This window comes from Erpetoichthys calabaricus, chromosome 16 (genome assembly GCF_900747795.2).
Source record: "Erpetoichthys calabaricus chromosome 16, fErpCal1.3, whole genome shotgun sequence".
Taxonomy (NCBI): Eukaryota; Metazoa; Chordata; class Cladistia; order Polypteriformes; family Polypteridae; genus Erpetoichthys; species Erpetoichthys calabaricus.
Window position 1 is genome coordinate 91,408,909 of NC_041409.2, and position 288,358 is coordinate 91,697,266.

At 40.5% G+C, this 288,358-nt stretch overlaps 4 protein-coding genes across 7 annotated transcripts; 3 read left to right on the forward strand and 1 right to left on the reverse strand.

Moving 5' to 3' along the window:
• The first annotated feature begins 24,753 nt into the window (after nt 1-24,753).
• On the forward strand, nt 24,754-181,276 carry LOC114667146 (pleckstrin homology domain-containing family G member 3). Its single transcript, XM_028822308.2, has 19 exons — nt 24,754-24,976; nt 82,181-82,255; nt 123,715-124,241; nt 131,245-131,345; nt 136,242-136,311; nt 142,399-142,445; nt 142,839-142,989; nt 148,588-148,719; nt 151,287-151,469; nt 151,881-151,973; nt 153,055-153,141; nt 158,518-158,551; nt 158,678-158,782; nt 159,555-159,587; nt 162,736-162,746; nt 164,607-164,981; nt 167,776-167,889; nt 169,508-171,017; nt 180,168-181,276. The coding sequence occupies exons 2-19, from the start codon at nt 82,207-82,209 to the stop codon at nt 181,106-181,108; spliced, it is 4,563 nt and encodes a 1,520-aa protein (XP_028678141.1). The 5' UTR covers nt 24,754-24,976; nt 82,181-82,206; the 3' UTR covers nt 181,109-181,276.
• A 135-nt stretch (nt 181,277-181,411) lies between these two features.
• Nucleotides 181,412-217,545, forward strand: LOC114666370 (zinc finger protein 454-like). 3 transcript variants are annotated; one of them, XM_051919817.1, is made up of 2 exons: nt 181,412-181,974; nt 212,823-217,545. In XM_051919817.1, exon 2 carries the CDS (start codon nt 212,875-212,877, stop codon nt 214,966-214,968), a length of 2,094 nt encoding a protein of 697 aa, XP_051775777.1. In that variant the 5' UTR covers nt 181,412-181,974; nt 212,823-212,874; the 3' UTR covers nt 214,969-217,545. The 3 variants fall into 3 exon arrangements, with proteins under 3 accessions (XP_051775777.1, XP_028677034.2, XP_028677033.2); XM_028821201.2 differs by lacking the exon at nt 181,412-181,974 and adding an exon at nt 207,799-208,030; XM_028821200.2 differs by lacking the exon at nt 181,412-181,974 and adding an exon at nt 207,800-207,981.
• Nucleotides 217,546-220,353: 2,808 nt separating this feature from the next.
• On the forward strand, nt 220,354-226,356 carry sbk3 (SH3 domain binding kinase family, member 3). Of its 2 annotated transcripts, none has more exons than XM_028821204.2 (3): nt 220,354-221,292; nt 221,396-221,598; nt 225,406-226,356. In XM_028821204.2, the coding sequence occupies exons 1-3, from the start codon at nt 221,148-221,150 to the stop codon at nt 226,183-226,185; spliced, it is 1,128 nt and encodes a 375-aa protein (XP_028677037.1). In that variant the 5' UTR covers nt 220,354-221,147; the 3' UTR covers nt 226,186-226,356. The 2 variants fall into 2 exon arrangements, with proteins under 2 accessions (XP_028677037.1, XP_051775785.1); XM_051919825.1 differs by having other exon boundaries at nt 221,143-221,264.
• Nucleotides 226,357-257,713: 31,357 nt separating this feature from the next.
• On the reverse strand, nt 257,714-262,896 carry nat14 (N-acetyltransferase 14 (GCN5-related, putative)). Its single transcript, XM_028821751.2, has 2 exons — nt 262,558-262,896; nt 257,714-262,406 (listed from the first exon to the last, which is right to left on the reverse strand). Exons 1-2 carry the CDS (start codon nt 262,636-262,638, stop codon nt 261,744-261,746), a joined length of 744 nt encoding a protein of 247 aa, XP_028677584.1. The 5' UTR covers nt 262,639-262,896; the 3' UTR covers nt 257,714-261,743.
• Between the last annotated feature and the right edge of the window lie 25,462 nt (nt 262,897-288,358).

Sequence of the window (288,358 nt, forward strand, 5' to 3'; positions counted from 1 at the left end):
AGCACTGTATTTTGACCAGCAGTTCAGTGTTTTAAGGCTGGAAGGTGGTTCTCCCCCCCCCCCAATTGATTTATTTTTCCTGGCCTCCCCCAGTACCAAAAAAAAAAAAAATTGTGATGTTGGGGTCCACACGCCCTGCCCCCCCACCCTGCAAGGCTAAGCTAAATATGGATGTCTGCCTAAAAACAACTGCTCAGAAAACTGCCCTAGTTATGATTGCTAAACACTTAACCACATTATTTTAATCCCAATACGCTTTGGAGATTTTGACTGTAAAACATTCAGAGTGACTTGATAAGAATTTCTTTTATAGGCGATTTGCATTTTTTTTTTTTTTTTTTGTATTTTATGTCAATGTTGGTGAAACGTTTTTATGCTTGGTGATGGAAATATATTTTTTAATACCTCAGTTTTTTGATAAGATTTTGTGAAGCTCTATTTTAATGTAAATACAATATATTGTACACGTTTTACGCTGTCCAGATGAAGACCATTTTACCTTTTGCGTTTCAGTTGTCATGTTGGTAGCTGAAGTATCAAAACGAGAGGTAAAGTTAGTCCAAGACTGGAATGCTGCGTGTAGACAGGCACTGGTGGGCTCATTGAGCCTTTCTCCGCTAACTGGCTTTTTGACAAACGCACCTCTCTTGACGATGTACTTCCAGTATAACTTCCCAGCTTTGAAGAGCTTGTGCCTTAATTGTGATGTTTTAGTTGTCCACTTTGTATAGTGAAAAGAAATGTTCGGAAATTTACACAGAACTGTAAGTACTGCTTAATCTTTTATAGGAATGCTTGCATTTTGTGTTTCATTTTTTTTTTTTTTTTGCAATGGATATGTAATAAAAATTTAATTTTATTATAACATTTGTATGATCTATCCAGAGGAGTTCTGTACTGCAAGTTTTAACATTTTGGTGAAGTTATATATTTCTATGATTGGTGATTGCACAAAAAAACAAAGACCGTAAAAGCCAACAGGTAGGATGGTATAAAGCTGTGATTATTTCTCCAGACTGCACAGACAGTTTGATAAACTGACACAAAAGCAGTAATAGGATATGCTTTGAAAAAACTCCTATGGCGTTATCACAAATTCCATATATGTGTGGGAAATGAACTGAAAGCTGTGAAATGTGACCATTTTTTTTTTCCAGGCTTTGCTGATATGTTGAAAAATTAGTTTGATTTTGTATTCAAAATATTCACTGGGCCTCGTGATTCTGTCGTATACCAGTTAATCCCAAACACGTATTTACGACATTACCTCGTATTTTTTCCACCCACCACTTTCCTTAAATGTGCCAGGAAGCAGAAAAGGTGAAGATGGCTGACTCGAGTTGTTCAGACTTCCCAGTTCAACTATAAAGAACACTGGTTCAGTGTGAAAGCTGCCTTTAACATTCAAACACAACGTGATTACTGGGCTCTTTATACCACTGGACTTGGATATCTTTTTATGTGAAGTGTTGGTTTTATATCAATGTAACATTAAATGGATAGAAATAATGCTATGTAACAAAACAGTGCAGATCTAGGAAGGAAGTCGGCTTTTGACAAAACTGTAGTACTTAAGCAATGTTACATGTTCTCTACGCATTGTGTGGAAATTGCCTGGTTACTGACTCGAGATTATTCATTCGCTATCTACCAAAATATTTCAGAAATCGTCTTAAGCATTATTTGTTGACTATTCCAGACTGTCAGTATTGTGGCCATCCTTGCACTTTCTTGACAGGTTTAACTTCTGAGCAAGGGTAACATAGAAAAAGAAATACTCAAAATGGTGATTTAAAAGAGATTTCTTTCTACTTCTTTTTGTTGTACCATTAAAGCATCTTAAAAAGCAGGTAAATTCAGTTAATTTGAGATTTAGAATTTTTTTGTCTTACTACTTTTGTACAGTCAGAATTGTATTTGTAAATCCTTTGTATAGTTTTTGAGCAATTACTGCAATTTAACATTTATTTGCATAATATTAAAGTTATTTAAAATAAAATATTTTAGAATGTCACTGTCGTCTAAATTGGTTTCAAGATTTTTTTTTTTCCCTTTCTCATTCTCCCAGTGAGGTTTCTCAGAATAAAGAAATGCTTTCACTCTCCAAGCAGAGCCGTCTTTCTGAAGCAGAATTTAGCTAAAGCTCACCTCTAGCTGTTGCCTCTTTGGGTGTCCATCCTCATCACACCCAATGCAAATCGTAGCATCTTTAACTCTGACACCTCCAGCTCTGTCTCCTGTGCCACTGTCTCCAGCCCATATAACATAGCTGGTCTCACTACTGTCCTGTAGACCTTCCCTTTCACTCTTGCCGATACCCGTCTGTCACAAATCACTCCTGACACTCTTCTTCACCCATTCCATCCTGCCTGCACTGTCTTCTTCACTTCTCTTCCACAATCCCTGTTACTCTGTACTGTTCTTCTTCTTTCGGCGGTTCCCATTAGGGGTTGGCACAGTGAATCATCTTCTTCCATATCTTTCTGTCCTCTGCATCTTGTTCTGTCACACCCATCACCTTCATGTCCTCTCTCACCACATCCATAAACCTTCACTTAGGCCTTCCTCTTTTTTCTCTTCCCTGGCAGCTCTATCCTTAGCATCCTTCTCCCAATATACCCAGCATCTCTCCTCTGCACATGTCCAAACCAACGCAATCTCGCCTCTCTGACTTTGTCTCCCAACCGTCCAACTTGAGCTGACCCTCTAATGTCCTCATTTCTAATCCTGTCCATCCTCGTCACACCCAATGCAAATCTTAGCATCTTTAACTCTGCCACCTCCAGCTCTGTCTCCTGCTTTCTGGTCAGTGCCACCGTCTCCAACCCATATAACATAGCTGGTCACACTACCATCCTGTAGACCTTCTCTTTCACTCTTGCTGATATCCGTCTGTCACAAATCACTCCTGACACTCTTCTCCACCCATCCCACCCTGCCTGCACTCTCTTCTTCACTTCTCTTCCACAATCCCTGTTACTCTACTGTTGTTCTTCTTTCGGCGGTTCCCATTAGGGGTTGGCACAGTGAATCCCCTTGTTCCATCTCTTCATGTCCTTGTCATCTTGCTCTGTCGCACCCATCACCTGCATGTCCTCTCTCATCACATCCATAAACCTCCTCTTAGGCCTTCCTCTTCTCCTCTTGCCTGGCAGCTCTATCCTTTAGTATCCTTCTCTCAATATACTCACAATCTCGCCTCTCTGACTTTGTCTCCCAACTGTCCAACCTGAGCTGACCCTCTAATGTCCTCATTTCTAATCTTGTCCATCCTCGTCATACCCAGTGCCAATCTTAACATCTTTAACTCTGCCACCTCCAGCTCTGTCTCCTGCTTTCTGGTCAGTGCCACCGTCTCCAACCCATATAACATAGCTGGTCTCACTACCGTCCTGTAGACCTTCCCTTTCACTCTTGCTGATACCCATCTGTCACAAATCACTCCTGACACTCTTCTCCACCCACTCCACCCTGCCTGCACTCTTTGTCACTTCTCTTCCACAATCCCCATTACTCTGTACTATTGATCCCAAGTATTTGAACTCATCCACCTTCACCAACTCTACTCTACACAAGTATCCAGAAAAACACACAGCCACAAGAAACCATAAACTACAACATTTATTTCTATAGCACATTTACATACAAAAAGTAGCTCAAAGTGCTTTACATAATGAAGAAAAGAAAAATTAAAGACATTAAAATAAGACAGCATTAACGTAGAAAAGAGTAAGGTCCGATGGCCAGGTGGGGACAGAAAAAAACTCCAGACGCCTGGAGAAAAAAATAAAATCTGTAGGGGTTCATAGGCCATGAGACCGCCCAGTCCCCTCTGGGCATTCTACCTAACAAAAATGAAATGGTCCTCTTTGTTTTTAGGGTTCTCACGGAAGGACTTGATGATGATGGTCATGCAGACGTCTGGCTTTTAATCCATCAATGTAGGAACATCATGATGCTTTGAGTTTGCGCCACCACCAAAAGGACACCGGAAAAGGAAACAGAAGAGGGAGTAGGGGTTAGTACAGATTTTAGAGCCACCATGAATAGTTACTATAATGAATTGGATATACAGAGTATCAGGATTAAATTACAGTGAAGTTATGAGAAGGCCATGTTAAAGTAATGTGTTTTCAGCCATTTGTTAAAGTGCTCCACTGTAGTAGCCTGGCGAATTCCTACTGGCAGGCTATTCCAGATTTTAGGTGCATAACAGCACAAGGCCGCCCGCCTCACCACTTCTTTTAAGTTTTGCTCTTGGAATTCTAAGGAGACATTCATTTGAGGATCTGAGGTTACGATTTGGAATATAAGATGGGGCGAGATTATTTAAGGCTTTATAAACCATAAGCAGAATTTTAAAGTCAATCCTGAATGACACAGGTAACCAGTGTGGTGACATCAAAACTGGAGAGATGTGCTCGGATTTTCTTTTCCTGGTTAGGATTCTAGCAGCTGCATTCTGCACTCATTGCAAACCACACACACACACACTAACCAGGCCTAGAATTGAACCAACCCCCTTCTCCTGATGCTGTGAGGCAGCAGCGCTGCCCACTGTGCCACCCTTGGTAGTATACACACACAGTAAATCCTGGGCATCATGATCAGAGATGGCTGTGACATATTAGTAGTTAGGCTTGTGCACTTAGCTTGTCTGATGTCTCACAAGTTAGTTCAAATCAAATCTCTTAACTTTGCTTCATCACATTTTACACACCTCGGTATTTTGGCCATTAACTGTCACTATCATGACAGTTTGACATCCGTGGCAGAGCGACGGGCGCTGAGCAGACTCCTGTCAATCATGGAGAATCCACTGCATCCACTGAACAGGATCATCTCCAGACAGAGGAGCAGCTTCAGCGACAGACTGCTGTCACCATCCTGCTCCACTGACAGACTGAGGAGATCATTCCTCCACCACACTATGTGACTCTTCAATTCCACCCGGCTGGGTAAACGTTAACATTATACAAAGTTATTGTCTGTATACCTGCATTGTTATCACTCTTTAATTTAATATTGTCTTTATCAGTATGCTGCTGCTGGAGTAGGGGAATTTCCCCTTGGGATTAATAAAGTATCTATCTATCTTTGGAACCTGCTTATGTTTTAAAGCACTGTTGGGCAACAGGTGCGCTGGGGCGCCGCGAAAACTTTTGTAAAATATTTTAAATTGCTAGTGTTTTTGAACTTTTGGTCAGGCATAGGCAAAGTAGGCGACCGCCTAGGGCCCCAGATCGACTCCTTGGCCTAATTTTCACGCATTTCGCAGGGCTTCCAGTGGGGCTCCGCCCCCCTCAGGGGGCCCCTGGACCCCCCCTTTCGCCTAGGGCCCCATAATACCTAAGACCGGGCCTGTTTTGGTTGATTAAAAAGATATATTTTATGTTGGAAAAACAGATAACGGTTATTTAGATTGTTGAATAAACGAATGTATTTATTTTGAATGCAAGTTAAAATTTTCGCTGTTCACCATTCACCATAATATCAACACCAGCGGTGTCAAAAACACATCTCGTGAGACTTCAAAAGTCTCATTGTTAGAAGATCTCGCTCACTGGAAGCTCTTATCTCTGTGAGCAAGGTTTTTCAACACTTACAGAAATGAAGTCTAAGAAAGACTAAGTCTAAGACTTCAAATGATCGACAAGGAAATGCGCGTCTGTCTTTCGAAAATTGATCCTCGCATCAATCTCATATGTGCTGAAAAACAATCTCAACGTTCACATTAATTAAATTTAAGATTTATCCTTTGAAAGACATTTTATTAATAAAGGAATCATACTTGTAAAATTAACTGTTTTTATTGGCGATTGTCCATAGATTATGTCGTCACGACTTCATTTATAGACTGTCCCTCAGGTGCGCCGCGAAAGAAAATTTTTGGACTTTGTGCGCCGCAACTCGAAAAAGGTTGCCTTTCACTTTAAAATTTAAAGCAAACCTACACTAGTAAGTGCAATACTGCCATCTAATGGAGAGGAGGAGGATAACCCTTATAAGAACAATCTGCAAAGCCAGTTTAATTGCTACGCACTTGATGACAAGTTTTTCTTATCTTGCCTTATGTCTGATGCTTCTGGGTTAGACTTCACTACCATGACATTGAACTGGATTAAGAAGGTCTGAGAGTGTTAATTTGCAGGTTCTCCCTGTGTCCCTCTGGGTTTCCTCCTGCAGTCCAAAGATATGCAATTTATGTGAACTGGCACTGCTAAATCATCCACCGATTGTGTGTGTGTGTGTGTTGACCCTGCGATCCACTGGTGCCCCAGGGAGTGTTCCTGCCTTCGCTCAATGCTTGCTAGGATCGGCTCCAGCTGCCCTGGATAAGCAAGTTAGGAATGGGATGAATGTTGTGTTATGCTTGATGTTAAATATTTTGATGATTTGACTGAACTAATCTTAAAATAAGCTGAATCGCTTTAGGTCTGTTATGAGAGACTCTGGAAAAGCATCTAAAGAGATGGAGGTGTAAAGTGTCTGTGTGACTTTACTGAAAGGGTATGGAGAAACAGTGGAGAATGTTATGCTGCCTGTAACATCGTTCAGCATGACTGGTTTGGCGTTAGGTCAGTGATGGTCTGGGGAGGCATATCCATGGAGGGACGCACAGACCTCTACAGGCTAGACAACGGCACCTTGACTGCCATTAGGTTTCGGGATGAAATCGTTGGAACCATTGTCAGACCCTATGCTGGTGCAGTGTCTCCTGGGTTCCTCCTGGTGTACAACAATGCCCAGCCTCATGTGGTGAGAGGATGAAGGAATTGATACCATTGACTGGCCCCCACGCTCACTCGCCTGACCTCAATCCAATAGAACACCTCTGGGTGGGACATCATGTTTCAGTCCATCTGATGCCACCAGGTTGCACCTCATACCCTGGTCCAGATATGACAGGAGATCCCCCAGGACACCATTTGAAGCATGCCCACCCGAACGTTGTCAGGCATGCCTACAAGCACGTGGGGGTCATACAAACTACTGAGTACGATTTGGAGTTGCTGCAATGAAATTTCGGCACAATGGACTCGCCTGCCTGCCACATCATTTTTTTCCCTTTGATTTTTGGGGTGGCTTTGAATTCATTTCCATCAAACAATGTGCCATCCTTTCGTTCCTAACACATTACCATATCAGTAGAGATATCCAGCAGGTCTTTTTTTCCCATTGAGATCTGATGTGTTTTCAAAGCGTTCCTTTAATTTTTTTGAGTAGTTTATGCTTTGTTTAGATGTAAAACTATAGATTGAGGGAGCTAATTTCAGGAGGCAGAGTGTGCCAAAGCCACAGGCCACCTCCGACGTATCAAAAGACTGCATAATAATAACTGAACTGAGGATCTGAGAGCCCTGGATGGTAGATTTGGGACAAGAAGCTCAGACCCATGCAGTACCTTATAACACACAAATAATTCATCCATCCATCCATTTTCCAACCCGCTGAATCCGAACACAGGGTCACGGGGGTCTGCTGGAGCCAATCCCAGCTAACACAGGGCACAAGGCAGGAACCAATCCTGGGCAGGGTGCCAACCCACCACAGGACACACACAAACACACCAAGCACACACTAGGGCCAATTTATAATCGCCAATCCAGCTAACCTGCATGTCTTTGGACTGTGGGGGGAAACCGGAGCGCCCGGAGGAAACCCACGCAGACACGGGGAGAACATGCAAACTCCACGCAGGGAGGACCCGGGAAGTGAACCCAGGTCTCCTAACTGCGAGGCAGCAGCGCTACCACTGCGCCACCGTGCCGCCCATAGGGTCTGATTTGATTCATTTTATTCATTTAAGAAATGTATTTATTGGATGTTGTTTTAGAATACTGCGGTGGGCTAGCACCCTGCCCGGGGGTTTGTTTCCTGCCTTGTGCCCTGTGTTGGCTGGGATTGGCTCTGGCAGACCCCCGTGACCCTGTAGTTAGGATATAGTGGGTTGGATAATGGATGGATGGATTAACAAGCAGCAGAACAGGTGAACCTAATAAAGTGGCCAGTGAGTGTAGCTGTGCCATATAAATACTAATGTCATCGATTATTTGGTGTTTTGTATTTGTGATTAATTCAGACCACTTTGACATTAAAGAATCTTTATTCTGTTGGTCAGTAAGCCACATTAAATCCACTGTGATTCAATGTCATATAGCAATAAACTGCACAAGGGGTGAATACTTTTTACAGCCCCCCTTCAGCGATGTCCCCCCTGCCGATGCACTCTCAGTCCTATCAATGCACAGTGAGCTCCAGGTCATCCTGACTTCCCACTGGTTGTCCCAGTGCGCCCAGCATGTGTCTGTTGAGGAAGCAGGGGTGTGACCGGTGACCGGTGACCTGCAGGGCGTTTGATTTAAGAGCTTGATGGGTGAGTCACAGGATCAAGAGAAGGATTGTGAATTAGGGAGGAAACGAGCGCAATCCGCCATGCTGAGCAGTTGTGTGGTCTTTGTGCCTGGTATGCATCATGGCTGTAACCGAAACCTTTATATATGGATGCTTTGATTAGCCCGGTGGACTGTAAGTACATTAAGTACCCACCATATATAAGTCTGCAAAGTTCATATAGGCTGACATTTAAACCTGGGAATCCAGTGCTGTGAGACAGAAGTACTAACTACTGCGCCACTGTGGTGACGTCTTATTTCCACGCAGTCAATTGTGATATGCAAATACATTTTATAATATAAAGTCCACACGCTAGAAGGCGCCATATTCATTGAGTAATGATCATGTGACATCCTCCAATCTGCATAAGCAATTTAGATAGATAGATAGATAGATAGATGTGAAAGGCACTATATAATAGATAGATAGATAGATAGATAGATAGATACTTTATTAATCTCAAGGGGAAATTCCCCTACTCCAGCAGCAGCATACTGATAATAACAATATTAAATTAAAGAGTGATAACAATGCAGGTATACAGACAGACAATAACTTTATATAATGTTAACGTTTACCCCCCCAGTGGAATTGAAGAGTCACATAGTGTGGTGGAGGAACGATCTCCTCAGTCTGTCAGTGGAGCAGGACGGTGACAGCAGTCTGTCGCTGAAGCTGCTCCTGTCTGGAGATGATCCTGTTCAGTGGATGCGGTGGATTCTCCATGATTGACAGGAGTCTGCTCAGCGCCCATCGCTCTGCCACAGATGTCAAACTGTCCAGCTCTGTGCCTACAATAGAGCCTTGCCTTCCTCACCAGTTTGTCCAGTCGTGAGGCGTCCTTCTTCTTTATGCTGCCTCCCCAGCACACCACCACGTAGAAGAGGGCGCTCGCTACAACTGTCTGATAGAACATCTGCAGCATCTTATTGCAGATGTTGAAGGATGCCAGCCTTCTAAGGAAGTATAGTCGGCTCTGTCCTTTCTTACACAGGTCATCAGTATTGGCAGTCCAGTCCAGTTTATAATCCAGCTGCACTCCCAGATATTTATAGGTCTGCACCCTCTGCACACAGTCACCTCTGATGATCACGGGGTCCATGAGGGGCCTGGTCCCCCTAAAATCACCACTGCTCATTGGTTTTGGAATTTAGGGCTGGTGGGGGCCCAAAGCCTATCCTGTCAGCATCAGGCATGGATAGAATGCCAGTCCATCATCTCAGGGCACCTTCACATGAGCCAATTTGGAATTACTAATTAACTAATTCAATGCAAGACATGGGCACTGCCAGACATGAGCACTATGCCACCACCCTGCCATCTCCTCAGCCTGTTTCCTTAAATCCAGTTGTGTTATGCTACAGCAGGGGTCCCCAACTCCAGTCCTGGAGGACCACCGTGACTGCAGGTTTTCATTCTAACCCTTTTCTTAATTAGTGACCAGTTTTTCCTGTGAATTAACTCCTTTTCCATTCATTTTAATTGACTTGTTTCTTTAAGATTCGTTCACCTGAATTTCTTCATCGTTCCTCTCAATTGCTTCATTTCTTTCCTTAAATGGCCCCCAAACAAAAGTGAAATGTGAGGTGAGGGAGCCAACAGAAGACCAACTAAGTCAGGGCCTTCAACTCCAACCAATTTGACTCCAACCAGTTGATTAATTAGGCGCTGATTCTTGTCGTTCATTAAACCCGTTCTTTAATTCCACGGCTTGTTGCTGCTCTCATTGTGCAATGGCAGACATTTCCAAAATTGTTGAGTTTCTCTTTTCTAAGAGCTCTGGTAAAATGTTTTGTGGACCTAAGCAGATCAACCTTCCTGAGACCTTCACCTTTCTTTATTTTCAGATATTGTATGATGGTCACAGCTTGCTGGTCCTGTTTTGGCTCATTTTGTATCTCGTTACTGTTTGGCTGCTAATTAATAAAAATGAAACAAGGGGTCTGGGTCTTCAAGAGCAAGTAAATTAAAATGAACTCAAAAGAAGTTAATTAGCAGCAAAATCAGGTCACTAATTAAGAAAAGGGTTAGAATGAAACCCCCCAGCTACAGTGGTCCTCCAGGACCGGAGTTGGGGACCCCTGTGCTAATGCACTCGAAAACATTCAGCCTGCAGGGACTCAAAGCAAACACTAGAGGGTGCTAATGCATTGAAGAAAATGACAGGTCTGCCAAGTCGGGCCTGCACAGCCCAACTTAACTGCAGTTCTTAATAAGAGTTCTGTTTTCGTTTTATTGTCTTTGTATAGTTTTTATCCTGCCATTTGCTCATTCTTATATCGTACAGTGACAGATGGGCGAACCCACTGTTAAGCTTCTTCCTGATTGTGCAGGAAAAAAAGATCTAAAGCTTCAAGAATAGATAGATAGATAGATAGATAGATAGATAGATAGATAGATAGATAGATAGATAGATAGATAGATAGATAGATAGACCAGCAAGGCACTACAGTATATAAAATAGATAGATATAAAAGGCACTATAGATAGATAGATAGATATATATATATATAAGATATACAGGAAGGCACTATATAATAGATAGATAGATAGATAGTAGATAGATAGATGATTAGATAGATAGATAGATAGATGTGAAAGGCACTATATATAGATAGATAGATGATAGATATAGATAGATAGATAGATAGATAGCGATAGATAGATACTTTATTATCCCAAGGGGCAAATTCCCATACTCCAGCCGCACTGATAAAGAACAATATTAAAGAGTGATTAACTCGTCTGGTGGGTTACCAAATCCTAGCAGCCATGAGCTCGACACAGCCCAAGTACCCCTCGCCCTTGTTGCGTGCACTGAAACACTAAAAGCCCAGGAACACTCTGTGTGTTTCATTTTGATCTGGTGATAATCATGTTATCATTAGTCCTAAAGATGCCATTGGTTGGCATTATGAATATTGCAGTATTGTGCCAGTGCTCTCCCACACTGAGTGCCAATGGACTCTCACTATTTACATCACTCTTTTGGGTAACCCACTATGTTGCTGCACTAGCTGGAATTCATTTATGACTTTACCAGGCTTATGCAATTGACCTTTCTATGCTCCCCTGCAGCTGGCACTAAAGTGGCTTATTTGTACGAAGGAATGCCAACAAATGCTGCCAGCAACTCGGGGCACAGGCAGATGCAAATCATCTGTGATGTTACGAGGTAAACAACAAAAATCCATTGAAGTCCCCACTGTTTCAACATTTTGGCATTGGGGAATTTTTCCTGTGACGCAATATGAAAGATGAATATTTTTCAATCAGTGAATAATTGCCCCTAGGAGCACAGAGAATCATAATGGAGTTTATGGAACATGCTTGTGGAATTGGGCACACATAAGAAAGTTAAAAAAATGTGCCCACAGTAGGCTCAAATAGGTGTTATGTTGCCAGGACTCAAAGACTTTAAGTTCAGTTAATCAACTTTGTCCCATGTCATACACTTATCATGAATTGTGAACAATGGCGGGCAGTGCGGGGAGGCTACGGCACACTTCCAGGTTGTGTTAGTCAAGTCCTGAGCCCAGTTGCTGTCTTTGTGGATTTTCTTCTTACATCCTAAAAAATGCATGTGTGAGGTTGGTGGCTCTCAAACTCAGTCGTGGAGACCCGAAACTTCCCATGAACTTCCATCCATCCATTATCCAACCCGCTATATCCTAACTACAGGGTCACTGGAGTCTGCTGTAGCCGATCCCAGCCAACACAGGGGGAAAGGAAGGAAACAAACCCTGGGCAGGGTGCCAGCCCACCGCAGGGCACACACACAAACACAAATCCACACACCAAGCACACACTAGGGACAATTTAGGACTGCATGATCAATTTGCCTCTTAAGTTATTGTAGGCTACAACAACGTACAGTTTGGTGACTCCCTCATGTCCCTGTCACACACGACAGTTGCTGTATTGTGAACAGAGCTTAGGGGGCTAATGTCTTGTCCTTTCACTTCATCGCATTTTGTCTTTTTGCCACAAAGTTACTTGCATCATGGTGAACGTTCAGGCAACCAAATTCACCAGCCATATCACAGCAATGTGGTCGTACAGTGCCATATTCATCTGTTTCATTATCCATGTCAACGTTTGATGACCAATTCACATTGTTGTCACTATTGCTTGATCCAGGTAATGGTTCTGTTTCAGTTTGTTTTGGTTAAAGGCTCCACCCCAGTAATGAATATTGATGACTTACCTGCAGTGTGCCAGGGTACCATGGCTTTACAGCTTATTTATATGCCATTCTGTGTTGTGGTTAAAGGCTCCACCCCACTTATGAATATTGATGACTTACGTGCAGTGTGCCACGTCTTTACAGCTTCTTATTTACATGATATTATGTTTTGGTTAAAGACTCCGCCTTACTCATAAATATTGATGATTATATGCAGTGTGCCAGTGTACCATGGTTTTACAGCTTATCATTTACATGCCATTGTGTGTTTTGGTTAAAGGCTCCGCCCACTCATGAATATTGATGACTTACATGCAGTGTGCCATGTCTTTACAGCTTCTTATTTACATGATATTGCGTTTTGGTTAAAGGCTCTGCCCTACTCATAAATATTGATGATTATATGCAGTGTGCCAGTGTACCATGGTTTTACAGCTTATCATTTACATACCATCATGTGTTTTGGTTAAAGACTCCACCCCACTCATGAATATTGATGACATATGTGCAGTGCCACGTCTTTACAGCTTCTTATTTACATGATATTGCGTTTTGGTTAAAGGCTCCACCCTACTCATAAATATTGATGATTATATGCAGTGTGCCAGTGTACCATGGTTTTACAGCTTATCATTAACATGCCATTGTGTGTTTTGGTTAAAGGCTCTGCCCACTCATGAATATTGATGGCTTATGTGTAGTGTGCCATGTCTTTACAGCTTCTCATTTACATGATATTACGTTTTGGTTAATGACTCCACCCCACTCATGAATATTAATGAGTTGATATAAAGCAGCCTGATTTTTTTTTTTTTTGCAGTATGATGTTATTTCATCCACAAGATGGCAGCAGACTACTGTCCTGAGTTTTATTCAGGCTTAACGCTCAATGTCTTGTCAAAACAGATTACCCCGAGTAGGACTCGGGATTATCGAATTTATGTAGAATTCTTAGCTTGAGAAATACTCAGGGTTAACATCAAGGAGTTTTAAGGATGCTTTCTTTGTTTTCATGAAGGAGTTTCTGGTCAGGTGGAATGGCTATAAAATAAGGAAGTCCTCACTCAGCAGTGACCCCTGGTGGCACTCAAGGGAGCCTACAGGGTTGCCCTCCATTACTACATCATCTATCGTACAGAGGCAGTCTCCCTCTGTCCCTCCATTATATGCTCCTGGGAAGAATATCATGCAACTGGGAAAGAGAATAGGAAATAGGAACCATCCCATCCCTCCAATATGGCCTCCTATAACACATATATTTCAGAACAGGTCCTTCTGGCCCGAAGCTAAGCATGTTTGTGCCCAGTCCTGTACTTTGATGTAAGACCATCTAGGAAAAGCTTGGGTTGCTACTGAAAGAGTTGTTGGTGAGGCCAGCAGGGGGCGCTTACTCTCTGGTCTGAATGTGGATCCCAATGCCCCAGTGCAGTGACGGGGACACTGTGCTGTAAAAAATGGTGTCGTCCTTCAGGTGAGATGTAAATCCGTGATTCCTGGACATCTTTTGGAAAGAATAGAGTGTACCCTGATGTCCTCGTTAAATTGGCCACCATGGCCTTGTCCATTCTGGCCTCCTAATCATTCCCCATCTCTAACTGGCTAACTGTCCCTTGCACCCATCCACCACCTAATGCGTGGTGAGCGTTCTGACATAAGAATGGCTGCTGTTACATTATCCTGGTGGATGTGACACATTGGTGGTGTTTGAGGTGGCTCCGCACTGTATACGTAAAGTGCTTTGAGTGTCTAGAAATATGCTATAATAAATGGAACTAATTGTCGTCTCAGTTGGGACGCTTCTCCTATCTATTATGTTCATCTCACTATAAGCATTCTTAATGAATGAGCAAATAGAACCCATATAGTATCCCCCCACCCACCACCATCAGCTTTATTTTTCAGTCAGAAGGGCAAAGTCTGTTCCACTCCTCTTTTCTTGTTGTCATTTGTGTTCTTGGCCGGATGATTTCATTTAGCTGTGACTTCCTTCCTGTTTCTCACAGATATCTCTATGGGCAGGCTGCTGGCTGACCTCCTGAGGGTCGGATTTTCAGTTTTCCTCCAAAGCCTCTTAGACCAAAAGAGATTCTGAGAGTCACCTTGTGAGTCACCTCGGAAGGCCTCGGCTCACCTGTGGGATTTGTGAGCTTCTTGTAACATTCAATTTGCAGGCTGGATTCAAATATCTGAGATGTCCCAGGGGGGATGCAAACACCTGAAGGGTTTCTGCCTCACCACAAAGGCCGTGTCTAGAACACGTAAGGCCGTCTTCTTTACCGAGCCCCCCGTACTTGCATGGCGCAATGGGGAGAAAGGGCCAAACAGGGCGGCACAGGACAGAGTGTGACAGGGGTCTGATCTGAAAGTAACTCACAACGATGTTGGTAGGGTCCTTCAAATACTAGTAATGGTAATTGGTGGTCTTCAATGCTGTAAGGTTCAGTACAGGGTCACGGGGGGCTGGTGGGAGGTCAACATTGTTCCTAAAATCCACAGGAGGCAGCAGAGGAGTCCCACATGTTAAAAATGAAAGCTTGCTGAAGTCTCGATGCATTCAATAATCCAGGTAAGGAAATCCTAGAAATTTGATTCTGTTCATCTGGACAAAGTTTTTAAGTGGGAGAAATATCTTGCTGAAGGTCTAAGGTTCATGAACACTTGAACGGGGCATGGGATAGGTATTTATTAATATGACAAAAATCTAACAAGCCTCAAGAAAACACTGTTGAAGGTTGGAGCTGCTGGGTGCCCCCATTGTCGCAATGTGTAACTAAGTGTGTGTGTATGTGTGTGTGCAGAGGGCACCTCATCACCTGCTTTTCCATATAGCCAATCCGACTCAGTCTACATAGCATGTGAACAAAGTCAGGAGGTTAAGTAGTTAGACCAGGTATTAGAATAAACTTTACTGACACAAACACTTCAATATCATAAATCCGTGTACACTGCCATTTGAAGCTCATTTGGAGCTCTAGGCGGGGTGGACAGACGCCGCCCCTCGTTTTCCATAGTGGGTAGTCAGTATTATTATTAGACTTCAATGACCTGTGGTGGAGGGGTGCCCCCACTGTCTTGAGCGCACGCCCCTTCAGTAGCACAAACAGCACTCCTTTGGGTATATACAGTACCATAGACTTTAAGGAGCATGTGGCCCTTGGTGTATGGTGCCTGCTCACTTTTACTTTAATAAACGGTGCCAGTGGGTAACAGTGCACACTCAGTTTCATCAGAGTTCAGCGACTTGTTGGGGGAGGAGGTCCCTGTTGTTGTCAGGAGCGTGCGTCCCTTCTGTAGCACAAACGGCAATCCTTTATGCATAAACCGTGGACCTGAAGGAGCAGCGCCGTTTGCTATAATGAGTATTGTGCTCTTTTACCTTTATATACGGTGTCCAGAGGATAACAGCGCCCACTCAGTGTCAGAGTCTGACGACCTGTGTGTGTGTAGGGGGATTGCCCCTCGGTGTTCAGAGTGCCCCCTAGATGAGGGTGTCTGCCTATGTTGTCTAATGGATTGAATGTCTCTGGATAATGGATGGATAAAACAAGGAAGAATCATTATTCATACTTTATACTCTGCCAGTAACGGCGCACTGCAGAATGCACTTGACTTGATCATTCCTAGTTTTCACCAGTAAGCCCGCGATTCGCCAGCGAATCGGAAATCCAAGAATGGCAATCAGTTTCTGTTCCGTCCGATATCTGGATGGATGACATATCATGGAGGGTGGGTGCGTCTGGGGAAATGTCATTTAATTACATAAGCATATCTGTAGTAAAGTGGTCTCGTTCTGTGGAGACGTGATTCCGTTGCCTTTGCTGATGCCGACTGCTGGCAGAGTGGAGCACAGCAAGTTCAGTTTACAGGTTGTGGTGTTCGTGTGCCAGCCACTGAGTCTGGGAAGCCGCTGGGTTAGAGTCTGTGACCGTCGTGTGGTCTATATTACTGGCACAGTGGATTAGAGCAAGTGTAGCTCACAGGTTGTGTTGTTTGGGCGGGACACCGCTGCGTTTGACTCTGGACTTTGGGGCGGGCGCCAAACTGAATGACCGCTATATGATCAACATTACTGGCACAGTGGATTAGAGCAAGTCTAGTTTACAGGTGGCGGGCTCATTGCAGTGCGCGTGACATCCGGTGTACAACCTTCTCATTTCTGTTCATCGTGTGTATCCATGCGGGCTCGTTTTTGTATTTCCGTTAGTTGAGCTGTTTGTTTTTGGAGCCGTGACTCCGTTAGCTATACGGTGTCTACTGTTAGGAATTATAATCGCACTTACGTTTAATACGGAGCACTTGTGTACAGTATTGTTTCTTTCCATCTGGTGGCGTTTCTGTGTTTTCTGTGGCTGGACTGTTAATAATGTATCACTGTAATACTGTAATGTGATTCCAATATGCTGTGTAGTGTGGACCTTTGGGGATTCCGTACTGTAATACAATCTTCGAATCCTCTCGTTTATTTTTTTGCTCTGTGGCGGGCTCGTTGCAGTGCGGCAGTGCGCGTGCGCCTTGATGCGTCCTGCGCTATTTTTTTGCTCTGTGGCGGGCTCGTCCATATTGTGCAGCAGTGCGCGTGCGTTTCGATGCGCCCAGCGCCCTACGTCCATATCCGGTTTACAACCTTCGGTTAGTAAGATGGATCCTCTTTCTCTGTACGTTTACCATTCGTTTGTTCAGAGGTTGATGCGCTTGCTGCTTCCTGGGCAGCTCTTCTTTTCTCCACCCTAGTGACCCGCTTCTTCTCTTCTTTCATTGGCATCTTTTTGTGTTAAAACTGATTAAGTCGGTATTTGTGTTGCAATTACTTAGTACGTTTTCTTTAATTTTTTACTTAAGCTGTCACTTAAGTCTTCAATCTCCCTAAGGAATGATTTAAGATATGAAGAGGTAGGGGAAGTGACGGCAAAGTTGGTAAGGAATGAGAACGGCGCCCACACGTCCGCCCTGCTGGCCACTGCTGAGAGTTGATTCTACAATAAAATAAAAATAAAAAGAGGAATAACCTTGGCGGCCAATCATCCCCACGAAAGCGCATAGTAGACGTCACGTAGTTTATGTGTACCAAATTTCAGGTCAATAGTTCAAACGGTTTGCGAGCTACAGGTGATTTAAAATCCTGGACAGACAAACGGACAGCTACGGTAGCATATTATATACTGTATAAAGAAAGATATACAAGAAAACAAAGCTGAAACTATTCAATCACAAAGTACTGGAAAATGAATTCAATGTCCCACATCCATTACAGCCATCCGAAAGTACCACATAATCCACTGCTGTACAATCACACACCACAATTCACAATGAAGCCCAGCCGAGCCTTTTTGGACAGAGCAGGTCCTTCTTCGGGGCTTCGTAATCCTGCTGGGGATACATGCTGCAAGTAATCACCATAAATACAGTAAACCACAATTTTTCTAAAATGACATTTTAATATATTGCTGTGATAAAAGGAGTACTCATGAAGGTTAATCCATTTCTAATTATAGCAGCGACCAGCCAATCAGATCTCGGCTTGAAAATTTGTGAAAAAATCAGAATTAGCGTAAACTGTCCTCATTCAAGGGTGCTGCTGCCTCGCAGTAAGGAGACCTAGGTTTGCTTCCCGGGTCCTCCCTGCATGGAGTTTGCATGTTCTCCCCGTGTCTGCGTGGGTTTCCTCCCACAGTCCAAAGACATGCAGGTTAGGTGCATTGGCGATCCGAAATTGTCCCTAGTGTGTGCTTGGTGTGTTGTGTGTGTGCCCTGTGGTAGGTTGGCACCCTGCCCGGGTTTTTTTCCTGCCTTGCGCCCTGTGCTGGCTGGGATTGGCTCCAGCAGACCTCCGTTACCCTGTGTTAGGATATAGCGGGTTGGACAATGACTGACTGACTGTCCTAATTCAGGGTGTTCATAAAAAATATAATAATTTACTACAGAGGTGAGTGCTTGGGGGCTTCAGGTTTTTATCTTAACCCAGTTCCACTACAAAACAAAACTTGCCAATAACACGTCTTATTTAATGTCATGACTTGTTAGTGTTTTAACTTTGCTATGGTTTTCGCAGCGCACTACGCACGGAATGAAGTCATGCAGATGCGGCGCCTATTATCGAAAGTCACCACGGCGAAAATGACGTCATGCACAGAGGCGCGCCAGCACCCCGCCCCCTAGCTGAAACGCTGGGCTGAATGGCACAGACGCGGCAGCTTGTTCGCCTTTAATTGGCTGTTAGTAAAATCCGGGATTTGTGGGATATGTTGATGCCAGTGTACCGTCGAGCCACGCAACCTATCGAAACGTGTTTCTGTGCATTTATTCTAAAGCAGCAGTCAATTAATAAGTTTCTTAAATAAATAAAATAAAATGAAGTAAAACAGACCCTACTAAAATTATTATTTGTCGTTTAAGTCATTAGGAGCAAACGTATCCAATGCCTCAACCTGTCCCATCTTGTATTTTTTTGTCCAGCATTTTTTGTGTTCGTAACCTGAACATAATTGGTATGTGCAACCTTAGAAAAATAAATCGGCTGATGGTGAGTAATGCCATAAAATGTTATGTTCATTTCCATATTTTCACTTTTAAAGCGTGTAAATATTTTGCATGTGTAGCAGATTTCGACAAGGCAGCACACATCGACAGAACACCGGCGCAGCAGGCACACACACTCTATGGAAAGATTGCACGTTATACGCTTCTTACTTTATTTACTAAAAGAAATGTTTTACATTCTAATCGGATGACTTGTAGTGACTGTTTAAAATACACGGAACGTTGAATAAAAGAGAAGTGAATAACCTGACCATTCGTGCACCAGGTGATATTTATGAATTACTTACCAGCTATTTTGTGGACCCCCTTGCCATGTACCCCCACTTTGAAAAAAAATGGATGAAAATCTAAATATTCTCAGCTTTAATAGAAATTTGTCATTTTCACTCTCTGTTAGAGCTCAACACTCTGAAAAAAAGTGATGTTTTGGAATTTTTTCAATGTGAAGGCATTTTTTTGTTTGCCCCATTTTAGGTAAATCAACATAGGAGTTTCTGCTTAATGTATACTAGAAAAAAAGTGTTTGAAAATGCATTCATTTTAAAGTTAAATTAAAACGTTCGCCTGAATAAGCTCCTTAAAACGAACTCAACTAAAAACCATAAGCTACGCCTTACTAATTAATCATTGTGAATTGAATTCACTGAACGCATGTAGTGTGCGTATTAGAATCAGTAAGTACACTCCTAAAATGAAGATGCCAGAGAGGTTCAGGGCAATGCCATAGGGGAGCTGGTACTTATCGTGACGCAAATCGTTAGGGTTACTTAATTTTTGGATTTTAAATGATTAGACTGGCCTACCCCAACCACAAATACTATTTTTTTTCACCTGTATTATTATCATTCTTTAATTTAATATTATTTATTGTATCAGTATGCTGCTGCTGAAGAATGTGAATTTCCCATTGGGATTAATAAAGTATTTATCTATCTATCTATCTATCTATCTATCTATCTATCTATCTATCTATCTATCTATCTATCTATCTATCTATCTATCTATTTGCCCAGAGAGTTTGGACATGTCATTGTTGTTATTGTATACATTCCTCCTCGGGCAGACGTGGAGTCAGCGAGTGACATCATCCATTCTGCTGTTGCTAAGTTACAAACGCAGCACCCTGAGGCGCTTGTGCTAATCGCTGGAGACTTTAACCATGTGACGCTGGACAAAACATTACCTGCATTCTCCCAGTATGTGCACTGTAACACCCGGGGAAATAAGACTATTGATTTACTTTATGCAAACGTTAAAGATGCATACAGTGCCACCCCGCTGCCTGCGCTTGGGAAAGCAGATCATAACCTGGTTCTGCTTCAGCCTCACTATAAACCAAAAGTTAGAGTCCTACCTGTAACCACACGATCATTCAGGAAGTGGACCCCGGAGGCTGAGAATACTCTGAGAGAATGTTTTGGAACTACAGACTGGGATATCCTGCAGGGATCTCATAGTGAGAACATTGAGGAAGTTGTTGACTGCACTACTGACTACATCAACTTCTGTATGGACATTGTAGTTCCAGTAAGAACAGTACGCTGCTATGCTAAGAACAAGCCATGGATTACAAGTGACATCAAGGGCCTTTTGAATCAGAAGAAAAGGGCTTTTAAAGACGGTGATCAGCATGAGCTCAAGCGCGTGCAGAAGGAACTCCGAGTCCAGCTCAGGGCGGCGAAGGAGCAGTACAGGAGAAAGCTGGAGCAGAAGTTGCAGAATAACAGCATGAAGGAAGTGTGGGATGGGATGAAGATCATCACTGGCTGCAGCTCGAAGCGGGGTACCACCATTGAGAGAGACGTGAAGAGAGCAAACCAAATGAACAACTTTTTTAACAGGTTTGACCACCCTAACCCACTCTCACTCTCACCTCGGAGTACTGCACCCTCCACACATCCTTCTGCCGATACCAGCATAGGAAAGACATCCCCACCCATAATTACAACAGCGCAAGTGAGCAGAGAGCTGAGGAGACTTCGTGCCAGCAAAGCAGCGGGTCCAGATGGAGTATCGCCACGACTGCTGAAGGTCTGTGCATCGGAGCTGGGGGGTCCTCTACAGCGCATCTTCAACCTGAGCCTGGAACAGGGGAGAGTCCCGAGGCTTTGGAAAACATCTTGTATCACCCCAGTCCCAAAGGTATCACGTCCTAGTAAGCTGAATGACTTTCGGCCTGTTGCTCTGACATCACATGTGATGAAGACCATGGAGAGGCTGCTGCTTCACCACCTTAGGCCACAGGTTCAACACGCCCTTGACCCTCTGCAGTTTGCATATCAGGAGAAGGTGGGAGCGGAAGATGCCATCATCTATATGCTACACCGATCCCTCTCTCACTTGGACAGAGGCAGTGGTGCTGTAAGAATTATGTTTCTAGACTTCTCTAGCGCCTTCAACACAATCCAACCTCTGCTCCTTAGGGACAAGCTGACAGAGATGGGATTAGATTCATACCTAGTGGCATGGATCGTGGACTATCTTAAAGACAGACCTCAGTATGTGCGTCTTGGGAACTGCACGTCTGACATTGTGGTCAGCAACACAGGAGCGCCACAAGGGACTGTACTTTCTCCGGTCCTGTTCAGCCTATATACATCGGACTTCCAATACAACTCGGAGTCCTGCCATGTGCAAAAGTTCGCTGATGACACTGCTATCGTGGGCTGTATCAGGAATGGGCTGGAGGAGGAGTATAGGGACCTAATCAATGACTTTGTTAAATGGTCCGACTCAAACCACCTACACCTGAACACCAGCAAAACCAAGGAGCTGGTGGTGGATTTTAGGAGGCCCAGACCCCTCATAGACCCAGTGATCATCAAAGGTGACTGTGTGCAGATGGTGCAGACCTATAAATATCTGGGAGTGCAGCTGGATAATAAATTAGACTGGACTGCCAATACTGATGCGCTGTGCAAGAAAGGACAAAGCCGGTTATACTTCCTTAGAAGGCTGGCTTCCTTCAACATCTGCAATAAGATGCTGCAGATGTTCTATCAAACAGTTGTGGCGAGCGCCCTCTTCTACGCAGTGGTGTGCTGGGGAGGCAGCATTAAGAGGAAAGACGCCTCACGCCTGGACAAACTGGTGAGGAAGGCAGGCTCTATTGTTGGCATGGAGCTGGACAGTTTAACATCTGTGGCAGAGCGAAGGGCGCTCAGCAGGCTCCTATCAATTATGGGGAATCCACTGCATCCACTAAATAATGTCATCTCCAGACAGAAGAGCAGCTTCAGTGACAGACTGCTGTCACCGTCCTGCTCCACAGACAGATTGAGGAGATCGTTCCTCCCCCAAACTATGCGACTCTTTAATTCCACCAGGGGGGGTAAACGTTAATATTTAACATTATACATAGTTATTGTCTGTTTTTTTCACCTGTATTATTATCATTCTTTAATTTAATATTATTTATTGTATCAGTATGCTGCTGCTGAAGAATGTGAATTTCCCATTGGGATTAATAAAGTATCTATCTATCTATCTATCTATCTATCTAACCTTAAAGTTAGTGGAGGTGGAGAATAATTTTCTATAGGTACCTGATGTTAATGTTCCCTTTGGGTGTCTAATCTTAAAAACGATAATCCGATTTGTGTCATGATAATAGAAAAGTACCAGGGAACCATTAGTGGCTCCCAAAAGACCCATCCATATGAATGTTCCAGAAAGAAGCTTTTTATTTATTTAGATCCGTAACAGACTCCATACAGTAAGTAAGCATGAACAGATGGTAACCAATCTGTGCAATTCTAATGGGTCATAATCTGTTAGTGTCCTGCTAGGTATCCAACCATACCTTAAACATTTCAGCTTTTATCTACATACACTTTTTAAAATAAAGGTGTCAGGGCGTTTCCTCCAAGCGATGCCATTAGGGGAATCATTTTTTCATATGAAGGTTCCCGAAGGAAACTTTATTTATTTAAATCCATAACATGGTCAATACAGTATGACTAGATGATAACAATTTTGTGAAATACCAATGGATTCCTGATTTTAAAAGGACTCTCACTGCAGACAACACCACAGGCTAAGTGCAGGTTTTCTTAAATCGGTTTAATGTCATGCTAGGTAGCCTACCATACATTAGAGATTTCAATTTTTCTATATATTTAGACATTTTTCAAAGCACAAAGAACTAACTTCATACACAAAACACTTCCTAGAATTAAGTGGTGCTTTGTCACGCAAAGGTTCAACAAGGATCCACACAGCCCAGTAAAGAACCATAAAGAGCCAGGATTTTTAAGAATGTACAGTCGTTTATGAAATTAGTGAATTAATGAAGATGCTTTGGTGTGACTGTGCTAAGACTACATGATTCCCCGTATATATCACAACTTAAAAAATTGTGTTTGGTTAACTGACTATTGACATTACATAAAGTTATTTAGGTATTCTTCTAAGTTTAGTGTTTGTGTGTGAATATACTAATATATCTTATTTGAAAAGCGTATTGATGTTGATTCTCATAAAGAATGCTTGTTGAACTAAATGTATATATTTTTTTCAGTGTAGAGGGCCAGATCCCTAGTAAAGGAAAAAACAATAACATTACATTCACACTCACTGATCCTGAAATATGTCTAAAATGATACTTCACAAGCTTATGTTTGAAATTGGTTATTTTTGAGACTGGCCGTTTTTAGGCTAGGGCCACTGGTAAAGAATGAAATGCATAATCAGACATCAAGACAAGTCATATATGGAGGTTTTATCATAATGGTGAGTCAGGAGGTGCAGAACGAAAAAAAGGAAGTTACTGTATTTCAAAGCGTTCAGAAGTAATTCTTATGTAAAAGTCAAAATACAGGAAAATATGAGAAAATGAAAAGTGCTACTAAGTAACTCACTTATACATACAGGGGATGACAAAAGAAGATAACAATAAAAGTAAACAGAAAATCAAGCAGTTTAACATCCCTACTATATTAATAAAGAATCACTAATTGTTTTTTTTTTTGGCGGGGCAGCACAGTGGTTACCATATTGTTTTGTCGGCATGTTCTATTTCAAGCTATGTGCGGTTCAAAAATGACTGTCACTCGTGAGGGATTGGTGTCCCATCTCAATTTGGGTCTTCTTGCATTTATAACGGGATAAGCTTTGCACTAGATTTACAGAATACATGCCGTGACTATTATTCATTTTTCTTGCATTCTTCATCCCCATTTATTTCTCCAATCATTCACAGTACCATACATTACCAATCCCCATTGAAGACGGTGACGTGACTAAGCCGCGAAAAAGACTTCCTGAGGAGAAGAGCACAGACACACACACAACCACACACTTCCAAAGAACGACAAGTGATGCAGATACGTTTCAGAAATAAAAGCACAGTTCTTTTCAAGAGTTTATGTAAATCTCTCCGAATCGCGAGACCAGTCACACGCACGCATGACGCATCCCACCTTGAGCCATGCGGAGAAAGGTATGCATGCTGTAAAATGCAGGCTGCAAAAGGAGACTCTGAAAATGATTGACATACAAAACACCGCATCTGATTAGTTATTTTCCGACGCCCCTCGTATCTGATTGGCTGTACGGATGTTGATTGACAGCTTCTCCTCCCACATTCCGATGCCTCTTGTCTACAGCACTACTCTGGAAATATGCGAACGCAGAGCTCGCGTGCGCAGTAAGTGAGGCGCCGCCACAGCAGCCAGATGAAAAGCGACGATAACTGCGCGCCGCTTCATTGGCTGCGCAACTAGGAGAGAGCAGTTTCGAACTGAGCGGCTTGTATGGACAGAGTGGAGTTCTGAAAATAAATAAACCGGGCTTGAAAAAGAAGGCGCGCTGAGGAGTTCACGATAAGGAGACAAACTGACACGTGCGTACAGATTGGTAAGTGGAGAAAAAGTTTTAGCGTTGGTCGGCGTCAAATGAGCTAGAAAATAGGATTTACTTGCCGGCGTTTCATGCTTCTTCCTATATATCTTAATGCACCACATCCTATGTTTTTGTGTCCCGTCCGAAGATTGTCTTGCTTATTTTATCAAATGCAGCACCCCGGTCAAAGCCAACCAAAGAGACGATACAATGGAAAAGAAGCGCCGGTGTGCGCACCTGTTGCCAAGGTTTGGCGCTTACAGAACCAGATGTCGGTTCCCCTTGGGAATGTCAGAAACGTTAGGAATTTCGAGTCCGTCTGATATCGCACCCCCTCCACCCTGCGCGTTTCCGAGTTACAGCCCGCTGTGCCTGGCGATTAATGAGGTGCTGCTGCCCCTCAGGTGAGGGAGGTGAAAGGTCAGGCAAAGCGGCGTGCGCACAAGACAACCAGGAGGGGCTGCAGGGCATCGCTTTTCTCTCGGTGGCATTCTGGCAGTTTGTAAGTTGAGCCCACTTTTCGCATGCTGTGTTTGTACTTGCCTGCGGGCCGATGGTTTAACGCGGTCTTTCAAAGGGGCTGGGCTCTGATTTTTTTAAATATCCCTCCTCCTCTTCCGCTGCCTCTAGTGTCGCCGTTAACTCTTCTTTTCCGAAGTTGTATTTATCTCAATGGCAGTCATGGATTTATAATACTGGTAGAAATTGGTGCAAGACAGCAACAATCACTGGAAGGGACGCCTCTTAATCGCGGAACAACCGTGGAAACGCACACAGGAATGACATTGCAGCATCACAAAGGGGACACAGTTCCACCTTCCTAACGTTTTTGGTGGTGGGCAAAGGGGTGTCTGTGCTTTCGAAATATGTAGTTGAACCTTGTCTCACAAAGATGCACAGGTCACCTTTCACACAGTACTTGTGCTCCCCACAGGTTCCGAGTAGTGTTAAGTGATTGGTAAGGTCACTCCGAAAACTGTGTTTGTCCATATGTAGTGCCATTCAAAGGTCTGGACACACCCAGAAAGTTTCATGTTTCTGATAGAAATTGAAACCTTTTTTTAGCAAGATAAAAAATGGTTTAAAAATAAAGTCAAGACATTACTCGTGGTGTTATTGCCTATCGATGTTTTAAAGAACTGATTTTTTAAAATGTATTATTCACGTATGACTGCATAGCTCAGTTTTTGCAGCCATTTTTTATTGTTATAAAGGCTAACTAATTAGTCCTGTTTTCCTGCTAGTTAGCTATTAGAGAAACCTTTGGAATTGCATTAGCTCCACTGAAACCTATTATTCTTGTTCACTTGGGATTTTAAGTTATTGGCATTCCTAAAGTTCAGCTCTGGATTAAAAAATGGCTTTCTCAAGAAACATTTTTGTCTACTTTTTTTTGTTTGCCGAATGAAGTTTTTCCATGTGACCGGTTGTCAAGAATCTGAAGATTTCATATGAAGGTCTATTACTGTCTTGAAGGAAGAGGGCAAAGTGGATCAGACCAGGATAGAAAATGATGAAGGCTCAGATACACAACTGCATAAGGGTAGAGAACATCAGAGTGTGTAGTATGATCAGCAAACTCCTTACAGGTCCTCAGTTGGCTCCTTTCTTAAATACGTGGATAGTGTCAGCTCTCACAGAGAAATGATGACTCCAATATCTTGACCATAATATGTTTTTCCTGCCACCATCTATCCAATATGTGTTCTTTTGCCCATTTTGACCTTTTCTTTTTATTTGTCAGTTTCAGACATGGCTTTTTCTTTGAAACTCTGACTCTTAAGGCCAGCATTATGGAGTTGTCTCTTCATTGGTATTTGACGCATATTTAAAGAACAAGCCAACTGAAGTCCTGTAAGGTGTTTGTTTTTGAAACAACATTCTCTGATGTACTTATCCTTGTATGCAGATATGCATACATCTCAGACTTCTCCTATCCTGATTAGGTCCAGTTGGGGCTTTGGAGTTCATATGTAAAAAATACATTAAAAATCAAGACATTTCAAGCAGTAGCATCCATTATCAGTACTAGCAATGTCCCTACTGTATTTTTAATCCAATATACTGGTATCTTGATTTATAAAATGGTATTGATTTCTATCAAAAATACAAATTTCTGCGTGATTCCAAACTTTTGTTGGCCAATGCTTGGACTCTTTCATTAAGTTGCTTGGCCGAAGTTCCAGCTTCCCAACGTTTCTTGTAGTTAGCAAAGGAGTTTCTGTTCTTGCATTTGGAACATTTGTGGTGTAGTTGTACTTTGCAGAAATGGTCTGACTTAGAAATAAGCATGTGTCATCTTGCACACAGTGTGCATTTTTATTAATGTTTAAGTGTCTGTTAAGGTCACTCTGAACACCTAATCTTTCATCCATGTACGTCATCCTCTTGTTAAAATATTTATCTGCTTCTCAACTTCTAGGATTTCTTGATATTTCGTTGAATCCATTCGTCCTTTGACATTCATTGAATTTCTTGTGCTACTAGCTTCCACACAGTCCCTAAGTGTATTAGATTCATCCCATGCTTAACCCTTTGCAGTCATATTTAATTTTCAACGTCACGCTACATTAGTCGTAATTAATTATTGAAAAAACGCCAATAATTACAGCAGTTATTTTTTTCAAGCACGTAGGAATAACACAGGCCACTTTTCTCGACCAGGCGACTGTGCAAATCAGTCAGAAACTTGCAGGGCCACCAGCGGTGGCCTGACGACCTATAGCGCACTTTTTACTAAGGCCAGTTTTCTGGCCTAACGACCGCAAAGGGTTAACTTTGCCAATGTTTTATTCTTCTTTCTTCAAATGCTTCCTGTTTTTTTTTTTTCTTCAAAATTGGTCATCTTTGCAATAAGCTAGAAATGCATTTTTTATTTTATCAGTTCAAACCAATTTGTTCTAAAGGGTTTCTGACTTATCCAAGTATTGTTAAGCAAACAACAGACATGCAAGGTTCCATACTGTACTGTGGACCACTACACTGGTGTCAGTTAAACTTTTCTGGAGGCCCTTGGCATATTTAACCAGTTTAGAAGGATTTCTATCACAGGGTTTTATGGGTCTGCCATCTCTTGCTTTGACATCAACAGTCTCCTTTCACTTCAATAACATGAAGAGACATTTAAATATCTCTTTCTAGACTGCCCATGCTTTGTAAAAGTCAATCTTGAAGTTTTAGTTGCCATTCTCGTTGAGAGTAGGCACAACGTCCAGAGGGGTGAGAGAGGTCAGTGTGTTTAAAACTCTGGAGTTGTCTTCATCTGGTTTAATTTGAGGCCTAACAAGTTATTCAAGTTTTGAAGCCTAATGAAAAGTATTCATAAATTAACGTGAGAGGTGCCCAGATCTTTTGGATAGATGATACACATTTGTTTTATTTTTTTAATTCAGCAAGTAAAGAGTAATTGTGCAGAAATACATCATGTTCAAGTTTGTACCATTCAGACGGTTGTGTTAAAATGAGCAGTTTGACCAAAGTCTCTCAAACCCTAGCATACAACTGAAAATCGTGAATTTTTTTTTAATTAGTTTTCTAAGATAACACATTTTAAGGTCTGTTTTATACCTGAAAAATGTGAAACTTTTTTTTTTTTTTTTTTTTTTTTAAATAGTTTTATAAGATAACACACTGTAAGGCCTGTTTTATGCGTTGTTCAGCTGGTACTCAATGTTGACAGTTCTGCAATTCCTTCTTGTATTTCAACATCTGGAATCCCAAACACACCAGTAAAATTCATTATCTTCTGTGGTTTCTATCTGTGTATCTGTTCTCGTGGAGGAGTACGGAGTAGTTTATTTAAAAAAAAAAAAAAAAAAAAAAAGCGATAATGCTGTCCATTTCCATGAATTCGTACTCTGGAATGACCAAATTGAAATGAAATGGCAGGCAGACGTTGGTTGAAGATCACATGAAAACACAAACCGTGCATATCTGTATACACGTAATGGGTGAATCTAGCTTAAGTATGTTTAGCCTTCCAAAGGACAATGGGGAAAGAAGAGAAAGAGGTTTTACTCTCAGATCCCAAATGTTTTTGGTCGGATTGTTCTGCTGTGAGGTTGGGGATCGTGCTCAGTGCTGCTGCAGTAAGGTCCAGCCACATCCCTTCAGTCGATCAAAGCAGATGCGTTAAACATGGCTATTAATAAAACAAGATATAAAAACAAAACCCTGTGAACAGTGTTGTTTGGTAGGATGAACGTTTTACTATAAATCGCAAAGATGTTGGTTCATTCCTTGGGTATCACCCTGAGTAAAGGTACTTAATGTGCCTGCACTCTGTAACAGATTATGTCAACAGTGATGTATACCAGACCTACAAATGGCCTTGTGTATTCTTTAAATTCAGCTGGAGTTGGATTGGCAAAAAAAAAAGAAATTGATTAGATTTTATATTAATACCAGCATTGTGAGAGAAGAGGTTTTTCTGGTCAAATGTGTTGACATGTCTGCATTTTACTTTCTGATAGAGTGTAATGTTAGAGTTACATCTGTAATAAAATTAATGTTAACACAATGTTACTGGATTAAATATATATTTTTTAAACTTCACTTTAAGGATGTTTTGATTTGAATATTGTTTTTTTTTTTTCTTATTCTCTTATATTCTTTTACATATTGCTTTCCGGATTGTATAGCTGCGGTTCTGATGTGCTGTGTGTAAAGTTTTGATTCTCTCATTCTTTAAATAGAAGCGTAATAAAAAGGTACTAATAACATTTACACCAGCCAGACTCTTGTGGCGCTTGTTTGTGTTGCTGCTTTATTTCTTTTTACAGTTGACTGTGACTTGTGTGCACAGATGGTGGTGGGCAGGGCAAGGCTTGGTATTGAGAGTATAGTATTAGAAACATGTGCATGACATTTTTAAAAAGGTAATGTTGCTCCTTATGGGTTGGATATATGCTGTTTTGTAATACCAGGAATAGATTGTCTGTTCTTATTTTGTACAATTAACAACATTTTAGAAGAAGCTTTGATATACACTGTTTATTTGTAACACCGCTAACCTGTGGGAGTTAGGCATGTAAATACGTTCTTCAGCCACTGGATGTGCTTTAACTGCTTTCATCTTGTTCCAGTTTTTGTACTGGTGGTCACTTCATTGCCTTTCAAAAATTCAATTATGCACAAAATTATTTATTTTTTTTGCTAATTGTTGCTGCCAATGTGTAAGGCAGGATCAAGCACGGGTAAAAACATGGCGAAAAATCTCTGTCCAAAAGTTTGTTTTAAAGTATTTAGTGAAAATTCAAAGAAAATAATCCCCACAAGAATAAAGAAGAAAGTTTGTTACACACATAGAATTAGAATAAAAGATAAAAATTTAGGAGAAAATGTATCTTCTCTAAACTTAGCTTTTCTTATCAAACTTTGGTTGTTTCTATACTTAAAGATGGTTTACTTCTTCTTCAGTATGCTTTAAACGTACAGTGCTGCATATTCAATAAAGCTTAAATTAAATATACGGTGCCTCACATTCAGTAAAGCGCAGTCTTTCATGTTATTTGGCACGCAGGGCACGGTTTAAAACCATGTTCCCTCAACGCCTTATACAGTCATATGAAAATGTTTGGGAACCTCGCTTAATTCTTTGGATTTTTGTTTATCATTGTCTGAGCTTTCAAAGTAGCAACTTCTTTTTAATATATGACATGCCTTATGGAAATTTATTGGATTAAAAGAAAATATGCAATATGCATCATAACAAAATTACACAGGTGCATAAATTTGGGCACCCCAACAGAAATATGACATCAATACTTAGTTGAGCCTCCTTTTGAAAATCTAACAGCCTCTAGACGCTGTCCTCCTATAGCCTTTGATGAGTGTCTGGATTCTGGATGGAGGTATTTTTGACCATTCGTTCATACAGAATCTCTCCAGTTCAGTTCAATTTGATGGCTGCCGAGCATGGACAGCCTGCAACTGTGACGGCCATTCCAGGACATTGTACTTCTCTCTCTGCATGAATGCCTTTGTAGATTTCAAACTGTGTTTTTGGTCATTGTCTTGTTGGAATATCCAACCCCTGCGTAACTTCAACTTGAACATTATCCTGAAGAATTTGTTGATATTGGGTTGAATTCATCTGACCCTCGACTTTAACAAGGGCCCCAGTCCCTGAACTAGCCACACAGCCCCACAGCATGATGGAACCTCCACCAAATTTGACAGTGGGTAGCAAGTGTTTTTCTTGGAATGTCATGTTCTCCCTCCGCTATGCAAAGCGCTTTTTGTTCTGACTAAATAACTCAATTTTTGTCTCATCAGTCCAAAGCACTTTGTTCCAAAATGAATCTGGCTTGTCTAAATGAGCATTTGCATACAACAAGCGACTCTGTTTGTGACGTGAGTGCAGAAAGGGCTTCTTTCTCATCACCCTGCCATACAGATGTTCTTTGTGCAGATTGCGCTGAATTGTCGAACGATGTACAGATACACCATCTGCAGCAAGATGTTCTTGCAGGTCTTTGGAGGTGATCTGTGGGTTGTCTGTATCCATTCTCACAATCCTGCGCATATGCCACTCCTGTATTTTTCTTGGCCTGCCGGACCTGCTGGGTTTAACAACAACTGTGCCTGTGGCCTTCCATTTCCTGATTCCATTCCTTACAGTTGAAACTGACAGTTTAAACCTCTGAGATAGCTTTGTGTAGCCTTCCCCTAAATAGCCTTCCCCTAAACCATGAGACTGAACAATCTTTGTTTTCAGATCTTTGGACAGTTGCTTTGAGGATCCCATGCTGTCACTCTTCAGAGGAGAGTCAAAGGGAAGCACAACTTGCAATGGACCACCTTAAATACCTTTATATCTGATGATTGGACACACCTGTCTATGAAGTTCAAGGCTTAACGAGCTAATCAACCAATTTGGTGTTGTAAGTAATCAGCATTGAGCAGTGACAGGCATTCAAATCAGCAAAATTACAAGGGGACCCACATTTTTGCACAGCCAGTTTTTCACATTTGATATAATTTCATACAACTAAATACTGCTTCACTAAAAATGTTTGTTCAGAAAACACCCCAGTACTCAGATGTTACTAGGAAATGAAAGACATACCACTGTTATCTTTTTTGTTGAAAGGAGAGTCAATTGTTATGCAGGCTGAGAGGAGGTCCCAAACCTTTTCATATGACTGTACCTGGCAAGGCAGGTCTCTGAGTATAATGTATAGTCAGAGAGGCTAGAAATAGTTAGAATATACCAATTCAGTTCAACTTATGGGGGTTGTAAGAACCTCCCATAGACTATGCACTAATATTTAGGCAAACATTTATATAACTTAAATAATACCAAATGGCTCTTACACTAAGCATTCAACATTAAGTGCAAGTCTCTGTCAGTTTGAATACTTTTAATGCATTTTATACATTATATACAGTACTGCTAGACTGGTCTGCTTTACATTCCTGTGTCAAAGCATCAACATAAGTGGATTTCAGTTGAGCGTCTGGAAGTTTTGAAACATTCATAAATTTTATTTTGCTCTGGAAGTGGTGTATAGAGGACTTCAATTTGCCAAAATTGTAGACTATCCATATATAGAGAGAGCCTCTTGGTTTGTAATTTGCCTCGATCTTAGGTTACCACAACTGTAAATTTATTTCTTTGAGTATGAGTGTGAAACCTTTTTTTTTTTTTTTTTATCATGCTGGTGTATGGTGTTTGTGTGTGGTTGTTTTCTTTTTGTGTTAAGCCAGACAGCCTGCCATCCATGCATCTTGCTATTATTTTTAGCTTACTTATTTACCCGGATCTACTGAAAGTTGTTTCTCTAGCTGTGAGATGCTAAGTGGTAAAAACGGTTGGTTATGAGTCATAGCCGATTTGAAATTGTGATGATGTGACCAGTCAAAGCAGATTAAATGAAAGCAATCAGGAAATGAAGTTGGCCAGAGTTAGCAACAAGACATTTTAAGAATTGAGACAAAAAAAGCCAAAGCACAAAGCAAACAACATGGTCTGAATTCAGAGGCCAAAAGATCAAAAGTCAGGATCATCAAAATACGCTAAAGTCTTTGGTTTATATCCATGTTCTTAGAGAAACAGGATGTGCATGGCAGTGGCCTTTAGACATAATGATGTCATGTGCAGTGAGCACACTTCTAGAGATCTGTGGAAATGGCAGACACTCAAAAAATGGTGTTGAGGAAAGACATAAAATAAATAATAATACATTTTATTTATTTGTAGGCGCCTTTCTTAACACTCAAGGACACCGAACAATAGATAAAACACAGATTATAAACAAAACTAAAATACTAAAATTAAAATCGGACAGAGCAATTGTAATCGAAGAGAAAAAATGGTCTTAAACAAATGAGTTTTAAGTTTAGATTTGAAAGTGAAAATGATTCAATATTTCTAAGCTCAGATGGTAGTGAGTTCCAGAGCTGGGGAGCAGAACAACTGAATGTAAGACGGACGAAGGGAACAGTCAAGTGGATGCAGGAAGAGGATCTAAGGGTACGGGAGGGAATGGCAACATGGAGGAGGTCGGACAGATATGGAGGGGCGAGGTTGTGGATAGCCTTAAACGTTAGTAGGAGAATTTTGAATTGAATGCGGAACTTAACTGTAAGCCGGTGAAGCTGCTGCAAAATGGGAGTGATATGGTGAATAGAGGAGGTTCTAGTAATGAGGCGGGCAGCTGAATTCTGGACCAGTTGAAGCTTATAAAGAGATTTGCGAGAAAGACCAAAGAAAAGGGAATTGCAATAATCCAGATGAGAAGTGACAAGGCTATGAACAAGGATAGCAGTGGTGTGGGGGAGTGAGGGTGGGACGAATACGAGTAATGTTATGTAGGTGGAAATATGCAGACTGGGAGGTGTTATTGATGTGGGACTGAAAGGATAAAGTACTGTCAAGGATGACACCCAGACTCTTGAAATAATATTCACTACTGAAAACAGAATAAAAACTAGAAATAAATGTTAGAAGCTAGCAAGTTCAACCTGCAAAACCACAAGATAAATGTAAAATACCCTGGAAAGAACACAGGAGGAAAACACAGTAAAAAAAGAAAAAAAAAAAATGTCAAATCAAATCAGAACAAAATGTATGCTTTATTTTTGAACCAGCACCGTAATGGGATGTCTCTATAATTGTATAGGATGTTTAAATAAATCTTGCAAGCTGTGCTGAAATAGAGACCTGGAAGAATGTGAACAGCCGTTTGTATTTAATTTACTGACATGTTTTTAATTTTTAAAGTTCTCTAGGTGTTCTTGAAAATGGGGTCGGGGGGGGGGGTTTGCTAAAATAGCTTTTCTTTTCAAAATGTAAGTTGACTCCCTCACGTTTGAGATGGACAGGAGACTGAAGATGTTTCTGTGGCACATTTAATGATAGTTCATTACTCTGGCTGAATTATATGGTATTATATACTGTACATGTTAACGGCCGTTCATTTTATGTACATCAGTGTCTGTATTCTGAAGTTGGGCTTTTAGCTTATTTGCAAGAACCAGACAGACTTGTGAAGTTTTTCTGACACTCATTACTTTAACTCGCTATTTGCCTTCCTTCTTCTAAATGTTTTAGATGTAAGTTAAATAACTCTGCTGTTACAATAACATCTGCCATATCCAGCTAATTTAAGAGCAGGAGAGATAAGTGAAATAAAAGAGGAGCTGTGAAAGTGCCACGAAGATTCATATAGCATTATTAGTTACCATGGTGAAAAAATAAATGTTTGGTTGTTTAATGAAAAATAGTTCTGACCTTTCTTTTTACAGCGTGCTATTATTTAGGTCTGTCACCCCAGTCCATAATTGTGATTTGAAAATTTCATGTTGAAATATGTATTTGGAGTGCGTTAAACATTCTTCAAAAAATTGAATAAGAGTGCTGAATGTGGGCTTAGGGTCTCATCTGAGAGTTGGAATGGAAGTGACACTAAGGGATGTTAGAAGAAAGTTGAGCTGGAGTGGTATAGATCAGTGAGAAAATGAAAGAAGCAACACTGAAATGGTATGAGTATGTGCTGAGGAGAAATGAGGGGCTGTGGAGTCGAAGGCGGTAGCAATTATTGGGTTGCTGAAGTCGGAGTATGTAAAAATGTACCGACTCTGACTGAATGTAAGTCTTATATATAAATGTCTACGCGTGGAAGTGTGTGTGTGTCTGTCCGGCCTGGAAGTGAGAGGTGGAGCCAGGGTAAGGGCTCCACCTCCGAGGATACGCAAGCGAGGCGAGGAAATCGGCAAAACGAAATCTCTGAAGAAAGAGTCACTCGCTTAGCGTCTAATACAGAAGTGAGGCAAACACATCGGCAAAACTGTATCCCTTTTACTTTTCTATCGCCGCTAATATACAAGCGAGGCGAGCACACCGGCAAAAGCGAACCTCCGAAGAAAGACAGTTGCTTAGCCGCTAATGCACAAACGATGCAAGCATGTCGGCAACACGAATCCTCCTAAGAGAGAGATGCCCAGAGTAGTTCTTTTCGATTACCTGACCTCTCTACATTTCAATTTTTTTTCTGACGATTTCAATAGGTTGTAGGACCCCGGGCTTTTTACAGCACGGGCTTACACAGCAAGTTGTAATATAATGTGTTAAAATTTCCAGTTTCACATAATATTGATTTGATGAAGTAATTTTTTTCTTGGAAACTTTTAATAAAATATAGCCTCTTTTTTAATTTTGTAAATTTTAGTCTTTTGTTTAATGCTCTTCAGTATTTGTAAACTACGGCAATATTGCAACAGCCTTTAAACCCAAACTTTTAACGGGTCAATATGGTAAAACGTAGCCTTAAAATTCATGCTGGGAGGAATGAAATGCCTTGTATTTGGTCAACAGAGTAAATATACAGTATTTGTCTAATAATTACAATTTGAGGAATCTGACTTGGTGTTACCATAAATGGAGTAGTCTGAGTCGAAGGTTTTGGTATCTGACTCCACAGTCCTGGAAAAATAAGGAGGGAAACGATTGAAAGGGTATGGAGATGACATGTTACCTAAAGAAAGAGGCTCGTGGGGAAGGAGTGGAGGATGTAGAGGATCGGAAAAGACAGAAGAGACTCGTCAAGAAAGCTGACCCCTAGCGGTGGGGAAGAAGATGGTGATTGCATCCATGACAGGATTTAGGCAGGGTGAACTTTGCCTAAGTAGGATGGAGAAGAGCACGGTGAATGTTAAACACAAAACACTTCCATTATGTGTCGTCTTACTTTAGTGGTACATGTGGATGGACTTATCACTTATTAAACACGCAGCTATTCACAAAGCATTCACAAAGCATCTGTGATTTACAACTATTCTGACTTTATCAGTTATCAGCCACTTGCGGTTTTGTTACATTGATGTAACTTTCATATAGCATTGTGTCTGATTTTTTTTTTTTTCATACCAAACTTCTTGTGCACTATTTTAAAATTGTAGTCCTCTGTTGTTTAACTTTGGGATACATAATAAATTTCTCATTAGTCATTACCAAGCAAAATTTAGTACTCTCCACTTCTCCCTTTATGAAATGTAAAGATTCCCACTTGAACATTAGAACAGTCTAGATGAGAACAGGCCAATTCAGGCCAACAGAGCTTGCCAGTCCTATCCACTTAATTCTTCTCAAATCAAGTCGAGTTTTGAAAGACCCTAAAGTCCTCCTGTCAACCACACTACTTGCTCACTTTCTCCATGTGTCTGTGGTTCTCTGTGTAAAGAACAACTTCCTAATGGTTGTGTGAATTTTCCCCTTAATAAGTTTCCAAATGTGTCCCTGTGTTCTTGATGTACTCATTTTAAAGTCACAGTCTCGATCCACTGAACTGATTACATACTACTGTATATGTCAGTTTATGTAGGAATAAGATGGAATGACCATTGTGTTCTACTACTTTGCAGCTTGAAGAAAGAAGTATTTGAGAGTAACAAGAATTAATTAAATAATGACTATATAATGGGTTTGAGTGATCATATGTAATTTCACTAGTTCAGTGCAAAAAAACCCTTGCCAACTTTATGTGATGGGTAGAGTGAGTCTCGCAGTACAACCTGTGTGCTTCTTCACTTTCCCATTGATTACATCAGTTTGTGTAGGCCAACAATGTGTCTGTGTAACATATAGATTAACCTTAAGTTGTATAGTTTGAAGCAGTTTATGATGATGTGTATTGGTTGGCTTATGCTTTTGAAGTGAAGAGTCAGCTGAACAATCACAAGACTCGAGGGGAGCAGCAAACATTTGAAAAAAAGCTGCAGTTTCTTACTCTACAGGAGGCTGTCCATTTGTAAGAGAACAATAATATCTATAGACTCGAAGACATGAAGACAGTGTTCTTAAAGGTTATGTGTGAATATTATAAGGTTGTGTGAATATTAAAGGACAATATGCAAAAACAGGCAGTGGTGTCTGGAGCTGCGTGATTATTAGAATCGCTCACAATTTGTATTCTTTTTTTTTTTTTTTTTTGTGATCCGATTCCTAAGATCAAAGAAAAGAAATCACAGAGGAGTGACAATTAAGTGATTTGTATCAGCTATAATAAAAAGAGACGGTGTAACTCTGCCACAATGCATTCCTACCATTCCAAACAAGAGAATGCTAAACGTATTTGTAATAAATTTCATTTGACTGAGAAGACGGAGGTTAGTCATGCAGCTGTCACCACCTGCCCCCAAACGTGGTGAGGCAAGAAGCAAAGGGTACAAAGGTTAGGATTGTTCAGAAAAAGATAAAAGGTTAAGGCAGCAAGAGAGGCTAGCAATGACTTGGAGAGCAGGATCACATTCAGAATCCATGGCTAACCAGTCCTAGAAACATTCATAAGTTGAGCTGGACGCCACACTGCTCCTCACAGCTGAGAGCCCCAAGAGAGTTTGCTTGAAAAAGGATGTTTTCCTGAAGGGAAATGAAAGAAAATCAGTCGAGAACATCAACAGGAGGCTAGTTAAGGTTTTTACAGCCAACTTCCCCTGATGCAATAAAAAGCGAACAGGAATTTTTTTTTTTTTTTGCGTTCATGTGGTTTTGTGGCCCCCTTTCTTGATACCACATTGGTGCACTCAGCTCACTGCTGTCCAATTTTTATCAAGTAGTCGTCTAGTGGCTTCTTCTAAACTCCTTGAAAGGTTTGCCTTAATTCTTCTTTTTCACTTTGGTTGCTTTTTGTTCATTTTCCCAGTCGAAGTCCGCACGCACAACTTCATCTCTGTTGAATTCAGGGCTCGGAGGTCACTAGTCTGAAACTCTTACTATTTCATTTGCAGACTTCCGTTCTAAGTAGGTCTTAATTGTGTTTGCATTGTGTGTGAGATCCTTGTCATGCTGAAAGATGAAGATGATGTTTTGGCCAATAAGATGCTTTCCTGTGGGTATGGCACAGTAAATCTAAATCTGTTTATATTTTACAGTAATCATTTTCTAGATTTTGACCAGATCTCTATTATTTGAAATGTACCCCGAGAACAAGGCAAACCCACCACCGTGATTCACAAAAGGTTTTGAGCAGGAATAGAATATACTTCTCATCAGCTGTTCTTCTGTCATACTCATGTCTCCATGATCCAAAAATATCAAATGTGTACTCATTGCTCCATTCGACTTTCTGCCATGAGATGTCACTTTTTTATTTATTTATTTATTTTTCTATTCACTCTGTGGAAGTATGTACAGTACTTGGGTGCCATATGACTGCCATGTCCTCCTGAATTTTCTCCTGTCCCTTAAGGAAGTGGGCAGAGTGGTGGCTCTGAGGCCAGGGATCTGCACCGGCAATCGGAAGGTTGCTGGTTTGAATCCCATAAACGCCTGAAGTGACTCTACTCCGTTATGCCCTTGAGTGAGGCCCTTAACCTGCAATTGCTCTGTCCTCGGTATAACGTTAACCTGCATCCAGCCCTGTCCTCCAACTTGCAGGGAAAACTCGGGGATTGGTGGCAGGATTGGCACTTAAGCCACTGTTCAAAAAAAAAACAAAAAAACGCACTGTTCCCCTCCATTCAAACTAATGTGGTGCTGAGGTGTCACCCGTTGCATGGTTGCACTCGGGTCTTAATTTGGGATCCTGAGGAGGTTTGTTGTGTCCTGGGTGTGGCAATGTGCTGTATCAGTGGATGCTGCCAACCTCTTCTCTTAAGGAAGTGACCTTTAAGTACTATTGCAGACAGCTTTATGTGTCCTCCGCAGTATTTGCTATCTTCACTTTTGCCAATTTCTTCAAATTTTGGTATCAGAACTTGGAACCCCACTTCTTAAATGTCTGGTTTGATGTGCTATTGCTGGTTGAATATAGCCTTCTTGATAAAGCCATAGCTTTATATGTCTGTCAAAGTGTCTGTACCATTTATGGGGTACCATGCAAAGCCTCGGTTTATTTGTTCAACTGTACCAACTGACGCACTCAGTTTTGTTAATCACTATGTTATTGACTTGAATCAGGTTTGCTTTTGGCTGTCAGGGATGTTTGAAAACCAAACAGGTGTTCTAGCCATCTCACAAGATGTCATGTAATTTATTTGAAAACACACATTGTTGTTAATTTAGACTTTTACCAATCTTTGTATTTATTCTGCTATTGGTGTACTGCCAAGGACAAATATTTCACTGTGTGGTCTTTTATGCAGTACTGAACATGAACTTCATGAAAATGATTGCAAACCTATAAAGGAGAATAACATAATTAAATAAAAGGCTCTGGATACAGCTCTAGTTGCTGTCTTCATGATTAGTCTTCCTTCTTTGTCGTGGCTCACTGCGTCCTTTCAAATGTACTCTTTCAGTTGTGCTTGTTAAGTGATGTGGTCATTATACCGCGTGGGAATGGAAATGCACATTGCCATAGGTAGAGCTATAGACTTGAAAATTTGGATTCCACTGGTCTAAGAATATACATGTGCAATATGTAAGTATGTGTGAAATATGGCAATATTAGTGTTTACTTATGGTGGAAGTATTTCCTGTAAAGGTTGTTGCAGCAGAGGGAACAATAGGTGGTTACTGACGCACATGCAAAAAAAATGGTGATCATTAGGAAAGATAAGAGCACAGCACTGGCAGGACACTTCTGCTGATAAATGGATGTGCAAAAAAGCCTAGGGCGATAAGTGAGAGCTTTAGTATTTTAAAATAGTAAAATTTTGCAGTTTGCAGCAGCAAAACTGCCTCTGATACCATGTCACCAGGGCTGTGGGTTTGGAAGCAATTATTGGGTTACTGTAGTCTACATTTTTACCAAATCCGACTTTGACTGAATATAAATTATAATGTAATGTGTTAAAATTTCTAATTTCACATATACTGATAAAATTAAACTATTTTTTTCCTTCAAGCATTTCCTAAAAATATAGCTGCTTTTTTAATTTTGCAAATTTCGTTTTATGCTTAATGTTACTCAGTCTTTGTAAGTCACAACAACATTGCGAACTTTAACAGGTCTGGGTGCTAAAGATGATTCACGTGGGCAGTGACGAAGTGCCTTGCATCTTGTTTGGTGTGTGTTTTCAATCAACAGTAAATATACAAGTCGGTGGCACCTGAAATTGAGGAGCCTCGGTGGAGTCGGCGGTGACAGACTGGAAAAAACAAAGAGCAGAGATTGCTTCTGAACTCTCTGCATCTGTTAACACTTAGTAAAGCGCCAGTTCTGTCAGGCAGCACACTGTTGGCTGATAGATAAATGGGTGAGCACCACTGTGCTAGAAGATCAGCTACTGCAGTCAACAAATCTGATGTACCCCATAACAAAAAAAGTTGTGTAATGTGACAATGGCTTTCGTGTTCTTTTCATATTGTAAGGATAAGATGAGGCTCTTTGTTTTTAGCTGACTTACTGGAGTTGTGAAAAATCATTGACCTGCTTTGCACTGCACTTTTTCCGTAACATTTTAAATTCCATTGCCTTGTTTTCACACTTTTCTTAATACGCATCTTTGAGCATTGACATTTGTCATATCTGTTTTTGCAAAATGGAAGTTGTTTGTTGGGGTCTGAAGTCAAAACTTGTTTGTCATTGTGTATTGTAAAAATCGTACCAGACAACAGATTTTTTTCTTTCACTTTGCTTCCAGGAAAATATTCGGTGATTATAATCGGCCGCTTCAGGCTGAACACAAATGTGATTTCAATTTGACTGACACATAGGAATTTGAAGAAAATGAAGTGAGCTTTTATTGATCATTAATCATCTTGCTTGATTGCTTAATGATGCTGGCACATTGCTAAACCTGTTTTGCTGCTGTACTTTAGTTTGTACTCAACTCTGCTGCTTCTTGTTACATTGATAGATTCCACTAGCCCTGATCCTGCTTTTGTAACCTCACAATGTCCTAGTAAAATCTTTCACCATGTTCATCACTGGTTGCACCGAAATTAGCAGGTCCAAGTTTGAGTGCAGGAAATGAATCTTTAGCCATGTGTGTTGCACTTTATGGTTTTGTATGCTTGAGGCATGTTGTTAATCAGCTGGGCGTAGTTTGGGGCCTTGAAGTTTCCAAGAAAATTCTCAACAACATCCTTGAATGCCTTCAATGCGATTTCCTCTGGCGCCACTAGAAGCTCTTTCGAAAGCCGCTCATCATTGATGACGTGCTTGATTGGCGGATCAACAAAAATGCCTTGTGTAATCATGGCACCAGTTATTCATATAAAATATCTGTCTCAAATATCGAAATCCTTTAGCTTCTTTGTTCATTGCGTTCATGAAATTTTTCACGTCCAAGTTTTATACGTAGCGGAGGCAAAAACATCTTTGTTGGGTTGGCAAGTGGTTTATGAGTGGCCAGCTCTTTTTAATGTAATGTAATGAGACTCTTTGGCAGAGCAGATCTTGGAACAGGACTTGACCTATCTGAGCTGCTTTCCTAGTAGCAGCTCCACTACTTGTTGTTGTACTGTATGTGAATATTTATAATACAGGGTGATTCAAAAAGTGCCATATTTGTACAACCATGAGGCACCTAGGAACTAATCACATACCATTTTGAAGAGGGGGTCACAGAGTTTCTGACTGTCACCAGAGGCTGGCTCCCTTCAGTCTGCGCATTTCTCAACAACGAGCTCCCTTAGCCATAAAGGAGCCCACGATTTGGCACTCCACTTCTGGCCCCCAAGATCACCAGATCGCGCGTCATGTGACTTTTTTTTGTGGGGGTCCGTTAAGGATTCTGTTTATGTGCCTTCACTCCCAACAACACTGGATGAGCTCCGAAATCACATTGAAAGAGCCATGAGTACAGTGAGACTTGACATGCTCAGTCGAGTATGGGATGAATTTGACTATCGCGTTGATGTTGTCCATACAGCTGGAGGAGATCATATTGAGCCCTTGTAAAATTACATAATAAACTTTATGCTGAACTAAACTATTTACAATTTACTGCCTTGTTCTGTAATGATGAAGTGAAATAAATCATTTTGAAATTGGATGAATCTTTTTTGAATTGCCCTGTATTAGAGGAAATCGCAAAAAGTGGTGATTACAATACAACTGAAAGTGATAGGAACATATTAAGGTGATTTTTGTGATTGGCAAGCCAAAACCCATAACATGTATCCAGAAGTGTTCAGGAAGCAACATCCTCTTTGTCTGTTGTATGTTTTTTCAAACCATTTTCTTTGCTGTCTTGGTAGGAGCTTTTTCAGCTAACAAAGCATATGGTGCACCAAGACCCAATCTTTGCTTGCAGCCGTTCCTCTTTTTAATATTACTGTACGCAGGCTGCCCAGTGGTGCAGTGTTGAGTAATGTTGTCTCACAATTCAAATTCAGTTTCGGGTGCTCTCTGATCTGTATGCCATGTGCACTTTTTCCACATACTCTCTTGGGTTTTCTCCATTTACTTTCCAAAAGACCTACAAATTAGGCCGACTGGTGACTAGAAATTGGTCCGGTTTTTAAGGGAGTGTGCTTTAGGATGAACTGGATACCCTTCCTGTGTTGGCTAGTGCATGTTGCAGGTGTGGGCTTTGGGTCTCTTCCAACCTTTTACTGGAAGAGGGTGGTCCAGAAAATGGATGCATACAGCAGATGATTTGTTACCTTTTGGAGTTTAAGGCAAAAAGAAAATGTATTCTTTTCAAAATTGAGGCTCTCCAGCTTAAACCACTACTGGCTTGTAATCTGAATTTTTCTGCTTCACATGTGAGACAGTGTCGTGTTTCTACCATAATTACAGTGATTTAACTTGAAACTGTTAGTAATTATAGGAATGGGCTGAAATGCATCTGGGAAATGTGGCTGCATCTCACTGCATTGCTTTTCAGTGTCTGGTGCCTGATTTAGCATTTTAGAAAAAGTGAAGAAAAATGCTTTCATTTTCTCTTTTTGCTGATCAGCATCTCTAAATTTGAACATTAACTGGATGTTTAAATAGGGACAACAATTTAAAGAATGACTGTTTTTAGCACATATGTATTTTATAGCACCTTTAGTGATAATCCAAGTCTATTTTATATGTGTTTGTACTATATTGCCAGAATTATTTTTTTGTGTCCATGTGATCTTGTCATATGACTTAACCCCCTCAATACTTATTCAGTAAGTGTTATTTTATATTTGTACATCTTACATAATGGAGGATGACACCATGCATGCTCATTTACAAAAAAAATACTTTGTTTTATTGGGCTTTTTTCATATTACTAAACTGGACATAATCCAACTGCTACTAGTGGCATTTAGATAGAAGGAATATTTCATTCCAGAGTGCATTTCTAAGAAGAGAGTACGCCTTTAGATCAGTATGTGCTTTGGTATTTCATTTGTCTTGGATGATAGTTTGAATGACATACTACATCCCAGCACGCCAATAAGACTCTTACTTTCCCTGTTTAACTACGTCTGGGGGGAGATCTGATCTGTCTGTGTGTGTGTGTGTGTGTATAACATAATACATGCAAGCATACTGTCTTGAGCGACTGAAACTGTAGATTCACAAAAATAGTTGGGGTGCCAACTAGGCCACCCTGTTTAATAATCCATCCATCCATTATCTAACCAGCTATATTCTAACTACAGGGTCACGGGAGTCTGCTGGAGCCAATCCCAGCCAACATAGGGCGCAAGGCAGGAAACAAACCCCGGGCAGGGCACCAGCCCACTGCAGGGCAAGCACACACACACACACACCCCAAGCACACACTAGGGACAAATTAGGATCGCCAATGCACTTAACCTGCATGTCTTTGGACTGTGGGAGGAAACCGGAGTACCCAGGAAGCCCACGCAGACACGGGGAGAACATGCAAACTCCACGCATGGAGGACCTGGGAAACGAACCCAGGTCTCCTTACTGCAAGGCAGCAGAGCTACCACTGCGCCACTGTGCCTCCCCTGTTTTAATAATTTCTTTCTTAACTCTCAAACGCAGCAATAAAAAAAAAAAAAAAAAAACTGCACATTCAGACACTAGAACACAAAATCTATTTCTGCTTTCTGGGGGCTCCATCTTGCTGTAAATTTGGGTCGAAGTGAGACCCCACCTTTCAGGTCCGTTCTGCTTTTTTTTTTAATGGTTCAGACCAGAACGTGTGGGTGTGTGGCCAATCGGCATCCTGGATCACCTTCTTTGTGCTGCAAAGGGAAGAGACAAGAAAGTTTGTGATGGCGCCTCCTCTCACTCTGGGGTGGTACCTCCTACCTGATCAGAGCTGGCAAGGTGATTCTTTGACACGCATACGTGACAATACAATACATCCATGCATACTGTATATACACAAATGCAACAGATCTCCCTCATGAAAAAAAATTTTCAATGAGTTATTAATTAACCTTGCTATCTATTAAAACAGGTTACCAGTATTTCAGTCTTGTTCAGCCCATTTGCTTTCTTAAGTTCTTGGTTTTTGCGAGAACTTGTAATCAAGCCTGAATAGGCATGGAGGCCTAAATGAACACTAAACACATAATTTAAGTTTTTTTTACGAATCCACATTTATATATATTTTTTTGAAAAGCATTCTATGCTATAAACCATACAATGTCTTTTAAAGAATTGATGAAATTAAAGTGAGTATAGCAGCTCAATCCGGCCCATCATGACCTTTGCTGAATGCTAGGGAATTAGATGTGAGCCTTGATGAGCTTGATGATGCAATAGCAGAAGAGATCAGTACAGTTTAGGCCTCACTCGTGCTCTAGGCTGAGCTTCCTGCCTGGTTCGTTTGTAGCTGCTGTTTATTGCTCTGCTTCTTAATGGCAGAGCTTCACAGGTTATCATTAGGGACAGGATGTTGTACATGCATGAAAATAATATGTAAAATGGAGTATAATATGGACCCGAAAGACTTGATAACTGATCTGATAGGAGATTAAATGAGATATCAATGGATTAAGTCAGGGGTGCCCAGCTCCAGTCCTGGGAGGCCACAGTGGCTGCAGGTTTTCATTCTAGCCCTTTTCTTAATTAGTGACCTGTTTTTGCTGCTAATTAACTTCCTTTGAATTCATTTTATTTGAATTGCTCTTGAAGACTCAGACCCCTCAATTGTTTCTTTTTCCTTAATTAGCAGCCAAACAATAATGAGATACAAAATGAGCCAAAACAGGACCAGCAAACTGTGCCCATCATACAATATCTGAAAATAAAGAAAGGTGAAGGTCTCAGGAATGCTGAAAAGATGAAATCCACAATTTTGGAAATGTCTGCTATTGCACAATGAGAGCAGCAACAAACCATGGAATTAAAGAACGAGTTATATTAACGACAAGACTCAGCGCCTCATTAAGCAACTGATTGGAGTGAATTTGGTTGGAGTTTGAGGCCTTGACTTAGTTGGTCTTCTGTTGGCCCACTCACCTCACATTTCACTTTTGTTTGGGTGCCATTTTAGGCAAGAAATGAAGCAATTCAGAGGAATGATAAAGAAATTCAGGGAAACATTTCTTAAAAACCAAGTCAATTAAAATTAATTCAAAAGAAGTTAATTAGCAGCAAAAACATCACTAATTAAGAAAAGGGTTAGAATGAAAACCTGCAGCCACTGTGGCCCTCCAGGTCTGGAGTTGGGTATCCCTGGCTTAATTGAGACTCATTCGTGTGAATGCTATTGTCAGACAAAGTTCCTGCGTTCGGAAATAAAAGACAAAGAGTAGAAGACAAAGTAGAACGTTGTAAAGAGGTTCAGAAATGTTGGAGCGATACACATGCAGAGCAGGTTAGAGATTATGAAAGTACTAAAATTCAAAAGTCTCAAAAAACTGATAGTAAAGATGGCATTAATGCTAACAAATGGAAATTATTGCTCTGTGAAATAACGGAACAGCGAAAAGAGATCGAATATATGGACCTAGGTGATATGACAGAAGTATGTAGATATTGTTCGGCTTTAAACTTTAAGTTGGAGACTTCTAGATCGTCTAATTCGTATTGCCATCAGGGAAAAGTAGTGTTTCTTCCCAATGAAGAGGTGTGTCTGCGAGAATTAAAAGATTTGTTGTTTGGTGAAAGTGAAATCCACATACGCAAGCGGCAGTGATGTGAAGTGGCTGGCGCATAGCATGGAGCCCCCCAATGCAAACTAAAAATGTTTATATAAAAAATAAACATAATTATGAACATACCATAAAAAACACTCCTTTTTTTTTAGCATTCTAGTGAGCTATAGCTCTGAAACCTCTTTTCCATGGTGGTGGCAGTGGTAAAAAAAAAAAAAAAGTTACAGGGCACAAGAAGACACTCTAAAATATAATTTGTACCATGATGTTTAGTGACAAAATGCGCATATAACTCAAGGTTTTTTTTTTTAATAAACTCAAAATGAAAGTGGAATGACACATACAGTATGTAAATATATTATTTTAATTTTTTATTTAGTCTAGTAACAAGCTTAACTTTAAAAAATGCATTTAAGTTATTCCATGTTAAGATTGGGCAGCCTGTTTTGCGGATATTTGTGTAAAAACTTATGGGTTCTTTTCCTGTTTCTCTCTCTCTTTTTTTTTTTTTTTTAATAGTTGTTAGATGCAGTTGTGGCACATTACACAATGTTTAATGTTTTAAAAAAAGAAGCCACAGAAGTGCTGAGTAACATGTTGAGGTGTGCAGTTCTACAGAAAAGAAAAAATTCAATTGCTGTTTCACCTGAGAAGAAGAAGAAAGTTGCAAATTTAGATGAGTTTGAATGGGTCACTCTGAGGTGTTTCACAGAATATATGGTGAAAAAGGTAAACCATCCTATTTAATTAAATGTAATAATTGAATTTCTTAGGTTGCACAGTGTTTATTTTTCCTTTGTGATGGTAATCTACCTAAAAGTAAAACTGAAAATAATTCCAAAATTACTAAAATAAAGAGATCAATAGAGAAAGAAAGGGGGATCAAATCGCAAGTTGCAAGCCATGCTATATAACAAAATACCAGTACTTATTGTTACAGTTTAATGCACAAGATTGCAAGTTGCATAGCAGGAAAGAATGCAGCAAAACGCCACACTTTCAGCACTGTGACAGTGCTCCTGTATGCATGACTTGGGCAATACTCTTCTATTCTTTCATGCAGGCATTTTAGAAAGCACCATGCAACCATTTTTGATGAAAGCGCTGCAATACTTGAGTGCAAAACGATGAAAATGTTGTGAATAATGAAAGTGCTTGATTGGCAGTGTGTGGCAGGAAGGCAATCTTCAGGTGGTTAAAGGAAAAAAAAAGAAATCCGAAAAACCACATTCATCAGTTGAGCTCCGTGAGAGTTGGGCTGCACACTTCATACAGTGTCTTGTGAAAGTATTGATCCCCCTCAGTGTTTGTACTGTTTTGTCACATTAAGACCTGGAATTAAAATAGATTTTAATTTGAAATGTATGAAATGGACTTAACAATATAGTTCAAATTGCTGAAATGGAATGAAAATAAAATACAGTGTGTGTGTTTTTTATATGTAACACTGGCAGGCATCAGTGAACCACATCACATCAAAAAATATTATAACCCACATCTTTGTTTCTTGATGGAGACGGCTGTACCCAGGATGATTTTGAACAGGTTTCACAGCTTGCATTTCACAATCTGTGGGATTCGTGCCTTTCGTTTAGAAATGCAACATGGTTTAACTTGATTAAGTGAGAATATCCTGCTATTCTTTCAGCATGCCAATAAAATAGATGGCTTTCGTTATTGTCTGCATTATCCTTTAATGGAAGAAGCTCTTCAGTAAAGATGGAATTCCTGCATGCTTTGAGAGGTCAGTAATACAACTCAGCTGTAAATCGCAGCCTCTTTAAATTGGAGTGTCTTCTGGTTGAATTAGGCTGTTAGAAATGAATGAGCACCACACATACTGCAGCTCAGATAGGTAAACTGAGTATTCACATTCATCCCCATAACGTGATGGACAGGGTCATAGCTACCTGTACATCTATTGTTCAGTTTCTAACCCACTTACCCAGTTGAGGGTTGGTGGGAGCCACTCGGCCAGACAGAGACAACTTATAGCCACCATTTAACCTCGCCAGCACTACTTTGAGACATGGGAGGATAATCCTGCAAGTGCCGTGTAAATCATCAAACTCTGCATGGGAAGTGCCAGCTACAGCTGTAATTGAGACATGTTTCAAACCAAGTGGCTAGTCTACAGTGGTGACAGAATCCGCTTATGTGTATGTTCATTCTAAAATTTGAATTCATATTTTAAAGCTTCCTTAATGGGCAGACATTAATGTAGCTCATAAGGCAGGACATTGCAGTGATACAGTAAGTCATCTAAGGCGTAGCAGCAGCGGAAAATTGCAGAGACGAGCAGTTATTTGTCTGCTAAAGTATTACATTTTTTCAGGCAAAGTAGTGTCGGTACAACAAAAATATGGCAAAAGCATTTAAAGCACATACTTAAATAGTATAAGAAAGACTAAGACTCTGTCATTGATGGATAATAGGGGTGTGTGATATTGGCAAAAAATTTTATCTTGATTTTTTCTGGGACTTTGATGATAGCAATAATTAGACAATATTTTGCATCCTTTAAAAACGTGTTTGTAAAGGTCTTATTGATTTGGCTTGATCCTGATAATAGGATATAATAATAATAATAATAATTCATTACATTTATATAGCGCTTTGATATTAATTGTAGTTACTAATAAGATTAATGGAAACAACAGTTAAGGACAATGGGTCTTATTTTTTTTTACTTAAAATAATACAAAAACATTAAAATCACCAGTCAAAGTACTGATGAGATCAAACAGTGCAAGTATTGGTAAACCATTTCACAGTGGCCTAGAGGATTTGCACAAAAAATTGCACTAAAACCAACAAAACTTCTCATAAAAGCAATTTAAACAGACACTTACCTTTAATGTAAATAATATACAAATCCAAAGGGGTTTTGTAATTAGAAAACGAGTAGCTTATGACATTTTTAATTTCATTAAACTTGCCCATTACATGTTCCTTTTTAGGTATTTTTTTAATATGAATAAGATATAAAGTTGTAAATGAAAGTTTTCTGAATTGTTTTGTATTTAATAATTTATTTATTGACATAAAGATCTTTGGCTTTTTTATATTGATGAAGTTTTGGGACAGCCTAGCTCTTGGCTCAACAAACATCCATGTTAGAATAAATGGTCTCCTCTGAATGCTTATAGTATTTGCATATGATCAGATAAATCGGCGATCATTATATCATTCTTTATAGAAGCCAAGCTACCCTTTGCAACAACCCTCTCTTTGTAGGTCAGGCCCTGGACTTCATAGTTATTTATTGGCCATAAATACATTACACAGAAAAAGCAGTCAAAATCATAAAAGGTGGACTGAGTGACCCACTGGGTCACATTTCTAGGGTTTTTGTACAGTATATTCATATATATATATAGGATAAACGTGTTCATGTTGTAATTGTAAACACATAAGTGCATTATGGTACACTTGTTAAAGATTATATATACAGTATAAAACACTATGAGTGTTCTGTAGTTGTACCAGACAAAGTACAGTATGTATACCTAGAATGACAGCACCTACCACACATGCCATTGGAATAGGATATGTTTGTCTTGGAGGGAGTCACTCAGTGATGTAATCTTTGCTAGCTCTGAAATGTCAACTTGTTCCTGGCATCTTTACTCGGTATTTTTGAACTTGCACTAGTTCATATTTGGTTATGTTAATAAAAACTCTTGAACATTCCTTTAGTAAGCATTTATAAAATTCAGAAACTATTTTTCTTTTTTATTATGGTGTATTGCTAATGGCTTAAGGTGGCTAGCTTGAATCTTCACTGTATTAGCCTATGATACGTTTCATAGTGTGATTTAAGGCTTCTTGGTGCAGTATTCCCACAATAAGAAAAATACATAAAAGAAACATACCGTGACTTTAGTGTTATTTATTTGACATACATAAGTCAAAACACTACAAAATAAATTCAAATCGGTGCACAAATGCACATTCATTTTTTCTTGGCTTTTTCTCTTTTACTCAAATATTAGCATAATATATGCGGAGTGCAGTAATGTAAGACATGTTGCATGTTGAATAGCATATGCAGGTAACAGTTTCACTGTACTCTGTACATGAGACAATAATGACCCAGTATTTGCAGCCAACACCTACACTTCTGAACAGGTCATTCACCTGAAGCTAAGCATGTTTGGGCCTGGCCAGTAGTTTGATGGGAGACCATCTATGAAACTTGGGTTGCCACTGGAAGTGGTGTTGGTGAGCCTGCCAGGGGGCGTTTATCCTGTGGACTGTGTATGGCTCCCAGTGCTCAAGTGTGATGATGGAAACATTGTGTTCTAAAAATGGCACTTCCCTTCTGATGAGACATAAAACTGAGGTCCTGACTCTCTGTGCTCATTAATGATCCCTGGGTATCTTTTGTAATGAGTAGGGTGTTTCCTGATTTCCTGGCGAAATTGCCCATCACAACCTGGTCATTCTGGTCATCTAATCATCCCCTGTCCCTTATTGACTAACTATCCCTCTCACCTCTTCACCACCTAATAATTAATGTGTGGTGAGCATACTGGTACAAAGTGGCTACCGTTGCATCATCCAGGTGGATGCTGCACATTGTTGGTGGTTGATGTGGCTCCCCTCTCTATGTAAAGTGCTTGAAAAGTGCAATATAAATGCAATATCTTCTGTTAACCTATAATATAAAGCTACTGAAGTACAGTATAATCAAACATTGGTCTTTTTATTTTCTGAGTTAACATCAAACATTACTCCAACAATGGCTGTCCTTTTTTATTTCCTGCTTGAATGCCTTATTGGCCTGATCTCTGTGGATCCTGATTGGAGCTACAAAAAAAAAAAGGTATAATGTATAATATATATAGTCTAGTATGAAGCTGAAAACCCTGTGCTCTGACAGTATCTCCTATAGTTGAAAACACTCATGTGCTTTGTACAGACGTAACAGGAATAGACAAATCAAACATTGGGAATTAGGCTTCTTTCTTGCTCCTCCATATTAGAGGACTGCTGTTGAGATCAACATGAAATCCAGTGCTGTGTCATTTCTCTTTGCTGTAATCCACCCCAAATTCTGAATCTGTATCTGTGAAAGGTGGATCAATGTCTCCCAGTAGTCTGTTGAGAATATCATGAGAACTGCTCCAATATGATGACAAGTTTGTGCTTTGATGCTCCCAATTGATTTGAGAATAAGCCAGTGGGTTCTATGGCACATGTTTGATCAGGTTGGCGATTTGCTGTACTTTTCAGAGGATGCGGCTCACCAAATTAGTTTAAGTAGACTTTAATATCCCAGAAGGAAATTTGATTGCAGGATGAAAGTATAAAACATAAGCCATTGTTACACAGACACAAGAAAATAAGCCAAGACACAACAATGACAGCTATCATTTATGTGCACATTCAAGATCTGTACAGTACAGGGAAGAACAATTACCCTTGACAATAATAGTAATTTAGAATTCAGCAGCATTCCTACAAGTTCCAGTAACTTTAGGAATAAGAATTCTTAGGTGAAGTGTGTGTGCGGAACACTTAACTTGCAGTTCCTGCCTACTTTCACATACAGTGATATCTTTCTTCTTCACTTGATTATACAGATGGTGAATAATGGTTCTGCCAAAGTGCAGTCAGTTTGTCATGTTGTTATAAGACAGGTCTGGTTGTGAATTGAGATTTTTAAATGATCCCGAATTCCGGAGCATGTAGGCTCCAGTCAGGAGCAGGTGCACACGCTGCTCTGAGGTTGATTGGGGGGTGCTTGGCTGATCACCTATTCAGGTGCAAATGCAAGTGGGTAGGTCAAGTGCTTCATTCACACCTCGGAGCAGGTGGAGGACAGCACCTGCACCTAATCGGGCCTATGAAAAGAAGCCTGCATGAAGAAATCTGAAGGGGGGGAAAAGAAACAGAACAAATCAGAGGTTGAAGGACGGTCATAAGTGAAAGAAAAAAAAAGGCAGAATTGAGGAGAAGCTTGTGCGAGTAGAATGGAAGCAGACCATTGGAAAGATGTCCCCGATAGCAGTATAAAACTGGCACTTGAGGGGCAAGGGTTGCTCCTGCTGAGTGATCTGGGAGTAGGGGCGACCCAACACTCTGTGTGGGCTTCCGCCTTAAGGCTGTGCTGTAGCTGTGGACGGGGGTTGGAGTGAGGCTTGGCATGGCACCCCACTGAATGCCAAGGGACTGGGCAATGGGGCCAAGCCATGTTATGGTTGATGGCTCCCAGAAATAACAAAGGAGTGTGGATCCAACCGGGACTGTACAAATACATTAGTTTTAGTTTTACAATCAGATATTTAAATCCCCTGCTTTTTATGAAGGATATTTTCATTTGACTTTTTTGTTTTATTTCAGTCATTTAGTAATTTTCATATAATATGTAATTCAAGGCCGCATTTTGGATTAGTAGTATTTTGTATCATGAAATTTGATGTGACAAAATTTTGTCTCGTGTGTAGTTACGATTTGCTTGATCATGTGATCACTCTATTGTAGCTTTGTGCTTTATTGTACAGCATCTTACCTTGTATTTTTTCATGTCCTAAACATTTAGTTGTTGGAGTTATCGTAGATAAATATATTTATTTAATGGGCAAACAGAACTCTGAGATCTCAGCATCTTTCAGACATATTTTTTAACCTTTGGTGCCATTTAGTAGGTACACCTCAAAAGTTACTGTCACATTGAGCTGTTAGTTAAATGAAGGAGGATCCCAGCCTCTGTCTTTTGTAATGGAGGAGGCCCTGCTTACAACAGGAAACACTTCAGATGCAAATGTAAGCAGTGATTTAAAATAAAAGATCTTGTTTGCAAACAATCTATTCTTCTGAATTTTAAAATGAAAGATTAACTCCGGAAGTATTCACCTCGAAATTGTAAATGAAACTCATTTTAATTTTCATTATAAAGGAAAGTATCAATAGTACTTTTTTTTATTTATTTATTTTATTTTTTTTATAATAACTTTAAAATTGGGTTAAGGCTTCACCATTATTTGTCAGTGTTTGCTTGTATCATTCCCTGGCCCCAAGTGTGCAAAGCAGGAGTCTCCCCAGCATGAATTGCATGTACATGGAACAACACAGACTAACATCTTAAAAGAAATGCTTCAGGCCAGTACTGGGACTCCTAGAGGTCACCTGATCAGATGCCAAAAACAGTATGGTGGTGATAGGTGGGATTGTGGTTTACTCTGTATATTAAATTAAATATTTTGCATTTTACTTTATTTATTTCTCTTGCATAGTTGTTTTTTTTCCCTTTGTAGTACTAGGGTGTTGTACCGTGTTAGCCATTATGAATGTAGTGAGAAGTTAAGCAAAATGACACCTTACCTTGAAAGCTTGCATTCTGCACTTTTTCCTTTTGGTAATGTAAAATATGTTTTTTTAGAGCACACTCTGGTAGTGTAAACTTTTACATTAAAGGAGGCAGTGGGAGATTTTTTTTCTACTACTATACACTTCTTAAATACATACAAATATATATATGTGTGGGTGTGTGTGTTTGTGTATGTAGGAATATGCTTAAGTTTATAAAGTTCCTGTTTGCCAAGTTTTACCTTTCTGGACTAGCTGCCATACCTCACGTTTGTTTTTTTTTTTGTTGTTTTTTTTTTTTTTTAAACTCTTCAAATTTGGTATTAGTGCTGGGTGGTATGACCAAAATTCTATATCACGGTATTTTCAAAATTATACTGGTTTCACGGTATTTGCATGAGTGGATGTTAACCACATTTTCCACTGCAGTTACTGCAGTAAACTGGCTAAGAATAACCTATTTCACTGTCATGAGAATTGTACATTGTACAGAAAACATTTTAATGTGCACACAAGTATTAGTACAGGTTTACATGGCCCCATAAAGTGATAATTTTCAAGGAGGGGGGCACTAATGAAGAGAAGGAATCACATTGCATGACAGTTGCAGTCAAAATACAGAACCTTTTTATTGAACATATTTTGCAAACAACTTAAACTATAATTTTGACAACATATTTTCAACCATCCAAAAAGACATTTAGACTTAGTAAAATATCCAGAGGTGCTTGTCAAAAGTTGTAGTGCACTGAACATGTTTTAGAAAAGGAATAAATAGTAAATAAGTTTTGTAAACCAACTACACTTTCTGTTAACAAAACTCTGTCCACCGACACGTTAGCTATATGGATTGTAATGGCGTTGGTTATCTCGATCCACTGCTTGCTTTTTTTGTCGTAGGCAGTACCTCTAGTAAACGCGTCTACAAGTGACTTCTGACTTGTGTCCTCTAGCTTTTTCAGTCTTACCAGAGGACGTGGAGGGTGCCAATCTTAGTTCCATACATTCATGGTACTCTAAAGCATGTTTGTGGCTAAGGTGGTGCAGCAAATTGCTTGTGTTGTCGCCTCTGGCAACATCTTTAGCTCGACAGCATTTGCAGTAAATAGTTGTTTGGTCCACATCCGACCTTTTAAAACCAAAGTATTTCCAGACAACAGACGTGGCTCCTTTTTCGGCAAAAGTTCTTCTGTGTCATCATGTTCAACTTTATCATCTGCTACAGCTTCAGTTTCGGAATGTTCTCTTGTCTATTTTCACTGCTCAACACCTCCACTAACGCATGTACTCCGTTGCATGCATGTTTAGCGGTGTAGCAGTGGAAAAGGTCCCCCCTTAAACAGTTTCCCACTGTGCCACGTTCCAAACGTTGTTTAGGCTATTTAAACCAGTGTTGCGGTATGAGAAAAATCCATATCATAAATAAAAAACGTTTTTTGATATGAACTGGTATACCTCCCAGCACTACTTGGTATCTGCCTCCCATTTTGTTTAACACAAGTCCCCACCTGCAAACCAGTAGCTTCAGGACTCCTGTGGACTTAGAACCTGAATATTGTGCATTTTCCTGGCCACGGACCTCACACTATGACTATGTGCAATTCAAGTAAAATAACTCTGGAAGTTCACTACCTAGTTTAGTGGGAGGTGATCTGCTTCCTAAGCTGAAAATCTCAGCTTAAACGAGAACAAAACAAATAAAAAAAGAAGAAAAAACAAAAACCTGTTCCCCAAAGTTAAGGGTTGTGTTTCTTTGTCCTACTTTAAAAAGCCATAAGATGTCTGGTAATAACGTGAAACTTGATTCATGGTCTTGGATTCTTGTGTGGCTTGCTTGCATATTCATGTCCATCTGATACACACATACTCGAACCGTACACATTCAGATTCACCTGGAGAGTTTAGATTTGCCAGTCAGCCTACCATGGGAGTTTTAATTTATATATGGTAGAAGAAGAAGCATGGCAACCGGATGAAACTTGAATAGATAAAGGTGAATGTTGTAATTTTTAACCAGTTAGAAAATGGATGGACAGCCATAGCCATGTCCATTACATTAGTACAAAGAGTACTAATACTACATTTTTGTTCTTTTTTTCAGGGCTATGTATGGTGCTGCATTAAAAAGCAATTAATTTCACTATAATCACTATGATTGCAGCTCGCAGGTCTTTAATCATAGCTCACTCTCTAAGCATGCAGACGTCACATTTTTATTTCTGAATTAATTCCATAATGGGATAAAAGTGGCAATGATTTTTTTTTTTTTTTTGCTTTGAAAGAGTAGTGGAATTCTCCTGCCTTATTAAGTCTAACCAGGCAGGATTTTTTTTAAATAATAGGCGTGCTGAAATTTAGCTCTGTCTGTATTCCCCAAAGAGGCACAGTGCGCTGTACTCTTAACTGAGCCTGGTTTTCAGTCCCTTGATTAAAAAGAAATGGAAGAGTCAAAATGTCCTGTTATACAATTATTTTGTTTTTAATCCTCTAGTCTGCATTTTTTTAAATGTCTTATAAGATCGTATACTATAGTATGATGACATGTCACAGTATGTGACAGAATATTTAGTCAGTTTATTAGCAGTGTAAATTAGTTTAGCTATGGGGATTCTAGAGAATTAAGAGGGTGCTGAATTACAGAATTAGCAGGCTTGGTAGAAAAGTATCCTATTTGAAATGAGACCATAACAGAAAACATTTATTACTGCACAGAATCCTTATGACACCCAACTGTCGTGCTAAAGTTGCTGATGTCTTAAGTATTTTTTGTTTTTTTATTTTTTATAACATACTAGCCGTGTAAGCCCGTACTGTAAAAAGTCCGGGGTTTTACAAACTATTGAAATCATCAGAAAAAAAAATTGGAATGTAGAGATGTCAGGTAATTGAAAGGAACTACTCTGGGCATCTCTCTCCTAGGAGGGTTTGTTTTGCTGACGTGCTCGCATCACTTGTGCATTAGCGACGAGAGGAAAAGTAAAAGGGATACCTGTTTTGCTGATGTTAGTTATTTTGTGTTCTAGTGTGTTTAAATTTAACTGCGTCTGCGTCTTTATATGTATTAATTCTGCATTTAGTAACTGGTATAATCTATACTTGCATTTTATCTGAGAATCTGTCACAGCACTCTGCGCCTGCACTCAGTGAGGCACAATACAAAAATAAACTGAATAGAAATTGAAGCTCTGCAGTTGAATTAAAAAAAAAATGGAAACATTTTACTCAGATTGGTTAATTATGACACCCTTAAACCACAGTGTGAAATCTCTTTGGAAAATTCACACTGTCTATTAATTAATTAACTTGGCAGAGTGGTGGCTCTGAGGCTAGGGATCTGTGCGATTCCTGGTTCAAATCCCATAAAAACCAGAAGTCACTCTACTCTGCTGGGCCCTAGCAATCTGCAATTGCTTTGTCTTGGGTATGATAATTTGCATCCAGCCCTGCAAGCAGGTCATCCAACTTACAGGAGAAACTTGGGGATTGGTGGCAGGATTGGCACTCCAGCCACTGTAAACAAAACATTGTCACACCGTTTCAGTGTGGTGCTGAGGGGTAACCCGCTGCACTCGGGTCCCAATCCAGGTGGGTCGACGTGCGGTGGTTGCAGCAACGTGCTATCAGCACATGCTCCTAACCTCCCTCTCTCTCTCTCTCTCTCTCTCTCTCTCTCTCTCTGTTGTAGTTGAAAGCATTTTAAATTACAAGTAATCGAGTGCTTGCCTGGGGTCAGAGAGGATTAATTCTCTTTGTTAAATGGATGCATCCGCTGTTCATGTAATTGTACAAAGTGCCACACTGACTGCCAGTGGTGCTTGTGAGACATGTTAGTATAAAAGTTCTGTTTGCTGAAATGTACACTTTGCCATAAAAGTTCTGTTTGCTGAAATGTACACTTTGCCGCAACCTTAATTTTTGAGAATGAGCATTGATCCTTTCCAGAGGGACTTATAATATGATGTTGTAATGGAAGTGAAGAATTAATTGATATTTGTCTGCCATGCTGTTGAAGGAAGTCACCGAGGTTTGTCATTTGGTAAGTCTCTCTCAGTGACACATGCTTGCCTTAGAAGCCAGTAATGCTCATTTAGTCATAATTGTTAAACTCATTAAGGTATTTATTTATTTATTTTTCTTGGTAACACCTTCATGTAGTGAGACACCATGTTATAGATTAATCTACAGTAGAATCTTTATATATCCGCGTTTGCAACAATTCTTAAGGTTTTGAAAACTAAAATCTTTATCAGACCCCTTTTCTGGTGATATACAGTAGTTGTGGGCTAGAATTAGGAAAATATAATACCCTTATATTAATCCCATTTAATCCAGTTATGGGGCATTCAGCATTTTTCAACAGTTCTGGGTACAAGGTAGGACTTGACCCATGACAGAGTGCTTAGTGTATCAATAGGGCCATTTTAGAGTGCTTAACATTTTGTTACACAATGTTGGATTTCTGCAGGATGAGCATTTTAGACTTATCAAAATATCTAAAAATATAGAAATGTGCAGAAGATTCATAAAATATTCAAACCTCTTTATGCCATTTTATTAACGTATATGTACTGGAGATGTATTGCCGGTTGTATAGTGGTATTCTCGTAATTAGCAGTGGCATGCAGTCAGAGTATAATGATGGTCAATCGTCAGTGAGCTGCTTTCGTTCAGCTGCTATGAGCTTACCGTTAACACGATTTAAAGTCTCTCTTTTTATGATTCTTGCTCACATCACAATGAAGTCTAGTAACATTAAGAATGCAGTGCTTCAGTAGAACAAAAACCTGCTTTAATCAGTTGTTGGAATAAAAGCAAGGATTTTGGCTAGGGTTTAAAGTATATGTACACATTATTTAAGTACTGCATATTTATTGTGTAATGGATGCCATGCATAGGTGAGCATCCCTGCCATGATGGGTCAAGGTTCCTTACCTGGCCAGGAGGCCAACCGACTAGAGGAACAAGAAGAAAGGCGAGAAACCGCTTACCTTGGTCAGGAGGCTAGCAGGAGATGCCTTAGTGGAAGTGCGTATGCTGGTGTTCTGAATAGAATGAATATCTTTATCTGGCTGGGAGGCCAGTATAATGAAATGACAATAGGAGGAAATCTGCTTCCTTAATACGTTAGAGGGCACCATCCTTGGGCTTCAATACCCATTCGGACACGCACTGGGTATGTTGGGAATTGAAGTTCTGTGGAGCAGCCCTGTTTGGTTTCATGGATGCTGCCAGGGGGGTGCTGTGGGTATTCATAACCCCTTCTTTATGGGACTTGCGATTGACCTAGAAGTGCTTCCTGTGGGCAGTGTCCTGGCACCGGAAGTACAGTACTCCCGGAGCTCTGCCTAAACTAGGTGAGTTGGAGTCTGATCAAAGAGGAGAAAGTGTGCCTAGGAAGTACGGAAGAAAGGGAATGGAAGAGAAGAGGTTTTATATTGTGATTGTGCTTGTATAACCTTGGAAGAGAAGCTTGTTAAAGGTAATAAATCTCACATCTGACCATGGACTTGTTTGTGTCTGGGGTTTGGGGCTGTGTGTTGCTCAACACATGTCACAATTAGTAGACTGAAACTCCTGAAATGCACACATTGCAGAAAGCAAAGGTTTTTGAAAAAAAAAGTGAATTGATTTTTTTTCCAACTTTAAAAATCTGCTTTGAAAAACTTATATATATATATAAAAAAAAAAATAAACATTACACTGCAAGCTTGGCATTTTGAAGCTGTTTTTCATGTTCTTGGCATACATTCATTTGCCTCAAACTTGGGCCATTACTTGCAGTTGTATTTACTTAGAGTCTCTCCCAGTGGTCTTCAATTGTGGCCCAGGTGTTAATATGAACCAAAAATCTTTAAACATCCTCAAAATAAGTGACCCTTAAATGACATGTCAAGGAATACTGCACCCAAAAAATATTTTTTATGTTACCCTATGTGGGTTAGTAGTGAAGACTGAGAAAAATGTATAATTTTGTATTTTCATTGTGAATGATGATGTTTCTTACTGGTCCCACACCTGGGCCACAGCAAACAATATAAAAACAATGAAAAAAATCTCACGTTACTCAGTTTGTGTGATGCACATGTCTAGTCATCCAGTCTTGTGCACACAATGAGCATTTTTTGCTAAATATTGTTACATAAATAATTCTGGAAAATCGGAGCAGTGCACGTACAGGAAGCGTGTTCACAAGGCATCAGACTTTTTGAATTAATTTAATATCTACACTTAAATCTAACAATGTGTCTGTATTGTAGACCTTTTTATGTTTTAAGTGCCTTGAGCATGGGAAAGGCGCTATATAAATAAAAATGTATTATTATTATTATTGTATGATAGAAGATCTCTAATGGTGATTTTCGTGTACCTACCTCTCGGAAGATGTCACGTGTTCAAGAAACAGAGTCACCAGTTAAAAAAGCACAACAGCCACTTCACTTCCTGAGAAATTTCAAGAAAGTTGATCTGTCACAAAAGCTTCTATCTTTGTTCCATGGAGACTGACTCATGGGAGACTCGTGTGGTATGGCAATAGCTCAGCAGCTCACAAAAATGCTCTGCGGAGAATCATAAGAACAGCAGAGAAAATTAGCATGCATATTTACATACCTTGAAAGACATCCAGCATCATAAAGGACTTGTATCACTCAGCACATGAACTGTTTCAACTTCTTCCCTCAGACAAGACATACAGACCCATTAGAGCGCTGGGCACAAGACTGATGAACAGTTTCTACCCCAAAAGCGATTACTATGCTAAATTCTTTAATGAAATCGCACAACTCCTAGACATAATTATGAAATATATTCATCATTATTTTTTTTTCTTAACTTGTACAATATTTTTAGAATTTTTTTTTTGCATTTGCTGACAGTTGTATAATGTGTGAGCTGCCTGTGAGAATATTAGATTGGTAGTTTTTAAAAGTAAATATTTGATCATCGTTTCAGGCAGTCTCACTTTGTGTTATGCAATGACAATAAAGGAATCTTGTCTCGTCTCGTCTCATCTGACATGAGCAGGTAATGCAGCTTTGTAATGTAAATGTATTTAGTGATCCGTGTACACACTGCACATTCTAACGCAGAGGTAGTTAAGCTACAGCGTCCTCCATAATATTAGGGAAAAAGACACATTTGTCCTTGATGTGGACTCATTAACATGAACCAATGTGAAAGAGACTTTTTGTTGCTTAGAAGTTACCCTTGGTTCTTTTGTTACTATGCGGCCAATCACAACACCTTGCCCTTAGAGTTATCTTTGTTGGTCGACCACTCCTGGAGAGAGTAACAATAGTCTTAAACTTCCTCCATTTTTATGCAATCTGTCTGACTGTGAATTGCTGCAGTCCAAATTCTTTATAGATGGTTTTGTAGCCTTTCCCAGCACAATGAGCATCAACAATTCTTATTCTGAGGTCCTCTGAAATGTCCTTTGCCTGTGGCATGATACCTTGATACTACACATACGTGTTTGAAGATGAGTCCCTTGATAGAACTGTGTTCTTTTAATATAAACAGGGTGCCCATTCACATCTGATTGACATCACATAGATGGATAACAATTGACTCTAATCTTACCTTCATATTACCTGCTAGGTTCACATACTTTTGCCATGCACAGATATGTCATACTAAGTGATTTTCCTCAATAAATAAATGACCAAGTATGATATTTTTTGTCTCATTTGTTTAGTTGGGTTCTCCAGATCTACAATTAGGAATCTGATGATGTTTTAAGTCACATTTATGCAGGAATACGGAAAATTCTGAAGGGTTCACTAACTTTCAAGCACTACTGTACATATCTGTGTATTCAATAGATTTATTAGAGCACGCCATGTAAACTTTGTTCTGCTAAAGCCACTCCGACTAGACGAAGACATTCCTTAGCATATACATAGACAAAGATAAGAAACAACAGCTAAAAAGCAGGCTTGAAGGCAGTTGTAATTTAAGTTAATGTCAGATAAATGCCATTTATTTTTTCCACATTTTACAACACTTTATAGCCTTCTGTCAACTTATACTTGTTTAAAAGCAAGTCATTGCCAAGAGAACTTTAGGTTAAATCAGCTACGTGAAACTACTACCGTTTCCCTCTTGTACATACTTGCTGCTTGGTATGCTTTGCTTTTTTCTGAAATCCACAGAACTGTTTCTTTTCATACTCTCCAAAGTTGTTTACGCATCTTCCTTCCTCTACTTTAATAGTTGTCCTATTAGCTAAGAAATAAAGTTGTCTGTGGTGAGAATGGGCTTTATTTATTTTCCCAGTGCTCTCCTGTGAATTGGGGAAATGTGTGACCACAACAGTACCATGGGAAAGTGATGCTGCACAGGGATGGAAAGAGAGCCGTTTCACTTTTAGATTGGCACAGCCCTGGTGAGGTGTGGGTCAAAAGGAAAGTTGAAGAAGGCCAATTAGTTCTCAAGATTCAGTCTGTAGGGCTCCTTGTTTAGTAGTTATTATTTTTCCTATTTTTTGTCACATGGCCTTTTTATAAGGAGAACGCTTGCTTTTAAGATACTATGTATAGTTAGCAGAGTTTATACAGTTGCATTTATTTTAAATATATTTATGCATCCGATTTAGTCTCTCGAATATTTTTGACTATCTGTGAACCTTCAGTATTGACGACCACTTGTACGCTCTCTAATGATTAACAAAGAAAAATCTGCATAGTTCACACTCTGTCAGACTTCCTCTTTTCAGTTAAACTCTGTGTTTTGCTATCTCCAAAATCTGTTCTCTGCTTGTTGTAAGATTTTACATTTTTCAGGCACAATGTGCGTCCCCCACAGGATTATCTTGTGCTGACATCACATGAGTTGTTTCACAGCAAGTACAAACTGTGTTTAGTACTTGTGGACTGTGCACAGAATAGCTGCATGAAATAAGCTATCGGCCATTTTTAGGGAGGCCTCTTCAAAGTCAACTTTAACATTATGGCTGAGAATTCATGTCTGCATATTATCTACAATCTACAATGCTCAATGCTTATGTATATATAAAGCGGTAGTAGGGGTGAAGATCTGTTTAAAAAGTTATTAGTTGGGTATGGAGTGGCCATATATTTTTTTTTTAATTAACACCTGGGGTAGAAAGTTGTAAATAGATTAAATAAAGGTTTATATTTATATAATAAAAAAAAGTTCCATTCTCAAATTCAATTGACTGTTTACTGGGCTGGAGCTTGCACTGGAACCATCTACTGCAAGGCAGGAGACATTCCTGGAAAGAGCCAATCGATCGTAGGGCCCTCTGTTGCACACTACACCGCTGACACAGGGTCTGTTTAGAATCGCCATTAGGCTGGCATGCATGTCTTTGGAATTCAGAGGAAAACCCATATAAACACAGGGAGAACCCACAATTTACATGTAGACAGCAGCTGTGCCTTGGATTCAAGGAAAGAGATCTGCATCTGTGAGTCTGCAGTGATAGCCATTGCACCACAGTGTAGTTGTCATATATGTAGGGTGGGTCCAGTTTCTCCATCAAAAAGTCTTTATTAGCTGACTTGGATATTATTATTATTATTGTTGTTATTGTTGTTGTTTAGCTGTTTTTTTCAGACTTAGATATTCCAACGCTTGAATTTTGCCGTGGGATTATGGTTATCCTGACCTTTTTTTTTTTTTTTTTTAATTTCAAAATGTTTAGTTTAATACAGGGGCGGCACTGTGGCGCAGTGGGTAGTGCTGCTGCCTCGCAGTTAGGGGACCCGGGTTCGCTTCTTGGGTCCTCCCTGTGTGGAGTTTGCATGTTCTCCCTGTGTCTGCGTGGGTTTCCTCCCACAGTCCAAAGACATGCAGGTTAAGTGCACTGGCGATTCTAAATTGTCCCTAGTGTGTGCTTGGTGTGTGTGTGTGCACGCACGCCCTGCCCGGGGTTTGTTTCCTGCCTTGCGCCCTGTGTTGGCTAGGATTGGCTCCAGCAGACTCCCGTGACCCTGTAGTTAGGGTTTAGCGGGTTGGATAATGGACGGATGGATTAATTTAATAAATTAATAAATAAATGGCTTTTATTATTGCACTTTTATGCTATTTATAGAACTAGTTGGGAAAAAAAAATTCAATATGTACATGCCATGGAAGTGCTATGATGTTGGCAGTCTTTTGGCACTTAACTAAGCAGTAAGATTATTTGCTTTTTAATACGTTGCCATAGACAGCTACGATAAAGGAGCAGAGGATCTGCATTTATCTCCATGTTAAAAACATGACTAAAGTTCCATCCAACCCTCCATTTATTTAGTTAAACATTGTTTGAAGCTGGTCCCAAACCCGACTGCACTTGGCATGAGACAGCATCCAGCCTTGTAAAGGAATGGCAACCTGGCATTCATCCACCCTTCTGTCTACATATGTTTCCAAAATAAAGTGAATTTAGGTAGTGTTTCAAAACTTCCAAGTTTTGAGGAAGTCCTCCTCAGTTATATGACAAGGCACTGCATAAATGAAAGCACACAATTTCAGATGCTCAGTTAGCAGGGCATTTAAAATGGCATTCTTAAACCCATATGGTACTTATGTGAATAGTATGGGAGCTAATGGGATGCCATTTCCAGTTAGGAATTATTTTTAATTTATAGTCCAGTTAAATGATTAATTTTGCATTAATTCACAGGCTTACGCAATCGCAATGTCTGATTATCATATATGATGTAGCTTGAAAGCAATACAACAAAGGTTGTTTTTTATGAATTCTGAAATAATGATCTTAAATTGATAAGTGTTATTTCACAAGGGTAGTCTTACAGTTGGAACAAATCTAAAAAAGCAAGGAAAATTTTGGAAAACCAAAAGCATTTGGGGTGTGTGACATTGGGCATTTGAATGAGTTTGACTTGTCCATTAAATGTTACTCTTCATTAATGTTTTTAATCAGCCAATATCTACTCCATATACTTAAACAAAAATCTCACAACAGCAAGTTTCATAAACATGGTATAAAGTGTATTGTTACAACCGAGTTTCTGTAACAGTTGTATAATAATGTGAAGTTTTGCTTTTAGTGTCAATGTTAATCTTGTGCACATGTTAAGATAAATCGGATAGTCCATGATGATCATATCTGTTATTACACACCCAACACTGGAATCTACCCCCAAATAAATAAGATCTCCCAACATTTGTTGTTAAATTGTGGGGAACCGGTTCGAATCTCGAAAATGCCAATAGGGACCCTGCTCTGTTGGGACCTTGAGCAAGGCCCTTAACCTGCAATTGCTGAGCGCTTTGAGTAGTGAGAAAAGCGCTATATAAATGTAAAGATTTATTATTATTAATTATTAAGTCCTGTATTCTTATATGTGTACTATGTAATTCTAGGGCCAGCATGGTGGCACAGTGGTAGTGCTGCTACCTCACAGTAAGGAGACTGGGGTTCATGTCCCGGGTCCTCCCTGTGTGGGGCCAGCTTGAGTTTCCGCCGGGTGTTTCACTTTCTTACCACAGTTCAAAGACATTCAGGTTAGCTTATTGGCGATGCTAAATTGGCCCTGGATTGTGTGTGTGTGTGTGTGTGTGTGTGTGTATACGTGTATGGTGGCCTGTCCAGGGTTTGCTCCAGCCTGGCGCCCTATGCTAGCTGGGTTAGGCTCCAGCACTCCCTGGTCTGGATTAAGTTGGTTAGAAAATGACATGACATGACAACGTAATTCTGTGTATTATGCAGACTTTGTGCCCACTTTGTATTACCCTTTTTATTTGAACTGGGATTTAGTTATTGCAGTTAGTTTGTATTTTGACCCAGGCCAAAGTCTGCATTCCTCTGTCCTCTAATAAGGAGTGTAAAAAGATCCAATGCCACCTCCTGCTCAGATGCAGCATGCTGGCACAGTTTGGTTTTATACATGTTGGATAGGCAAGTTTCAAAGAACAAAGCTGTTTCTTTGGCCTGCCCCAAAGTTAGGAGATTTAAACAAAGGTAGCAATGGCAGTAGTAAATTAATGCCATTGGGAGAACTGTTGTGGTAGAGCCAATTTGGTTAAGGAGGGCTGCAATGGCGTTTAATCCTGCATGTTTAATAAAAAGCTATAGTATACTTATGAGTAAAACGGTTTTAAGTTACCATTCTTGTTTAATGCAATTTTTTTCTTAAGAAATATTTACTTGCATGTCTCCTACTTAATACCACTTTTCTGTACTCCCCTTTCTATAAGATGTGTATAAAGTAGTGCTTTAAAAACAGGCACCTGTGTGAATTTAAAAATATTAAGTAGTAATCTGTTATTAATGTTGGTGTTTTCTAAATATTTGCATTATTTTCACCAATTTATTATTCAAGCTAGAAAACCTCACACTGTTCCATTCCATTCGAAGTACTGTGGTGCTGATGTGTCGCCCGTTGTATGGCTGCACTCAGGCCCTAATTTGGGATCCTGAGGTGGTTCGTAGTGTGGTGGGTTTCTCTCTAAAAATAGGAAGGGAAATGCTGCAGTGTTGTATTTTAAATCTCGCAAATATGCTCATATGTTATACAGAAATTTCAACTTCCCTCTGAAAGGCTCTTTGGAATGCAAAAACCAGTTAACTGAGTAGAATTGTTGAAGAGATTTAGTCACAGGTGCTACATAAGCTGCCTAGTGTCCAATTCATGGCAACAAAATCCTGAAGCCACCATGTTCTTCCAGGATCAAGTCTGGCAAGCATACATTTTTTAAAAGAAGAAGTTCCTATTTAGGGGGGGATTTCCACTTCTCCTTGATGTCTAATAATAGCTTGATTGTCCTAGCGTTCTGTAGGTTGGTCTTAGACATGGGATCTTGCGTGTGAATGTTTATGCTGTTACAATTACAATACACTTTTCAAAGGAAAAATTCTATTTTTTTTTCACATTTTTTTTCCATTTTTCTTTTTTGATTTCCATATATGTTCAATTATTTAATGTGCAGAATTGACCTTGACTTTAGTTATAGGATTTCTATTCTTGTTGTATAGTTTACTGTAAATAGGCAATTGCAAAGTAAATTAGTGTCACCCATGCAGATTTATTTTATACCATTGTATGCTTTAAATTTGAGATTTATCTTCATAAAAGTGTTTAATGTATTAAAAAAAATACAATTCTAAAATAGACTCGATCATGTCTGTTATTTATCCCTCAGAATGTTTGCCACAGTAAAAACAATCCATCTTAAAACCATCACAACATCCTTGCTGGCATCGGTGGCATTCCCACGGTGCTGTTCCCCTCCCTGATCATGCAATCTGATAATTCTTGTTCTGTGCAAAAAAAATTGTGGGGGTGCAATTAAAGAAACATTAGTAGCATCAAAACAAAATACAGCTTAAGTGTTTAGCTTTGAGGTAATTTCCTTAATTTGTCCTTTTTTTGGCTGTCGCTGGCTGTCTTAGCCATCTGTCTTTAATTATTTGCCGCTGAAAACCTTTCCCAAAGGGAGGTCAAGAAACGGCTCAACAATTATCAACAAGGACCTGTGCCAAATCAGTTCCTCAGGTGCATTTGTGATTAGAGGAGGGAAGAGGAACTTGGATTAAATCTGTACAACTTCCCAGTTTGAGGGATTCTTATAAATAGTGTTTGTGTGTGTGTGTGTGTGGCTTGCTGGGTTATTAAGTAGAAGTGAGCTTTATCGGACTAAGTTGAATAGAATATTTGTATTTTATTCACTATATCCAATGTAAGCGCATGCACCCATATTTTCTATATTGTTAGGAGTGTCTAAAACGTAACTTTTGGGCTGGACGGTCAACAGTATGTTATGATTTGGTTTTGATAGTCTGAGATTCACAGAAGTTTAACATTATATATATAAAAATGTATTGGTCAAATGTTAATAAATGAATGTAAAAGTTTAAAATGTGCAAGGCAATCAGATCTTTCACTGCACCGTATTTGGCCTGATTTTTTTTTTTTTTTTTTTTTTTACTTGAGACAGTGAACTGGAGTCAGTAGAAGAATCCCACATGGATAAGGGCACGTCTTCTAACTCCATTATTACAAAATAACATAAACCTGATAAATAAGAGGAGGTGATTTGATTCATCAAACTTATTTTTTCAGTCAGTACATGTCTTACATTTTCAAAGATGTCAAGGTTTTCTAGTTCAACTCCCTGACTTGGTGGTTTTGTTCCAGACTCCCACATCCATCCTACGCGAAGAAATGTTTTGCGACTTCTGTATTAACTGCAGCTCCCCTTAACCTAATCTGGGTTTCCTCATCAATGCGATTGACTTTCATGAGTAAAAAGACCCTGCTGGGTCAGCATTATTGATTCCTTTCAGAATTTTGAAGATCTGCATTGACTCTTAGAAATCCTTGTTCTTTAATGGTATGCTATGGTTCTTTACTGGGTTGTGTGGTTCCTTGTTGAACCTTTGCTTGACAATGCACCATTTCATTCTAGGATGGGTTGTTTGCATTTGAAGTTTGTTCTTTGTGCTTTGGAAAACTTTCTAATATGTAGAGAAACACTTGAAATCTTTAATGTATGGTAGCAGGATAGTATCAGATTAATAAAACTTGAACTTAGCCTGTGTTATTGTATGCAGCAAGAGTCCTTTTAAAATCCTAAGCCATTAGCATTTCACAAATATGTTACAATTTATTTATGTTTGTTTACTGTATGGAACAGGTTATGAATCCAAATAAATAAAGATTCTTTTTGGAACCTTCATTTGGATGGGTATTTTATGGACCAAAAATGTTTCCCCTGTGGCATCTCTCTGAAGAACTGCTCTGGCACCTTCATTTTAAAGAGTGTTAGGAGGCGCCCTGTACGGCCTTGTTTTAGCCTGTGACCTCTGCACAGATTAAGACAACATCTGGAATAATAAAGAAAATCCGAACACATTTCTCCAGTTTTGATGTCACTACACTGGTTACCTGTGTCATTCAGAATTGACTTTAAAATTCTGCTTATGGTTTATAAAGCTTTAAATAATCTCGCCCCGTCTTATATATCGGAATGTCTAACACCTTATATTCCAAATCGCAACCTCAGATCCTCAACTGAGTGTCTCCTTAGAATTCCAAGAGCAAAACTTAAAAGAAGTGGTGAGGCGGCCTTCTGCTGTTATGCACCTAAAATCTGGAATAGCCTGCCAGTAGGAATTCGCCAGGCTAATACAGTGGAGCACTTTAAAAAACTACTGAAAACACATTACTTTAACATGGCCTTCTCATAACTTCACTGTAATTTAATCCTGACACTCTGTATATCCAATTCATTATAATAACTATTCATTCAAAATTTGTACTAACCCCTACTCTCTCTTCTGTTTCCTTTTCCGGTGTCCTATTGGTGGTGGCTTGTGCCACCACCATCTACCCAAAGCACCATGATGTTCCAACAATGATGGATGGATTAAAAGCCAGAAGTCTGTATAACCATCAGCATAAAGTGACTCCGTGAGAACCCTAACTACAAAGAGGACTATTTCATTTATGTTAGGTAGAATGCCCAAAGGGGACTGGGCGGTCTCGTGGCCTGGAACCCCTACAGATTTTATTTTTTTCTCCAGCCTTCTGGAGTTTTTTTTTGTTTTTTCTGTCCACCCTGGCCATCGGACCTTACTCCTTTTTATGTTAACTAAGGTTGTCTTATTTGAATTTCTTATTTGTCTTTTATTCTTCTTTTCTTCATTATGTAAAGCACTTTGAGCTACTTTTTGTATGAAAATGTGCTATATAAATAAATGTTGTTGTTGTTGTTGTTATGGAATCACAGTATAAAGTAACATTTAAATAAACATTTTAATAGCTTCTGTGCATTACTTAGACAATGTTGGTTCAAGATAAATCCCTTCTAGCATTGTTGGAGAATGCCTTCTGTATGTCGGTGTCACCCATCTAGAATTTATAATTACCTTTCCTTTTTACTTGCATGTAACACTTCTCAATATTAAACTGTGGCTGGTAACACAGTCTGGTTACTCACAGCAGTTTGTGTATGTTCTGAAATCACCATTTATGGTAGACTTAAATGAAGAGCTGTATTTCTTTTGGTCTTTTAATCTTTTAACTAAATATTTGTCATTTTTTGACCTTTTTAAACTTGTAGTTACAGGAACCCACGATTACTTCTTGAGAACTACAGTTACCTAAACATCACTCCAAGGAGAAAGTTCAGTCTTACTTGTCCCTCTTGTGCTTTTCCCAGTTTGCATTTTGTTTGTCCAGGGCAACACCATTAGGAGCCTTTTCAAGTGAAGTATACAATGCCAGTCACGTCAGTTATCTGCTGTCTGACCAAGTAGATGGAGCAATCCAAACCGTGCTTGGTGTGAGGAGTCAAGTAATGTCTATTTAAATAGACAAGACGTGTAATGGGAGTTTATTTTTTCAAAGAAGCTTGTTTTTAAATGGCAGGAAAACAGTTGAAAGGAATGATTGCACAAGACACTCCGAAGCAGAAAGGTATTAATTAGAAGTCCATTTAAATAGTCACAATAAATTTGAACAGCTTTTTGGGGGGTAGATTGATTTCCATATTGTATACTCTCCTAAAACTGAGGCATTCAATGGTCAGTAAATTACCAGTAGTGTTCTGGTTTTACTTTTTTTTTTTTAGTACTGCTTTTGAATACATATGAATGGTTCCAGTCAACAACAGCTCATGGAGTGACACTGTGTGCTGCTGTGTCTGCCTTTGTTTATCCATGTCTGCAGTTGATTGGATTATCTGTTGCTAATATCTCATATTTTTCCATGCAGCTTTCCTTAGCACATCCCTTTTTTGAGAAGCTCCATGCATCTATCAACCAGGCATCTTAGAATATTTGTAACAGTGACAGTGTATAAAATAAAATTCCATTATAGTGATACAGGGCTTTGACATCACGCACTCTTTGGCTGCTGTGACTGGCTAGTGTAAACCTTAAAATGGTGAGTTGTGATTGAAATGTATTCTATGTAATATTAGTGTATATACTTTAATTCAGGACTTCAAATTTAAAGTAATGTTTAAAACCTCTTTCTCCTATTGCTCTTTTTGTTTTAATTCATACTTGTGTGGAGACCAGCAACTCCTGGGAAAACAAGTGTATTTGCTTCTGAACAATTCTAATAAAAGTGGTGTAGTGTATCTTAACAGTTGCATAACAGTAGCATAGTTTGTCCAAAAAATAATTTTGTCACAGACACTGTGTAAATGTAAGAATAGATAACAGTTGTGAAGATTTTTTGTTGACACCAGTAAATTTATAAATAGTATTACTTCATTTCATATGATGAGAGAAAAATAATAATTCTGAAATCCATTGTGCAAATAACAGATCATTTGAGTCGTCTTTTTCTTTGAGAAGTTGTTTCATTCTAACAATATGGAAATCCATCTTTATTTTTCTTCCTGTGGTTGAAAGTATATATCAGAACTGTATTTTGATGTGACCTCCGCTATGCAAAACTGACCCTTCACTATTCCAAATATTCAATGTAACCCAGACGAGTACAGGAGGACCGTCTGCCCAGATACATGCGACTAAAGTTCATACTCTGTTTATAACTTGTTTTGAATTAAAACCTCAAAATGTTTAAATACATGTAATCAATTCCGTTTGTATTTAATAGAATAATACATCGTCATAATTAAATCTGTGATGCCCACCTTCTTGAATATTTGTTTACGGCAACATTTACATTTTGTGGTCCTGACAAAACTGTTTTTGCTACTGTATTTTTATTCAAGTTCATTTATCAAATCTCGCAGTTGAAATTAACATTATCTTGATTCAATTAATTGATTTGACATACAGTGCAATGCCCTCTATAACATTTGGGACAAAGACACATTTTTCCTTGATTTCTCACAGTTTAAAATTACAAATCAAACCATTCAGACGTCATCAAATTGCTCATTGCAGACAAGATTTAATGGGATTTGCATACATTTCGGTCCCACCATGTAGAAATGACCAAACTTCTTCTCCACGGTCCTCCCATTTCAGGAACTGCCCAAGATCCAAAATAGACCACCTCATCTGTTAAACATAGTGGTCAGGTTGTTATGGCTTGGGCATGTATGGCTACCACAGGGACTGGCACAGTTCATTGATGATGGAACTGCTGACGGCAGGTGGCACAATGAATTCTGAGGTGTGTAGAGACATCTGCTCAAGTTCCAGCAAATGCCTCCAAACTCACTGGATGGCTCTTCATCCTGCAACAAGATAATGAACCAAAATGTATTGCTGAAGCAACAGAAGAGTTTGTTGCAGCAAAAAATGGAATATTCTTGAATGACCAAGCCAGTCACAAAATTTAAATCCAATTGAGCATATGCTGAAGAGAAAACTTCAGGGGATAAGCTCCTGAAACAAGCAGAAGCTAAAGATGGCTGCATTAGAGGCTTGGCAGAGCAGCACCAGAGAAGAGATCTTCAACACCCGATGTCTATGAATCACAGACATCAATTAGTTATTGCATGTAAGGGATATGTGACAGAGTTCCAAATATGATGGCTTTAATAGACCTGCCATTGCTATGTGCCAAGCGTTCCTTCTCGTTTCCACACTTTCCCCTTGCTATCGCACATACTGTATTCAGGTTCAACTTTGTCTCATCTGTCCACAAGACCTTTGGTTGTATTCTTGCTCTTCAGCCTTATAATGGCTTCTTTGACTTTCATTGGCACAGCTCTTGTCCACAAATTCAACAATGTCAACTTCAGACTCCTAAGGGTAGAAACAAGCTGAGGTATCTTACGACTGCACTAATAAAGTAATGAAACACACGTGAGGAATCGCAAACACCTGTGACGTCAATTATCCTCAACATCGTGGGGCCCTGAAATGGGGGGGGGGGGGGGGGGGGGCAGGGCAATGTGGAAGTTGTGTAGAAAATGTAAGTGGTGTGTGACTGAAATGTATACAAATCCCCTTAAATTAAACTATGCAAAGTACACTATAATCATGTCTGAAGTGTTTGATTTGTAATTTGAAACTGTTAAGTGGAGGGAGAAATTAACGAAAAATGTGTCTTTATCCCAGACATTATGTAGAGCACTTATAGGCGAGATATTTTTATTAATGTTCTGGTTGGTCAGGTCCCAAATACAATGTTTAACAATTAAAGCATTTATCTATCTGTCTAAAAGGTGGAATGAAGTTCACAAGCTCAGTGCTTTCTGGTTAAAACAGGTTTTTGTGCAGGAGGGTAGAGCCATATCACTAAAATATGTGCTGAAAACAAAGAAGTATTGTAAATGTCCAACAGAGAGGGAAGGTGTCTTGTTTATGGAGAGCATAGCAGTTGATTGGGTAAACATGGAAGGTCTCCTTGCATTTTCTTCTTGTCATTAACTCTGAGGATCCTGTTAAAAGTTGATCACTTCTATGCAATTTGAATGAAGATGCACAGAAATGATTTAAAAATTAATTCAGATATAAATAAGGGAAATTATTTCATGTTAAAGAACTGAAATTAAAAGTAGGCTGCATGATTTAATTTAATTCGGATCAGGACTTTCAGGGCAACCCTTAATTTCTTAGACCCCATATTTGATAAATCCATTTTGCTGAACCTAATTACTATCCAGTGGGGTAGTCTAATGTAAGGATCCTATCCCACTATCATGGGGTGGGTGGAAAAATGACTTGGGTCTCCAAACTTGCCAAGATAGCTCCACAAGGTTTAAAAAAAAAATCTGAATGCAAAATAAGCATAGATTGAAAAACAAGCCTTTCTGAGAGCCTGTGTGGCCTCAGTGGGCTGTGTGTATGCCCTAGAGCAAAGTGAGCGTTGGCTATTGTTTATTGTGTGAGACCACGTGCTCTGCATTTGTTATCAAATGCTGAATTGTAAATTTGCAGAATAAATGCTTTGTATTTTGACATTGTGCAAGTCACATGATCAGAGATTGCTGCAGCCTTCTGTTTTGTTCATTGTGTGCGTGTCCAGTGGTGCTCCTTATTCTTTTCCCTTGATTGCATCCTGCTGAAAGTTTTGTTGAAGCAGGACACAGGAAGGATGTATTTCTACTCTTGGTCTAACTTTCCACTTGCCTCCATTGTGAAGAGTCTCAGCGTTGCTCTCGAGAGGGTGGGACAAAACCGGAATTTTACACCTTTTACTCTCCCAACAATTTTATTGCTTGACTGCATAAGCCTTTGTTTTAAAATTCTCTGAATACAACTTTTGGGTTGTGTAGCCTGTTCTGGTTATGTCGTCGTAAACTAGATTTGTTTCACCACTTTTTATAGACCTGCCTCGAAAGCTTGCATATTGTAATCTTTTTAGTTTGCCAATAAAAGGTGTCATTTTGCTTGACTTCTCATTGCATCCATAACGGCTAACACGGTGCAATACCCGACTACAAAACCCTTGTGAGCTCCACGTTGACAACAAGTAAGCAGAGAATTCAAGCCCCAATTATTGTTTTCAATGTTCAGTCCTCAGGCCCCCCCCCCCTTTATTCCAACCAGGTCCTCAATCAGTCAGTCAGTCATTGTTACCTTTAAATGAGCTTATTGTTTAACCAGCTGATCATTTTTTTCATGTTTTATTTTGCATTTAGAAAAGAGGCGTAGTGTCAGATTTACACTTAACAGGAAATTAAGACAAATTTGCATTTTTTTTCCTGTATCTGAAAAAGCTTACTTTGGTTTGTTATTTAATTCACTTTTTCTGTGGAGTTTGCTTTCTGAATTGTATTTGAATGCCGACAATTATTGATGAGCAGAACAGACACCAGTAAAAATGAGCAAAGGAACTTCAGTTTTACCCAGTGTTACCTGCTTTTTTGTGCCTTTTTAGCAAATAATTATCTAAATAAGCTGAACATTAAAAAAATACAAAAAATATTGAAAATGAAAAAAATAAATATTCCTGCCTAAATAACGCACATAAATTCTTGCTTCATTCTGGAAAATCTAGCATAACAAGTCTGTAATTTCCAGATGGTTGGAAAAAAAAATGTAGAAACTGGGAAATAACAGCCTGCATAGCCTCCATAATGTGTTGTTTACCTCTGGAAAAAATATTCAGAAACATTGATTTTTTTTTTCCAACAAGAAAAAATGGTAATATGTAACAAACATGTAAATAGCAAACTGTCATCATAAGTACAGTAGGAGAGGCCTGTCTAATATTTACTGATCAAAACTTTAAATTTTATTGTTTTTTTTCAAGTCCCTGAATGGTTTAGCCTCCTCTTATCTTACACTCCAAGGCCAGATTTATACTTCACACGATGTGTGCACCAGCGGACGCTTTTGCTTTTCAAGCGTTGTACTGTTTATACTTGCATGCGTACTTTACGTAAATGTGGAAGTTTCCACAAGGTGGCAGTATGAGATATCATCACAGTGAGAAAACGTTCAGCTTACTGTCTTGTGAATTGCCTGAAACATCCATTAAATTCCGAGGACACCTTGCCGCAATATCTCTGAAAAGGATGGATGTTTAATGATTACATCCATCAATCCAGGGATGTGCCCATTCCAGCTAGCACTGGGCCTGAGGCCAAAACAATCGCTGGACTGGGCATCCGCTCATCGCAAGGTGAATACAAGCACTCACATACACTAGCGTCATTTTAGCATCACCAGATCTGCATTATCTGCACACAAGACGGTATGTGAGACTTTTAAAATGTATCATGTCATTAAGTTGGGGAATATGCGACGCTTCAATATAAAAAAGCACCATGAATGCATATGTATGTTGGCATTTTGCTTCACCACATTGAACCATTCATCAAACATCGAAGTGCGCCCACCGATCCTTGAGGATTGCTGTCACATGTGGATAGTAAACAGAGACTCTGATGTCACATTCACACTTATCACACTGCGCCCCCCAACTTTTTGCTGGTACTGCAACTCGTGCACGCATTGCGTTAATTTCTGAGGATGTGCTCAGAGGACGCGTCAAATGAATGCTGGGAACGCGTGGCAGCCATGATGCGTGCGCGTACACGTTCTGAACGTGAAGTATAAACGAGCCCTTGCTCTCCTTCATAGAAACTGAGGTCTACTGACCAGAATTATTGGTTCTGCCAATATTTAGACTGTGCTTTTGCAGTAGCTGCCCCTAAGCTTTGGAATAGGGGATGTGGATGTACAATTTAAACAGATTTTTATTTTCATGGGAATTGTTACATATGCATCAATGCAATGTATAACTGCCAGTGATTGAATTTCTTTTCTTTCTCCCTATTAATTAAAACGACTTTTTCGAATGTTTGGCTCTGAGATTTGTTAATTGTCTTTGCAAAAGCTATTCTAACCGGAATCTGTTAATATTTTAATACAAATGGCATATCAAGATCTCCTTTGTTGTCTAATGTTATCACCTGAAGATGTACTACATTACCTTTCTTAGATACAATGCACAAATTACTGTAGAAAGAAGGATGTAAGACCGGATGTTGTTAACGGTTGTAGATATTCTTTGTGATATTGTAAATTGTTGTTTTCATCTTTCGCACGATCACCACCAACTGTTTCAGCATAGTCTATTGATATGCATTTAACCAATTTGCAGTGTAACTGATTGACATTTTTGGATGCATTTAACCAATTTCTTTTGACATTAATTCGTTTGACTTCTTCGTTTCTCGGTGCTCGGATTGCGCGTGTCCTCATTTTTTATGTTGATAACCCTTTATGATGAAATTCTTCAATAAGATGTAGACATAATACATCTTTGATGATGCAGGTCCACTCCACACTCCCATCGTCCTTCCAGGAGCCCTGAACTTGACACCGTCGGTAATGTCACCGAGATGAGCTGACAAATGAGGACACTTCTCTAATGAAGCCAGAGGATATTTCCAGAAGTGCCCATGTGCTTTTATTACACAATAAAAATCAAAACAGTGTCCAAAGTGCAGTGCATCATGGTTTCAATAAATAATCCATTAAAACAAGTGTTCAGTGGGGATAAAAACAATAAATAAATCCTTTAAAATCCGAGGTTAAAAATGCAGTTTCACTCTTCACGATCTTAGCACACCTCCTTCTTCCATTCTCCCTGGCTCACCCATAACTCGTGTAGCCGGCGGAGACCCAACAGCAACGAGCTCCTTTCTGCTGACCTCCGTTGTGGCTGCCTTAAGGTCATCACGGCCAGACCGCCCAAGGTTGGCTCTCCTCCCTTCTTTCGCACTCAAGTAGTCGCTCCTCAGATCCCTCGGGAGGACACCTGCCTTGCTCACCCCACTCACCCGAACATTCAGTGGTGTAGACTAGCCCCTAGAGCACCACAACCAAATGCTCCTTCACGGGGCTTCAGCTCATGCGGTCTCCTCCTTTCAGGTGGCCAGATCCTCCTGCTAAGACTGCCTTTAACTTTCTCTAACCTCTTTTTCCTTTTCTTTTCGATCCATCTATCTCTTCTTTCCTGGTGCCTATACATCTGCCTGTGCCTCCATGGGCGCAGCACCTTAATCACACGCCGTAGGAAGCCAATGAAGCAATTGAGAAGGATCGCATCCACATGTGTAGGTGCGACGAGCCAGGCATCTCATGTGACGTGTGGCTTCCTCACTCACTCAGGACTCACCCCATGGTTTTCCCATGTGACGTGTATCCTGTTAAATGGACACACAACTGGGTCCCAGTCCTCTCCTCCTCCTGTTCAAGTGCGGCACCACAGGGTGAGAGATGGCCAACCTGGGTGCACTGGTGTTGTATTGGTTAAAATTTTTAGAGGTGGGGGTGACAAGTACTGGTCAGGCCTAAACATACTTGGTTTCATGTGGATTTGCTTTTCTGAAGCACAAGTGATACATTAATACTGACATATGGACGGGTGTCAAGGAATTGTTCATAATATAAAGCCTTAAATAACACAGTACATAGTTATCCTTTTAAAAGTCTGGTTTTTATTTGTATCTTTTGGGCTTTACGACAACAAGATGAACATTTAGAAGGGGGTAGTGACTTTCTGTAATGACTGTAAGTTGGGTCTAATGACCTCTTCTTGCTTTTATAGTCCTCTTATTCTTTTTACCATCCCCATGCAGGTACAGTAGTTGTGCATTTTGATGTTTTGCAATTGTACACAGTGTGCAGGTGCTGGTTATAGATACACAAACACTACTTTATTTGTTCCAATAGGGAAATGTGGCTGTTTACAGAAGCTCAAATATTTAACAACCAAGAAAACAAGAGTCCTTTCTGTTTAACCATCAATGACAGGTTGACACTGCTTTCTGGCAAATGATCGTGAGAGGCAGACGTTCCATATTTGATAATAAACTGATTTAGCTGGATTAGATTGCTGAATATTATTCTAAGGATTTCCTGAAAGTTCAGGTCATTTGACAAGTGTTGTTTTTTTCCCAGAGTGCTTTCTTATAAAACCCCCATACGAGTATCAGATTTCACGTTTGGTTTGTTTTCTTGGTATTGTCCTTACTACTGTGTTTGTTGTATTTACTGTAATAACAGGGCAGGTAATGCTTGTACTGCAGTAAATTCCAGTGGTGTGTGCTTATGAGGAGACAACTTGCAAGTAGGTCAGGTGCCTATAAGGAACTGACTCTTTCCTTTAGGTCGTAAAAATCCGGGCACCCAGTGGGTATAGCATAATGCACTGATTGTTACATTATTGACAATGCTTTGAGACTGTCGAACCAAATCTTTCATAGCAGCATTGCAGTTTGAAGGACGTCTTTGTATGATACTCCTGTTTCAGAAGCTAAAACTGGGATCAAGATAGTTGAATGTACAGGAAAACATATTCATAACAAGACCCTTCTTCTTCAGACTTATAAACATTGCCAATGTGATCATTTTCCTGTTCTCAAGAGCTTGATCCTGTTCGTTGTCTGAGTGCTGGGTAAGAGCGATGGCACACCCTTGCCTTGTTTCTGGTTAAGAAACTGTTGCATTTTATTTTCCAGAATTATTATAAAGCATTTCTGATCTCTGTAATTTATGCAGATAAGTGGAAAATCAGTGTTTGCGTTGCATTTACTTTAAGGTGGCACTTAAGTCTTCAATCTGCCTCAAGAATGATTTAAGATATGAAGAGGAAGGGGAAGTGACGGCAAAGGTGATAGGGAATGAGAACAGAGCCTGTATGCATGCACCGCCCTGCTGCCGCGAGTTGACTCTAAAATAAAATAAAAATTTAAAAAAGGAATAACCTTGGAGGTCAATCATCACCCTGAAAGCAAATAGTAGATGTCACGTAGTATATGTGTACCAAATTTCAGGTCAATAGTTCAAACGGTTTGTGAGCTTCAGGTGATATAAAATCCTGGACTGACAAATGGACAGCCACGGTAGCATATTATGTAAGAAGATAGTCGCTAAAAACTACATTGAAGGCTGAAAGTAGCATTAAACGTCTAAGCTTCAAAATGTAGAAATTTGCAAATTGCTTCCATGATGTGCTTGATAGACAGATGCCTTATTACTCCCACTGAAAGTACAATATGAGCTAGTGCGTCACAACCAGGAGCTCCTGAGATTCCCAGAAATGGAAAGCGTTGCATATTGTAGATCATGTTGATTACATTCATGTGCATCTTCGTGAGAATCAGGAAAGCCATTTGTGAACACTGAAAAATTGAACTTCATGTATCTCTATATGTGGGCACCCATGTGATTCTGTGCTCTGGCTGAAGAACAAGCATCAAGGCAAAGGTAAGTAATTATGAAAATGTTACACTGGCTTGATATGAGGATTTCATAACACCCAGTTTATAATCTGTGATTTACAGTTGTAAAAAGTAGTGGATATGAGGATTTCATAACACCCAGTTTATAATCTGTGATTTACAGTTGTAAAAAGTAGTGCACCTTTTTTGTTATGCTTACAAAGTGGGACTTGCCAGTGACAAAAAGATGGAATTCACAAGTTGCTGGAATGGATACAACACGGTAGTTGAGAATTTGCTATAAAAAAATAGTCGTCAATGACTAGCCACAGTTCCTGGCAAAGAAAGGTAATAGAATAACTTGTGTTTCCTCTTTCCTCTTTGTGTCACCAAATCCAAACTCACCGATCGGATTGCTCCATGGGCCTGGACACGGAGACCTTAGTGTTTTATTATGTAGTAGATAGTAATGATTGTATTACTGCAATGTTGGGGTTGGCACTCTCAGCTAGGCTCTAATTAAAAATGAAAAATTGAACATTTAATAAAATGATCTATTTAAATTACCTAAACTCCTCTCAGTATACAGATTGGATTCATTTGCCAAAAAGACGAAAGGAAGAACGAAAAGAGAATGATGTAAAGAAACGGATGTAAAGTCTTAGGATGCATCATTTTATAAATGTGGTAATTTGTGGAAAGACCTGTAAAGATCTCCTCTTCTTCTGAAAGGAACTGAGCGCACATGAATAAACTGCAGTAGCTTTCTCTGTAAAACTGATACAGGTTTTGTTATACACATTGCAGTTTCTGTGAATCCACCCGTCGTGTTTTAAAGCATGTAAGAAATGAGCATACAACAGAAATAGTACCAGACCAAACAAAATTATTCTGATACCCAGAGACCGGTTTACAGTAACACTGTACAGAATTGTGCTTGGATAAGTGAAAACACTGCCTTACCCGATAATATCAAAATAATGACGTGGTTTGTGAACAGTTACAAATGCTAACACAAGGATTCATAGGTAAAACACTACGCGTCCTCTGTTTAGTGCCAGTACATGCTAAAATAATTTATCGGTGAGCACAAGGTAAATGTGTGTAAAATTTGGTAATACAGCAAAAATTAACCATGCTAAAGATGTACGACCATTATAATTATTTTTAATTTTCATGGTACCAGACAATTCCTTTGCAGTATGCATTATTTTTTATAAAGAGGAAACAAATAAGTGGGTTACATTTACAGGTGACCATAAGTTAGGTTGATTTAACAGATTTTCAGGATCCAAGTAAAGGAGGAGGTTGGGAGTATCCACACCCAACACACGACAAACCACCCGGATTAGAATCCGAGTGCAGCTGTGCCAACAGGTGACTCTTCAGATCCATACTGAACAGTGTGAGGTTTTTTTTTTTACACTGGCTGGAGTGCTAATCCTGCCACCAACCCCCAAGTTTCCAATTGCAGGTTAAGGGGCCTTGCTCAAGGGCCCAATGGAGTAGTGTCACTCTTAGCATTTAAGGGATTCAAAAGGGCAACATTTCCATTGCCGATGCAGATCCCTAGCCTCAGAGCCACCACTCCATATAAACCTATGGTAAAATCGGATACATTGGCAAATATTTTTAAAAATGCTGTACATAACTTATAGTATACGGTACACAGTGAAAAAGAGGCCCTGGTTATAACCATAGCTGCAGGTTGTTTTACTCCATTCATAACAGCTGTGCTCAAAGAAACCTTGGCAGAGGGTACAATTGTGTGGCTGCACCAGTGTAATTGAACATCCTAAATCAAGGGAGCTGCACTCCATAATTAAAATGGTATATAAAGGAAGGAGTATAATAGTGGAGATGAGATTTGATAGGTGGTATTGGGGAGGTCCGTAATGTCATGCATAACTCACTGAAAGCTGTTATGTTAGACAGGCCTCTTTGAGGTTGCATTATCCATTAAAGAATGGCCTTAAGACTTCAAGAGGGCATTCTTTACCCTGGAAATGTTCCCAGAATCGGGTTTAAATCCTCTTTGAGCCAAAGGGTTAGTCAGGAGAAGAGCTAGTGGCAAGCACTTTATTGTCAGGAGGAAGTGAGGCCAGGAGAAAGAAGTGAGGAGAGTTAAGACCTTAGACAAGATACCAATAGGTAGATAGGTGGACCATGTAGATTATTCAGTTGATTTAAATGGATGTGAATTAGAAGAGGGTTTGAAGTGTTGTTTGATGATTCATACCTTTTGTCTTCCTATCCTATACATGTATGTATTTTGGCCCTCTTTGAATTGTCTGGGTTTGGGGACAGCTCAAGAGCCCCCTCTGTTGATTACAATGGGGAAATATGAATACAACTCAACTCATGAAATTTTAGTATGCTCAGCACTATTCACACAAATATGGTGTGCAGAATTGATTTAAAAGACTAATAGGATATTGGATTATGTAGTGTGCTGTGTGACAGACAGTTACACAGAAGTTATGCTTGGCATGTGCACTTGTGCGGGTGTCATCTGGAATACTCCTATATTTTTCTCTCTACAATTTAAAAACAAGATTGTTACGCTGCAGAATGCTCATCAAAGGGCTACTAGATGTTTTCCAGGACCTCAGGGCATCACTAACTAAAATTACAGTCTCAAATTTTTTAGAATTACTTAGTAAATTTGAATAGATGACACCAGCTGTCACAGTAATACAAGTATATCTTTTGATAAGGATGCGGAGGTATATATTGAAACTTATTGAGAATATTTTGTGTATATTTTATCAAATATTTTTTGCATACAGGCACCTATAGAATCTTAGAATAGGTTACTTAGTAAAATAGTCAAAAATGAAGTCTTGGGTATTGTCAGATCTCAACCTTTACATTATTTCAAATTAATAATTCAAGATATGTTTTGAGCTGAATGAAATAAATGTCTAGAAAGTAGTCTAAATCAAAACTTTTGTTAAGATGTTTTATTTTTGTCTTTTTCTTAGGTGGCGTCACAACTTGAGCTGTTGTCATGCCTGAGGGATCTCTCACAAGCTCCCATGAGGTGCACAAGTGTGATGGTAAGTGGTTAAAACCCCTATTTTACAAACGACATGAGCATTATTTACCAATATCATCTCACCCAGCCACACGTGCAGGACTGTTCACTTCGAAATGTGTTTTCTTATTCTGGCTAATTCAGAGAACCTGTACAGTTCAGTTGATTTAACATGAGTGGCAGAACTGAATATGAATCAGTAATATACAGCACCATGTTATCAGCACAAAGAGATAACTTTTTGTTCTAGTCCTTCCCTTATAATGTTTTATCACTGGCTGTTGCAGAGGTTGATAGGGATAGTGATCAGTTCAATAGCCATTGCAAAAAGTATTGGTGATATTGGACAGTCCTGTCTGGGTCTGTGTTCTAGTGTGAAATAAATAATTTATATTTTTAAAGAAACAATGCTAAATGCAATAACTCTTCAAATGGTCTACACAAACGTGCTTTGATCAAATTGTTATTTTCACACCCATAAGGCTATAAAAAAGCTTTTTTATACATCCAGAGATATCAAGACTCTAGCAACTTGTATAATGGAAGTGTTCATATTATACTAAACAGTCATTGACAAGAATCATGAACTCAGAGTTTGTTACACTAAAAACCACTTCACAGCTGCATATCTGCAGATTGTGATGGCAGACGCTCATCTTGGCAAAGAGCCACAATGACCCTCTGTGTGTCATGGTCGACATTGTTCAGTCTATAATTTTAGCTCGGGACTTTAACACCGATTTCAGTCTTCCATCAAGTACTGCTTTCATAAATTTGATATTAAAGAAATATGAACTAACTTTGGCCACAGACTGGAAAAAACTAACAGTAGTGCATCGATGGATTCAATCTTTACAACACTTGAGTTTGAATCTGGAGTCTATGATAGCTATTTCATCCACTATTCATTGCTGCACCCACTATATGACAAACCAACTCAGGATCCCAGATTAGGACCCAAGTGCAACCATGCAATGGGTGATACATAGAATCAAAGTCTATGTAATATTGTTTTACCCATAGCAAAACTAATCAAGCTTTGCCGTAAAATGTATATTTTATACCATAATTGAGAAAAACATTTGGTTGGTTGGTTGATTTGTTTTAAGCTGGCAGCATTAAGACATCAGGTTAGTTAAGTTGCAATGAAAGGAGAAACTGTTTGACAATGCTGACTGAAACAGTTAATCAGAAAGAAAAATAATAACAAAAAAATGATATACAGTACAGTGCAGTTATATGATTTTCTTGCAGTTGTAACAGACAAGATGAAGAATCAGCTGTCTGGTACAGGCATTTTAGCATATAGTCAACAGCATTTTAAATGGTGATGTAGTGTTTCAGTGATAATGGTAATGGTATAGTTTTATGAGGAGACAACGAGCAGTTAATTATTGCAAAGTGCATAATATAAGGTACTTCATGAGAGGATAATCCTTAAATAGGAGCAGAGTGCAGATGGGTGCAATTTAGTTTATGCACAGAATGTAGCCATTTATAGTGGTAAGAAAGATTTTTCTCAGTCGAGTCCTACTTTTGACTTCAACAAAGATTTACCTAATAAAGTCTTGGGGGGCTTAATGGACTTTTGACTACCTTCAGCCAGACAATGTAAAGAAACTATTACATTTACATTTACATCATTTAGCAGACGCTCTTATCCAGAGCGACTTACAACAGTGCTTAGTAGTCTACGACTGTTCTTCAGTCTTTAAGGCTAGGATTAAATCTACTGTCATTAAACAAGTTACCGCTGACCAAGTTGTATACAAAACCCTGCTAGAAGAAAATAGTAAGTTAGTACAAAATTTTTTTTTTTTTTTTTTTCTTGAAAAAAAGGGTAGAAAAAAAAGTATGGGGACTTTAGTCCAAGTGCTGTTGAAAGAAGTGTGTCTTCAGGCGACGTTTGAAGACAGTGAGGGTCTCCGCTGTTCGTACAGCAAGAGGAAGTTCGTTCCACCACTGAGGAGCCAACACTGCAAAGAGTCTTGATGCATGTCGTCCTCTTCTTTTAAGTAAGGGTGGTTCGAGACGTGCAGTGCTTGATGTTCTGAGACAGCGAGAAGTGACACGCTGCTTGACCAGTGCTGATATGTAAGGTGGTGCAGCTCCAGTTTTGGCCTTAAAGGCAAGTGTTAGGCTTTTGAACCTGATGTGGGCAGCCACAGGGAGCCAGTGCAGGTTCCGCAGCAGAGGTGTAGTGTGCGAGAATTTGGGAATATCAAAAACAGATTCTTGAATGATGAACAATGTAGGTAACTGTAGCATGTTACCAAGTGCTGGTCTCCTTGTAGAGACCTGCGCATTTCATCTTGCTGATGAAACTTATACTGTGACTAGTGTCTTCCCATCACTAACTTCTAGGACACAATAGTAAGAGATTGTCACGGGCACCTCATTCAAAATGTAATGTCTTCTTGCACTTGGTTGTACCACTACTTCACAATGCACACACTATTGCATCAATACTTTGGCTTAAACCCTTCAGGACTACAATTTTGGTTTTATTTATTGGACACCATTGATGGTATGGCAAATGTTTTTCCACATATGAAAAAAGCTGTCTCAGTAAACACTGTTAAAATGACAAGTTACAAAATGGTGAACTAAGAGTTTATTGTCTTGATCAACCCCATCTTCTATGAAATTAGAACAAATTAAAATAAATGCTCACATTTTGTAATTTATGGTAGCCCTTTATCAACACTGCCCATAACTAGCAGTTAGCACACCTTAAACTATTAAATATACTGAACAAGAAAATGCTGAATCTCTAATTTAATGTAGCAGTTTATCAACACTCCTGATAACTAGTAAACGGTACACTTTGAATAATTAATTAGTTTTAAATATGGTCAATTATGTAGTGCCCTCCGCTTCCTCTTTTTAGAACCAGTTGTTCTGCGTCTCTAAATGTACTTGCTTAAATAAACTCTATTTAGCACATATTTATTCATGTGGTTATTGTTTTTTTGTATTGATTATTTTCCTTTCCCACATGCACTACAGATCTTCAAAATTTTTAGCAGTTGAAACCTACACATCCTTGTCACTACACCTTACTTGTTTTAGTAGGAAATTTGCGTTCCCATCTTCTGGATTTGTTTAGTTGATGTTGGTATGTACTAAAGGGAATATCGGAGGACTGACAGATCACTGTTCTTCTCTTTAACTGCATCACTTGCCCAGCAGTGAATTTTGGTTTGAAAGTATGCATTCTTTTTTATTTTGAAAGCCTTAAGACATTCATAAATAATTAGCTGTACGGTTTGATAACTCTTACATTATGAAGGTAAGCAATGGTAGCAGCAAATCAAGTTCACCTCTCTCTCTATAATACTGCCCACGCAGCTAGTCTTTATCTTCATCATGTAGTGTTCTGTAGTTCTTCTTTGAAAGCTTTTAACAAGAGATAGAGAGTACTGGCTCCGTGTGTGCAAGATTTTTTTCATTTATTTATATAGAAGAGTAAAATCAGCTAAAACAAAACAAACATTTAAACAAAATTAAAGATAAGGATAAAAACACACATTGTAAATGGAAATAAATTACTAACTGACTTAAGAAAGCATTAGAAAGAGAGAGCAACAATCAGCTGACAGGAATACAAAACAAACCAAGACGAAACAGACAACTGAATACATAGTCATTAAAATAACTCAAAAGCTTGAGAAAATCAATAGGTTTTTAAATTTGACTTAAAAATATCTGTTGTGGGGGATTACTTAATAAAAGATGGAAGACTATTCCAGATTCTTGGGGCAGCAACAGAGAAGGCCCAGTCACCATTAAACCTCAACCGAGAGCGTGGAACAGTTGAAAACAAATAATCGGAGCACCGTAGGGCTCGAGAGGTGGAATGGAGGCTGACAAGGTCAGAGGTATAGGTTGGAGCTATGCCATGGAGAGCTTTAAAAACAAATAATAAAACTTTAAATTCGACTCTGTATTTAACAGGCAGCTAATGCAAGGATGCGAGCACAGGAGTGATGTTCTGTCTTTTGTTGGTAACAGTTAGAAGCCTCGTAACTTCATTGTGGACCAACTGCAGGCATGACAAGTCTGGCTGACGGATACCAAGGTAGAGAGAATTACAGTAATCAAGAAGTGAGGAAGTAAAAGCATGAATGGCTATTTCTAGGTCCTTAAAAGCGAAGATATGTTTTGAGTTTTAATATGTTCCTGACTTGAAAGAAGCTACCAAGAACAACTGAGTTTACTTGTTTGTTGAATTTAAGAGCAGAATCAAAAATAATACCAAGGTTTTTTTTACATGGCTGTGTACATTAGCTAACAGAGTGCCCAGGTCATTTCCTATATAACCCTGACAGAGTCAGGATTCCTAAATATGATAAAAAATCTATTTTGTCTTGGTTTAATTTAATAAAATTATGTGACATTCTACACTTAATGTCCCTTAAACAATTGAAATGAGCTGCAGAGCACCGTCTTGATCTGGCTTGAGTGGGAAGAATGACTGTGTGTTATCTGCATAACAGGAATATCATATGTTGTATTTCTGAAAAATGGACCCAAGGGGGAAAACAAGATAGGGCCTATGATGGAGCCTTGAGGTATTCCGCATGCAATGTTTTCAGAGGAGGACTGACAATTTCCCATTGTAGCTGAAGATATTCTGTTTTCCAAACAAGAGGCAAACCACAAAACAAGACCTTGCCTCTTTTTAAAACCATGGGCAGGGAAGCCATGCATAGTTAATTGTGTTTTTTTGAGTGCTTTCCTTTATCCGTAAATCTCCCTGTCATCTTTGCATGAAGTAAATGTGTGACGCCTCAGGATTAAAGCCCACAAACTGCCTTTTGGGCAGGATAGCAATTTATACTGAAGAGAAGTTAGAAAGGAAGAACAACACACTTCGTTCAGTATGCTTCTTTGTTCTGAGAGCATGATATATACAAAAATGCTTTAATATTTTAAAAAAAGACATCAAACAAGGGTTATTTTATATAGTGCCTTTGTATAGCAAAACACCGTTTCTAAGGACTTTGTGAGTGTCAAGGTAGCAACTTTTTTTTCGCATGACCAAAAGAGAGAGAAAATGTTTGTAAATTAGATTAATAATTTCGGAAATATGTTTACTCATAATTAGTTGACTTAAAAAATCTAACACTTTCTTATTGCTCATATTTTAAAGGCCAAAAAAATTCTCATCCAGCCCTCTTCTGCTGTGTTTCTTGCTTGGCCGAAGAGAACTCCGATCCTCAGTGCTTCAGTGGCTTTCAGAGTGCAAGTCAGCATTCGCAAAAGCAAGCTAAGTACTTGAGATGCCCAGTTTTCCCTCAGCTGGTATATTTGTCCTTGAACCCAGGACATTGATAGTCAAAGACCAAGTTGGCCTAGAATGAATGATGGAACATAACAACAAGATTGGTAGATATGTGCAAAGTGCTTTTTATCCCAGACAAAATTAAAGAAATCAGTGTACACAGGTGCAGTGTCATTTTTTTCATAAATAAGTAAATAAATGCTCAATGATAAAAACAGTGTTCAAGTCGAGAGCAAAAATCTATTAAATGGATTAAACAATCAAAGAACAGGTTAAAATCAAAGCTTAAACCTGGTCAGGTGTTGCTCATTAAAAGCCACGAGCCTCAGTGCATCACTCTAAAACAATGTCTTCACTGCTCACCCTTTGGGGTCCCTGCAACAACAGGAGATGCTGTCTGACAAGTGCTTTCAGCCTTTGTTGGATAGTGTTCCCACCGCCATCCCTCAGCATACATGAAGATCCTGTGAGACCTGCTTCATTCTCCCACCACTGTCCCTCTCAGTCCATGGAACTCTCTGAGGATTGGCTCCTCCTGCTCCTGCTACTCTGCAGTGTTCAGTACGACGGACCCTGCTCCCAGAGTGCCGCTGCTCTGCACAGTGCAACTTTCCCGACTGTCATGCCTCCTCTCTAGTGCACCAACTCTTGCACAATCCTGACTTCCATTTTGTCTCCCTCTCCCTCTCCCTTTCCCTTTCCCTTGATTTCACCTCTGAACTTTTTCTGTCATTCTCTCTTTTCTTTTTCCGATCTCTTGCTCCTTTATACTTCTGTGGGTGTGACATCCTATTAGAACAGCTGAGCTAATCAAGCAGTCGGTTCGACTCCACACCAAATATTCTGAGGTTGCACCCATTGAACCAGAGACGCACTGTTTTTACAGCTAAAAACACACATTGCTATTGACCTCTGCATCTTGCTGTGTCACACCCACTGCCTGCATGTCCTCTCTCACCACATCCATAATCCTCCTCTTAGGTCTTCCTCTTTTCCGCTTGCCCAGTAGGTCCAACCGTAGCATTCTTCTCCCAATATACCCAGAATCTCTCAAAGTACTCTTTCCATCTGCACAACACACTCTTCTTGCTTGTGAGTCTGTTTCCATCATTATCCTTTATCAACCTACCCTGATGCTCATCTTTCCCAGCTCTGTCCCTCCGCCTATCCAATCGGTACAGGTCCTTTTCTCCCACCTTTGTGTCCAACCTCTCATACAACTCATTATATGCCTTATCTTTAACCTTCGTCACCTCTCTCTTTACCTTATGCCTTATCTCCTTGTACTTCTGTCTACTTTTTTTATCTGTTTGACTATCCCACTTTTTATTCACCAACCTCTTCCTCTGTATACTCTTATCTACTTCCCCATTCCATCACCAGAATTCTTTGTCCTCCTTCCTTTGTCCAGATGTCACATCAAGCACCCTTCTAGCTGTCTTCCTTACCACTTCTGCTGTAGTTGCCCACCTATCTGGTAACTCTTCACTGTCACCCAGTGCCTGTCTTACCTCCTTCCTGAACTCCACCGTCTTCCTTTTTCAACGTATACAATTTGATCCTTGGCTCTGCCTGCACTCTTCCTCCTGTTCTTGACCTCCAACGTCATCATACAGACCACCATCCTATGCTGCTTAACTTCACTTTCCCCTGCCACCACTTTGTAGTCTCCAATCTCTTTCATACTGACCCTCCTGCATAAGATATATACAGGTCATCTCAATAAATTAGAATATTATCGAAAAGTTAATTTATTTCAGTAATTCAATTAAGTGAAACTCATATATTACATAGGGGCCTATGCGGGGTATTTTAATTATTCAGAGAGCTGTAATATCACGAATGTAATGGATTCTGTGTCCAGTCGGAGGAAGAGAAAGCCCGTTTAAGAAGCATGTAGTGATTCACACACACAGAGCCCATAGAAAAACATACAAAACAAAGCATTTAACGTGCTACTATAGTTATGATGGTATTTGGGAAACTAGTAAATTAAATGCTTTAAAGATGAAGTTTATGATCTACTTTAATGACAAAATAAACTATGTGATTAAAGTGGAAATTTCAAGATTAAAGTTGATATTTCGTGCTTTTTTCTCACTGTGTCCCTATTTTTTTTTCTCTGTACCCTAATAAGCTTTCATATGACACTCAGACGGTGGGCTACGACTTGCCTTTTCACGTTGACTTTGATATGTGACAACTTCTTTTTTTATTTCGGGCACTGTGCGACTTTGTGAATTTGAGCTTTCGAGTTTTACTGACACGCTATGTCACTCGATCAACTTTTGTTGTTTATATCACTGTTTAAACCAACAAATAGTATGTTTTTTATTGCCTCCACTTGGTATTCGCAGAAATTCTTCTATTTTCCCCCATGCTTTTGCCATTGCCTTTTCACAGAACACTGAGCTTAAGGGCTATTTATATTGATTTGCATATTCAAAGAGGCGTAATTCTGGGAGGAGTTTGGGTGGGGCAGCAGGCACATGCGTTACTTTTCACGCTGACCAGGATTTATGGAGTGGAAGAACGTGGAAGTTGGTGAACGCACAGATTTATGCATGTGGAATTTTTTATGCGTACGCACATTTCCTCTTTTGTTATTATGCTATGTTTTAGTGTGAATTCTACGCACTGTGTTATGCTTGGGGCCCCTGCTCTCTTGCGCACACAATATATCAACCTTCCTTCTCTCTATTATATTGGCTAACTCTCTCCCTTTACCAGTCATACTGCCAACATTCAAAGTTCCTATCCTCATTTCCACTCTCTTAAATTTCCTCCTTTCCTCCTGCCTCCGGACATGCCTTCCCCCTCTTCTTCTTCTTCTTTGGCCAACAGTAGCCCAATTTTCCTCAGCACTCCGTTGGCTAACAGTACTGGTGGCGGCCGTTGTTAACCTGGTCCTTGACCAGATAGGACATTAAAATGTAAGACCATTGGGACCCTTGCAATCATGAAGCACAACTTAAAATGCACGGATGGACCTAGGGAACCTTCAGACTTAGATTTTTTGACACATTGATAATAGATGGGATTTTTTGAGCTGAATGGCCTTTTCTCATTAAAAACATTTATTTTCTAACCTTAAATTCGGTACACTCGTTCTGTCTGTTAGGCTAGTTGTCGGAATTAGCTGATATTTGTTCTTAATGCACAGTTAACAAAGATACTGGAATATTTTAAGCTTACATCACCTTTGATCTTTATGATAAGTATACATTACATACCCACTAATTACAGTAACCAAAGGTTTCAACTTGAACAGGCTTGCTTATTGCCTAGTGTAATTAAAAAAAACAACACTGCATGATTTGAGGTGGGAATTTCCTAGGATATTTGGGTCATGGTATAATAATGAAGCAAGCTTGTTTGCTTTCTTGTAATACTTTGCACTTTTATTAATGTTGCAGTTCAGTGTTGTGCAAAAATAAGATCGCGATCTGAAAAATGTGACATTGTGAAACTGTGACTGGAATTGTTTGAAAGTTTCAAGTCAGTTTTTAATATGATGCTTGTAATTTATACAGGGATATACACCAAATTGGAATATAGCTTGTAGCTCAGACAAAATATTTGGTTTTCTTTTTTTTTTCTTTCTGTGCATCTCTAACCCACCCCCTGTTTCACCAAAGTGAATTGGGTTGCTTGATAAGGATATGGGCACAGCATTATTATATTGCAATATCCAAAGCAATGGTGATGTTAGTGGTTGCTGTAGTTCCTGTTACACAAATAATTTAAAATTGCTCATGCATCATTTTAATCAGAATAAGATGTGCACGGGAGAGCCTCGACCCAGCCATCTGCAACACCCTTGTTGAAAGCAGGCCCAGGAGGCTGCATACTGTTATTGCTGCCAAAGGAGGGCCTACCAAATACTGAGCAGGACTTTGAGAAAACTCCATAAATAATTGTTTGAAGGCAATAAATTAAATATTTTGAAAACACTTCCAGAATATGTTTTAAAAGTTTTTCTTTTTTCTTTACATAACACGCAAGTAATTATAACATTCTAGACAGTTTTTAAAGTTTGTTCTTCAATATTCTCAATTTCATTTCCATTTTTGACAATTTTTTCACGGTGTACAAATAATTTTTGGCTGCACTGTAAATGGCATCTTAAAATAGTTTTTATCTGTGTGGTCCATTTCACGATTGACGTAATAATGAGTTCTTTGGAGTTAGAATAGTTGTTTTTCTATTCAAGTAGTTGTATATTGCTATTATGTTTTACTCAAAACTGTTTGGATTTTTTTTCTTTAAAAAAAATTGACGCAAGGCACATCTTTCCTTTTGTCTCTCAGTCCATATCAAGCTTCTGCTGTGTTCGATGATCATTTCCTTAGAAGACATGACAGTTCTCAGTCATTTTGTAGCACAAATTGGCCAAACTAATGTCATGTAAATTTGTTTGAAATTCTATCATTTTATGAGTCAATTGTGGTGGATGGGCTGGCACCAAATCCAGGGTCTGTCTTTACGTTGCGCCCAGTGCTTGCTGGGATAGGCTTCAGCTTTCCCATGACCCTGTTTTGGATAAGCGGGTTTAGAAAATAAATGGATGGAAATAATTTTGCATTTACTCACCAAGGTGAGCCACGTAAACTTTCTGTTTCTGAAAATCTAGTGATAGTTACGTTTTTAAATAAAGAGGAAGCAAAGCCTTATAATGTGAGATAAGGATATTTGCATGAATATGACTAATATTTCAGAAGAAGGAACATTATATGTCAAAAGAAAAAGCCTTCATTTTGTTTCCTGATACTGTTTTTTTTCATCATAAGGCAGTGTTCTAACATTGTTTCTGTGTGTGCATGTATGTATATATACCTATTATATAGTTAATAGGCATTAATGTTTATATAAAAAAGGGATAATAATTGTATATTTTGAGTTTCAACAGTCTAGTGTAATAATTTTATTGTGAATGATGCTTGTATAAAAACTAATTCTGTTTCCCCAGTGTAGAACATAAGGTTTAATGTACCTTTAAATAAACAAAAAAAATGCATTTGCCAGGTTTTCCTGTGTTAATCATTAATCCTTTCCTCTTATAAGTACATCAGAATGAGAACCCCTGCCTGCAAAGAGCAAATCTGTCCTGAGACTTAGTTTGACCCTGCAGGGAGCTACAAGTGGAGCTGAGCTGATAGGCTGTTCTGCATGTCAAGGGGTGGAGTCTTTGCAATAGACTGCTAGTGTTTACACTAATTGGATAAAAGTTCCCAGTGACTTTTCTGAGCTGTACGGAAGCTTGCTCAGCAAGGACAACAGGTGTGTCGAAAGGGAGCAGGCATACGGATAAAGTAGGTTTGAAATTTCTGCTGTGACATGAACTATACTTTTGTTGGTCTTGCTGTATCGCTGTTAAGGTTGGTTTGTTTAAATGGTTATAGCTGAGTACTCATGTTTCTGAAAACTAAACACACTGTAATGCATTTTAGTTGTGCCTGGCTGTCTAAAACTTTAATTGTTAGGTATTTTGAGTGGCACATAAATGAGGTGCTCCCTCTCTTCAATTAAATCTTGAAAGGGATTTTTTTAAACTTGTGTGATTCATTTTGAAAATCCAAAAAAGTACTGTAGTGTCAACTTTTAAAGAACAATTGTATGTGTTGGTGAAGATTAGTCAAACCCTGACTGGGTAAGTTAAGCTGTTTTGGTAATTTGATATCAGCAAACTCAAACAATGAATTTGTTTATTTTGTAAATACTAACATTTAGCAAGCTTTTAATGATTTCTGTATTGAACGCAGTGCCCTAATTAATGCTCGTGTATTTCTTATCTCCTGTTCAGCAAATCTACTTTAGAGGCAGTGCCTCTGCATTAGAGAACAGGATGAGCCGGTACAAGTGTTAAATGTGAGCTTTGCTTGGTGTGCACCCATACAGGTGCCTTACAATGAAGGCCACAGTTTAGAGTGTGATTATAAAGAATATGGAAATTACATTTCTAATTGAACCATTATATGTAATGTACATTTCTATTATTTCGTCTGTTTTAGAAAGCTGGTGAAAAGTTATAAAAAAAAAATACATGCACATTACGTTTGCTGTCACCTTATACTTCAAAATTGTGAACATAGTTTTAAGAAAGTATTGCATTTAGAATGCTAATAGACCTTCTGTGGTATTATCCAAATGTGTGATGCTTATTCATGAACCATAGCATTCATGCATTCCTAACCTTTATTTTGTTTGCTGCCTATTATTTCTTTATAAATGAGCAAAATCCAAGTACAGTGATCCTCAGTTTCTGAAACTCTTAGTAGTCTATAAATGCATTTAAATTACTTAGAGGTGCCATAGCCATCTCCAGAAAAGTATAAAGTTTATAATTTACAAATTTTAAAGCAGAAGGTATAAATAATACATTGGAAATAAGCTGAGTTCCACTTAAAACTTAACTTTATTGCTCTTACTAAATGTAGTAAGTGTTTTTTGAAAGATATATAACTTTTAATCTTGCAAAACTGATGTAGAATCTTGTTTTTACCATTAGTTGTTTAAATATATTTGGAATTATTGGTTTTTTTTTTTTTGGTTTCCTAACCTGACTCTTCCCTTCCTTTTCCCTTTGCCTATATTTATAGCTCTTGTGATTTTACTTGCAAATGTTGATAGAGAATCTTTACATAAATATTTCCATAGACCTCAGTGTTGACAGGCCACCATCTGTTTTATCAAAAATGTGCTGCCGTTGTAATATCATTATTGTTACTCTTTGCTGTTTTATAGAACTCTGCAAGAAGAAAGTGCTTTTCTAGTTTAAAGTAGAGAGGAGAGAGAGAGCTGATGAAATGGTGGTTTTAATGTTGTTGTCTTTCTGATCGCAGGCAAAGATGAAAGTGCAAGTTGAAGATTGTTTTGGTTTGAACAGGTTCAAGTAAGGATTTCAAATAATAGTGCGGTATCATGTTAAATGAGGGCTGAGTGATCAGCAGCGTTCCAAACAGGAACTCTTTCTCAGGACCTCTTCATCAAGATCTGAATAAAATAAGGGCAAATCTCAAATCCCTTGTGGGTTTTTAAAATGTGAAGCTTAGTCAAGTTGATTTTTCTTTTCCAAACATAGTCATATTTTCACATTCATGTTTTGGTTGTGCTTTCTTGACCCCAAATTCAATTAGTGGGTTCAGATAATGGATGGATATTTTGGTCAATACAGTAAACTTATTTTGTATCGTAAAATCTGAAATATGGTTGTATTATAAGAAGTGTGATATGGTAAACAGTTATATGCAGTATAATGTCTTTCAGTCTACAGAGTACCAGAGACGGCACAGAAGTGATTTTATTAAGATATATTGTGCCTTTTATTCTGTGTTAGGTAGCACAGAAGTTTATCTGTGCAAATGTGTATTTCATGGTTTTCAAAAGTAAGTTTACAAATGTGTGCATATCCTGATAGTGCTGCAGTTGTACAAATAAGACATTTGCTTCCATACACTAAAGCCACAATGGTTCAGGTACCTGCTAAAATAAACATAAATATAACAAAGCTAGAAAACTTCCTATAAGGAAAGATGAGAAACAGTTTTCTTTAACGTTCATTAAATTGTCCAAAACCTTTGTTTAAAATGACAATAGACATCTGCACAAAACAATATTTAATAAACATAAAAGGAAAAAGCTAACGGAAAATGTATTTATAAATGAGAATACAGGACAGTTTGGAAAAATACTCCATTACCTGGGAAGGCACCAGCCACTCCCTTTTAGGTGAAGTATTATAAAATATTAAACAGGTGAAAAGCTGTGTTGTAAATAGACTTTACTCTTATTGAAAAGCTTGTTTGGGTGGCTTAGATGTTTTGTGCTGTGGTACTCTTTAAATTTGAGATTTTATGAAATATAGATTATAATTGGACAGAGCTATACCAACATGTGAACTCTGTTGTGGAGCACATATTATGATGCTCACATCATGGTAGAAAACATTTCTATATTGGAAGTATTGTTTTCTCCAATGTCTATTATCAAGCTCTTTTTCTCACATCATGAATTTCTAGCATCCATTATGGTAAATCTACCAGGAAATATCAGTCATAGTATAAAAATATGCCATTGAATGCCAAGCTCTCTGCAGAATACATTTCGTCATGGATTGCTTCGTGTCTTACTGCTCACTTATAAAAGTGTATTGGAAAAGCTGCCATTGAAAATGGAATATGTAGGCATCTGCTGCCTCGCAGTTAGAAGACCCGGGTTCGCTTCCCGGGTCTTCCCTGCATGGAGTTTGCATGTTCTCCCCGTGTCTGTGTGGGTTTCCTCTGGGCGCTCTGGTTTCCTCCCACAGTCCAAAGACTAGCAGGTTAGGTGGATTGGTGATTCTAAATTGGTGTGTGGATGTGTTTGTGTGTGTCCTGCGGTGGGTTGGCACCCTGCCCGGGATTGGTTCCTGCCTTGTGCCCTGTGTTGGCTGGGATTGGCTCCAGCAGACCCTCGTGACCCTGTGTTCAGATTCAGCGGCTTGGAAAATGGATGGATGGATATGTAGGCATATGTTTTCTATACTTCATAAAAGCATATATCAATATCGTAGTCGAAACCATGGAAAATCCAAGTTATTGTTGGCTTGTGTCTCCAAATTTAGATCCTTTAGCTGAAATTCTTGGCTTTTTTTTACAGTAGATTTTCCATGTAAATCTACTATATACAGAAAGTAAGGCAAAGTGAAAGTAAATGCCACATAATTGTAATTTGCAATTCTGCCTTTGTTAGCTTTATATATTCTTGCTGAAAAAATGAAAACTAAACCAGTTCAGCCTGTAATCCTAGGGGATTACTACTGCTGAAAAATGTATGTCAAATACTGGAGATCCATGCTGTTCCCCACCCCACAAATAATGAAAACTGAAAGCTTAACCACATTTGTGAATGTTAATGAGCCGCTTGTGTCCACCAACACACAATGATATGACCTTGCTCACGGTTAGAATGAGTATACACATGTGGAGACTTGGAAAATGCTTAGAATGGATGGTCTCAGTAATCCTGTATGTTTGTATGTGTGTGTGTTAGCATTTTCCTTTTCTTTTTTTTTTTTAAAAAAAAAAGCAATAACCCTTTTGGGAAAAATCCCAAATCTTTGACCTTGGTGTGACACTTTGGATTCTTTATGGAAGAATGTCTTTCCTTTAGCTGCTCTGCAGACAGTCAGTCAGTGCTAATGATTAACCAGTGTAAATGCTAGTTTCTGTGGCCACGGCGCTTGTTTCAGTCATCTGCTCAAATGTCAGGGTGGAAGATCACCTTGAATGGCACTTCGTTCATTTTGAAAGTCCCTGAAGTCCTGTAAGAAGAATACTTTGCAGCACAAATCCTTCAGGAGAATTCTCTTAATAAAGTTTGGTTTTAAAGTTTGCAAGAGCTTTAGAATTGCATGCATTGGAATGTGAGGTATTCTTAGTCTGCTTTTTTAAAGAATAGAAAATGAGTGTGGGAGGTAGGGGGGAGTCATTTATGGAGGCCCTGCAGATTAGCTTTCTGTCATCTGCAGTTCAGTTGGGGATTTTGTAAACAGACTGACAGGTATGTGTGTACCACTGCACAGTGGTGATATAACTCAATAACCAGGGATTACGTTTTGAAAGCTGTCTGCATCACAGGCAGAAGGTGAAGAGTGAGTCTGTCTTACTTTGAAAATTTCTTACTTTGAAAATTTCTTTCTTTTACTGTCATGCTTCGGCTCTACTCTTTTTGGTAATGTGAGAAAAAGCATAAATTGAGCAGTTTGTTGAAAATGGATAATGGACGAGTTTTCTACTGCCCATCCCATCTTATGCCCAGCACTAAAGAGGCTTCAAATAGCAGGATTAACAAGAATTGGGTTTTCCCTGAACACTTTCAGTGGCTTCTCTTCAAAGTGGAATCTCACCTCGGCCTTTGACCATTGGGCTTTGCTGCAGTGTGTATAAATCAATAGCTATATTCAATGCGTATGCCATTTCCCATATATACATTAAGTAGTAGTAGCCTGCCACTACTAAATTTTGTCGTCCTGCTTTTTGGTAGGCGCCTTCCCATTTGGCAACCAGCAGCAGGTATTCATATAAGGCCTGGGGTTAATCTGGCTAACATTTTTGTGTGGTTCATACCAAATGGATATACAGTAATCCCTCGCTATATCGCGCTTCGCCTTTCGCGGCTTCACTCCATCGCGGATTTTATATGTAAGCATATTTAAATATATATCGCGGATTTTTCGCTGCTTCGCGGGTTTCTGAGGACAATGGGTCTTTTAATTTCTGGTACATGCTTCCTCAGTTGGTTTGCCCAGTTGATTTCATACAAGGGACGCTATTGGCAGATGGCTGAGAAGCTACCCGGCTTACTTTTCTCTGTCTCTTGCGCTGACTTTCTCTGATCCTGACGTAGGGGGATTGAGCAGGGGGGCTGTTCGCACACCTAGACGATACGGACGCTCGTCTAAAAATGCTGAAAGATTATCTTCACGTTGCTATCTTGTGCAGCTGCTTCCTGAAACGACATGCTGCACGGTGCTTCCCATACTTAAAAGCACGAAGGGCACGTATTGATTTTTTTATCTGTCTCTCTCTCTGCTCCTGACGGAGGGGGTGTGAGCTGCCGCCTTCAACAGCTTTGTGCCGTGGTGCTTCGCATACTTAAAAGCCAAACAGACCTATTGATTTGTTTCCTTTGAAGAGGAAGATATGTTTGCATTCTTTTAATTGTGAGACTGAACTGTCATCTCTGTCTTGTCATGGAGCACAGTTTAAACTTTTGAAAAAGAGACAAATGTTTGTTTGCAGTGTTTGAATAACGTTCCTGTCTCTACAACCTCCTGTGTTTCTGCGCAAATCTGTGACCCAAGCATGACCATATAAAAATAACCATATAAACATATGGTTTCTACTTCGCGGATTTTCTTATTTCGCGGGTGGCTCTGGAACGCAACCCCCGCGATGGAGGAGGGATTACTGTAAATCAGGTTGTAATACAAATACCCATTCTCTGATTTTCTTATATAATACGCAACCGTGGCTGTCCTTTTGTCTGTCCAGGATTTTAAATCACCTCGCAAACCCTTTGACCTATTGACCTGAAATTTGGTACACATATACTATGTGACCTCTACTGTTCGCTTTCGGGGTGATGATTTTTATTATTCTTTTTATTTTTATTTTATTTTATTGTAAAATCAACTCTCGGCTTTGGCCAGCAGGGCGGCCGTGCAGTGCATGCTTACAGATGCCGTTCTCATTCCCTACCACCTTCGCTGTCACTTCCCCTACCTCCTCTTATCTTAAATCATTCTTGAGACAATTTTTCACTTAAGCCGGCACTTAAGTGTTCAATCTAAGAAAAACGTACTAAGTAATTGCAACACAAACAATGACTTAATCAGTTTCATTGCGAAAAGATGCCGATGGAAGAAGAGAAGGAGCAGGCCACTACAGTAGAGAAAATGAGCTGCACACGAAGCAGCAAGCGTATCAACCTCTGAGCAAATTTAATTTATTTTCTAAACCTTTACTTATTTATTTTTATTGTGTCACAGTGAGCCTGGACTACATCTTCATCCACGGTGGTCATACACAAAAGGCAGAATGATTCCTGTTGAGGTTATATCTGTGGCTTTGTCCAAGAACTTAAAAGATGCTGAACCACAAACACTAGAACATTTAGTACAATGTTGATACAAGTGGCTTCCTCAACTCTGGATTCTCTTCACTGTTTTTCCAATTGCCGTTTATTGATTATCTCATCAGAGAGATGGTCGGTCTCAAAATAAAATGCTCCTTCAAATCATACATTGCCATAGAAGGTATTCCATACATAGAGTCTTTCAGCAAATGATGACAGTCCAGCTTTTAATAAGGCAGGCCTTGAGAGTGTCTCTAAATTGCTTCCTCTGGCCACACTGAGTTCTTCATCCATAGTTTAGCTGGAAAGGGAGGACTTGTCTAGGGAGAGGAGTGTTTGGTTTTTTTTTTGTCATGGAATTGGTTATGATTGTTTTTGATGTAATGAAGGTACTGGAATTTGTAAGGTGATCCTCCCTGTTGATATTGATGCAGTACTGATAGACTATGCCGAGATTTTTGTTGATGGTTGCCTTTTGGGACCGTTAGCTGCTCAACAGCTGTCAAAATTTCTCCAGATATGCTGATGGCTGCTGACTGCACAGACACCTGTATAGTGTCAGGCTGATTATCGTTATCTTAGTTATGTCTTAACCTTAGTGTTTGTTTGAAATTGGTTCTCCAATGCGGGAACTCCAACCTTAGATGTAAAATGAGGTGCTGGAGCATTGACAAAAAATTATTTATCCAACTCAATTAGTGAAGCCATTTTATTTTTATTTCTATTTTATTGCAAAGCACAGTTAGAGTTATTAGTTTATTTTGCATTAGTTTGAAAGTCATAAGTCAAATTCTGCACAATATCCTTCAGAGTGCTTCCCCTACTAATTGTAGACAGAGACCTTGGTTATCTCATGAATGTTTGTAGTTTTACCAGGCTAAATGTCCTAGTGCCATGGGATTGTCTAAAGTCAAGCGGAGACTCCAGAAAGGATTTCTTTGGAAACTTAGAGCATGTGTGTGATGATTTTTCAAGTCCTAGAGTGGAGAGAAATGCGGCGGTACCTTCTTTTTGTCACCATTTTTGAAAATGATAAATAGTGAGACCGATACCCACGCTCTGCTACATAAAGACAGCCACCATCCCAAACACACCTCTGCCGAGATTTCACCGAATCTGCACTGGATGGGAGGACTTTGAACAAGCGACTACCATTCTGTTTAAACCACTCAGAACTAGAGGTTATGGGAGATCTTTCCTGAGGAGGATTAGAAGCACTTTTTATGAACAGAAGGGAAAGGGTGGAGAATAATAAAAAGATCATACCTTTTATTTCCGGAAACTCCCAGAACAGCATTCAACCCAATAGGATAATCAAACACAATTTCCAGGAGACTCTGGGTGGCAACACACTACAGGAGTACAAAGTGATTGCGGTGTACAGGAAGAACAAAAGTCTGGGGGTCATCTTGGTAAGGATCAAATTGCAAATGCCTGGGGATATTCAGCCTTGGAAGGAACCTGCTTTTTTCTGAGAAAATACGGACTTTGAAAACCTATGGCAACAACTGTACATCCAGAGTACAACAAAACCTCTCCTTGGAAGACGCAAACTGCATATATATACTTAAATTTGCCATACATGTGATTTATTATATGTGGGGGAGTCGAAAAATGCATTTAAGGTTAGACTTGCTCAACACCTCTACAACATCAGGAACTGAAAACAAGTACAGAGACCATTGGTGGGACATTTCTTACACCATGGGCTAATGGATTTGAGAATCTGACCCATTGCACGGGACCAGAATTGGACAGATAGAGAAAGCTGAAAGAAAGAGAATGGATTAAAAAATTGGGAACTGTCTATCCAATGGGCAGTGCATTCTAGTAGTACTGTTTGGGGAAAAAACATAGCCCAACATGACATGAGGTAATAGACCTCCACTCATGCACATCTAGACATTTTATAGTTTACAGCTAAAAGGAATTTACATTTTATACCTGGAAAAAACACAGCGTAAATACTGTGAGAATGTGCAGACTCCCATGTAGCTGAATTGTTTGAATATACAAATCTTGCCAACTTGGGCTGCTCAGAGTGACACAGGTTCTGTAGTCAAACTCAAAGGAAATTGTGTTATTAGCCTGGAAAGTAATACAAATCTGTTGAACTCTGTCAAAGCTGTATTACCCCAAGTAACAGAAACCGTCCTGTAAAATTCCCTCCGTGTGTCCATATTAAAAAAAAGTCTTACACAATTGTAGAGTAACATGTAGAGATTTGGAGACCTCCTTTTTGCTATGGCTATGGTTGTTCTTAATTCAAGCATCTTAAGCAATTCTTGCAAAATGCATGTTTTACACTAAGCCTTCTCTTCACTGAGAAAGCCAGAATGAATCCAAAGCCTTGACTTAAAAGGTGGGATAGAACATTTAACAAAAAATTCTGCTGCCTTGCTAATGTTTGTGGGGCACCACCTGTGGGAGTTGAGGAGCAATACATTTTGTTGCTTAGGTGTCAGTGATATTTAATAATGGAAAATATTTCAATACTCTGCAATTTTTGTTTTAATGTTGACTGCCATTCAAGGTTGTAGCTGATGCATTACTTATACTGGGTTCTAATCTGAGTCAAGTTTATAGTTAGACCTTGCTTTATGAACTTGAATTGACTCCAGTATCAGAGTATGCACAGAAGACACACATTTTGGTGGTATATACTTTTTTTAAATCAAGATTTCTATCTGTCTATAAAGCAAAAGTAGCAGAGATTGGACCAGGTCTTACCTTGCAGCCTACTTCTCATTATCCCACTGATTGCGTTTAGTTTGAAACTTGCTATTGAAACCTGCCATTGTAAAATCATTATGAACATTTTATATTTAATTTGACGTGATGGATGAATACATATAACTACACTCAAGGTTTCCCTTTGGTTGATTCCCATTGATTAGAAAATGGAGTGTATAATAATTGTCTCCTTTGCTATAATTATATGTTGTAAATTTAGGGGAAAAGCATTATCCAGATTGTATTACTTCATTTCTCACAAAGTATAGGTTCAATAATGGATTCCTTTTTCTCGCTCACGGGACTTGCCAAGAAAACTTCGCTGGATTAGAGAAGACAATTTTGCTTGATCAAAGTGTGAGTCAAAATGCAGCAAGTGGAAAAATGTTTTTGATTCCTCCAGCAATACAGCTAATGTCATGTCATTTTCTAACCTGCTTAATCCAGATCAGGGTCGTGGGAGGGTGCTGGTGCCAGTGCCTATCCCGACTAGCATAGGACACAAGGCAGAAAGAAACCTGAGACTGAGCGCCAGTTCATCTTATGTGATTGAGCTAATCATCTTGTATTGTGGTTAGCAAGAAAGTTCCTGACACTTACCCCCCCCCCCCCTTTTTTTTTTTTTTTACAGAAATTTGGAGCTCCATTGTGTAATCCATTTTACTTCAACTGGGAACATGATCATCATAATTCACTTAATAATGTTTTTTTGAAGGTGGTGAGGGAGTATTACAGGAACTTTAACACGGTTTCTGAAAGCAAAATGGGCTGATTTAAACAGATGTCAGCATTCCTTGGGCATTGTTGTCATACCACATTCTACACTAGATGATTAAGATGACACTGAGTTCATAATATTATGTACAGTTTCACACCCATTCATAATTTCACACAGTGTTCACTGATAATATACATCCATCCATCCATTTTCCAACCCGCTGAATCCGAACACAGGGTCACGGGGGTCTGCTGGAGCCAATCCCAGCCAACACAGGGCACAAGGCAGGGAACCAATCCCGGGCAGGGTGCCAACCCACCGCAGGACACACACAAACACACCCACACACCAAGCACACACTAGGGCCAATTTAGAATCACCAATCCACCTAACCTGCGTGTCTTTGGACCATGGGAGGAAACCGGAGCGCCCGGAGGAAACCCACGCAGACACGGGGAGAACATGCAAACTCCACGCAGGGTGGACCCGGGAAGCGAACCCAGGTCTCCTAACTGCGAGGCAGCAGCGCTACCACTGCGCCACCGTGCCGCCCGATAATATACATGTATTTAATTAATGTCATTAATTTGCTCAGTTTCTATTGCTGTGTCCTAATGTTGCGATGTTTACATAAATGGGTGAAATCAAGTGCTTCCTTTAATTTTCTAAGTGTGATATTTATATCTAGTAGGTACTATAAAAGGGAGACATGGTGGCACAGTGTGCAGTGCTACTCCTTCACAGATCCAGCATTCTAAATCTCATGTGTGGTTGTTGTTCATGGGGATTATGTGCATTCTTCCTATGTCTGTTTTAGTTTTCCTCTAGATATTCTGGTTTCCTCCCATTTTTTCAAAGACATGCAGGTTAGGATAGTTGTTGGCTGCTGTGTGAGTGTGTGGGCAAGTGGACCCTGCTATTAAGATATGTTCTGGACCTTTTAATCCTGAAGTAGATTAAGTGGATTGGTGATTGATAGATTTACGTTGTGTGAATACTGCGATATCCATACATTTTTGATGTATGCAGCAAGCTGCTGGAAGTGTTCGATTAGTACATAGTAGCCAGTGTGGTGTTCTATGCCGCAGTCTCCTGGGGAAGCAACTTGAGCTCAAAAGACGCACAATGGCGAACCCTGGACACACTAGAAGCTGATGTGGAAAAGAGGATGGTGGCAACATTGGATACCATCATAAAATCCACTCCATCCCGTCCAGGAGGTGCTATCTTAGAGCACTATTAGCCACACTCATTCCACCATAGTGTGCTAAGAAGAGGCAGCTGATGTCAAGCAATTCAATGTTTCCTCCTGACATACATGAAATTTCTGCACAATATGCATATTTTTATTTATTTTTTATTTATTGATTGATTGGCTGTATCCTAGTTTTGCATGCTTCTGCTGCTGTGTGCATCTGAATTTACCCTTGGGATTAATAAAGTTCATCTAATCTGATTTTATCTAAAGGATACAAAAAATTGACCCATAATTGAATATAATAAATAACACAAACAACAATTTAAAATATTGCAATCTTGGTAAAATATTTTCATATGAAACAGGTTTGTTTTTGCTTTATCATTTGTGATGTTGCATGAACTGCATGGCTGATTTTGTTAGCAAAAAGCATGCTTTCCACGTTCAATGTTAACACTAGTAGCAACTGTGAGGGCTAAGGGGCGCCAGTGAGCCCCAAATCATGAACACACCAACACAGTACCGGGTTCAAATAAAGGCTGTTTTATTACAGTTACCTTATGTACACAAGCACCAAAACAAGTTGTCTTTTCTCACTTTTTCCTCTGCTCCTCTCTCTACCGCACTGCTCTTCTCCAGTCCGATGTTGCCTATCTTTCTCCCAGCTCCGACTCATCAGGTCAAGGCAGCCTGGTCCCTTTTATTGAGGACCCGGGAGTACTTCTGGTGATGTCATAGCCAGTTGGACGGACTTCCAGGTTATGAGAAAGCCAGGGAGATCCTCACCCAGCAGCACCCTCTGTTGTCCACCAGGGATCCCTAAAGGACTGCTCTTCCATACTCCTAGCTCCCATGCAGCCCTGCAGGTGTCCAAACTGGGACTCTATATGAGGGACACTGCCGCCTATTAAAGTGGGGATTGAACTGCTCCCTGCCTTGCTCTCCTGCCTTGTGTTCTTCAGGCATCCCACCCAGGACGGAGATCATAAGCTGTCCTGACTGGGGATTGCCCTTATTTAGTCCATCCTTCCATTATGGCATCCCGGGTGGGTATGGACTTCATGTCCATCCTGTGTGGGACACCCAACCATCCTCTGGGGTATCTAAACAATCTTCAGTTTATGTAGTGGACCCACCATATTGAGAAGGCTTAGCATAGAATTTGAAAGCTTGTCATATTTATAGAAGACCTATTGCCAAAATGCTTTCGTTTTGACCTTGAAGTTACTAGTGTTGCTAATGCTTGTATCAAGGCGAAAACAACACAAAAGTACATATTGACAAAAGAGAGCCAGACTACAACACACTTTGTATACCAAAATAGCCATTTGGAAATCAATGTAGTTGAGCTGTAAAAATATCAAGGGATGAATCTGCAGCCACAGACGGCAGGAAACAGTGAAATCAAACTGTATAATGCTAATTTTAAAATGCTTTTTAAATGTGCTGTAAACCTGAGTACTGAGCAACCACATAAAATATTTGGAAGTAATCATGGCAGGGTCCAGTGGTATCACCTCCTTCCATTTTCAAAGTGACAAATGAGTGTTCATGTTCATTAGTTCATATCTTCATTTTTCCTTAGAAATTTCAAGGGTGATGCCTGACATTCCCACAGTGAGTTCCACTGAGAATAACAGAATAGTCCATTGTTTGAAACCTGGAGGTCAAGCAAAAACCAAAAGGTGCAACAATAGCTGCCATCATTAATGAGAGGAATTCCTGTGTTATATGGTTTACAGAATCTGGTCTAGAAATCACAAATAACATACTGATTTAAGTCTCTGACTTTGCCAGAAAAGAAACTGATGTAAACCTGAAGAGAAAAGCATTACTTTTGAAATTGATTGAGAATTAGTCATTGCACCGGATCTACAATTAATATGGTGACTGTTGCACAAAACATTTTGACTTTGCACTTGCAAAATGTGGAGAATCATGTTGTTGGATCAAGGATTAGAACAGTGGTAACAAATATGTCATTGGTTTATTTTGGGCTGGAAAATACAGCGGTAAACCAGCAATACATTCTTTAAACTGAAATTGGTGGTCTTCTAATGAGCTGCATATGTGTTCTTTATGTAGTTTAATGAATAACCTGAGATCCTTTGGTATGTACTCTTATCTTTTTTTTCTGCTCTATGAATCAGAGTGCCTTTTGTTCAAGTTTACATTTCTTTCTTTAGCTGATATTATTATGTACAGTATAAACAATGACTTGCACACAACAATGGTACAATTATTTACATATTTTAGGAATTGGAACCTTAACAAGTTAGGGAAATTTTCTGGAGATGCAAATGGTCGATACTTGGGGTTCCACTGCCTTAAATGAAAGATAATACTGCATGATCTTCATTTTGCAGCCAATGATGAAGCAACTCTTCACAAACTATTTAGCACTAATCCTTTAATCTCTTTATTACTTGTTGTGTTTACCTTGCTCATTGTACAGAGGCTCTCTTAAAACCACCTTTGAACCTTTGGCAAAGGTGAATTCTTAAAACTTCCTGGGTGACTCTACAGCTGGTTAGTGTGATGCTTAATGACTTTGTTTTTTTGTAGTACTGCCCATAATTGCTGAATCACTGGACCAGAACAATAATTCTAGCTGGACTCAATCTTGAGTTGGCATTGATGCATGTTTGAAGGGATAAGTAAGGCTGATATTTAATAATCTGCTCTCTGAAGGGTGTGTTGGCTGACTTGATAAAATTAAAAAGGAGAAAGTCAGTATTCAGTTATAGCCTGTTGGGCCAATACCCTGTTTACAGTGGTCCATGCTCTACTAATCATTTCTATCATTCACAGAGCCTGGCACTACTTTTTAGTTAATTAAAATACTCTCCTACTTTTCTATCTCGCTGTATTTCTGTTGTTTTAGGTCTTTTTTTTTTGTTTTTGTAATTTTTTATTCACCCATCCAAGCAGTTCACTGTAATCATACTTTTTTTAATATTTCCTTTTCTTTCTGGGTCTTGTACACTTTACCGCAAGTATTACAACTTTAGCCAAGTTCTTGTGAAACGTCATTTCCAACAATTTAATATACTTTGTGGTGTATGGTTTCAATATATTAACGAATTATATAGTTGTTCTAAACTTCTTTTGTTAAGTCAGCTAGGCATTAGTATGGCAGGTGTCTGAGCAGAGTTGTCTCTCATGTAACATATTGTTGCAAATAAAGTGATCAGTTAACACTTTCTTGTATACGAAGTACAGGGAAATTATTGTAATCGTCCAAAATTTTGAATTTCAAAATTTTGATGAATCTCGACATTTTAGACTTCCCTGAGTTTGATTTACTTTTTCGTAAGCAAAGTATTGTAATGTTCCAGAAATTTGATTTCGAGATTTTAATGAATCTCAACGTTTTAGACCTCCTGAGTCCGAAAATGCCATTTTTGGAATTATGTGTGTGTGTGTGTGTGTGTGTGTGTGTGTGTGTATCTAACGATAAGTTGTGTACGCTTTCACTTAGGTCAACCAACTTTTGCATGTAAGTATTAGATACAAAACTTAGATTTCTATAAACTTCTGAGCTATTTCCGCTAACCAGAAGTGGTACTTTTTATTCATGCAGCTGCAGAGTCCGATTTATTCAACTTTGCTTTTATAATAATTGTTGAATATATTATTAATTTGGTTTGATTTGTTGTTGATGGTTCTTTAATGTACATAATATAAAAATGTAATCATTATCTTGCGGTTTACTCCTCAAATGTCCATCTGCATATCTGGAGTATATGAGAAAATGTAGGGGAGACCACTCCCTATTTTTATTTTAGGAGAGTTGGTTTGCAGCTGTTTTCCTATCACCAGCCCTGTTCTGATTCTGCGTTTTATTCTGTTTTACCACCCAGCTTCTTTTCCATTGTCTGTTTCAGTATACAGGTAGATTAATCCGCCTTCCGAATAATCCAATTCCTTCACTAATCCGGCATCGATTTCAAAGTTCCCCGGCCACTGTAATGTCAATGTAAAACGATTTCCATCATTAAGTGGACTCACATAATTCAGGCAAATATCCTTTACCACTAGTAAGTTTGGCCAATTTTTTTTTTTTGAACAAATGCTTCAGGTGCCTTCACATCTGTACTTATGGCCTCACCACTCACTTTTTACATTGTGCAATTCAAAATGCTAAGTAAGTAAAGTGCTTGAATCATCCTGAGCTAGCAGGAAAGTGGACATTATACTCAAGTGCAGCTTTTTCTTTTAACATTACATGTGGTCTCTGTGCCTTTGTGGTGATCGTTGTGGCTCTGAGGGGGATTCAGTTGTGGGTCTGGTGCTTTATCCAATTTTCTATATCTGATATGGGGGTCCCAAGTCTCGCCACTTTGTTAATCTGATTATATGTTCATGTGACATGATTTATACAGTGGAAACTCTGAGAAGAGCTCTACACTGCACTCTTACTACACAGTGCTCCCACTACAAGATGTTGCTGTTCGATAGTTGTCATTACTCATGAGTAAAATAATCCTTAGCTGTGCCAGTACAGTGCATTAGCTGCTTCATTAAAGTTTCACTTACCTTCCATTTAATGTTTGTTTTTATTACAGGTACATTACTCAGCTTGCACTGAGTAATCAGTTTTCTGATTATTATAATGGTGGGATGAGGTGGTTAGCTATTGTTTACCTGTACCCCTTATACATACATTACCTATGCCTATACAGTACATTACTTAACTAAAATTACACGTGTTTTCATTTTTTTGTTTCTGGTTCATTTATTGTCCAACTTGTATTGCTTTACATGATATTTTCAAAATATGATGAGCTGCTGAATTACTGTTTAGAGGTGATCCTTCTGTGAGCTGGCATTTTCACTAATCCGGCACTCCTTAGTTCTGAATGGTGCCAGATTAGCAAAGGTCTACCTGTACCACTTTTTGTCAGACAAGGTGTTCTGGCCTTGTGAACAGTGTATGAAAAAAAATGCAAATGTATTGCAGAGTTGGAATGTTAACCTTAAACTCTTGAATGAATGTCTTTGTATAAAAAATGAGCATCACATGAGTTGTGTCAAATGTTTATTTGAGACCTCAAATTTATCAAAGTAACAGATGGGTAATGCGGCTTAGTGACTAAAGATTTGGGCAATAAACCAAGACCACTGGGTCAGTTCACAACACTTATTTACTGTGTCACCACATTACCTGAGCTGCAGCTTTTGGGAAATGTAAATATTTGTGTCAGTGTGAATGTGTGAAATGCTTCAGGATGTTGCCCCTAAAGGTGTTAATGTAACTTAAAGTTGGTTGTTTTGACTCGCCACTCCGTTTCTTGCTGAGGTGGAGACTTAGACGTGTGACTGATGATGACATTTATTAGTGTCATTACTGTCACATGTGTAATCAATACGCAATGCATCATCATAATTAGTGAGAATAGCTACCTCACCTCGAAACCACTGTCATGCTTACCTGAAAAATCTCAGAACACATTTGTCATAACATAGGAGCCACTAATTGTATGTCATACAAAAAAAGATTATATACCAGATGTGGTACTGGAAAAATGTTTTTCCTTGTTTTAATTGAACCTGCCTGTTTCTGTGCTTTTTGTAGTAGAAATAAAATATCTATCTATAAATTGTACCGCCGCCCCAGAAGAAAACAACTAAACCCCGGGTTGCTGCACAATCAGAAAACCGCTAGGGAAAAGCAGTTTCGGGGTAACGTGACCAATGCTTGTCCTTATATATGACCCCTCACCACATGCTCCAGATCAGCATCAGACAATAAGCATTACCACGATGAAGAAGAGAAAAAATATATACGTATATATTTACATGTAGACAGAAAAAACAAACATGTACCTAAAGTAGAATCAAAAATAACCTTTCACAGATTAGGGGCTGAGATGTTCTCGCCTAAGATAAACCGGTTTCCCAAATTGGTTTACTGTCCTTACAGTTCTTGAGTAAGATGTAAAGTGCAAGCCTCATGGAGTATGCCGCCCACCGAGCCGATAACAAAAAAAAGTTCTGTCCTACTGGTCCAAAGAGTCGATTGCCCCGGCGAAAGTCCGTCTTCAGAGACGCATCTCCCGTGTATCGCCGAGTGAGGAAAAAAAACTTCTTCCATCAGGTGTATTCTTGGTGCTACCTCATTGCTTCTCCTTGCTCCACCGCACGATGTCTCTCTCTCTGTCTCTCTCTCTGTCAATCTCCTTCTTTTCCTGTTAAAAGTCTTCAGCACCAATCATCCTGTCTGTGTTGTGACCTCCCCATTAAAGGTCTATTATCAGTAACCCATTTTTTTGGAAGTGCACCCTAAGGAGCTACAAACTGACAACGGGACAGTAGCACATGTGGCACCCACTACAAAGTGACCATAATATTTTGTCTTTAAATGCCTAAAGTTTGAAGTTACCTCTGGAAATAAAAAGTGGAAATCTTGATGTTATGGTGCATGTTCTACTTTTGTCAGAGATGAGAAAACGCGTCAGCAAAGCACAATGCTAAAATCCAATAAACTGCTTATATTACAAGTATGAAAGAAGAACGAGCAAATAATTTGAATGTCACCTGCTGTTTGTCATACAGGTATAATTGTATTATCTTCTGGTTCATTCTTTTAGTTTATAATAATGGTGTGCTCTCCAGCTTCTCACCTGTTTTAGGTTTAGTGCAACTCTAATAAGAGAGTGCTGAGCTCCTATTGTTTTCTTGTAGTAGTTGGAAAATTAGTTTCCCTTTCCATTTGTGATGTGCTAAGCTAAGGGCCCTAGCTTTCTCCTTATCTCACAATCCAGCATGTCAAAGCCTGTTAAAGAACCTGGAGCAGATGGCTACATGATATAAACTCCCCTCCCTTCTCGTTTTGAGTAAGGTTCGACATCCTCTCACAGTGACAGATTGATACATCTTTGTGTTTTATTTCACATTGATTTTGACATCTAATTTTTATTTATTTTGCATCACCACATTTTCTTCATAAATGAAAGGTGAGAAAATAAAAATGTAAACATTAATGATATGTTTTGTGCAACAGTGAAATATTATACCGTATCTCGGAGTTTTCCTTTGTAATGTTAAATGATTACAGTGTAGTACCTTAAAGGTGATCACATATCATTTCTTTTATTTAGCAGAACAGCGTGTTTGGGTAAACCTGTAGCTTATCTAGACGCATACATACCGTACACCTGGGAATGCATAATCCAAGCCAGTAGTGGTTGCTCACCCTGTGACTGCGGTGATTGTGATACACCTAGTTTTATGGGGTGAGAGTTTGAGCCCCACCGCCTACTCAGTGGCATCTTACTCATGTTTGTACTGTAGGCTGTGTGCCACAGGCCAGTAAATTTCTCATAATAACCTATTCTGACTAACGGTTACAGTTTCTTGTAAGGCACAGCATCAACAAGTAAACCACCTTTCTTACCCTTTGTCTTGTTTGTACATGTTTTGTACGCCTTTCATTAACTTTGCCTGTACAGTTTATGGGAAATTAGTCCTGCGTCATAAAAATGAGGATTGAAGTGTACTTTTAGTGAGAAGTTGGTTCCTGGCTGCTGCCACAGGAAAGTTTTCATTCGTGTTTTACATTCCTTACCTGCTTTGTCCTTACTGATCAGGATCAGCGTGTTGGGGGTTTCCAGACAGTCTAAGACACTGATTGTATGTTTTACATTTTTTTTAAATGGCTGTAAAAAGAAACCAAATGACAACACACCTCCCACCCAGTCTCACCTGTGACATCATCTACTTCCGCACCTGTAGTTGTACGGTCTTGACAGACACTGCTTGAATGCGGAACTTGGGCTATTGAACACAATGATTCAGTTTTTATAGGCTTTTCTGTCCCGAGTCCCAGAGCCATGAATGCTCAGAACAAAACTGAAGAAAAAGCATGGCCTTTCAGTTTTAAACCAGGGTCAGTGGAGATAGCCGTGGTAAAGAATATTTGGGAGGATGGGAGTATTATGAATAATTTCAACAAAAGGATTTCCAAGTGGTTGGGTGAGTACTTTCAGATGGTTTTGGGTTAAGGTGACGGGGTGCTTTCAGCAGAGTTAAACCGTATTAATCTTCTAAAGAGATAATAAACATGTAGTGCCTTGAAATGGTTGCCTATAAAACTACATATAATTGTAAGTAATTTAATGCAAATGTTTGTGTCTCAAAAGTTGATTTGTTACATTTGTGCTTGAAGAAATACTTGCAAGACTTTGTCTTTATTCCATTGCTCTCAAATGTACTCAAAGGGCTGAACTTTTTTGTTCATGGTCTTTTGAAGCTTATTGATATTAACTAATTTTGCTCTCTTGTCTACCATTTTTTAAAAAGAAATATTGTTTTTAATAACAATACTGCACATACTTCATACCTTTCAATTTTTATATTTTAGTGAGGCATATCCTATACAACACTATGCAATTTACTGAAAGTATTTTATTTAATACATTGATGGTGAAATGCTAGATACAGTAAATATATTGTGCATTTAATTTGTTGTGGGATTTACGTATTTCAAGGTGAAGTTATGAATGAATTTCACTTTGTTGGTCTTTGTGAATCTTTACAGCCCTTGTTATACTGAGAGGTTTGCCACTTATGGTTGTGATTTGTTACTTGAGGGGATGCAAGTATGCCTGTAGAACATGGTTTTACTTGAGACTGTCACCAATTTAATCCGTGGAACCTGTAGATCACAATCTAAAATGTTCCATGTAGAACTTTCATAGGATTTGCAAGAATTTCAAACAGTTGCTTTTGTGGTATTAGGAATCTCTGCACTGGTTGCTATACATTCATCAGCTTTTTGGGTTATTCTAGGTATGCCCAGTACAGACATGTGACAGTGTACTGTATGTTAACCTTGACGTAAAGAGTCCAAAATACTGCACTGTGCATGTGTGGGAGCATGAAGCAGAAAGTGATGTGCACAATTACTATTTTTATTAATGAAAGAGGGAAACATTTCTTGACTGTCATCTCATATGGGCATATAGAAGTTCTTATTAATGTGGTTAAAGGGGTACTGGTTGCATAAAGAGCCAAGAAGGCTCAAATGGAGGTGGTACATGACTTTATTTTTCTACACATTAACATAATCTAACTTGTGTAAATGATTTGATATGTTGATGTCTTATGTACTGGGAGAGCCTTTTGTATAGATCGTAGTTTATTTGTCCCAAGAGAGAAATTTTGATATTTACAGAAGCTCAAGAAATATTTTAACAAACAGCAACCACCCTCCTCAAATATACACAGGAATTAAAATAAATAAGAAAACTTCAAACTTGTCTAAAGATATGAGAGCCATCCCAGTTAAGCATTTTTAAGGCATATTAATGGTTAAATGAGCCTCTGTAGGTTTTATTGACATTGCTCATTACTAGTGTGTCACAGAGACCCACTATGTGCAGCATTGTTTATGATGGCCATCTGTTTCATCTTCATCCTCTCCTCCACTGCTGCCTCCAATGAGTCCAGACTTTGTCCTGTAACTGAGCCTGCCTTTCTAACTATCTTTGTGATTTGGTGTGCCTCTCTTGAAGTTATGTTACCAGTCCAATATACCACAGCAAGTATATTTGTACTGGCTAAAAATTGCCTAGTCCCCTGTTAAAAAAATGGTAGCACAAGTATAAATATTAGTTTTCATCTTCTTCTATTTATTTTTCCCTTTAAACCCAGTACCCTCTACAAAAGGGTATGGCAGTGAGCCAAGGATCTTTGGTAAGGAACACCAAATAGGAAATATTTTACATTAAAGGAAATTGTACTGATGGAAAAGCAATTTATCATAGTTAAGCATTCTCTAGGAAACTGCTAATCGTAAGCATTTTTAAAAATCTCTATCTGTATATTCAAGGTTGCTTGAAAGTTTTACCTTGTTGTAGATCTTACATGTTACATTTTTCTGAAATACTTAATTAAAATTTAGTCTTATTTTCTATAAGAAAATGTTTATATACACTAAAGTCTATGTATTGCTGACTAGAACTGATGCACACCTTAGAAAAATAATTTTAAGAATTCACACATGTGTAAAAGTAAGCGATATTGCAGTGTGTGTGTTAGCTTGTCAATAAATTGACAATTAAGCGGTTGCTAAAATAACTGAATGCCAAAGTTCATTCAAGTCAATGGCAGAACAAAGTTTGAGAGGTCCACTGCAATTTAAAGGTATGAAACCTCATAACCTCAGTCTTTCTTGTGCCAGTTAGTGTATGGCACCATGCCATGATCGAAGGAGACCTCGGGTATGCACAGGAAAAGAGCGGCAAGTGTTAATTTGCTTAATTAAGACAAACTGTTTATATAAAGAAGACCGGGCCACTGTGACTTGACCTACTGTAGGCGTTTTCCTGTTGCAAAACTTTTACAAGAGATGCCTTTGAGAATAACATGATGACGGCCAAGGATTCCCAAGTGTCTTATTTCCATGCCCAAGCAATATAATGCCAGTTGACCAGCAACAGTGTACAGTATGTGCTACTGAAGTGCACTCTGTGAGCAATGTCATTTAGTGCTTTCCATCAACGACAAATCAAGAGAAACCAAATTATCAGCAAACCTGACCAGGTAAGTACTGGAGAAGCTCGGGATTACACCCAAAACCTCACTTTTGGGAAGCACATGCTCTACCACAGCTTGAGCAATGTTGACCATATGGAGCAGTTGCAGTAGTTAGCACTTCTGTTTTACAGATCAAGCATCCCGGTTCACATTGAAGTTGCATGTTCTTACATATGTTTGCACTGGGTTTTCTTCATTTTGTCACACATCACTAAAGACATGCAGCCTAAAGTATTTGGCGATTCTAAATAGGCCTTGTTCAGGTGTGTGCATACTTAGTAGGGTTGCGCTGTACATCAGTACTGAAAAAACTAAATTTTAAAAGGGTATGATACCAGTGTTATAGGATTTTTGGTATCAGAAGTAAACATCAGCTTTCCTCTCAACATCATAACCCCAACTTACCATCGACATTCACTAGTGTAGATGTGGAAAAACATTCATTTTGTAGACCTGATGAAACGAAACCACAGAGTTCAGTGCGATCGAGACGTCACGGGGACACCTCCAATCCCATTCCTTTAGGATTTCAATGGCACCCTTGCCCCCTTTATTGCTTTGAAACGATCAGAACGCCACACTCTATACTCTCTCATAGTGCTTTGATGTGATCGGAACTCCCCAGCTCCCCAAATACTTTGGCTTAGTCAGGACTTCACAGCTATCAAAAGGGATGTGTTAAGTAGTGCAGTGCGACAGAGTGGTGCTTGATGGTGGTGTGCAATTGTGCACTGCAAAAGGGAAGCTGGAATAAGTACGATAGAGGGTTTGGAGTTAACTCTTGTTTGCTTCTGACCCATTTTGGTACCAGTACTAAAGTCCAAAATCTGGTGGTATTGCCAAAGTCAAAATTTTAGTACTTTTCCACCAATAGTGCATAGACAGTATAATAGACCGGTGAACTGTCCAAAGCTGGCTCCTGCCTTGTAAATTATTCTGCCTGTCAGCATGAACTGAATTTAGTGTAGGTGAGGGTATAATGTGTGTGTTTATGTTTCCTCCTTAATAAATAGATAAGTGTCTGTGTGTCTGTCTAGTTGCTATGTCTCTGTCATTCCAATAGGTGGCGTTTTACAAACATTTTTAGTAATAAAATGTGTATTGCCTTAGTCATACCAATAGATGTCAAAGCAGTGTTGATGTTTGTGATATTGGCCAAATCGCATACCAATTGGCATATAAGAGAGGCTCATGCATTGCATGGTGCACTGCAAACATGTGCGCTGAAGTCTACATTGATTTCTTAGATTTCAACCCATCTTAGATGGGTTACACAGTTAGTGTATGTATGTGTATATGTATATACTGTACATTTTTAAGAACCTACTTGAAATGATTGCGCACGTGTGTTCGAAAAGGATGTTAACTCTGTATTAAATCGGCTGAGATGAAATCCAGAAAATGAAAACTGAGGTTTCCCATTAATTAGCCTGGGATTCTGATTCAAAGTACGTATTCTGTTCAGCACATCAAAATTTGGTTAAAGGGTAATATTTTAAAACCTCTTGTCATATGGAATTCTTAAGTGAAAATGTGCACTTCATTAAAAAATGTAAACAATGTCCTTTCTGAGTATTTAATGCTTCTTGAAGACCCCTTTAAAGAACATGACTTCAATGTGTCCCTGAAGGTATTAAGTATTCAAATCCTCTTGTAAGCTAAACTGGAAGCCAGGCTTTCTATAAATATCCAGAATTCTAATTAGTAGTTAAGCATTTTGAACTGTGACCTTAAGTGATGCATTTCTTGAAACACATGAGTAATTAGATAAAATTTGCAGTGATTTAGATTTAGAATTGTTAATATGCATAGAAACATTACTTTAAAAATGTTTTACTTTGAGAAACTTGACTTAAATCTTTAATAATTACTGTGTTACATTTTAGCTCAGGCCCTTTACACTGAGTGTGTATGTGAGAAAATGAGAAATACTGTCATCAAGTCAAAAAATGAAGCATTTTAAATGCCGTAATAAGTGAATTTACTGCACATAAACGGTATTTAATACAAAGTGGGAGGGTACTGTATGGCAGCTGAGTGTAAAGAGTAAAAGTACAAGGTGAAGGGTTCAGCTCACGCCACTTTGTATTGATATGTTTCTGATAAGTTACAAGTAGCCGAACTCCAGATTAAGAAGGAAGTACTTGCTAGATAGACTGAGAATACTGTCATTAGCAACTCTCCTGTTCAGAGAATGTCAACATGACACTTACCATTGCACACCTAGTAGACCTATTAGAGAGTTCAAGTCAACCGCTAGAAAACTGCTTGCTGAGGCTTCAATTTCCCCACAACGCTGCTCTAGGTAAGTGTGTATGAAAATGGATGGATGGATCCTCGTGTTTGAAAATGGATTGACAGTACCAAATTATATACAATGCAACTCTTGGCATTATTTGTGGTTCTGATTTTAACTGATAATTTTGTACTCTTCTCTCTTACTGCTATTAGGAAGAAAAAACTTTCTCCCTAATCTTTGCTTTCATAAACTGAATTCCTCCATTTTGTTTGAAATGACTGATGGCGTTATTACTATGCTATCGAGAGTTTGGCTTACACACTGCAGCAGAAAAGCAAAGAAAATTTGTAGAGATCCAGCCCACCCTGGCTATAGCATTTTTAGTTCTCTGCCCTCTGGTAGGCACTTTAGAGCCCTGCATGCCCGCACTACCAGGCTGAAGAAAAGCTTTTACACCAAATGCGCAGCAATCACTGCCCCTTCCTATAACAGAAACCACCACTGAACTTCTGCGTCCACCACACATAGTCACACACTTAACCTGACCCATGTGGAACTCGTGCCCATTGCATTGACTGTAATTCTCACTGTGACTTCATTGATTATTTCTCTATTTATACTTACATGTTTTTTTGGAACTGTTAATAGTAACTGTTCTTCTCATAGTTTTAATGTTTACTTAGTTTATATTCTACTCATATACTTTTATCTAAGGTATCTATAGACTTGTTCCAACTTATATTTTAACGTGCTGTGCAGTGACAGTAAAGGGATCTTGATTTTAAACTGCCAGTCCACTTCCAAAACAATCGTTTTTATTGGGTCTGTTTGGAATGTGGGGGAAAAACTGGAGTACCAGGGGAATGAAGCCATAGTGATGCAGATGTCACTCAAACAGCAGCCAAGCTGGAATTTAAACCTGAACCCCCTAATCTGTAAGGCAGCAGTGTTGGCTACAGAGTCTCTTTAACACTCTGACCTTTGGAAACTCCATGTTTGTTTAATCCTTCAGTTACTTATAAAACGTTCAAGTATGACAGATTAAATATGGACTGAATATAGCTTTACAAGGTAATTCCCTGAGATGTTGTTAATTAGTGACTTGTTCTTTATTGTTCAGTTATTTCACCTGCTGCAGGCAGCCATCACTGCACATACACACCACTTTCTCACTTTATTGTCAGAATGTAACTGGTCTTTGACAGATAGAAATTCAAGTGGATTATTGGCTTGAAGGAAGTCACCATTAAGGGGAAGGGCGGCACGGTGGCGCAGTGGTTCGCTCCCAGGTCCTCCCTGCATGGAGTTTGCATGTTTTCCCCGTGTGTGCGTGGGTTTCCTCCGGGCGCTCCGGTTTCCTCCCACAGTCCAAAGACATGCAGGTTAGGTGGATTGGCGATTCTAAATTGGCCCGTGGGTGTGTGTTTGTGTGTGTCCTGTGGTGGGTTGGCACCCTGCCCGGGATTGGTTCCTGCCTTGTGCCCTGTGTTGGCTGGGATTGGCTCCAGCAGACCCTTGTGACCCTGTGTTCAGATTCAGCGGGTTGGAAAATGGATGGATGGATGGATGGCTTATGGAAATGTATACACGTTTTATTAAAAAAAAAAAAAGCACCCTGTGACCGTGCCTTAGGAAATTTTAAGTTAATATTTCGTTTTTAATTGGTCATTATATTTGTTGGTCAACCTGAAATGTGAGATCAGGTGCTCCGTTCACTCTGGAGTAGAACACACTTTGTAAAGAAAGGTGGACTTTGCAGCACAAATTATGTGCATAGCTGCAGGTATGACATATTTAATGGTTTGTGTAGTGTTACTTAGATGACCTTAAAGCAATCACATGTATAATTTTTTTTTTCTTTCCTCTAATTGGTGACTTGTTATGTGGGGTGTGATTATTCATACACAGATATCTTTAAAAGTCAATATATATGTTGGTAGTGTGCTAATTTTGTTTTTGTATTGCCCACATACTCGAGTGCCACGAGTGTGGATTGCCCACATGTATACAAATATTACGAAGAAGATTCCATTTACCCATAAAGGACGAGGCGTTATAGATAGATAGGTAGAACTTTATTTGTCCCGAGGGGGAAATTTGTTCTTTTTAGATAGATAGATACTTTATTAATCCCAAGGGGAAATTCACATACTCCAGCAGCACCTTACTGATACAAAATTTTAGTAGCATTTATCTTTTGGTAGAGTTGTTTTTTTCCCATTTTTTTGTTTTAAGTGAATATTAAAGGTGATTTCACCAAATTAAATTGACAGGCAGAATGTAATTACAAATGATATACTTCTTCCTCTTTAAGACATTTCCAGGTTAAGTGTTGCAGTTCTTCCCTTTACACATTAGTAGAAATACATAGGTAACTTAAGTATTGCTAAATTCTCCTCCCTTGGTTATTAGATACTAAATAACTGAGGTAATTTCCATCAGTAATCTGTTTTACTGACATTCTTATCTGACTTTTTGTGTTTGTGAAGGAGTGCTGTGGGAGTCAAATGTCCTTTCTATTAAGCAAGACTCCGGAGATGTTTTAACTGAACACAGAAATTAGTCATTCGTATTAGCAGACTGGTATGGCTTGTACTGCGCTGATGAGGTCATCATGTTTCACAAATGCAGTTGTTACAGATTTTGCCCTAGACCTTTTTTTTAGGACCTGCTACATATTTAACCCTTGTGGAACAACTTACATCATCTGCTTTTCCGAACAGGCATTTAGATGTGTTCTCAAAAGGGAGTGAAGGAGATGGTCTCCTTGACATTTTTCAAGGGGTGTTCTTCTTTGTTTGAAGGAAATCATATTGTATTTATCTCTTTTTTAAATCTGGAATCTTGTCTAAACTGTTTACATGGCCTAAAAGTTTGAGGAAGTAGCCTTCATGTTGTGTACATAGCCTAAAGCCAAGTGCACTGAACTTTTGTGTTTTATTTTTACCTGAGCATATTTTCTCATTGATTGTTGTAAAGGTGTTCCACTCTTTTTAATTATTCATGGCCCATTGCTTTTTTTTCCCCATCCAGTCAGAATTAAACAGAGTATAAAGGTAATGATTTTTACTACTTGAACTGGTTGTAAATCATGTCTAGCACAAGAACTATTTACTGAATATGCATGAAACAAAACTGAATAATGTTAATATTAATTATGTAATCTAATTCAATATTTTTAACATGGTTTGGACGCAATCATAGCTGGAGGTTGTAGCTGACATAATTTTCAGTGTTTTTCCCCCAGTCTTTTCATTCTGTTTTTGTTTCCCTGACTGGTCATATAAACCTTGTACTTGTGGCCATATTCAGATTTATAGAGTGGTGTCTTAATATTGCCGTATTCTGGGTCTGGATTAGTCCCAACCATGACTGCCGCCCGTCTAGTATCACAGATAACCCCAACTGATCACCTTGTGGCTGGTAAACGTACATGACCGCTATCAGAGATTCTGTGGTACGTGCCTGACTGAGTGGGCACCGTCACATCTGGCTTCAGAAGTAGGTCCCTGGAGGCTCTGGGTAGTAACTATGGAGGGTTTGTTCCTTCTGTCCCTCTTGTTGTATGGTGAAGAGCTCATAAATGCTCGAGAGCCTTTGAGTATACCCTTACTAGATCTTAGAAGAGCTCCTTATCTCTTTGAGGGCTGAATATTTTTTCCAAAAGATTTCTGAAAAGCAAAGAAAGCATTGGTTTCACACATAAATCAATATAAAATGTCTGTTGCTGCATGCTGTGGCTGCTGTTGGCGCCTTTTCGCCGTCTCTGGCAGCTGAATGGGAGTGGCTTGACGACCACCAGGAATGCAAAGTGGCCTAGTTGCCTGGCTGTCTTCTTGTGGCAGGTGGGTGGCGGTGGCAGTCACAGTACGATGCAATCTGGTATGAACCTCTTGTCATCGTAAGTGCCTGTACCCTCCCAGGCGAATGCAGGAAAGATTTTCCATATTTATTTGGTTTATCTCTTAGAGGGCTGGATACTACACAGCTACATATCAGCTACACGGATGTGATCGGCACCATGATCAGCTAATGCTGGTACCGCAATTTCGTTTTCGATCTCCATCTCCAGATCCACGTGCATCAAAATCAGAGACCAGTCAGAGTCCAATTTGGTGATAATACTCAAAATGTCACCTGCAAAGCATTTTGCTTTGCACATTCGCTTTGGTCTCTCATTAGATGTTGATGTCATTTTAGACATTGTTTGCTCTTCGCTACTCATGCATGCGCAGAAAATGGAGATCAGATCGATATAGCTGCGGTGGGTTGGCACCCTGCCCAGGATTGTTTCCTGCCTTGTGCCCTGTGTTGGCTGGGATTGGCTCCAGCAGACCCCCGTGACCCTGTGTTCGGATTCAGCGGGTTGGAAAATGGATGGATGGATGGATCGATATAGCTAACTTTCCTTCTAGCAAAGAGAGTCAAACAAAAGTAATACCGAGTTTTGTCGCCGTTTTCAGTCGGTTACCTTCATCTACCCCTGAATTTCGACAAAAGTTGAAAAGAATTTCACTTCTGATGTTCCAGGTGTTATGGTTATTTAATCCATTATATACTAATGAGCACGTTGGGGAGTCTAATGCTGAAGCAGTTGTGCTCCTTCGGCATTCAGTGTTATTTACTTGTCTCTGCATATTTTTTTTTTTTTTTTGTTCTTTATTTTGTCTTATACGATTTCTCGTATTAGAAATTTGTTAGTTTTCGCATACCCCTTGGGGTCAGAGCGCAGGGTCAGCCATTGTACAGCGCCCCTAGAGCAATTACAGGTTAAGGGTCTTGCTCAAGGGCCCAGCAGAGTAGGATCTCTTTTGGCAGTGATGGGGATTCGAACCGGCAACCTTCTGGATACCAGCGCAGATCCTTAGCCTCAGAGCCACCACTCCACCCAGCATATTGTCTGCTTATTACTGTTAGAATACAATTAAAGGAGCCAGCTATACAAAAAAGAGCAAATTAATAGGAAACAGCAAAAGAGAGTCAAGCATTTGAACCTATAGCCAAAATTCAAATATTTTTAAATGTCTTAGGGATGTAAACATTAGACTGCAGTACTTTATGGAATGCAGAATAAGAAGAACAAAAAGATTTAACTATTTAAATGAGATCAGTCAACAGTAAAATGACATGCCGATTGTGAAACAGGTTGGAACAAAAACCTGCAGTCACAGGGTCCCCAAGACTGAGTTGAGAGTTCCAACCAACTCCTGTTTTTAATTGAACTGGTAGCCTAATTAAAGTGATCTGGTTTTACCCAGTCCCCAACTTTACTCCCTGTTCCCTCACAACTGTGCTCCCCTCCACGGTTCCAACACCATTATGAAGTTTGTGGACGACACCACAGTAGTAGGTCTTGTCACTAACAATGATGAGTTGGCCTACAGAGATGAGGTCCAGGGTTTAGAGAAGTGGTGTTCCAACAAACAATCTGACCCTCAACATTAAGAAGGCCAAAGAACCCATCATGAACTTTAAAGATGTAGCCACTTTCTGTATCAATGGGGCTGCAGTTGAGCGTGCCTTCAGCTACAAGGTTCTGGGAGTTCACATCTCTGAGGACCTCAATTGGACTCTTGGTACCTTGGTCCTTGTTAAAAAGGCAGAACTGCAGATCCCAGTGTTAGGTTACAGTAGATTAGATTAGATAAAGTACAGTAGATGAATCCCTAGGGGAAATTTAGATGCATACAGCAGCAGAAAAAAACAAGGATACAGACACATGGGACAAATACAACCAAACAATCAATCAATCAATCGAGAAATAAATACATTTTTATTGTGCAGATATTTCAAAATGAACTTAACATGTACATCGGAAGGAAGCATTGAATTGCTCCATTGTACTGGGCAGAAAAAACCCTAAGAGGAGGCTCTTAACACTCCGTAGTGGAATGAATGAGTTAGCCTGTGGCTGAAAGTGGTCCAAGCACCTACTGGAGGGGATTTTTCATGATGGCATCCAATTCTACCACCTTCTTCTTTTGCACAACAGCTTCCAGTGTGTCCAGGGTTTGCCCTGTGATGGAGCAGGCTTTCCCTGATAAGTTTGTTCAGGCATTTTGAATATTTTGAGCCCATGTTGCTTAGCCAGGAGTCCACAGTATGGAATGCCACACTGGCTACTATGAGTTGCTAAAATAACATCTACAGCTTGCTGCATACATCAAAAACTTGAGTCTCCTTAGGAAGTCCAGTCTGCTCTGGCCCTTCTTGTACAGCACCACTGTGTTGTCGGTCCAGTCCAGTTTTCTGTTTAGGTGCTTGTAGCTCTGCACCACTTCCATGTCCTCCTCCTGATTTGCGACTGGTCTTAGATGCTCTTTGACAGTCCAGCAACTATTTCTTTTTCTTGCTGTCGTCTCCAATATTAATGCAGCCTATAATGGAGGAGTCATCTGAGAAGTTCTGCCGGTGGCAAATGCAGGTGTTGTACTGGAAGTCCATTGTGTAGAGGACATACAGGAAGGGAGACCGGACAGTTCCCTCTGGTACTCCAGGGGTACACACCACCATTTCTGACACACAGTCCGTCAGTCTCTCAAACTGCTATCTGTTGGTCAGCTAGTCCAGCATCCAGGAGAATGTGGGAGCATCGAGATTCAAAGCCTTGAGCTTTTCCCCCCCAGTCGATGAAGCAAAATGGTGTTAAAAGCACTGGAAAAAATCAAAGACATTATCTGTAGGATCATACATACTCTAAATTATCTGCTACCATTGTATAACTAAGCGATTGTATTATTTGCACTTCTGGTCAGCTGCTAAACTGTGTTTTGTACCGTGTACAATGACAATAAAGTTGAATCTGAATATACTGTATATACCGGTAGGTAATTTATATTAACTGTAGGTTCATGAGAAATGTCTAGGCGTGCTCAGATTTTATGGCTGTATTCAAAATTTGAAGATTTCTGGATTGTATGGACAGTTGTTACTTTAACAGTTTTTTTACTCTCTGTAATCAATACATCTTGAAAGAAGTAAATTTTTCTTTAAAAAAAAAAAAAACACAAAAGCATAATTTTTAATGATGAGGAATTGGTAATGTATCAGAGGAGTATTATTGTACGGGACTGTGATCGTATATTTTGTACCAAGCTTGTAATACGTAACTGCTTACTGAAAACTGCTTTTGTTCTCTTTTGATACAGAATCCTCTCGACTCTCTACAGCTTCATCAGTGAGCAGCAATGAGAGAATGTCCACAGTTTCTGTCTCTGATGGCGGTACGTCAGGTAGTGCAGACTCTGATTCTGCTGAACGGCCTGTAAGCCTGGCATCCACATTGTCTTTGGAATCCTCTCGAGATGGTCAAAGTCTGTATGGAAGCACTGGTGCACTGTTGACCAATACAAGTGAACCTGTGATTAGAGAATCAAATGTCATTTACTTAGAACATGCTTCTAAACCTGAAATGGAATTACATGACTGGATGATGGGTGTTGGAGAGGCGCAACACGAACCATCAGTCTCACCGAGGGCCAATAACTCGTACAATAACAACAACCATCTTTGTAATAGAGGCAGCATGGAGAACTCTAGTAGAACAGCTCCCGTCTCGCCCTTTGCTGCTAAGGCCATGGCCCCCAACCCCCAGCTGTCCTATGTGGATCGGGTGGTAGTTGAGATCATTGAGACAGAACGCATGTATGTTCGGGATCTTCGCAGCATAGTTGAGGTTAGTATGGGATTTTACAATTCTTTTAATTTGATTTATTTTATTATTGTTTTCCTCTTTGTTGGGGTCTCCGGAAATGCTTTTTTAATGAAAATGAATCTTTATATTCTTAATTATTGTATTGCAGTGTCATTTTAATTGCTGTGTCGATGGAATTTAAACAAAATTTACCTTACTCATTGTTCTAGGTCGGATATCATTCAGTATGTTATACTACTCTCCTCTCTCACTGCTTAATATTTTATATGAGTGTGCTGCACAGGGAAAGTTACTAGGCAGAGAACACATGTCCTTGTTAATCCAGCAGAATATTTTGTTGAGAGATTTCCAGGTGTTTCTAGCTGGGAAGCTAGCTTTATGATCTCTCTGGTGTACTCTGGGCTCTGGAGCCTCCATGTGTGCAATCATTGGGCATCTAGTAAGATACTCTGCTGCTGGCACCTTTAAAGTTAAACCAAACATCTTTGGTAGTTCATACATCCAAAGAAGTATAAGCTATACTTTGTAGGCCAAGGTATGTGTCATGTGAGAATAAAGTAGGGTTTGTAAAAAAAAAAAAAAAAAAAAAACATCAGTAAAGAAATAAAGCGAGACCTCACGTCATCTAGAGGTTGGGTGTAGCATGTTGTGTATCCCCCAGCTGTTCACACGTTCAATATTTTTTTCATCAGTGGAGTGAATCACTGCTGCCTAACTTTACTCCCCCACAAATCCAAAGATTTTGATAGATATTAAAAGATATTTTTTTCATTTTCTTTTGGGGTAATAGATTGTGATTTCCAACCATGGTAATGTCCTGTCCAGCGCCTTGGTTAGGGAAAAAAAAAATCAATATTTTCTAGAGCTCAGAGCTTGTCCAAAAACTCCTACGAGCCTGATAGCACCAGTGTTTTTTTAATTTTCACACTTATCCACACATACCCTAAATATCATCATACCAACATAGACGTTTATTAGTAATTTCAGTATTCACGCTGAAGACAGCAAAACTAAAAGAGCAAATAACTTTGTGGTTTTATAAGTTCTATGTCAGAATTATTTCTAAACAGTAGTAGGCCTTTAATGACCTCTTGGGCACAGCCATCAGCAGTGTGTCTGTTTGCGGAGAGAGTGACGACCTCGTCAAGAGGTTTACTTACCATGGTAGTGACATTCATGTCTCTGGTGACTCTTCCAATGAAGTCAGTAGACGGATTGGGAGAGCATGGGGAGTCATGAAGTTGCTGGAAAGGGGTGTGTGATGCTCCCGATATCTCTGCAAAAGGACGAAGGTCCAAGTCTTTAGAGTCCTGGTGCTTCCAGTCTTGCTATGGTTGCGAGACATGGACACTATCCAGTGACCTGAGACGAAGACTGGACTCCTTTGGTGCTGTCTCTCTCCGGAAAATCCTTGGGTACCGTTGGTTTGATTTTGTGTTGCTCATGGAGTCCCGAATGAGGCACATTACCTGCATTGTGAGGGAGCGTCAGTTGCTGCACTACGGCCATGTGGCACATTTCCCCAATGGTGATCCATCTTGTAGGATCTTTGTTGTTGGGGACCCGAGTGACTGGACCAGGCCAAGGGGTTGCCCATGTAACACTTGGCTGCGGCAGATAGAAGGTCATTTCCGGAGGGTGGGACTAGACAGCGTGTCTGCCTGGGGGGTTGCCAACTGGGATCCCAAGTTGTTTCGTCTTGTGCTGGGTGCGGAAACACACTGTACCAGTGCATGGTCCCCGACTTGACTTGACTTGTAGTCAACTGTTAGGCTATTCAAAACAAATTTAAACACACAATTCCCTTATTGAAAAAGAAGATAATACCTACCAGTTTGATAGCTGAACCGTCTGAGCCTTGGTGAGTTTGGCAAAACGAGTGTACATTCAATTTTGATAAATAAATTAATTAAAATCAGCACTACCGAAAGCAGAAGAACGGTACAGATTTTATCCTTATTTGCACATATGTGCAAACAAAAAAAAAAAAATCGGTGCAAATGCATCTTGTATAAAATCACAAGAAATCTGTTTGACATATATATCTCAGTGTGTGTGTGCATATATATATATATATATATATATATATATATATATATATATAGTGGCACGTGGCTGGGGGTGGTACCCAGCCGGGACGCCTAAGAGGACCAGAGGAGGGCTCACGCCTCCTCCAGACCACGAGGGGGCGACCGCCCTGGTTGCTTTGGGGGCCATGGGTACAGAGCTTTGAAGCTCAACCCTGTAGGGACCCGTGGTCTCCGCCAGGGGGCGCCCCAATGCCTGGAGAGCCCTGGACCTCAGCACTTCCACCACACCAGGTAGTGCTGGGGGGGAAGAGGAACAGGGACACCCAGACTGCTTCCAGGGATGCACCCGGCACTTCCGTCACACTGGGGCGTGTCGGAGAAGATTGCCGGAGCATACCTGGAGCACATCCGGGGGAACATAAAAGGGGCCGCCTCCCTTCATTCAGGGCTGGAGTCGGGTGGAAGAGGACGAGGTCTGGGAGAGGAAAGAGGCAGCCTGAAGAGACAAGGCAGATTGTGGGTTGGTCTGGACTGTTGGGGTGATTGGTGCTGCGGCACTGGGTTTGTGCACTTTATTATTGTAATTAAATGTGTGTTGGACTTTAAAATGATGTCCGTCTGTCTGTGTCTGGGCTGCTTCCCACAATCATATATATATATATATATATATATTGTGAGACTTGCCCGGACACCATCAGACCGACACTGCATCTTTATCAAAAGATTTCTTTTTATTGTCGTCCACACAACACAAGTCTATTTAATTCACAGTCCCGCACAACTCACAGTGCTTTAGCCCCAGTCTCCCTTCTCCTGGGCCTTCTCTCGCCTTGTCCCTGGGCCACCTCTACTCTCTCTCCAGGAGCTTCGTCCTGCTCCTGCTCCCGACTCCAGCTCATTGATAGGAGGGAGGCGGCCCCATTTATAGTCACCCGGATGTGCTCCAGGTGGTTCCCGGCAATCTTCCCCTAACACACCCCTGTGTGGCGGAAGTGCCGGCTGTCTTTCCGGAAGCACTCCGGGTGTCTCTTTTTCCTTCTTCCCCCCAGCACTTCCTGGTGTGGCGGAAGTGCTGAGGTCCCAAGTCCTCCAGGCATGGGGACGCCCCCTGGCGGTCCGGAGGAGGCATGAGCCCTCCTCCTGTCCTTCTGGGCGTCCCGGCTGGGTACCACCCCCAGCCGCGTGCCACAGTATATACGCCTGATGAGTCCAGAATTAGGGCAAAATACGTGTCGTGTACTCTTTGCATTATTTGACAGTAAACTATTTTAACCATTCTATGATCTGCCTCTCACAACTGAGGGCACCGTGGCGGATGTTAGCAGGCTTGCTGGCCAACCACAAGCGTTACCTGGTAGGTAACCACCCATATAATCAGATTGTGACACAGACTACGAATGGCGTAAATATATATATACATATATCTAAAAAAATAAGCCAAGTCACTAGAAAAAGTAAGAATGTAAGGCTTTTACTCATGGACAATTGTGTATAGCATTTTCAAGAGTAATATTATTATTAGTTATTGTTTGACTGATGCCTTTGTCCAAGGTGAGATCCAGTACTTATAATACAATTGGTTCCATTTCTTTTGGTTTTCCAATCGGAGCACAGGCAGGTGAAGTAATTTGCTCAGGGTCACTCAGTATCGGTAGCAGTTTTGAACCCTCACTCTCAGGGTTTGAAGTCCAGAGCCTTAACCTCTACACTACACCTCACTGCCAGCAAATAATGTTAGTCCTTGCTAAAAATGAAGAGAAAAAAATAAACTTGTTTACTTACATAGTACTTCTGATATGCCCATTTAACTGACTGGACTATAACTGATGCCCAATCTCTTTGAAAATCATAACACGGCTAGTATTGTGCTGCAGTTGCCAACTTTGGAAAAAAATAAGCCAAACCTAGACATTATTTTCAAGTTTAACTGGAATCCATATCAATTAAAATTACATGTGCTTTACCATCTGAAATTTATACAGATGATAACAACCAGAAGTCAGACAGATGTTTTAAAAAAAAAAAAAAAAAAAAAAAAGTTAAATTAGAAATCTTAAATTATATATTGTAATATATACTGTGTATGTATGTATATATGTAGGGGTGTGTGTGTGTGTGTGTATATATATATATATATATATATATATATATATATATACATACACACACACACACACACACACACACACATACATATATATATATATATTATATACACAATTGATGTAATAATAATGTTGGTCATCAAAATAAACCCCAAGGAGGCCCTTCATCAAATAATGTTTCAAAAAGCTGTTTACTTTATCGCTTCATGTTTCAAGGCACAGTATACATGGATGATCAAATATATGTGTTTGAAAATCAAAGTTTGGGCTTTGTAACTGTGGAAATTCATCTTGTTTTTTGTTAGACAGAAGAAGGTAGTAAAAGTCTGTCAGATCTTCATGCGTTTAGAATATGCACAAATTGTGTATTTTTATTCTCTGTGTTAATTCCATGATGGCATGGAATTATTAAAGCCTGTTATTGTGTATTCTTGAAAGAGAATTTGGATTTTCTTGCTTTTATTAAAGCTTAAAAACCTTAAGGGTTTTTATTTTTAATATTTGGAAGTATATCTGCAATTCCACACCACAATTTAATCCCTTTACTCTAGGACTGGAATTGCTTATTCATTAATTCAGTTGTATTTGACTGGTAATTTTCATTTTATTAAATTGAAAAACACAATTTCTCACCATTCACTTGCTCCTCCTAGTGTGCCTCAGAGATCATTAATAAGTCCCCTTTCTCTTTATGACTTACTTTTTCACTTTTAGTTTCAGTATGCACCATCATGGTATTCATTTTTATTGTTCAGCTTCATATTTCTATCAAACTCTGTGAAGTTTTCTCTTCTCTCTGATAGTTGGCTCCATAATATTAAAAGCTGAATGACACATCATCTGAAGCTTAGCAATGGCAAATCTGACATTCTTCTAATAATCTTAAAATCAAACCCTTTCAAATTATGCCAGTTATGATATTTGCTTTAATGGTATTTCTATTCCACTATGCTTGATTGTTGTTTTTTACAGCAATCAATCTTTTTAAACCCATTTTAATTCTGGGTCTTTCTGTGATTTCAAGACTTCGTACCTCACTGTCCTACTGTGTAGCTGAGACAATAATTTATACATTTGTCACTCGACAGTTGTAACTCTCTTTTGTCTCACATCCTCGCTATATATATATAAATAAAGTACGGTTGGTGTAGAATTGTGCTGCAAGTTTACAAAGTCAAGGTATTCCCTATGATCACATAACTCCTGTACTAAATAAACATCTTTGGATTCCAGTTAAAACACCAAATTAAGTAAAAGATACTTGTACTCACCTGCAACAACTGATGACCTGGGCCTCCTCCCAATGTTACATACCATCTCTTTCACCTCACTCCTCATCTTATAGCCTCCTTGCCATCCATTTAGTCAGCCTCTCCTTTAGGGCTGTGCGATGTCTTAAAAGTTCACACCATCAAATCATTGATGATGTACGATACCATTGCTTCGGTAGGAAGGGGGTGGAGAGATGCTTGTGGATTATGAACAATTAGCTGCTCTACCCTTGTACTACAGAAAGCATCTACACTGGGGCGTTGTGAGGAAAAATAGTGCACAGGGATTTTATCTCAGGATGCAGTAGTTTCACAATTTGCTGCAACTCACCACTTGTAGCATTATTTGGTTACAATTATTACGATGATTCAAAGTTGATTTGTTCCAAGTTTGTTTAAAATTGCTACAAATCGTGGTTCTGTATTCTGTTCATTTATGACATGAGGATAAATAAACTACCTTTATTCTTAGTGGTATAAGTGCTAATAGTCCTGAATGAAGTAGGTGGCAACATAGAGAAGCTAAGGATGTTAAAACTGTGTTCTATTGTTTCCCAAGACAAGGTGAGTCTTGTATGTTCTGAGTAGAAGGCGGCCATCAACATTCTCCAGATTATTTATTTAAGTAGAAACTGAAAGATTGTATAATGCAGCTTGTTTTCATAAACTTATGGTAAATATATAAAATGAAAGAGTGGCTGCTGTGGAGCAAACGTTGGCCTCCGTGGTTGGTTGTATTCTTGCTTCTCCTATTCATGTATTTGGGGTTAAGAGGTCTATTGGTGCAGTTACATAAACCCAGAATGCATTTCCTCCAAGAACTATTTGGGTTAATATGCTCCAGCAAAATAGCTCTTAACTTTTTTTATGAGAATAGATTAAATGTATACTCCACCAGATTTTATTTTTCGTATGTTACTCCATGTAGTTTGTAGTGGTGGCCCAGAAAAAAAGTTTAATGTCATGGTTTCGTGGAGAAAGGGCATAAAAAGTTTGATATAATTGGACCCAATGGTGATTTATACTGGACAACAGCAAACAGTAAAATGTCCATGAAAGAGAATCTCACGTTAATCATGTCCCATAATCCATACATCGGGTCATCCAGTCTTATGCCCACAATGAGTAAAATGCATTTATTTATTTATTTATTACTAAAAATATTGTAAAATAAATAACTCTGGGAAATAATAGCAGCCCTCAAACAGAGTGCCACTTCTCACAGGGTCCTGCCTTTGAATTAAAGACTGCACAGTCCATCTTTGGTTAGAGGATTCCTTTAAGAAGGCTTTACATTATCTTACATGACTGTGCCACAACCTCCTAAATCCTCATTGTGTTTTTTGTTTAACATTTTTTTTTATTATTAGACTCATGGTGTTTTGCATACTAAGTTAACACTGTGATTAAAGTAGCAAAACAGCTTCTGTGTGCTTTCATGAACAAGTAAGTGTGTTGCTCTTTCTTGAAGTACTCAAGCGGAAACACTTAAGCAGGTGAACCAAAATAATTATATTAAGCTGTCTATGAATGCCAATTCTTAGTTATAAATCAGTAAATGTGTTCATTCATTTGTCATGTTCTAATTATCTTATTTACTGTTTTGGGTACATTTTAGGATTACCTGGCCCATATCATTGACACTCCTGACTTGCCCATTAGAGCAGAACAAGTGTCTGCACTCTTTGGTAATATTGAAGATATCTATGAGTTCAACAGGTACTTTTTTTCCTAATTTTATAGAAAAAGATTAATACATAAATAAGTAATATGGATAATAATTCTCTCAGTACCAGCACGCTTAATTTGTGTTAAAGAATCTCAGGTTTTTTTGTATGCTTTTCTTGAGTATTTTAGCATGTCTTGCACTTTGTGTACGTGTATTGATGCATTCATTTTCTTCGGGTAATTCCATCTCGGCCAAGGCTCTGATATATTAAGTTCTGTTCTAGCATTACCAAGGGTGAAAGAAAATGACTAATCCCTAAACAGAATGTACTTTCTTTCAAAGACATACTCACATAACGGGGCAGTTTGGACACATAGATTAACAGCATGCCTTTGCATTTTTGATTGTAGAAAACCTCATTTTCACTCCAAACAGAATGTTCCTACTATGCATTTAAACTTTGGATCCAAGCCCGGAGAAGTTGCAGATTTAACTAATAATGTACAAAACATGTGCAATGAGTTAAACAAGAAACAAGTAATCTTGTCAAGTTCAAATTTTGTGTCAGGTATATAAGAATATTTTTACATGCCCTTTGCAGACTAGTGACCATAGAATAATACTAACAACGTGAAATGAACACAACACCATACATTAAATGAAACCTCAAAAACATAAGAAACGTTCATCCATCCATCCATCCATCCATTGTCTCCCGCTTATCCGAGGTCGGGTCGCAGGGGCAGCAGCTTGAGCAGAGATGCCCAGACTTCCCTCTCCCCGGCCACTTCTTCTAGCTCTTCCGGGAGAATCCCGAGGCGTTCCCAGGGCCAGCCGGGAGACATAGTCCCTCCAGCGTGTCCTGGGTCTTCCCCGGGGCCTCCTCCCAGTTGGACGTGCCCGGAACACCTCCCCAGGGAGGCGTCCAGGAGGCATCCTGATCAGATCCCCGAGCCACCTCATCTGACACCTCTCGATGCGGAGGAGCAACGGCTCTACTCTGAGCCCCTCCCGGATGACTGAGCTTCTCACCCTATCTTTAAGGGAGAGCCCAGACACCCTGCAGAGGAAACTCATTTCAGCCGCTTGTATTCGCGATCTCGTTCTTTCGGTCACTACCCATAGCTCATGACCATAGGTGAGGGTAGGAACATAGATTGACCGGTAAATTGAGAGCTTTGCCTTATGGCTCAGCTCCTTTTTCACCACGACAGACCGATGCAGAGCCCGCATCACTGCGGATGCCGCACCGATCCGCCTGACGATCTCACGCTCCATTCTTCCCTCACTCGTGAACAAGACCCCGAGATACTTGAACTCCTCCACTTGAGGCAGGATCTCGCTCCCAACCCTGAGAGGGCACTCCACCCTTCTCCGGCTGAGGACCATGGTCTCGGATTTGGAGGTGCTGATTCTCATCCCAGCCGCTTCACACTCGGCTGCGAACCGATCCAGAGAGAGCTGAAGATCACGGCCTGATGAAGCAAACAGGACAACATCATCTGCAAAAAGCAGTGACCCAATCCTTAGTCCACCAAACCGGACCCCCTCAACACCCTGGCTGCGCCTAGAAATTCTGTCCATAAAAGTTATGAACAGAATCGGTGACAAAGGGCAGCCCTGGCGGAGTCCAACTCTCACTGGAAACGGGTTCGACTTACTGCCGGCAATGCGGACCAAGCTCTGACACCGGTTGTACAGGGACCGAACAGCCCTTATCAGGGGGTCCGGTACTCCATACTCCCGGAGCACCCCCCACAGGATCCCCCGAGGAACACGGTCGAACGCCTTTTCCAAGTCCACAAAACACATGTAGACTGGTTGGGCGAACTCCCATGCACCCTCCAGGACTCTGCTAAGGGTGCAGAGCTGGTCCACTGTTCCGCGACCAGGACGAAAACCACACTGTTCCTCCTGAATCCGAGGTTCGACTATCCGACGGACCCTCCTCTCCAGAACCCCCGAATAGACTTTTCCAGGGAGGCTGAGGAGTGTGATCCCTCTGTAGTTGGAACACACCCTCCGGTCCCCCTTCTTAAAGAGGGGGACCACCACCCCGGTCTGCCAGTCCAGAGGCACTGTCCCTGATGTCCATGCGATGTTATAGAGACGTGTCAACCAAGACAGCCCTACAACATCCAGAGCCTTGAGGAACTCCGGGCGTATCTCATCCACCCCCGGGGCCCTGCCACCAAGGAGTTTTTTGACCACCTCGGTGACCTCAGTCCCAGAGATGGGGGAGCCCACCTCCGAGTCCCCAGGCTCTGCTTCCTCATTGGAAGGCATGTTATTGGGATTGAGGAGGTCTTCGAAGTACTCCCCCCACCGACTCACAACGTCCCAAGTCGAGGTCAGCAGCGCACCATCACCACCATATACAGTGTTGACACTGCACTGCTTCCCCCTCCTGAGACGCCGGACGGTGGGCCAGAATCTCCTCGAAGCCGTCCGAAAGTCGTTCTCTATGGCCTCCCCAAACTCCTCCCATGCCCGAGTTTTTGCCTCAGCAACCACTGAAGCTGCATTCCGCTTGGCCTGCCGGTACCTATTAGCTGCCTCCAGAATTCCACAGGACAAAAGGGACCGGTAGGACTCCTTCTTCAGCTTGACGGCATCCCTCACCGCCGGTGTCAACCAACGGGTTCGGGGATTGCCGCCACGACAGGCACCGACCACCTTACGGCCACAGCTCCGGTCAGCCGCCTCAACAATAGAGGCACGGAACATGGCCCATTCGGACTCAATGTCCCCCACCTCCCTCGGGACATGGTCGAAGTTCTGCCGGAGGTGGGAGTTGAAGCTACTTCTGACAGGGGGCTCTGCCAGACGTTCCCAGCAGACCCTCACAACACGTTTGGGCCTACCAGGCCTGACCGGCATCCTCCCCCACCATCGAAACGTTCATGCAGTTGGCTAAACGAGTGACATAATGACATGAAGTAACACTGTCCCACCTGTTTAATCCAGTTTGAGGTTACAGGGGACAAGAGCCCTATCTCAGTATTATCAGCAAGCACATTCATTTACAGTTGTGGCCAAAGAATGACCCAGGTATTGGTTTTCACAAAGTTTGCTGCTTCAGTGCTTTTAGAACTTTTTGTCAGATGTTTCTATGGTATACTGAAGTAGAATTACAAACATTTCATAAGTTTCAAAGGCTTTTATTGACAATTACATTAAGTTTATGCAAAGAGTTAATATTTGCAGTGTTGGCCCTTCTTTCTTTTTCAAGACCTCTGCAATTCACCCTGACATGCTGTCAATCAACTTCTGGGCCAAATCCTGACTGATGGCAGCCCATTCTTGCATCATCAATGCTTGGAGTTTGTCAGAATTGGTGGGTTTTAACCACTCAATGGGATTAAGGTCTGGGGAGTTTCCTGGCCATGGACCCAAAATTTCGATGTTTTGTTTCCCGAGCCACTGTCTTGGCTGGTTAGGAAAAGTTGCTCTCGGAGGATGTTTTGGTCCCATTCTTTATTCATGGCTGTGTTCTTAGGCAAAATTGTAAGTGAGCCCACTGCCTTGGCTGAGAAGAAACCCCACACATGAATGGTCTCAGGATGCTTTACTGTTGGCATGACACAGGACTGATGGTAGCGCCACTCACCTTATCTTTTTTCCCGGATGCCCCAAACAGTCAGAAAGGGGATTCATCAGAGAAAATGACTTGACCCCAGCAGTCCGCAGCAGTCTAATCCTTGTACCTTTTGCAGAATATCAGTCTGTCCCTGATGTTTTTCTTGGCTTCTTTGCTGCCCTTCTTGACAACCAGGCCATCCTCCAAAAGTCTTCGCCTCACTGTGCGTGCAGATTATCTCAAACCTGCCTGCTGCAATTCCTGAGCAAGCTCTTCACTGATGGTGCCCGCAGCTGAATCACCTTTAGGAGATGGTCCTGGCGCTTGCTGGACTTTCTTAGGTGCCCTGAAGCCGCCTTCACAACAGCAGTGGTAATGTTTTTTTTTTGGGATTCAGTTCATTTTCATGGCAAAGAGGGACTTTGCAATTAATTGCAATTCACCTGATCACTCTTCATAACATTCTGGAGTATTTGCAAATTGCCATCATAAAAACTGAGGCAGCAAGCTTTGTGAAAATTAATGTGTGTGTCATGAAGAGTACATTTTCCCTATGCTATTGAAAAAGAAGACTATATCTAATTAGGTCTCCTACATTAAAAAAAATGAAGAATACTGTATATTGAACTACATTGAAGTAATCGCTGAAGATTAGAATTCGTTCCAGAATGATTCCACAAAAGACAGTAACAGAATGAGGTTCTGTCCAAATGACAAGGACTTAATTTTCATTTCAAAAAAGTGTCGTTAGCAGACGTTGGGTTGCTTTTTGATGTATTTTCATACCCTATGTGCCATTGCTTAAAAAATGGAAGCTGTGATAAAGCAATTGTAAAAGATGGCCACAGGAAAGCTTATAAATGTAAAAAAAATATATATATTCTTTCTTTGTTATTCATCTGAACAATTTCTGCTCTTACATTAGTTGTGCATTCAGTGTCATATTTGAAAGTTTTTCCTAAGTAATATGTGTTGTCTCAACCTTTGATCACTAAAGGAAATATATTTGTAGTTTTGTTTGTAGCCTTTTGCTGTGTCACAGTTTTTGGTATCTGTGCATGCATATGACATATATAAAAAGGGAATTTTATCGATTTTTTCCTAGGGGTTTTGTTTAAGAAATCATGTGACAGCCTAATGGAATATACATATTGAAATTCTATTTATATTGTTTTAATGTGAAGTTCTTGTCTTTTTAAGGAGTCAAGGCTGGGAGGGGGGTGGCTATTGAAAAACAAGGCCTGTTAAAGCCCATTGAGTAATTCCTCGTGTGATTTTTGGGTTGTGCAAGAAATAAATTGCTGCTGCTGTTGTAATGAATTTCTTCTTATTACATTTAATATGTTTAATATTTCCTTTTTCAAAGTGAACTGCTCCAAGCACTGGACATGTGTGAAAACGACCCAGTAGCCATTGCTCAGTGTTTTGTAGATAAGGTAAGCATTACTGATTATTCTTAAAGAAAACCAATATGATATGTACAGTATATCTGGAGTATGATACACAATGCTATCATTAATATGCATTTATAGTGACAATTTCTAGCTAGCTATCAATGTAGCCAGGGCCTCTTTATTCTGTCCTTGACTTTCCTATGTATGACCTGTCAGAACTTTAATAATTCAAATGTATTTTTTATAGAATTGCAGTTTGATGCTGCAGGAGGCTACTCTAATAAAAAGAATCTAAATTTTTTTTCCTCTGATGCTTTTTCTTCTAATAGTGTTGCCATGTGCTTCATCAGGCCAGGCTGTGCACCACACAACCTGCCAATAAATTACTGTATATCCAACTGCACCTATTTTTAAAAATCTAAAGAATTATTGCATTTAACAAACATTTTTTAAAGGTAAATGAAGTTCTGTTTTGTTTTCCTTGACATATCTATAACAATCCTGCTTCTGGAAACATTTTCTGGGTTGTGTTGGGAGTTTTCAGCATAAATACATGGATGATGAATTGGACGGTGCAGAGATCCCACACAAAAGTATTTATATAAGAAAGTCATGTTTCATAAAATACTCAAGAAGAGCCTGCATAGATGACAAAGTTAGTTTAATGTAAACAGCTGCTTTCAAATGGGAAAAGTATTTAACATGGCTGGGCATGCTGTAATCTTGTTATCTTAATGCCATGAGAATGATGGTTTTTCAGTAATGCTATCTAATCAGTGGATATCTTTTATTTTGTGACGAGTGTCTGTTAACATTTGTGTTGACCATGAGGTGCATAAATGAATAAAATGAATTCCATGTGATAAAAGCTTCATTTAGGCTTCTTAGAAATTATTTAAATAACAACCAAAACGGCCCAAATCTAGTGAAGCTCATCTTAACAGCCGAGTATGGTGGCCTGGATGGAATTAAAGCAAATAAGGGGTAGATGAAAAAAGTAAAATAAGCAACTTGCAAACAACTTTTAACTTGGCACATTTTTATTAGCATAAATAAATATTTTAAATATATAAAGATGTTCCAATCAGTTTTTTCATCTGATACCAATTAATGATTCCATGTTACTTGAACTGACCGATTTTATTTTTTTTTCTTTTAAAAAACTTTTCATGCTAAGTTCCTGCATAACCAGCCTTGTAGAAGTCTTATGTTCTGTATTAAGGAATTATCCCCAGGATTTTTACAGCTCAACTGTAGACCACTTTTGTTATTTGTTAATTTTTTTTTTCTTAAAGTTAAATTCTATAGGTTTATTGTTCAAAGACCATAAAAATAATACTAAAATTGTAATCCCCTTAAAATACACAATTTTAACTTCTCTCTCTCTCTCTCTCTCTCTCTCTCTCTCATATATATATATATATATATATATATATATATATATATATATATATATATATCCATCCATCCATCCATCCATCCATCCATTTTCCAACCTGCTGAATCCGAACACAGGGTCACAGGGGTCTGCCGGAGCCAATCCCAGCCAACACAGGGCACAAGGCAGGAAACAATCCTGGGCAGGGTGCCAACCCACCGCAGGACACACACAAACACACCCACACACCAAGCACACACTAGGGCCAATTTAGAATTGCCAATCCACCTAACCTGCATGTCTTTGGACTGTGGGAGGAAACCGGAGCGCCCGGAGGAAACCCACGCAGATACGGGGAGAACATGCAAACTCCACACAGGGAGGACCCAGGAATCGAACCCAGGTCCCCAGATCACCCAACTGCGAGGCAGCAGCGCTACCCACTGCGCCACCGTGCCACCATATATATATATATATATATATATTATATACCAGTAACGGCATACTGCACTATGACGTGCAGCGAATACACTTGACTTGAGCATTCATAGTTTCCATCCTCTTTCTCTGTATGTTTAGCATTCGTTTGCTCAGAGGTTGATACGCTTGCTCCTTCCTGTGCAGCTCTTCTTTTCTCCACCTTAGCTGCCCGTTTCTTCTCTTCTTCCATCGGCATCTTTTCGAGTTAAAACTGATTCACTTAAGCTGGCACTTAAGTCTTCAATCTGCCTCAAGAATGATTTAAGATATGAAGAGGTAGGGGAAGTGACGTTGAAGGAGGTAGGGAATGAGAACGGTGCCCATACACGTGCTACACGGCCGCCCTGCTGTGCGCTGTCGAGAGTTGATTCTACAATAAAATACAATAAAAATAAAAAGTAATAAAAATCATCACCCCGAAAGCGGATAGTAGACGTCACATAGTATATGTGTACCAAATTTCAGGTCAATAGGTGAAACAGTTTGCGAGCTATAGGTGATTTTAAAATCCTGGACAGACAAATGAACAGCCACGGTAGCGTATTATATAGAAACTTTTATATATATATATATATATATATATATATATATATATAAAATCCAACATCTGTCTGTATGTCTGCCTGCTTTTCATGAGAGAACTACTTCACGATAGAGTCACCCTTCTCACTCGCATACCAGCCTGCTTTTCACGAGAGAACTACTTCACGATAGAGTCACCCTTCTCACTCGCACACCAGCCTCGGGGCGTATCTTACATCTGCTTAGGTAGCGAATGAGAGAACTACTTAATGGATTTAGATTGTTTTTTTGTTTTTTTTTTCCTCTAGAATTTGTTTGAACATTCCGGTTGATTTTGTGACTCTCATCACACTAAGAATCATAGTTTGTGTGCAGGAGCGATATATTCATGCTAATCCGAAACAGTGACTGCAGGCCGAGGGGAGGGGGGAAGTGTGACATCAGGAGTAGGGAGTCAGTCAACCTCTGTATTTTGGAGTATACCTTGCCTCCAGTTAGCTAGAGATACCTTTTTGTTTATTGCTTTTTAGTTTGTCCTGTTTCACTACTATGTGGGCGGAGCCGTGAGGGATGGCTAGTAAAACATATTCACAAAACATTTTATTCACCATACATATAGCATACAAGAAAATAAACTGCTTACCATTATTACAAGATACAGTTGTAATAAAATGTTAATACGTTGCTTAGTTGATATTGTAGCACAGGGTGTAAAGTAACATCAAACATTAAACACCAAATAATAGATAAATACATGAAAGTTAAAGTTTTGAGTAGACTGAGAAACAAACAGGAAACAAAGAAGGAATCCATGACCAAATAACATGATTTGTGTTTGCTTACATGTAGGAATATAAATGTCGAGGTTTCTATCACCTATGACATTAAGGAACAATAGGTAAGGATAAGAGCAGATATATATATATTTTTTTTTTAATCAGTTTTCATGCCAAACACTGGAAGAACAACAGCCATTCAATGGTTATTCGTTTATCAAGAATATACAAGGCTGAAAAAGTTTATCAATAAAATTGACAGGTTTGGCTGTTAAGCTAACAAGCCTGTTTAACACAAGCTCACTCACTGTCCATACTCGGACTAGGAGTGTCCATTTTAATTAAAGTACTAAATGAAAAGGTCTGAACTTGACTCTCTTTTCTTTACGTGGGTTAACATTTCCTCCACTCCAATTTCACCTGGACAACATCCACCTGTCATTACTATCTGTACACCGGTTGCTTCTTGGATTCCTTTTTCTTTATTACTCCACTTTCTTTAATATAAAAGCCAAAATCTGGGGCTTTGTCTTCTTTGTCTACCCCAAACACTGTCATGCAGCTATCTGTTTACAGAAAGCGTTCTGGCCAGAAGCAGACTTGTGCAGTTCCTCAAGTACAGTAATAGCATGCGTAACAGAGCACTAAATCTTCCAAATCACTTGAAGTGAAAACTGGTCAATCAGACAGAGTATCACTAATTATACTGTAAATAAATAGTACATCTAAGGTAGTCTAAGATAGTGCTGTTTTTACTTTGAATATGATTTTATTAAAGCCTTTGTGTGTAATGTTTAATTTCAGTCATTTGTCAAATATTCCTAAAGTAGTTATTCTGAAAAATATTTTGGATTAGTATAGCTTGTGGACAGAAATGCATTGACAGATTAGCAATCTGTAGAATTGGGAATGACCTCGGAATAGGATGCCTATTCCTTCATTGTGTTAGCCAGAGAACATAAAGACAAGTACAAACCCATTTAGAGTTTCAGCATTTGCTAAGAATGACTCCTCTAAGTTTGTCTGGTAGTGTCCAAGATCAGAGAGGCTTGCCATTTTATTAAGATGGTCGTGTGCTACATCAAAAAATCGTTGACTAATTTTTATTATACTATTTGAAAAGTATCTGTGTCTTTTGCTAGAAAATCATTTGGAAATGATTTTTGTTCACAGGACATTAAGCCTCAGAGGCCTATATTGGCTTCTAAACTGTTCTTTCAAACAGTGCTTGCTGTTTTCTATATGTATTTCTTAATTTATGTGCCGTTATTGGAAATTGGCTTGGAGGTAACATTATTAAATATTTAAGTAATTTTAATATTTGATGTGCTGTGTGGGATATTGTTTGCATTTTGCCTGTGCTTTACAGTGAATTACCAGAGAAATTGATAACAGTTGACAAAACTAAATTTGAAGTAAAAAGTTAATGTTGCGTTGACATTTTTGCTGCTGTTCCAAATATGACAAATCCATGTGCAATTGTCTAATTGTCATTTTGGTCTACCTCATTTAATATGAATGTGGTCATACCTGAAACCATGGCCATAAAATTAAAACCTTAAATACACCCTGTGACAAAAATGTGTTTAATAATTATAATGGTCCAATTTACCTGGAGAACAGCATTGCATATCATTATATCCAAGTATTCATATTGTTAGTTTTGCAATGCTTTTATACTCCCAGTCAACAGATGATGTCCGTGTTTTGATGGTTAACTGGACCGGGTTCGTTCATCATGTCCTTAGTGTACTGCACGCGCACAATGCTTTGAAAACATGCTTATTAATTATGTGAATGATTGTGTGAGCGTGATGAGGCCAGAGACGTTAGTCTTTGAGGCTTCATGATTAGCAAAATATATTGCATCACATGTTAGTGACACATCTGTGACATTTGGGACGGAATTGCCATTTATGACAACATGAAGGCTGCCATGTTTATTGGAATGGAACATCACTATGTGAACTCTATTCACATTGCCCATTATCTTTAACATTGATTGCCAATAGCTACTGCGGTTGGGCATGTGGTTGCAACAGCATTACCGTGGGTTGTCTCTAATGGATGATGTACATCAGATTTGAGTGCAGAGACCATGGAGGCACACCACTAGAAAAGCTAGTGTTAGGTTGTGAATGCTGCTGTGTGTGATATTAGTTCATGATATTTGATATCTGTTGCCTTGTGTGAACCTTCAGTGCCTTTCCTCTGTATCCTCACATGTCCAAGCCTCCTGTCTTTAAAGGCTACTCTCAGTTTGGCTTCTATGACTCCTCGTGTGTCTCACACTTGCACCTCCTCTTTCAATTGTGTCACCAAAGCCAAACTGACCAATCACACCAAATCCATGTGTTGACCAATCACATTGCTTGAAGGAACTGGACATAACAGACCTTGGTGTTTTTTATAGAGTAGATACATAGAATATGCTGTGGCAGCTGTTGCTTTTGGATCCATTTTCCCCTGCAGATTACAGGACATCATTTGGTTCTTGTCTGACTCTTATCTATGCTTTTATGTATTGAATGTTTTTACTCTTATTCTTGGAATCATTCCTTATTTGAGTTACTTTTGTTCCATATGTCAGTTTCGGACCACATCTTTTGGGTACAACTAATTTTGTCACAGAGTAAACTTTGATTAGTCCAGCGGTTCTCAAACTGTGGGGCAACAAAGGGGGCACGAATGTTGCCATATATGGCATAATTTCGCTATTCGTAGAAAAATGTTAAACTTGCAGCGGTGTATCGGCAGTAAAAAATATAGGAATACATTTTATTAGGGTTTCAAAAAAACGTTAGGGGGGCGCGATTAAAACTGTTATGAAAACTCTGGTCGCAAGTACTTAAAGGTTGAGAAACGCTGGATTAGTCTCAGGACTTTTATTTTATTTTGTATTTGTGGTTTTCTCAGGACTTTTATTTTATTTTGTATTTGTGGTTTCTTATATGTATTCTTTTAATCTTACAGAGCAATGACTTTGATATCTACACTCAGTACTGCACCAACTACCCCAAGTAAGTGAACACACTGCTTACTACATTGTTTTCATATGGACTGGACATTATATTTCATTGCACGTTAATAAGAGACTTTTTTTTGCATGACCTCTACCAGCAGAGCCACAGGTCAATTCACAGTACTCCACTGTTGAACATAGTTTTTCTTGTTCAAATTATAATAATGAACAGTATTAAATTAAATAATCACAATAACCAGTCAGTCTGTTTTTTATGTAGTGCCTTGATGAGTAGAATTAAAACTGCCTTAAATGGGTTTCTGTAGAATGTGGACATTGTTGAATGTTTTCTGGTATCAAATGGATTTATGTTCTGGTATCAAATGGATCTGTATGTCTTTTTTCTGCGCCTGTTCTTGGTATTAATGTTGGATCCTTTGTTATTCTTTAGTTCTGTTGCTGCTTTGACTGAATGTATGAGAAACAAGTTCTTGGCCAAATTCTTTCGTGAGAGGCAAGCTTCTCTGAAGCGTTCTCTCCCTTTAGGGTCTTATCTCTTGAAACCTGTTCAGAGGATCTTGAAATATCACCTTTTGCTTCAGGTATGTATTTATGTTAAAGTTCCAAGTTATTGTGTGTACACAGTACAATGAAATTCCTGCTTACACATCTCCCATAGATTAGTGACAGTACTGTAGTACCAATGGCTGCAGTATATGCAGTGAATACAACACCTGACTTTAAATACACCATCAGAAGATTACAAACGGTGGATTAAACTGTCAGGCATTTTTTAAACCAACGTCTGGCTTTCTGTTTAGTATATATACTGTTTTAGGCTTTGTTTAACATTAGCTGAGAATATAAATTAAACTTGTGTAAATATTCATGGTGAACTGGTTTAATCCAAGTATAGGGCCACAGTGCTGGTGGTGGTTTGGGGAAGCAGAGCCTTTGTTAGCACCAGTTAGGAAATTGTATTGGACTAGGGGGCTCTGCCCCCTGCTCGCTTCACTCGCCCACCCCTGGTTTGGTTTACCGGATATACAATGGGAATTGTTACATATGCATTATTTTCACTTTTACTTTAAAACTTTTGTAAAAACAATACTTGTCCTTTATTTTCGGCCCTGGACGCGGTTAAATCTCTTTCTCGCAGGATGTATAACGCTGCTTGCGTTGTGAAGGGGGGGGGTGGCTGCGCCTTAACACACGCTAAGGAGATGCAGTTGGATCATGTTGTCTTGCTGCTGCTGCTGGCGAGGTGCCTGTTATGTTTGTCACGTTGCGTGTTGATCATTTAAAAACCTGTGCAGCAGCTGTGCTTTTGCCGCTTTGTGTCTCTGCCGCTCGCATTGTTAAGGGGGGGGTAGGGCTGAACGCACACTAAGGAGTTGCGGTCGGATCATCTGCTGGCTTCCTGCATGTTCTGCTTGTCATTGTTTCAAGAGCTGGGAGCACATAATGTCTGACTACTAAAAGCATTCTTACAACTGCTTGGTTAGATGTCCGTGATCTTGTTTTAAATGCTGTCTCACTGCCTTTGCTCGCGTGACGTTACAGTGTCTCTCGCGGGATGTCAAATTGTAATCTCTTGGCACCAAGTCTCATGTTTAAGGTCCCCGCGAGACACTCCGTGACCAATCTCTTTCATCTCGCGGGTCTTTTAAGTGTCTTCCGAGAAGATCACATCTCGTCTCCCTTCCACCAAGATTTTTTTTTATAATAGATATGTAAAAGTCTACTCTGTCTGAATTTTATTTTTCTTTTTATTATGAACCTTTTTGTACCTTTTGCACACATTTACTAATGTCCATCTATTTTTTTAGTCCTCCTTGACATAATAAAAAAAAATAATTATTAATTTATTAAAACATAATATGGTGTTTCACCTTTAAATGGCCCTATACAGTGTATTTTGTTATACCCCTATCAACATAGCTTAACTGACATTCTAATCAGGAAAGCCTCATGTGGCAGCTAGAAAGCACATTTTGATCTGTAGCAAGGAACATCTGCATGACCAGACCTTTTCATCTATTCATTTTCTATAAGTGTGTTATCTAATTTAAAGTGAAAGTGAGTCTGTCTCAATAGTTAAGATCACAAAAGAGAGAGTAATTTAAAAGAAAAACAAACAAAAAGAATAGAGCAAAAATGTTCTCAATATAAATTTGTTTTTTCAGATGTTGCAAAAGTAGGTTCTTATTTTGTAATCTACTTTGTTATATCCCCAAAGATTTAATATTTGATGTATTTGTATATGGTATATTATTCAAATTATTTATATTGTAATAATCAATCCTTCTACAATTTTGGCTTATAAAATGTAGTAGGTTTGTGGCAAAACAACAAATTTGTTTTCTCTGATGATCATCCATGGCGTCCTGCCACTATACATGATGCTGATAATAACCTTGTAGCATTTCCACGAGAACTGCAACATTTTATGTTTGCAGTCAAGTAAATGAGGGGGAAAAATCTTAGAAATGCAAGTATACAACCTACTTCACCTTTTTTTAGGAAACAAGTGAATAACAAGTTTCACCATTCACCGTGTTCTAGTAAAGCTGTTGTTTGAGATGATGCCAATAGTTGTTTGAGATGATGCCAAAATGTATTGGTTTGTCAATGTTTTTAAACATAAAGAATAATATTTTGTGTCATGATTATGTTTGGCTACACTTTAGAACACATTATAACTGTCCCACTGCCATCCATTTTTCATTTCTAGTTGCTAGGGTAGGTAAAACACTCTTGTTTGCTGTGTTTTTCTTTTCATTATAGCTGAGCTGTTTTGAGGTGTTGCTCTTCTGGTATTTTGTCATGTGATATGTAGGTCTGGGTAAAAAAAGTCAATTTTCTGATTAATCATTATCAATCATTTAAACAATTCAATATCGGTTCTTAAAGTCTCAAGATCAATTTTGGGAATCTGTATGCTGCTCAATTGGTATATGTAGATTTTTGCTTATCTTTGTTTTTGATGTCTGATCCAGTAGATGTTGCTAATGCGCCTGTTAAGGCTTTTTATTAAAAAAGACTACCTCAAATAAAATGTTGTATCCTGTTTAACTGAAATCAACGCTTAAATCAGATTTGTGGACTTACTACGGATTCAGATGGTGCATTGGAAAAGAACAACTGAATAAAAGCAAAAGCATATTTAAGCTATGCAACTCAGACATTAATTATTGTTGTAGCACAACACATTTTAGAAATCATTTATCCCAACGTCACCCGTAAATGTAATCTCAGTTGACATCCAAACAAGTAGAGCCTAAACAATCCAAACTGGAGATGGCGGGGAGCTCCAAGCTTCCATTTAATTCGCCTCACGCCCTAAAAATAACAGTGTATAGCATTTTTTATATGTAAAGATATGAGGCCCTACACCATTGTTGAAAATGCAAGCTCTCGACAGATGATACAAGTTTTTGAACTGCAATATGCTATACCAACCAGAAAGCAGCTGAGTGAAGTTATTGTGCTTAGGCTTTATGAAGATCTTAAGCAAAATGTTACTGAGATTTGTCACGTTGTATTAATATTTTCTTTGCATAGTTAAGTGATCACTAAAAAAGCCACCACTTCAAATCTATCATTACACGCAAATTCAGTCAAGATGAAATCGGTATCAAATCGGAGCATTGTGAATCAGAATCGAATCAAATTGGGGCATCAGTGCATATGATGTTTGCAGTGTGAATCTGGGCTCCTTTTGATGTAGTGATATTTTTTTTTTTTGTGTGTTTCTCTGCTGTGCTTTAGACTTCATTGCTTGTCCTTTTTTTTCTTTAAATTAACAGCATGTTGTACAGTACATCCGGAAAATATTCCCAGCGCATCACTTTTTCCACATTTTGTTATGTTACACCCTTATTCCAAAATAGATTAAATTCATTTTTTTCCTCAGAATTCTGCACACAACACCCCATAATGACAACGTGAAAAGTTTACTTGAGGTTTTTGCAAATTTATTACAAATAAAAAAACTGAGAAATCCCATGTACATAAGTATTCACAGCCTTTGCTCAATACTTTGTCGATGCACCTTTGGCAGCAATTACAGCCTCAAGTCTTTTTGAATATGATGCCACAAGCTTGGCACACCTATCCTTGGCCAGTTTCACCCATTCCTCTTTGCAGCACCTCTCAAGCTCCATCAGGTCGGTGCACGGCCATTTTAAGATCTCTCCAGAGATGTTCAATCGGATTCAAGTCTGGGCTCTGGCTGGGCCACTCAAGGACATTCACAGAGTTGTCCTGAAGCCACTCCTTTGATATCTTGGCTGTGTGCTTAGGGCCGTTGTCCTGCTGAAAGATGAACCGTCGCCCCAGTCTGAGGTCAAGAGCGCTCTGGAGCAGGTTTTCATCCAGGATGTCTCTGTACATTGCTGCAGTCATCTTTACTTTTATCCTGACTAGTCTCCCTGTCCCTGCCGCTGAAAAACATCCCCATAGCATGATGCTGCCACCACCATGCTTCACTGTAGGGATGGTGCCAGGTTTCCTCCAAACGTGACGCTTGGCATTCACACCAAAGTGTTCAATCTTTGTCTCATCAGACCAGAGAATTTTCTTTCTCATGGTCTGAGAGTCCTTCAGGTGCCTTTTGGCAAACTCCAGGCAGGCTGCCATGTGCCTTTTACTAAGGAGTGGCTTCCGTCTGGCCACTCTACCATACAGGCCTGATTGGTGGATTGCTACAGAGATGGTTGTCCTTCTGGAAGGTTCTCCTCTCTCCGCAGAGGACCTCTGGAGCTCTGACAGAGTGACCATCGGGTTCTTTGTCACCTCCCTGACTAAGGCCCTTCTCCCCCGATCACTCAGCTTAGATGGCCGGCCAGCTCTAGGAAGAGTCCTGGTGGTTTCGAACTTCTTCCACTTACGGATGATGGAGGCCACTGTGCTCATTGGGACCTTCAAAGCAGCAGAAATTTTTCTGTAAACTTCCCCAGATTTGTGCCTCGAGACAATCCTGTCTCGGAGGTCTACAGACAATTCCTTTGACTTCATGCTTGGTTTGTGCTCTGACATGAACTGTCAACTGTGGGACCTTATATAGACAGGTGTGTGCCTTTCCAAATCATGTCCAGTCAACTGAATTTACCACAGGTGGACTCCAATGAAGCTGCAGAAACATCTCAAGGATGATCAGGGGAAACAGGATGCACCTGAGCTCAATTTCGAGCTTCAAGGCAAAGGCTGTGAATACTTATGTACATGTGTTTTCTCAATTTTTTTATTTTTAATAAATTTGCAAAAATCTCAAGTAAACATTTTTCATGTTGTCATTATGGGGTGTTGTGTGTAGAATTCTGAGGAAAAAAAATGAATTTAATCCAATTTGGAATAAGGCTGTAATGTAACAAAATGTGGAAAAAAGTGATGCGCTGTGAATACTTTCCGGATGCACTGTATAGCTGGTGACTTGTGTAAACTTGGTCAAAAAGCATATTGACATTGTACAAATATCAGTATACCACACCAATACACATTTGTCCACCAAATTGTCTTATTATTTATCTATGTTGATTTTTATCATCCGATATTTCAGCTCACATTTACATGGAGCAATGAGTGCACATTCGGTGCCAAGCAATTTTTTTCTTTTTCTTTTTTTTTTTTTAAGAGAACAAACACTTGAGTTGTGCATTTCAGAATAATCGAATATACTTTCAAAAATAAAAAATATATACGTAGTTTAAAAAAAACTGCACTTAAATGAAATTAGCTTATCTTTATCAATGCTTCCTCTTTCATTTTTATTATCATTTTACATATTCTGAATAAGACAAGGTGAGTAATACATAGTGAGAATATCTGAATATTAAATACTTGTAAATAGCAAAAAAAATAAATTTGTTTCTATTTTTTTTTTTGTGTGTCTGTAACTTGTGTTTCAAATAAGTTGCCTCAAACTTGTCATTTTAGCTAGAGGTGATTTGGGTTATCTTTAGAAATAGAACATTTTGAATTTTGGCACTTAGGAAGGATTCACATCTAAAGAACACAGCAATGCAGTCAAATGAAGCAAGTGAACACGATGAGGTGGAATTACATTTTGGGAAGATTGTTCTTGACCAGGCCTGTTTGAACTGGTAGAGCTGCCGTGTATCTTACAAAACAGGACTTGTTCAGCTATGATGTGAAAGATCAAAAAACATTAACACTGTTCTTTCATGCCTTTTTTACAGGAAATTGCAAAACATTTTGACTCTCAGGAAAATGGTTATGATGTTGTGGAGGAGGCAATTGATAGCATGACAGGGGTGGCCTGGTACATCAATGATATGAAGAGGAAGCACGAACATGCTGTCAGACTCCAGGTAGGTGAGGAATCCTCCACAGAGCATGGAGAGTAGCCGAGTTTAAATACTTGTTAAAATAGTCATAGTTATTGGAATGTTTACCTAAGGTATTTTTAAATGTATTGGTCTTTTAGCCATTTTAAAATATTTTTTTACTTTGAAGGGGTATGTGTTAAAAGCAATTTGTAAATTGTGGGGGATCATGAGAAAATATTATGCTGAATTAAATTTAAAAAGGGCAGTAGCCGTTAAAATCTGGAAATTTGGTTACATTGCCTTCTGTGTTTGTTACCCTAATTTTGAAAGTCCTTACAGAGCCTTTTTAAATATCAAAACCTTATTGGATTATTATCCAGCTCCAATTGATCCTGCATGAGAGAGCCTATGAGCTCTGGTGTCTTGTCGAGGGCAATTTGCTGCTTTGTGCCCAGTACTACCAGGACACCCCCATGACCCTGAATTGGATTGGGTGGTTTTGACATTATTATGTTAATTAGCCTGTATTTTGTATAGGACTATTAATAGATTAATCAAAATTACAGTTATGTACATTGTCAAATACTGTACATTAACTGACCAGTTTAATAAAGGCAGGACACACCAAAAATACACACAACAAATGCAATACAAAACCGTGTATATTAAAAGGAGCTTTAAAAATCGAATATGAGCATTGATTAAACCTTCTAAAAGGATAAACTAATGAATTATGGCAGTCAGGCACCCAATCTCACCTGTCAGTCTGCCAAAATTGAGTTTAGGAATTCTAGGGAGTGAATCAGAAAAAAAAACTGGACAAAGTTACAGCATTCAGCTATTGTTGCATATTTCTTAATAAACATCACGCTATTGTTTGTTATTCCTAGTTATATGTTTGTATCTCCGATTTTAAAATTTCTAACCCTGTTTATGTCACTGAAGGTATTTTCAGATATTTAACATCACAGGTTTGGGTTGATATGAAATCTTTACAATTCCATTGATCCTATTTTCATGAAAGTGTCACGTAGGCCAGTGGTCCCACAGTTTTTAGAGAATCTCTGTAGTTTTTGAAAATTCTTGCTTTTTAACAAAAAGTCATTTAGTTGTGCCTCTGCTGTCATTTTGCAGCATGATGAATTTGTATGCATATTTTGCTTTGCATGTTTTGTAAACTCGAATGGATTAATGTCCTAACTTGTTTGACATTTATTTTTTGTGCACAGGTGCAGACAAAATTAAATTAACCACTCTGCTGTAAAAAAATTATTTAATCTTAACCAAAGTCTTAAACAACTGAGTTTAAATGAAGAAAACACTTGTCTAATATAAGTTATGACAACAGTAAGGAATTTTGTGAAGAGTTCAAACAGTATTACTAATTTTGACATTTGTGACAAAAGCAAATCATCTTGTTTTGAAAAATGGGATTTTTATAACCGCGGTTGTACTCTAATTAAAAATTATGTTAAAGATAATCTGCAGTTTTATTGAGTCACCAGGAATTCTACTTTGTCTGCATACCTCTACAGTTGGCTTTTGTATTATCATTAGTGATAACAATTTTGTTAATATGATTTCATGCACACCTCCTCTGTGGGTGATATGAATCACAGGTTGATTGTAGACTGACTTCTGCAATGTTTCATTCCCACATCCACTTATTCTTGCTGTCAAAGGTCCGTATTTTAGCAAACCTTCTCTGTGAACAAGTTTTGCCCTTAATGTTACTTTTCCTGTGTGGAGTTTGCATGTTCTCCCCGTGTCTGCGTGGGTTTCCTCCGGGCACTCTGGTTTCCTCCCACAGTCCAAAGACATGCAGGTTAGGTGAATTGGCGATTCTAAATTGGCCCTAGTGTGTGCTTGGTGTGTGGGTGTGTTTGTGTGTGTCCTGCGGTGGGTTGGCACCCTGCCCAGGATTGGTTCCTGCCTTGTGCCATGTGTTGGCTGGGATTGGCTCCAGCAGACCACCGTGACCCTGTGTTCGGATTCAGCGGGTTAGAAAATGGATGGATGGATGGTCTTGGAACATCTCCTTTTTTTTTTTTAATGAAAATCTTTGAACAAATGTTTTTTTTAACAAGTAACATTCAGATTCACGTTTAATTTTATTTGTTGTGTTACACTAGTGTAACAAAAATGTAATAAATACCTTACTTTTATTTATTTATTTTTTAAGAAAACAAGATATGTGATAGTGTACATTCAGTCATCTTGGACAAAACTATAGTGCTGAATTTTTAAACCACATTTATTAAGTTGAAAATGCATACCTGATTGCTGTCTCATTTGAAGCTTTTTGTTACGATACAGTACGGTATGTTTAAACAGTGTGCTAAATACGTCTAGCTCTAAATTTATATGACCACTTACAGTACACAATTTGAAATGAATTAGAAGTATAATCTTTTCTTGTTTGGTAGTGGAGTATAATCTTTGTTTACTTTCTTGACTAATATATCATTTAGGGCTGGATATTTAAGAATTAATAGGTTACATGCTTTCTCTTACACAGGTTTTTTTTTCGGTATTAGTTTTTATTATTTTTTTGTATTCAATAGTTCAGTAAGCAAAACTTTTTTTTTTTTTTCATGTCTCTTTTGCAGGAGGTTCAGTCTTTGCTAATCAATTGGAAAGGTCCTGACCTAACAACATATGGGGAACTTGTTCTTGAAAGCACCTTTCGACTTCATCGGGCCAAAAATGAGCGGACTCTTTTTCTTTTTGACAAGATTTTGCTCATCACTAAAAAGCGAGGAGAGCATTATGTCTACAAAACCCACATTTCAGTAAGTTCTCGTTAAGTAATATTTTCAGTTGTAACATTTATTAGGGGCAGCACGGTGGCGCAGAGGTAGCGCTGCTGTCTCGCAGTAAGGAGACCTGAGTTCGCTTCCCGGGTCCTCCCTGCATGGAGTTTGCATGTTCTCCCCGTGTCTGCGTGGGTTTCCTCCCACAGTCCAAAGACTTGCAGGTTAGGTGCATTGGCGATCCTAAATTGTCCCGTGTGTGTGTGTGTGCCCTGCAGTGGGTTGGCGCCCTGCCTGGGTCTGTTCCTGCCTTGCGCCCTGTGTTGGCTGGGATTGGCTCCAGCAGACCCCCGTGACACGGTGTTAGGATATAGCAGGTTGGATAATGGCTGACTGACTGATATTTATTTGACAGTAACTTGATTTATTTTTTTATCTGTTGTTTTGTAGTGCTCCACTCTGATGATGACAAAAAAAGCAAAGGATTCCCTCACTTTCAGTGTTATGCACTACAAACGTCCTAAACAGCCTTTCACTGTGCAGGTCAGGCGAAACTCTTTAAATCGACATTGCATAGACTGATGTAAAAGGATATTCTCTCTGCTTGGTGAATTTTCTGCATGACTATGTTTTTCCACTGTAATTTGTTAGTCTTTTCATTATTTCTTGTATTATATAGAGGAGGAGCACCATTTCTAACGGTTAGTGGTTCCGTTTTAACCACAGTTTCATTTTTTTTCAAAATAAAGACTATTTGAAACAGCTATCATTATTAATGAACTTCAACTTCAAAAATCTCTCCTAAGCAAGGTGTACTTTCTCCTGTCAGGATATATTATGAATTCACCTTCAGAAAAACACTAGTCAAAAATTCAACCCATAGCTAATTACCCAAAAGAGAAACCACTACTTACTAGTAAGAATATTTGTGCCCATTTTGGGATTTCCCACAAGCATCTGAATAATCCCCTATGAGTTGTGGAATAACATTCTAGTCCAAAGCAGAGGCTTAGAAAAATGCGTGTGCTACCACAATAAGAATTTCATACCCTTGAGCCAAGCATGTTGGGTGGTCACTTCAAGATTTGGGAATTCATTGCTGCATCAAGAATCGGAATGCTTGCCATCTTGGAAATGTTGAATTCTTGTCTGCAAGTTGTGTCAGGTGCTAATGAGGCATGCAGTAAGGTGGTCATACTGATCACAAAAGTATGCTTTCAAAAATTAATAGTTTGGAAAAAAAATGCTACAAGTTGAACACAATTCCTTTAGTGCAGTGTGACAGACTGAGTGGTAAGAGCTGTGCTGGCTGCAGTTATGGCTGCTGAAAAGTTTTAAGTCCAAGAGGCCGGTTACTTTTTCAGAAGAGGTCTTTGGTACAGCATAATAGTATTTGTTATATAAGTGAAGTAATTAATATCAAATACGTTTTGGAGGAAGATCTAATATCATCCACCATAGAAAACATTTGCAGTGAAGCAGCTGATCAGACTGAAATTTTTGTTTTTATTTTATTGTCCAGAATAAATCCATCATGAATGAATTCTGTAATGAAGGTTTGCACAGTGTTTTCTATAACAGTGAAATAAATGCCCTGCTCACTGTTGGCTTGTTTCATTCAAAGGCCAGGACCATTGAAGAGAAGAAGCTGTGGACACATCATATTAAGAGGCTTATTCTGGAAAACCACCAAGCTCTCATTCCGCAAAAGGTATATTCTGCCATTTTTATATGTACAAAGGGCTCCATAACTTTAAATGAGATAATCATAATACTCATAATAGGGCACTACCTAAGGCACGTGTATATAAGTGTCTTTGTCTAGAATACTACATGATGTAGATGTGATTTTTTATTTATTTATTTTTACTTCAAAACATTGTGGAATATGACCCGGACACAGACAGGCAGACAAGTTGTATTCACCCCACACACGTTTCTTGTGGTCTTCCATTACAACAGTTCAGCTCACAACCCCAATACCCCAAAGTTCTGGCCAACACAATGCCTTTTCTTCAGGCCGCCTCCCTCTTGCCTCCAGAGACCTCGTCCTCTCTTCTCTCCCGACACAAGTCATCCTCTGAAGGGAGGTGGCCCCTTTTTATAAGCACCCGGATGTGCTCCAGGTGTGTTCCCGGCAATCTCCCACTGTATCCCTGGAAGCACTCCGGGTGTCCCTGCTTGTCTTCCCCCCAGCACTTCCGGGTGTGGCGGAAGTGCTGAGGTACAGGGTCCTGCAGGTGTTGGGGTGCCCCCTGGCGGTGACCACGAGCCCCTACAGGGTCCAGCTCCCCAGCTCTGTACCGGTGGCCCCCAGGGCAGTTGCCCCCTCGTGGTCTGGAGGAGGCATAAGCCCCCCTCCGGTCTTCTTGGGCGTCCCAGCTGGTTACCACCCCCATCCGGGTACCACAACATTTATAAACAATTGCTTAACAGAATTGTGCCAGTTTCAGGTGTTTACTGTCGTAAAATAAAGAATGGGACCAAAACATCCTCCGAGAGCAACTTCTCCCAACCACCCCAGAACAGTTTGGTGACGAACAATGCCTTTTCCAGCATGATGGAGCACAATAGTGATAACTAAGTGGCTTGGGGAGCAAAAGATCAAAACTTTGGGTCCATGACCAGGAAACTCCCCAGACCCTAATCCCATTGAGAACTTGTGGTCAATCCTCAAGAGGCGGGTGGACAAACAAAAACCCACCAATTCTGACAAACTCCAAGCATTGATTATGCAAGAATGGGCAGCTGCCATCAGTCAGGATTTGGCCCAGAAGTTGGCTGACAGACAGCATGCCAGGGCAAATTGCAGAGGTCTTGAAAAAGAAAGAAGGGCCAGCACTGCAAATGTGGACTCTTTGCATAAACTTAATGTAATTGTCAATAAAAGCCTTTGAAACTTATGAAATGCCTGTAATTCTACTTCAGTATACCATAATAACATCTGACAAAAAGATCTAAAAACACTGAAGCAGCAAACTTTGTGAAAACCAATACTTGTGTCATTCTCAAAACCTTTGGCCATGACTGTATGTTGTCCACAGTAATTATTGAGAATTTGTGAATATTTAACATTCATAAAGAAGTGAGCTTTTTATGTTTCCTGCTGCTCTGTAAATCTTCAGTGGTTGGTCATATCAAAAATCCATTCCCTTTTTCCTGGATGCTCATTTTTATTACAAACAAAAATAAAGTCCTATTCAGTTTTTGTCTAGGGCAAATAATAAGCGAGTAAATGACCCATTTGTGACGAGATCTGTGCTTGAGGTGGAGGAACAAAAGTCTTTTGAGATGATGGGATTAAGAGGGTAGCAGACACTCGAGGAGGAGGGTGTGTGCTCTTCGACCCTCACTTGCCTCTCAGTGATCAAGTTGTACGTTATGACTGTGGTGCATTCTGCGTGCCACTGATTCACAGCTGTTTTTTTTGTTTTTTTTGCAGACAGGTTCTCATGCATTATTTGTTAGTGTTTTAACCAGATGCCCAGTCCTTATTAATAAAAAAGCAACTCCCTAGCATGCTGCTACCATCACCATACTTTACTGTAAGTATGGTGTTTAGTGAGCTGTGGGCATTGTTACATTTACTTTGGTCATAAAGCTCTATCTTAGCTTTATATGACCACAAGGCCATTACCCAAACAGACTCCTCAGTCTCGCACCTTTTGGCAAACTCCAGATGTGGTTTCATTTGGCTATTCTTGGTTAGTAGCTTCTTTTGTGCAGCATCCCCAAATATAAGAGAATGCTATGCAAAACTTCTTGAATTGATGGACTGGTGCCCCTTTACACCAGTCTCAGCTACTGATCTCTGCAGTTCCTTGAAAGTGACTGTTGGTCTCTTTGTGGCTTCTTTCACAAACCTCCTACTTGTTTGTGCAGTGACTTTTACCGGATGGTCTTTTCTAAGAAGCACCTGCATGGTCCGACTTAGCTTCTGCTTCCAGACTAGGGGGCTCCGCCCCCTGCTCGCTTCGCTCGCCAACCCCTGGCGTTGGGACATGACAAAGAGTGAGATGTATGAATTAGATATAGAATAGTGTGCATCTTTGGATGATGCGTATAGAAATAACAAATAGAGTGTTTGGCATATATTAATGTTTTATTGGAATATTTCTTTGTATACAACATTAGTAGTAAAGATGGTGTCTTGTCCTTGAATGAGTCTTCCTTGGCATGGATCATTTATAATTTTAACTCTAATGTCAGATGAACGTCGAACACGTGAGAAGGCAACATAAAGTTGTCCATGTCCAAAAACGGGTTCAGAGAGGTAGATGCCAACCTTGTCCATGGTTTGTCCTTGTGATTTGTTGATGGTCATGGCAAATGCAGGTTTAATGGGGAACTGTCGGCGTTTCAATGTAAAAGGTAATTCTAGGTCAGAACTCGTAAGGTCAATTCTAGGAATGAGAACAGTATTGTTAGCATGTGATCCTGTAAGAACTGTTGCTTGAATAACATTGTGTGTCATGGTGTTGACGACTAACCGTGTGCCATTGCATAAACCCTGTTTTGTGTTAAGGTTTCTTAATAGCATGATTATTGTTCCGTTTTTAAGGGCAAGGTTGTGTTGTGGTAATCCGGCTGGGTTAATAGTGTTCAAATATTCTAAGGGTAAATTTATATGTTCATTGTCGTCATCAGAGTCAACTTTGTCAGAGCTTAGAAAGATCTGTGTCTCTCCAGGAAGTAATGAAATGACCTGGTTATTAATGTGATTAACATTAATATTTTTTGGACATAATATAGTGCGTTGTGTTAAAAGGGGTATTTGGTCTAATGTGATTGCTGTTCCAAATATGTCTTTTACTAAGTCGTCTGAGATAAAGGATTGTGGAATTGAAATAATATCTGGGTGAAGTCCATCTGTATTTGTGAGTGTACCATTTCCCAGTTGTATTAGCCAACTGTTATATTCTGGATCTGGTGCTTTTCGCGTCTTGCTTTTTTTTTTTCTGTCAGTTCATTTGCGCGTTGTTCACGTCTCCGTTCATTTATTCTGTCTCTTCGCTCCCTTTTTTGTATGTCTGATACGCGAGCTCTTTCGAGTTGAAATCGTGCTTCTTTCGATGCAGCACTTTGACATGCGCGCTGAATGCGTCTACGTTCATTGTGTCTGTCCATTTGGGCACGTCTCTGTAACGGTGTCACTTGTGCTTTGCGTTTTTTTGATCCGAGACATTTTTTCTCCCGGTGTTTCAGAAGCGCGTTTTATGCGCCGCCGTCTATTTTCTTGTTTCTTTCGTGTTCGTGTGTTTGTTCCCGTTATCCTTTCCGAATCGTTTTGTACCCGTGACCGTGTATTCATGACTTGTTTCTTTCTCAGCATGCGAAATATGGATAAGTAATAAGGAGGATCGCACTCACTGTTAATATGTATCCTTTTCTGCAGTTGAACGGTTAATAGTGCTTTATTGTAAGGAGATCCACCTATGCTGACACCTATGCCGACACCTATGCTGCCTAGTGTGAAGGTGTCGACGTTCACTTTAGAATATGTGGCTTTGGGTGTCACTTGTTATGGATGTGTGGGGGGGATTGTTGTTGCGCGAGCGTCTTCTTTCTTTTTGTGTTCCTGTGTCTTGTTTGAATCCCCCTCTTTGTGTGTGTCCCGTCCCTTGCTTGTAGGGTCTGTGGGGTGGTTTTGTGTTCTTTTTTTTTGTCTTCCATTGGCTTGTTGAATCCCCCTCTTGGTGTGTGTCCCGTCCCGTTCCGTGCCTGTAGGGTGGGGGGGGGGGGTGGTCGTGCCTTGCTGTTGTGCGCTCGTCTGTTCTTTTTTTTTGGTGTGTTTAGTTTCGTGTGCAATGTGTTTCGTGCTTTGCCCGCGTTTGACTACTTTTTTATGTGCCTTTTCCTTTTTTCGGTGCTTGTTGCGGCTCATTTCTGTGACTCCTTTTTGTATGTGCTCACTCCTTTTTTGTGTGGTCTTGTCCGCCTCTCGCGGCCCCTCATCCGCCTCTGTCGCCCTCTTTTGTCCGCCTTTCTCCGACTCTCGCGGACTCTTTTTGCGCCAGCGCCTCTCGCGGACCCTCATCCGCCTCTCTCGCCCTCTTTTGTCCGCCTTTCTCGGCTCCTCAGCCGACTCTCGCAGAGTCTTTTTGCGCCTGCGCAGTACGTCTTTTTGCAGCTACGGCCCATGGCCGAATGTGCCTGCGTCCATCATCCGGTTTAGCATTCTCGGTTAGTAATATGGATAATTGAGCCAACAGTTGTCATTGGGACCAAAATATATTGTTTTGTACTCTTTTTCATAATTTATGCATTCATACTGCTTTATCTCTAACTTCTTTGGAATGCTAGCATTTTTGCAGCTACCATTCAGATTCATAACCTTTATTTTTTTTTTAATCCATAAAAGGTGTCAGTTATTTCAATGACTCACTGTTGGAGGCCAATTTGATGGCAATTGTGCCCTTGTTATGCACTTGATTTTTTTACTTCTAGGAATGCAGAGCTTCCACAACACAGGGGTTTTGTTTGTTTGGGTTTTTTTTTGTTGTTCTTTATTTCGCCTTGTATTAGGAATTTGTTAGTTTTTGCATACCCCTTGGGGTCAGAGCGCAGGGTCAGCCATTGTACAGCGCCCCTGGAGCAATTACAGGTTAGGGGTCTTGCTCAAGGGCCCAGCAGAGTAGGATCTCTTTTGGCAGTGACAGGGATTCGAACCAGCAACCTTCTGGATACCAGCACAGATCTTTAGCCTCAGCCACCACTCCGCCTCAAATATACTTAAACAAACTATGTGTTATATTTTTATTTCATAGGATTTTTTTTTCTAACGTAAAAGAATGACATACAAGCTATTTTTAACTTTAGATGCTTTAAAATAAAAAAAAAAATCCTATACAGAAATTGTGTTCTGTATTATTTTTATTTGGTAACATTAGGGAATTAGTCAAGAGTCTGACTACTTTTGCAAGTTACTGTGTATGTCGTCTTTTAAAAAGATCTCTATGGAAGATAATTGGTTAACAGAACAATCCTTAAAATTATAGACTTTTAAAATTGTTATTTAATGAAGCAAAGCAAAAGTATGTTATAAATTGGCTGGGTGGTAATAGGTTACATCTTCTTTTCATTCTAGGCTAAGGAAGCCATCTTGGAAATCAATTCAATCTGTAAGTACAATTTTGAACAATTTGTTTTTCCATTAGTTTAAATAGGTTAGCCGCTGCTTATGTATCACTATAAACACTTTGAAAATTAATAATATTCCCTCCATTTTGTGTATCATACTTTCACAGATCCTTCTAAATACAAGTACAGTCCAGAAAGGCTGAAAAAATCCTGGTCTAATGACTTGCCTGAGGATGGCAGAGCAGCCAATCAGAAAGGCAGACGGCAGTCAGGTGAGAAGAGGTCATGCATAGCCTCAGGTTTTAGTGTATTGAAGCAAGAAGAATTTGGATCATTAATGATGATGATAATAATAGATAATGTAACTTACTAATCTTTATTTTATATTCTTATGCAGTAGTTTTGGTGAACAATTGTAGCAAAAAATGCACTGATTGAGAAAAACATATCTGTCAGTCAGTCTGGGTGTAGGAATCGTTGATACAGTATCTCTTAAACCAGATGGGCTATCTCAGATCTGCATTGAGCCAGGCTGTTTCTTGTGGTTGAATGGAGAGTTGATGATTTTGAGCACTTCAGTTTATTTCCTTTCAGTAACTGCCATATAAACAGGAAACTGTTTTTCCTTTTTAAGTTAAATGGAACAGATACATAATGACTTTATACAGTATGTCAGTCTGGTACCTTAATGTTGAAAAGGTACCATCATTATGCAGAACTATGGATTTTTGCCCCTGTCCATCATTAAAAAAAAAATGTAATGCATATTTCAAATGAGGTTGAAGTCATTGTCATTTAACATAATTCAGTGCTTCTTGATCACATATAAGTTTGCTTACAAGTTTGTTTTTGTGCATGTCTTGTAACAGTGTTCAACTTTATAATCCATCGTATAAGTAAAGTGATGACGTGCCTGTTAATTTCTTTTATTAAGAGAACATGTACAAAGTGCTACAATTACAATGTTCCAAATTCCAAAAGAAATTCCACCAGTAAAATTTTTCAAGTTAATAGTATCTGATTTTTTTCTTTTTTACTTATTAGATCCTCCCAAGCACATACTACCAACTGCAAAAGGTAAACAATATTCTTTTTAATGTAAATATTTCAGCATAAATGCATTTCTGTCAGTATTCAGGTATTTTCAGAGGTTCATGATCTGAACTAGAATAGGTGCCATTAAATCTATCCACTATACAGTGGATTCAGAAAGTATTTAAACCCCTTCACTTATGCTAAAATAATTAAGATGAATTTTTCCCTACATCTGGCAGCATGTAATAACCCAGAATGACAACGAAACAGGATTTTATACACTTCGGCAAATTTATTAAAAATAAAAACCTGAAATATGACATATGTACAAGTATTCAGACCCTTTAGGTACCTGAGCCAAATTCAACTGTTACAGAATCACAGTCTAATAATCACTGAGATGTTTGTACACCTTATTTGATGTCCACCTGTGGTAAAGTCAATTGATTGCACTTAAGTAGAAACCGCATACTGTACATCGGTCTATAGAAGATTGACAATGTGTATCAGAGCAAAAATCAAGTCTTTATAGAATTGTCTGCAGAGTTTAGAGACAGGATTGTATCGTTGGCATAGATCTGAGGAATTCCTGCAGCTTTGCTGGTTCTCAAGAGCACAATGGAATCCATAATTCTTAAACAAGAAAATTTGAACATCCACAACTCTTCCTAGAGCAATCATGGGAGAAAGGTCATGGTAAGACAGGTGACAAAGAAACCCAGTGGTCACTCTGGCTAAGGTCCACAGAACCTTTGTGGAGATGGGAGAAACTTCCAGAAGGACAATCATCACTGCAACACTTCACTCATCTAGGTTTTAAAACCACACTGAAGGCTCTCCTCAGTAGATGACACATTAAAACCTGCTTGGAGTTTACAAAAAGGCGCCTAAAGATTCCCAGACTGTGAGAAACCAGCATCACATCTGAAGGAAACTAGGCATGACTTATAACCTGCACAGTACTATTCCAAATGTGAAGCACGATGATGGCACCATCATTCTGTTGTTTTTTGTTTTTTTTTTGGAGCGTAGATAAAGTTGACAGAAAGCTAAATGGAGAAAAGCACAGAGATGTCCTTTAATGAAAACCTGCTCCACGGTATTGTGGGCCTCAGACTGGGCTGAAGGTTCACCTTCCAATAGGACAGGGCACCTAGGCACAAAACAGATACAACACAGGAGTGGCTTAGGGACAACTCTTGGAATATCCTTGACATGCCCAGCCAGATCCTGGACATCAACCTAACTGAACATCTCTGATGATACCTGAAAGGAGATGTTCACCGAGGGTCCCCATCTAGCCTGCCAACAGTTCTTAAGATAGTACTGAAGAAAGGATCTGAATACTTGTTTCAATATTTCATTTTTTTATTTTTAATAAATGTGCCCACAATTCTAAAATCTTCTTTTTGCTTTGTAATGAAAGTTTATAAATTAAGCCATTAGGTACAAACACTGAATACTCTTGTGTAAGCTTTACAGTAGTGAGCTTGGCATCATTAGATAGTATATTTTTCAATATCTCTGTTGTTGTATGGTGGTTTTAAAATTAGGCAACTGACAAAATTACACAAGTTATGTTATAGTAAAGGCGAAATTGTCACTGAATGCACTTTAAAAGCTATTAAATTTTACATTATTTTTAGTGTGGCTTGTCATGTCCAATAACAATCAAAATGGATTGTATTTCTTACATTACAGTTCATATTTTTCATTGTGACGTATATTAATACCAGAATTTCAAACAGATTATTTCATATGTACTATATGTTGCCCACAATGCACCCACTTTACTGAGACACAATTAATCCATCAGCAAAACTAATGATCATCTTCTTCTTCTTCTTTCGGCTGCTCCCATTAGGGGTCGCCACAGCGGATCATCTTCTTCCATACCTTTCTGTCCTCTGCATCTTGTTCTGTCACACCCATCACCTGCATGTCTTCTCTCACCACATCCATAAACCTTCTCTCAGGCCTTCCTCTTTTCCGGCAGCTCTATCCTTAGCATCCTTCTCCCAATATATCCAGCATCTCTCCTCTGCACATGTCCAAACCAATGCAATCTCGCCTCTCTGACTTTGTCTTCCAACGGTCCAACTTGAGCTGACCCTCTAATGTCCTCATTTCTAATCCTGTCCATCCTCGTCACACCCAATGCCAATCTTAGCATCTTTAATGCTGCCACCTCCAGCTCTGTCTCCTGCTTTCTGGTCAGTGCCAGCCCATACAACATAGCTGGATAAACTGAAATTGAATAGCCTTCTAGGCATGAGTCCAAAACTTTTATTATTCTGTCAGGACACCAAGCAGTATCTGCCACCATGCACAGTCCATGTCTCTGCTGTTTCACTGCCACTTTTGCTCACTTTCCTTGTAAAAAAAGACTTTGTGGTAGTGTGGAATGGGCTACAAAATGGATGACGTGCACTCATATTTTGTGGTACTCACTGAAGAATTTCCTTTAAAACTTAAACTTCATTGTAGAGCACAATCTTTATAGACATTTTTCAGATTGCTAGTATATAATTACGTACATCATTGATTTGATAAGATGGTATCATGGTTTGGTTTGATTAATGTCAGCCAGGTATTGTTCAAGACATATGCTCAAGTGATACAGGTAGCCAGGAATAGTGAAATTTCTGGATCAGGTTGTCTGAATGGCAGCTACAGCTTTTGTTGACAAACTCCCTCATTCTAGAAGTTTACAGGTAATTTCTTTGAATGTCTGGCATGTTTGATATGTACTACAGAGAACTGCATCGGGCTTCTAGTTTCAACAAGGAATTTGATGAATGACAATGGCAAAGCAGTCTGAGGCCTGTTTATCTACCTGGGTCTTCAAGTATTGTACAGTTTAGATACTGTTAGTCAGAGGTGGTGAAGTGCATAATGTTTAGTAAATTCCATATATGTTGTCATAAATTTTGTCTTTGTATACAGTTTTTTTTTTTTTTCTAGCTTGGTAAGGTCAGAAAATTGCATTGATATCCAACCATCATGGTATATTTTTTTAACTCTAGATTAGTTGAGTGTTATGTAGCTAGTCAATATCCTTAGTACCTGTAAAATGAATTAATTTAAATCTAAATCTACTATTGGGATCAATTAGTTGTATGTGTTTTTAAGAATGTTTGTTTCCCCTTTTTCCTTCTCTCTGCTGCTGTTGGGCCTGTGAACTTTTTAGCTGTTCTCAAGGTAAGACTACTAATGACTTTCTATCTTGTATAACTATCTTAAGGGAGTAAATATGCTGAAAAATCAATTGAAGTTAAAATATGTGTGTCTATTTTTCAGTTTATGCGCTATAACGTGTAAGATACTTTTTTTGTGTATTCTACACGCCCTTCAGCAAACTTGCATGTAAATGTGAAGAAATAAACAAATGTGGTAGCTATATATGTGTTTATATACAGTATACATACGGGGTGTAGGAAAGCATTCAGAGGAACTGCTACCACAATTTAATCTGCTGCAAGTAAAAGTTACATACATCTAATTGGTATGGCAAACACAACATATTTTACATTTTGGAGGACTGGATGACTTTTATCATAAAAAAAAGGTAAATAAATGAAAAAAAGTTTAAATTATATGCCTCTTTATCATTTACCATCATTTAAAAAAAAATAAAAAGCTGTCTTCATGAGAATCCATCTATCAGTAGTTAATCATTAAATTGAATTATCCTGTCTTTGTAAGTATAAAAACACAGTGGAGTACTCTTACTATGTGTCTTTGTCAGGATCAACCCAAAAGGTTAACAGATTCATATTTGTAGTGATATTCGAATTTAATCCTCAGACGTTAAGTCCTCACTGACTTAAACTGGATGAAGAATTCCATCAAAAAAGTTTTGCTTTTATAGCTTTCAGCAAACACTTCTCCTCAGCCATTGTCTCCCTTCTGCAGGCTACATCGCCAATATGCTACGAGACATAGAAATTCTGAGACTGAAGCTGAAAGTAGTTAAAGACAGGCCAGGGTTTTCTTGGTCATTTTGGATGTTTTCAGTCCAGCGTTGTAACACCACACGGTGACAGATGTCACCAGTATCTTTAATTACATGCGTATTTTTCATGTAAAAGTGAAAATATCATGGGATATGTGTAACATCATTTAAAAACTGATTAGAGCTACTGTTGTTTGATAATTGTGGATAGCAATGTTATAACTACTATGTATTAATGAAGCTGCTATACAGTATATTAATACAGTTTTGTTTTTTTCTCTAAAGATGTGACATAGGCTGACAGATAATGTAAATTATTTTTCATGAAATGTTGTCTTTCATGTTTTATAAATCAAGCAGAATACACAGTATTAGCACATAGCATGGCTATATTTTTTTCACAAATGATTTCTAATTTGCCTTCAGACCTGGACATTACCCTATATTACAAAATTTTAAAGTTTTTATAAGGAATGTGTAGTCTTACTGTTTCAATGAAATTTCTGGAGTTCTAGTAGTAGTCATTTCATTTAGTCTAATATTTGTTGTTAAAGTGTTTAATGATCAGAGCCCTATCTGTCATTCATCTATGTGTGGTAATGTTTTCAAAGTTAACAAGGCAATGTCATTTGTTGTGTGGCGTCACTCTTCCATTTCTGCACCTGCTATCACAGCCTTGAGCACATCCCTTGATTTTTCACTTTTTACACACCTGTACTTTGTTTTAAATTATTGCATGGACATACACAAGATATTTCTAGAAAGTTTTTTTTTCCCCTTCTCTGTGTATTTTTTCACCTCAACCATATAAAGATTTGTAATTCCAATGAGAGTTTTTTTTTGTCCTCTTGAAGCTTGGCTGCTTCATTAAAACGTTTTATTTCTTCAAGTGTATGAGAATTTAATCTTTTTATTAAAAGTCAGCTTTCTATCATTCAAGTAAAATTTCATAAGTGGTAGAAGATGTTTCTCTAGGTTCTCACCTATTTTTCCAGCAGTAAGAGAACTTTATTTTTTCTCTCCTGTGTTAATCTCAGTAGAATTGTTAGTGTGCTATAAATATCCCTGAGGCAAACTTAAACTAAAAACTGTTTGACTTCATGCAGCACGCAGACAGTGAAGGGTCACTTGAAACCACAATGGGAATCCTGCACTCTGGGGGCAGTGCCAGCACCCTGTGCTCCAGCCTAGGAGACACTGAGATTGAAAGACCTAGCGTGGAGGAGGAGGAGGAGGATGAGGAAGGGGCAGACTGCGAAGAGATGAGCTTCAGTAAAGAGTCTCTTGACCATCTTAATCCTAGTGAAGAGCCCAGGCTTAGGCCCCTGGGCTCAGCCTGCAAGGCTGAGGAAGCAGAGTCTGATGAGGACGAGATACTTTTGGGGGACGACCAGGTAGCAGACTTTGCCAGTTCTATGTTGGCGGCGATCTCCTGCTGGCATTATAGGGCCAGGGCTTTGCTTTCTGCTCGGTTTACAACGGTGAGGCTCTCTGTCTCCAACAGGTCCTTTTTTCCTTATTTATCTTCTTGCCAAGCACTCATTTGTCTGCTTGTGCTATGTGCATAGACTAACCCGGGTCTGACAGCTCTGCAGGTGCTAACAGAAGCATGTGTGTGGGATCTTGGGAAAGCATGGCGGTGTTGAGGTTTTATACTAACATCTTACATGCAGTAATTGCATGGAAGTAATTTATCTAACAACTTAATGACAAATGCATTTCTTTCACTGTATAATGTTAATGTGAACATTCATATTCAAAGAACTGTTTTACATGGTCATCCGGAAAACAAATTAATTGAGAGGATTGCTATAACTTTTTAAATTGTTCTTATTTTGATTCCTGGTATTTTGTGGAAAGGCGTCTGTTTTCAGAAATAAATTTGTTCCCATAAGTAACATCTGCAAGGGCTTTTGTTTTCACTTTATTTTTTAACAGTGGAAAGCAGGTCCTCTTCATCGCATTGTTTTCTCAGAGTTTGGAAAAACATTTAAATACTTTTAGATAAGGGGGGCAATTCAGCGGCACTCCTTGTTGTGTTTATTTAAGCATTGGGTAATTAAAAAAAAAAAAAATTCATTATTAATGCGTCTTTTATGCACTTTGATAGTAAGGTACTTGGCACATATGTTTAAAAATGCAAAGCATAACACATTTGACTTGTTATGCAATAGATAATCTTCTACGTCCTTGCATCTGGCCATTGTTCTTACTCTTACCCAGAACAAAAAAATGTATGACTTGTTTTGAAGCTGTAGTACTTTAGATATTAAAATTTGACATAGGTATACAGTGTATATTATGTTTGTGTGTGTGTGTGTGTATAAAACTGTTCAAAAAAATTAAAGGAACACTTTGAAAACACATCAGATCTCAATGCTGCTGGCTATCTCTACTGCTATGGACTGATATGGTGATGTGTTAGGAACGAATGGATGGCACATCGCTTGATGGAAATTGAACTCAGCCCTCTGTACATTGATAATTTTAAAGACACCCCGAAAATCAAAGGGAAATAATGATGTGGCAGACAGGCGAGTCCATTTTGCCGAAATGTCATTGCAGCAACTCCAAATCGTACTCAGTAGTTTGTATGACCCCCACGTGCTTGTAGGCATGTCTGACGATGTTCGGGTGTGCATGCTTCTAATGAGACGATGGATGGTGTCCTGGGGGATCTCCTGTCAGATCTGGACCAGGGCATCACTGAGCTCCTGGACAGTCTGAGGCATCGGATGGACCCAAACATAATATCCCACCCAGAGGTGTTCTATTGGATTGAGGTCAGGTGAGTGAGTGTGGGGGCCAGTCAATGGTATCAATTCCTTCATCCTCCAGTAACTGCCTCCACACTCTCGCCACATGAGGCTGGGCATTGTCATGCACCAGGATGAACCCAGGACCCACTGCATCAGCATAGGGTCTGACAATGGATCCAACGATTTCATCCTGATACCTAATGGCAGTCAAGGTGCCGTCGTCTAGCCTGTAGCGGTCTCTGCATTCCTCCATGGATATGCCCCCCCCAGACCATCACTGACCCACCACCAAACCAGTCATGCTGAACGATGTTACAGGCAGCATAACATTCTCCACGACTTCTCCAGACCCTTTCACGTCTGACACATGTGCTCAGGGAGAACCTGCTCTCATCTGTGAAAAGCACAGGGTGCCAGAGGTGTACCTGCCAATTCTGGTATTTAGTGTCAAATGCCAATCGAGCTTCACGGTGCGAGGCAGTGAGCACAGGGCCCACTAGAGGTTGTCGGGCCCTCAGGCCACCCTCATGAAGTCTGTTTCTGATTGTTTGGTCAGAGACATTCACACCAGTGGCCTGCCTGCTGGAGGTCATTTTGTAGGCTCTGCCAGTGCTCATCCTGTTCCTCCTTGCCCAAAGGAGCAGATACCAGTCAGTCCTGCTGATGGGTTAAGGACCTTCTATGAGGGGCCCTGTCCAGCTCTCCTAGAGGAACTGCCTGTCTCCTGGAATCTCCTCCATGCCCTTGAGACTGTGCTGGGAGACACAGCAAACATTCTGGCAATGGCACGTATTGATGTGCCTGCCATCCTGGAGATGTTGGACTGCCTGTGCCAGCTCTGTAGGGTCCAGGTATGGCCTCATGCTACTAGTAGTGACACTGACCGTAGCCAAAATTCAAAACTAGTGTCAAAACAGATGAGGAGGGAAAAATGTCAGTGGCCTCCACTGTTTTGGGGGTCATCTCTTTGTTGCCCCTCATTAACACCAAAGCGGCTGAAACTAATGAACAAGCCCCTCTGCTACTTCACTGACCAGATCAATAGCCCAGAAGTTTCATTGACTTGATGCTATACTCTCATTAAAAAGGGTTCCTTTAATTTTTTTCAGCAATATGTATATATGTGTGTGTGTGTATATATATATATATATATATATATATATATATATATATATATATATATATATATATGTTTGTGTGTGTGTGTATAATTTATTTATTTATTTATTTTCTTTGAAGGCATCACATTTGTCAGGTGTCTACTCATGTTATTAGTTTTTCTTTCTAGTCCACTCTTTTAAGGTTAGAATCCTGTAGAACATACCTTAGATCCTGTTAGAATTAGTGTGTCAGAAATTGCCCAGTAGTTGTGATGGGATTGCTTTACCTTTTAAAAATTGCTGTAAAACAAGCCATGTAAGGACTTGGCACCTTGATGCTTGTCACAAAAAATACTGTTCAGATAGTATGTTTTTATTTTGCTATTTGCCTGTTTTTTTACCCATATTACTTCTAGGCTGAAGATGGGTCTGATCAGTCAGAAACAAGCCATTTCATGGGTCAAAATAATGTGCCATGTGATAAAGGAAAGCTGTATGGTGATTTGGAGTCCAGATCACTGACCGACCAGGTGAAGTTCATTTTACTTTGCTTTTCTGTTACTTACTTGAAGATTTCGTACAAACGTTAGTCTAAAAGTTCTGTTTGACATAATTATTTTATGTGCTAAAGGTTCAAGAATGATCCCCGATAACACTGGAAGCTTTCACTGTGTGTGCGCTCCCTTATTTCTGCACTATAATTACAGGATTTTGTTTATACACATGTTTTTGGGGTAAGCTTTTGAGATGTAAAAACTCAGAACATAGTTTTTGGACAGTTTGTATGCTTTAGGTCCCTCTTCTTCAATCACATTGGCAGCCAATAAACACATAGCATAACTGAAACTAAAATGTACCCTACACCAAAACAGTATTTTTTTGTTTCAGAGTTAAGCTTATTTCTTAATTTTGAACATCTTGGAGACACAGTTGTTACTGCCGTTGCCTCCCATATCCAGCAGCATTCTGGATTTGAAGTTTGCTCCTGGTTCTTGTCTGTATAATCCACCTCTTTGCCTATTTTTTTTTTCTTCTGGTAGTTTATTTTTACTCCCACATTGGTGATTCTGTAATTGCCCTGTGTGAGTCTAGGACAGTGTTGATTAAACTGTCGGATGACAATCAGCAGCGTTTTTCAAAGGGAGACTTTGGCAAAGTTCGGGCCTGCATTACAGCAGTTACAGGAATCAAAGCCCAGCGTTACTCAAAATGGGATCATGAGAATAAAAAATGTAAGAGCCACTGGTCTAGGATTATTGATGTAGTTTGGCTGTGATGTTGAGTACCAAGGTATTAGGCATGAAGTCTTTTCTAATTTTTTTTTGCCATTTTATAGTAATAAGAAAGCTAAACTCTAAAATGGTTGAATTGTACTAGAGTGTTGGGGTACTATCAAGGCTAGCATTAGGTAAAACTATTTATAAACTAGCAATACAAACTTTATCACCGTCTTAATCGTAATGTGCTTATATGTGACGTACGATGATCAGTTGACATTTTCAGATTATGCCGTAACTGTGGTGAAACGCTTAAGATATCCAGTTTACGTAAGACAGAAAAACGCGGTTGAAATTTAACTGGGGGGTTTTGCACATGTTGTATGTACCTGTTTTGTGAAGTGTTTTCTCCTTTGTTTTAGTCTCCATATTCAAAATATTGTTCTAAGCGAACGTTTATTTCAAACCTTCACAGGTGAACCAATGAGGGAAAAATAGAAAATGTGATCTTTTTGGTGTCTGTAGATTTTGTATGAGCCATTTGAAGGAGGCTTTCTTTGGCAGTGTTTATGAGAACAGTTAAAAGAAAAGGATGCTTCTCGGGTCAACAAACTTTCATTAGATATTTGTTTTAGAGCTGTAGATACTAAAACCAGTAATTCTGCCAAAAGAAAAATATGTCTTTGTAGCATGTGTATAATAACATAAAATTGAACATAATTATTGAGTTGTTTTTGCACACCATAAACAGTCAATCTGCTGTAATAGAACCTTGTTTTACTGTACATTGTATCATCAGGTTTGGCTACAACTAGGCAAACCACAGACATCCTGCTCTCCAAGTGAAAAGTGGCGTTTATTTTTAATTAAAGTTAACTTAACGTTCTTTGAAGGCAGATTTGGTAAGTTTTTTTTTTTGTTTTATGTACAGATTCCCACTGAGTCTGAACAGGCACTTGACAGAGAATCTTCAGTGAAAAACATGACTGGAGTTTTAGAGGAACCCCATCCAGATTCTGAACGCACAGATAAGCCCACCCTTTTATCACCGACAGAGCATCCTAATTTTGTGCCATACGACCTAGAGGAGCTGCCAGAATCTACGCCATTTGACCCAGTGGAAGAAGCCAAGAGTGGATCCGAATCTTCTGAGGATGAGGAAGCAGGGTCTGAACATGAGCCAAACTACATCTTACCCCCTTCTGTTCTGGATAAGGCGGGTGTCATTGCTGAACGATTCCTGACCAGCCTGTCCAGACGTAGCAGCGTGATCCTTGATGACTGCAGGTCAGTTAGCTGCTCATCACCAAGGCTGACTAGCAGAAGCAACAGTGCTCTCAGCTTAGAAGCTATAGAGAGGGCTCAGAGACACATTAGTACTTCTTCTGAGCCCACTAGTACTTTGGTCTGCCAAGATGTGACAGCCCTGAAAGCCGCATCCAGCCAGGAGAACATGTTATCCTTATCTCCAACATCTGATAATGTGTTTGGGTTTGATAAATCCATTAACAGAAGACAAGACTCTACATTGTCAAGGAGTGACCGCCTTCTTATCAATAAGATTAAAACTTACTATGAACATGCAGAAAACCAAGATGCCAGTTTTAGTATTAGACGTAGAGAAAGCCTCTCCTATATCCCAGCAGGAATGGTCAGGAACTCAGTTTGCAGATTCAACAGTATTCCTAAAGAGGTTCCTCCATCGGAGCCTGTAATACAGAAGGCTGAAGACAATACAACTAAAAGTACCAGTAACTCCATTAGCAGACCATCTTCGTGGACTGAGTCTTCTCATTCAGACTTTACCAAGGAGGTACCTTGTAAAGTTGTGAGTAGAGAGAAGGATGATGCCAAAATTCTTAAAAATAATGATACTGAGCTATATTTTAATGAAAATAAAAGCCGGGAACCAGACTCAAATGAGAATTTTTACTCTTCAAGTGATATGATCAAGGTGTGGGAAGAAATGGAAAAAGAGATTAATGGAATCGAGATAGAAGTTTCACAGAATATTGTCCCACGTGATGTCTGCGGCCCTGGAAGTTTTAACTCCCACCTTCCACATAAGAATTCTCACCTTGAGTACAGTGAACCACTCACGATTTGTGAAGAGAGCGACCTAAGTACCATAACGGAGGAGTCATCTGAAAAGTCTCCAACCAAGACTTTTGAAAGAGAAAGTGAAAGGCACGTGGGAAGGACCTCGAGGGCTCCAGTCCCAAGAATTATCTATCTGCCTTCCAGTGTGGAGAATGAGATGTTCTTACAAGACATGGACAAAGTGAAGAATAAAGTGTTTCACCTGGCCAGGCAGTTCAGCCAAAAAATCAAAGGCACAAAGCCAGTAGTGACGCAGCGAGCATCAAGAAATATGGAGAGCCTGCTGAAGGGGAGAAACCTGGCTTCCGTGCAAGAGGAAAAGCCAGACACAAGACGTAAAGGTGAGAAATGTTTTCTCCACAGCAGCCGCAAGAATACATTATTTCTTTAATAGTTGTTGATGAACATATCCAGGATATCATTTCTACCGTAATTATAAAGAAAACATCAACACATGGCATACACGAGGGAAAAAAGTGCATCAAGTACCATTATGGAGCAAGATTGGCATTCAGAATATTTGTACAGTGGTGCAGAGGTCTGATTAATTCGAGTCCCGTAGCTGATCATCTGTTTCAAGTTTCCACAGACGCCACATGACTGCGTGAAATTTTTCACCAAGTATTGCGGTTTTCCTTCCACATGTGAGTGTTAGACTGATAACCAATTCTGTATTGGCAGAGATTGGTTTATATTTCAGTTGGTCTGGATTGGCACCCTGTCCAGGTTTGGCTCCTGCCTTGTGCCTGGTGCTGCCAGGGACGGCTCTAGCCCAAACCTCAGCCAGTGAGACCCTGAGGTGGATTGGTTTGAGAATGTTGTGTTATTTTAAAGACTTTAAGGGAAATGGGGCAAGCATTGTAGGTAAGGAGGTTAAATGATTATTTAGTTATTGGTTTTGCTTTTGGCAAGATTGGTAATTTATTAAAGCAACTAGCAAGACTCCCAAACTAGCAATGCCAAATTAATATAGATTTGAGTAAGAGTTCTGTACTTCACTTATCAGCCAGGACGGCAGAAATATGAAGAGATGTATACACAAGGTTCACAAAATAGTGGAAGTCCACATTAATCACTTCCTCTGTTCTGGTTCGACATGCTGATAAACTGTTCTTCAACAAATTACCTAAACATGCTTCTTGCATTAGGCAAAATAATAAAGTGTATTTATAACAAAGATAATTGAAGATGGGCATATGCAGGTATATACGCTGATCAACCACAACATTAAAAGCTCCTGCCTAGTATTGTGTAGGTATCCCTCACATCAAGGCATGGGACTGCACAAGACCTTTTAAGGTATCCTGTGGTATCTGATGGAGCCTCCTTGGATCAGACTTGTTTCCCCAGCACATTCCACAGATGCTCGATCAGATTGAGATCTGGGGAGTTTGCAGGCCAGGTCAACACCTTGAACTCTTTGTCATGTTCCTCAAACCACTCCTGAACAGTTTTTGCAGGTTGGAAGGATGCATTATCCTGTATAAAAGGGGTGTACATGGTCTGCAACAATCTTTAGGTGGGCAGTACATGTAAAAGGAATATCCACATGAAGGCAAGGATCCAAAGCTTCCAAGCAGAACATTTCCCAAAGCATCATACTGCCTCTGCCGGCTTGACTTCTTCCCGTAGTGAATCCTGTTGCCATCTCTTCTTAAGGTAAATGACACACACACACACCTGACTCTCCACATGACTTTAAAGAAAACGTGATTCATCAGACTAGGCCACCTTCTTCCATTGCTCCATGGTCCAGTTCTGATGCTCACATGCTCATTGTAAGTGCTTCCAGCGGTGGATAGGGGTTAGCATGGATGTTCTGACTAGTCCGCATCTACTCAGCCCCACACACAGTAACCTGTGATCCACTGCGTGTTCTGACACCTTTCTCTCATGGTCAGCACGTGAGCCTTGGGTGTCCATGAGCCTGTTGTCAGTTCACTGGTTCTCCTTGTCCTTGGATCATTTTTGGCATGTACTAACCACTGCATACCAAGAACACCCCATGAGACCTGCCATTTTGGAAACACTCTGACCCAGTCATCTAGCCATCACAATTTGGCCCTTGTCAGACTCGCTCAGACCCTTGCGCTTGCCTATTTTTTCTGCTTCCAACACATTACTTTCAAGAAGCGACTGTTCAGTTGCTGCCTAACATCACACCCCATGACAGGTGCCACTGTTCCAAGATAATCCATGGTATTCACTTCACCTGGCAGTCGTTTTAATATTGTGGTGGATGGGTGAATACTGTACGTGTGTGTGTGTGTGTGTGTGTGTGTGTGTGTGTGTGTGTGTGTGTGTGTTGGGTCTATGTATATATGTTTATGAAACACAATAACAAAACATATAAAACAACATATAAAACAAAATAATGAAAGCTTGACTTAACTTTTTCTCTCCTATAGAAAAGGGTACATAACTTGTGAATTCTGATCTTTCAATTTCTGACGTTTAGATGGATACATTTTTTAGCTGGTTTTGAAGATTTGATTGTCTGCAGCAGGAGGTGGTGTTGGTTTACTCACAGCTAGTCTGCATTGGCTTACCTCCCTTCACACACAGTTTCTGTGTGTGTGAGAGTTTATTTAAGTTGCTGCTCTGCAATTTCTTTATTGATTTAGCAAGGAACTTATAACAGCTAGAACCTATTCTTAACAGTTGTCATCTTTTAGTTACATTTACACCAGTGCTACATTTGTCCCAAGTACTAATTTATAATTAATAGTTGTCAGAATCAAAGTATGTGTACTTACAGTTCTGGTGTTAGCGATGCTGTGTTCCTTTCCTGGCTGGCTTTCTCCAGACATGTAGAAGAATCTTTTCTTTCTTTCTTTCTTTCTTTCTTTCTTTCTTTCTTTCTTTCTTTCTTTCTTTCTTTCTTTCTTTCTTTCTTTCTTTCTTTCTTTCTTTCTTTCTTTCTTTCTTTCTTTCTTTAAGAGCTTGTCTCTTTTTTTGTCTTGTTGGCATCTTCTTCATCTGGTCACCATCTTGCAGGTGGTAGTACAGTTCCTCTTTGAGGTTCAGACACACTGTGTCGGTCCTCTTGTTCACAAAAATCTTGTTTTCTCGGCACTGGTGATCAGTCCGCTACCATTTTCAGTAAGAACAACACGTGGGTTTACATAGGAAGAATAGAGGACTAGCTATTTGTTTCTTGGGTGCACATAAGCACATCCTTTTGATCGATAATTAGTGCGACGTTCTGTCCATCAAGGTTGCCACTCATTGAGGTATGGCTCCTTGTTTGAACTTGGGTGTCCAGCTGGTGTCTCTAAGAGAGGTTTCTACAATGTTACTTGGTCTGGGAATGATCATCTTATCAGATAAGGCGCTGCGGCTGCATTGCAAAGAGGGGCCCCATCATGGAAATGGGAGACACTTGTAGCTGCTTGCTTATCCATGGAGCAGCGTCCCAGGCAGATCAGAGTATATTATGTCAGGCTGTCCTGGAGCATGAATTAGGATGTATTGTATACTTTGACTGTGCTATTAGTCACTCAGCTGGATTTATTGATTTGTATATTTGTTTTTAAACATCCTAAGGCCGTTTGGAGTTTTGCATCACTGCCTGTGTTTGCTGTCTGTGCCCAGTAGATGGCGGTGTGAGTACAAGGTTGCTTGATTTTATTTCCTTAGAAATGCACATCACTGTTTCAAAAAGGGAGACTTTGTGCAGATTCAAGTAGCTCGCTGTTATTAAGGGAAACTAACTCAACCTCCACATTTCTGCAGGATAAATGAAAAGAAAATTCTTATAATAATAATTAATGTGTAAAAACATTTGAAACATTTTGTCATTATTAAATTATATTACTTATTTTGTTATTTCTTTTTACGGTAATTACTTTCTATGTTTAGTGACATTGACTTTTTTTTGGTGTTATCTATTGTTTTGGTTTCTTGCATATTCCTATTTGTTTTGTAGTTTTCTTGCTGTTTAGATCCTGGCATCTGCCAGTCACAGTAGAAATCAAGATTAATTAAGAGTTGGTGACATTTTCCCAGTCTCCATTTGTCCAGTTGTCATGTTTCGTCTTTCCTGTTCATAGGATTTGTAGCCTTTATGTTAGCTTGACTAAGTCTGGCTATGCATCTCTTACTGCTCTTTTAGTAAGAAGTTTTCACAAACGGAACTCTCTGTCTCTCTCAAACATTACATCACTCTATCTAAGGTAGGCAAGTAAACTTCTCGACAAAGACCCCTCTCTACTTACCTCCGCAGTGACATTCATGTCTCTGGTGACTCTTCCTATGAAGTCAGTAGACGGATTGGGAGAGCATGGGAGGTCATGAGGTCGCTGGAAAGGGCCGTGTGGTGCCCCCTACATCTTTGCAAAAGGTTCAAGTCTTTAGAGTCCCGGTGTTCCCTGTTTGCTATATGGTTGTAAGACATAAATGGTATCCGGTGACCTGAGATGAAGACTGGACTCCTTCAGTACTGTGTCTTTTCAGAGAATCCTTGGGTACCGCTGGTTTGACTTTGTGTTGCTCACGGAGTCCCAAATGAGGCACATTACCTGCATTGTGAGGGAACATCAGTTACAGCACTGTGGCCACGTGGTGCATTCCCCGGGGGTGATCCAGCACATTGTTGAGGAGTCGAGTGGCTGGACCAGGCCATGGGGATGCCCACGTACCACCTGGCTGCGACAGATAGAGGGTCATTTCTGAAGGGTGGGACTGGACTGCATGTCTGCCTGGGGGTTTGCCAGCCAGGATCCTGAGCTGTTTTGTTGTGTGGTGGGTGTAGCAACGTGCTGTACCAGTGCATGCTCTCCAACCTGACCTGACTCTATCTAAACTCTAGAGATTATAAATGTAAGTCACAGGGCAGGTGTTTTCTAAGATGCAAGAATCACCTCTTGTGGCACCATTAATCATACTATGGTCCAAGTCACCATAGTCAAGATCGAATTCAAGTGTTGGGTTAGAACAAGAGCCAGGTGCTTGACCGTGTTTGCAGTATAGGGTGAGTTGGGGGCTATAATTGGATATTTGGAGGCCCAGGCTATTGGGATTAATCAGCAGGTGGACCCAATTAAGTGACCATTGAGTGCATTGTGAATGGTTTTGGCATTATACAATATTATGATAGTTGCATAAATGGCGTCATTTATTTGGAGACATTTAGAGATTGAGGTATTGACAGGAAATTAAATCTCAAAGGTTATTTAATAATACAGCCTTCTGCAATCCACATTTACCATTCCAGCTCACAATATCAGGTATTAGTCAGATGCAAAATAATTAAAATTGTCCCTTCTACTGATGCAGGAAATTATATTTTGATAAGTGAAGAGTTTTTCATGTATAGAAGTAGTACTAGGGTGTTGTACCGTGTTAGCCATTATGAATGTAGAGAAAAGCCAAGCAAAATGACACCTTTTATTGGCTAACTAGAAAGATTACAATATGCAAGCTTTCGAGGCAACTCGGGCCCTGATTACATCTTGCCTGAAGAAGGGGCCTGAGTTGCCTCGAAAGCTTGCATATTGTAATCTTTCTAGTTAGCCAATAAAAGGTGTCATTTTGCTTGGCTTTTCTCTTCATGTATAGAAAAAAATGATAATCTTAAACCTGCTTATATCAATTTAGTGCTGCGGGAAGGTATATCCAGCCTTGGACCGAGTGCCCGTTCATCACATGACCTGTTTAGACACACTGCCGCAGTCTTACAGGGAGATTTTTATTATTGCCAATGTAGTAACAGTGCTCCAGCCCTAAGCTGGGCTTCTGTCTCAGTTTTTGTTTGTTGGTAGTTCATAAATTAAAGAAATGAAAATGTTGAAATATTGAGAATAAAATATTTGTGTAAATGGATACAAACATAATGATGAATATATGGAAAGAAATGACCATCATGTTCCAATTCACACTAATTTTTTAATGACTAGTAAGGCCAACATGATAGGAATCTGCACATGGTGTATTATTTAGTTGTGTCCACTAGATGGCAGCAAAGACCACAAGATAAACTGAGTCACAAACACTACAGGCTTTACTTTCTTTACAGCACTGCATCAAATAATGGCAGTTGCCCTCATTATTTTAAAAAAAAAGATGATTTGAACACATTTTGTGTATTGTTGACGTGGATTCTGCATATTTTTTGAGCTTTCATTAGAAAGTGACAGTGCTGCTGAAAAACTGCATTATCAGTGCAATATGACAGTGTATCTTGTTGCAATTGGTTGCCCCGAGAGACATTGTATGCTTCAGAATGATCATGTATAGAACATTTATCCATTTTTTTTGTTTTATGTTTTCCACAATTGTACTTGTTTTTTTTAAAAAAATAAAAAAGTGAAACTTCCTGAAAACAATTCTGCTTACAACCAGCATGCAAACAAACACTCAACCTCAAAAGAGTTGAGCCCTTGTACCCTGCCCACTTCAGCATTTTGGCACTATAACCGAATCCTTCTCAGCAATTTTTGACTATTTTGAAAAACAAATATTTTGATTTGTAACAGTAAAATGTTAGTATATAATGGTAATACAATGATAAACCACAACATTATAACACCAGATTGATACCACAGAACAAGCCGTATCACTTTCAGTTTCTCGGTTTTCATCATTTTCTACCGTCCATTGTACAGACCTAATGCCGAAACTGCACCAGTGAATGATGGGCTTCAAAATACTTTTCAGTTCCAGGATATGTCACAAGATTGTCACTGTCTTCTGATCAGTCACCATGCATCTGTCTTTCCCCCACGGGGTCTTCGCCTTTGGCGTTAAGCACCTGAACTTCCTTAGGCTCCAGAGACAGATGGGGAGTTGACTGGGATGGTTCACACCTAAGATGAACTCGGGGATGAAAGAAACCTCCCATGAAGCAGAAAGGGTAAAAGCTCTCATTGTCTGCTTGTGCTTCTCTGTGCACACGACGCATCTACTGTTTTGAGTTAATCTTATGCTAAAGTACAACTGAAATCCTTTCCATTTTCTTCTTAAAACCAATGTGAAAACACAAAACTGATCTCCAGCTAATAACACAGGACCTGTTAAAACCCACTGCAGGGCTCTTGCTGTGATATTTGGGTTAATACAAGAAATACATTGTTGTTGGTATTGGTTGATGGTTGGTGTTTTAAGCTGGATGGTTCTTAATCACTCTAGAAGTTCCTGTTGGCTCCTAAAATGAAGGAAAGTGTAGGGTCCTGAACACTCTAGATGTCTGACATGACTTTACAACTGTATTATCTTTTCTCTCTTTTTAAATTTTTCTTCCTTTTTAGTCGTTCTGGTGTGTGTTCAGACTATAGCATGTGTGTGTGTGTGTGTTTACATATAAATATGTGTATACAGGGGTGGGCAAAAGTAAGTTTACAGTTTTACGTGTGGAAAAAGACATGCAAGTGATGATTATTACAATAGCTTCAATAACTTTATTAACTCAAAAGGTCACAGTGGCACAGTACCAAATTTTCCCCTGGGGACAAATAAAGTTCTGGCTAGCTGTTATATAGTGTCTTTCCTATCTGTCTTGTCTGTCTGTCTGCTATATGGTGCCTTTCATCTATCTATGTGTCTATCTGTCACGTAGTGTCTGTCTGTCTGTTATATAGTGCCTTTCATCTATCTGTCTGTCTATCTGTCTGTTATAGTGCCTTTCATCTATCTATCTGTCTGTCGTGCCTTTCATCTATCTATCTGTCTGTCTATCTGTAACAGATAGACAGACAGATAGATAGATGAACAGACAGATAGATAGATGAAAGGCACGACAGACAGATAGATAGATGAAAGGCACTATAACAGACAGACAGACAGACAGAAGAAAGGCACTACATGACAGACAGACAGATAGATGAAAGGCAATATATAACAGACAGACAGACACTACGTGACAGATAGATATATAGTGCCTTTCATCTATCTATCTGTTTATATAGTGCCTTTCATCTATCTATCTGTTATATAGTGCCTTTCATCTATCTATCTGTCTGTTATATAGTGCCTTTCATCTATCTGTCTGTCTGTCATGTAGTGCCTGTCTTCTGTCTGTCTATCTATCTGGCTGTTATATAGTGCCTTTCATCTACCTGTCTGTCTGTCTATCTGTTATATAGTGCCTTTCATCTATCTATCTGTTATATAGACAGATAGATAGATAGATGAAAGGCACTATATAACAGATAGATAGATGAAAGGCACTATATAACATAGATAAAAGGCACTATATAACAGACAGATAGATATATAGTGCTTTTCATCTATCTATCTGTCACGTAGTGCCTTTCTTCTGTCTGTTATATATTGCCTTTCATCTATCTGTCTGTCATGTAGTGCCTTTCTTCTGTCTGTCTGTCTGTCTGTTATATAGTGCCTTTCATCTATCTATCTGTTATATAGTGCCTTTCATCTATCTATCTATCTATCTGTCTGTTATATAGTGCCTTTCATCTATCTGTCTGTCTGTCATGTAGTGCCTGTCTTCTGTCTGTCTGTCTATCTATCTGGCTGTTATATAGTGCCTTTCATCTATCTGTCTGTCTGTCTATCTGTTATATAGTGCCTTTCATCTATCTGTTATATAGACAGATAGATAGATAGATAGATGAAAGGCACTATATAACAGATAGATGAAAGGCACTATATAACATAGATAGATGAAAGGCACTATATAACAGACCGATAGATATATAGTGCTTTTCATCTATCTATCTGTCACGTAGTGTCTGTCTGTCTGTTATATATTGCCTTTCATCTATCTGTCTGTCATGTAGTGCCTTTCTTCTGTCTGTCTGTCTGTCTGTTATAGTGCCTTTCATCTATCTGTTATATAGTGCCTTTCATCTATCTGTCATGTAGTGCCTTCTATCTGTCTATCTATCGCTTCTCATTTCTTGTAGCCAGTTGTTTTGTAAGGTCAGATATTGTTGGACAATTGAGAAGCTGAAAACATCATTTGTGTTGCTGTCCTTTTTCTTTTGTTACACCATTGGCTGACATTGTCACATGCTCGTCAGTATAACGTACAGCCTCTTACCTTGAGGTAATTGAGACCGAGGACTAAAACACTCGTGTTGCGTGTGAAGACCAAGTTGAGCCGGTCTTTTTGTGCGAGTGAACGAGCACCAGTGTTTGTTGTTATATTTTACACAAAAAAAAAAAAGTGCCCACAACAAATGGAGAACTCTGATGTGGCTGGTCATTTAATGAGGGGTAGGAAAACACATTCACCTTTCAACACTTGATATTTTGTTAGCTAATGCAACTTCTTCATCAGGGATAAAGCGGATGGGACGGCCTGCCCAACTCCTTTTTGATGGTGTTAGTCACATGCGGGGCGTACAAAAGCGAGAATTGTTTTGTTAAACGTCTCTTCCTCTATGAGCAGTTTGAACGCCTGAGGACGTTACTTAGGGTTACTTGCTTTCTTTCTGGCCGCACTTAGTAAAGTATGAGTCAATCACTTTTTTTTTTTTTTTACATTGATTTTATTTTTAATGAAAGTAATTTGACTTTTTGTTTTTCAGGGAAACCAAATTTGACATTGTCTGTTCCATCGTATAACCAAGTGATCCTCCAGGAACTTACATCACCTCCTCTGTGCAAATCCCCCAGTCCAGACTACAGTGGTAACTGGAGTCCAACCCAGGCGGCCGACGTGTGTATGGGTGGTCCTTGTGCGTCGCCACTTAATCGAGGTAGCTCTAAAAGTTTAATCAGCCCATGTCAAGCAGAGATGTTCAGTTGGCCTGATGTACAAGAACTGCGGTCGATGTATAACAAGAGGGGCTCCAGCAACGCACAGCCTAAAATGCAATGGGTCGGTCGAAGTTGTTCTGTGCCTGAGAAGATGCTTGCTCATTCTGAGGAATTTCTTGAAAGTGCCCGGCCCACTTGTGGATTTAGATTTAATGCGCCAACGCAGATGCGTGACAGAACATGTTCTACAAGTGCCGCAGACTCTCACGCCTATACATCCAGTCAGGGTGAAAGCCACAGTCATGGCAGAATCTGTCGAACAGGCTCTTTAGATCAACGCTTCAGTGGTCAACAGTTGGAAAGCTTGCGGAATCTGTCCAGCAGGGGTCACTGCTGCAAAAACACTTTCTACACGTCTGGGGAGAGTAACTTACCCCGAGATAAAAAGTTGATTGTTATTGAGAAAATGGCAGAAAATGATTTTCCGGAAGAACAGGAAGAGCACGTGGACGATGAAAGTTTTGTACAAATCCGTTCTCCCACCACAAGGGAGAAGATTTCCATTCGGGCGGTCGTTGAGCGGTGTAAGGCCTACCAGGACTCGGATGAATATCATCAGAGGCAACAAGAGGCGGAGAAAACGGTTTTGTCAAACAACCACAATATCGACTTCAGGAAGTACTCCTCTGTCAAAAAAAGCGAAGCTCACCAGCAGAGTCTGGTGAAGAACCTCCGAGAGAAATTTCAGAATCTGAGTTCAAACACTTGAGCTCCGTAAGCTTAATGGTAAGAAAGACTTAATGGTTTCTTAATGGATATATGAGCTGCTGCTTTAATGAAGCAGTCCGTTCGTTTAAAGATCCTTCAAGAGCCCAAAGAATCCCCCCCCCCCCCCCCAAATGGGGGGTTTTGCTTTTAAGAGCTGGTTAAATAAAATTGAACGTTTAGTTGGACTGTTCCACTTGATTATTCCCCCCCCCCCCCCCCTTATGGTTTTCTTTTCAAGTTACTTCTGTGTTTTCTTTTGGATGGCACCTTCTAATGGAGGGTCTGCTTACGTGGAGTGGAGTACATTGTGGGGTGCCAGCCAACCAGGGCTGTTGTGGGCCTGTGCTGTGATTGGCTTTTTTTTTTTTAAGTGATGGACATACTTGGCACCTTAGGCAAATGAAAATGCCAATCACGTCCAAACTTGGTGCCACCTGCCCGGTTGCCTCCTTTCGAGTATTGTTGTCTAAATTGTAATTGACGCACAATGGTTGAACTGTACGTGGCTAAAGCAGTAACTGCCAATCGCTACCCTTACAGGCAAACTGGGTGAAGCTACTCCACTGGGCACAGGATGTGAATGTACTGCACTGAGTGCCACTGCAACTACCATACTTTACAAGGCACACGCAACTGTTAAATGGACTAAACAAACGTCGAATCAGAGTTGAAACGTTTGGATTGTTAGTACGTAGTAAGTGTGCAGTGTGCTTACAAGAATTCAACTCCGAACAGGTAATTTACAGGAATGAAAACGTCAGCCGTCAACAACAAAAAACATTCTGAATGCGACTCCGCGCTTGTAGACGAGAACTTGAGTTGACCTCCTCGGAGATCGTACTTGAACGGCCGTGACACGATAAGGTTGTTGAGTTCCACATCACGTGGAGCGGTGCCGATACTCTCGAAAACTCTCAGATCTGGACGTTTTTAAATGTGTCGGACTGGCTTGTTTTGTCACTTCACAAAAGTGTTTAATCGTGCAAAGGATAAATTGAAGATCCAGCCCGTGCTGCAGATCATCCACAGCACACGTGTCGTGTCAAGTATGGAGTTGGAATTCTCAAAGATTCGGCTCTTTTCCCCGTCATTTGCAAAGTGGAATTTTTGATTTGAAACCCATTTCTTTTCATTGTGTTTTTAGACCAATTGCCCCCGTTATTTATTTATTTATTTATTTGTCGCCCCCCCCATCAGTGACAGAGACGAGTGGGGGATTTTTAGCTGATAGTCTTAACGGGAAATGTTAGTCAATTAAAGCTGTATTTATTAATGTGTTTTATTTGCGTGATTTTAGTGATAAACCAGCAGCAGGAAGCCTTGCGGATAATGTGCTGACCGTTAATAAAGTGCTGGTTTTGTGTTTAACGTGGTCGTCTTTGGTCAGGGGGGTGTATTGCATGGGGCTGCCATCAGGTTTACGCAACGGCAGAATTTTCACTGGCAGACGACCTTTGTGAATTTGTGTAAAGAAAAGCCCGTCGTTAGAGCGTTTAGCCGTTCTGTGGTTATTTTAAATTAGCGTCTTAGTGATATTGATGTTTTATATTCCACTAGCCACGGTACTTGTCGAACACAGACGACAAAAATGATTAAAAAATATTTGTGACCTCTTGCTCTACGTGCACCTTTAGCTGCTTTCCTCGGTGTTTGCGTGTGTGTGAATGTCTCTTAACCGCTGCGTTCCCGTGACGTCTGCTTCTGTCGTTATTTTCGAGGCGTCTCTCACCTCCTGTCTGATTTTACACTTGCTGTCTTTGAAGGTCACCCTCTCTGCACACCTCGCACGTCCCTCGCACGTCTCCCACACGCACTTCCTTTTTCGTCGCGTCACCAAAGCCAAACTGACCAATCAGATTGCTTTCCACACACGTGAACTTTAATGATGTCCCATAGGCTTTACTATGGAGTCGGCCCACCCTTTGCACCTCTAACAGCTTCAGCTCCTCTGGGAAGGCTTTCCACGAGGTGCAGGAGTGATGAGTGTGTTTATGGGAATTTAGGACCAGGAGTGCATTGGTGATGTTGGACGAGAAGGCCTGGCTCACTCACAGTCTCTGATTCATCCCAAAGGTGTTCTGTCGGGTTGAGGTCAGGGCTCTGTGCAGTTCCTCCACACCAAACTCGCTCATCCATTTCTTTACAGACCTTGCTTTGCGCACTGGTCCTCAGTCATGTTGCCATCCTCAAACTGTTCCCACAAAGTTGGGAGTATGAAATTGTCCAAAATGGCTTTGTATGCTGAAGCATTAAGAGTTCCTTTCACCAGAACTAAGGGACCGAGCCCAAGCCCTGAAAAACAACCCGACACCACAATCCAACTTGGCACAATGCAGTCAGGCGAGTCCAGTTGCATCAGATTGCGTGATTCGTCACCCCAGAGGACACATCTGCACTGCTCTCGAGTCCAGTGGCGGGTGGTGGGCTTTACACCACTGCATCCGAGGCTTTGCATTGCACTTGGTGATGTCAGGCTCGGCCATGGAGATTCATTCCATGAAGCTCTCTCTCTACGCTGCACTGTTCTTGGGCGTTTGGAGGTCTGTAGCTGTTGACTCTGCAGAAAGTTGGCAACTCCTGCCCACCTCAGCATGCGCTGTCCCCGCTCTGTGATCTGATGTGGCCCACCACTTCGTGGCTGAGCTTCTGTTGTTCCCAATTGCTTCCACTTTGTTGTAATACCACTGACAGTTGACCGTGGAATATTTAGTAGCAAGGAAATGTCACAAATGGACTTACTGCACAGGTGGCATCCTATGACGGTACTGAGCTTGAATCCACTGATCCCCTGAGAGCGACCCATTCTGTCACAAATGTTTGTAGAAGCCATCTGCATGCTGAGGCGCTCGATGTTATACACCTGTGGCCATGGAAGTGATCGGAACACCTGAATTCACTCAGTACCGTGAGAAGATGCCCCCTGTGCAGTAAGTCCATTTGTGACATTTCCTTGCTACTAAATATTCCACGATACTTTTGGCAATATACTGTATGTCATTTCAATTTTGGTGTGCCCGATTATACAGGAGCCTCTTTTCCTGGCAGATGAATGAAGTCGGGCTTGGGATTTCATCTTCCACTGCTGCTCATCAGATGGCCGTGCTGGCGGGTATCCTGTCCTCCGCTCACTCAGTTAAGATACGTCCGGCCCGTGTACTGCTAAAGTGAATGTCTTAAATTTTAAGTTTTTACATTTTAATACGTAATTCGCCTGCCTCCTCACTCACTCGCGTCCGTCCGAAGCCGAATGCGCAGTCGCCTTCTGCGCAGCTGCCCGAAAAACCTTACGCGACCGACAGCCAACCCCAACATTGCGGCAGGTGGCAGATTTACGGCCGCAAAAATTCAAAGAGAAAGGCGACTTCGATTAAAGCTCTAGAGGCCTGAAAGGCGATTTCGACTACAGCTCGAGGCCTAATTACGCATTCATTCAATACACCTGTATACCATATTGTACTGGAACATTCATCATACAATATTATACTATAGGCCTGGAAAATTAGTGCAGTAATGAGTAAAGCGGGCTACAATCATTATACTGGCTTCTTGTGACTGAGAAGGAGAAGCGCCGCCAGCCGTGCCGTTTGTTAATCCTGGATTGTTAGAATGGATTGAGACCAGCTGACGTAGTCAGATCAACTCACGTTGGCCAATCAAAACAGCGATGTGCGTTGTAATCTGCTCAGGTCTTCGTATCTGAATAATAACAAGAAAGCAAATGCCGTGACATCTTTTACTCCGTTATTTAAAAAAACAGAAGCCATTCACTGCCGCGTCTTTGCTGAACTTAACTGGACGTGACATTTGCTTCACTTTTTAAAGATTGTTCATTTTTTGTGATGTAACGTTACCGCATTCCAAATGGATATTGGAATCAATAAACTGTTCGCTAACTGAGCCTTTTTTTGGTTTTGTTATATTTAATGTGCTTTCTGTTCCAAATGAGGTTGTGCGCCGCGCATTGGCGACTAAACATCTTAACGTAGGAAGGCGACGCAGCAGTTTGTGTGTCCCCCCTGAGCTTGACGTTTCATGTGGCGTGAGTTCTGCGCTAATCCTCCGTGGTGACTGCTGACCCATTTTTCGGTTACAGATAATAGGAATGTGTTTTTCTTTCTTTCGTTTTTTCTTTTCTCCATTGTGGTTACAAAGACAGATCTGTAATTTTCACCCTTTAATTCCAAAGCTGCTGTCATAAAGGACTCGCCCCTCTTCTGTTTTTTTCCCCCCCGCATGTCATAATAACCATTGAGCGTCATCTCAAATCCAAAGATGTCTTCTTTTGAGCCATTATTTTATTTTTTTTCGACGGAAGGAGCCCAAAATAATAAGATGGATGGTCCTTAATACAAAGGCTCATTATTATTAGTCTGTCATTTTCACATTTGTTAGACTTGGCTGTGGAGGTAAGCAGCAGATCAGTGCCTCACGACGACGGTGTCTAACCGTGATCTCTTTACTGTCGAAGGCTTGGAAGCTGTGAAACACCGCGAGAGGAGAGACAGTCCATGAAGAGCCGGGGATGGCAGCGCTCGTCTCACGCGATCAAAGTGCAATGACGTTCAGGTTTCCGTGTTCTGGGAGTGCGCTGTGGCGGCGGATTTAGCGTCTCTTCAGTCGGAATCCACACTTAATAATGAAACTGCGCATCAGTGTGTGTTTGGTATCTGTACACTTGGGGCACATGTCTGATGATGAGGTAAAGATTGTGCTGGCGATCCTCCGAATACCGGTCCCAAATTATTTAACAACTGTTTTCCTATCGAGTGGACAATACTACATTGAAAGCCGCGAAAAAACATTTATTGCAAGACAATAAGATGTATTTCCAATATTTGGTATTTTGTCTGAAAGGTCGACAAGTAACTGGCGAACAGTCCACGGCTTGTACCGCTTTGGTAGCGCAGCTTCCGCTTCGCCAGCATCCACAACCCTTCTATAGTCTCCGTATGAATTTCCTCGTGTACTGGATCCACAAACTTTTCGGCATGAACAATGACAGCATGTTGGTAAAATAAATGCCGTTATTCATCAGCCCAGCTGGTTATAACTAACCTTATTGCTCCCGCTCCTAAATATTGTCCACTCGATAGGAAAACAGTTGTTAAATAATTTGGGACCGGTATTCGGAGGATTGCCGATTGTGCTTATTTTGAAGTATTTTCGGAAATGATCGACTAATAATGACCACGGCACCTCATCCCTGCTGCTGAGTTGTGTTTTTTGCTGGCATTGCTGATTTTGTTTCCACTCCAAAAACACAAAAGCTGTCATGCAGACATAAAACCAAAGGTGACAACTTCATGTACAGCTGTGACCGTCCTGGCCCTTGTGAAAGGCTTAGCCAGTCGTACTTTATTTTGTATTTCTTGTTTGTGTTCATCTTAACAGAATAGCAAGCCATGAAAAAAAAAATATTTTAGAATTTAATATTGAAGGCGCAGAGTAACTGAATAAGGAATCGGCGGGGAGTGCAAAGCATCGGAGCCAAAAAGCGGATAACGGGGATGATGGCCGCCCTTTGTCTCGTAGCAGAAGTGATGGCAGGAAAGTGCGCGCTGGCCGACCCGAGGGTCCCGTGTAAATTTATGCTGCTGCACTGGATTGGCCTCAGGCGCCCATTTGTCTTCCTCTCGTTCAACAAAAAAAGTTTGCTGCCTGTTCGGTGTCCTGGTTTAGTGGGGAGAGGTAAAGGGACGGACAGCAGACTGTTGAGTTTGGAACAATTGTTCAACTTTTGAATAAACATTATTTAAAGGCTTTTTCAAATGTATATAAACAGATATACCTTACGAAAATCAAGTTAGATCATTTGTAAATCTAATATTTTTTATTTGCACACACACACGTATGTATACTGAAATTTTATACCAATTCAAATTGTATGTTTCAGAACTCTGTAAATATGAACTCTGTATACATTCCACATTAAAAAAAAAGAAATGTCTCATTGTTTTCATCTTTATGCTGAAAAGGCTCAGTTACATAACTTCTGCATGTTTATAAATGGCACGTCTTATTTTACTTTATTTTTTTATGCTGGTATAAAGTAACAAAACTTTTAAAATAACGGGCCTTGACCATTTCTAAAAATCCATCAGTGTCTGTTTACTTGTGTTATGTTTCTCTCTCTCGTCTTTCCCCTCCTCATGTATTTTTTAGATTCTTGTGAAATGTACGTGTAAATAGATTTGTAAAGTGAATGTAAATCTGCAGAAGTACGTTTTCAAATTTTGTGCAAATGTTAAAAGAAGGCAGCCATTTGGTGAACTGTGAAGTAAAACTGGAAAAGGATTCTCGAGCACTGCATTGGCCGTTTCATTGCCTGCCGTTTGTTTTCCTCTAGAGGGCGCTCACGGCACGGGTTTGTTTGTGGTTTTGATACCCGAGTCGGCTGTACGTCCCCCGGCCGTCATGAACCCGTTATGGCTGCGACTCCGGACCCCCCGCATTATACGCAGCGGTCCAAGGGGTCTTCTGCACTGCTGTGCTCAAAAGGAAAAGAAAAAACTCCGAGTGGTGCACACCTCGTACTTGAATTGGCACAGCTGATGTTTAAATCAATAGGGGCGACATACTGTATAGTGTTGTAGAGCAGATACCAGACCTGTCAATAAAGAATTGGAGTTGCGGGACGGGGTGTGTGGGTCTGAATCTGCAAAAGTGAAAAAACAAAACATGCAAAGGAGAAAAAAGAAATACACAAAAGGCTAGCTGCGCAGTGTTAGAGAAGAAGTGCGATGAAGGCTCAGTCTTCTTCACACGCCTCTTTCTATCCCAGAAGTTATGAGGCAGCAGTGTGCCTGTCTGTGCTTTGGCTTTTTCAGCTCCATCCCATAAGGAGCAAGTCCTGTGACGGTTCCAGGAACGTGGAAGGTAAATTCACCTTAATGCAGTAGCCTACAGAAATCACCAGCTCTCCATGCAGTCGAGCGTTAGGTGGTGTGGTGGAGTGGCCTGTTCATGTCTGAAATCCATCGTCGGCTGTGGGACACCTGGCCTGGTATTGCTGTGATGAGAACAATCTGGACGAGAGCAGGCCATTCAACCCAACAAAGCTCAGCAGTCCTCTCCGCTCAATTCCTTCAAAAGAACCTCGAGTTGAGTTTTGAAGGTCCTACAGCTTAGCACGCGACTTGGTCACTTACTGCATGTGTCTGTGGCTCCTTAATGATGACATGACTTTGACACCGCAAGTCCACATCCCCATGAATTCAAGCTGTGGAGGGGCCCATTGACTAGCAGGTGGCCCTGGTGAATTCCCAGTCGGCGTGCGTCAACATTTGTGTGTAACTCGCTGAACAGTAGAAAGAAAGGCAGGGAAGCTCCAGCTCCATTGTCATGGAAAAGCGTGATGAAAATGGGTTTCACGATACTTGAATTGATTTGTCTACCCAGCGCCTTATCTCAAGTGTTTATTTGTTGGAGTGCTGGTTGGTCGGTTCAAGATTACACATTACACAAGTGTTTCAGTGGTTTTTTTGGTTGCCGCTTTGGCAAGTGTGGTACAAATTGTTATATTAAAAAGTGTGTATATATATATATATATATATATATATATATATGAGGGGAAGTCAAAAAGTAAAGGGACATTTATTCTAATGATAGAAATGTGAAACATACCTTATTTTTCTACATAACCTCCCTGGACTTCAATGCACTTTTCCCAACGTTTCATAAGTTTTTTGATTCTGTCGGGGAAAAAAAGTTTTTCGGTTGCATCTTCAACCAATTTTGCACCGCATCAATGACTTCTTCATCACTTGCAAATCTTCTTCCCCTTAGCGCTTCCTTTAATGGTCCAAACATATGAAAATCGCTCGGAGCCAGGTCTGGACTGTATCCATTCTCCATTCGTAGATCTTGCTTTGCGATAAACAGTTGTCACCATACTGTGCTTGCATTCGACGAATAATGTCCGCAGGTTTAACACCTTCTGCAAACAAAAAGCGAATCACTGCCCTCATTTCCTCCTTGGTGCAGATCGACAATGGAGCTGTCGTGTTTAACGGTCTGCTACACTCCAACGAATAATGCGGGAATAAGAGTTACACGTTGTATAGAAGTGTTGGCGACTACACTCATTCAGCGCTGGATACGAGCAGTGTTACCAAACTCTGAAAAGAGAAATGAAAAAATCCCTTTACTTTTTGACTTCCCTTCGTGTATATATATATATATTTATCCATCCATCCATTTTCCAACCCACTGAATCCGAACACAGGGTCATGGGGGTCTGCCGGAGCCAATCCCAGCCAACACAGGGCACAAGGCAGGAACCAATCCTGGGCAGGGTGCCAACCCACCGCAGGACACACACAAACACACCCACACACCAAGCACACACTAGGGCCAATTTAGAATCACCAATCCACCTAACCTGCATGTCTTTGGACTGTGGGAGGAAACCCACGCAGACACGGGGAGAACATGCAAACTCCACGCAGGGAGGACCTGGGAAGCAAACCCGGGTCTCCTAACTGCGAGGCAGCAGCGCTACCCACTTATATATATATATATATACACACACACACACACCTGTTAAAAATCAACCCAAAGAACCAGGCAGGAGGAGGCTTGTCCATTGCATCTTTTGTTTATCATTGTAAAGGGCGACACTGTCCATTACAGCAGCCTGTGACAGAACGGTCAAAGTAAATGTATTTATAGATAACTGAAGACACATTGCAGTGCTGAATTAATGCTTAACTCTGATTGGTTCACTAGCTTGCATTCGCTCTGATTGGCTAAAAGACATGAGGTGTTTTAACAGAGAGCATCAACAAGCCCACACCCCCCAAAATGAAAGTCTCATTTCTACCACCTTGTTATACCTTACAATCCATCCATCCATCCATTATCCAACCCACTATATCCTAACTACAGGGTCACGGGGGTCTGCTGGAGCCAATCCCAGCCAACACAGGGCACAAGGCAGGAAACAAACCCCGGGCAGGGTGCCAGTCCATCGCAGGGCACACACACATGGATTCTCCATGATTGACAGGAGCCTGCTGAGCGCCTGTCGCTCTGCCACAGATGTTAAACTGTCCAGCTCCATGCCAACAATAGAGCCTGCCTTCCTCACCAGTTTGTCCAGGTGTGAGGTGTCCTTCTTCTTAATGCTGCCTACCCAGCACACCACTGTGTAGAAGAGGGCACTCGCCACAACCGTCTGATAGAACATCTGCAGCATCTTATTGCAGATGTTGAAGGACGCCAGCCTTCTAAGGAAGTATAGTCGGCTCTGTCCTCTCTTACACAGAGCATCAGTATTGGCAGTCCAGTCTAATTTATCATCCAGCTGCACTCCCAGGTATTTATAGGTCTGCACCCTCTGCACACAGTCACCTCTGATGATCACGGGGTCCATGAGGGGTCTGGTCCTCCTAAAATCCACCACCAGCTCCTTGGTTTTGCTGGTGTTCAGTTGTAGGTGGTTTGAGTTGCACCATTTAACAAAGTCATTGATTAGGTTCCTATACTCCTCCTCCTGCCCACTCCTGATGCAGCCCACCATAGCAGTGTCGTCAGCGAACGTTTGCACGTGGCAGGACTCCGAGTTGTAGTGGAAGTCCGATGTATTTTGGCTGAACAGGATACAGCTGGAGGCTCCAGACGTGAGGACTTGAGTAGGTGACCAAGACTGAGGAAGTAAGTAAAGCCTGACTTGATATCCTCCCATCCATCTTGGTTGGGGGGAATTGATTTTTTTTTTTTTTCTCTGAAAATAAATTCAGAGCAGGATGACGCCCCAGATGAGTGGTCTCAAACCCCGGTCCTGGAGGGCCGCAGTGGCTGTAGGTGTTCATTCTCACCCTTTTCTGAATGAGTGACCTGTTGTTGCTGCTAATTCACTTCTTTTGAATTCATTTTATTGAGTTGCTCTTGAAGACTCAGACCCCTTCATTGTTTCTTTTTCCTTAACTAGCAGCCAAACAATAACGAGATACAAAATGAGCCAAAACAACTGGCGTTCATCACACAATATCTGAAAACAAAGAAGGATGAAGGTCTCAAGAACGTCGACCTTCTCAGGTCCTCAAAACATTTTAACGGTGCTGTTAGAAAAGAGAAGATCAACAATTTCAGAAATATCTGCCATTGCACCATGAGAGCAGCAACAAGCCATGGAATTAAAGAACGAGTTTATAATTATGTCTCAATGGATGCTCAATAATCCAGGTAAGGAAATTGTAAAAAGTTGATTCAGTTCATCTGGACAGGGAGATACGTCACATCACTCATCCAAGTGACTTCCTCAGTTTCCGTTGACTGCAGGTTTCTCCAACCTTATCAACAGTACCTTGGTGTAATGACCGAAGCTAGCAGCATTGACTAACCGTGGGCCATGTGATCAATGGCCATGAGTGCCATTCACAGAGAGTTGGGGAATGGCAGTGATCACAGCAGTGTGCTGTCATGGCCGAAATTATCGGCACCCCTGGAATTTTCCCAGAAAATTATTGCAATTACAAATGTTTTTGTATATACATGTTTATTTCCTTTATGTGCATTGGAACAACACAAAAAAACAGAGAAGAAAAGCCAAATCTGACATCATGTCACACAGAACTCCAAAAATGGGTCGGACAAAATTATTGGCCCCCTTTCAAAGTTGTGGGTAAATCGTTTTATTATTTCAAGCATATGAGGCTCGTTTGAACTCACCTGTGGCAAGAAACGGGTGCTGGCAATACAGCAATCACACCTGAAGCCAGTTAAAATGGAGAAGAGTTGACTCAACCTTTCTGCTGTGTGTCTGAGTGTGCCACACTAAGCATGGAGAACAGAAAGAAGAGCAGAGAATTGTCTGAGGACTTGAGAACAGAAATCGTGGAAAAATATCAACAATCTCAAGGCTACAAGTCCATCTCCAGAGATCTTCACGTTCCTTTGTCCACTGTGCGCAACATAATCAAGAAGTTCACAACACATGGCACTGTAGCTAATCTCCCTGGACGTGGATGGAAGAGAAGAATTGATAAAAGACTGCAATGAAGGATAGTCCAAATGGTGGATAAACCACCCCAATCAACGTCAAAACATATTCAAGCTGTTCTGCAGACTCAGGGTGCAACAGTGTCAGCTCAAACATATCCGTCAACATCTGAACGAAATGAAACGCTATGGCAGGAGAGCCAGGAGGACCCCACGGCTGACACAGAAACATAAAAAAGCCAGACTGGAGTTTGCCAAAATGTACTTGAGGAAGCCAAAATCCTTCTGGGCGAACGTCTTGTGGACAGATGAGACCGAGGTAGAGCTTCTTGGTAAAGTTCATCATTCTACTGTTTACAGAAAACGGAATGAGGCCTACGAAGAAAAGTACCTACAGTCAAACATGGTGGAGGTTCTAAGATGTTTTGGGGATGTTTTGCTGCCTCTGGCACTGGATGCCTTGACTGTGTGCAAGGCATCATGAAATCTGAAGACTACCAAAAGATATTGGGGTGCAGTGTAGGGCCCAGTGTCAGAAAGCTGGGTCTGCGTCAGAGGTCATGGGTGTTCCAGCAGGACGATGACCCCAAACATACCTCTAAAAGCACCCAGAAATGGTTGAAGACAAAGCGCTGGAGAGTTCTGAAGTGGCCAGCAATGAGTCCGGATCTAAATCCGATTGAACACTTATGGAGAGATCTCAAAATCGCTGTTGGGAGAAGGCGCCCTTCAAATCTGAGAGACCTTGAGCAGTTTGTAAAAGAAGAAGAGTGGTCGGAAATTCCAGTTGAGAGGTGTAACAAGCGTGTTGATGGTTATAGGAAGCGCTTGATTTCAGTTATTTTTTCCAAAGGGCGTGCAACCAAATATTAAGTAGAGGGGGGCCGATAATTTTGTCTGGCCTGCTTTTGGAGTTCTGTGTGACATGATGTCAGATTTGGCTTTTTTCTGTTTTTTTGTGTTGTTCCAATGCACATAAAGGAAATAAACATGCGTACAGTAATCCCTCGCTATATCGCGCTTCGACTTTTGCAGCTTCACTCTATCGTGGATTTTATATGTAAGCATATCTAAATATATAACGCGGATTTTTCGCTGCTTCGCGGGTTTCTGCGGACAATGGGTCTTTTTACTTCTGGTATTTGCTTCCTCAGTTGGTTTGCCCAGTTGATTTCATACAAGGGACGCTATTGGTGGATGGCTGAGAAGCTACCCAATCAGAGCACACAGTTAAGTTCCTGTGTGCTGATTGGCTCAGCGATGGAGCACAGAATTCAATTCAGCTGCGTTAACCAGGAAGTCTCGTCTCACTCATTCAGCATTAACGTGCTCCTGCTACTGCTTCAGGGGCCGTGTCCAAGCGCCAACAGAAGATGCTAACGATTTCCGAAAAGGTAAAAGTTTTGGATATGTTCAAGGAAGGGAACAGCTACACCGCTGCAGGACACCATTACGGCATCAATGAGTCCACGATTCTTTTTTATTTAAAAAGGAGGAAAAGCATATAAGATCTACGGCCGCAGTGTCCTTTAACCAGGGCGCAAAACGAGTTGCAAGTGGACGTGATAAGGCAGTAGTCTGGATGGAATCTGCTTTAGGGATTTGGATTGAAGAGTGATGGAAGAAGAACAACGGCGGTGCTACACAGTCGCCTGAAGAGGCTCCTTTAGAAGAGCTGTAACGCTATCCTTTGTTGTGCAGTAAAATTAAACTCATCGTTATCGGACAAGTCGTTGTGTCATTGTTGGTGAGTAACCATAATTAATTATCTATGTACAGTACTTATTACATGTACATAGTTTAGTGTCACTGTACACACATTTTACTGTATACAATTTTTCTTGCATTGTACGTATTTATTGCTGGTGGCCTGCCTGTCGTAATGGCTGTAACATATGTGATATCGAAGACGCTCGATATCGTTAAAATAATACAGTAATCCCTCGCTACTTCGCAGTTCACTTTTCGCGGATTCACGACTTCACAGATTTTATATGTAAGCATATCTAAATATATAACGCGGATTTTTCGCTGCTTCGCGGGTTTCTGCGGACAATGGGTCTTTTTACTTCTGGTATTTGCTTCCTAAGTTGGTTTGCCCAGTTGATTTCATACAAGAGATGCTATTGGCGGATGGCTGAGAAGCTACCCAATCAGAGCACGCAGTTAAGTTCCTGTGTGCTGCTGATTGGCTCAGCGACGGAGTGCTGCATTAACCAGGAAGTCTCATCTCACTCATTCAGCATTAACGTGCTCCTGCTACTGCTTCAGGGGCCGTGTCCAAGCGCCAACAGAAGATACAAATGATTGCAGAAAAGGTAAAAGTTTTGGATATGTTGAAGGAAGGGAACAGCTACACCGCTGCAGGACACCATTACGGCATCAATGAGTCCACGATTCTTTTTATTTAAAAAGGAGGAAAAGCATATAAGATCTACGGCCGCAGTGTCCTTTAACCAGGGTGCAAAACGAGTTGCAAGTGAACATGATAAGGTGGTAGTCTGGATGGAATCTGCTTTAGGAATCTTTGCAACAAGGTCGACGACGTCATGACCGCCTACAAGCTGCTACGTGTACTTCGCTATACAGTAAGTGTAAACTTATCTACCGATTTCATATTGCTTAGCAGTTGTCCCTGTTTATTAATAGAGTAAAGGGTGGGTTGTAAACAATACAGGGAGGGTTTAAAAACGTCCAAATACACATTAAATAATTAAATAAATATAGTGTCCCTACTTCGCGGAAATTCAGTTATCGTGGTCGGCCTTGGAACCTATCTCCCGCGATAAGTGAGGGATTACTGTATTTAGATTTTACTGTAAATAAACTGTGTTTACATACATAATTTCAATGAATCTTACCTAATATCTAAGAGAATACAAAAGGTTTATGCTGTATAATTGTGCGGGAAATATTTATAATAGTGTGGGAGAGTTTTTATAAGGGCTTAAAATATATAAAAATAACCATATGAACATATGGTTTCCACTTCGCGGATTTTCACCTTTCATGGTGGGTTCTGGAACACAACCCCCGTGATCAAGGAGGGATTACTGTATACCAAAACATTTGTAATTGCAACAATTTTCTGGGAGAAATGGTGCATTTTGTGTGAAAATTCCAGGGGTGCCAATAATTTCGGCCATGACTGTAAGATGGTGAAAGATTACCAGCCAGACTCGGCGCCTAATTAAGCAACTGGTTGGAGTTTGAGACTCTGACTTAGTTGGTCTTCTGTCGGCTCCCTCACTTCACATTTCATTTCTGTTTGGGGGCCATTTAAGGAAAGAAATGAAGTAACTGAGAGGAACAAATCTTAACAAACACGTCCATTAAAAGGAATGGAAAAGGAGTTAATTAGCAGCAAAAACTGGTCGCCAATTAAGAAAAGGGTTGGAATGAAAACCTGCAGAGGGCCTGAGTTTGAGACCCCTGCTCTAGATGGAGTGTTAGTGACATGTGGGCCACAATACCCCCCCACCCAGTTATTTGCTATCGACGACTCAGCTTCAGCTTCAGCATGCATGTAACTTTCTTTTCTCCTTTACGTCTCCAGGCGTTTTCCGGCAGCCACACTCGACAGAATCCCCTCTTGTTTGCTTAGTAAGTGAAGAAAAACAAACTCCACGAGCTGAGCAGAATGTCATGGAGGTAAGTAAAGGGGTTGGTTGGCAGTGTTTGGTCTAAAATAGTAACAAAAAATGTGTTCCTCGGGTGTGGGAGGCTACCACGTTCAGCCCTCCTGGTTAGTTACAAATTGTTTTTTTTAGCAAAGCTTTTGAACTTTATTTTTAATTTAACGTGAACATCTATCTGATCAAACAGGCCGGTGTCATCTGAAGTGAAATCTGATATTCACGCTGCTTAGACGATTGTGAATTTCAAATTGGAAGACTGCAGACAACACAGGAAATTCTGAAATTACTCTCTGACTCACAGAAAGAATAATCCCTTAAATATGTTCAGGAACCACACCGCGTCAGGTCTGGATTTATAGTTTCCTACCATGAGTTGCCATTTTGGCATGGAGTCCAGTGAGTGTTTGGTACCGACTGCTGCTGTTATTGTTTATTGGAATCAAAATAAGCAGCCGGGAAGCCCGTCACAGACCAGTGGTATTCCCTGACGCGTAGGCCGCTGCGAAAAGGGCTTTCTAAGAATGTCATGGTTTAAGACGAAGGTCAGGCCGAACGCAGCTCTGACAAAAACATTTCCAGTCTCGGGTGCCTGGCGGCGGCGGTGGTGGTGGATGATACTGGGCCACAAACCAGAATAGGCGGCTCTGTTGTCAACACGGGGAAAGTCTGTGGAAGGTCTGCTGGCTGGCGCCGTGGATGTGAGAGCTTTGTGACTTACCTTCCTTTCCATATTTGGTGCGTCAACTTAACTTTCTGGAGGCCTGCTTGGTCTCGCTGAAATTCATGTGTGGTGGTGAGATGTGAACCTGTATCAGACGAGAGTGAACTAATTCAGAACAACTGCCCTTACTTCAAGGAGCTCGGGATCTTGTTCACAAGTGGTGGAAAAGGGGAACGTGAGAACGAGAAGTGTGGTGGCAGACCGGCCCGTGGTGACGAAACTCTTTGTTTACCGGTCCCCCTACACCCCTCGTCTTCACCTATGGCCATGAGCTGTGAGTGAGACCACAAGTAATAATCTATATTACTAAACCACAGTTTAATTTATGCACGGACGGCCGACGCACATGCGCACTGCGCCCCAGAGTCAAACCCAGCGGCTTCCCAGAGTCAGTAGGTGGCGCCCAAACAACACAACCTGTAAAGTAAACTTGCTCTAATCCACTGTGCCAACAGTCAGTGTGGCATATTAAAGGAGTCACGGCTTCAAATGGAAAGAGCTCAACGATTAGTAATACAACAAAACCGAGCCCGTAGTTCCCAGAGTCAGTGCGTGGCGCCCAAACACCACAACCTGTAAACTACACCTGCTCTAATCCACTGTGCCAGCAGTCTGTGTGGCATGTTCAATTATGATTCCTAACAGTAAACGACGTCTACCTAACGACACAGCCACAGAACAACAAAGACGAGACCGCATGAATAAAAACAATACACGGAGGCTCCTGCAACGCGCTTCAGACACACCAGAAGCAAAGACGTCACGGCTCCACAATGAAAGAGCTCAACTAACGGAAATACAAAACGAGTCCGTATGGATAAACACAATGAACGAGCGCGCCCACAACACGCTTCTGACACAGCAGAGGCAAAGGAGGCATGGCTCCAAATGGAAGGAGCTCAACGATTAGTAATACAAACACGAACCCGTATGGCTGTGACCTGTAAACGAGCCTGTATGGATAAAACAATGAACGAAGGCGCCCACACAAAGAAACCGCTTTAGTACAAATAGGTTTATTTAATTAAATGAAAACTTTACCATGGCTACGACCTGTGAACTAAACCTGAGGTAAAGCGTGCACGCCAGGTTGTACAGCCACCCGAACACGACCGCCCACACCACCGCATATACCACATTCGTTTAGTAATGTGGCCTTCCATGCCCGGATCCGCCGCCATGGTCACTTCAGCACGTGAATCCGCCGCCGTCAGCAAACGACTTCTCGCTGACGACACAGCCATAGAAAAACAAAAAAGAGACTGGATGAATAAAAACAATAAACTAAGGCACCTACAACGCGCTTCTGAAACACCAGAACCAGATGAGTCAAAGCTCCAAAAAGAAACCACTTTAGTACAAATATGTTTATTTAATTAAATGACGCACCCACCCTCCATGATATTTCATCCCTCCAAGTATCGGATGGAACAGAAAGTGATTGCCATTCTTGGATTTGCGATTCTTTCGAGAATCGCAGGCTTGCTGGTAATAATAATAATAAATAATTCTTTGCATTTACTGTATATAGCGCTTTTCTCACTACTCAAATCGCTCAGCAATTGCAGGCTAAGGGCCCAACAGAGCAGAGTCCCTATTGGCATTTACGGGATTCGAACCCGCAACCTTCCGAATGCCAGATCCCTAACCTCAGAGCCACTGGGCTGATTCTCTGTGATTGGGGGAGAAGCTCGGAGTAGAGTCGCTGGTCCACCGGATCGAGAGGAGACAGTTGAGGTGTTTGGACATGTTGTAAGAATGTCCCCCGGGTGCTACCCCCCATTCCCCCCCCCCCCCACTGGGTGAGACCAAGGACACACTGGGAGTTTTAAATCTCTTGTCTGGGAATTCTCTAAGAAGAGCTGGGATTTTAAATTATTTGTTGAATTCTGCTCAAAGTAAATGTAACAGACCGCATCACCAAACCAGAATGACTCCTCAGAGTACGATTGTTACGTTTTGTGTTACCTGTTTGAGCTTCATTAAGGTTATAGCCACACAATATAGAGTTTCAAATCTTGTTTTCCATTTCTTTATCATAAATATTTTGCAGATTTGTCCATTGCCGTCTTGGCTTGCACAGGCGCCACCATTTTGTGAATTCTGTCGCCAAGACGTGGCTCCCATTTGCCGAGGTCACGACGCTTGACCTCATATAGGGCGTTGGTAGCCCGCGTCTCATCCGAGTTTGCGGATAACGCAGAGGAACCTCTGTGTGTTATTGTGGTGTTTTTGTTTTCCTCTTCTCAACGTTGATTTCGGGTTTGGCCTGACGAAAGATAGACCCTGTTTCTCTACACCAACTCAGTTTCTGGTGTGTTTTGACATTTCTTCTCGTGGTCATTTCAATTTTTCAGAAAGTTGGTCTGTTTTTTCTCACCAAACTGAATGATGTATCAGTCAGGCCTTATATTGCACCTTTAACAGTAAGTAGTCTTGACCAGAAGCAGATTCGAGTACAAGAAAAATGACTGGCATCATAGTAGTGCTGAAATTAAGAGGTAAAGTGACCCTAATGGATTGACTTCTATTTTGAGGTGTCAAACAATCTTGTATCTAAGTTACTAGGCAGCATGGTGTACTCGGTGGGATCAGTCCCTCACAACTAGACAGCAGGTCTGAGAGCAGGTCATCTGCTCCTTTTCTAAACTCCCTGTCCAGTCCCACATTGAGCACAACACCATCACGGGCTGCATATCTGCACGCTGCCAGTTTAGAGGTAATATGTGCGTCCAACTCCAGTCCTGGAGGGCCGCAGTGGCTGCAGCTTTTCACTCTCACACTTTTCACTGCTAATTAACTCCTTTTCCCTTCATTTTACTAGCCCTGTTTTTAAACATTCAGTCCTCTGAATTGATTCTTTTCTTCATTGAATGGCAGCCAAACAGAAATGAGATGTGAAACGAGCTGACAGATGACCAGCTAAATCGGGGCTTCAAGTTCCAAACAATTTCTTAATGAGAAGACGATTCTTGCTGTTAATTAAACTTGCTATTTAATTCCATGGCTTGTTGCTGCTCTCATTCTGCCACAGCAGACATTTCCAAAACTGTTGATTTTCTGTTTTCCCTAAGAACACGTCAAGATGTTTTGGTGACCTGAGAGATCAGCCTTACTGAGGCCTTCACCTTGTTTATATTCAGATATTGTGTGAGCTGGTCTTGTGGATTCTTGTTTTGTGTCTCATTATTGTTTGGCTGCTAATTAAGGAAAATGAAACAACTAAGGGGCCTGAGTCAAGTGAATTAAAACTACAGAAAAAGAAGTTAATTAGCAGAAAAAACTGGTCACTAATGAAGGAGATGGTTAAAAAGAAAACCTGCAGCCGCTGCGGCCCTCCAGGTCTGGAGTTTGACACCACAGGACTACACTTTTAAAAATGAATGAGCGGTTCTTCAGAGCAATGCCATAGGGGAACCAATTTTGGATCCCAAAAGATCCATCCAAATGAAGGTTCCGGAAAGACCCTTTATTTATTTACAGCAGGGGTCTCCAACTCCAGTCCTGGGGCCTCATGGATAAACAGTGCGTACGCACGGAAATGTTGTGTAAGAACGTTTGCACGTTCAAATCACGATGTATAAAACCTAAACTTGGCGTAAAGCCACGCACATTTTCACGGTAGCTCATACCCTGGCGTACGCAAGTTCTCCGCTCGGTTTAGAAGACTGGCGGCACCCAGCGTCAAAGCAGTGCTACTGTTCCTGTGTGGTTACGTTTTTTTTTCAGATCCACATCCCTGACGCGGCTTTATAAATACACTGAAATTAACTGCATATTGTTTATTAGTTTAAGGCATCTGATTGCAATTAACCTGTAACAATATAATAGTCCACAGAATGGTCAAACTATTCCAAATACCATAACTGCTTTAGCGTTGTTACTCTCACTGCACCTTCTTCTTCTTCTTTCAGCTGCTCCCATTAGGGGTTGCCACAGCAGATCATCTTTTTCCATATTACTCGCTGCACCACTCGGAGTATTTATATCATTGTATCTGAGTGTGAATCACAGCTCTACAGCAGCTGACTGGAAAGAGAATTATCGGTATACAGCATCAAGCACACGCTGCCTCAGCCACGCTGTCTATTTGAACTGCTCTCATACGACAAACACTTGAGAGCCTTTCCTGCTCGGACCTCGCAGTTCACAAACAGTTTCATCCCAAGAACTCTAAACGCACTCAATCAGTCCATCAAGTGCTCCTTGTAGAACTGTTTACTTATAAGTACAATCACCTCACTGTAAACTTGCACTACAGTTATAATATTGCACAACCATTTTATAAAGTGCGTATTTACATATGATGACGATATCATTTTTAAGATGAAATGCAGCAAAATATGTTTATTATACAGATAAAACTTTAACTTCATTTAAATAATCTATATTATTAATAATTAAACATGTGAGGACACGGTGTCGCAGCACTAGCGAGGAGCTGGCGCTCTGTTCACGGATTGTTCCTGCCTCGCGCTGTATTCTTGCTGGGACTGACACGACACTGGATGGATAGAATAATTAAACACGTGCTATGAAGATATTTCAATGTTCCTTAAAAGTTTTGAAGAATCTGCGTTCTAAGCTTATAGATGGCTTAACGTCTGTTATTGAGCTGATTGTGTGGCGATTGGGTATTTGGAGAAAGAAAAGTAAGGACAGGAATTGGGGGGTTAGTACGTTTGAAAGAGACAGGACTTCTGTAATAAATTATTTCATCGAAGGTTGTGCACGGCACAGCAAGCATCTTGCGTGAGACAGGAACAATCACTGCGCCACTGTGTTCCCTTGTTTAATAACATGCTTTAACTCCTATCATCATGAAAATGATATCACGTATACATCTCAGTATTTTAATTATTCAGAGAGCTGTAATATCACGAATGTAATGGATTCTGTGTCCTGTTGGAGGAAGAGAAAGCCTGGAAGCACATAGTGATTCACACACATAGAGCACATAGAAGATCAAATACAAAACAAAGCATTTAACGTGCTACTTTACTAGTTTCTCAAATCCCATCGTAACTAAATTAAATGATTTTAAGATAAAGTTTATGATGTTCTACTTTAATGACAAAATAAACTACGTGATTAAAGTGGAAATTTAGATGTTAAAGTTGACACTTCGTACTTTTTTCCCCACTGTGTGCCTTTTTTTTTTTTTTTTTTTTTTTTTTTTTCCTCGGTACCCTAATAAGCTTTCATGTGACACTCAGACTGGGAGCCACGACTCGCCTTTTCACGCCGACTTTGATATCTGACAACTTATTTTTTATTTCGGGCACTGTGCGACTTTGTGAACTTGAGCTTTCGAGTTTCTCTGACACTCTATGTCACTCGATCAACTTCCTTTTGTTGTTTATATCGCTGTTTAAACCAACAAATTGTAAGTTTTTCCTTTGCCTCCACTTGGTATTCGCTGAAATTCTCCTATTCCCCCCGTGCTTTTGCCATTGCCTTTTCACAGAACGCTGAGCTTAAGGGCTATTCATATTGATTTGCATATTCAAAGAGGCGTAATTCTGGGAGGAGTTGGGACGGGACAGCAGGCGCGTGCATTACTTTTCACGCTGACCGGGATTTATGGAGCGGAAGAACGTGGAAGGTGGCGTTTGCACAGATTTATGCATCTGGATTTTTTTGTGCGTATGCACATTTCCACTTTTGTCCGCACATCATGTTATAGTGTGAATTCTACACACGGCGTTATGCATGAGGTCCCTGGAGAGCTACTTTGGCTGCAGGTTTTCATTCTAATCCTTTTCTTAATTAGTGACCAGATTTTGCTGCTAATTAACTCTTTGCCTTAATTTTAATTGTTGCACAACTTAACACTCAGGCTCCTTAATTATTTCTTTTTTCCTTAATAATCAGTATGCTGCTGCTGGAGTATGTGAATTTCCCCTTGGGGATTAATAAAGTTATCTATCTATCTATCTATCTATCTATCTATCTATCTATCTCTATCTATCAGATATCTATCTATCTATCTATCTATCTATCTATCTATCATATAGTGCCTTTCACATCTATCTATCTATCTATCTATCTATCTATCTATCTATCTATCTATCTATCTATCATATAGTGCCTTTCACATCTATCTATCTATCTATCTATCTGTCTATCTATCTATCATATAGTGCCTTTCACATCTATCTGTCAGTGCCTTTCACATCTATCTATCTATCTATCTATCTATCTATCTATCTATCTATCTATCTATCTATCTATCTATCTATCTATCTATCATATAGTGCCTTTCACATCTATCTATCTATCTATCAGATAGTGCCTTTCACATCCATCTATCTATCTATCAGATAGTGCCTTTCACATCCATCTATCTATCTATCTATCTATCTATCTATCTATCTATCTATCTATCTATCTATCTATCTATCTATCTATCATATAGTGCCTTTCACATCTATCTATCTATCTATCTGTCATATAGTGCCTTTCACATCTATCTATCTATCTATCTATCATATAGTGCCTTTCACATCTATCTATCTATCTATCTATCTATCTATCAGATAGTGCCTTTCACATCCATCTATCTATCATATAGTGCCTTTCACATCTATCTATCTATCTATCTATCTATCTATCTATCTATCTATCTATCTATCTATCATATAGTGCCTTTCACATCTATCTATCTATCTATCTATCTATCTATCTATCTATCTATCTATCTATCATATAGTGCCTTTCACATTTATCTATCTATCTATCTATTATATAGTGCCTTTCACATCTATCTATCTATCTATCTATCTATCTATCTATCTATCTATCTATTATATAGTGCCTTTCACATCTATCTATCTATCTATCTATCTATCTATCTATCTATCTATCATATAGTGCCTTTCACATCTATCTATCTATCTATCTATCTATCTATCTATCTATCTATCTATCTATCTATCATATAGTGCCTTTCACATTTATCTATCTATCTATCTATTATATAGTGCCTTTCACATCTATCTATCTATCTATCTATCTATCTATCTATCTATCTATCTATCTATCTATCTATCATATAGTGCCTTTCACATCTATCTATCTATCTATCTATCTATCTATCTATCTATCTATCTATCTATCTATCTATCATATAGTGCCTTTCACATCTATCTATCTATCTATCTATTATATAGTGCCTTTCACATCTATCTATCTATCTATCTATCTATCTATCTATCTATCTATCTATCTATCTATCTATCATATAGTGCCTTTCACATCTATCTATCTATCTATCTATCTATCTATCTATCTATCTATCTATCTATCTATCTATCTATCTATCTATCTATCTATCTATCTCTGTACCAAACAATATTAAGACACAAAATGTACCAACACATAAACAACAACCTGCGTCCATCATACAATAACTGAAAATAAAGAAAGTTGAAGGTCTCAGTAATGTTGATCTACTCAGGTCCACAAAACATTTTGACAGCGCTCTTAAAAAAGAAATTTATTAGTTTTGGAAATGTCTGCCATGGCAGAATGAGCGCCATGGAATTAAATAACAGGTTTAATTAGCAATGAGAATTGACTTCAAATTAAGAAACTGAATGAAGTGAAGTTGGTTTGAGTTTGAGGCCCCAACTTAGTTGCTCATCTGTTGGCTCGCTTCACATCAAATTTACGTTTAGGTGCCGTTTAAGGAACAAAGAATCAATTCAGCAGTCAGATTCTCAAGAAAAGTCCATTAAAATAAAGGGAAATAATTAATTAGCAGCAGAAACTGGTCACTAATTAAGAAAAGAGTTAGAATGAAAACTTGCAGCCACAGTAGCTCTCCAGGACTGGAGTTGGAGACCCCTGATTTAGAGGCTCCTTACAGTAAATTAATAAATTTGTGAAACACCACCAAAGGACTCCCACTGCTTACGTTCAGGTTTTCTTCATCTGCTGGTATCCTGTTAGGTAGCCTACTAGACCTTCAAGATTTCTGCCTTGTCCACATGCTACAGGACACTTTTTCAAAGCCCAGAGAACCCTTCCTAGCATGAAACTGTTCTTTGTCCAGCAAAACTTCAACAAGGAACCGCACAGCCCAGTAACGTACCATTTTAGAGCCCGTCCATCCATTTTCTGCCACTTATTCGGGTTTGGGTCAGGACATCTCGCCACCCAAGCCACAGTGCACCAGACCCTTATGGGGGTATGACCATTATAATTATTTAAGAGTGTAGAGTAGATGGATTGTATTTATAAAGTATCTTTTATATGCTTGAAGTGCTTCACAAAAATTCAAAATGTGCAATAGGGAAAAAAAGATCAAATACAGAAGGCTGGTTACAAAAAAACAGCAGAAACTCCTAATAAATACAGGAAACAAAAAGCTTAGAATGAGAATAAGAGACAATAAAATAAATACTAAACAATGAACAAAATAACGTAATGTATGATACAAGCGCTTATACAGTACAGTACTCCTGAGCCCCGGAACAGAGACGGTAATCTGAGGGAAATGTCAGGATGTCCTGAACAGATGGACCCGCTGAAGCACTCTTAAAGGACTCTTAAAACCACATTCATTTAGGGCAGCCATTCCAGAGCTGAAGGTGCAGAGCCCCCCCATACAACACGGGCTAATCTGGGGGCACCACGAAATTGCCAGGATCAGTACTTAGAGAAAAAAACGAGATGTGCAGACTCCATACCCAGGCTCCATCTACATATTGAGACAAACAGACCAAGGGACAACCGTCAAATCTGGGGTCACACCAAGGGACTGCAGTCAAATCTGGGGGTTCCCAAAAAGAGCACAGTGGCCATCAATATTCCTAAAATGGATGAAGTCTGGAATAACCGCAACTCTCCTTAGAGCTGACCACCCAGCCAAACTGTGCAATCTGTGGAGAGAGGACTTGGTATGAGAAATGGCCAAGAAACCAAAATGGTGACCCTGGCCAAGAACCAGAGATGCTGGGTGGAGAAAGGGAGGAATTTCCAGAACACTCCACAGATCTGGGTTTAATGTCAGAGTGGCTAGACAGTAAACGACACATGGAAGCCCACTTGGAGTTTGCACTGAGAAACAAGATTCTATGATTTGATGAAACCAAGAATGACTCCAATTGTAAGTGTCACATTTGGAGAAAGTCGGGATCCATTCATCACCTGCGCAGTACCAGTCCAACGGCGAAGCATGGTGGTGGCAGCATCGGGGACTGGGAGACTAGACAGCATTGAGTGAAAGCTGAATGGAGCAAAGTACAGAGATACCCTTCATGAAAACCTGGACCTCCCAACTGCATCAAAGGGTCACCTTCCAACAGGACAACACTAACTCCAAAGCACAGACAACACAGGGAATGTCCTTGAGGGGCCCAGCCAGAGCCTGGAGTTGAACATCTCTGGACAGACCTGACAATACCTCTCCATTGACAGCCTCCGTCCAACTGGATAGAGCTCGAGAGGACATGCATGCCGAAAGGAATGTCAGAAAATCCCCAAATCCAGGAAGACTCTGAAGGAGCTTCAACTAAATACTGTGTGAAGGGTCTGAACACTTGTGTCAATGGCATATTTCAGCTATTTTTTAATCATTACATTTGCAAACATCACTAAAGTCCTGTCTTCGTTTTGTCATTCTGGGCTATTGAGTGTTGTTGTTTGATTTGGGGGAATGAAATGAAATGGTTTTACCACAAGGCTGCAACACAAAATGTTCAACAGGTGGCGAGATCGGAGTGCCCCTTTTCCGACCACATCCTAAAAGATGGAGGGACCTAAAGCAGGTTGCTGGTTTAATCCCACTACTGACTCCTTAGCCAGTCACATAACCAGTTTGCGTTCCAGTTTTGGAAAAAGTCACAGAAATTAAATTGTGTGTGACATTCAGTGATGGAATGGTACCCCTCCATAGCGTGGTCACCCTACATTGTTCTTCTGCGTTTCCTCTTCCCCACCCTGATCCTGCTTCCCACACGAAGTCAATGTATAACTTTGATTTAGTTGTTTATTTTATTTTTATAAGATTACGAGTTTTTCGTCATTCTTCACATCAAATATTGACACAGGTAAACCTCAAGACAGCCTCGAAAGTAGCCCGGCCTCCTGGTGTGTTTGTTGATACAATACTCTAATGTAATTAAGTTTCTGCACGTCAGGGTTACGATAGTCCGGAGCTTTTCAATGTTTCCAGGAAGCCAGACACATTATCTGGAGGCAGGCCGTTTTGAATAACAGAACGCAATACGCGATCGCACTTGGCTGCACCGGCCAGGCCGCTGTTTATCTGCCGCCCCCGGCGATGGGCTCCTAAATGGACGGATGGCCGCTAGTCAGCCTTGCCTGATGACGTCTTTGGCGCAGACATCCAGGAAACGGCGCGTCATTAGCCGAAAGGGGAGAAAAGCAGAAGGCAGCGAATTTACACATCAAGAGACCACAAAACACTTGGCAGCAGGGAGACCATGACAAGGCTCCAAAGCTGGTGCCCACAGTGCCGTCATTAAGGAATCGATCAGCGTCTGTTGGCAGCACGCAGATTTCCCTTAAGAAACGAGAAGGATGAAGCACTGGGCACAACACATCGGGTTTACTATCCGTCTATCATGAATCCCCTTTTTCTGTTATTGGGTCAGAAGTTACTTTCCTGCCGCAGTGGGAACAAAGATGTCAGCCCCGCAAACACACCTGTCTAATTTGAGAGGAGCAAACGCACAAAACTCCATAAGCGGAACTGCCCATTGCTGGAAGATTATTAGGATTTTGCGACATTGAGTCATGTACATCCATTAATTTATTCTGATGCCTATTTAATTAAAATTAAGTTGCCTCATTCCGGGAAAATTAAATTCTACTGTGGAAAATTAAATTCAATAAAGTGTAGCGCCCGTTCGGCTCAGCAAACAAATTAACACACAACTGTCGCTATGAGCGTACATCGTTAATCTAGCAGTGTACATACAACATCTGGCAAGCCCCTCGAATAAATCAAGTTTCCCAATGGCGTTTAAAACTATGGCATCAGTGCCCCTTATAAAACCATCTTTTATTTAAACCTTAAGGTAAGCATGAAACTGGCACATGCGGGCTCGACTCGGTTCGGCCCAACCACTCCAGTCCGCCGCTGCGCCCGTCTCGTCTGAAGCCCAGTTTGTGAATTCCGTTTGAGTTTCGCGGCAGCTTGCTAACCGGAAGCTTGACGTCACGCTGTAACCAAGAACGCCGCGAGCTCTTAGTAACCACCAGGCGGCGGTTCTCGCTCCCGTCGCTTTCAGAAAAAGTCTTTGATAACTGGAAAAAACAACACGGCTTTCTCCCACCTCAGCTGAGTGAGCCTCTCAAGGCATCACTTACTGCAAGTCTTCTCCGTTACGTAACTTGTTAACGCCCGCACGCGGACCGCTTGACGTTTTTGGCAATGCAGGTCCACCGGAGCCTTATTTCTGTAGTACCGTCGGCGCGCGTCCCAAAAAAGGCGGGCGGCGACGGAACCGGAAATTCCATTGTTCAGTCCGCTGGATGCCGAAAGAGCAAGTGAATAAAAAACGGGGGGAAAAAAACGAGGAGGCGGAGAGAGTGAGCATGCGGGTGAGAGTGGGCGGTGGTAGTGGTGGGTAACCGCGGCGTTCAGCACGGGGTAAGGGGCGAAGTTCGTCTTTTAAAGGGGAGGGGTTGGCTTTCGCGTGGGTTCGGGGATAATCTTGCTAGGACATCATCTCACGTATATTTGGATTGGGCAGTCATGGAGGCTGAATTGAGAAGCGATTATCAGTGGAAAAATAGTTCAGCAGCGAGGCTGAAGTGTGCATGCGTGCGCCCCCAGGTGGTAGAAGCTCAGGTGGGCGTGGGTAATGTTCGTGCGGAGTCCAGAGTGACAGCGATGGTGTCGGTCTCGGATTGTTTAAGACCCAACAAGACAGTCCGTCGTTTCTGTTTTTTCGGTTTGTGTGCTTCAGGCTGTGGGGACCACAAAGGGCTGTAAAGCAGCTTGGCATGCCGACCCCGACTTGTTATTATTGTGTTACTTAAGAATTACTTCTGAACGCTTTGAAATCACTTGTTTGTTCTTTTTTTGTTGTTGTTGTTGTCCGCCGCCTCCTGACTCACAGTACCCCACATATGATACACCGTTCGACTCACCTTGATGTCTAGTTAGTCAAGATGGTGAACTTTTTAGTGGCGTCCCTCGATTTTTAGCCCTTCAGAATCGAAAATTCCCCCATTTCTGGACCATACTTTGAGCGGTATACGACACCCTTTTGAAAATAAGTAAAGCAATAGGTGTCTTCAGCAAAAAATGTGCAGAAGGACTGGAAATTGTGCATCTCACATTATTAGACCCCCAGGGGTTCATTTCCAATGGGATTTGAGGGGTCAAAGTTAGTCATTTTCACAAAACTTTGGGGAAAAAAAAGGGGATCGGTAATATTGGCATGTGGAGTTTTCAAGTGGGCTGATCACAAAAATATTTTTTGATATCTGATTCTTTATCGGCTGTCCTAGCCCTCTTAGAGCCACTCTCAAAAGGTTAAAAATGTCCAATTTCAAACATAATAAGGCAGTGTATCATTTTAGACAACTTCAAGGTCCGCGATTATAAAAATTGTGTTATTTGTGATCCTTTACTAAGGATCTAACCCTCTATCAGAAGGTGAAAAATGACATATTTCTATTAACAATTGAGAATATTTAAATTGAAGCATGCATTTTGATTTATTAAATATCTAATGCAAATGTTCTTGGTTATTATGCACTTCTACTGCATTAAGTAAATCATGAACACTCCGGAATTAGCCCGCTAATTCAGGCTTTTTATTACTTGTTTATTTAACAGGTGCACTTATCCAAGGCGACTTACAAAGTAAATTATAAGACATACAAGAATGATTAGAAGGTGCAAGTATCAAAACATTGACTTGTTAGGCTGATGCCTTTATCCAGTGTGACTTATAACATTTAAGATACAATTGCTGACATTTCTTTTGTTTTTCAAATTGGATCCCAGGCAGGTGAAGTGACATGTTTATGGTCACGCAGTGTTAGTTGTGAATTTGAACTTGCAACCACAGGGTTTGAGGTCCAAAGCCTTAAGCAATACACCACACTGCCCAAATCACGAGCTGAACCCTACACATCAGCACATTGGCAGCAGCACACATCCGCTTGAACAGAATAAAAAAAAAAGAATTAAATCTACAGTCAGACTAAGACGCACATCAGAATCTTAAAGTCTTTGTGATTACAACAACAGCCATTCAATAGACGAGACACTAAGAAAGTGCAAAAGATTTTTCATGAAAGTGATTGGACGTCAGCACTGTGATGGACTTGAGGCCCTGTCCAGGGCTGTTTCCTGCCTTGTTCCCATTGTGGCTGGAATAGGCGCCAGACGCCTACAAAGCTGTACTGGATTGAGCAGGTTTGAGAATGAGATGGCTTTTTACTAAAAATTTATTTAATTGATAATTTATTATTATTTATTGATTAGTTGTTAATTGATAAATTGTTTCATTACGATTTACTTAGAAGATTCTTTCATTCAAAGTGGCAGATCTCAATGGCTGAGTACAGGTGTTTGTTTTGCTGTGACTGGAAGTTGTTTTTCATCCTTGCACAGTACAGGTCATCCAACCATCTGTTCTTTTTTTATTAAAGGAATACTCAACTTAAAAATATTATATTACCCCAAGAGGTAGTTTGTAGTGGTGACAGAGAAACATTTTTAATATTGTGTTTTCATGCAGAAAGGACAGGAAAAAAATGTTTATGACTAGGGGGCTTCGCTCGCCATCCCCCAGCCTGCGCTACACGGTTCTGCCGCTCGCGTATGTACAATTTAAACAGATTTTTATTTTCATGGGAATTGTTACATTTGCATCAATGTAACGTATAACTGCCCGTGATTGAATTTCATTTATTTCTCTCTATTAAATAAAACGCCTTTTTCGATTGTTTGGCTCTGAGATTTGTTAACTGTCTTTTTAAAAGCTATTCTATCTGTAAACTGTTAACGTTTTAATACGAATGGCATATCAAGATCTCCTTTAGTGTCTAATGTTATCGCCTGAAGATGTACTACATTACCTTTCTTGGATACATCCTTGCGTTGTAAGACCGGAGATTCTTAATGGTTGTAGATATTCTTCGTGATATTGTAAGTTGTTTTCATCTTCCGCACAATCACCACCAACTGTTTCAGCATAGTCTATTGATACGCATTTAACCGTTCAAAATTTTTGGACACATTTAACCAATTTGATGTGTAATCGTCATTTTTGGCGTTAATTCATTTGACTTCCTCGATTCTTGATGCTAGGATGACGCGTGTACTCATTTTTTATGTTTCGTTATGAAATTCCTCAATAGGTTTTGGATGTAATACGTCTTCTTTATTTGGGAACTTAAAGTAAGGAAAATGTTAAAATATATAAGAGCTGAGAGAGCAGGAAGTGTGTCTGACAAAAGCATTTACACGAATGAGAGTGGAGAGGACTATGGTCTTGTTTGAAAATGTTTGAGAGGAGGGCGTGACTTGAGAAAATCTCAAGGCAAAAGTCTTATCTCGCGAGACTTGAAAAAATCTCTCTTCCAAAAAGTCGTCTTGCGTCAAAGGACTTTTTTATATAATAAAGAGATATGATAGAAGCCAGTAAATGACCAGTGCAAACAATGCGAAAAACATCTATTGGGGGGAAAAAAGAAAAAAAAAATTCCCACATTACCCGTGTTGCATAATCCACAAGTCAGTTATCCAGCCGTATGCTCAAAACATTAAAAACACAAGCTTTTTTTTGTTAAAATATTGTTAAACAGATACTTCCATAATAATCAATGTACTTTATAGCAGAAAAGCCTTGTGAGAATGACTGTTTGAATTGAAGACCCACCTCTCCCCCTCATTCATGGGTCAAGAGTCCTGTCTGTTATGCAACACAAGTAACGTTAAGTCTCCCCCCATCAACTGGATGTTTTTCAAATCATTTGCTACTGGTCATTATTGGCTTCTGTTATGTCATAAACGTTTTTCTTTTCATTCTGCATGAAAACATGAGATTGCATTTTTTTCTCCACCACCACTACAAGTTTCATGAAGTAAGTAACATATAAAATGAGGTGTCCTTTTTGAGTGGAGTTCTCCTTTAACCTGCTTTCCTATTCTGGAAGCATTGGGCAAAAAAGAAGAGTCATACTTGTTGTCAATCCGTTGCAAAGCTGTCTCATATTCACACACACACACGGTCCACCCAATCATGTATTCGAACACTACTGGAAATAAATAGGATCAGTATTAAGATGAAAAGCTTGCTTCACATATAGTGTCATGGGAATTGGAAACAAACTACACAGTTGTGTAGCTGCAGCAGAAACCTTAGCAGCTTTTAAAAGTATTTGGATGAGAGATTTTGAAAAGTGAGGTACTTGTTAACCAGACAAGCTTGATGGACCAAATGGACTCCTCTCACACTTTTATAATGAGAACAGAAGAAGCTAAACTCATCCTCGGCCTGCTGTCACACATTTCTCCAGGTCTCAATGACCGACTAACTTTTTAACCTCTCCCTACATTTTCTTTAATGACAGCTTTTCCTCATCTTCTCACTCCTTTTCCCCTTTCATCTGCTTTTGGCTTTGTTTCCTCCTGTTTTTGATTCCTGCTGAAACATTGCATCTTCAACATTTTTTTATTTTTCAGTGTGGAAGTAATTATTAACCTTTTTTTCCTTTTTAGATCCACACTGACGCAGCCCTACACTAACATCCATTATCTACGCACATGGTCACCGGTAAGAAATTGTTTGGTGCCCCTTCATTTCCTCACACAGAGAGGTGGGCCACCGTGTCAGTAAGCCGGAGCTTATCTAGTTGAGCTCAAGGAGGACTTTTGCCCCACAAGTGGGTCTCTAGTTTTCTATCAAAATACAGATGTTGGCACTTTCTCACTCAGCCTCACTCCCTCTTACCTTATTCGCACTTTTGTCAAACTCAGGGTTTTGGGGGGGCTGAGCTCATCCTGGCATACTAGGCACCTCTTCACTGATGGGCACACTCGCTCGCACAACACCAGCTAAAAATATGCAGGTCATTAGGATGTGAGAGGAAAACCCACCAAAACACGGGTGAAATGTCCAGACTCCACCTGTTCAGTGAGCAGGTTCAGGTCTGAATGATAATTTTTAACCCATATATGAACGAGACACATTATTGAGTCGTGATTATTAGCTTAAATGAGCACCACTTCTCTCGCTCAGAATCGTGCAATAGCAGTAAGTGGATGCCACCAACTTGCGTTTGTCCCCAGTACATATAGCGGACTACTGACAGTAACTCAACACTCCCCCCGTCTTGAGATGAGAGTCTGTGGGTGGTATCTTTTTAAATCATTTCTTTCTGTATTGCTAAGCTTTTTCAATGTTTGCTTTCTTTTTCAGAATCTCACCAGAGAAATGAATAGGTTCAAGTGTTGAGGTGTGTTTGTGTGCAATGGAGGTGGGCAGAGGAGGACATCAGAATTTTACCCTTGATGAAGAAGAAGAGCCCACAGAGCAGGGTACAGATGATGAGGACTTGGCCATTTTGGAGAATGAGGAGGATCTGGACTGGAAACCCTCTGCTGTGAGACAGAGTGGACATGGGCAGCAGGCTGGCAATTTTGCTCAGAGGCCGTCTAATTTGATGCAGAGCCATGTTCGCTTCCAGCAGACATCCATCTGGGGAAATCAAAAGGGAAAGCTGGCTTCCATTCGTCTTCTGAACTGGAGTAGGAAACGGGCCAAGAGCCAGGGAGAATGCAGGCAAACACAAGCAAGCAAGTGGAGAGAACACAGTAGGTTGGAGGAAGATAAAGAAACATCTCATGCCAAGCAGTATGGTGGCACCACCACACAAGAAGTGCTGCGGGCAGGTGGTCATCCACCCTTTCATACACTTCTATGCCCATCTTCACTTAGGAACTCCTCCGGTCCCAGCAGAGTGGATCTTTCTTACCAACGTGCATTGCCCACAGCTGTTGCTTCCATTTGCCCTAACCGCAGTAGTCGGAGAAGAAAGCCAATTTCTCCCACACAGTACCTGCAACCAAATTCTGGCTCTCAGACTGAAGTTTGCTGTGCCTCGTCTCCTTTGAGATCAAACGACCACCTCAAAGTTGAGGATACAAATGGCGGTAGAGTGGGCACCATACAGCAGGTTTCCACTGGTAACATTAATGGTCTGCATTTGTCTGCCAGTCCAGACAGGCAAGAGTCAATCTTGGATCATGACTGCCACATTGACAATATGCCACAGAAATACTTAGAGGGTGCCAGTCTTCGCAGAGCAGAGCAAGCAAAGGAGTATACACAAGCCGTCTGCCCTGGCCAAGAGAAGAGGGCGCAAGTGCAGCCACACAAGAGAGACCGGACTCTAAGTGATGCCTCGGAATGCAAGGAGGCTGACCTGGTAAAGTTCATCCAGCTGATTGACGAGAATGGGGGCTACTCCACAGCTAAGCTGGTGCCCTGTGTTGATGTGGAGATTGAGGAAGATGATGGTGTGGAGGATGCATGCAACAGGGTCAGCAAGCAGTACACCGACCGCTCCCCCTCCAACATCCAAGAGGTGATTGTTGATGACAAGCCATTCCAGTGCAGCGTGTGTGAGAAGAGCTTCAAGCGAGCGTGGGAACTGTTCAGCCACGAGGTGGTCCACAACTCAGACCGGCCCTTCCACTGCGACATCTGCCAGGCCACTTTCAAGCGGCACTCGGACTACAAGAGCCATCGAATGGTACACACTGAGCACCGGCCGTTCTCCTGTGAGATGTGTGGCAAAAAGTTCAAACGCTCCTCGAATCTGCAGGAGCACCGGCGGATCCACTCAGGCATTCGTCCATTTCTCTGTTCGTGCTGCGAGAAGAGCTTCAAAACTCCTTATGAGCTTCAACGGCACATGCTTATACACATGACGGAGAAGCCCTTCAAGTGCAGTGATTGTGGTAAGGACTTCCCCACTACCAACACCCTCCTGGCACATCAACGACAGCACTGTGACGATAAGCCTCACGTTTGTGGCATGTGTGGTAAGAAGTTCACCTACGGTCACAGCCTGAAGGTCCATGAGAGGGTGCACACCAACCACAGGCCCTTTGTCTGCCCCATCTGTAACAAGGGCTTTAAACAGTCCAATGCCCTGGCCAGCCATGAGCGGGTGCACACAGGAGCGCGACCCTATGTCTGCCAGACCTGTGGCAAGGCTTTTAAACAGAGCTCTTACCTGGTGATCCACCAGCGTGCCCACACTGGGGAGAAGCCGTACCAGTGTGATGTGTGCCAGAAAGCTTTTACTCGCCCATCGCTGCTGTTGCAGCACCACAGGGTTCACAGCCAGGAAAGGCCCTTCAAGTGTGGCTTCTGTGACAAGTACTTTAAGGACTACTCCTACTTGACTGTTCATGAGAAGGTGCACACTGGCCAGACGCCCTACAAGTGCCAAGTCTGTGACAAAGGTTTTGCACATCCCTCCAATTTGTTACAGCACCAGCGGGTGCACCGGACATGGCAGGAAGGGGGTGGCCATCCACCTCCTACCTGTTTGTGAGGGGGGGGGGGTCACTGATGGTCATGTAACATCATCTGCATCATTCAGCCACTCCCACGAAAGGCTTCCTTTTCACCCAGTCTTATTCCCTCCATTCATCTGTCGGTTAATTCTAGTTGGAGCCATGGAGGTGTAGCACCTGAGGAGTTGAGAGGTTAGCCCCTCACAGGCGTACAGACACACACTGACTGGCTGGCCGCATGCATCTGATATATGAGGGTAACCAACAGGTTGGTAGAGAGACTATAGTGGGGAAATGATACTGTCCAGCTCTGCAGTACCCCAGTGCCAGTCATTGCACTCCAATCCAGTAGACTGGCATTGTTTTTATTCCATTTTTAACCAGTAAAACTGTGCTCAGGTCTTTCATTATCCATGGCAGTAATGGCACATCCCCTGTCATCACATGTCACTCATGCACAGATTGAAACGTGTCACCACTAAAGCTGATGTCCCGTTACACGACTTGTAGTTGACTCCTACTGACACTGATCTTGTCACCTGTCTGGGTCAATTTACATAACTAGAAATCGCAGAACGTGACAAAATACGCAACCCCCTGATGACTTTCCAGCACGGTTTCACATTTCCAAATGTGAAGTTTTGTCTGTGAAGGAGCCGGTGGCTTTGTGGAAGGCTTTACAGGAATGGAGAGTTCAGCCGTAGTCTTAGTCAACTGGTTTTTCTTTGTTCCGTTCTGTCATGGCATTTAAAATATGAGACAACAAACAGACAAACTTCTCTTCAGTGTGTGAGGTCCAAAACACGCGTGTTCTTTGTACCTTGTCAGTGCATTCTATGCGTTGTACTTGCAGAGAAGAATTCATGGACTGTTGTGGCTGTCATGCACACAGAGCCCACCTCTACAACTAACAACAAAATTGGACCTCTTTTCTTTTGTCGGAGTGAGTCCCTGAGTATGCCACTCTGTGATTGAATGTTATGTAATGTGACGGGGCCTTTAGGCCACACCAGCACAAAGGCACATTGATCATGCTTGTCTACTTGGGCCTCAGTGAGGCCATGTCACACAGGTGAAGGTGGTCACATTCCATGACGTTTCCAGTGACTTTCAGTTGTAGCCCTCAGTAACATAATCTGGGCGAGTCAGCGGCAGTATGCTCTTGTGAAATCAGTCACCTAATGTGACATACCCAGCGACTCGGTCCAACTAGTCCACGACTTCACTGGGGTGGGCTCTGTTTGCATGAGAGGTGACACTCAGTCAAGGCTCATCTCAAAGTAGAATGCAGAGACTAGGAAAAAGGAACAGAGGTTGCAGCTGAACTCACTGTACCTGTTAACCCTTCGTACAGTGCCAGCTCCATCAGGTAGCCTGCCATTGGCTGTCAGAAAAAGGGGCAAGCACGGCTGTAGTGGAAGGTCATCACTCAGTTGGTAAATGTGACGTGAGCAGCAGTTTTTCAATTGTGTAAAAGAACAAGATCAACAACTGCAGTTAGAAATTCTGACATACCCAACAATCCGAAGTCATGTCATGTGACATTGGGTTAAGGAGACAGCCCATGTGATACAGGAAAGTGCACGCCCCTTTAGCCCACTGTAAAGACACCCTTCATTATACCATCTGACACAGGTAAAGTCCCACCTTTCATCTCACGCCTCACCTGCTGTTGTCATTTTAAAATCTGCCCATTGAGTTTCTCAGCCCCAAATGATTTTGCACCCCATGTCCCATCATTCTGTACTGCAGTTATAGGTGGTCTCCCTTTACTTTAGTGCATTTCTGCTCATTCTGTTAAACATTAATGAAAGCCACAGTTACAAATCTCTCACTCCAGTTAGCTGTACCACCTCCAGGGTCAGTCCAGTAAACTGCATCATTGCAGCTTCATCCCAGTCATGTGTCACCCACTGCAATGGGAAGATGACTCCTCCTGTGCTCCCACCCCCCCTTTGTAGGCAACCCGACTGAAGCCCGTTTTCAGAATGTTTCATTTTTCCTGATCCAATCATTTCTCGGTTCCACCAGTGTCAAGTCAGGGTACAGTGAGCATATTAACCAGGGGCCCAGGATGAAGCTGCTGGACCTTGGACTCCAACATGTGCCACCTTTCTGGTCACTTCTTTCTCTGTCAGTTCCAGCTTTGTTCTTCTGACCCAAGTCTGGTGTCATTAAAGGTTTCTATTGCAATCTCCCCCTTGTCACAACATTTGAAAAGCTTCTTTCTAATGGGGGAACTAGCACATTCCTGGGGTGGACTATGGTGTGTCTCTTTATCGCCCCCATATTGTTAATCTGACCAGCCTGTTTCAGCTGGACAGAGGAAGATGCTGGGCTGATGGAGGGGTCTCTTAGGAGCTACATTTGTGGTGGACTTTAAATCAAATGTTTTCAAAGGAGTTGGAGGGATGCAGCTAGGCAAGCGGCCAGGTGGATGTGGTGAAGGTGGTCTGCGGTAGCTCAACCTCGCTATGAATTTTTAACCCAAATAGCTCCACCATGCCACTGATGAGGGCAATAATAACAACAGCAACTGAATCTTGACCTCTCTGTGCTGGGCTGTCATTTGTAATCTGCTCTCTATAAATACAGCAAGAATTCCAACAGCTCTCTTTGGTGGTCGTCTTCTGCCTTCTTTCATTCCCAGAAAGCCTCACCCCTCTGACTGCATCTGCCACACAAGTTGTGCAGTTGAGACCCCTGTGAAATAAATTTTGATCCCTTTGGTCTGGCAGTGGCTGGGGTTCCTAGAATACAATAGGATGGGATTGATTGGTCGGGGGGGGAGGAGGGCTGCCATGTCTGGGTGCCAGGTTTGTTGCTAACTCATAAAGAGCGAAAAGTCGACGTGAAGGACGTGCCTGATGACTGACAGGTGACCATTGTTGTCTGATCCAGGTCATGCTCTCTGTAGAAACTTGCTTGTTGCTTCCGGTCCATCCATTTGTGTGACAGTGCCCCCCTAATCATGGCATTAACTTCCATTCAGGTTGTCATGAGTCACATTGTGGTGTCTGTGATGACGCACAGGTCGGGGAGTCACACAGGAGGGCTCAATAGACGGCAACGTCATGAGGATTGACTAAGCAGTGACAGAGCATCACAAAAGTGTCAAGCATGTGCGGTCCAGGGGGCACAGACATAACACTACACAGCTGGCCCGAATAAGTTTCAGGTAGGCTTAGAAGGATCCAGAGTTATGATGTCACTTCAGTAGGTCCACCATCTAGTTCAAAACAGGACCTGCTTGAATTTTTCAAAGCATGGATTCAACAAGGTGTTGGACATCCCACTTTAGGATTTGGGTGCCTACCTTCTCAATGGCATTGCACAGTTCGTGTTGATTTGTCAGTCACCTGTTTATGCTATGAACCTCCCATCTTGCTTCATCCCAAAGGCACCATATTATACTGAGACAAGGGGACCATCAAGGGTAAACAGAAGTCACGGTCATGTCTGTGAAGCCAGCTTGAGGTGGCATGTGCCTTGTGATGTGGCACATTATCTGTTTCTAAGGTTCGACTGCAGTCATAGAGCGATACAAAAGGCCAGCAACCACCCTTGTGAATGCTTACTTGGTATTAGGAGGCCAGATGTGTGCCAAAAAGACGTTCATCACACTGCCATCTGGATTTTTAAGTTCTTGGTGTTTATGGCAAATTCAGTGTGCCTCTGTCAGCAGAAGCAGGTTTGGTTTATCAAGTGGCATCACTCCAGTCCTCAGTTGACCAGTTTTAGAGTAGCCTTGCCACTTGGAATTGACATGACATGGTCTTCTGCTGCTGTTGCCCATCTGCACACCACTTTGATGATGAGGTGGTATTTTATGTGTTTGTGACCTTTCCGTTAAACTCAAATGTGTGTGGCCAGTCTCCTCTGACCTAATGGTGTTTTGGTCCACACAACCGCCCCTCACTGGGTGTGTTAGGTTTATTTCACCCGTCTCTGCAAACTCTGGATGCTGCGAAGTCCAGGGAGGTTTCTGAACCGCCAGGTCTGGCAACCACTAATCACACCACAGTCCGAGTCACTTAGATCAGGCTTCTTGACCATTCTAATGACCTCTTGACCAACATGTGCATGCTATAGAGTTGGGCCCACATGATTGGTTGTTTGAAGGAGCTGGTGATTTACATTAACGAGCAGATGGATGTAAAATGTGGCCTCTGAGTGGAGATGAGCTCAGGATGAGGCCATAATGGCACACAAGTGTGAAGCTACTAAGGGTGGCCAAGGTGCCAATGTCACTCAGGTAAGGTGTAGTGTGACCAGGCTGCTGATGTCACATCAGTGAGCTGTAGGTGTGACTGGTGTGTCATACATGAAAGCCAGAATGCTGATGTCATATGGGTGAGTCGGGAGTGTGTGGCCAAAGCTCTGATGTCTCACAGGTAGGTGAGCTGGCGTGTGTAGCCCAAGCTCTGATGTCACACTAGTGAGCTGGTCATGTGACCTGAGCTCTGATGTCCCATGTGTGAAATGGGGGTATGGCCAGTGCACTGATGTCACACTAATGTGATCTTGTGGTGTGGCCAGGGCTCTGATGTCACACAAGTGATGTGGGGCTGTGGCCAGAGCTGTGATGTCAAACAGATGTTAAGCTCCACTGTGGCACAGGGTAGAAGAGCCTGCAGGAGGTGCTTCTGCTGCTGTTGCTCATTGTGATTTACTGCCTTTACGCTTTTTGCAGATTATTAAACTGTAGCTCGGCACAATGGTGGGTGCCAGTGAGAGCGGCAGCTGGCCTGATTGAGGCAGCCGAGGTGTGAAGGATGTTATATTTAGCTGGCTCGGCCCTGATCAGCGGTGCAGCTGCTCTGGTTTGTAATCGGCTCTCCAAGTGTTTTGGCGGCTGCTGCTGTTGTTGACGATGCTGCTGCCATGGCGACCAGGCCTCTGCTCTCTGTCAGCCACGTGGAGGCTTCACTTAGAAAGTGGTGAGATTTAGTTGGATGGATCAAGGGCACACTGGGAACATAGGGGGTCCAAGGTAGCCCCCAGAAGAGAATTTGGGTGCAGAAGTGGCGAGGAGGTCACCCCCCCACCCCCCAGACTGCTATTAATGGCCCATAAACACCTGCAAACTTGAGGCATGCTGCTTACCACTAGCGATCTTAATCTCCCCGCTCTCAGATCTCGTCATGTTCTGGTTCAAGCCGGACCCCTGGCTGTGGGCCCACAGCCACCCAGACGCTGCTTCCTCAGAAACATCAGGTGCCTTAGAAATGTGATCGTTATTATCGGGTTACTGCACCTCCACACGCTCGTGGTTCACCATTAGCACAGGGATTAGCAGCCGGCTGGAATCTACACAAAGTGCTGGAATCGGTTTTTCAGTGCCCTCGTACACCCTGCTTTTCTTGGCAAAGCCCACAATGGTCGAGTGGGCACATCCCAGTCCCAGAGAGCAGCCAGTAGCACAGTGATGTCCACGCTGCTTTGACACAACCTGTGTGGTCAGTGCCCTGTACAGGTGAACAACTGACCCTGCAGGATTCAGGCTTGAAGGGCAGGTGGGCTTCTCCAGTGATTACCTCAAAAATGTAACTCGAGGTCAGTGTTGACAGCAACTTCTGTTCTAATCAGTAATGTGTGCACAGAGCGCCGGTGGGCACCAGTGGGGGATGTGGCAGAAGGAAGGGAGAGCTCCAGGGACAGGACAAACAGTCCCAACAGAGAAGCTCGCTACCGGCTGGTGGGCCGAGGCACGGTGTGAAAGCAGAGAGTGATTGATGTGTCGATTAGCCAGGCAGAGAAGAGATCTGTGGCGTTAACATTGCTCTCATAGTCACAGCAAACTGCTGATGTGCTGCGCTGGCCAAGGGCCCAGGGCCACTAACTGGACAGCTGAGAAGCGGACAGGCGTCTGCCCAGCGAATGCCACTGTGACGATGCTTAAAATGTGGAATATTGGCATTCAGATCGTGCGACTGAAGTGCCCCCCGCCCATCATCCCCATATAGAGGACGGAGCTGAATGCAGAGTTCCATCTTGTCACCTCCGGTGACTCGGGTGCAGGAAGAGTGACAAGGGGGTGGGGAAGTGGGGGGAGCAAGTGGACTATATCAGCTGCCTCTGCTGAAGAGCTGCAGGAGAAGCCAGCAGTAGATGGAGAGGTAGCTCTGCATGTAGCACCCGACACACTCCGTGGGAGCCCAGGGTAGAAATCCTTCTTTGCTGTGAATCTTAGCTCTCACAGCAGACTTCAGTTACAATGACATCTCTACTGCTTGAAGAGATGTGTCACCTCACAGCTCAGTCTCTGTCCACCTTCGAGGTGTCGGACCACTTCCGGGTCATCAAGCAGCTGGGCCAGGGCTCCTATGGAAAGGTAATGCTGGCTGTGCACAAAGGAAAAGGTCAGTGAGATGGGTGTGCGGCTCGTGTCACGTGCCAGCCTGAGAGCTCCCGTTTGCAAAATCAAAACAGCTTATCTTTTTTTCTTTCTTTCTCTCCTCTTAGGCACCCCCATGGCACTGAAGCTTTTCCGCAAGAGCAACACGTCCAAGCTCTCGTTCCTTAGGGAATACACTATCTCACTCTGTCTGTCCAGTCACCCCTGTATCATCGGAGTCTTTGGAATTGTTTTCCAGTCACTGCGGCTCTACGGGTTCGCCCAGGAAGTGGCCATCCATGGTGACCTGTTCGAAATCATCGTACCTCAGGTAGGGTGGTGGGGTTTGGCGTCAGTAGACGTTGGTAGTGCAGGCTCCCCCTCTCTACCTTTATCCATCTGCTCTGCTTTTCTAATTTCACTCAGAGAGAATGGTGCAGACATTAGCCACGACTTCTCCCGATAAGCCTATCGGGCCGGAATGCCAGTGACCGTGGGCCGCTTTGAAGTCCTCTGCGGTCACACGCTTATCTCCAGCCTGACTGAGCCGTGACTGCAGTTTGTCACCCGTCACTTTTTGTCATGCTGTCTTTTTCTGTTCCATCCTCGTTAACACAAAGATCTGCTGCTCTTACAGTTTGACGCTTCTGTCAGGTCATTTCACAAGTGTGTGGGCCATTTGAACTTCCGCGTCAGGTTCCGTTTAGTGCTCACTGCGTGCTGTGCAGGTCCTTCCCATCAAACCCTTGGAAGTTCTCTCCTGTTTATCATAGCTGGGGGTGCTATGGTCAGGTGTGCAGAGTCTAGTGAAATTCTCACTTGCTTGTCCGACCAACATGCAACACGCCACCACTCTGTGGCCTCTCTGGTAAATAAGAATGGATTAAGATGCAGAACACCATTTTATTTATTGCTGAACGTCAACAGCAGCTGGCAATTCTCAAGCATCCCTTGAAAGTTAAACTCATTTTTTCAGTAGATGGGAGCCATATTGAGAGGGGGGCTAATCAAAAACACGCATTTACACACTTCCAGATCCCAGAATTGTTTTAGAGTTCCTGTAACAGCAAAAACACTAACCGGTGGTCCTCTGCAGTGCTGACTGCATGTGGTAACTATACCAGTATGAGGCCACTTGCCTTCCCAGTCCACATCTCATAAACCAACCATCGGCATCTCCGGCTGCGCCGAGATCTGTGGTGGTCGTTTACCATTTTCTGATATGTGCAGGTCACTTGTTCTCGCCAGTTTAATTCTTAGCAGTACACCTTCTACTTCTCCATTAATGAATAGACCTTACCCTTCGGCTTATTTACGTGTACATCATCTGCTGTCCCAGTTCAATTCTTGTTAATACAAAGTTTTCCCATTCTGATTATGCAGATACCATTTCTACCATCTCATTATTTCCCATTTGTGCGATTTATTTATTTGTTTTTTCTTGGGGATTTCCACATTATACATAGTGGGTGGTGTGGTATTGCTGCATAACGCCGCTCCTGCAGTATGTCTCCACACTTTAGGGTTTGAACCCTGGTCTTTAGTTATAAAGGACTCTGCTTTTCTTAAAATTGGGTGGAGAGGAGTACCCCCTGTAAGCTGATTTATGTTTTCTCCGAAATGAAATGAAGTGATGATGTTCAATGCATTCTTGATGATCACGGTGACGTGTAGCACGATGGTTGGACGTACAGGTAAGAATTTCACTGTCCTGTATACATGTGCCAATCTTGACCCTATAAACCTGTAAATTGTCACATTGGAGAATGGTGCTGTGTTTCACGGTGGCCCAACATGCAGGCAACAAGTCCACTGTACTCTGTACATTGACAATGCGACTTCCATTAATCCAGGCTCTTTGCTCTACCAGTTCTGGACAGTGCTGAGCCCTGGCTGTGCCATTTTAATTCTGATTATCACAGCCCTTTGCTCCTCCACTGCTCTCTGCTTAAACCAGGAAACGTTCCTTCCCAGCAGCGCACATCGTTCACTTCTCATTAATACAAACTCATGTCTTCTCCCATTCTGAGAAGTGAATTCTCTGCCTGGTTGTTTCCCAAATGTATGGACCACTTGTTCTCTTTCTTCAGTTGCCATTAGTGTAGACCACCGGCCCATTCCGGTACTTCATAACACAGGTTCCTTGCTTTCTTGTTTACTTTGGAGCTCCGATATCTGCTCACTGTTTTATAGTGTAGATCGCTTCCTCTTTCGATTCAAGTCTTATCAAAGTGGACCCACTCTCTCCCCAGTTCAATTCTGATTAGCTTGGACCACCAGTTCTGCCAGGTCACTTCCCTTCAGTGCATGCCCCCCAGCAGTTCCCTTGCTGTACCAGTTCAGCTGTGGTTAGTGATTATTTTATTCTGCACACTATCATTCCTGTCACTTGCTCCCCATGTTCCTTCTTCCCATTTTCTGTTAGGTGACCTCATAGACGGCTTACAATCCCCAGTACAATTTTCTGATTCTTGTGGGCCACTTGCTGTACCAGTTCAAGTTCTGTTGGTGGGGTCACTTATCTCCCATTTCATTATGACTAGCACAGACCACTTACCCCACTACATGTTTTTCTGCTGCATGCCATACGAGTTCTGTGTCAAGCCAAGTGCTAATACTTTAGCCCCCGTGCCCCCCATTCAGTCCCGATTTCACTCCCATTTATTACTGCATTCAGACTGCTTGTTGTAATTACTCTCTGTTTCTTAATCCAAACTGCTTTGTTTCCCAGTTTAACTTTGATATGTGCAGGCTGCAAGCCCTGCCACCCGACTCTCAAAAAGTATGCAAGGCTTGTTCTCCTACTTCAGTTTCTATCAATTCAGATGACTTTTAATCCAAACTGTTTTTTCCTCTCATGTTGTGCTAAGTGACCCTTCCAAAAGCGCAGACCTCTTGCTTTCCCAGTTTGGCTCTGATTTGTGGTAACCACCTTACTGGCCCAGTGTTATCCAGATTCCTGTAGGCCACTTTCTCTCCCGGTCTTACTAGTATGGAGACTTCACCTCCCCAGTTTCATTCTCACCACTGCAGACCATTTGCTCATTCAGGTGCATGTCAGTTGCTCCTCCAGTTTAGTTCCCAATAACACACATTTGTCCCTGTTTGATTCTACTAAACTCACCCCCTGCTATTTTATTATTTGCTAACAGTCCAAACTTTGGCTCTGATTGGAGGCGACTCCTTGCTCCCACATTTCCATTCTGGTAATGGCAGCTCATTTGCTCTCCCAGTTTCATTACAGTCAGTGCTGACTGTTTCAGGTCCCTGTTCAGTTCTGTGGACTTCTGTTCTGTTCCCAGTTTAATTCCCATTAACACAGACTGTTTGCACTTCCAGGTGCCGTCTGATTAGTTCCGTGTGCAGCCTTTACCAGGCTCCTTCCTTTTGTCCAGACTGCGTGGCCCCAGTTAGACCAAATTCTCCCAGTTCAGTCCTGGAGACAGCATACCGTTTGCTGACCCACATTTGTGTGTCTGGTTACTGCACTCCCAGTTTAATTCCCATTCACACAGACTACTTGCTCTGCCACGTGACATCTGGTGAGTGTTTTATTTGTCCTTTACCGAGCACTTTCTCTTTGATACTGTTTCATGTCCATAGTTCACTTTTGACTAATTTACACCACCCACGCGCCCAGTTCAGTCCTGGTTTGTGCACACTGTTTCATTCGGAGTACTGTACCTCACTTGCTGTCCCAGTTTGGTTTAGAGTATTGGGTATTCCTAACTCCAATGCAAACCGGCTACTTGCTGACTCACTGATGAGTGTCATGTCCGTCCTTTTCCAAGTCATTCATGCTCTCCCATTTCAGTCCTGGTTACTGCTGGCCCAGTTTCATTTGAATTACAGTACAGTACATTTGCTCTCCCAGTTCACACCAGACCCTTTCTTTTTAGAACAAATTGTATGCCCATCAGCTCACCATTTCAGACTGCTTGCAGCCCCAGTTCCATCCCAGCTGTTTTGCCAGTTTAATTTTGAATTAGGATGGGTGAACTGCTTTTCCAGATTTTTTTTTGGTCATGTGGCCCCCTCACTTTAGCTGCATGACACTCCTACCTAATGTCTTTTTTCAAATTTGAATCTTCACTCTCTGTTTGGCTGAATCCACTCTCCCTATCCTCTCTCTTCTCAGGTTGGGGTACCAGAAAGCAGTGCCAGGAAAGTCCTTGTCCAGCTCATTCAGGCCCTGGATTTTCTGCATGGGAAGGGGCTGGTCCATCGTGACGTGAAGCCAGAGAACGTCCTGGTTTGTGTGCCTGACTGCTCTCGGGTCAAGTTGTCTGACTTTGGACTCACAAAGCCACGTGGATCCCGGATTCATGGGACATCGGGGCCTGTCCCTTACAGCGCCCCTGAATTGACTATCTCGGAGGAGGAGGAGAAGGCGCAACATGGTACCACACCTCGCCTACTGGCCGAACCAAGCTTGGACTGCTGGGCACTTGGCGTCCTCCTCTTCTGTATTTTAACTGGGAACTTTCCCTGGGAGAAGACAAGCTGTTCAGATCCATTATATCGGGAGTATAAAACATGGTTTGACAGTCAAGAGGTGCATCACGGTGATCCACTGGCAGATCACACAGAAGCAGGAGAATCTTCAAGCCCCTCCAGCAGAGTGGGAGATGATGGAGGTCAAGAAGGACAGACCAGGATGACCGCTCCTACCCAGTTCTCCTCCTTCACCACCCTCGCCCTCTCACTTTTCAAAGGACTCTTGACACCTGATGCTAAGGCTAGGGCAGCCCCTAAGGAGGTCCTTCAGTATTTTGGGGGTGCCTGGGTGAAGGATAAAGCAAGGGAAGGCATAGAGCTGGGTACAAAAACACAGTCACGCAACTCAGAGGTGGCGGAGTGCCGGCCTTCATCTTTCAGCTGTGCCGTACAGACGGGACAGAAGTGGACTCAGCTGTGAAGCATCAAGCACTCAAAGGTCAAAATTTGGGGTTTTCCTGCCAAATGAACCTCTGACCTCTATTTTATAAGTTTATAAAGGAATTTTGTAAACTGTGATTTCTTTTTTTTTTCTTTTCTAGGTTGAACATATTCTTTATTGCAGTTGAATAAAATAATTTTTTCTGTAAAATGTGATTGGGACCTTCACAGAAATGGAAAAAAAAAATCAATGAGACAAAGCACGAACATTCTGGAGCATCAGTGTTCCTCTTCATCAACACAATTCACATTCTTGAGTTCTCTCACATACCCCCCAGGAAAGCTCCATCATCTGGGTTTGGTCACTTTGCACCAACATTCAGGTGAGACGTAAGACGCCCTTTAAAGCCGTTCTGTAAGTTGGCCGTCGTGTTTCATCTTTCCACTTTGGCTGTGATACAAGCACTTGGATTTGTGTGAAGGCTGTTCTGGCAGATGGAGCTGAGGAATGCCGCAGTCTATCTATAGCGCCTCACAATCCCACCTCGCACGCAGAACAAGTGAGCGGATTAACAGATGAATAAAAAGAGCAGAGGTTGGGCTGAGGCTGGAACTGGCCGTGAAAGATGGATGTGGAACGGTCTGCACCCATCTCGATTAATGTAGGGTCTGTCTTGCTGGTATGAAAGTTGTGATGGACAGGGGCAGCTATGTGATGTGTAACGGATTTAAGGCTGGCAGGAGTGCCAACAAAGACCAGGGCTGTGCAGATAAGAGGATTGCAGTGGTGGGCTTCATACTACAGGAGTCCTAATAATCGTGTGCCAAGTTTGGGGGCTGTGTGACTGCATTTTTTTAATCCAACAACGTCACCCACTTTGATGATACAAACCTGTTTAAGTTATTTAGAAAGTGCTGGAACCCTTTAGACACAAGGTAGGAACAGTTTTCCTGATCCTGCTTAATACAATCTGATGTTTTCAATATTTCCCCCCAAATGTTGCAATTTAAAGCCCCCTTTCCATCAAGGACTCTCACTTGTTACAATTTGGCTTTCTTTCCAAAGGAAAAGAGGTGGAAATTCAGGGTGTGATGTGTAAGTGGGTACAAAATTAACCTAACCCAAGAAGCAAAGGATTATAGCAGGGGGAACTTTTTCAGAAATAGCTGACATTGTGCCCAGCAGTGGCCAGTGCTGATGGTGTGGTTTTTTAAACACATAAAACAACATAGATGAAAATACAATACATACGCTGATGAAGACTGCACATGATATCAAACTATGTGGAAGGGTGGATGATGAATAATCGGCTGAATTGTTACAGAGGGACTTGGGCAGATAAAAAATAATGTCAGTAAATCTAAAGTGTTACATGTAAGAAGTAGAAATGGTAGGTTTCGACACAATGGAAGGTCTGAAACTGGAAGATACATCTTATGAGAAGGACCTAGGAGTCATAGTGAACTGGTCACTATCAAAATAGATATGTGACCAAGTAGTGAGGTGAAAAGTAGAATTTTAGGGACATTCAGTTCTCAAATTGATGTTGTTTTGGAGAATCTCAGCAAATAGGATGGACAACCTTGTTGGGCTTAATGACCTATTCTTGTCACAATTTTTCAAATTTTCAAAATTTTGTAATGTAAGCCCCCTTTCCATGAAGAACTCTCACTTATTACATTTTGACTTTTTTAATCAGACTAAATGAAGTGGGAATTCAAGACATAGTCTGCCTGTAGGTCAGTACAAAATTGGCTCAAAAATGTGGAAGAAGGGATTATGGTCAGGGGAACTGTATAATGATAAAAGTGGTGTTCCCTCAAGGGTTAGTGCTGTGGCTGCCGCTTTTATAAAAAAAATATATATATATATTTTATATATTTGTCACAGAAGGCTGGGGGTCAGACCCAGCCGGGACGCCTGGAAGGACCGAGAGGTGGCTTATATGTCCCCCGGGCCACAAGGGGGCAACCGCCCTGGATGTTGAGGGGACCACAGGGAAAGAGCAAGGAGCCTCAAGCCCACTGGGGCCCATGGCCACCACCAGGGAGTGCCCCAAGCATCGTGGAGCCCGGAAGATCAACACTTGGGAAGGTGGAGGAAGGACCTTCCCAAGTGTTGATCCCAAGTGGATGCCCCGAGTACTTCCGGGTGCAAGGGCAACACTTCTGCCACACCAGGAAGTGCTGCCGGAAGAGTGTCTTCAGGCATCTAGAGCATATCCGGGTGGGAATAAAAGGGGCCGCCTCACTCCAGTCAGAGAGCTAGAGTCAGGAGCGGGAGCAGTATGAAGCTCCCGTGAGGAGAGGAAAGGCGGACCACGGAGACCGGGAAGAGAGGCCTGTGAAGAGGGCGACTGTTGTGGGACCACTGTGTGGGACTTTATTTTGTAAATAATTGTGAAAATAAAGCGTGTGGTGGACTTAAGATGGTGTCTGTCTGTGCCAGGCTGGCTTTCACAAAACATTATATATATATAAATAAATAAAAGATCTGGGTAGAAATAAAATCACTGAGCTGGTTAAGTTTGTAGATGATACCAAACTAGTAGGGAGTGCAGATAATGGAGGGGCTTGGACAGATTTGTGTACGATGAAATTTAATGTCAGAAAATGTAAAGAATTAGATGTAGGCAGTAAAAATGTTAGGTTTGAATACACAATGGGTGGTCAGAAACTTGAAAGTACCCTTATGTGAAGGACCTGAGAGTCATACTCGACTCGTAACTATCAAAATTCACTTTTTCTTCATACAAGGAACCACAAACACATTGAATAAGTGACGAAGGAGTGTGGTGGACAGTAGCATTTTAAGGACCTTTAAAACTCGACTTTTATGTTATTTTGAAAAATGCTGGTGAATAGGATGGACTAGTAATAGGATGGAGGGTTGGCTAAATGGCCTGTGCTCATCAAAACTGTTCTAATTTTCCCCTCATTTTATAACTTAAAGCCCCCTTTGGCTTTTTAAAATATTTTCCTCCATTTTGTAACTTAAAGCCTGCTTCCCATCAAGGACCCTTCCCTTCTTGATGAGATTCCCCCATTTGCTGAACTGCTCCTCATACTTGCCTTCTCCTAGAATCTGTGTAGTTCTTTAACCAGAAAGTGGTGTTGATCCTTGTAGTTATCTATCACATTATTTGACCTTCATGTCCTCTACCATAACCATTAAACTGGAGCACATGAGAGAGGAATAAGGCAAGTGAGCAGCCATAAAATGAAAGAACAGCTAAATGAAATGAACAGAGAGGAGAGTTTACAAAAAACTACTCTCAAAATCCACTAAAACTGTCTGTAAGCGGCACAGTGGTTAGCACTACTGTTTCATGGATCCAGCATTGGGGGTTCAAATTGCAGCCATGTCATTTTAGGTGTGCATGTTCTTTCCATGTCTACATGGGTTTTCCTCCCTCATCACATCATGATTGCATGTTATGACATTAAAAAACTGTCCCCTTGTAGGTATGTGCACTAAGTGGGCCCCATGATGGACAGGTATGTACCCTGAAAAGGTTACGGTTTTTCATTTTGAGTTTAATATCACAAGGTCTCAGTTTGCCTTCTATGATGAATAAAAAATTTGGACGGCGTTTTCCCTCACCCGGACACGGGTCACCGGGGCCCCCCTCTGGAGCCAGGCCTGGAGGTGGGGCTCGATGGCAAGCACCTGGTGGCCGGGCTTGCACCCATGGGGCTCGGCCGGGCACAGCCCGAAGAGGCAACATGGGTCCCCCTTCCCATGGGCTCACCACCTATGGGAGGGGCCAAGGAGGTCGGGTGCAGTGTGAGTTGGGTGGTGGCCGAAGGCGGGGACCTTGGTGGTCCGATCCTCGGCTACAGAAGCTGGCTCTTGGGACATGGAATGTCACCTCTCTGAAGGGGAAGGAGCCTGAGCTAGTGCGCAAGGTTGAGAGGTTCCAGCTAGATATAGTCGGGCTCACCTCGACGCACAGCTTGGACTCTGGAACCAATCTCCTTGAGAGGGGCTGGACTCTCTACCATTCTGGAGTTACCCCCAGTGAGAGGTGCCGAGTGGGTGTGGGTATACTTATTGCCCCCCAACTTAGAGCCTGTACATTGGGGTTTACCCCGGTAGACGAGAGGGTAGCCTCCCTCCGCCTTCGGGTGGGGGCACGGGTCCTAACTGTTGTTTGTGCGTATGCACCGAACGGCAGTTTGGAGTACCCACCCTTTTTGGAGTCCCTGGAGGGGGTGCTAGAGGGCATACCTTCTGGGGACTCCCTCGTACTGCTGGGAGACTTCAATGCTCACGTGGGCAATGACAGTGAGACCTGGAAGGGCGTGATTGGGAGGAATGGCCCCCCCGATCTGAACCCGAGCGGTGTTTTGTTATTGGACTTCTGTGCTTGTCACGGATTGTCCATAACGAACACCATGTTCAAGCATAGGGGTGTTCATATGTGCACTTGGCACCAGGACACCCTAGGCCTCAGTTTGATGATCGACTTTGTGGTCGTGTCGGCGGACTTGCGGCCACATGTCTTGGACACTTGGGTGAAGAGAGGGGCGGAGCTATCAACTGATCATTACCTGGTGGTGAGTAGGCTTCGATGGTGGGGGAGGATGCCGGTCAGGCCTGATAGGCCCAAACGTGTTGTGAGGGTCTGCTGGGAACGTCTGGCAGAGCCCCCTGTCAGAAGTAGCTTCAACTCCCACCTCCGGCAGAACTTTGACCACATCCCGAGGGAGGTGGGGGACATTGAGTCCGAATGGGCCATGTTCCGTGCCTCTATTGTTGAGGTGGCTGACCAGAGCTGTGGCCGTAAGGTGGACGGTGCCTGTCGTGGCGGCAATCCCCGAACCTGTTGGTGGACACCAGCGGTGAGGGATGCTGTCAAGCTGAAGAAGGAGTCCTACAGGACCCTTTTGTTCTGTGGGACTCTGGAGGCAGCTAATAGGTACCGGCAGGCCAAGCGGAATGCGGCCTCGGTGGTTGCTGAGGCAAAAAGTCGGGTATGGGAGGAGTTTGGGGAGGCCACGGAGAATGACTTTTGGACAGCTTCGAGGAGATTATGGTCCACCGTCTGGCATCTCAGGAGGGGGAAGCAGTGCAGTGTCAACACTGTATATGGTGGGGATGGTGCGCTGCTGACCTCGACTCAGGACGTTGTGGGTTGGTGGGGGGAGTACTTCGAAGACCTCCTCAATCCCACTAACATGCCTTCCAATGAGGAAGCAGAGCCTGGGGACTCGGAGGTGGGTTCTCCCATCTCTGGGACTGAGGTCACCGAGGTGGTCAAAAAAACTCCTTGGTGGCAGGGCCCCGGTGGAGGATGAGATATGCCTGGAGTTCCTCAAGGCTCTGGATGTTGTAGGGCTGTCTTGGTTGACAAGACTCTGCAACATCGCATGGACATCAGGGACAGTGCCTCTGGATTGGCAGACCGGGGTGGTGGTCCCCCCTCTTTAAGAAGGAGGACCGGAGGGTGTGTTCCAACTACAGAGGGATCACACTCCTCAGCCTCCCTGGAAAAGTCTATTCAGGGGTTCTGGAGAGGAGGGTCCATCGGATAGTCGAACCTCGGATTCAGGAGGAACAGTGTGGTTTTCGTCCTGGTCGCAGAACAGTGGACCAGCTCTACACCTTTAGCAGAGTCCTGGATGGTGCATGGGAGTTCGCCCAACCAGTCTACATGTGTTTTGTGGAATTGGAAAAGGCGTTCGACCGTGTCTCTCGGGAATCCTGTGGGGGGTGCTCTGGGAGTATGGGGTACCCGGACCCCCTGATAAGGGCTGTTCAGTCCCTGTACGACCAGTGTCAGAGCTTGGTCCGTATTGCCGGCAGTAAGTCGAACCCGTTTCCAGTGAGAGTTGGACTCCGCCAGGGCTGCCCTTTGTCACCGATTCTGTTCATAACTTTTATGGACAGAATTTCTAGGCGCAGCCAGGGTGTTGAGGGGGTCCAGTTTGGTGGACTCAGGATTGGGTCACTGCTTTTTGCAGATGATGTTGTCCTGTTTGCTTCATCAGGCCGTGATCTTCAGCTCTCTCTGGATCGGTTCGCAGCTGAGTGTGAAGCGGCTGGGATGGGAATCAGCACCTCCAAATCCGAGACCATGGTCCTCAGCCGGAAAAGGGTGGAGTGCCCTCTCAGGGTTGGTAGCGAGATCCTGCCTCAAGTGGAGGAGTTCAAGTATCTCGGGGTCTTGTTCACGAGTGAGGGAAGAATGGAGTGTGAGATCGACAGGCGGATCGGTGCGGCGTCTGCAGTGATGTGGGCTCTGCATCGGTCTGTCGTGGTGAAAAAGGAGCTGAGCCGTAAGGCAAAGCTCTCAATTTACCAGTCGATCTATGTTCCTACCCTCACCTATGGTCATAAGCTATGGGTAGTGACCGAAAGAACGAGATCGCGAATACAAGCGGCTGAAATGAGTTTCCTCCGCAGGGTGTCTGGGCTTTCCCTTAAAGATAGGGTGAGAAGCTCAGTCATCCGGGAGGGGCTCAGAGTAGAGCCGCTGCTCCTCCGCATCGAGAGAAGTCAGATGAGGTGGCTCGGGCATCTGATCAGGATGCCTCCTGGACACCTCCCTGGTGAGGTGTTCCAGGCACGTCCAACTGGGAGGTGGCCCCGGGGAAGACCCAGGACATGCTGGAGATACTATGTCTCCCGGCTGGCCTGGGAACGCCTCGGGATTCTCCCGGAAGAGCTAGAAGAAGTGGCCGTGGAGAGGGAATTCTGGGCATCTCTGCTCAAGCTGCTGCCCCCGCGACCCGATCTCGGATAAGCAGAAGAGGATGGATGGAGGTCTCAGTCTGTGGTGGAAAAACCTCTCACACACACACACACGCACACACACACACCCACCCACCCACCTACGCTCACTCACAGCAGAACAATTCAATTCACCAAACAACATTTCTTTAAACTCGTCAGGGCTCCACATCCTAGGGTTTGAGTCTTGCCGCCAATCACTGTCTGTGTAGAGGTGGCACTAGTGCACTGTGTTTTCATGTCCCCCTAGGAAAGGCCAGCATGAACCCAGGGACTCAGAGTCAGATAGCACCAGTTACCCATTAAATGTAATGAGAACCTCATTAATTAATTGAGAAAATGGGATTCTAACTACTAACTGCAGCTGTGGGGTGTCATATTGCATGGTGGGCTCTCTCTTTTCAGACTTGTTTTCCCTAACTAAATCTGTATGGGTTTTCATCCCACATACCCAAAGATGTGCAGCTCTAAACTGTCCAAGTGCGGTTGTGGGGAAGTGGGTCCTGTGATTTGAGCGACTGGTGACCTGTCCATGGTTATTTAGTGCCTTGCCCCAGGATAGCCTCTGGACACCCCATGAGCCTGAAAAGGTTTAGGTGGGTTTGCAAAGACCATTACAGCCATAAAGAAGAAAGCAAACTCATTTGTTGGAATGATAAATTGTGTTGAGGACCTGTCAATGTTCATCATTTCAAACCCGCTTTCTCCATTACAGAACTGGGGCAATGGAGCCCATCTCAGCAATATCAGGTCTATGGTGTGGTGGGGTCCAAATTTCAACAGGGAAGAACTTCATGGCAGGCCACATTCATGCAGACACCCACACTCACTGAGCTAATTTAGAGTTACTAAACTCTGCAAACAGCTCATCTTTTATAGGTTGAAAGCAGTCAGTCTAAAGCTGAGGTCACATTTCACGACTCCTAGTCACAGGGTATGCCAGACATGTTGACTGCAGCTGCTAATGTCGTCAGCACAGCATGTCAGTTTACATGACTGATAATTACCACACATGTCAAATTTAGTGACTGTGTGCCAACTTTCCAGCACAGTCATGCTTGAGTACACATGTTCATGTTTGTTAAACTCAAGAATCCGATTAAAACAATCACACGCACGTGGAGAGAACAGATAATTGCAAATAGAAAATGATCAGGCCAAGAATTGTACCCAGGATCTGGAACTGTGATTCAACAGTGATAAGTGACAGCACTCATCCATTAAAAATAATGGAACATCTTCAAACCCAAATAATCTAATTCAGGGTTGCAAGGGACCAGCAGCAAAACAGACAAACAAACAAAACAGAAAACCAGTTATTCACAGGTAAATATATTTTAAAATTTAACCTGCTTGATCTACTGTAGTTCAGGGCCATCAGGGACTGGCATCTCTCTAAGAGGTATCAGGTACAAGGCAAGAATTAGTCCTGGATAGGCACCAGCCTAATTCCAGATAAATGGGATAATCAACCTTAACGAACGAACAAGTGTCTGTCCGGTTGCTAGGATTAGGAAGAAAAATTGGAAAATAGGCAAAACATGTTGAAGAGGGGTCAAACAAATAAATACATATAATAAAATGATCAAATAAGGGTCTAAAAATAAAGTGCCTTGAGCATGGGAAAGGCACTATACAAATAAAATGTATTATTATTTTGAAAAATAAGAAAATTGGTCTTATCAGTTGACAACAGCAGCATGGTAGCCAACTTTCATCCCCCTACTCTGGCAATGTGAACGAGTATTCTCTCTCATCCATTGCCCACCATGTTAAAGATAAATTGATGTGCATGTTGGGAAACCAAAGCCCCAACACAACTATGCCAGAGTCGCTAAAGCAGGCCAATGCAGTATCAACCACTGCTGCATTTTCCCCAACAAAACACTTTGACTATAAATGTCGTAGTTCAACAAGCAACGATGAAATGAAGCAGCAAAAACGGCGGACTCTATCCAAAGAGGAAAAAGCCACAGTGAGGGAAAGGGATTGGGTGTGTATTATATTAAACAAATGGACAACCTATGAATCAAATAATAAACCATGATGACTACATTGACTACTTAGATGGGTAGCATAGTTAGTTTAAATATACGACCCAAAAAAACACCTAGTCAGGTTCAGGTGCACTGGCCACAGTCTTACCCAGTAACATTGGGCACAAGGCAAAAAATCGGGCACAGACATGGTGCCAATGCACTGCCAAGCTTGCCCATGCACACACCCAGGGCTGGTTTTGAATGATCAATGAACCTAGCATACCCACATCTTGGGAACATGGGAGGAAAATTCTAAAGATAAAGGCAAAGCTTGCAAACTCAACACAGAAAGCAACTCAAACCTGAAACTTTAGTGTGCCACTCTGACATTCAAAGCATCTTTGTAAATATAAAAAAGTAAAACTTACACTTGCAATACTGGAAATTACTGTGATTGCTGAAACCAAACATCTGCTTGAACAAGAAGTTCAGTTTACAGCAGAGGCTGACCTCAGATTGAGAAATCAGTTGGGATGAAAACTTAAAGGCACTTCTGTTTTCTAAGAGCTAAACTCTCCACCACTGCTGAAATGTTTTCCAAATGGCCCTCACCTGGGACTGCCACTCCACCAACACCACCTCTACAAGGGTGAAAATAATAAAAACAAAAAATGTAAAAAGTAAAAGAAGGTTATTTGTTGTGTCCAATTCTTAGAGCCAGTTGCTCTAGTCAGATTACAACTGGCTCATGGAGAAACTTTAAATTAAGTTTTCAAGCAGCTGGATATCGTCCAGAGAAATAAAAAGACCCTGGTATGTCTGATGGTGATATTAGCATGAAGTGATATTTTATACAACGCTCCACAAACATTGTATTAAGTGTCCATCCGTCAACACAACTATCATTGGAGATTGTCACACTACTAATGTGACAAAAGTATCCCAATTTATACATCAATAAATTGCGGTCTAAGAAGTAGTTTGGCCATTTGATCCTAATAAAATGACTGCTTTCCTATGCAGTATACTTGATCCTGCTCATGCTGGTTTGTGGCAGCATGTCCTGGGTGTGACATTTTCTGTATGGATATATCTGTTTACTGATATCTGAGATGCCCCTTGAAAATTCACATACAAACACTAAAGGAAATAACTGACCCTTCAGAATTCAGCATTAGGCAGACACTTAACGAGTAATGATATATGTGTGTGTCGCTTGTGACCTATTTTCTTTTTTTGGGGGGTGGCAGTGTACAATTAATTTGGAACGACTGAATCTGGGTGTTGTTCAATATCAGCCCTCTCTGATGATTTTATTCAGATGCTGTTTACTCAAGTTTAAGTGTGTATATAAATTAGCGTGTGTTGCTCACATCAACGAACACTGTGGTCTAAGCTTGTCTGTGAAGGAAAGCAGCTTGGCACTTTTGTGGCATAGGCAGGGTTTCAGCTAAACCCTAAATCGGCTGCTGAGGGAGACAGAATCTGGTGTTGATCAGCTAGAAATATTTTAATATCAGACTTCTGTCCAATGATCTAAATCAGATGTTAGCAGGCTTACATACTGTACAGGCATATTTATGCCAACCGTATAAAAGTTAAAATAATTTTGGCTTGGCTTTCCCACACAGAAACCAGGAGCTCCATTAGAAACCAACTAATAGTCTGTGGGCTGCCTGCTCAGACAGACTGACACTTATTTTAAACCAGCAGCTAATTCCAAGTCTTGTTTGGTGGGCTTTCTTAACAGGCAGACGGCTTTCAGACATGACACCCAGGGGGGGCCTCACAAGCAGAAACACCCCTTGGGCCGTACCGAGATACACGCCGTTATCCCTTTAGCCCTGCTTGCCGTCTTGTAGTGTGGTATCCATACGGGACATATAATCCATTCATCAAAATTTCTGAACCCATTTTTTCCATTACAGTGTCAAACTGGGCAGCTGCAATGGGTACAAGGCTGGAATTAGCCCAGCGAGTCACTGGATACGCTCAACAATACTGAAAACATAGAGGAGGAATTTAGAGTTGCCAATTAACCTACTGAGCACACCTTTGGGATTTAGGAGTGAAAGATAAAGGATTCAAAATTTAAAAAATAATTGTGATGAAAAAGAAACAAAATTCTTAGGGTTAGCTCAAGTCCTGATAAACAAAGCTCCAGCATCAGTGATGAGGAAGCGTCAGCTGTAATGTTAGCACACTTACTTGTCTTGAGAAATTTAATGCGCAGCTTTCATCACCTAGTTCTCATTCAGAAAGGAGCATGTGTTGACATTTTTGGAGGCAGGCATTAGGTTCCTTGGTGCCTCTGTCTTTCAGCCATTCAAGTAGAGCTCAACGAACTGGAAAGTTCTAAAGAGAAGTCAGTGAAAAGGCTGCAGAAAAGTTTATCCATCCTGCACAACACTCCACATCCCAGTATACTTTCAGACAACATGACAGATGGCAGATATGAAGAAAAAATTGACAGCATACATGCCCCTATATTTGTAATGAAAAGAACTAAAAAAAAACACAAAATACACACTAAGTGCTAGATAAATGTCGTCTGAAAAAAAGCAGCAGGGTCAATGAGGGGATATAAACACTAGAGAGTTCCTAAGAACAATAGTTCAAACAAATTCCTGAAGTTGCCCACTAGAGAGGGAAACCAACAAACCCTGCAATGTTGAACATTTATAATAAAACTAGTCATTTAGCCCGTTACAATAACGGGCGCTAGAACAGTAGTGCATAAACATTAGTAGGAACAGTCTATATTAAATGGCAAGGGACTTTGACCTCATTCTTTTTGTTGGTCGTATTTTTTCTTTCTTTCAGCCTTTCTTTTGTTGATGTTTACTTGCTGAGCTGACCGTTCTTCGTGGGCTGCCGCCGTGTATTGTGTGTCTAATTTTCTGTGACAGTAATACTGCCTTGTACGGCTTTATTCAATAAGGGCACGCACAAAAAGGTGAGCTTCAAAAGTGCGACCTCAATTGAGCGCGGCGAATAAAGGCGTTCGTAGATAATTTAGTTCAAATGGCTCTGGAATATGTTAAGAGCAACAAAGGTACAGATCTTTATTTACGCGCGCCTTTATTCGCTGCACCCAATTGAGGTCGCCCTTTTGTGGCTCGCCTTTTTGTGCGCGCCCTTATTGAAGGATACCGTCTCGTACATCCGCTGGCTTGTACGTCCGTAATATACCTTTAATTTTCTCTGGCAGTAATACAGGCGTGCGCGTCGGTAATATGCCTTTAATCTCCTCTGACAGTAATACTGGCTTGTATGTGGCTTTAATATGCATCACTGTATTGTGTACCTTTAATTTCCTCTCACAGTAATACTGGTTTGTATTTCCGTAAAACGCCTCTAACTTTCTCTGACAGTAATATCGCGAGTCGCACCGTGCCCCGTGCATGCGCACTTCATCAGAAGACACCCACACACGGACACCTGGACACACATAGGGATTTTATATATATAGATAAATATTATAAAATAAGGCTGTGTTTAACAAGAAGCTCCAAAGGGCTGAAAAGGTTCAAAAGGCAATGACTTCAAAATACACCATGCCAACAGAAAACACAGTCCCAAATACAAACTCAAGAATATGAACTCAAAAATGGAACATTAGGTCAAAATTCCAGTAATTAACAAAAGCATAGAAAATAAAAACACTAGAGAACTCACCTCACCACAAGTGCATTCAATGTGGGTGTCCGTCAGCCCTATGAAGTGATGGGTGTTGTGAACTCGAGGTCTCAAAATACTCACAATGCCCACTAGAGGGAGAAACGCCCCAAAACCCTGGTTAGTAACAAAAGCACATAATCTTTATAAATAAAACAGATTTTCATAAAAAAAGGTTTTTTTTTGTTTTTTTTTTTACAAAAGGTAAGGTGTTGCCTGAAAAAGCAAGGCAATCCAAGCTAACACATTACAAACCAAATCCAAGAGGCAAAGTCATAAAACAACACAGGTTCAAAATACGCAGTATACACTAAAGCACAGAAAAAAAAAATTATAGTAATAACTCACCAACTTCCTAGTGCATCTAAATAAACTGCAAGGGACTGTGGGCTGTCCCCTTCCTTTGTAGTACTATGGATAGTTCCTTGCAACGATGGGCAGGTGATCATGCCTTTTGAGGAACCATCCACAAAACACAAGGAACATGTAATGGCCGACCCCTTACCCAGCCGGCAGCTACACTACCAAGACCTGTGGCCTGGATGAGGCAAACCTACATATACTAAGCCGTACCTCTAACAAATAATATTTTCCCCTCAATCAACAGTTAAACACAAGCACACAAATGCAGATATGTAAAATAGGTGTATAAATTTATTAAATGAAACAATAACAAAAACAATGATGCAAATTCCCCACGTAGAAAATACATATGTATATCCCTCCACCAAAGCAGCAACGTGAAAACACCATATATACAATAACAAACCCTCCCTTGCCCTCATAACGTATAAAAAACACAAAACACAAATAACAATAACGAATGAATACTGAAATGACAATGAACGTGAACTTGAGTCTGGGTATATTACTGTCCTGAATACAGATGACTGATCAAGAAAAAATGGATGCGTTTGAATCTCCCGAATAAATGGAACAATCTCACCATGTTTCCTTGATGTACGGTGGATAATGAAGTCCAACCCTGGGGTTTCAAGCAATGATTGAGCAGTCGTGAATGCGGCGGAATGAGAAACAAACAGGGTAGAAGGCGCAAAGTGAAAAATAGCAGGAAATGATGGTCTGTTGTCGTTACATGAAATCTCCATCTTTCTCTTTCCTCCTCTCTCTTCCTCCTTCCCTCCTGATCGTTTACATAGTAATGAGCTGGATGTAACTGAATGTGAACAGGTGCTTTCCATCCTGGGGATGCGGTCTCTCTCCCTCATCCGTCCCCTCTGCACTTATGGGGACAACATTCACTGACGTACATATAACGAACAGTAAACGGGATGATGGAAACAACACGCACTCAGCACATACATCGAATACACTATTACTATGTAGCCCCGCTACAAACATAACACAGGCATAAGATACAAGTCAAATAATTAACAAAAGTAACAGTCACATAAAAAAGGACTGAAAAATGAACAAAACATAAAACAAGAATATGAACCCCAGGCATATAAAAAAGTCTTGGGGGAACCACCCACAAAACTCAAGGTACATAGCAAAACACACTTGTACAAATAAAGTCAGTTGCAGTGTGCTATGAGGACAGGATACTCCTCTGCTGATCTGTTCTTTGGACATATTTACAGTAACAAGACTAACTTTCACATTTAGTGCTGCTGCAATGTGCCCCAGAGCTATAGACTAACAGCAGACCAGGACTAAGACTAAGTGCAGTTGCATTGAGCTTCTGGGAGTCGGCGAAGGGAAACAAAGTTCAGTACTAACTTAGACCACCTCGTGAGCAGATTCAACAGACTTAGTACAATTGGTAGTAATTTTACACAATGAATCCCGCCTACATCCAACAAAACTGTTATGGACATGAAAAAGGACAAAAATTCCATTGATAATATATCAAAACCATATTCTATATATTTATATTTGGACTGATAGACTGTGCGATACTGAATCAACTATATTTAACTGAAAGCAACAGAACAAGACCAGCAACACATGGAAATATTTATAAGAAATAGAAAAATATGGATCAACAATCATTTAACCATTAATCTTCAGTAGAAAGACAGGGTTGTTGTCCTTATGTGAATTTCCCCTTGACATGAATTTCCCCTTGGGATTAATAAAGTATCTATCTTAATAAGGAAAATCACCTGGTTGCTGGTTCAGAAAATGAGCACTGAAAGATGCTGTCAGTTGCTTCCAAGCTATATTCCTTTGGAGTGTCATGGAGGTATCAAATCAAATCAAACATTGTCACATACAGTTGTACATATAGTGCAAATTGTAATGAAATGCTTAGTTACAGAAGTTCAAGAAAAATTAAATTCTTGGAAAAGTTGGAGCTACAATAAGACATTCTTTTATAAATATTGTTCCACCACTGACTAGGTATTTTATTTTCATTGGTGTCTGGTGGATTTATTCAACCATTAAGAAAAAATGGATGCATAATGAATGTCAAGTATCAATCTTCTGTTACTGTCTTATCTACGTAATTGGGAAATAAATTACAAAAAAACAATTAGACTTCAGATACAATTCTACTGACACTAGAGTTTGTAGAGTTTACAGAAAATGGTGCAATTTAAAATCCAGGTGTGGCCAGCAGTTTTCTGTGGGAAGAAACACCTTAATAACCAGAGAGGTCAGAAGGGAATGGTCACTCATTCAAGAAAGGCCACAAACGCTCAAGTAACAGCTAAACAGCAATACACAGTGATGTACAGAATGTATCTTTGAGTGAACAATGCATTGGACAATAAAGAGGATAGGCTATGGCTGAAGAAGACCAGGGTTCCATTCTTGTAAATTAACAATATGATGAGCTAACAGAGGACACATGATCACTAACATTGGACAACTGAAGGCTAGTCTGACAAATGTACATGAAAAAGTAAGCACACCACAGAAAATGTTCTTCTTTTTTACATATATATCAAGATCTGATCTACATTTAAACTGTATCTTTAAATAACATGATATAATGTAACACATACCATGCCACATTTACATTTTGAAGCACATTAAACAATTTAAATATAACATACATTATATAATTTAAATAAACATGAATGCAAATTTCACATGTGGAAAAACTCCAACTCTCCATTTATTGGTACTTAAAATATTTAAAATTGGGTGCAAATGATCAGAACATCAGAGAGGATCTTGTCTGAAACATTTTATTTAAACCTCAGACATTTAGTTTGGTTTGCTCTTTGTTGTTGAATTGTGTTTGCACCATACCTAGATCAAAAGTGCTCTCTGATGCCTTTACAAAGCAGGTTACGGATGCATTTGAATCTAGGAAGGGATTTAAAAAGACCTCCGAACAGCCGGAAATCTACCATTCCACTGTTCAATTACTGAAATAAATCAACTTTGTCATGATATTCTAATTTTATGACCAGCACCTGTATGTCTTTTGAATTCAAGTTGTTTCCCGAAGGAGACCACAGCATGGAAAACCACACTGGCTACTACGGATTGGTAGAACATTTCCAGTAGCCTGCTGCATGCATCAAAAGATCTGCTCTGGCCCTTCTTGTACAGTGCCACTATGCCATTATACCAGCCTACTTTGTTGTTTATGGGAACCCCTACTTACTGGTAGCTCTGCACCACTTCCTTGTCCTTCCCCCGATTAGTGACTGGTCTCAGTGGCTCTTTGGCAGACCGGAAGTCCACCACCAAGTCTTTTGCTGATGTTGAGATGCAAGTGGTTCTCCCTGCACCACAAGACAGTCTTCCACAAGCCGCCTGTACTCTGACTTGTCTCCATTAATAATGCCGCCTATACAGGTGCTGGTCATAAAATTAGAATATCATGACAAAGTTGATTTATTTCAGTAATTCCATTGAAAAAGTGAAACTTGTATATTAGATTCATTCATTACACACAGACTGATGTACAGTATTTCAAATGTTTATTTCTTTTAATGTTGATGATTATAACTGACAACTAATGAAAGTCCCAAATTCAGTATCTCGGAAAATTAGAATATTGTGAAAAGGTTCAATATTGAAGACACCTGGTGCCACACTCTAATCAGCTAATTAACTCAAAACACCTGCAAAAGCCTTTAAATGGCCTCTCAGTCGAGTTCTGTAGGCTACACAATCATGGGGAAGACTGCTGACTTGACAGTTGTCCAAAAGATGACCATTGACACCTTGCACAAGGAGGGCAAGACACAAAAGGTCATTGCTAAAGAGGCTGGCTGTTCACAGAGCTCTGTGTCCAAGCACATTAATAGAGAGGCGAAGGGAAGGACAAGATGTGGTAGAAAAAAAGTGTACAAGCAATAGGGATAACCGCACCCTGGAGAGGATTGTGAAACAAAACCCATTCAAAAATGTGGGGGAGATTCACAAAGAGTGGACTGCAGCTGGAGTCAGTGCTTCAAGAACCACCACGCACAGATGTGTGCAAGACATGGGTTTCAGCTGTCGCATTCCTTGTGTCAAGCCACTCTTGAACAAGAGACAGCGTCAGAAGCGTCTCGCCTGGGCTAAAGACAAAAAGGACTGGACTGCTGCTGAGTGGTCCAAAGTTCTCTGATGAAAGTAAATTTTGCATTTCCTTTGGAAATCAAGGTCCCAGAGTCTAGAGGAAGAGAGGAGAGGCACAGAATCCACGCTGCGTGAGGTCCAGTGTAAAGTTTCCACAGTCAGTGATGGTTTGGGGTGCCATGTCATCTGCTGGTGTTGGTCCATTGTGTTTTCTGAGGTCCAAGGTCAACACAGCCATCTACCAGGAAGTTTTAGAGCACTTCATGCTTCCTGCTGCTGACAAACTTTATGGAGATGCAGATTTCATTTTCCAACAGGACCTGGCACCTGCACACAGTGCCAAAGCTACCAGTACCTGGTTTAAGGACCATGGTATCCCTGTTCTTGATTGGCCAGCAAACTCGCCTGACCTTAACCCCATAGAAAATCTATGGGGTATTGTGAAGAGGAAGATGCAATACACCAGACCCAACAATTCAGAAGAGCTGAAGGCCACTATCAGAGCAACATGGGGTCTCATAACACCTGGGCAGTGCCACAGACTGATCGACTCCATGCCACGCCGCATTGCTGCAGTAATCCAGGCCAAAGGAGCCCCAACTAAATATTGAGTGCTGTACATGCTCATACTTTTTATGTTCATACCTTTCAGTTGGCCAACAGTTCTAATAAAATCCTTTTTTTGCATTGGTCTTAATTGATATTCTAATTTTCCGAGATACTGAATATGGGACTTTCATTAGTTGTCAGTTATAATCATCAACATTAAAAGAAATAAACATTTGAAATACATCAGTCTGTGTGTAATGAATGAATCTAATATACAAGTTTCGCTTTTTTGAATGGAATTACTGAAATAAATCAACTTTGTCATGATATTCTAATTTTATGACCAGCACCTGTACAATGCATAGAGAAATTTATCAAGGTAGCCTGCTCCATTCACAGGGCTAACCCTGGACACACATAACATTTGCGGAAAAGAGAATGGTGGCAAAATATAATACCATCATGAAAAATCCCCTCCAGGTGTCACTCTCTCAAAGCACTTTTATCCATATGCTCATTCCACCACAGTGTGCTAAGAAGTGCCTCTTAGGGTTTTTTCTGCCCACTGCTATTAGGAAATTCAGTGCTTCTTTCCAAAGTCCTAAATTAAATGCCTATAATTTTAAATTTCTTTTTGCAATTTCTGCACAATATGCATTTTTTTTTTTTTTTACTGATTGATTGTATTATTTGCCCTGTTAGTTGTTTTGTTTCTACTGCTGCATGCATCTAAATATTCCCTTGGGAGACAAAGTTTATCTAATGTAATTTTATTCTTGTCCATATCTATTTTGCATACACCCAAGAATTTTATCTACTGTAGTCCCAAATTTAACACTCTTGGAAAACTCCTTTTTGAATATTAATAACCGAATTAGCTATTTGTGCCTGCCATGTCACTTACAGGACATTTTGATTACACAATGTCAGCTTTCCAATATGAGCCATTATCTAAATAACCCTAAAAATAAAACACACTAAAATGCATAAATACATAAATATTACAAATCGTATGCTGTAAAAGCACAATTTTTTTTTTTTTTTTTTTAAAACAGCACCGCAACATGTTTCACTGAGGTGTACATTTGCAATGCAGATAAACAATCGTGTAACCGTGGATTAAAAGTCAAATGAAACACTAAACGGATATGAAAATAGCAGACTCCGGAGTATCAGATACGGTCATTAAAATATATTTTTATTAGACATTTCTAGAATTACAAATACTGTACAGCAGTCAGGCTCAGCTCTGCTTCTGGGTGACATGGTGACTGCAGGTTTCTCTTAATCAGAGCCTGGTTTGTAGTTTTGATTGAACTCCAGTTGTAATTCACTTCTCATTTACTAGGTACTTAGTCTCAGACCAGGAGGGCCATAATGGCTGGTGACTTTCATTGCATCAGAACTTTAATATGGAGCTCATTCCTCTTCTGTAGTAAAGTGTTTGCTTGATAAAGCTGGGGGTTTTGAAGGCTTTAATACAATTTTTTTTTTAGTTTTTTTAAATTGTTTTAACTATAGACACATAGATTTTGCTGCCTGGCTCATGTGCCTAAAACGATTTATTTCATTCAGCGTTTCTCAACCTTTAAGTATTTGCGACACGAGTTTTCATAACAGTTTTAATCGCACCCCCCTAATGTTTTTTTGAAAGGAGCCCTCTAATACCAATTTGTTTTTTTTTAATTAATGATATATCATAGATGCATATTTTACTATACCAACTTAACTTTTATCGACATTTATCTAACTCTATATTTATTTTTCTAGTATTAGAATGTAGTTCCAAGTTAATTTGTTTTGGTTTCAATAGATGTATTTTTCATATTTTCGATTCTTGTTTTCTTTTTTTCACATCTTTGCACCCCCCCTTCTTCTAGGAGGGCCCGCCCCACAGTTTGAGAACCACTGATTTAATTATTGGATGAAATTATTAATAATTACTAATTAAGGTTAACATCACTGCTCTGAGTTTTACATCCACACCACTTCTGTGTGGTTTTTTTCTATTTAAATAGAAGTTAGTGCAGTAGTTAAAAATCCAGAGTCCTTCGGTTCAAATCCTGAGTCCAGCGCACTGTGTAGGATCTCCTTGCGTCTATTTTTGGGGTGAGGAATAAGCAAAATTATATATCATGATAGTTACAAAAATTTGGACAGTAACAGCACACTGTATATCACACTATAGACCTACAAATCCAGTCCTTCGGCCTTTTTTTTTATATCTGGATGATTATTGGGACTCTTTTTGTTAAATATTCAAACAGCATTATATTATTTAAACTATTATTATTTAAACAATAGTGTTATATTTAAAACTTCAATTGAATAAATCAAACTTAGAACAAATTTAGCAAATACGGTTATAGAATGAAACCTGTCCGGTAGCAGTGCAAAAAAAAAAAAAAAATCTTCACATAAAAAGGCTGCAAGGTGCCATCTTGCATGTAATGTTTCCTACACAATTTGGAATCCAAAGGACACAGCCAGAAGCAAAGAGCAGCAAATAATGAAGTATACAGCAAGCACCAGTCTCACGTGGATAAAGAAGAACACATGAGAAGCATGTAAAGACCACAGCACACATAAAATTAATGATGGTAGTATACTTTGTATTCCAAGGTGTATGAAAATATTACAGTGTACAGAAAATGCATACCCAACAATGTATGAAAAAACAAGGATAGTTAATTTTCTTTACTTGTGTATGCATCTGCTGTATAACCGTGTTCATATGATTCAATGTGTGCGCCAGCATTTCAGTCAAGAAGGGGAGTCAAGCTAAAGTTAGAAAATGGGATTTATTAGAAAATGGAACCAACCTTAACAAAACTTGCGCCACATGGCTGGAAGTGCCTGGATTCCAGCAGAATAAAAGGTTTTGTCCTCGTCCTCGCAACCACTCGTGCACCGCTTTCTTCACATCATCATCTGTCTTAAATCGACGACCACCCAGATGTTTTTTTAGTGGTCCAAAAAGGTGGTAATCACATGGTGCCAAATCTGGTGAATAAGGAGATGTGGCAATACCTCAAACTTCAGTTTCTCCAGACAAGCCTTGGCATTCTTAGCAGTGTGTTGGGGGGCATTGTCATGCGGTAAAAGGACTCCTTGAGACAACAGTCCCCGCCACTTGGATCAAATAGCAGGCTTCACATTGGTCTCCAGCAAGTCACAGTAACTTGCACTAGTAACCGTAGTACCCCTTGGCATTTAGTGTTCGACAATAACTCGGGTGCACGAGTGGTTGTGAGGATAAGACAAAACCTTTTATTCTGCTGGAATCCAGGCAGGTGGAGCAAGTGCATGGAGTAGAGTGGAGACTCCATTGAGAAATGACTTGATCAGTTTTGTTAAGGTTCATTCCATTTTCTAACTTTGGCTGGAGTACCCCTCGTATTTGTACTGAAATCATATTTTTTTTTTTTTTCTAAAAGGTACATTATTCTTGTCCAAGTGCCTCGTCCATCCATGTGCATAAAGAAACCCCACTGTTCATTCTCATGTGTGCATACATTGTTGAGTCTGCGGTATGTGTGGAAGCATTGCAAGTGAGCCGCCTCCAACATGCTGCTTGCTCCATTCAAAACATTCCTTTTGTGTCCTCCTTTACCCATGTTAAATTGATGCTGGGCGTGTACTTTGTACTCAATGTGTGTGAAAAAACTGCAGTGCAATTTCAGAGGAGTTTATATACTTTTTTAGCCAACTAGAATAAATGGATAGGTTAGCTTATAATCTTTTAATCACATGTAATGAAAAAATACTACTTATAAGTAATATTGTCTCTTGAGATTCTTGTCTAGAGGAGAGTGAGACAGTACTTCATATTTGTGAAGCAACATACTGTACATGCAAGTGTGTGCATATGAATCAGTACATGCAGTAGTATTTCAATAGCACTGTAATCACTGTAATTTTTCTTTCTCCTAAATGGCACCTTATTCATGGCCCCATTCCATTTTTACCTACCATTTTCACAAAAAAGCCCACTGTTCATTCTTTGCCTTCTTTACTATCTCCACAGTTGTACCACCATATGCAGCATTGAGTCAGAACGTAATGGAACACCCACTCCCCACCATGGCAATGTAGCCCATGCGTCAATTTTTGTGACAAGTAACAAACTTTGACATGCTAAACCTTGGTAGAAATAATATAGGAAAATTTTTCCAGTTGACGAATTTCTAGTCGTGTACTATGCATCACTAGTGTGTTTTCTTCTGCATTTTAAAGTCAGGCAACTTGGATTATGCTAAACCAGGCCTGTGTGAGGGTGCTTCATGGCAGGATGAAGTCCTGTCTGGTTTGGCTCCCAGCCTGCACTCAAAGATGTTCTTCCAAAATAAGATTTAGAGCTGAGTAGGGGACTGTTTGAAGTGAAAATCTGAGCTATTGCTGACCTTGAGGACAGGACCTAGCATTTCCAATGTAAACACAGAAAACATACCCAGTGCAATTGACTAAGGAAAGAAGACGGGAAATGACCTTCAAGAAAGTTGTTGCAACACTGAAAAACAATCAAAATCAAGAAAGAACTGCTGTGTTTTATTAAAATTGAATACAACCGTGTCACAAATGGTAGGAATGTTATAGGATTCAGCAGTAAGAGTCAATAAACAGTTGGAGTACAGCAGAAAAGTCCTGCTGCCTCATTCTTCCCTACATCTAGAAGATTTGACATTTCCCCATTATTTATGCCTTCTCAGGCTCTTTGTTCTCTCTCTAGTCTCAAGTCTGCTGGCAGGGCTCCCAGCCACAGCAATCTGACCTGTCCAGTCAATCAATCTGTGACTGCTGCTGCCTCACTGGTATATGGAGATACTCACATCACCCACACTACTCCTCTGCTTTGCTCTTTCTACTGGATCCAATTCAAATCTCTTCCTTGACCTACATTTGCCTGCATAGCTCTGCTCCTCACATATTCCCTCTCTCTCTCTCTCTCTCTTTCTTTTTTCTATCGGTCTTTTTAAGACACCATTTTGCTTCAGTCTGCATACTGGCTACGTCTCTTCAAGAAGGGCTAATCACTTGCAGTTTTTTATGTGCTGTTGCTTCCATGTTGTGTAATTAAATTGTCAAGAACATCTAAAGTACTCCCAATCTACTGAGACTTTGGTGCATCTTTGAGACAGTTTGGCATTCTACCCTGTTGTTCTCCAATTAACCCGATCAACCATCGACACATTGCTTTTTGTGGACTGCTTACATTCACTTTGCCTGTGTAGTATTACTAAGCTTCTTGTTTTCTATTGCTTGTTAACTTTGTATTTATAATAATCCCTCCACCAAATATTGATTTGTTTTTCTTTTTCTTGTAAGTCACCTAGATAAAGACGCTTGCTAAGTAACGAATAATAAATAGAAATACAGCCAACGTGTCAATGGTATGTAACAGTAATCTAGTCAGTTAGCGTGTTCACAAAAACGCCAGCGGCAGAAACGTTACTGTTTCCATTTGCCATGAGCCACTCTAATCCTACTATCTACTCATACTCTTGAAATTACCTTTTAAAGTTTCCTATTTTTAAAACTGTTTTAAACATTTCCATGTAAAGTAACCACAGTCTTAGGAACACCCACCTATACAGAGAAATCATCACAGGTTTAAAAGAAATGCCCCCAAGCTACCAAAGTCTTGCTCATTTCAAGATAAATGACCTGTTAATAGCTGGATAAAGAAGTAATATGCTAACCACATTATCTAAATAAGAATGTGAAAATAAACTGTAAATGAAAAACTGAAGCTTCAAAACCACTGATTAGGCTTAATGCTGAAAATAAAATGGCAGACTTCATTAATTTCTTCCATTTTCATCATCAAAGTAAAATATTTTGCAAATGATTCAATTATTAATACAGTAATTAAATGCATGTAAAATCTGGTAAATAACTAGGCATTATGCCTACATGGGGGCGTCATGAACTCATGTTAACATACTGTACATTTTTAGACATCTATTATTGTATACATCTGGAGATATGACGGGTTTCTATATGAAGTTAAACAAAAAAGGTTTCAGTTTATGTTATATGCTTTTTTTCCCCAAAAACAAAACTTTAAAATATACGTAAAGGATAACAAAATTTTAGCAAACAAGCAGAAACCATGCTCTCTTTCAAGTGTGACTGCCCTGCTAATAATAATCAAATTGTCCAAACATCTCATCCATTTAAAAGTTGTTTGGGTTTTTCTTCCTGCTACATAACTCATTTAATGTACTTATTGACTGCCACTTTTATACAAGGCAACTTACAACATTTGAGATACTACTGGTTACATCACTTTTTGTTTTTCCAATTGGAGCACAGATAGGTGAAGTAACTTGCTCAGGGTCACACAGTAGTGGAATTTGAACCACTCAGCTCAGGGTTTTAAGTCCAAAGCCTTAACCATTATGCCACATATTTTAGGGGTTACATATTCTCACAACTCTTAGTTAGAGGAAATGTTTCCTGGTATCCACTGGGAAAATACTCCATTAGTTTTCACATGATATGTGATGTACTGTTTAACTAAAGGAAATCTGCTATATTGGCATTATTGTTATAACAAGCCATGGTTTTTGGTCTCCATGTAGCCTTCTCTGTTTAAAAATTAAAAAGATTCAGTTCCATTAGCTTATTAAAGTCCATTTAAGGTGCAGGGGAGGTGCGATGACTGCAAGCTCTCAATCCTTTCAACATCTACATTTGATGGAAATCTTTCGTTTAAATTGACTGTCTCATTTAGTCCGATGGCTTGTCTAGTTCACTGCCCACAGTCTCAGCAACCAATAATTACATGACTGACTTCACTTTGAAATTTACCATGGTATTAATTGATGATTAACTGATGCCTTTTGGAACATGTGAGCATTAATTATCTATGCTTTCGCTCCATTTTACTTAACTTGTTTGCAAAGAATTTTTTGCCTTTATTTTTTCAATTGGTTCTAAACCAGCAGGCAATTTACTTACTCAGAAGAAACTTATCTAAAGTAATTTGCAAAAAAGTTCAAACATAATCCTGTAACATTCCCACTTGTTTTGAAAGCTAGTATTACAGAACAAGACTACAAAATGGATCATTACTAGTGAAGAGTTCTAAAGCAAACTGAACATAATACTAATTACTCTTATCTTGGCTCTTAACCTCACATCAAATCTATTATCAATAAGAAAGATATTTATAGTACAAGAATCTTCAAATGTTTCCTAAACATACAGAGTGAATCGGCAGATCAGATGGAGTGGGCAGCTCATTCCACCAGCTAGGCACTACATATGAAGAGTGTGGACTGAGATCAGATGCCATGCAGAGGTGGCAACGCCAGATATCATTCATCAGCAGACCTGAGTTAGTGAGAAAGAGCATAGGACCTCACAAGAGTCTCCATATACATGGGTGCCAACCCACTGAGCACTCTGTTGACAAGCAACTATGATGTGAACGTAATGTGGGCTGCTACAGGAAGCCAGTGTGGTGACCTGAAAAGAGGAGTGACATTTGCAATCTTGACTGGTTGAATACAACCAGCCTCTGTATTTTAAATCATCTGCAGTGGCTTGGTAGTAGCAGTCCAGACAGGATATATACAGACCAATGCCTGAACCAGATGTTGTGTTGCATACTCTGTTCGATACGGCCTGTTCTTAATAATGTTAAAGTAAATATGAGACTCAAAAAAAGGGGTCAAAAAGCAAACCAAGTAGCCTGGTACTACATTCTCTTATGGGCATAGCAATATATTTAGAAAAAGACAGAATGAAAAATAATGTATTTTATTCATTTTCACCAGAAAAGGAAACTATACACTAGGAACTGGAATGAGGAGCACGTTCCTGTAATTACAGTAATTACGCTACTATTAAGAAACCTGAGTAACCAACAACCTGCCAGGGAACAGCATCACTGAAGGACTAGCATGTCCACTGTACAATACTAAAAATAATGAGCCCAGAACAGAGCCCTAAGAGACTACCCTGGGACAGGATGTGAGGTCATTGAATTCTAACATTTTAATAAGAATGTCAAGGTGGCTCAGCAGGTACCTTTTCTGTCTCATACTGTGTGGCCCTAGTTTGATTGAAGACTGGAATACATTCAATCTAGGGAATGACTGCTGTTCTGTGGAAAAGAAAGATGTAGATCGTTTAAGCTGTTATAACATGAAAAAACATCCATTGAATGATTTGTTAACTAAGCACTGAAAATCAAACTTTTTAAATTATTTGATTTTTTTTTCATTTAATACTTTTACAAGTGTGTATAAATATATAGATATATCAAAATGTACATACACTACACGCATATAAAGGAACAGTACAGGTACACTGTAGGTATATATTTTTGTTCATTCATGGAAATACTGCAAAGTTTGTGTATAAAAAGACCATTTAGTATCACACAAAGTGAGCAAGAGAGTCACAAAATACATTCTACAAGATATCCTTTAACAGTTTTCTGCCGATAGTTTTATAAACCTTTCAAATCACTGCAGGTCCCCAGCTAAACAGCCATTATGATACACCAACAGCAGAACTTTCAGGTTCCACTTCCTGCACCTTGTGCAATGTGCTGTGAACTGACACAGCTGTTTTTCTATCATGATTTACCAGGAGTTGGGCATATAAAACAAGTCCACCTATCCGTCATGAAAAAAATTAGTGATCATCTTATAAGATATTAGAGGCATTTAACTATTTGTACTGTCATGCATGATTACAGTGAAATTTAATAAATAAATTTGAATCTTTTCTAAAGTCAGGTAAGTCAATTGTAAACCTCATGCTCTGTCGTACGCGTCCAGATCAAGTGTATACTGTATATTGTTGTCACATATAATGGGAAAAGCATCTGCATTTATTTTCTTTGTTGATGCACTTTTCCAAGTGACTCGACAGGCATTTTGTTAGTTTTTTTTTTTTTTTTTTACATGTAACATGAACAATGGCAGTTGAAATGACTTGCTTAAGGTCACATGGTGTGCTATTCATGAAAATTTAATGAACAGGCTTTTTGTATATAAACAGACCAACACCTAAGCTACACTAAAGCTACAGTACACTACCTCATCATTTATGTTCTCTCTGATTAACCTAACAGTAACAACATAGTTGAAAACTGGATTGACCATTTTTATCCTTATCTTCAAAAACTGTTTTCAACACACCATATGGAAATTCCTGGTTGCTTTCAGGTCAGTCAAGAGATATAAACTCTTATCATGGATTGGGCCTTCTCCTAATAATGATAATATATTTATTTATACTGCACCCTTCCCATGCTCAAGGGTCTTGCCCAATACTTGGAATGCAGAATGTATATTCTAATTACATGCCCAAACCATCTGAGCTTGCACTCACAATTCAGAGAAGCTGCAGCTGTTAACTCAAGAGATCCAATCTCTCTGAGCTTTTCACTCTCTTGGAAGAGTGAGCCCAGAAACCCTACAAAGAAACCTCATTTTGGATGTATGTACTCAGTCTCATTTCTTTCAATCACTACCCAGAACTTTTGATAATGGGCGAGGAAGGAGATACAGACCAACTAGAAAAATGAAAACTATTTGTGAGGATTTATTTCCTGCTTCACAGCTATGGTGCAGTACAGTATCAAAGGAAATGATAACAGTGCAATGATTCATTGATCAGTCCCACAATTGCCTCTTCCTGCACTCGTGAACAAACTTCTCAATTTATCTGAAACTTCAATATTTGGTACAACTATAAAGTGAAACAAGTACTCTTAAAAATTGTCTGCTGCGTACCCGCAACGAATCAAAATTTTTCTCTTTGTAGGTCACAGTAACATTTAGGAGACCCACTCATCCACCAGAACAAACCCAACTGATCCCAGCTAGGTTTTTATAGGTATCCTGCTTCCTCCACAGGACAACTCCTGAGCAGAAAAAACACCAGCTCTGATGGAGAAATGTAGTTCCAGAACCACTGCTGCTGTACATGGCAGTCCGTCTAGACCAGGGGTACTCAATCACGGTCCTGGAGGTCCGCAGTGGCTGCAGGTTTTTGTTCTAACCCGGTTGCTTAATTAGAAAATAATCCTTGCCAATAATTACATTTCATGGCTTGTTAGTGCTTTTACTCTGCTATGTCAGGTCATTCTCATATCCTGGATTTTATTCCTCTTTCTAAGGATATCATCCGAATGATCTGAACACTAAAATGGATGAGTGATTCTTAGTCCTTCACTTTTTTCTCTTCACTTTCCTTCCAAATATTTAATTAAACCAATTAGTGCACGATAAATACAGAGGTGTAAATGGTAACAAGCTAAATGGAGAAATGCTGGTCTCTTGTCATTTGCATGTTACTGCTAATAAGGAGCAATTAAAAACCAAGACTACAGCTGTTTAAGACTAAAATAAGCAATAAGGGTTCAAAATCTTAACGAGCGAGACAACTAAAGTGAAGCAGAAGTGTTACTTGAGCAGTAAGTGCTTCTTATTAAGCAATTGGGTTAGAGCAAAAACCTGCAGCCACTGCGGACCTCCAGGACCGTGATTGAGTACCCCTGGTCTAGACTATAACTAGCTGCTACTTATTCAGGCTCCTGAATGAGTACTGGCTACTTCCCTCCCACGGGAGCTATATTTCACGTTCCAAGATCCACCTTTCATTGCAGAAGTCTAATATGTCTGTATGAATCCTGGTCTTGCCTGTTGCCAGACTGGCATGGCAACCGACCACCAACTGAAACTTTGTGAGTGGTAAGCTCACACATGGCTTTTTAAACCAGAATACAACCCAGCTACACAGGGAATCCGGCCACCTGGCATTCACCAAAAAACTCTACTCCCAGATCAGACTACATGCAAGGTCTTCGTTGATTTATTCGAGACTATAATGAGGATTATTAATGGACTAGAATTAGGAGAACACATCCCCAGACAGCATACTGCTAAAGATCTGAGTCATACATGCCCCGCCCCAATGGCCTCCACAGTCAACATTCCTAGCAAAATTTGTAATTCATTAATTTAACAGTCCTCCCTTCACAACCATCTTGCTCATGCTGTAAGTCCTCTCTCCCCAGTGCATTAGCATGTATACTTCCCCAATTCCAAGCAATCAGAACATGTTATATCCATAAATAACACACTTCCAAAGCGAAGGCCTGCATATGCTTCTAACCCATCATATTTTTATTTAAGCTTAAGAGATGTCTAAAATTGAAAGTGGATATTAGAGATGTTCAAATGTGTGATCAAAACAAACAAAATTCTATCCTATAAATGCTTAATTATACAATCTCTAATATACATTCTACCATTTAAAATTAAGACTGGTGATTAAAAAAAAAAAATAGTTGAGTACAAAAGCAGTTGATATGTTCATTGTTTACTTGTTATTTTTAACATATTAACTTGAGCAGTAGACTGGATTGAGGGCTAACACAGACATGCTGTACAAGAACAGTCAGAGCAGGCTCTTGTTTTTGAAAGATACTCGGGCCATTTATTGTGTGTGACAGTCTAGATGGAAAGTTACCTTGTATAACAATCCATAATGGACAGTCTATGGTTCAATGCTGGGATCTGCTGCTGGAGTAACACCAGCTCAACAACAGAACTAACTACTGGCAGTGACAGAAAAGAGGATGATAGAACAACTGAGTGGCCATCATTGCTAACACTGCCTATAATCTCAATGCCGGGTTGTTCTAGTGCATTCTTAGTCAGTGGTTTATTCCACCACAGTGTGCAAACAAACTCTCCTGGGCCACTCTCTGTGTCTGAGCATTTAAATCGGTATTCTTTTTATTTTCTTTGCAAAAAGCAGAACATTACAATGGCAAGCTACTCAAAATAATATTACAGATTCAACCATTTACTTCAAAATCAATACAGAAGACAAATGAAAAACAGAAATAGAGGGGTAAAAAAGCAAAACAAAATTCAACCCCCCCCCCAAAGAGAGAGACAAAAACAAGAGACCGGCCTGAATATTCTGAAATAATAATGAATTCTTGCCATGTTTAAAAAAAGTTTTGGATATATCCTCTACACACAGCTTAATTTTTAATCAAGTCTTTTGAATTAAGTATAATGTCTCCTCCTACTGTGCCCACCTTCACACTAACCAGCAGTAATGGAGGCACACACATAGGCACCATATGTTTTTAAATTATTTCTACAGTTCTGGGCCTTGCACTTGTATAATACTTTTCACTTTATTTTATACATTGTGGGTCAAGCAATAGAATTACACTTCAGGGATTAATAGAGTACTATCTACTTAGTAACTGTAGAATTTCACTTTAGGGTGGGGTAGGTTTAAGTGTCTACTTGCTACAACCACTAAAAAACTGACCATGGATACAGTTTAATGATCTTATTTAAAGTGCCGCATTAGGATGTACATTTAAATATTTAGTCATGGCAGTCTTTGCATGAATTTAAATTTCATGAATCCATCCAACTCATGTTTTCCACAAATCTGGAGCATACCCTGCCAACTGAAGGTATAAGGCAGGAGCCAACCCTGAAATAAGCATCAATCTGTCACAGGATACTAGCAATACTCAATTGTACCATATCACCAATCAATCTAAAATATGCTTTTCCGGATGAGATGGGAAGGTATGGTGTGGGGATAGGGTACTGTTCATTGTATGGGGCATATATAGTTTTCCCTTTTTCACCAAACCTTTTAATGTGTCTTAAATTCCTTAAATTGATAAATAAAATCACTTTTCTAAATGTGTGACAAAAAAAAAATAAAATCTAGGGAAATCAAAATATCCATTCATCCATCCATTTTCAAACTTGCTCATTGGATTCATGCTTGTGGGGTGCCACACTCTGTCTCAGCACTATCAGACCCAAGGCTAGAACCAACCCTGGATGGTATGCCAGTATACTCCATGACTAATGCTGGGCAAATTTAGAGTTGCCAATCAACGTAACACAGCACAACATGCCTTGGGAGGTTAAAAGGAAATCATTATGAAGGTGACTAATTTATTATTCAAGGTCTATCAATGTTAGGAGGTGCCATGTGCGTGGCTATAGCAACTTGGATGTCCATAGAGGACAGACATAATGAAAATATAATGCATCATAATCTCACAAAAAAATGACAAAAACAGTAACCAGGAGGGAGAAAATTCAGGAGCTTAAATAACGCTTAGCTACTGTAGATACACCTTTGAATATAATGTCATCTTTATGCCCTACGGGAAAGTTAACAGTTGGAGGCACATACCAAAAACCTTGTTTCCATTTCTAAAGACTTACAGTCCAGGGGCCTCACATACAGTCTTGTCATTTCTGAGCTATTTATACTTTTTAACACAAGAGAGACATCCAAAGAAGATACCTTGACATTCACTTGGTTTCACAAGTCAATCAACCAAAATATTTGGAGAGGGTGTAACAGCCATTTAAAGGGTGGAAACAAGAAAAAGTACACTAAGCATTATAGGGCAAATATGATGCACGGTTTTTAGCCCATCTCTCCACATCAAATATACTTAAAGCACATTTACAAAGACAAGCTTATAATTCTTTCCGTCTGTGCGATGTCTGTAGATGCAGTTGTGGATTGTCAAAATTCTTATCGCATTGAATACTTCAGAACACACCCTTTAAAATTTTTACCAACCCTTATTTTAAGGAGTTCAAGAAACTGCGGAATATAACCCTAATCTCTTGGACAAGAACAATCCAGTGCTTAGGTTATTGCTTTCATTTTAAATGCCATTACAAGATATTTCACTTTCTCCACTTTTTTGTACTCGAAAATAAAAAAACGTTCCATTTGAATTCTGTAGCATTTAATTATTCTTTTAAGAGACTTTAAATTATTAAGATATGAAATGTTTTAAAATTAAATGTGAAGATGTCCTCCATCTGAAACAACGCTAATATTTTACATTTTATGATGTTTTTATATTTACAACTCTTCCAGTTACATGTGACTGTCTTCTGGTAAACCTATAAAATATTACTCATAAATAGGAAGACACACTCATTTTTTTGAGTCTCAAACAGTGAGTTCGACAAAGAAATCACAAGCTACCCAACTGCTTGTTCTAACAATGCCAAGATATTTATATTTGAAAATGCAATGATACTCCATTAAAAACTGATGGACAATAATTAGAAAGATACATAGCTACAATCCAAGACATCTGAAAAGGGAATTTTATTTTGAAACACAATACAAAATTACACAAGCCAATAAATATATGGGAACAGAAATCATCTATGTAACACAATTAGTTCAGAGACAAGTAGCACAGTAAAATCAAAGTGAACAAAGAAAAAGGAAAATACAGTAAAACAATTCAGGTTGGTGTGATTAAATTGACCCTGCCTTTCTTGTGGTTGGTAAATACTTTTAAAATCACAATCATCACATTTTATTTCTATAGGTTCAAGCACCTATCCAAAACAAGGTGAGAATATTGCCTCATTTTCAGCTTCACATTCAGTATGTACAATATATTTAAAAACCAAATATCCCCCGTCTACATTATGTATTGGATTTAAGAGAAACAGTCACTGATTACGTTCTTAGGGATAAGGAATAATACTTATTAAAACCAAAAAAGACTCAATATTTCAAACAGTAATGCACTGGTGAACTTGGTGTTTTTACTGTATATATAAATAAAAATAAATAACATTTTACTAAATACACAGTATTAAAATAATAAAACTATTTTAAAGGAAAAAAGTTGAAAGCACACACACACACACACACTGTTTTCCAATTACTGCTTTTGGCAGAAACGTTTAGGAGGTTTTGTTAACTCAACTGAAAACGGACTGAAAAATGGGTCTTTTCAAATATTAACAATCTTATCTCTACATATAACTGGACTTTTGTTTTTTTTAGCCATGTGTGAGCATGAATAACTGCACTTTCAATGAGTGAACATTCTTCTTTGCAATTAAAGAACTTTACTAATGTGTATGTTACAGTGTGTAATTATACCACTGACCATGCTTCTGCATGTTGCCTATAACTCCAGCACTACACATCACGTGACAGCCACAGATAAAAAAATGAACTTTCCAAGGAAAGGTTTGGTTTGAACACTGCTGCTAATACCTAACGTAAAATACCACTATACACAAATTAACAGTACTCATTTCTACTGCTTACGATAGATTAAACCAATCTCAAGTAGATGTAAACACCCCTATTATGTAATCAAAAATACCTACTGCTTAATCGATTTACATTCCACTGGCTTTGGAATAGCTCCTCCAGATGGAAAGGAAGATCAATGGTCATACATGAAATTATGCTTGGCAGTGTAGTGATCAAGATGGGTTACTATCCAAAGGGACAAAAAAAAATCTATATTGCAGTGGCTGAAGTAATTCTGCTTCTGTGCTAATGTTGCTGCTTCATGGAATCTGCAAACCACTACACAATGTCTTCTTTTTGGTCTGACTTTTGTGCACATACCACCTTATATTTTCAGATACAAATAAATATTTTACAGCATGGACACAGTGAAGATGAACCTCAGAATGAAGAGATACATTTTTAAAAAGTTTAGCTTACTCATTTAGTTACAAATAGACAAGCCCCTTGAAAATAGATCTTATGAAAATTAAATTAGACATAGTACTGCATCTTACTTGTGTTGTGAATGCACTGTATAGAAACCATAAAGATGATTAGATTATCACTAAAAAAAATACATAAATAAAAAGTGTGTGTAGTCTAGTTAAATAGTAATTTGGGATTACATTTATGGAATTTATGGTTTCCTTTTTTTGGAGAAAAGCTATTGGCCTTCATCAGCATCCATACAATGCAGTGTTAGGATCTAAACATTCCACTGAGTCAATTGAAATATGCTTGGGTGCTGCAGTCTACTGTCAAATGACAGCCAAATTGCTAACACACTGCCTGGTGACAAAAATAACTCCACTGATTTCTACTTCAGGCACCATAGCTCAATTCCCACATCAGAACAAATGCTCTGCTTAGCTCTTTGTTGTGTTACCACTTTATTCCATGTTGACAACAAAAAGACACAGAGCTAAACGTTTTAAGTGCTGCCATTCTCTTAACTTTTAAAGTTGTTATACAGAGAAATGTAACAATTTGCTCAGATTAAGACAACTTTCCTTTTTTATCCACTGAAACCAAACAATTTCTAAACTGATTATTTCTTTTGAATTAGTGTAAAGTACTGTACAGAGCCATCTCCATGCAAATCTTTTTAGCAGTCAACTTTAAAATGAAGCAACTCAGTACAGGCTGGTTTAAGTATTTCCAATAATGGACCGAAATTCCATTTGTGTCTGCCTAGTTTCCACTCTGTCAAGATACGCTGCAGCTTCCTCCTACACTGACAAGAAACCTGAAGGAAAAGGAGACTTGGTTCTACCTCCACTCTGCCTGTCCCAATACTCCCCTATGGTCATAAGCTCTGAGTAAAGACAGAAACAATGAGATTGTGAGTACAGGTGGCGCAAAATGATATTTCCTGGGCTCATCTTCCACAAGAAGATAAGCTCCATGATAAAGCTCAGAGCAGAACTGCTCCTTCACAAAATTACAGGAACAAGATGAGGTGGTGTTGGCATGTAGTTTTACTGCCAGCATGTACTTTGGGAGAGAAACAATTCAGAGCTCACTGGGAAACAGAGACAAATGCAGGGACACATTGAAGGGATTTTATACCTCAACTGTACTTGAAGCATTCTAGATTTTATCTAAAAGGCCTGGAGGAAGTAGCTGGGAGAAGGGGAGGCCTGGTTACAACAGCTCAGCATGTTGCTACCTTGGGCCAGGAAAAGGGGAACTTAAATGATGATAAGCATCTTTAACTATGGATGGAAAAAAGTCAAAAGTCTCCAGAGAAATGTCAACAAAAAAGGATAAGTACAGGCAACTCATTAAACGATCAGTTAAAATCAAAAAACTGCAATCCTCCTGAACATTCTATAAATGGTGTTGTAGTGTTCAGATGCACGAGTAGGCAGGTCAGGATTCAAAATGTCCCTATGCACAAATCACAGCCTCAGGCTACGTCCACACTCCAACATTTTAATTTGAAAACAGTTTTTAAAGTGAAAATAATCTTTGTCCACACCAGCGTTTTGACATTATTTATGAAAGAATTCACACTAAAATGGCTGAAAACACATAGGACATAGATATTTGCCTACAATGGTAATATGCACAGTTGTGTAATAATTCTTGAAAGGATGGTAGTGGGATTTATTGTGAAACAGCAGTGACCAGTAAATTACCTTTTGCACACATGTGCAGCATTCAAACTGTGCAAAAGGCAATTTGGACATATACAGGTAAGGAACACAAGCGCATTGGAAACTAACCTTTCGATGTCCACTATGTTGGAAGATGGTTTTCTTCTGTTAAGGGTGACCAGTAAGAATAACACATTGTAATGAGCAGAATCCAATCAGGGGTTGGCTTCATAATAAGCATGGGAGAATCAGACTACAATTAAGAGTATGTGCTTCCAAACATCTATTTTTTTACCTGTTCACATTGCAATGCTAAGCCGGCTTTTTCAGAAATATACAGATTTGGAGAGCATTTCCAAAAGTTTGTGTTTCTGGAAGTTAAAACTGCCAAGGTAAAGGTGGACATAAGGCAAAAATGGGGACTAATGTCTGCATTTTAAAACTAAAACATAGCAGTGTGGATATAGTCTCAGTCTCATGGAGGCTAAAGCATAAGGTTAAAAGCAAAAGGGTTACCAGTTAAACAACAACATACCACTCTGAAAAAGTCACTTACCATGCCTGCATAAAAATTTGGGAACATTTGTATCATTTGAGACTCTGCATACATGCCAATCGCAATTTATTTTCTCAGGGGGATAAATTAGGGCTCAGGTATACATTAGCTTTAAAATGTCACATGTTCTCACTGAGTTTACAATATGGATATACTGCTAATTGAGCTTCTGAATTAAATCCCATCAGACAGAGGTCAGGGAGGTCTAGAAATAGGTTTACACCTGTCTGTTTTTGGACTATCCCATCCTCTCCTCCTCCTTTTACAAATATGTGAAGATCTTCCATAGGAAGGATGGAGTAAGGTTTTCTTTAGGGAACAACACAACCCTAATAAATTGATACGCAAGTCCTATTGTACAATTGCATGGTCATTCCAACTCTCTGCATGATAGTTTATGATGCATTTTGTGTTCATCAGTTACAGCATCTTAACATACACTCGAGATATAGGATAGCCCAGCCACCCTTTAATTCCAATACCATCTTCTGCAGTGTAGCCAACATTTTTAAAGAATTCCACCCCAACTTTACTTACAACAGACACGTGCGCAATGACTGAGGAATAACCATCCAGCTTGGCCTGCCTTTCAAATTCTCTCACCAAAAGGGCTCCAACGCCTTCCCTCCTGTGCCATGAGGAAACGGCCAACCTGCAGAGTCGGGCTTGACCCGAATTTGAACCCAAATCCCTAGCTACACAGCCCAAGATTTCACCATCCCACTCTGCCACCCACAATCTACAAGTTGGACTTGATCCAGGTTTGGTCCTTGAGCCAGAACTCCTAGACCGATTCTGAACACCATGTGGTGAGTCCCCATCTCCACTGTGCTTATCATGCACTGAATCCCGACTTCCACAGTAGTGTTCCCAGAGTGCGTTGCTGCTGTAGTGGGCATCAGTCAAGCGCCAAATGGTAAGCTTGAGATAAAAGGCTGCCACAAACACTGGAAGTACTAGGGCAGCAATGAAGGAGTTCACCAGGAACCGCAGCGCTGAGCTGCTTATGGCAAGGAGAAGCAAGGCGCAGGGGCGAGTCAGTAGGTAAAGGATGAGTCGGTTTTCTGCACCTTTGAAGGTGTCCTGGGAGACAAAAAACGGGAAAAAAATGAAGGGCCTACCTCGGAAAAGTGAATGTACCAGAAGTCAAAAAGTAAAAGCGTGGAGTTAACAAACACACATAACGGTGACCAGAAAACAGTAATTGGGATGGGTGGTATACTGCTGCACTTACCTTCAGAATTTCAGTCACAATTTCAGTATCACCTTGTCGTAATAATCTCACCAAGACCGCATTGGGATCCAATTTGCTCATGTCTGGTTTTACTTGGGAATATAGGGTAATTAAAATAAACCAAGCGGCGCTACTCGGTTCTTGGACAAGGACCTAGAAAGTGCACAGCCTGTAACTTCGTTAAAAAAAATCGACTACGGAGAAAAAGCACGCCTTCTCATAATCTAGCAGCCAGCAAACCGAAGCGTGCACGAAAGCCCAAAATTACAAACAACGCGGATCCGCTGCACGCCTCTCGCGTGACGTAACCTAAGCAAGGCTACTGTCTTACGCCAAAGGAGCGCCGGCAGCCATCAGCACTGATCAGCACAGTAGATACGTCACGATAATTGCGCAGATGATGTTCAAAAATATGCAATGTTGCGCGAGACTTGGAGCGCGCGCACGAGAACTGCGCAGACGGCCTTTTTAGACCAAGTCCTTCAACTTGCACTGAGGACCGCCCCTCGCTCTACGGGCCAATAGAATCATCCGCTCTCTGGGAGAGCTGCTGCGTTTCCCTTGTTTAAGGGCAGGATCTGCTACGGTTTCTGCAGTTATGGCTATAAGAAATTAGTACTAACCCCAGAAAGTTGTCTCCTTTTCATAAACAAGTTTTGTTCAGTTGGCTTTTGATTTACAAACAAACTTTCTCCGCGTAATTTTGTCTCTTAACAATCAACATTATTACCCATTCAGAAAGGTCGTTATTGTTAGATGATATAGCCATATTTTATTCATTAACTAGTTACGTCATGGGAATCAGTATGTGATTGGCTATTTTGATTTTTGTTGAAAATCCGGAAATATTTCTTCAATAAGAATATAAAATGGTATATTACTCTATCCAATATGTTTTTTCTCCTTAATTAAAAGCAACGCATAGCAAACACTGTTTCATCAGATACATTTATCATCTATAAATTGACTTAACATATTAGACAAGAGATGTAATAATGCACAGATACTACCTAGTTAATCAAACACTGCAAGTTCATAGATATAAGCCATTTTTGTTTGTACTGTAGAGAATCTATTACACGTTTAGTTTTGCATTGTGTATTTGTTAGCTCTTTTTAGTTAGATCTTTTCTTAGAGTTGGCAGAGAGATACTTTGTGAAAGTTGTTACATACTGCTGCATTTTGATAATACATCCTTCAGCCCAGATGAAAACCACATAATTAATTGTTGAACTACCCAAATTTATAATATATATACTGTATATACTGTAAGATAGATAGATAGATAGATAGATAGGAAAGGCACTATATAATAGACAGACAGATAGGAAAGGCACTATATAATAGACATAGATACATAGATAGGAAAGGCACTATATGATAGATAGATAGATAGATAGATAGATAGATAGATAGATAGATAGATAGATAGATAGATAGATAGATAGGAAATGCACTATATAATAGACAGACAGATAGGAAAGGCACTATATAATAGACAGATAGATACATAGATAAGAAAGGCACTATATGATAGATAGATAGATAGATAGATAGGAAAGGCACTATATAATAGATAGATAGATAGATAGATAGATAGATAGATAGATAGATAGGAAAGGCACTATATAATAGATAGATAGATAGATAGATAGGAAAGGCACTATATAATAGATAGATAGATAGATAGGAAAGGCACTATATAATAGATAGATAGGAAAGGCACTATATAATAAATGAGCACTTCAATTAACAAGCTATTCTTGATAAATTTCAGTCAGGTTTTAGAACAAATCACAGCACAGAAACTGCACTTGTTAAAGTAGCAAATGAGTTGTGGGTAAATGCAGACAGAGGCCATTTATCTGTTCTCATCCTCTTAGATCTGAGTGCCGTATTATTATCATAATATTCTTAGTCAATGGGTGGGCCTCTCTGGCAGTGTCTTAAATTGGTTTGAATCCTACCTGGCAGGGAGAAAATTCTTTGTTAGTTGTGGTAATTACAACTCAAAGACACATGATATCCTATATGGTGTTCCACAAGGCTCTATCCTGGATCTGCTGCTCTTCTCAATCTACATGCTTCCGTTAGGTCAGATTATCTCAGGGCACAACGTGAGCTACCACCGCTATGCTGATGACACACAGCTGTATTTATCAATAGCTCCTGATGACCCCGATTCTCTTGATTCACTAACACAATGTCTAACTTGTATCTCAGAATGGATGAATAGTAACTTTCTGAAGTTAAATAAAGAGAAAACTGAAATCTTAGTGATTGGCAATAATGGATACAATGAGGCTATTAGAAATAAACTGGATACATTAGGATTAAAAGTCAAGACGGAGGTAAAAAGCTTAGGGGTAACTGTTGACTGTAATCTAAATTTTAAATTGCATATTAATCAGATCACTAGGACAGTATTTTTCACTTAAGAAACATAGCAAAAGTTAGACCTCTTATATCATTGAAAGATGCTGAGAAATTAGTTCATGCTTTTGTTTTCAGTCGACTAGATTACTGTAACGCACTCCTCTCAGGACTACCCAAAAAAGACATAAATCGTTTGCAACTAGTGCAGAATGCAGCTGCTAGAATCCTAACCAGGAAAAGAAAATCTGAGCACATTTCTCCAGTTTTGATGTCACTACACTGGTTACCTGTGTCATTCAGGATTGACTTTAAAATTCTGCTTATGGTTTATAAAGCCTTAAATAATCTCGCCCCATTTTATATATCGGAATGTCTGACACGTTATATTCCAAATCGTAACCTCAGATCCTCAAATGAGTGTCTCCTTAGAATTCCAAGGGCAAAACTTAAAAGAAGTGGTGAGGTGGCCTTCTGCTGTTATGCACCTAAAATCTGGAATAGCCTGCCAATAGGAATTCACCAGGCTAATACAGTGGAGCACTTTAAAATACTGCTGAAAACACATTACTTTAACATGGCCTTCTCATAACTTCACTGTAATTTAAATCCTGATACTCTGTACAGTATATCCAATTCATTATAATAACTATTCATGGTGGCTCTAAAATCTGTACTAACCCCTAGTCTCTCTTCTGTTTCCTTTTCCGGTGTCCGTTTGGTGGTGGCACATCTACTCAAAGCACCGTGATGTTCCAACAATGATGGATGGATTAAAACCCAGAAGTCTGTATGACCATCAGCATCAAGTGACTCTGTGAGAACCCTAACTACAAAGAGGACTATTTCATTTATGTTAGGTAGAATGCCCAGAGGGGACTGGGTGGTCTCGTGGCCTGGAACCCCTACAGATTTTATTTTTTTCTCCAGCCGTCTGGAGTTTTTTTTTTGTTTTTTTTGTCCACCCTGGCCATCGGACCTTACTCCTTTTCTATGTTAACTAATGTTGTCTTATTTTAATTTCTTATTTTGTCTTTTATTTTTCTTTTCTTCATTATGTAAAGCACTTTGAGCTACTTTTTGTATGAAAATGTGCTATATAAATAAATGTTGTTGTTGTTGTAATAGACAGATAGATACATAGATAGGAAAGGCACTATATGATAGATAGATAGATAGATAGATAGATAGATAGATAGATAGATAGATAGATAGATAGATAGATAGATCATTATTTGTCCCCAGGGGGAAATCAGGCTTTTTACAGAAGCTCAACAAATAAATAAATAATGTTATTATATTATAACAAACTCTCACAAATTTCCACCAGAATGACTAAATACAGAAAACAAAACTAAAAAGAAAGAGAAATCCAGAGGAATATCATCATTTATATTTTGTGTACACACTGATTAATTAAATTATACAACTACACTAATAAGTCTGTGATCTTGCCAGAACAAAAATTAAGTAAGACTATTGGTTGGTAAGGCTTTTCAGCTTTATTTAATTAAAATGTTTGGTACTCTGTATACTTTCCTTATCCTTTTCTTTATTCTGTTTATAAAAAGAAAAAAAAGTTAGAATTTTACAACTGGTATATGTTATATCTATGTTATATATTGTTGGAATGTGTGAAACATTTAATAAAAATTATTTATTTAAAAAAGGATAGGATCTGAAGTATGGAGAGGAATCATAGAAAACTATTACACGTGACACACTGGAAGATAATAAAATCTCTTTGGTTTGGATTATTATCATTTGACAGCTCAATTTCAAATTAAAAAGTGGAGTAAATAAAATCTCCACAGTTTGAATGAATTCTTCAATTCACTTTTATTATTTTCAGAATCACTTGAAAAATGTAGAAATGCTGAGGTAAAAAGTGTACAAATATCTTTTTTCCTTCATACTAGGCAGTTAATGATACACAGGACTATAAAATTAAACTTATAAAAAAATAGTTTTTTTGGTTGGGGGTTGAATTGAATTTAGTTTTGCTAAGTTTGACTTGTTTGTATGGAATGTTGCTTGCTTTTAATAAATTCAATAAAAAGTTACAATCATTTTAATTGTAAAGTTATTTTGATTTGCATTCATGAACACAATAAAAGAATATAATTGGAATGTTTCCATTGTGTCACATTTAAGAACAAAATTGAAAAGAAATGTAATTAAAATTGAACAAACTATGCAATTTATTTGTGTATGGAATACTGTTCTAAATCATTTTAATATAAAAAATATTAAGCCAATCTAATATTTTTAAACATATATGTAATAACAACAATCCATATTCATTGACTTCTATTGAACATCTCAGTTTTTTCCTTTCGGGGTTCCACATACAGTAGGTGACAAGCTGGACTGGTGTAGAAACACAGAGGCGCTATAAAAGGAAGGGCAGAGCAGGCTCTTTTTGTTAAGTGACTGTGTTGTGTTCCTTTAATGTGGGTAACACCATCCTTTACATGTCGTACATCTCGGTAATAGGCAGTGCAAGATCCTACACTGAGGTGTGCCAGACTGTCCACAACACTGCAAGAGAGGCTCACCGAATCAATAAGCTGATTAAAAGGGCAGGCTTAATTAGAGGACAGAGAATGAAAATATAACTGTTGGCCATTATGAATAATGCAGCACATGCTCTCTGTGACAAAGGAGCATTGAGAACTTTCAGACAACAAAGTATTTAGGAGAAATGTGTGAAGAAACGATATACTGGAGCTCCTTCATAGCAACGGCAGTACACGGCAGTACACATTCACTGTAATTGCTCTATCTATCTATCTATCTATCTATCTATCTATCTATCTATCTATCTATCTATCTATCTATCTATCTATCTATCTATCTATCTATCTATCTATCTATCTATCTATCTATCTATCTATCTATCTATCTATCTATCTATCTATCTATCTAATGTACACTTTGAGTTTACGTAGCATATCTTATGATAGAGTGTCAACTTAATGTGTAAGTGTGTAAACAGATGGCAGTGACCCCATACCTACACACTCAGTGAGGTCTCAACAGTCAAAATGCCATGGCTATAAAATAAATTTTATTTTTAGTATGGCATTAACCTTTCACTTTTTTTTTCATATATCTGTAGGTCAGGGGTAGGCAGCTCAGCTCCTTGGGGGGATGTAGAGGCTTGTTGATTTTCATTCCAACATGTAACAGCTATTCGACCTTTCCAGTTCATTCAAACTGCTAGCTGCTGTCAGCCCACTGTGTTCTGTTCTTTACACTTCTCATCAGCCTCACAGTCTTTACTGGTTTTACATTGCTGCAACATTTAATTCACAAAATAAAGGACAAACGGGACAAGTCTAGTAACACAGAGGAACTGTGCAAGAAAGGGCAGAACAGACACTTTTTTCTTAAAAGACTGTGTTTGTTGAATGTGGGTAGTAAAGTGATATTCTGCACCTGTTCTATAACTGTGTGATAGCCAGCATAGATTTTGGTGCTGTGGTGCATTAAGCTGGTTACATCACTTCAAGAGATGTTAACCGAATCAACAAGCTGACTGAGTAGGCAGACACAGTTATGGGATGCACTCTGGATTTATTGGGAGTAGTAGAGAAGGGGAGAATGAAGACAAAACTGTTGGCCATTATGAACAATGCTGCACATTGTGTGTGCGACACAATAGTATTGAACACTTTTAGACAACAATAGTGTGTCAAGAAACATTTAAAAATCATTTAAAAATCATTTAAAAGCCTGTACAGCAGCTGTCCTTTTGTCTCATATTAAAATGTCTCTCGCGGGATGTCAAAGTGTCTTCTGAGAAGATCTTGTCTCATCTCCCTTGTCTCCCTCCCAAGATTTTTTTTTTTAATAATAGAGAGATGGGTATCTTTTATTTACATTCATTATGAAATTAGTGATGTGTAAAGTTTCAAATACCTTGGAACTTGTTACAGAACTCTGAGCCTGCACTCAGTATACAAAAATAGACTGAATTGAACTGAACTGAAACGATCCAGACATTACGTGTCAGCTTAAATTTATCTTAATTTATGTTTTACTATTTTTGTTTATGTTAGTTATTTTGGATGTATCTTTGTTATTTCTATTGGCTTTAGTTGTAATTCTATAATTCTTTTCTCTCTGTTTCAATGTTCTGTTGTTCCTTGTTCTTTGTGGGTGGAGCCCCAGGAGGTGGGACCCCTCCCCCCCTTGACACCACTGCTCCTGTATAAGCAACTGTATATAAATGTGCTGAGATGGTGCAGGCAGAGTAGATCATTCGTTTATTGTGGACTTAAGTGAGTATTGTTCTTTCTGTACTCGATGTTCTGAATTTCTCGAATTTCTCGATTTATTGTGCTCTCTTTTATGGATTCTGATTTTTGGATTACTCTTTTGGACTCGTTTGCTTAGGATTGCCTTTTAGTCAGCTCCTTTGTGTCTCTTTTTTACTTATTTATTTATTGTTGCCTTTTCCTTGTATGATCTAGTTTTCTTGTTTTGTTGCCCATGGAAAAGTCACTTCTGATACAGGAGCACTGGAATCATCAGATAGAAGGGTCCTTTCATCAAATTGGCCCAGAACAAACTCAGCTGTTAATTAGCCAGTGAGGGGAGGCAGCTTGTTGGCTGAGGTCTCCGGGACTCTGAACAAACTTGAGTCCTCATATTTGATATAACTACACTTTCATTTTGTTTTGTACTTTGTACTGTTACTATTGTACTGTTGGATTGTATTCCTGAGGGGGCAATGATAGATCAGGCTCTGTGAAGAGGATTACTTGTGTTCTGTTTTGTGTGTTGTATTTGTCCCCATTTTTTAACCCCCATTGTACACCCAACCTACTTGGAAAGGCGGTCTCTCTCTGAATTGGCCTTTCCCAAGATTGATCCTGACAGGTCTGGGCTGAAGGGGGGTGGGCCGTGTCACACACCCGTGCTTGGGAGATAACTACAGGGCTTGTTGACTTGCAATTCCGTGCTGAGTCATGGGTTGGCGCTTCATCCTAACGCCTCTCCTCTCCTTCCCTCTGAAGAACCAGAGACTCACAGGCCGACAGCACATGACATCACTTCTGGTTTTCAAGTGCTTGATCTTACCCCTTCCACCTAATCGACCTCATACCCGGCACCACCTCGATCTTTCCACTTGTCTGATCAGAGACTCCCATCTGTAAAGACATATTTTTGCAAAACCATTTATACTTTGACTACAAAAATATAAGGGGATCACCATTTGGTACCTAACCCTTTGCCTTTGTTTGTGTTTTTTATTACAACAATACTACTATTAATACAACTATCACAACTACCAGTCAAAGTGGATTTACATATATTTACACTTCTAATCCATAATGTAATTACAAAAACATAAATTAAAATTTGGATTAGTCAAAATGGAATTATATATACCTAAAATTGGAATTAATATGAGATATTAACTATTACAAGGGCTTGTCATACATGTACCTGTGTGGCTCCAACTTTAAAAATATTGAATTCTTTCATTAATGCTAACAGTACATGTAATACTTACCACAATAGTTTTGTCTTGTCTTCTTAGGGAGTCAATGCTGGGGGCTGTCAAAAAACAGGGCTTGTTAAAGCAAATTGCATCACTCCTTGGAGATTTTGGGTTATACAAGAAATAAATTGTTGTTGTTATTTTCTGTGAATAAATCATTGATTTATAAAGATTTTCTGTTTGTCTGTTTAATTCAAGACAATGGTTTATGTTCTGTTCTGTCATTATACACAGAAGTTCAATATGGTGTCCCGCAGGGCTCAGTACTGGGACCTTTACTGTTTTCACTTTACATGCTTTCACTGGGATGTCTCATTAGGAAACATCATGTTAATTTTCACTTGTATGCAGATGACACCCAGTTATACCTTTCATTTAGAACAAATGAAGTTTCTCCGATGTTGTCTTTAATTAGTTGTGTTAGTGAATTAAAGGAGTGGATGGATGAGAACTACTTGTCTTTAAACACAGATAAAACAGAGATGTTAGTTGTTGAAGGGAATGACGGTGATCACAACAATATTCTGTCATCATTTAACTCAGTTGGAATCACCATTAATTTTATTGAATCAGCTCGCAATCTAAGAGTTACCTTTGACTCAAGCATGTCATTTAAAGCACACATTACAAAGTTGTCCAAATCATGTTTCTTCCATCCTAAAAATGTTGGGAAATTAAGGCGCTTTCTAAATAAACAGGATTCTGAGAAATTAATTCATGCATTTATTTCTAGTAGGATTGACTACTGCAATGCAGTGTTCACTGGATGTTCAAACTGTTCTTTATACAGCCTCTAGTTAATCCAAAATGCTGCAGCAAGAATTATTACAAGAAGAAGAAAATACGAACACATAACTCCAGTTCTTAAATCCTTACACTGGCTCCCGGTTAAGTTTAGGGCAGATTTCAAAAACCTACTTTTAACATATAAAGCATTAAATGGCCAAGGTCTGGCTTACTTGTCTGAACTTATCATGACTTACAAACCTGAGCACACATTAAGATCTCAAGATGCCGGTCTGCTTATGATTCCAAGAATTAATAAAATAACCGTGGGAGGTCGAGCTTTTAGTTACAGGGCCCCTAAACTGTGGAGTAGTCTGCCTGCTACTATAAGAGATACCCCTTCGGCCTCAGTTTTTAAAACTCGGCTGAATACTCACTACTTCAGTTTAGCACACCCTGATTAGAGCTGCTGATTAACTGTACAGACTGTATCTCTGTTGTTAGTCATTAGCACTAAAACAGAAGTAACATGATAATTATAATTTGATACTAACCCTCACCTATTCTGTTTCTCTTCTCAGTACTCAAATGTGGCACTTGGTGCCACTGCCCACCTGCCAAGTTGTTTTGCCTGCCTAAGGTAAAGTCATCCCTGATGGACAATCGCAGGAATCGTGGGAAAGAGGGGTCCTTTCATCAGATTAGTGCTATTTCAGCTGTGGAATGGCCAAATGGGGGAGGCAGCTTGATGAATGAGGTCTCCAGAACTCTAAACAAATCCAAATCATATTATGTGATATCATCTACTGTTAAATTCTACTCCATATTTCTAAAAGTTTTATTTTTATGCTGTGTTGAGGATTTGTTCTGTTCTGTGTATTGTACTGTATTATATTGATCCCCCTTCTTTTTGACACCCACTGCACACTCAACCTACATGGAAAGGGGTCTCTCTTTGAAGATAGATAGATAGATAGATAGATAGATAGATAGATAGATAGATAGATAGATAGATAGATAGATAGATAGATAGATAGATAGATAGATAGATAGATAGATAGATAGATAGATAGATAGATACTTTATTAATCCCAAGGGGAAATTCACAATTGAACTGCCTTTCCCAAGGTTTCTTCCATTTTTTCCCTACAAGGTTTTTTTTGGGAGTTTTTCCTTGTCTTCTTAGAGAGTCAAGACTGGGGGGCTGTCAAGAAGCAGGGTCTGTTAAAGCCCATTGCGGCACTTCTTGTGTGATTTTGGGCTATACAGAAAATAAATTGTATTGTATTGTATGTTCATCCCTCCTCTTGTGTGTCTTTTGTTATGTTTTATGATATTTATCGTTGCCTTGCCCTCTCCCCATTTTTGGGCCTGCTTCAGCTGAAGCCAGCAGCGAGTATTTGAGGCTTAGCTGGGTTAAGATGAAGCTCTGCTGGACACCAGCGAAGATCCTCACCTGCTCAATTAGTAGCTTTAAGAGGCCTCAGACCATTTTTCCTTTGCATTCCAATGCAGTACACAGACATCTCGTTAAGAGACTGTGCTATCGTTGACAGCTTCCCATAACTGAAGACATCTTTCCCCAAGAATTCCAATGCCAGCATCACCTTAGCGACCATTCCTCATTACGCCACAACAAATTGAGCAGTCATCATCACTATGAGTCCTGCTTAGCAAGTCCCTCTCTAAACGTATCTGAGATCTTGTGTTCAAGCCTTGACTGCAAACTTAATGAACAACTGGGACAGCCCAGAATATTTATAGGTGACCTCCACTCTCCCTTTGCCTACTGTATTAATGATAATCTTTCCAATAGTCTTATTAAAAGGCATTGCTCATTTTCATTTGGATGAACTACTCCTACCTCAAAATTAGAATATTAGAACAATCTAGACAAGAACAGGGGGCCATTCAGACCAACAAAGCTCGCCAGTCCTATCCACTTAATTCTTCTAGTTTTGAAAGTCCCTAAATTCTTACTCTCTACCACTCTACTTGGTAGCTTATTCCAAGTGTCTGTGATGCTCTGTGTGAATAAAAACGTCCTAATGTTTGTGATAAATTTACCCTTCACAAGTTTCCACCTGTGTCCCTGTGAACTAATTTTAAAATAACAGTCTCAATCCACTGGACTAATTCCCTTTATAATTTTAAACACTTCAATCATGTCAATTAATTGCTCCCAGTCAATTGACCATCAGATAATTCTTGAAAACCCACCTCTTCACCCAACAACTTGGGATTTCTGACCTCTCTGCTCTGCTTATGATCAACAAAAGCTTTTAGAAATGCAGTCTGCCCTTGTTGTATTGGGCTCGTGTTTGTTGTTCACTTCCTTGCCTTCTTCTCTTGGTGCTATCTTTCTAAAAACAAGCTTTCACTTTGTCATTATGACTTATTGAGTGTACATTGATGGACAAAATGGTAAATCCATTCAAAATTTAACCTACAATAGTGTGCAGAACGTGAAGGGATCGGAAGACTTTCTGAACCCACTTTATATGCTTTCCCAGTACAGCTGAAGCTTCTCCCCGGAGGTTCATCAATCTTTCAGAGGGAACGCTAATTCATAACAGGCTAATTTGGTGTCACTACTTGACCTGAAAATACCGAAATAGTGTCTGTGGTAAATGGGGAGTACATGCAAACTCTGCACTAAATGCGTTCCAGTCAACAAGTGAATGCTATAAAATCAGCAATCAGACTGTGCAAATCTAGCGGTATATCTGTGCACCCACGGACAATACTGAGAAGATAAAATGGTAATCAACAGTCCCTTCATTTTACCAAGTAAGTGTGTAATATTTTGCATTGTGTGTCATGGAAAAAAACCAGAGCTAACAGAAAAAGTTTGGCTTTTAGAAGACTTCCTGAGAATGACAACATGATGACTTCAGAGCACAACATTCACTTTAACAGGCTAGTAGGTGACCACTTTGAAAATTCAATTGCTTTCTCCATACTTCCTGTCTAAATTGGCTCCACTGCAGTGATTAATTCCACACATTGCAACATCTTTCTCCAGGGCAATCTTTGGGGATTAAAGAGTGCGCATGATCATGCACATATCCTGTATGAGACTCATAACTAAGACAGCGCGTATTTGTTTTTTACTCAGGAAAATAACTTTCCCTAATTCTCAAACATGAACCATATGATGCGGTACAGCATCCTGATGAAAAATAAATCATGTCCCAATTTTGTAAAGTAAACTTACAAAATTATTGGTCAGTGCTAATCTTTCGTTCAGACTAAAAGGTGAGTCATTGGCCAGGCAAAACAAAAACTGTTATTGAAATTATCCTACATGTATATTCATCTATAAAACATAGGCGTTCATAAAAGGCTATGTCCGTGTGACTCTGCAAAAAGGGGAAAAAGGGGAAGATTATTCCGTCGCTGAAAAATAAACAAAATAACAGACGGATTAGAGACATTTAAATATTATGTTACTAACCTTTTCTCTTGTCAGTCTGAGAATAAGCTTTAGTTTCTTCTTCCTTACATAAGACATTATTATTATTTACATAGCAGATGCCTTTATGCAAGGTGAATTACAAACCAAGTTATAATACATACAAGAATGATTTAAAGGTACAAGCATCAAAAGCAACAAGATGGAAAAGTGAGCAAGACGGAGTCGTACTACCAAGATCTGGATTAAGACCCCCACAGGCTCCTGGTTAACTTAATAAACAGAGCTCCATGGCAGAGAATCGATCATACCCTGCCAGTACTGCATGTGGAGAATCTACTCCAGACTCCAGCTGAGACCTGAGCGGTGCAGAGAGGCAGGGGAGGTTCATTAAACCGTGTCTGGGAGTCCCTTGATAATTTCACCTTGTGGAGGGAGGATTGTGAGTGGTAAATGGCTTCATGTCATCACAGACCCCTGGGCATGCAGCCCTTAGAATGCCCTGGTGGTAGAGCCACCCATGCGTACTACTACTATATGATTAGGTTTAGGTTTAGGTTTAGGTTAGGTTTAGGTTTATTTGTCATATATAGGTTAACACAGGGTCAACATACAATGATATGTGTATTACGAGAAAAACAAGTCACTCAGCCTAGATCCAATAAAGCTAAAAAAATAATAAAAAGAAAAAAATTACAAGTTAAAAATAGACAAGCCATATAAAATAAAATGTGTACATTTTAAAAGAAGTTATAGAGCAATATGAGTTGAATGAGCAGCAAGTGCAAATGACAGTTATTGCACAGATAATGTTTTATAAGTACAGATGCATATTCCATAAAGTACAGATGCATGTTCCAGTCAGTATTCAGAGTGTGTGCAGGTACAGTTTGTGTGTGATTAGCTATACCTGCAACTAGACTAAGGGTGTACTCACACTAGGCACGTTTTTTGTCTTTCTGTGCCCAAGCGTGATTGTCCCCCCTCTCTACTGCCCTGCAGGCCTGTACTCACACTGCGCTTAATATTCTGGGCCCGGCAATCTTTCGTCACGACCATGAGAGTTCCTGCAAAGCCAAAACAAGATCCAAACATGGCGTGACAGCACGCATGTCAAAATGATTTTCCTTATTTTGAAGTTGTTTTGGAGTTGCGAAGGGCAGGGTAACGCAACACATTTATTGAGTGTGCAGCGCAGCGTTTTGCTGTTGTGCCGCACAGATTTTGACAGTGGCAAATAATGTTAATGGAGGAATTTGCTGCTTTTCTTCCCAACTGCAATTCACATTCATGTGTAAGGTTAGTATAAAAACACATTTTTAACTCAAAAGATATTGAATGAAATGACACTATCTGACTTGTCATCTTGTCAGCAATCAAACTGTTCTTGAATGCTACTGAACTGTGCTTGGGCCCACCTCTTCCAAGCAGGCTAGGGCACAGTATGGTTGGTCCAGCACAGAGATCGAACTAGTCAAATGCACTAAACTTTGAGAGGTTACATGCGGACAAATGTGCTCGGGCCCAGAACAAATTGCCAGTGTGAGTACACCCTCAGACACAAATCAACATCCTTAACTCTTTGTCAGTACAACAATAGCTGTCCTACAGAAGAGACACTAAGCAATTCCAAAGTATTTAGTGAAAAGTCAATTTGAATAGCCAAAGGGAGACTATTCCACAGCTCTTGAGCAAGAATGGAGAAGCATTGTCCAATCTTGGTATGTCTAGCAAGAGGAGGGATGGTAAGCAGGCAGTGAGAGGCAGAATGGAGACTTCTTCTAGGGACATATGGAGAGACCAAAGTCTGGAGATATTGAGGAGCAGAACTATTCAGAGAACCATAGGTCAGAACCAGGGTTTTAAACTGGATCATTGCAGCAAGCCAGTGAAGAGACCAAAGCAGTGGAGTAGAAGGAACAGAGAACATCTGGAGCAGCTGGAGAGGTCTGATAGCAGTTGAAGGAAGCCCCACCAGGAGAGAGTTATGATAGTCCCATAGAGACAGACCCGGTGCATGAACAAGGAGTTGTGTGGCATAATTAGTGAGGGCAGGCTGGATCCTCTGAATTTTATAAAGAAACAAACGAAATGATCAGATCATTGAAGAACTATAGTAGATGAATGAAAGTGAATAGTCTGGAATCATGCCAAGATTCCTGACTATGACTGATGGTGAAAGGGTGACATCTCCAACAGCAATACTTTCAGACATGTCTGAGGAAGGAGAATAAAAAGACAAGTATTTTAAGTTTAAGGTGATGAGCATTCATGCATGATGAGATGACAGAGACAGATGGAGATCTGAGCTGACACCTGTGGTTTGTAAGTGGGAAATGAGATTAAAATCTGTGCATCATCAGCATAGAAGTAGTAGAAGAAGCTATAAGAATTAATGTTGCCTAAGGAGTGAATATAGAGAGAAACAATACATGGACTAAACACTGATCCTTGAGACACACCTGTGAAGAATTTCCATGGAGAAGACAAGGTGTTAGAGCAGGAGACTGGACAGGATCAGTTGGAAAAGTAGGACTTGGACCAGTCCACAGCAGAACCATGAACTTTCAGTATACTGTGGTAAGAGATAAGCAAGGGGTGTTTAACAGTATTGACAACTGATGAAAGGTCAAAAAGGATCAGGACAGAGGATTGAGGGAAGCAGCTCAAGTAGAGAATTTGTAACTGAAAGAGTCTGGGCTGAGATTTGATACCATGCAGAGGTGGCATCACCATTACCAGACCTGTGTGGTCGAGAAGAACCAGATGACCTCACAAGTATCTCCATATGTAGGTGATGACCCACTGACTACTCTGTAGGCAAGCATCAAGGATTTGACCTTAATACGTGCCACTACCGGAAATCAGTGTAGTGATTAGAAGAGAGTAGTGACATGTTCCCGTCTCGACTGGTTAACCACCAGTCATGTTGCTGCATTTTGAATCATCTGCAGTGACAGAGCTGCAGTAGTCCAGACGTGACAAGACCAAGGCCTGGACTAGGAGCTGTGCTGCATACTATGTCAGGTACCTGTACAGTCTAATCTTACAGACGTTGTATAGAGTCATTCTCCAAGATTGACAGACTGTAGCAACATGGTCCTTGAAGGACAGAAGGTCCTTAATCACCACCTGAAGGTTGTGTACCAGCTTGGCAGGTCTTAGCAATAATGAGCCAATCTGAATAAAGATAGGGTGCTGAATAGACGGACGAACTGGGATTTCAAGAGGGTCCATCTTTGCTAGGTTGGGCTAGAGATAGCATTCCTTCATTCGCACAGCAATATCAGTAAGACATACAGCAATTCTAGCTGATGCCATGTGGTCCTCTGGAGGGAATTACAGGTACAGCTGTATATCATCAGTATAGCACTGAGAAGAGAAACCATGGGACTGGATGATAGGGCACGGTGAGGAGGTATATAGAGAAAAGAGGTTCCCCTCTATCTATGTAGAGTTTGAACATACTCCGGCAATCTTAGGGTCCGGACCTGTGAGGGACACTTTTCTCAGGTCTGAGGTGGACAGAATACCTCAAGAAGCAGGCTATATAGCAGACCGAAAAGCAGCAGGTAGAGGGGAGCACAGATCAGCACTTAGAGAGAACTTTGGATGTGTCACCCAGCTGCTGGCACCCATCAGCGTGGATGTGTGGATGCTAGCAATCCTAAGATTTGGGCCCTGGGCTTGGGTTGGCTCACAGAGAGCTGGGAGAATAGTGGGGCATAAGGGTTTGCCCTTGACCCTTGTGATCAGAGTGAGGCTTGTATGAGTGGGCAAACAGACAAAGCAGCTTGGAGCATGTGTCAGTTATGAACACCAAAGTGGCAGGGTGTAATCAGTGTCAAAGAAGCCAAGTGGTCCTTTATAGGGCCGCACACCAGCGTAAAGAGGCCAATTCAACTCCTCTCTCTTTTGCACCCCCTGGGTTCGTTATAATTTTTTATGTGTTGGTGTGAGTGTTTCTTTTCGTACACCAGTTTTTCCTTCTATGTTTAAAAAATATGTGCTATGTTAATTGACAACTCTACACTGGCACAGTGTGGTGGTGGATTTATGTGCAAGTAGTCCCAGTGGTGCATTGTCCAGTGTTGGTTAGTGCCTTGTGCTCAATATCTTCTGGATAAACTCCTGTCCTGAACCGAATTAGGCATATAAAAACTGTAGGAAAACTGAACGTAGTCACTTCACACAGTCTTTTAACCATTACACGATATTCTCTTCAGAAAGTTACACACCAGAGTACGGCCGCGCCTCGAAAAAAAAGACTCTATTTCCCAGATAGCTTTGCGAAGGCAGTAAAGCCACGCCCACCACGGAGAATCCAAAGCCTTTGAGGCGCACTTCTAAGGAGTGTCAACACTCCAAACACTAGACTGGACATTTTTAGATCCAGCGTTGTGTTTCCGCCTCAACCACTGACCGTTTTTGTCCACTTTGCAGGCTGAAAGTAAACCGTTGTCGCGGCTGCCAATCACAAGGGAGGAAGAGAATGGACGCCAGCCAATGAGAGGTAAGGTTACTAGAGGGTGCGCGCCCTGTTTGTCTGCGCGAGCCGAACATAAAGGTTGGGTGTCTCGCGCTGCGGCGAGGATCTGGGGGTAAGGAAAAAAAAGGAAAATGAAAGAAACAGAGAATAGCGGATCAAAAGGAAAACATTGATCTGTGACAGAGGTAAGGTCCGGCCCTGTGCTTTGGACTGCCGCGGATCGGATCACGTTAATCCCAGCACTTCGGAAGGAGGTGGCGGCGCCAGGAACCAAATTGCTGGAGGTGAGGGAAGTAAGAGAAGGTGGGGGCTCTTAAAGGGGAGGACCGGCAGGCAGGCTATGCCAATCGGCCAAATCTTAAAGGGATCGCCGATTTTTTTTTCTTACTCTTTCCGGAGTGGATATGCACAATTTTGGGAGGCTGCTGCTTTTGACTGGCAGTCGCTTTCCCAGGGTGTTTCTTTTGACAACCGCTAGTCGCTAAGGAAATGAGTGTTTACTGTCCGTTTTAAATACACACAGCATGCACGTGGGGGTGGTGGTGATGGTTACATAAATAAAGACGCCTCGTAAGCATAGAAATGTATACTGCTTCCAGGATTTAAATGGCAGGCATTAAACATTTATGTTGAGAAAGCGGCAGACTCGATCTGGAAGCTTTCATCATTACAATAACTGGCGCATCAACGTACACCCACGACGGGGATGTACGGTTGGGATCGAGCTTCCGAACTAAAATTAACTGTCGGTGACCTCACTAGGGATGGGCCACAAGCCGGCGCTTTCAGTTCAATGTAAAATGTTTTATTGACACGATTAATAAACACAGAGACCAAGTGTACAGTGCAGTATGCATCGATCAGCCGCGCCTAATCTTGTGTAGGTCCCCACTGTGTTGACCCATTGAGGCTTGGACTCCACGAGTCCTCTGAAGGTGTCTCTTGGTTTCTGCACCAGGACGTTAGCAGCAGATCCTTTAAGACCTGTAAGTTGTGAGGTGGGGGCCTCCATGGATCAAACCATTTCTTAGCAGTTTTTGCATTGCGGCAAGGGTGTATTCGCTTGTTGCCACAAAGAGGTGTATGTGGTCTGTAACAACCTTTAGGTAGGTGGTGGGTGTCCAAGTAACCTCCACGTGAACGCCAGGACCCAAGGTTTCCCAAAAGAACTTTGCCCAGAGCATCTCATTGCCTTCACCGGCTTTCCTTCTTCCCGTAGTGCACCCTATGGCCATCTCTTCCAGATAAACAATGCACATGCACAAACATGGCTGTCCACATGATCTTAACGAAAATGCGATTCATCAGACCAGGCCACAATCTTCTATTGCTCCATGGTCCAATTCTGTTGCTTACATGCCCCATTGTAGGTGCTTTCATTCATGGGCAGGGTCAGCATGGCCCCTTTGATTGGTCTGCAGTGATGCACTGTGTGTTCTGACACCTTTCTCTCATGGCCAACTTTACGGTTTTAAGCAATTTGTGGTCCAGTAACTTTTCTGGTTGATCAGACCAGACGGGGTAGCCTTTGCCCCCCCCCCCCATGTCCATCAGTGAGCTTTGGGTGCCCACGACCCTATCACTGGTTCACTGGCTGTCCTTCCTTGAACCACTTTTGGTAGGTACTAACCACTGCATAGGCCTACTGGGAACACCCCACCAGACCTGCCGTTCTAAAGATGTTGTGACCCAGTTGTCCAGCCATCACAATTTTGCCCATGTCAGAGTCGCTCCGATCCTTACACTTGTTCATTTTTCCTGCTTCCAACACATCATCGTCAAGAACTGACTGTTCACTTGCTGCCCAATATATCAAACGCCTGCACGGGTGTCACAGTAATGAGGTAATCACTTCTCTAGTCAGTGGTTTGAATGTTGTAGCTGATCAGTTTATTATAATGAAGCATTTTGAAGTGATTGCCTTCACATTAATGTACGACATGTGAAAAAGTAAGTACACCCAATGAAAAGTGTTGACTTTTTCAACACATATAGTGGGTATAGAAAAGAATCCCCCGCCCTTCAAAATATTCCCATGTTTTTTGCTTTACAGCCTTAAATGAAAACACACAAACCAATATTTTTTCCAGTTTTACTTACTCAATTCCACCAATAACATCCAAGTGAAAGACATCACAGCTACAGTTCAGAAAAATTATAAAAAATCAAAAACAAGACTTACTGAGATTAATAAAGGATCACCCCCCCCCCCCCCATGCCAATGTCATTTTGTTGACCCACCTTTTGCTTCAATGACAGCCTTGAGTCTGTTGAGATTCTTCTCTTATCAGCTTTGCACATCTAGATTGAGCCCACTCAATATTTGCCCCCCACTCTTCTTTACAGAACTGTTCAAGTTCACTCACATTGGATGTTGAGAGTTGGTGGTCTGCTATCTGTAGATCTTTCCACAGATTTTCAGTGTGATTTAGGTCTGGGCTCTGACTGGCCACATGAGGACATTCACTTTTTTCTCCTTCAGCTACTGTGTGCTCAATTTTGCTGTGTGCTTTGTTTCGTTGTCGTGTTGAAAGGTGAACATTCTGCCCATCTCCAACTTTCTGGCAGAGGGTAGCAGGTTTTCCTCAAGTATTTTGCCCCATCCATTTTTCCTTCTACCCTAATGAGAGCCCCAGGCCCCCCACAACAGGATGCTGCCCCTTCCATGCTTTACTGTAGGTATGGTGTGTTGTGGATGGTGAGCTGCATTGGTGTACCATTTGGTATTGAGGCCAAATAGTTTGATTTTGGTTTCATTTGACCAGAAGACCTTTTTCCACTTGGCATCAGAATCTTCAAGGTGCATTCTGGCAAAGCTCAAACGATCCTTTAATATGGCCTTTCTTGAGAAGTGGCATTTTCCTTGTGACCCTCCCAGACAAGCCACAAGTGTGGAGTGCTTGTGAAATTGTTGTCACTTGCACACCATTAATGACCACTCTGTGTCATCAAATCCTGTAACTCTTTCAAAGTGGCCATTGGCCTCTTGGGAGCCTCTCTTACCAGTTTCCTCTTTGCTCTTCCATCCAGTTTACAGGGCCGGCTGGCCGGATCCAGGGAGGGTCCTAGTAGTACCAAACACTTGCCACTTCTTTACTATGGACTTTACTGTGCTCTGTGGGATTAATAAAGCCTTTGAGATGTTTGTGTCTCCATCTCCTGCCTTATGTCTGTCCACAACTCTATCCCTGAGATCTTTTGAAAGTGGCTTGCCACCCATAGTCAGTTGTTTGCTGTCAGTTGCACTACCAAGCAAGGGGATGAATGGTCCAGGAACAGCTTCACTAATCACACGGATTACAACTGATCACAGGTGGAAGGAAACCAGGAACCAGGGTCTGCAATGGAAATGGTGGGCACTTACACCTGGTTGAGTTTAGGAGGGGGTGATCCTTTATTCATCTCAGGATTTCTTGTTTTTTATTTTTTAAAATTCTTCTGAACTGTAGCTGTGATATCTTTCACTTGGATTTTAGAGATTGCATTGAGTAAGTAAAGCTGGGGAAAGCTATTGGTTTGTATGTTTTCATTTAAGGCTGTAAAGCAAAAAAAAAAAGGGAATATTTCAAAGGAGGTGATTCTTTTCTATACCCACTGTTTGAACGGGCTAACATTAGATTTTCATGCAAAACGTGTCAATGAGCAGAGCTTCCTTAGCGGGTATGCAGGTGGACCCTGTCTGTCTTATTTAAACCGCAGATATCAATGATCTGGTGTTGTCTTTGCTATTGGTGTGTATAGTGTCTTCATGGCAAGTTCAAAAGAGCTCTCTAAGGCCCGCAGAAAGAAGATTGTTATTGGCTATGGGTTTTGGCAAGGTATTTAGAATGATCGTCAAATAATTTGGAATCGGTCATTGAACTAAGTGGCGTAGATTTCAAACGACTGCTAATTTGTCCAGGACTGGTCGGCCAAGCAAATTCAGTCAAAGAGTTGATCATACTAAAAAAAGACTCTTAGCACCGCAAAATTTCATTGCAGGATTTGCAGGTAAATCTGACAACAGTTGGTGTCAAAGTGCTTGCATCTACCTTCAGACATCATTGCTTCAATTTGAGATGCACACAAGGTGTGCCAGGAAAAAAAGCCTTTGCTGTCCAAAAAGAAGGTTAGAGAAAGCCTATAGTTTGTTATTGAACATGTAGGCAAATACTAGGGGCTTCATGTATAATACTGTGCATAGAATTCACACTATAACATGGCGTATGGACAAAAGTGGACATGTGCTTATGCACAAAAAAATCCAGATGCATAAATCTGTGCGAATGCCAACTTCCACGTTCTTCCGCTACATAAATCCTGGTCAGTGTGAAAAATAACGCATGTGCACACGCCTGCTAAAGGTATAGCTTCTGAAGCCAAGGGTGGACTTGCTCTGTTCCCAATAGACTATTACATCTATTGATATTTTTGTTGAGTAGATAATTGACAAGGCAATTTTTCCTTGTGATTTTTATTCAATTACTTGGGGGCTGTGCCCCCTACCCTCTGCGGCCAGAGCTACTTGCCAGCCACTTCGCATCTCTTCTGCTTGCATTGTGAAGAGGGGGGCTGAACGCACCTCAAGGAGACACGGTCGCTCCTCTGAAACCCCCTCTTAAACGGTGATACAATGGGAAACAAATAGAGCAATCAGCTGCTGGCTTGCTGCTGCCATGCCGCATAATGTGCACGCGCTGCTCTTTCTTCTTTGAAAGAATCGTTGACGTGTCATCTAGAAAGTATTTATAAGAGCTGAGAGAATAGAACGTGTCTGATAAAAACCTTTACAAGACAGAGAGTTTACATGTCCGTGATCTTATTTTAAAATGGTTGTAAGTAGGGCGTGACTTGAAAGAATCTCATGTTAAAAGTCCCTGTGAGGCTGTCCATGGTAAACAACAATTTCATCTTTTATTTCTCGCAGATACGCCTCTTTATTGGGAAGAAACACTACTTTTCCCTGATGGCAACACGAATTAGACGATCTACAAGTCTCCGATCTAAATTTTAAATCCAAACAGTATATTCGATCTCTTTTCGCTGTTCCGTTATTTCACCAAGTATGCCTGTTTAAATATACTGAAAAAGTTAACACGTTCCATGGGGTTTACTTATCTTTTTCACATGACTGTAAGAATAGGAAATGTGAGCGTAGGCGAAAGGTTTGGAGTGTAGAACTCGCAGTTAGAGGTTCAGTCCCCACAACTCACACACTGTGTTCTGGTGATCTGCCAGTACACCGGTTGTGTGTGTGTTTCTGTTTGAAATTCAATTCCGTTTATTTTTGTACGGCGCTCCTCACTGAGTGCAGGCACACAGAGTGTTGTGACAAGTTCTCAAGTAAAATGCAAGTCTAGATTTTTATGAATTACTAAATACTTCTGACTGTGGAGGGGATGCTGGCGCACGCATGTTGCTGCTGCTCTTCCCTGTCATCTACACTTTTTGTTAAAATTCGTGTTAAACCTAAACTTTTTCAATTGTTCCCTTTCTTTTTATTGTATGTATAGTTCATGGATGCAATTGACTCAAACTGTGTTGATTTGGATTTACTTTTATGGACTTTGCCTTGACTGGGTTTGCAACCTCGGGGACAACCGAATCTTTCTGTGGCACACTGGACGAGCCCTATGGACATTTCTTTGCACCCTGACGATCTATGAGCCAGGAATGGTCTGTCGTCTTGATTATATTTTATACACTGGATTGCTCTTGATTCCTTCTATACGTGCTTAATGACTAAGAAATGATCTGAGGTTTACACCCAGCTGGATGCGGCTCTGGGCGATCCCGCCTGTAATACCCAGTGTTATAAGTATGTGGCTGTATGTTGGAACCACCGAATTTTGGTATCTTCACATGCATTTTGTAATATCTCCTACTACACTTTTTCTGCTGCTTGCCACTCATCTGTGCCTCCCGTCTCACTTTCTCCGCTGTGCTGCTTCTCTGCTACTATCAGATAAGTATTGCTCTCTCCTATGATAAAATACTCTTGTGACAAACTCCTTCATATTAAACAGTTTGTCCAGAGCAAATGGTCAGACTGGAATGTCCTAAAAGACAATGGTATTGTGCGGCGCCTGAAATATTTACATTGCGGGTCAGGTCGCCGCCACAGCCAGGCCGAGAATGAAAAGTTCACCGGCAGCATTTGCTCAGGAATATGCCGTCCTACTCACGGCTTTGGAAATAGTAGTGTCAGTGTGCCAAATCTGCAATATGTTAAAATAAACCCTGGTCATGGATCTGCGCACAGCGAACCCATGTCGGCTAATATTGCACTGTTTAACTCAAAACCTCTTAATGGCAAACCACTGGTGCTATCGGAATTCATTACAGACTCAAACCTTGACTTGCTATGCTTAACAGAAACTTGGTTAAAACCAAATGATTTTACATCTATCGCGGAGGTGACCCCGCCCGGATACATTCACTTCACGGAGCCTCGCAGCTCAAGACAAGGCGGAGGAGTCGCAGTAATTGCTAAATCGAAGATAAACATCAAAAGAATCCCCATTGACGGTCCATTGTCTTTTGAGTGTCTGGCTCTTAAGCTAATAACAAAATCTGGTCCTGTCTCACTTATTGTTGTCTGTCGTCCCCCGAAATACAATGCGTCTTTTTTTTTTTTTATCTGATCTGACTGAATTATTAACCCACTTAAGTTCACTTTCCCAGAGAGTCATTCTTCTTGGCGATTTCTACATTCATATATTACTACATGTAAACTGAGAAATGAATTCCTATCCTTACTGGACTGTTTTGACTTGGTGCAGCATTTTGATTTTCCCACCCAGTGGTTGTATACTGGACCTGATCTGCAGATCGGGATTATCTGTCGACATCACTTATAGCAGTGATTTGGGACTCTCTGACCACAAAGAAGTGCTTTTCACTGTCTCATTAACTCTCCCTCCTCTTACCTGTAAACGTCAAATTTCTTACCGAAACCTTAAAAATATCTGTCCCTATTCCATCAACACTAGATAGTCTTGTTGACAACTACAACTCAGTCCTTCATTCAGCACTTGATAAAACAGCTCCTTTAAAACATAAGGAGGTTTCCTTGAAGCGTTCAGCTCCATGGTATAATTCAGAGCTACGATCTATGAAGCAACTGGCTGACGCCTTGAGAGAATGTCACGTAAGACTGGCCTCACTGTTCACATCCAGGCTTTCTCTGACCATCAAAGGGCTTACAGGGATGCACTTACTGCAGCCAAGAACACACATCATGGCAGAATAATAGAAAGTGGCTATGAAAACCCAAGGGTTTTGTTCTCTGTAGTTAATAAATTACTTCAACCTGCATCTGGCCCAATTACCTCCTCTACTGAAGTTTGTGAAAAATTCCTCCACTTTTTCTGCAATAAAATTAAAGATCTAAATAATTCAACTAACATAAATCCATCATCCATTTATTTCCTTCCCTGTCTTTCCACTCCATCCAGCTCCTTTTCTAAATTTTCACCAGTCACATTGGCATTTGTTAATAACCTACTTTGTAAGATGAGGCCAGCTACATGTGTACTGGACCCCATTCCCACCACATTTCTTAAATCCTGCCTTCATGCCATAACCCCGACTGTTATGACAATAATTAATACATCCCTTGACACTGGGTTTGTGCCGCTCACTTTTAAAATCGCTTCTGTAACAGCCATGTTAAAAAAAGTCTGGTCTTGATGGTGACGATCTTAACAATTTTCGGCCTATTTCCCACTTATCTTTTCTGTCAAAAGTTCTTGAGCGTGTTGTAGCCTCCCAGCTCACCAATTACTTAACCTCTAATAATTTGATGGAACCCTTTCAGTCTTGTTTCAGGGTGCAGCACAGCTGTGAAACTGCTCTTCTTCGGGTAACCAATGATTTGCTTATGGCAGCAGACTCTGGACAAACCAGCATATTAATTCTGTTAGACCTCAGTGCAGCATTTGACACTGTCAGACATGACATTCTACTGTCCAGAATGGAGAACATGCTGGGTATTTCTGGCACTGCCCTCCAGTGGTTCAAGTCCTATCTGACTGATAGGCAATAGTTTGTTAGTCTTGGCAACAGCAGATCCAGCTCAGTGCCAGTCACACAAGGAGCTCCTCAGGGCCCTGTCCTCGGCCCTCTTCTCTTCTTTATTTATATGCTTCCCCTTAACCCAGTCCATAGCTACGAATAATATGGCTATCATTTTTATGCTGATGATACTCAACTCTACTTCAATGTCAAAAGTGCAACTTCATCAGAGTTTTCTCCGCTCACAACTTGCCTCAGTGAAATTAAAACCTGGATGGAGCAGAACTCTTTAAAATTAAATTGCAACAAAACTGAACTCCTGTAAATTGGAACTAAAGCGCTACATAAGAAAATGAGCTCCTTTACAGTCACGCTTGATGGTGATCTCATCAGACCTTCTTCTGATGCAAGGAATCTTGGTGTCATTTTTGATTCCTCCCTTTCATATTCCGCCCACATAAACCACATTAAGAAACTTTCTTACATTCACCTCCAGAACATATCCCGTGTTCGCTCATTCCTCTCCTTTTCTAATGCTGAGAAACTTGTCCATGCTTTTATCACATCCTGCATCGATTATTGTAACTCGCTGCTGGCAGGTGCCCCTTCTAATCTTCTATCACAGCTCCAGTTGATTCAAAACTCTGCTGCAAGAGTCCTTACTTGAACCAGCAACAGTGATCACATCACACCCATCCTGCGTACAAGATTGAATATAAAATTCTGTTAATGACCTACACAGCTTTAAACGGCCTCACACTGGACTACGTCAGTGACCTTCTCCATCACTCTGCTGCTGTTCGCCTACTAAGGTCCTCTGATTCTGGTAATCTTGTTGTGCCTCACACTAACCTGCACTCTATGGGTGACAGGGCCTTCAGCTCCATAGCACCCAGATTTTGGAATGACATCCCAAAATTAATGAAATCAGCTGACTTCATTCATTCTTCTAAAAAGAAATTTAAAACTCCTCTATTTAGGAAGCTGTGACGATGCGGGTTCTGCTCCATGCTCCCATCCGCTGTTCAGGAGCCCTTGAACCCTACACCGTCGATAGTTATAACCGACATGAGCTAGACAGTGAGGCAACAATAGCAAGGGGATGGTACAAATGTGCAAAGGTGCTTTTATTTTAAAACAATCAAAACACAAAGTGCATTGTCCAAATAGTGCAGTGATTCACAAATCCAATAAATAAATAATCCAATAAAACAAAGCGTGGAGGTAAATCAATAGAAAAACAATCCTTTAAAAATTGAAGTTAAAACGTTGCTGGAAGTAGTCCTTTAAA

What these genes read in the sequence shown, in the direction of transcription:
- nat14 (XM_028821751.2), bottom strand. Translation starts at nt 262,638, where the DNA reads ATGAGCAAATTGGATCCCAATGCGGTCTTGGTGAGATTATTACGACAA. An exon ending in TTGTGACTGAAATTCTGAAG is followed by an intron (nt 262,407 to 262,557) that starts GTAAGTGCAGCA and finishes TTTGTCTCCCAG; the next exon opens with GACACCTTCAAAGGTGCAGA.
- sbk3 (XM_028821204.2), top strand. Translation starts at nt 221,148, where the DNA reads ATGACATCTCTACTGCTTGAAGAGATGTGTCACCTCACAGCTCAGTCT. An exon ending in GGCTGTGCACAAAGGAAAAG is followed by an intron (nt 221,293 to 221,395) that starts GTCAGTGAGATG and finishes CTCTCCTCTTAG; the next exon opens with GCACCCCCATGGCACTGAAG. An exon ending in TCGAAATCATCGTACCTCAG is followed by an intron (nt 221,599 to 225,405) that starts GTAGGGTGGTGG and finishes CTCTCTTCTCAG; the next exon opens with GTTGGGGTACCAGAAAGCAG.
- LOC114667146 (XM_028822308.2), top strand. Translation starts at nt 82,207, where the DNA reads ATGCCTGAGGGATCTCTCACAAGCTCCCATGAGGTGCACAAGTGTGAT. An exon ending in TACTGCACCAACTACCCCAA is followed by an intron (nt 142,446 to 142,838) that starts GTAAGTGAACAC and finishes GTTATTCTTTAG; the next exon opens with TTCTGTTGCTGCTTTGACTG. An exon ending in GAAAGGCAGACGGCAGTCAG is followed by an intron (nt 158,783 to 159,554) that starts GTGAGAAGAGGT and finishes TTTACTTATTAG; the next exon opens with ATCCTCCCAAGCACATACTA.
- LOC114666370 (XM_051919817.1), top strand. Translation starts at nt 212,875, where the DNA reads ATGGAGGTGGGCAGAGGAGGACATCAGAATTTTACCCTTGATGAAGAA.